Below are 284,064 nucleotides of genomic sequence, written 5' to 3' on the forward strand. Positions count from 1 at the left end.
ACTTGATCGATTTGCTCAACGATTTGTTACACTGACCTTGTTATTTCAACATCCACAATTCTTCTTCTGAGTTTGAGTCTGCAGTCCTCACAGTTCTCTACCTGACAGTCGTCGTCCTTATAAGCGTCGACCGTTTTACGAGCCAGCTCAGTAAGCGGTAGATAGTCCCTGTTCATCTTCTGTATTCCTTCAGCTAAGACTTGCGCCTCACCCTCGCAAACGCGCGAAAGAATAGTGGGGCGCGAACGATTAGCGGTGACGATGTTGTTTTTGTCCAGGAGAACCCTCCCCGATGACTTGGCCTGTCTCACGTATGATATCATTTCAACTCGTGTTAGTGTCTCCGGCAGGTTCATCCGTCTTTTAAGCTCTCCTAGGCTGATGTTAAACTTTGTTTCTTTGAATCCGGGCAGTGAAAGAAGCCCGTTTACCTGACATACCGCGGTGTCGTCATCACGGGCAGGTATATCTTCAACACCGTTTGGCTTGCGAACTAGAAACGGTTCTTGATCGGAAACAGACTGCAGAAAGACAGAACTGTTATCGAATTCGTTTCTCATTTGTTGAGGCTTTTTCTCAGGGTAGCTAAAATAATCCATGTAGTTTCCAATAGGATTTCTTTCTTCTTCATCATCGTCATCATCCTCTATCGTTTTCTCCGCTAAATTCTCACTGTCGCATCTTTGGTCGCTCTCTTGTTCAGAATCGCTCAGATTTTCCATCCGCTTTTCGAGTCTTCCTATAGACGTAACTTCATCATCATCTCCATGTGCGGTCGAGTTGTGATTGTTCTCGCGTTTCTTCATTTTAATGACTGTTTGCAGTTCTTTTTTCGAATCTGAAGTAATAGCCCTTTTCCTGCCATTTGTGACGGCTTTTACGATCCTGTTTAGACGCAGAATCTTTGCTACGTCTTGGGGACAACGACGCAATTTCTCGGGAAGAACCTCTGTGTTATCATTATCTATTTGGCTGCTGATCCCTTCGAAAGTGTCATCTCCAAGGTCAGGGGACATTCGTTCTTCGCCATCAACGATTTCAACGCCTGTCTCTTCCCTAAACTTAGTGCTGCAGTCTTGGTTTCTTGCTTTTAGTTCTTCATGGCAGAAGATGACAGGCCGAGCTGATCTTTGTTGCTCAATGCAGCCTTCCCTACCACAGAAACAATAAAAGTTTCCTGTCCTGTCAAAATCGGTTTCATCCGCGTCCTTGAATCTCTCCAAATTGTCTTCGTCAACGTTGTGAGTAAGGTTACCCCTGGGCAGAACGTACGATTTGTTTGCGCGCTCCAAATTGTCGTGGCCCAGCGTTTGTGGAGGTGGGGAACGTAGTTGCTCAACAACGGCAATGTTGGACTGCGCCTCTCCGTAAGAATACTCGTGAGTGCGAGCCCTTTTAGGAGACAAAGGATGCGAATGATTGACTTCTTTACCGTTGCCGTGAAACCAAGACTCTGACGATCTCCTCCTCCCTGCGTTCACTACCTTTCCCTCTTGTACTCTTCTGCAGCGGATCTCGTTGTACTGCATGAAAATGGTTTGCTCTAATTTACGCGGTTTAGTCTGTTGAGAATGTGGTCGCTTCCGGTCTCTGTACCACTGGTATTTCTTCCACACTGGCTCCTCGTCTTTTCTGTGGACAGCGCCCTGTTCTGAATTTATTCCAGTTGCGGAGACCCCGTTTTGATACGTTTTGGGGTCGTTTGGCGATGAGCCATTCACTTCAGGCCCTTGCTCTTCTTGGAAACCATTGGAGGTATTCTTACTTCTGGGTTCACTTTCATTTAAGACTTTTGTAACACCGTTTCTGTAAAGGGAAGGCTCCCTATGACTAACCTCGTACAGAGAGGACTGTTGCCACTCGTGGCGCAAAAAATCCTCGTTGCTTCGTGCTCTAAAACGTGGAACAACAAAATTTTCCGGGTAACGTGAAACCATGGTAGGAACTGAACCATAATGGCTGTAAACCCTCTTAGAGGTGCAAGGAAGATCATCAGCATGTACAGTCGAACCTTGATGGTTTTTTAGCGCTTCGAAATGTAGATTTCTCATTCGTTCGTCCGGTCGGAACAACCGAGAACCCGGTACGTGTAAGGTTGTGTTTGAGACAACAATGGCCTCAGAATGCGACCTCCTCTCAAAAAAGGGAGAATTTGGTGAACGAGCCGCGCTCCCAGGTGGGGAAACATCTTCTGAATATTCTTTTTTCATATTGTCTGGCGAGAACTTCTCGGTGAATTGGTGGGGTGATGCATTATCCTGGGGCGATTTACTTCGCCTGTTTCCTCTCGGCGAAGGGCTCCTGGCTGAGCGAGGCGGCGTTGTAATATTGTAGTTTTCGTCTGTTTCTTGCTTTATAATCCGGTGAGGATCAATTTGCGAGAAAGACACGTTCCCTGAGAAGAGAGAAACAAGAAAAATTAACTAAAACTCGTTCAGTTATATGTTGGGACCTCGCAGAGTCCGTGCCAGGCCTGTGAACTACAAACCTTAACTGTCCAGTTGGTCGTGTGTTCATAGTAGACCCATACTGAATTCCCTAAATAATTTCTTATAGTAAGTTTGCTTCCCGGCCATCGCAATCAGACAAAAATTTAGTTTTCATTGATGTTACTTAAGGATATGTGAAATAAGTTTTAACAAAGACGAATATTCGGTTAAGAATATATGAAAGTCATATCATATCATTCACAAAGACGAATATTCTTGAATGAAAAAAGAAGGATGAGTAATTTTTCTCTTGTTTTTTATTTTGTTGTTTTTATTACAGTTTTAACAATGGGAACACACCAATACTAAGGCACGTTTATTATTTTTCTCACGATGTAATATAGTTACATGCGTTGGCGGGTTTGTTTTTAGTCGTCAGGCAATCCTCTCCTCTATGGAGCAAATGAATGACGCACGTGCTTGAAAAGTGACTGTGATAAATTGTCGTTTGCTTTGGCTCTGAGTTCATATGTCTCAAATTAGGCTATACATAGCCCATGACACTTTTTTAAGCAAGATTGTAGTAATGATATCGTGCTTCTGAAAATTGAATTCCGTGAAGAGCCATAAGAAGACCATTAAAATCTAATTATGTCCCCGATATCATGGAGCGGTTCGTATGTCATGAGATTTTACGAAACCCATGCCATTTGATTCCTAAGCGCCTTAAAAATACACCTTTCAAAATGTACTCTCTTTAAGTGAACTCTCTCTAAAATTTAATAAAAAGGGTATTAAATTATACCGACAATATATACCAATACCAATAAATTGATTCGACGAATTGCGCAAACATGCGTGTTTATGTCCACAATTTTTGATAAAAATAACAAAATGCTGTATTGTCGTTCGAATGCGTAAAATGGTTCGTTCCCTATTTACTATATTTATAAAACGTTTATATAGTTAGTCTCGGTAATAATGAATTGATTTCCATATGAGGCAACTCAACCACTTCAAGTCAACAACTGATCTAACTTGAAGATACTGAGGCTAATACGTCCGTTAGATCTGCAAGAAGTTAAGGTTGTCAAAGGCACTTTGGTTTCCTTAGCAACCTGGCACCTTTTCTCGTGACTTAAGCCCGTGGATCGTATTTTTTATGTTTGTTTTCCTGAATTTTTTCCATATTACGTAAAACTGATATAAGTGATATTGTCCCGGGAAAAATATTTTGAAAGAATCAAACCAAGATTACATTTCGGGTTTGAGAAGCGTAAATGAGTGGGGATGTTACCTTGTAGCCAGTTCAAATCTACAAAATTTAAGGAGCAAGTTGCGGTTCAAAGTAGGTTTAATTTTCTTTTTTGTGAAGAGCAAAGCTTAAATGAGACTTACAACTTGTGCAGGTAGCTAATGTGTTGACTTTTCCTTCACGTCTGGTCGATAAGGGGAATGTAAGACTTTTGGAGAATCTTGACCACTAAAGCTAGTTAAATCAAAATTAAAGCTATGTTTGCGTGATTTAGAGTATTAAGGAATTTCGATTAGGTGCATTCCAAAGGATGGAGACATAATATTTTCACCTTTAGACTTGATAAAATCTGCGTTCTTCGTAATTCAACCGTGGTTTGTCAAGGAAAAGTCAAAGGTCGTGTGAGTACATCTGTGATATTATTTGAGTGAAGTGATGTGTTAGAATCTATTATTATCAAAGACATGTGTTAGAATCTATACGAGTCTCAAAGAGATGGGAGTTGTCTGATCCAGTGCCTCTCGAGCTTAATTCAAAGGAGACATCATGTCAGTTGTAAAAGCTAGAAACTTGCCAGTTGTGAACAAAATACTTGCAATCTTAGTCTAGTTTTATACATCGAAAGGCAATTAGTTTGTAGCCGACTTAAATGGTACCGACCTACACGTTGTTTTTTAAAAGTGGTCCCTTATCTGGGGGTCATCATGCTATAGTAAGGTGAGAGCAAATATTAGTGGCAAAGCGTACATTTGTTTGATTAAGACTAGACGAAACGAGCTCAGCAAAATATGATAAATTATCACATTGATATGGCAACTGAAGCTACAGTAGAGTACAGACTGTCAATATTGACAAGAAATTTTGCTTAAAACCCCACGACCCATGGATCACAATTCACTGATCTGTGTTGTCAAAAATGTTTTTCTTGTTCGCGTTGGCTTTGGCTTCTGCTGTAAATTCCTTGGTTTCAAGTTAGATTTTTGTTCCTCTTCTTGAAAGTCAGGTCTCCTACTTACGTAGATGCAGATACATTTCACAGTGCGTTACATGAAGGTTCAAGCGAGACTGAAACAGAAGTCTGCGCGATAAAGGTGAACGATATATTTCAGACGTGAAGTTTTTAAATCAGATTATTTCAAAACCTTGACGATAACCTGTCGACGATGTGTATATCATATGCTATTAAATTTAAATTACTGATGTTGTGTAAAGCGCAGACGATCATTCCATTATGTAGTATGTGGTTATTAGTGAAGGAATCATTGTTATTGGCAAGCCTATGTAAGAATGTGTTCTAGTTTGTGGCACCATAGTTTAGTTACACGGCATGGGAAAATTTAATCAAGTTCGAGATCCTTAAAAAGGCCAACAACTGAAAACTGCTTTGAACGAAGTGAAATAAGTTGTTTAAGGGTGTTTCTTTACCTCCCTTTAGACTTGTTAAATTTGTCAGCAAAAGCAGCTATTGCCTATATATCTACAGAAAAACACTTCTGCAGAGAATTCAATGCATACTATCAATTTATCTTCTGAAATTTGTTTAGCAATGAAATGAATCTGGTCAAAATTAATCATTAAAACTGTAGCTTTAACTGAAAACAAAATGTGCGTGATCATTTTACGCTTCGTTAACATGGCCTTCTAATGCCTAGATAATGGAAGGCTTACAATTTCTATTTTAAGCTTTGTTTTCCATTGTGAAAAAGATACGCCAAACTTGATGAAGTAATGAATTCCTGAGACAAAAAGTTGCCTCAAATGTGATCAGGCAGTATGTTCACAAATCTTTTCTTCTTTTCTCGCACTATAATTCCAGTTGAAGAATATCTCTGCTTTCGAACGACTGGAAACTTCTCTTCGATTTTTTATTGAATCGGTTGGTTATAAAATGAAAGGAAAATGATCTTTTATGGCTGAGACAAGCTGTATATAAGTACTCAGTTTAGCGTATATTTAATGCATGTAAAAAGCTTCACTACTTAGACAGCTGAATGGTAACAAGTGATTTCCGTTTAAGAGGCTTCCAGTGAACGAACGTGTCGAGTTCAAGCTAGCATACAATGAATGTCTTCGTGATTAAGATTTATGGCCTTGTAGGAAATATTTGGAGCCATAAGATTAACCAAAATCACGGGCGAACTTTCCAGAGGAAAAAAATAAACAACTCTTTGATTTATTATCTACTTAACAGTCGTGCGGAAGCCAGATATTTTGCTAGAAAAGTGCACAATTCAGCCATGTCCTTCATTTCACGACAATCTAGAATATATAACTTAAAACGGTACCTTTGGAATTTCATTACCCTTGCCAGTCTAGATCTGCTTTTCATGTAAACATGTTTACATAGAAAAGCGGTTGTTTTTTTTTGTGCGTGTTTTTTTTACCGTGGAATAGATTAGAGTAGCAAAATGTTAGGAAGAGTAGTATTTGTATTGTCTTCAGATGTATTTGACGGGCTTCATCACGATCTCACCATAATTAATGTAAAAAAGCCTGAGATGCAAAATGAGTAAACACTCGTTTCTTATTTTCCAATTCGATAGGTCTTTTATTAAATTGCAGTGAATGAGAATGTGAACGTGACAGAGGAGAAATTGTTCAGGGAACCGAAAAACGCCTCAGGCTTTTTATTACCTCATGCGGTATTGTGAATTTTAAAGCCCTAATTTCGCTTTCATCATATTGTGCACAAGTTTGGCACATGACGAATGAAAGCAATTAAACGACCATAGCCTCCTTAAGTCAGCCATCCCTAGCAACAGTTTTTATTTGAGGAAATTTGAGTTAAGTTCTCACGAGGGTTTTGCTTAGCTGAAAAGGAAGAAACCAGCTGGCCGACTAGAGCCTAAAGCTAACTATCTGCCGCTCGAACGTATCCGCCGGTCACATTATCACGTACGTAAAAAAGCTTTTAATTGGTTCAAATTTTCTGAATCACTATTTCCCTACCTTGTGCAGTTTCATCTACAAAGCTCGTTTGTTGTCTGACGTGGTCAAAACTTTCAGCATTTGAAGCACTTTTCTGTAGCTGCAGAGAATCCACCTTCCCTAAAGCCCCTGTACAATACGAGAGGTGACTTTCTCTGTCTGTCTTCACCCTCACTGCCATCTTTCCTTGAAAAACAGTTTGCGAAGTTAAACTCCTTTCGTATGCTGCAAAAAACGCATTTCATCCAGTGAGCTACCACTGACGGAAAATTGTTATTAGAAATTTTTAAGCCGCGTCCTTTGTCAGCGCGGGACGTTTTGACAAAAGGACCTATTTAAAATGCCCAATTATACCTCACTCCCCTTTATTCAAATTTTACAAGTGACAGTCGGGTATTGTGTGTAAAGCAGGCTTGATTATGCTAAATTGGCCGGCAGCTCTTAGTCTAGAAGCCGTTTGCATATTTAACCCCCAGGAGACGTTTATTATATGTGCCTTACCAAAGTGTGTGTCTTTATAGCCTCGGGAAATACAATGCTATTCATGGAGTTATATTTGGTTGTCTACACGTCCTGCTGGGCGGCTCGCAAGCTAACCAGGGCGAGTTCAAGGTGGCTTGTGCAAACAGACTTGCTAGGTCCTTCCACTCATTTCGATAATTATTTCAAGCAAAAAGTGCCTCTAAGTTAACCTATAAAGTTGAAATCGTAAGTCTGAGTGAGCAAAAGACTCAACGCAAAAGACGCGTAATCTTTAACATTTTTTGTGGTAAACTACGCTATTTTTACACGGCCTTTTGTGGAAATGATGATATTTTTCAAATCTGTTAGATGTCCTATTTTCCTCGCCGAAAAAATCTGACAATTTCTAATCTTTAAGCTCTGTGAGGGCTACTTCAAACCACTTACGTTTGACCGCTTGCTTTCTCTGAAAATAAAATAGATACTGTACTTGCAGTAAAAGTTTGGTGCTGTTTTGCTGTTTGGTTATTTATAGAAAAGAGATACAAAGCATCCTCTTGTTGTAAGACACAATATTTTAAAGAAAAGTTCACTATTGCTCTCATGTTACCATGGACGAAAGTCCTACTTATATTGACTAACTTTCGTACTTAGAGGGACGATGTAACTATCCCATGATATAAGGACATTAATCAACAAACGATCCATCTTGACCAGCGCTAGAACCTTCTTCAAACTCTAAAACATCTTTTTTCATGTTAATGCATGAACGCTGGCATGTTATTGATATCTTGCTTGAGGCTATCTTAAAAACGTTGATCAAAAATCTATTCATTCAGTTATTTCTCTAAAAGCTTCGCGAGGCTGATCCAGAAAAAAATTAGTGCTCGAAGTTCTCCATTTTAATTAAAAGTTTCCATTCCGACGCATTTCAGCTTAAAGATCTCTGAACGTGGAATCTGTAGACCAAGGATTTATTGAAGTAAGTTATAAATTTTCTGCGCCTTCAGGCATGTCAGCCTTTTTTAGACAAGTTATTGGCATTAAAATGCTAGCACTCTTAACATCTCAATAGGGGCCCAAGACACCAAGGCGTCAAACTAAAATTGGTGTCATTGCCCAAGTAGATACTCTTTAATCGGATCAATCAAACCATGCACGCACTTGACAATTAATTTTTCTCAGTGGTTCAATGTGTTTCTTCGTTCAACTTTCAGTTTTCGACGCTGAACTCATCAAACCCTGCCTGCGGCAATTTATTTATCGTGATGCTATTCCTAACTCCTGTTCTTTACCCTGGATCTGTTCTGCTAAGAACTAAACGAACTAAATGCCAAAATAAAAAGAGAAAGATTGGAAAGACGTGGAAGAGATGTGGAGAGAGAAAGATGTGGATGGGAAAACAAACTAACTACAGAGAATGAAAAGAGAGTCAATACAAAAGAAGAAAAGGAAACTGATAGGCCATGCAAATGCATCAGAAACTTCCGTAATCAACCACGCAAAATAATCAGCCCTGTGGAGGTGGTGGCATTTGGCGAACAAATATTCGATGTTCGTTCACCTCCTCGTTGAAACACTATGGTATTTTTAGAGCAAGCCGCCAGCGTTTCCGAGGCACCGTGATTGAATGTTTTGGTAGTGCCCACAGCATTATCAGCCGGGTGCATGGCGCACACCTCATGCTCTTGAACCGGAACAGAACCGGTCTCTCTCTGCGACCTTTTTTTAAAACCTCTTTCCATTCACTCACTGAGCTTTGAATAATTTGTAATTTCTATATTTCAAGAAAATCGTGTTGTCTGGTTGGGTTTCATCGGAGTTGATGTAATTTATTGGATCACCTCAACACAGAAATGTTAATGGATTATTCAGACAGGTAGCATAGATTACTTTGTGAGAAATTCAACGTTAGGTTTCGATTGACTCACTCTGTGACGTCCTTTCCATATTTGGCAGGAAAATATCTTACCTGAGATATCGACTGAGGATGGATGAGGATCAAGTACAAGCCCAATGAAGGGGAAGTCACGTGGTTCAACCACGTGACCTTCCAAACGTTACTACCTAGCTCAATCTTTGGATCGATGAGTATATGTCAGATATTACGAGATACATTTTCGCACAACAAACGGTTTTAAAATTACGACAATGATTTTGATTGAGCGACTGTAAGGAATGTTTATCACTTATTAGACTTCACATTCATTTGTTTTGATGCATTTGAACTAAAGAAGGTTTACTTAACCTATATACTCTAAGCAAATTACAATTGCCAAAATGCGAAACTGTGAATTAACCGCTATCCTCCATTACAAATTTTATAAACCCAAGACCGGCCCGAGCAAATAAGACCGATGTTTACTTTAACTGTATTGCGTTTAAAGGTGAATCCGCTGTAGCCCGTGAGCCGGGGTTTTTACCAGGTAGGCTTCAACACGCGACGGTGGCGAAGCCTTGAAAATCAAATATGGTAAGGAGTAAAAAAAACTCTTATTTACATAATTTTTTTTACAATCCGGCTTCCTTCTAAATTGAATATATTCGTTGACATAGTTCCTTCGAAAAACTTACGTAGAATACTAGATAATACGGTCTTATCAACGGAATAAATAACGTAAATTGTGCGCCGTTTCAGTCTCTAAAGCTGACTTTTCGAGCGTTAACCCATGCTTCGTCAGAGCCGTTATCAACTCAGTTGATGTCGCCAAATTATCTTGTAATACCACCCACCGACGCAGCACAACCGCAGCACCACAGTTTCTTTAGAAACAGACCCCTTTTATTAACAGAGAAGAATACCTTTTGCACGGAGAGCGAAAAAAAGAGAAGAATTCGCTTCAACTCAAAATCCCGGGGAAGTACATATTAAAAGCCTTCACTCAAGTTGAAGTTAACCATGAATAATCATTTGTGTGGGTAATTTATCCATGCGAGTGCTTTACGTACATGAGTTTTAGTCTTCATCACATGTTCAAGACTGAAATTGAGACACTCAAATTTGTCTGATAATTTTGTTAATTCCGCAATTTACATGTCTAGTAAAGATGTAAAATTCATTTGTAACGTGCGTGAGACAGAAGCAATCTTAGTTTCCAAAGTGGATTGATTCTCTGTTTACCCATTGTGAGTCCTGCAAAGACCTCCTGATACCCCCTGGGTACGTCAGGATGTATTTTAGCTTTCTAATTTTCCTCTATAACAAATACACTGATCACGTGAAAGACTTAAATCACATGACGTATTAAAGAAGTTCTATTATCCAGTCCTAACGCGTAGTTTCGCTTGGAAATTAAGCTTTGTTCAAGCAAGGAAAGTGATAAGTTTGAAGCAAACTTTTAATCATTAGTTACCAGCCAAGAGATTATTACCACGTAGTTGCACAAAAAGAAAAAAGTGAAAGAAAAAAAAACTGTTAACGTCCGAATTATCAGCAATATTCACAAAAAAAGGTGCTTTCACTGAAAAAAGCCTAGAAAATCCGAGTACATACTATGCCCGCCTGTGTTACACATTTTCTATGCAGTAACATTGACCGATATCTTCACATAAAGCAGGTTTTGGTGCGAAAGTATCGTGCAAATGTCTATGTTGTTCTAAGATCTGATGTCGTAATCATGCACCGTGTTTTGAAACGGGGATGATATGTGTAACCTGAGTGGAAGTGGAGAGTTACTTCGAAAAATATTTCGTGACGATCGACAAAGACACCTTGTTATCCTGGCCTTATCGCTGTTTTGTACGTAGATGTGAATATCACGAGAACGAAAACAGTTTCTTAGACGCAATGATTTGAATTAACTGCACAACTGTATCTTCATTTAGCACTGTCTTACCTGCTTAGAAATCTTCTAGAGTACCTGAGGCTCAGCTGGTGCCGAACGAGCATGGACAACACGGCCAACGAAACTACAACACAGGGTAAATCGACATCAAACGCTCGCAAATTGATGCGCCTAATGTCCGGGGGGTTTTTTGAGATGTGGGTTTCGCTCTGCTTTTCGTCGTAGAGAATACTTCACTGATGCCCTCAAGACAAAAAGCCCCAGGGCTAACGTTTTCTGGAGACAAATTATATTTTTGATAGCACTTCAGCCGACTTTCAGCTGCTTTCCTATGCCTGGAGGACTAAAGGTAATGTTTCATAGGATCTATGCCTGAGGCGTTTTGAAAATAAGTCGGGTACAAATCACGCGAAGACAAAACTAGCAACAATGCCATCTAAAAAGAGTAGAACTGTCATATTTCCCTTTGTAAATGATTATGGACACAGGCCGCGTGAAATATAGGCTATGCATCTTCGGGCTTGCAAAATTTTCCGTTAAAGTTACAATTAACCCCAGCTCCATTTGAGTTCAATGTTATTTTACCTGGGGCGAAAGACTGAGTTCATATGAATGAAGAATTTTTAATGAGGTGTGTTTGCTTATAATGAGTGACAGAGTGACTGACGGCAAATTTTAAACATAAACGGAAATTGTGCCAAAAAAAACCATGGTTGTCGTGTTCAATTTTTGAAGGAGTTGGGAGGTCCGAGTTCGAAAATTGTTGCGAAAAAAAAATACAACGACTTAAGCTTCGGTATCCCCTTCCATCCACCTGGTTGAAACTGACGGACTCGAAACCTCCCCTCAGTTTCATCTCTTTCGATTTACATGCTGCGTGATTGAAAAAAAAAATGTTGTGACTGACCTCTGCTAGTCAAATCAATATCATTTTCAAGATAGATTGTTTTCCAGATTACTTGTGCTATTTCTGATATGATAGAGGTTCGATTTCATCGATGTTTTGTTCCGAGGAAACAGCCCCCCCCTTTTTTACACTAAAAGCGTTAGCGGGCTATCATCCCGTAGGTAAACCACAAATTGGATCATTGTTTGTGAATTTTTCTGCTTTTTTACCGGCCGGGACCTCATAAAGTGATCTGCAAGAAAACGTTCACAGATAATGGTACACTCATGCTTAATACCGTCTTACTTTCTTCAGCTGGAAATTCTGCTTTGCTCATGCGTAGTTGGGTCCACGCTCGTACTCAGGAAAACAGATGGCTACTCAGTCTTAGCTTTTAGAGAGTGATCGATTCCCTGAAAATAATAAGGCAAAAAAAAAAAAATTAAATTGAGTGATGAAACAGTCATTGCATTGGGTTGTTGAAAAGTAAAGAGATTTGTCAGTGGTTCGCAGATGAAACTTGAGGACCTTAAAGGTGACATAGATCGATCCGCTATACCGCCCGCAGACTCCGCAATCTCCTTTCATCTGCAGTTCAATCATTTCCGTTTTTAAGTACTTTTAAAAGGAGACCTTTTATTTGATAAGGCATTTAGTAATGTATTTTAGAATTGTAAATTTTACGTCTAACTTTATATTTTGTCACAATGCGCTAAACATGGTACAAATAAATTTTTTTTGTTGGACGTCAGCATCTGAGCAGCTGCATACCTACCCCTCCCGTAACACAACAACAATCAACTAATAACAAGTTAGTGTTTTAACGTTGAGTTTGGGGACGGGTAGGTGCGCAGTTAATTGCTTAGATACTGACATCGATCCAATGTTTTCATACTGTTATTATTATCCTTATGATTATTTTCATTTCAGTATTATTAGTTGCCTCACATTTTTCAAATAATTGATCTTCTAATCACAAACAGATCACTATATTTTGACCATCTTCGTCTAACGTGTAACTGCTGACTGTTCGTTGAGAGAAATCTATCGAGAATTTGCGGAAGAAGCCAAGAATCTTTTTCACACCTTTGTTTTTTTTTTCTTTTGCGATGGAATTAAGGAAAAGTAAAGAGATCAAGAAGTACAATTTATTTACGCTTGTAACCTGGAACGGGTCGAGGAACTTCTGAATAAGGAAACCCGGAATGAAAAGCATATAAATTTACAAGACACGAGCCCTCTTGTGGTTATTAACGTAACGTAACACAAACGCCCTGATGAGCCACAGGGGGCACTTATCAATTTGCAGGGTTTCCATTTAGGGGGGTTAATTGGATAACGGGGCTTCTGAGAGAAAGGGGCTTATTAGAGGGAGCCAGGGGGTGGATTATTGTAAAGCATTGGTGAGGACCAATGTGCCACTCGTTAGTTTTCCTCTGATTGTCGCATTAAATGTCTAAATTCAAAAGCTATCAAATGCTATTTAGAGGTTCATTGAAACGCTAACTGGCCAAAATCAATAACGATACATGGAGATTTGTTTAGGTGGGACGGGATAGGGGGGGAGCTGTATTAGAGAGGGGAGAGAGGGGAGAGCTGAAAAGCTTGAACCTTTAAGGCCTAGTTCAAACGTCGATCTTTACATGTACCGAAACTAATTGCAATTTGGGTCGACTCGAATAATTAAGAGCGGCAGTTGATTTAAACGTCTATACAAATCTGCCGATCCTAATTGATTCAAACGTCGATCTTTACATGTACTTAATAGAAACGTTAGGTTTGGTACATGTAAAGATCGACGTTTGAACTAGGCCTAAGCGAGCGACTTAGTGAAGAGGGATTTTTATTGCAGAGAGGGGCTGATTTGAGTGTTTATGGTATGATGTTATTCAAAGCGATTCCTTAAGACCTTTGCACGTTCTCAAGCGCACAAGAGGACATTGTGTTCTCTCTTAAGACCAGGTGAGACCGTTCTTGCAGACAGATGCTCAATGGTAGATTCCTTTTAAGATAAATTTCTTTCCCTGACAGCGAGTTAATTTAATTAAGAGCGGCGGAGAGCTGGCTGATGGAGAATACGTATTAAAATTTAAAATCATGTACCGACGTAAAAATATTATTTCAACGGAGCAAAATTTGGAAGAAATATGTTATTGTAATATTTGCTAAAAAAAACAACTTTTTTTGTACATTTTGAATCGGCCAACGGAAAAGTAACACGTAAGCAACCGGAGATGCAGCCCACAGCCTGAAAGATGTCAATTCCATGAAGTTTATATTTAATTTAGAGGAGAAACCTCTGTTTTCGTTGAAAAAAAATTGCAAGAAGTGATGATCCATTCACACTGCCTTTTAAGACTGGTTTATTCTACCCTAAGTCGTGCTGAGAGAAAAGGATATCTCCTTTATCCCCTATCACTAAATCGCCTCAATTAATCTAAGATAGTTCAATGGTTATATTTTTATACATTTTAAAATTTTACTCTAGGCATTCGACCACCATAGTGGCATCATGGATACCTGCTATTGTTACCAGTCAGCGTCATTCAAGCTAGTTTTCTGTTAACGGTTGACACATAAACGGGGGTTTCTGTCAGGGAAAATGAAGCTTATTAGAAAGCCGAAATAAAATTGATTGGATGGTCAAAAAAAAAGTTTTCTCCGGTACTGACGGAATATTGCCTTGCGATTTCTATCTTGTTAGTTATCGGCCATTTAGTGAAACTGCTTTGTCGTTTATTGGGACCAAGGCAGCTTTTCTTGTCAAACTTATCGGAATCGTATTTCGAATGAAACGAAAACGTTGATGAAGACAGCGAGTAAATTTACTCGGATTACTTTAGACTTGGCCAAGGTGGCTTGAATAGGATAACTGCGCCAGGACTTCGAACCCTGCGGTGCAAGAGGTAAGCATTACATGATCTGCCATAATATTTCACTCATTATTAAAAAAGGTCCAAAGACAACAATTGAGCGCAGGTATTACCATGAATAATTTACTCCACATGAACCCCCACTACATTAAGGAAGGGTGGGAATTATAGCGCCACTTTTGGGAAAAATTACCAATGTTTGTCATAAGAGCTAAACTTCTACCACACGTCCGAATCCATAGACAGAAAACAGGGCTCTCTATTGACAACCCATTCCTGCCTCTATCTTACGCTATTGGCCGGAGTAATGCAGCTAAGACAGCAAAATTCAGCCCTGTTTAATTACAAACGAACTGTCTACGAACATACCTCTAAAGACGTCGTAATCCTATCCTTGCCTGAATGGGGCCTGAATATGGGCGGAGACAGGGTTCAGTTTCTGAAACAAAATATGAAACTGAGTCTACCATAGGAGTTAACATGGTCTGAGATAAACATGTGCCGAATGTTTTGATTCATCTTGGGGCTTAGAAATGTGCAGAGTTTGTAGACACACGGGCATATGGTGCTGACAATTGTCAGGTTCATCGTCATATCGTTTCCCATTATGGGAAAAAAAGATCTAGTCAAGAAGTGGCCGATCATTCGAGAAGACTAAACGGCTTTTAAGACTGGCATAAATATGAGTTTGTCATGTGAAGCAGAACCAAGAGAGATCGAGCTAAGTTACAAATTAAATACCTTATGTAAGCCTTGTTTCACGGGTTAACCCTCTGTAAGTTTCTTTTTAAACCTAATGTATTTGATTTCCCCAGCACCATTTTAAAATTAATTAGCGAAATAAAGGTGGATAGTTGTGAATGTTCACCGACCTGGGGAGTAGCAGAGTGAAGGTCTAAAAACATTCTCCACCCCTCTATGAGCAGTTGTTATAATGATAAACTTTAAAAGATGAAGGACTAGTCTGCTAAGAAAAGTACTCAATTTCCAGAGTCAATTTACAGACAAGTGGCAAAAAATCTCGCCGTGCGATATGCTAATTAGAACCTCACAGAGTCAACAGTGAGTAAGGTGATCAAAAGATGATGAATGAAGTGAAATAAAAGAGTCCTTCACTCGTGAATCTGTTTATTTTCAACATGCTAGGAAAACTTTGGGATCTGAGGAAAAGAAATGCAATTTGACGGAATTTATAAGGACTTCAAATTTGCAGGGAATTTGCCGAAAAGACGGTTGCATCCTCAAAAAATAAACTTTGACAGGGGGTAATCTCAGATTTGAGGAAAGAGAAAAGTTTGTCTTTTTTTTTTTTTTTTAAGAAGTTACCAGGTCAACACCAAAGACACCCACGGACTCAAAACGTCTTTCTGATCTCCGAGCTACTCTAAACGTTGAAAAACATTATTTTTAATTATAGATGAACAAAGCATTTCAAAATCAAACGATCTGATTAAATGACAAAACGGGGGATCTCAACATTTTGTTATAGAAGCAGTTGCAATTGAAGATTTGATAGAGATGTCTGGAAACTTTTCAAGTTTAAAGAAAAAACAGTGATAAACGATGACGAATAATAAATAAAGTGAGTGATGATGAAATAAGTAAAATGCAAAATAACTGGAAGTAAAAATTCATAAAAAAATGATGCTGAATTGTCTTCTTTGAATGCAAATATAAATATAAGAATGATGTTATCTCCATTGACGCCATGTGGCCGCCGTCATTCACCTGCCCTTTGACTCAGTCTGATTCGAGAGCTCTGCTTAGGGGTTAAGTACTACTGCGTTCAAGAGTTTAAGTAAAATCTGAGGTTTGTTGTCTTTTTTTTGACAGAATACTGCGGTTCTATGTTGTCGGTTTAGTTTTTCATCACTCCAGGAATCTCTCCAAAAAAAAAAATAACAAAAACGCAAAAAATAACATCATATTTTTTTTCAGGAAACACACCCCAGATTTATAATAACAGTTTCACCACCGATTTGAAACTTTTTCCGCCTTCTTTGAAAACCTGAGAAAAAGATGTCTGGATACGATTTTGGCCATCTGTTATTGATCGACAGTTTCTTTTCAACATCTTTTGAAGATGCAAGTAAACTTCTTGTTGTTGTAGTTTGGCATGATAAAGGTCGGTTGTTTTGAGGAGGTTGCAGAACCGTGTGGACGTTAAATTGAATCGGAGAGGGCTTTTCAGTAACTGCTTCTTTTCCTTGGGTCAAAATACCGTATTCGTTTTAAGCTGGAACAATGCGTAGATTTCCACCGTTATTTTTCAGGTTATGAGTTTCTAAAGTTGACATTTCAAGCGTTAGCCCTTCGTCTTTCGCTCCGACTTCTTGAATCAATATCACGATCACTTTCCTGCGCGTGAGGCTTGGTGTGGAAAGATCATTATTTTATTTCATTTTTGCCTCATTTTAAATAAAATTATGCTTAGTATACGATGAAGGTCTTAACTAGCCTATGGGATCGACGTTTTATTCATGTGCTAAAGGAAAGTATGGCCATATTAATGGATTAGGGTTACGTATAGATTCAAGATGATATCTGTGTGGAAAATAAATTAGTTATTCGAACACATCATTTTATGCTTTCTGACCAACAAACACATGTTAACCATGAAGATTAAGCAGAGGAGAATTTGTTGTCGAAAGTAAGTCATAGATGCTTTTACTCTAACCAGGAAAGAATCTGAGCAATGATTGAAATAAGTAAGTAGGCAATGTTAAAGAATGGGACATTAGCTTCAGGTCCATTTGAGTAGGTCCTGGGGAGAGCTTAGGTTTAAGCGGTTCGCTGCGATACTCAGTCTATATATGGTGTAATGTACATATAATATCTCACTTTCCTTCTTGCAGCGCCTCCATTTTGGCTATCGTACTTGTGTTATCTTTTTAGATTTTAAACATGATAAACAGCCTATTTGTAATCAATAATGTGGGGTAAGTATGAAATATGAAGCAAAAAGATACATGTATTCGTATCTGCATCGATAACGATAACTGTCTCAGCGCTTGCTATGTTTTTTGACATGTTCCATTTCTGTCTCCTATCAGTGACATATTCATTGAAAAGCACTGGAAAAGTGTAATTGGTAGATCCGTATGTGATCATTTCTTCGAGGCTCTGAACAAGGTAAATTGAAAAACGATTTTCACAAAGGGCTTGTTAGTAAAGTAGTAGTCATTTAACAGTAAGTGTCTTCTTTATAGCTTTGAAATCATGCAGAAAGTGGAAGTGGCCCTAGTTTCATTCACGTGACAAACACAAACAATTGTTTCAAGACTGTGTCCCTGGGTAATACAGGAAAAAATAAGAGACTTTGAACTTTTCTGCCGATTAGATTAGAGGGTAGAAGTTTTCAAAATTTTTGAAAGTCTTAAAATTTGCCTGAAACCATCATCCTTGTGCTTCCATTATTTATTAAATCTTTTGACACAAAATTTATTTGCTGTATGGCATTGGTTATGATTTCAAAGTTAATGTAAAGGTAGTTCTTTTATCACATGCTGGTTTATGGCAAATACCTTGATCATATATGAGTAACACCTGATTGGCTACCTGGGAGCTCATGCTAAAACTCTCTTTGTTTTGGGTCTTACATCTTCAACAGTGCTTCAATCATTTTGGGTCCTAATAATGATAATAATAATAATGATAATAATAAAACTAATATACTAAAATCTAATTGCTGAAAACAGTGTTTACCACCTATCACTGAGATACTTTAAAAATTTAAAAAATATATAAAACATGTATATGGTTGTACAAGATTCTTTAAAAAGTAAGAGAAAATGGTTTGACTGAATTTACAGTGAATGTCAGACTAGTGTTCAGTCTTGAGGCATATGTAGGAAGCTGCATTTTTAAAGGTAACACTTGACTGGGAAAATTTTTTTTAGGGAATCTTCATTTGGGCAAGGAAGAGTTTTCTTTCTGGAAAGGCTTTGACTTCCATAAACAAATATGGTTCAAATATGGGATGTCTCAGGAAGATACCCACTTTTAACTTCTACTTGGGCTGCTCCTTGAATGTTACAGACATGTTTATTTTATTCTATTTATAAACATTTATGTTTGTGTATGTAATTATTTAAAAATTAGAGTGATGCTAAGTTGTATCTTTTGTTTTGATCAGGCTAATTCACCTGATGATGTTCCTGCAGTGATTGCAGCTCCCCATCATTACCTTATAAGCATCTACAGGAACAGCCTGTTTTTCCTGGCAGTAGTTCAGAGTGAAGGTACATGTAGGCTTTTAATGCAAAGTACTCTCTCACAGCTAATATTACAGAAATACAGTGTGCACCATTTACTTGGTGACAGGCATTGTACATGCAGTGGTTTAATAACTGTTTTAAGTTTTAGCTAATAGTAATAATCTAATGATAAAAATAAGCTTTCAAATTACTAGAAAAAAGCATTCTGGAGAGGTGTATTTGGTTTATTACTAAATGATATACATGTAGTTTTGGTGGTCTTAGGGGACTTTTGAACACTTCTCTCTGATTGTTTGGGACTCAAATTAACACTTTGCCATATTAGAACTTTGGCGTGTAAAGTGGAAGGTCTGAGAGGTTGTATCACACAGAAACTGATGTACAGTATTTGTTTATTGTTTAATCATTGTTGTTCTTTCATTTTCTTTTCAGTGCCACCTCTTTTTGTGATAGAGTTTTTACACAGAGTTGTGGACACATTTACTGAGTATTTTAACAGTTGTACTGAAACTTCCATTAAAGAGAATGTTGTCATAGTATTTGAGGTGAGGAGGTATATGAAGCACTCTAAATATCATTCCTCTTAGAAAAAAAGCCTTAAGCTTTAAAATTGATATACCTTTGAAGTATGTGTATTTTAATTTGATTTAACTTTTTTCCCAGTTACTAGAGGAGATGCTTGATAATGGCTTTCCTTTGGCAACGGAACCTAACATCTTACGAGAACTCATTAATCCTCCCAGCATTGTCAGACAAGTTATGAACACAATGACTGGTGGATCACAGTAAGCTTGACTGTCTTATGTTGTCCTTTTGAGGATTAGCAGATAGGACAATAGTACCTACAAGTTCATGTTGTGCAATATTTACAAAACTTGAAATCTGACAAATGCTGTTTTTTTAATGAACATTTCATTTTAGTGTTGGCACCCATCTTCCAACTGGTCAACTTTCTAATGTTCCTTGGAGGAGAACTGGAGTCAAATATAGTCATAATGAGGTATAACTGTCAGTAGACCAGTGTCATGAAACTCTTGTTTCAAGTTGCAGAAAACAATTAACTGCGATAAAAAAAAGTTCATTGAAACCATAGTCTCTGACTGTTTAGGGTTTTTCCATGCATCCATATCATAACAGGATAATAATAATAATAATAATAATAATAATGATGATGATGATGATGATGATAATAATAATAATAATAAACTTTATTAAAGTATCAAAACCATGTAACCTGGGAGAACCCATACTAATAAGGGGACACATATTAGTGTAAAATACAATACAGAATTAAAAGACTAAGACATCTACATTACAATATGAGTATCAAGGTAAAAAGAGTATAAAAGTCAAGTTAGTAGAGGATACAACCCTTGCAGCCAGTTTCTATTAAAACAGCAAGATCTTTGCCATGAATGCACCCTGTAGGATGTAGAAGCAAATTCTTAGAGCAACACTAAATTTGGTTTAAAAGATGGTTTGGTAGGAGCTGAAAGATTTTTTGATTCGTACTGCTTTTTTGCTAATAAAGATAAAACTATTTCATGAATTCATTCTTGCTTGATACAGTGAGAGAATCTTTAAAATAAGTAACCATCTCATGTTCTGACTGGAAAATGTTTTATTGTTCTTTGCAGATTTATTTTGATGTCATTGAGGAAATTGATTGCATCATTGACAAACATGTATGTACTCTGTCAAAGATTTAATACATCATAAAGTTGGCCTTGCTGTTTTATTTATGGCTCTGCACTGAATTTGTGTCTTTTCTTCACAGGGATCAACAGTTTTTACAGAGATCCAAGGAGTGGTTAGTGACAATATGAATTTTTTTCCTCCTGTAACTGAAATTCAATTCCCAATTTTGGAACCAATGGAATATTGTTGGACAGCTTTTATCTAAAAGGAATTTATCATTAAAATCATTTTTTTTTGATGCAGTTATTGTTTTTGGCATTGATTCAGATTGACTCGTGTTGTAAGCTGTCAGGAATGCCAGATCTCTCACTCTCGTTTGTGAACTCAAGATTGTTAGAGGATCCAAGTTTTCATCCTTGTGTGAGGTTAAAGAGATGGGAAGTAAGTTTTTATTGTACAAGTATCTTATACCAGTTACACGATTAAAATGCATTGATCTTGTTATAATTAAAAGACTGAAGCTGCTATTTTCAGCTATAACATCATCACACAGAAAGTTATACAAATTCATTTAGTTTGTAGGACTTCTTTTATTTCATATTGCACTCAGGACCTAGTTATCAGCAGCAATTTTTAGAACATGGTAGTAATCTTGTGCATTTTTCTCTGATTTCCTATATATGAATCATGTGTTCTTTTTTGTAAGAGCTGACTTTGTTCCTTCTTCCTTTATTCTGACTTGAAGGCCTCTATATTTTTCAGGGGGAGAAAGTTTTGTCATTTGTTCCTCCTGATGGAAATTACAGACTTTTGTCTTACCACATCACCTCTGGGTAAGTTCATTCCATGTGCTTGTCCATTGTTTATCTAAGCATGTATTCAATTACTGCTTAATTCAAAGTGATATTATTTTTTTGATAAGCCTTTGCCATTGATTAATCTTTATCTTCCCTGTATAGAACTGTTGCAATTCCTGTCTATGCAAAACCTCAGATCTCTTATCATGAGGTAAGGAAAACTTTTTTGTGGATTTTTTTCCTTTTTTGACTGAGGTTTCAAAGATCAAGATGTACTTAACAACATGTTCAGAGTTCCTGTAAGTTCCTTCAGATACTAGTGGTAAATGCACATACAGGGCAAATGACAAAGGGCTTACACTCAAAGTGTCAGCTTTGAAACTCTTTATTGAGGCCAATTTACATTATCAACCCAGTTGATGAAACCAAATTACCCTGTTATACTCTCCCATCAATGCAGCACTATGGTTTCTTCAGAAACTAACCCCCTTTATTCATAAGTGCACATACACTGCAGATAAGCTACCAGCTGGCCTATTGTAGAATACTCTTTATTTACAGGAAATTTTTAGAACTTTTGTTAAGGCATCTGTGAAATGAGTTACATGTACATGTGTATCATGCAGAGTAATTTTGAAACCAATTGATTATATGACAATCATATTATTATCCAATTAAGAATTTCTTCAGGATTTCAATTTCCTTTTGAATATGTGTCAGAGAGCACTGCACTTTTATTTCTTCCTTGCAAATTTAAGGCCTACCAGTAAGTAGATTTTATGTGCCATCCATGTAGAACTTTGTTGTGATTCAGCAAAATTATTTCATGCATATTTTGGTGGCACCTATCCTTTAATTGAATAAGCTAATAAAGTAGATTACACCTTGCATTTATCAAAAATTTGGTGGAAGGTGGGATTTTGGCTTTGGCACAATGTACACAATGTACAGAAGTCATTATGTTGGTTGTCTTTACAGAATGCCTTTAAAAGTGTAATCATTGTTATTATTAGGGTGGTTCTGGAAGGTTTGATCTTACTGTAGGACCCAAGCAAACAATGGGAAAAGTGGTGAGTGTAAATAAAAAAAACAAAGCAAAGCAAAAACTAATCCACTGAAAAAGTACATTAATGCAACAATTCTTCACTCTTAAGTGTTTCTTACAGCAGTGAGATTATTCTGATGCATACATTGTACTGGTGCATGTTGTTGGTATTCACTTGAGGTTTCTCTGTTTGTTTTGAGGTGGAAGATGTGGTGGTGACAGTTCCATTCCCTAAGCAAGTCCTGAATGTGAATCTTACTCCATCAGGTAGGTTGAATTCTCAGATAAAACATTTCAGTCTGTGAATGTAACTGCCTGTTTTTATGTGCAAGGTGTTGCAAGGGATAAGGGCTTTCTTCACTCTGTGATTTCTCAAGTATTTTCTTGTGGCTTTCTTAGCTTGCTTCTTGTAAAAATGAGTTTGCTTGCCAGCTAGTCATGCCATTTTCCATACTTCTCATGTTAATGGTGAAATCAAGAATAGAATAACTTACGTAACTTAAATTATTTATTTATTTATTTTTGGTTTACTTTTTTGTTACTTTTTGTTACTATTTCAGTGGGAACATGTTCCTTTGATCCTGTAAAGAAGGAGCTTGTGTGGGAAGTAAGTTTATAACCACACGTATATCTACTTTTGCCCTCTAACTCCCAAGATCTGATTGTTAATTCTCCCCTCCTGCTGCGACACATTTCTTTGAAACAAGTACACAGAATTTAGCATTAGATCAAGATAACGACTTCTATCTGAGAAGTTTGAGTATTCTTATAACCTGTTTGCTGGATAGTGTATGGATATTAAAGGGAGAAGTTACATTTTAATCACTTCTTGGAGTTAAAGGGATAACCATTTGTTTACTCGTAAAAACATTTCACTCTTCTGGCCACCTCTATCTTGTCACCAAGTGGGGTTTGCCATAACCACAGGTAACCCAAGCCTGATATACTAGTACACCTAAACTGTACTACTATGATGCAAGAAGGTTGTTCAGGGTAATTGCCTCAACAACTGAAGAAGTCAATGATCTCAGTGAAAGAAAAAAAAAACCTTTGCTTTTGCAAAGGGGTGCATTGTCTTTATTGTTTATAGAAGTTATGGTCAAATTCCTTTAAGGATTAAACAAGTCAGTGATCTAAGTTAAAGGGGGAAAAACGCTGCTTTTTCTAGTGTTGTTTATCATGTGATTCCTTAAATCTCTATTACTCCTTAGAGGTACATGTATGAATGTACTGGTATATTAAGCCTTGGCTTTGCATAGTTACTGTACAGTTCATGGGTTTGCACCCATAGCATGTAGAACAGAATGTGAAATTTTATCCTGTTTCAGGGCTGCTCCTTAGGTTCTATAGATCCTATAAACTCTGTCATTGACGAGATTTAAAATCTTTCTGACATGTTCTGTTTAACAAAGAGATTGTCAAAATTTAAATACTACTGTGTTTGTCTAAATGAAGCCATAGATCTGTTTGAGTTGTTAAGTAATGTGACCTATTGCTTTTCTTCCTCCAGATCGGTAAAATACTACCCCAGAGGTTACCAAATCTAAGAGGAAATGTAAGTTCAATTTTATATAACGATACTTTTTAAAGAGCTTCTTTATTATGCCTTGCAAAATCACCCTTAACTGGAATGAGGGTGTAAGCTGTTTTGTTTACAAGAGTGAAAAAGGCAAGATGAGCAAGATCAACCCTTTACACAGTAACATCAGTATGCACATTCTCCATACTATTCTCTGTACATTTCCTAAGGTGCTGAAAAGGGAGAAATTGTTTAACAATCAAGAGCTCCCTTTGTTGATGGTAGTTGGTGATCATTTCCTTTATTTTCCTGACCGTAATGTTTGATTCAGGGATGATCTTGTAAGGAGAAATTAGATGCTGGTCACTCCCAAGGGTTAAAGAGTTAAAACAGATCGCAAATGGCGAAGTTAAAAAATCTTGGCTAAAGTTTTCAATGATGAAGTAAGCGCGACTCAACTTCAATCGGCACATTGTACACACATACACACGCAAGTCCTTCATAGCTGTTCTTGAGTCTTGTCACGATATTTAGTCTTGAAACACCCAACGCAATGCAACGGTGAAAGAAAGGTCTTCTTCTAGATAAGACCAGTCAAGAGCTGCGAAGCAGGGTAATGAATGGTGGGTTGTTCCAAAATTTATGGTGGGTAGATACAGGCCAAAGGGATTTGTAGCACAACAATAACTAAAATTGAGGTTTTTTTATTTTTTTTTTCAGATGTCTCTTCAGACTGGAGCCCCTCCGCCCGACGAATCTTGTACAATGTCTGTAAGTGATATTCTTTATACTCACTTCCTTAAATTTCGTGCTTTAGGAAAGGCAGATCATCGCCAAACAAGACACGTGCATTCTGCTGATCCTAGCAGCCGGTGGGACTCATGTTATATAATCACCCACCACGAAGCATGAAGGTTATGCGCATGACAATTTTTTTCTTCCAGGAACTAATTTTTGCGAAGACGTAAAATGTCTAACTTTTGTAACTTGACGAGTTTCATCACACTCCACTTTGTATAGAGATAGTACTGGATGATATTACGATCTAGTACGATCTGGTACGATCTAATACGATCTAGTATCAACTAGTACGATCTAGTACGATCTAGTACGATCTGGTACCAACTAGTACGATCTAGTACGATCTAATACGATCTAGTACCAATTAGTGCAATGTAGTACGATTTAGAACGATCTAGAACGATCTAGTACGATCTAGTACGATCTAGTACGATCTAGTACGATCTAGTACGATCTAGTACGATCTAGTACGATCTAGTACGATCTTCCTCTTCAAATACCTCAGTAGGTGAAACAAAAAACTTGACCCGCCTCCCACCGCCCTTTTTAGTGCTCCCGTTGGTTCCACAAAGGTAGCACAATAACTTATTTTCATAAATTTGTCGCAGATTAAATTCAAGATCTCCCAGCTCGCAGCCTCAGGCCTCAAAGTCAGCAGATTGGATATTTATGGAGAGGTAAACTGAATAAACTTTGGTGTCAGAGTGATAATCACATTAATTTTCAGGTGTTTCCTTTTAAACATCAGAACCACCAGTTCCACCTCCAGGTCTCTCTATCATAACGCGAATCGGTTAATATTTTTAACCTTTTGACTCCCAGAAGTGATCAACATGAAACTTCTCTCTATAATATCAATACAATATACAGCAAACAAGTGATGAGAACACTAAAAATTATCAGGTAGAAGTTTTTAATCTTGATCCAACGCCAAATTCCTCGACCAATTTATGTGTAGCAGCTGGAGGGGAAAATTGTAATAAGATCTAAGATTTAAAGGGTTTAGAAAGAAATCTTAAAGCACCGATATCAATGGAATATTGGATTGTAATGTGCACACGACTCAGGGGTGAATTTTCAGCAATCGGCTTGATCATACAAACTGTTTATATCACCAAACAGAGGCTATTCTTTGCCGTCGCAGGAAAATCGACAAGTGCGTTCAATGTTCCCAAACAACTTCGTAGAAATGTAGCGCAACCGAAGGGCTACGTTTTTTTCTCTCACTGTCGGGGGAGTTAAAAAGTGTTAAAGATCCATTCGCATGCATTTATAGAGTAACACTGTGTTCCCACCAATACACCCTTTATGCCCTGACATCAGTATGCATATTCTCCGCACTGTTCTCTATGCATTTCCTGAGGTGATGACGAGGAGTTTTGCGTAACAATCAAGGTTTTCTTTAGTTGGTGATCATTTCCTTTGTTCTCATGACCTTAATGTTTGATTCAGGGGCGATATTGTGAGGAGAAATTTGATCCTGGTCACTATAAAGGGTTAATGGGTCAAAGATTGCTTTGACTGTGGAATTGGCTTTAAAAAGCTAATTAATTGAAAGTCGTGTTTCGGAGCATCACAACTTACAGCTCATTTGTTTTATCTGTCTTTTTCTACAGAAATACAAGCCTTTCAAAGGAGTGAAATATCTCACTAAAGCAGGGAAATTCCAAATCAGAGTGTAGAGAAATATATTTTACCAAAATGCCACAGCTAATAGTGCTAATAATATTAATAATTATTACTTCGAGATCTATAGTGAATCACTGGTCAGTGGAGATATTTCTCTGGCACAGTGTCTCTGAATGTTTTCTTTTAAATTCAGAAATGTTTCAATTTTTAGGGGGCTGTAAAATGGCCCACCGTCTTGTATTGTCATACCAAAGGAAGCCATGAATGGACAGAATCGTTTCACGTACGCGAAAACCTCGTTTTCTTATCTTTGAGGCGCGAAGAGAAACAAATCACTTTGGGTAGAAAACGCTTTGGACGAGATAAGATGCCCAAGTGTTGATGGTTCTTAATTTTAAGTCAAGAGAGGGAGGAAAGGGAGATGGTGGGGTATTTTGTCACCCCAGACGCTTTTGATTTCCTAAGATCACGAGTGTTTGCGTTCACACATAGCAGTTGGTGATTTCACGAATGTATGGCCAGAAGTTGCGTTCTCTCCTTAACTACATGTAAACAAAATTAAAATATAGGATTGAGTGCTACTGGGGATGAAAAGTAAAGATAAACTTTACAGGAGGGAGAATGTCTCACGTGTAATAACCAAATAAAGGTAACAACGATTACAAACCAAATCACACATTTATGACGAATGTCAGGTTGGCTATATATTCAGCACGTGCAGTGGCCACAGTGCTGCATTTCCACCGTATCTCACGTTATTACTTCCCTCCGATCTCGGATATTTCCGTCTAATTTCGAACATATTCCGTCAGATGTCCAAAGGGACAAGTTAATTGAACTAAGATGTACTAACCTCAAGCCATAGTACAATTACATGTAATTTGCTCCTCCTCGAAACTTACGCCTTTAGGAATTTGACTGAACGAAAATAATCAACATCAATGGTAATGAATTCGAAACAGTGGTTTTGCAAATACACAAATCGGAGGACCCGATACTCGCAGTAGCGCACGTTGTACGCCTTTGGATAATGTTTCAGGGTTTGGTTATGCAGCAGCTCATCGAGGAAAGGGTTTGTGTTCTGAGGAGACTAAGACATTTTTTCTTTGTTTCTGCATATCGAAACGAAAAAAACATCAAACACTGTACGTTAGAATATTGTACTTTACAGTATTGAGATCTGACGATTTTCAACCTTATTAGAGTTTAATTAGGCTCTGGTTTTGTTAAACCCGTCTACCCTAATATCATTAAGCATATTCTTCTAGCTTTTCTATATCTATCTCCTATGCTACTGACATGGAGAATTTGTTGAACAATCAAGAGCTTCCTTTGTTGGTGACTATTTTATTTATTCTCAAGACCTTAGTATTTGATCGACCTTGATAGTGTACGGAGAAATGAGACAGTAGTCACTCCTACAGCGAGGCAACAACACATGCTGCCGATTCAGTTACCAGACAAGCCCGTTACCAGCGAGATCGCGAACGGATCCCACAGTCTCAATTAGGCAACCCACCAAACAATAGGAACGCATTTTGTAAAAACACATTTTTATCACACACATTTGACGCTAAAAAGGGAATTTATTTCACGTATGTGTGTGGTTCAGGAACCATGAGACGTCTGTACAAAAGTTGCTAGTACAGTAAGTTCCGTTTGGCTTAAAAAACACGCCGCTGGATCTGACTGAATTTCTTAGCTAACATATTCTTTAACACAGGATGGTTTATCTAGGAGCTTGAGTCATGCAACCTCTTCCGCTTGGAACTTCTGTAGAGAAAGCCTAGTTAAAGTCGTTCACTCGCTGTCACTACTAATCTGTTCACTTTCCACCAGTCGCTGTGGTAGTTTAAGAACACCCTCTCCTTGGTGGCGTTGTTTGATCCCTCGAGGAAGTCCGCGACATGAGGATAGGTTTAGATCTGTGAGGTTTGGACAGCCATTTAACACCCTCCTGCATTAAAGAAATATTGTAGGTTACATCGCTGCAAGCAAATCTACGGTAGCGAGGAGACAAGGGCGCGTATGCGCTGATCTATCGTAGTTCTTGATCTAAACCGTGTACATTTTAAAAACCTTGGAGAATTACTCAGCCGTGACTTTGACACACAGCCATTCGAAAGCCACATAATCTTAGTTATAATCTTAAAACTAGACACCATAAGGGGAAAAAATGGAGGAACTCGATTTTTTTACGTAAAGAGAAACTTTATCTCTACTGCCTCAATTTACCAGAAAGTACGGAGGGCACTTTGTACTAGATTTTGTGAATAGGGGATGGAGTTAGCCTACGAGAGATTAGAATCCCTTTCAGACGAAATCAGTAGCGATTCTCCTAGTCTAATTCTACGTCACACAGATAGTGAAAAGGTCACTTGTGCACTTGTCTCCTCAATGATAAGTCTCCCACTTACTTTAAGCCTAAAGCGGTGATATTGGTGTTGTTGAGATCTAAAGTGTGTAGCTTTGGCATTCCAAAATTTTCCAACAGTTCCATATCTTCATCTTCGACGTTTTTATTCTGTGAGAGGTCCAGAACTTCCAGACTATGGTGCCACTAACATGAGAAAGAATAACAGTTCAGTTTATCTTTACTGTGTGCTGCAACAACGTGCGAACTTTGGAGATGTGGATGAATCATTGAAATGTTTGTATTTATCGTAAACGCCCATCCTGTTTCGCACCTCTTAGTAAACAAACAATGTTTCAGAGGGATTTTAAGGTCATTTTCTGTACTGTGATTGGTGAATTTCTATCCATGTTTTGTCAGTCTCTTATTTTGGATCGCTGTTACGATAATGATAAATGCCAGCGTGTGACGAAATCGCAAGTTTGGCCCTAATCCAAGAGGTCGCTTGTTATTCAAAAGTGCTGGAAAGAGTGAGAGCAGATTCTTTTTTTTTTCAAATGAGAAATTCCTGTGACTCAGTGTTGAATGGTTTAGACAGGCTTAGATATAATCAGTAAAGCTTTAAGCCCGGGTGAGGGGCACTTCCTATAGACTAATGGGATGTGCTGCTGGACAGAGTCGCATTTTCATGTCTGGATTGACTAAAATGGGGTTGAATTTTCAATAGATTTACTAGAATGGGGGTAAGGAAATTCTGTTTATGATGAATTCACCCCAGTGCAAGTCAGCCCTCTACCACCTTTGCGATTTCGCCCCCACCTTAACCGGTTCGCCCCAAAGTCTTCCGACTTGTTTCCCTACCAAAGAACATATTAATTTCCTGTCGAAACCATGATATTTTAGCGACCAACATGCAATTTTCACAGCAAGACCGTCCCAAGGTTCGATCAACATACAAATTCCTAGCCGTGTTAAAAAAGCACGACAAATGCACAAGTAATGCAAAGCCCTTTAATTACTCCAGTCTTAATCTAACAGGTTTGACACAATTTTGAGCTTTTGTTTGCTGCAATTTTTAAGAACTAGTTATTTCGCCTTCTCTTCGAACTTCACGTTGACCCAAACAATTCAACAGCGTCACATAAAAACTCTTTTGGTAGGCACTTTGTCGACTTAGAGGCTCACGAGGCAAGCCACTTGATTGAGTTTAGTGAAAAGTTTCACTCCTCTTGATAACAGTGAGAAAATTGTTTTGATCAAAGTTTGTATGATTTGAGTATCTGGATTCAAACCTTGGCGACCAAAGAAATACAAACACGAGTTCAATGATTTGGGAGCGATCTGATAAAGATAAGGGGCGAACTCGCAAAGGAGATTGGTGGCGAGCCTGCAATTGGACAAATTCACCGGTTACCACAAAATTATCGTAAGTAGGGATTTAAAAATGAGAATATTTGCAGTCAAATTTGACAATTCGTTGTAGGATGACTTGCTTAAAAGGCAATATGACGTAGATGCATAAACAGAGAGTGACTGAGCTGGGATCGCAAAAAAATCGCATTTGTCTTAAAAGGGATCAAGATGGGGTCTATAACTGGCCACACAATAGACTTTATTGGAGTATGAGTTCTGAGACTCTAATACCCAGCAAAGATTTACTTCCAGGGGGTTTTAAGTTGAATCAATAGACAGGGTGGAAATGACTATCAAATTTCTCTAAAAACCTCTGTCACCTTTTCCACAATAGCTGCAACTTTACTGAATGAGGCACTGTTTGTGAAGTACAGCTGTTCCAGTGAAGAAGCTGGCAGCCTCTAACATAGTAAAAAAAAAAAACTCAAACTGTCAGAAGTGAATTGAATGCAAGCAGCTTTGCAAGTGGAGAAATTCATTCAAAGCTTGTCTCTAAAATACTTCCCGGTGAAAAATAGGAAAATCACAAATTAGAGTTAAACTAGGAAGGAAAGCGAACATTTATTTAATTTCAACTACACCCTAACCAAGTTTTGGCGGACTTCAACTTTCAAAACCGGTTTGATAGGTTTTCTAGATTTGTAAAAGCGGTTTGACAGGTTTCGATATAGAAATGCGAAACGGGCTTAAATGCCCTCATTGATCAATCTTTTGCTTCGAATGTCGTTCGAGAAAGGTTTTAAACGAGTGGATTTCCATTTTTCCCCTTTAATCGGAACAGACCACGATCACCAAATACCACTTATCAGCACTGAAGTTATTTCCTCATGTTTCTACATTGTGTTGCCTGAAAACTGCATTCCTCTTGGCCAGTCAGAATGGAGAAATTTACATGTGTAATACCTTACCCGTAATCCATCATGGCTATATCTGTTGGGACCTCTGATGTCAAGCATTTTAAGGTTGCGTGATGCCCAAAGAATTCTACAATTAAAATAGATTTCGTTTTCAGTGCGATGTTTCTCCGTCATGGGGTAATGTAATCTGTTGTTACCAAGGGGGAATAAGGCTAACGTTCCCCAGGGGTATCATGGCTAGCATAGCCTAAGGGCAATATGGCAAGTGTACCTTAGGAGCAATATGGCTAGTATAGCCTTGGGGCAATATGGTTAGTGAGCCTAAGGGGTAATATGGCTATAGTGTAGCCTAGGGTTAATATGGCTTGTGTAGCCTAGGGGTGATATGGCAAGTGAACCTTGGGGTATTATGGCTACTGTAGCCTAAGAGCTTCATGGCTAGTGTAGCCTAGGGGTAATATCGGGAGTGTAGCCAAGGGGTAATATGGCCAGTGTAGCCTATGGGCAATATGGCTGGTGTGGCCTAAGGGTAATATGGGGAGTGTTGCCTAGAGGTAAAATGGTATGCCTTGGCATTCACCGTCGATAACACTGTTTTCTTTGGGTTCTCTCCAACTTCGGAGACAGTATCTATGTTTCCGCATTGGCTGAATGTGATTTTATGAACGCCAAATACCCTTTACAATAAATAGAGATTCCGTAAAACACACTACTGATTTTACAATACTCCTCATGAGAAATGAGTCATGCTTCACTTTTTGAAAATGCCAACTCCATTAACGACGGCGATGAAAAAGAAATTGGCTGAGGGAAAACGTTTTCTTACGCAAATGTGAACTGAAAGGTCAGGGCAATTGGTTTCCTGGTTAGACGTGTATACTTTTGGTCATTTGTAAATCTGTAAAGGACTGATGTTGGTATACTGACGTCTCAGCGAACTGAGAGTAAGTTCTTTTTTTTTTTTCTGAAGAGAACTAATGCAGAAACGTACAGGCGTAGCTAGGATTTTTTAAAGAGGACTTCGTGTTACATACTCTAATCTCTAATTCCGCGCGCCCTACGAGAATTGGCTCGTATCGTTGCTCTATTAATGCGGCGAGAAGGAACAGTAAACGAAGTAGCTAGCACTGGCAAAGATTTATGCCATGTAGATTGTTAGGATTTGTACCTTTTTGAAAGCCTGTAGTGTAGGATTTGTATGTTGTTGACTGAAAAAGAAAAAAATTATCCCACAAAGGTGGAGGTGTCACAAGCACCCCTAGCTACACCCCTGAAAAGTACTAAGCATGAGACAAACCCTTTTGGGGAGAAGTCCGATTGAAGCGATTTTCCAAACAAACTTAGTCTCTCAATAAGTGACTCACCTATCCAGTAATCGGTCAGTTCTCTGATCGGACCCAACGAATCCACAAGGCAGACCCAGTGTCTCCAGCTCAGTAAAGCCATTTGGTTTCTGATAAGAAACAAATTTCAGAATGAAGTATTTTTTGTTAACGAGTAAATTTGATTTTGTATGTTTTAAATGCTGTCAAGAAAGCGTTTATGAACTATTTGCATCAATTTCAAATTACCTTTCCATTGACAAAAGTTTTACATATGGGTGTTGAGGTGAGCAAAAGATTGACAAGAAAGAGGTGTTTCAGTTTGGGGCATCCAGCCTACAGAAAAATGTTTAAAGCAAAAATGATTAACAGAAAAAAATATCAAAACTAGATTAAAAAATTGATGAGCTTCAATTCTGATGTTTGCTTTGGCTGTTACTCCATCACAAGCAAACACAACTGTACCTGTAGCTTTTCCACACAAAGTTTTCTTACACTGGTACTGCTCAGATCAAGACTAATCAGGTTTGGACAATGTTCCTGTAAGAAAAGAACAGTTTTTTGATGAAAAACGCTGAGTAGCTACAACATTTTAAATTCTTACACACTTCTGGTAAAATATTGGAAGGAATAAAACATGCGAACAATTGCATTTTTACCTGGACAAGAGGAAGAATAGATTCTCCATGCAAGCGATTGCAGTTTCTCAAGCTTAGATTCTCCAGCTGACATCCCAATACTTTTAAAAGATGTTGGAGACTGGCTATGTCAATCTAAACAAACATTTGAAAGCCTTAAATCTTAAGTTGATATCCAAAACAAAAACCACTACCTGTTGGAAATCTGAAGTCTCACAGTGTTTGATTTTTGGGTCACATACCTCAACCCTCATGCCTAATTTATTTCTATTTTTCAGTATCTGTAATTGTTTTTAATTTTGCTTTGTGCTGTAGCTGGCCTCATCTCAATCTATCCCTATAAACTGGAGACACTAAAAGGGTGCACTGTAGTCCAAAATCAAGGGAAAAATCAAAACAGAAAGCCCCCCAAAAGAAAATTTTTATGGGGTAAAATTTAATTGCTACCTTTATTTGCTTATGTGTATCCATTCTAGACAATTTTAAAATGTATGCATGTGTAATAACTGTATTGTTGTTTTGCAACATAACTGAACAAAAACATAAATGGTCTGAAACCTGCTGCCAACATTTTTATCTTGAGAGTAACATGTTTTTCATTAGAAATTGAAACATTACCTTTGTAAATGCAACATCTATCATCTTCAACTGACCACAGTTATCAGCAAGGGTTGCAATACCTGCGGAGGTTAAGCTACCACATTGTGCTAGCACAATAGATTGCAGCTGTTTACAATGTTTCCCTATTGCCTACAGTACCAGAAAAAAAGTATTAGTTGATGAGATCATAAGCTATCTTTATGGTATTAGCAAACAGTTAAGCAGTCATCAGACTAAAGAGAACTCATTTCTAGGTCTACCACAACTTATTCTGTGAACAAAGTTGATAATCAAAGTAGGACCTAGATATCTAAGTATGTGTTGTAAAAGCAATAAAGCACAATTTAAAGCAATGTTCAGAATAAACTGAGATTAGTTTCATTATATTTTTCTTCTCAGTTTTATATATATCTTCCCAACCTATCAGATGCAAAATCACACCAAACTGGTGCATGCTGATACATGTTTGATTTTACTTACTCTGAATGAACACGAGATCTCTGTAGATCATTCACTAGCACTTATAAGAGAAGCTGACTACAAACCAAAGAAAAGTTCCAGAAAAGTAGAGAGAATATCAAATATGAAGGAAACTTACTTGAACTAGTTTTTCCAGAGCTCTCAAGTCTCATGCTCAATGTGTGATAGACTTGGGAGCTCTGTTTCTACATAGCTCTTTTAAAAATAATATAACAGACAGCCATTGCCATAACTCTAAGCAAAATTGATTACCTGTATTCCTTTATCTGTAAGTTTTTCCCACCCTAAAAGACTTAACTCTGTGACAGCTGTTAACCTGCTGGGTGCCAGTTTTTCTATTGTGCCAGAGGATGCCTTTATAACACATGAAGTGGACAAATCAACATTTCTCCATAAAACTGGTTCTATGGCAACTTCTCTCCACCTGCGACAGACTCTTGACATCCTCAAATGCAAAGAAAATATCATTCATACTACAGCTGCATTGATCACAGGGTCACCAAAGGAATGTGAAAATATACAGGTTCAGCTTCAACTTTGTGAGCACTTACTTGCACAAAAATGGTACAGATGACCCAGAGATACTCTTAATGACATTCTGGAATATCAATAATAGGATTTCTGTAGGAATTAGCTCTGTCCATCCACTTGATATACATGGAGACACCGATGAATCATTCCTCGTCTGATTTAGTTGTTTAGTTGTTACAGGAATATCTTTGCTGTCTATAGAAGGAACCATTTTCACTCTTTTACTGGAGGCTGTTTGTCTAGAGTCATTCTGGACATTTCTCTTCTTTTTCTTCAATTTCTCCTCCTGACCATCCTTGTTTGAGGAAACTGCTTTTGATTTTGCCTTTTTACCAAACTTTCTTGTTTTAGTATTCTTTTGTCTTTTATCCTTGTCTTCATTACCTGACAGTTTAAAATCATGTATTAAAGCTGCAGTAAAAAATTTATGAATGTCATACATTTTTAACACCTACTCTGTGTTTGTTCTCAACAATTATCAGCACAATCAATGCAGACAAAACAGAAACCTCACCTCAGTTCCACCGTGTATTTAAATCATTGCACTGCACAATATATATTTTTTTAACATTCATTCTTTAATGTAATCTGGTGTCAGTTCTAACAGACTTGTTGAAGGGGAGAGTCTGAATCTATTAACCATGGATTCAACCAAACCAACCTGAGGCACCAGAGGATTCCTTTTTTCTGGTTACCCTCAAAATTATCTCATGAGCATTAACCCTTTAACCCCTTAACAGGGACTAGCATCGGATGTTTCGATCTTTACAATACTATATATATATATCACTCCTGAATCACGCATTGAGGTCAAAAGAATTGCAAGTAAATTTGTCTGTGGATTAAAAGGATAAACTCTTCAAAACATTATACGTATAAGGTAAGTCTCTTAACACTATCGGTGTTACATCTCCTGACCTTCCAATATGGTAAAATCTGCATCATCGCTGTCATCTGACGGGAGTTCTTCTGCAAATCGCCCAAACACAAATACTTGTCTTTCTGCTTTTTTCGGTAATCCAAGGATACCCTTTAGCGGTTTGGATTTTTTCGACATTTAAGTATTGCAAAATAAAATAGACAATCGCACTAAATTTGAAAAACTTTCGACTCTTGTATTGTGAAAACTCAAACAAAGGCTGCAGATATATATTTCACTCTGTCCACCATGTTGTTTACAGCAGTGGCCCGATAAGAGTTGTGGGTAAATTTTCATAAGGGAATTGGACTGGATTACTGAAGTTGGAATGATGAGTCCTCTAGCGGTTCTCTGTAACCTTCCTTGGTCAGACTTTGCTTTTCTAATTTAGATTGAAAGTTAGCTTTTGAAGAACAGCTGCTGCAAAGTTTCGTCTCATGTTAGACGCACTATCTAGATAAAATATCATTTGCGTGTTTAGAAAATTCATGTTAACTCCAAGGACGTTTGACAAGCGATATAGCAAATAGATGATTCATGTTGAGTTGACGTGTTCTTTCCATTGATCTCAAGAATAAAATGATTTTGGACAAATTAAACGGCCACAAAGTTGTAAATATAGCGCTAATATACCTATTAACTTATTTTGCGGAAAATGCGCCATATATTTCGTGAAGAGCCCGATTATGCCCGAGTATCTCCGAAGAATTCCGGGGACGTTCCGAAATACCTAAGAATTACAACACACATTACCTCTTGTATTCTCTTCTCTGAGAGTTCGGACCGGGCTACGCCATAGATTGCACGTTCGTTTATTTGGTTTAGTCTCTTGGTTCATTTTGTAGTTAGATATTTGCCTAAATTTGCTTTTAGTTGAAAAGCACCTTCATACAAATTCGTTTTGTTAAATCATGATACTGAATATCTCTGCATTCGATTTCGTGGGGTGGAAACTGGTGAATTTGCCTGCACCCTCAAGCTATGCAGAAGTAAGTTTATCTTATTATCGTTACACAGCCAAGGTCTATCAAAATTTTCAACGATTCTTTATTGTTTCCCGCTGCATTCACCTATGAACAGCAGCTAATGACGTTTACAGATCATTTTAATTAAATTTTGAATCAGGAAATCTTTAATGGATCGTCACGACAGTCTAGAATCCTGTTAAAGTTGCCCAATAATTTTTCTTTGAGGTATCTATGATTACTATGTAGTTAAAAACACATCGGAATAGATGAGGATTTATTTTGTAGGTCAATAATAAAGTAAACATACTTTCTTTTAGATTTGAAATCTTCGTGTCTATCCGCGTTTATGAGCATGCGCGATAAGTAGTGGTTAAAAACACGTAGAGTAAGAGCAAGGGACCACATTAGAGACGGATGAAAGGGTCGTCCCATGTAGGAGAAATTTTCTTAAACTTTTTGCATACGAGGGCAAAGATAACAAAAATGTATTTCAACATGGTAGTATGTTAGTGGTTAGAAGGGTACTTTGGTGCAAGCACTTTGGTATGCCTAATCTCAAGCACTTCTTCAACGGCGCTTACGCTACGTTCGATCACCGCTGAGTTATGTGTTTTTGTCGGAGACCACACACTATGTACTCGCTGTGATCCTGTCATGTGCTTTCCGTTTTACCCGCTTCGTCGCTGTTCGCTGTTCGCCCCAGACTCCAGTTCTTCCAATGTAGTCAACAAACTTTGAATTTTAGCTCCGCCATGCCACTGCTTCAGACCTCTGGGAACTCCACGACATGACGTCAAATTTAAATGCCTGAGTCTTGGGCTGGCATTTAAAGCTTTCCTACACACATGAGAAAAAGAGGCATTCAATTATGTCTGCGATGTCGCCAGCGCAACCAGCCTGCCCATGCACTCTGCACAACTTATCATGTTCGTAATTTCAAATCTAGCTGTGTGCGCAACAACAAAATTACAATCCTGCAGCTGCATATTTTCGGAATCAAAGCAATGAAGACTTTGAATGTTGTGCCGCGTAGCACTGGGAACACAAATGGTGAAACAGAGAATTAACTCTGAAGTGTAAATTAAAGTGCTACTTAAACCCATGAATAACCCACAGGGCGTTAGCCCTAATAAAGGGAAACAGGGAACCACACGAGGCAAAGAAAAAAATCTTTTGACCTCGGTGGGAATCGAACCCACGACCTCCGGATTAGATCTACCGTTACTCTGCCGACTGAGCTACGAGGTCGCACAGAGAAAGTCGGGGACGATTTAGGATGGTGAATCGCGGCGAAGAGAAAGTAAGGGTACATATGAATGTTGTGCCGCGTAGCACTGGGAACACAAATGGTGAAACAGAGAATTAACTCTGAAGTGTAAATTAAAGTGCTACTTAAACCCATGAATAACCCACAGGGCGTTAGCCCTAATAAAGGGAAACAGGGAACCACACGAGGCAAAGAAAAAATCTTTTGACCTCGGTGGGAATCGAACCCACGACCTCCGGATTAGATCTACCGTTACTCTGCCGACTGAGCTACGAGGTCCCCGACTTTCTCTGTGCGACCTCGTAGCTCAGTCGGCAGAGTAACGGTAGATCTAATCCGGAGGTCGTGGGTTCGATTCCCACCGAGGTCAAAAGATTTTTTCTTTGCCTCGTGTGGTTCCCTGTTTCCCTTTATTAGGGCTAACGCCCTGTGGGTTATTCATGGGTTTAAGTAGCACTTTAATTTACACTTCAGAGTTAATTCTCTGTTTCACCACCAATGAAGACTTTGCTGACCTAAGTCGTGTTTATTACATCAAGATATCAAAGATCATTCCTGACTTTTTTCTCAAAGCGAAAATTGTCTCGCCATGATGTTTATCGATTTTTGGTGCGGGGCTTGATTGAGAACGCTCTGTGCCGTCAGATATCGAGCGCCGCTAATTTATTGAGGAAACATTGCATTAAAAGAACTTTTTATATCCCTGTATTCTACATAGACGCACAAAACGTTAGGGAAGTAAGCACTCACCTCACACCTTCGGCTGTAACATTTGTGCTACTAAGATCTAAACTGTACAGCTTGGGCATTCCAGAGTTTTTCAATAGCACCATAGACTCATCACTAACACCACTGTTGGAGGAAATGTCCAAAATCTCCAAACTATGATGCCACTGAAATAAAAAAAGATGCAAACAAGTTGATGTGGAAACGGAAGTAATTTTGGGAAAGCTCTATAACCAGTTAAAGACAAAATTGGTGAAACTTTCAGAGGATGAAGAGATTTCTGAACGAGTTGAGAGGATAGGTTCGAATTGCAGTGGTTTTACTCTACCCCGTTCTGTGATTAGTCCAGAGATATCCCACTACCCTCCAGCTAATAGAGACCTGAGTAGAATCGATCGCTTCAGAGAACAAGTATTTTCTTTAGGATATGGTAGGTCGTTATGGATACATTGGTTCTGATTTACAACTCTTCATCGAAAAGTTTTCCACAGATAAGAGATTTTTTTTTCGTTTATCACCACTGGAATATCGAGAAAACTACTCTCTCGAGTGTTTGGCCAAGGTTTCTCTCGGCACATGACGTCATAGAAGATATTACCTGCTGAATGACAGCTGACATCAGAGCAAATGTAGCGTGTGTGTCCGAGAAAAACAACTCCGTAAGAGAAGTTACTGGTAAACTCTGCAGAACAAAAATAGACAGATTCTTGAATAAATTTTCAAAAAGACAAAAAGGAAGGAAGACAAAAAAATTAAACAAATGTCATTAACAAGCGCCAAGTGCGCTTGGGTCAAAGAGTTGTTGGTGGCCCTGTTTTTCGCTCAGCTTGGTTGAGCTCGATGTGTCATGAAGTCCTATTTTAAAGAGATGTCACGCAACGCTCGGCCAGCGGTGCGTTACATCTCAAAGACGGCATCGAGGGAGTTTAGACAAAGTTCGGTTTATTTGTACCTGTAATCCTTCAGGGGTGATTCTCTGTAATCCTCTCACGTCTAGCTTTTTGAGATTGGTCGAGGTTCTCAAGAGTCTACGAATCATAGAAAAGTGACCACAGTCGATTTTAAAAACACATATTGAACGTATTCTGGAACGTGCGCGTTATTCTCTAAGGAACGAGCAAGGTTGAGTGGAAAGCTGGTTTCCATTACTAGTAATGTCAGTCATTGTCTATATTTGCCGAAAAATCCGAAATTCTGTTTAAGTTCTTTCCAAATTGAGTGAGTTTTGATTAGGCTACCAACAGTTTCTTTGCAAAGCAGAATTAAATATATCACAAACCTGAACAAAAAGCGATCAACCCTTGGAACCCCTGCAAAACAACCACAGGCCAGGCAAAGTGTCTCTAGTTGGGGAAACCCATTCTGTTCCTGGAGATGAAAAAAATGCTCCTCAGCGAAGGATATGTGACGAAAACGCGTTATGAATGTTTGACGTTACCGATCTACGAATCACTGGTATTTTGGGCGGCAGTTTACAACAACTTGACGAATTCAGTTTGACGTTGAGATTTCAAGTCTTTCCAGCTGAGTTTGTGATACAAAGAATCGACATCTACGTCATAGTTTGACGAAGTTATTACTCGTGCAGCACGGTTGTGTAGTCGTCAGGAAATATGCCAGATATCAGGGATTTACTAAATAGATCGCATAACGGGCCTGAAATAATACCAGCACACTCACGAATCAACCTAGCAGAGATATTATCTAGTCCTGTAATCTTAGATTAATCTTAAAGTTTATATGGAATACTACCACATCAGTGCTTATAGGAGTTGAGTGAAGAAGTAGGTTGGCAAGGAACAGTTCTTTCAGCTTTGGACAACCAGCCTGAAAATCAAAGAAAGATATTTTTTTTTTCGTCTTAATTGTCACGAGCGTTGGACAGAGAAACTGAAAGATTTAAGTTCCCATCGGATATCAAACCTGGAACCTTTATCAGATTCTCTGTACCGATGCTCTACTCTACTCTACTAAACTGAAACGAAGAAGGATGGAGAATTTAAATGTACCTTACTTTGATTCTTACCTGGAGCTTTTCTACATTAAGTTTTCTGATATTGGTACCAGTTAAATCAAGGACAGTCAAGCTCGGACAACGCTCCTGCAAAAAAAATGGCACACAGCGTGGATGAGTTTTTAGCAGACTGATACAATATGTTAATTCTATGGATTTATGTTAAGGTTCATCTCTATTTCTGTGTTGGGTATGAGGCTGAATGGCGTAACTTCCATAAACAATCCGGTTCGGATCAAAGCTTTTCAGTTTCAACGAGAGTCGGAAAACGAGAACATACATTCCACTTTCTCTGGATTGGTGGTGGAGATTCCCAACCCTAAGTTTACACGTTTTATCTCGGGAGTCGCAGAACTTTACAGAAACTTATCGGGAGAATTCAGTGGCCTCATTTCTTACAGCCCATGTTCTAATGACTGACAGGACAACAACAGCAATAACTGTTCACATATAGGTTTTATAACAAACCTGTATTATAGGAAGAACTTGTTCGCCTCCCAACCGACTGCAGTTCATCAAGCAAAGCTCTTCCAGCTGATTTCCTAATCGCTTAGTTACACGATGGAGACATGCGATGTCAATCTATAATCCGTTAAAATCAAAGGCGTAAACCTTTTTTACATTGCACACAAAATATATGACATTAACCGAGAGCAAAGCGATTGATTTCAGCTCTACACCTGCTAACTTCTTGAGACATACGACAGTCTTCAAACTGGCCATTTTGTTACACAAATTTGCGCAGCAATTTAAGGAAAAAAGGATTACATGGGATATCCTTCTAAAAGTCGCTCTGTAGTGAACTGAACGATGCTTGAACTGAACGATGCTTATTGGTAATTGCCATAAGTAAATGGAAAATTGGTGTAAGAAATGTTGCGGACACACCTAACTGAAACGTTGCGTAAAAGAAAGGCTAAACTGCCTTACGCATGAGAACTCGTTACAGCTTGCGCTACAATTTTTCTACTGTTATGTATGAGTATTACCTTTGTCATAGCGACATCGAGCATCTTCAGCTGGCGACACTTTGAAACCAAAGTAGATATACCCTTCGACGACAGACTCCCACACTGGGATAACACAATGGAGTGCAGAGAGTGACAGTGTTTTCCTATGGCCTAAGTTAACAAATTAAAGAAATAGAACGAATGAACGTGATCAATAATCAGCGGTCTTCTCCGCTTATCGGCGACACCAAACAGTTTCAGCATCACTAGGAGAAGCTCTCGGAAAACTTGTGATGTAATAAAGGGGTAAGTTTCTAAAGAAACTGTGGTGCTGCGTCGGTGGGAGAGTATAGCAGGTAATTTAGTGTTAACAACTGGGTTGAAAACGTAAATTAGCCACCGTAAAGGGTAAAAAAGCTGACGTTTCGAGCGTTAGCCCTTCGTCAGAGCGATTGACGAAGGGCTAACGCTCGAAACGTCAGCTTTTTTACCCTTTACGGTGGCTAATTTACGTTTTCAACCCAGTTGTTAACACTAAATTACTTGTGATGTAATAGGCCGCGCAATTGATAAGACACTGAATTCCCTGTGGGGCATTGGGCAACAATAAGGCAGGTTGGCTGGACATAATAGATATGCCGCTTACTTACGGGCACAACCACAGACAAAATTAGTTTCCATCTTTAGAAGCTGAACACTCTTTCCCTACCTTCAGTCCTACATCTGTCAACTCACTCCACCCATCAAGGTTCAGTTCTCTGACAGTTTTCAGTCGTGACACCGCTAACTTTACAATCGTGGAGTCGATAGCAGATCTTGGACATTCAATGCTCATTGTCGATAAATTGACTTCTCTCCACAACATTGTTTCTGAAGCAACTTGCTTCCAGCTTTGACAGACTCTAGACATCCTGCATTTATATTTAAACACAAAATTAGCAAAAAACATTTGGAAATAATAAAACCACGTGAATATTGTAGCCAATGACATCACAGCCAAACTTACCAATCAGTCGGTTTTCATTAACCAAACCTCAAACCACACATAACCCACAATTCCTCTGTTCGCCCTGAGTAGGGACTGACGCTCGAAATTTCAGCTTTAAAAACTCTTTATGGTGGCAATTCATATCATCAACTCACTGATAAAACCAAATTATCTTGTAATAACAGCCCCTTTCCACTGACCCAGCACCACAGTTTCTTTAGAAATTTACCCCCTGTCCCTGTACACACTTGGAACGCTCGACTGCTGAGTAACAATTCTTTACTTGACGCTGTTGATGACCCGCTCAGATTGTCGAAATGTTAGTCTCACCAATAATAGTCCTTTTTAGGACTACTTACGCCCATACTACTCAACTCAATCAGTTGGGGCGTTTCCCTGACAGGAAGTGGTTTTACGCAGTGCATATGCATTTCTTAGAGAAGCAGTTCTTTTTAAGCATACCATCTTTTGTGCGTAAGTTACATTCAGTTTCAAGTGCTCACAGTTGTTTGTAGTGCTACATCGTGAGTGTAGACTACTTTGAATAATGTCTTTCTCGACATAAAATGCCGAAATACCTCTCTCAGTTGTATGTAAAGGCTCTAGGTCATAACATTTTTAGATGTTTATTTTTGGACGGTATAAAATCGCCTTCGGTGTAAGGAAGATCACAAAATATGACTCCTTAGTAGGAAGAGGAACTCCGTACTAAATGGAATAGATCTGGAAAAGAGCGAGGTTAGTTGTGGTGACATAAACTGCAAATGATAATCTTGATGATCTAAACAAATCTATGTTTAATTGTTCAGGGTGCACCAAACAACACCTTTAGGAGACCTAGTAGCCATTGCCCTTTAATTGCAACCATCAAAATGTGAAAAATGGAATAAAACGTACCTGCATAAGAAAGGAACTGGTCCGGTATCGCTCACAACTTGCTTGAAAATCCTCAGCAGTATTTCATAAGGAATAAGTTTGGACCATCCATTCTCTTTGAGTGCCTTGATTTCCAAAAGGCGCAACTCTTCTGCCTGTCTTACCTTCAGTCTCGCTCTGATATGTGCTTTGATCCGCGTTCTTATCCTGTTCTCGATAAGATCAAGCTTACTCGTTTCCTTTTCACCTGAGTCTTCATTAGAAAGCTTTCTCTTCTTACTCGGTACAATATTGACCTCCTGATTTCGCTTGCGTCCTGTGCGGTTTAAAAAAAATAAAAGTGCGACAAAAGACGCCCGCGTCATTAGTGACAATTATCAGTAATGGTAATATCCAAATTTAACGTGGTTAACTTTCCTTTCCCTTCAACTTTGTTGTACACCTTGATACTCGACTGTGAATATATGAAAGTCATATATTTGAACTGCGAATAAAGACGTGAGTACAAAAGCGATCTTCGCAGTAATGAACACTACTTCAGCAGTAGTGAAAATAAGGCCTGAAAAAAATTCAGGCCTGTAAAAAAAAAAAAAAAATTTGCATGGATTTGAACTCTGACCTCTGCGATAGAGCGCTGCACCGGTATCGTAGAGGTCATGGGTTCAAATCCTGTGCAGGCCTGAACTTTTTTCAGGCCTTATTTAAATTTTCACTACTGCTGAAGTGGTGTTCATTACTGCGAAGATCGCTTTCATACTCACACCTTGATACTGTAAACATATGATAACTGTCCAACATATAGAAGAGATTGACTTTGCTAGTTGTGATTTGTTTTATCGTTAAACCTCCCCATCACGAGGGGATACAAAAAAGGAGCCGTTAAAGATTAGGAGGCTGGTGTGGGGAGGAGAGGTGGAATAGGACTCTTATTTTATTCGAAAATTTTACCTCATTTATCTTTTTTACTAGTGCGTTGTGTAGCATATCTTAATTAAATTACAACTAGTCTATCAGTTTGCAGAATGCTCACGGCTGACTCGGTGAAACTTCATGGTCAACTATTGTCTGCTCGGGTGAATCAGTGCAATGCTTTTGGAATCACTGTTCGTCAGTCGGTGATTTAATGGAGTGTAATAGGGTTATTTGTTTCAATTGGGAGGCACAATAATGACCTTTATCGTTGTTATGGTAGACATTGTCAAGATGTTAAAATGTGGGTGAATGTAAGGGCTTTTTTTCCATCTGATTGGTTGGTTAAGTGACACGTGTTTTCTCGGCCAATCACTAGGCCCATTAGATGCAGAACCAATCAAATTAGAACTAATGAAATCCCGAAGGACTTTCGACTTTTGACTTTCATGTGAACAGTGTCTTTTCTAAATGCTCTCTTACCGATTGCTGTACTTAATTAATTATACGTAACAAGCAATGCAAATTCGCTGTAATCAGTGAATTAAAAATTAGAACAATACATCATTGCTTATTTTGAATTAAGTATCAACACGGAAATTGGTCCAGAGTGTCAAACCTTTATCCTCGAAGAAAACGTTAGGGCTACAGTCGTTAGTCTTCCGCTTTTCCCTGCTAATCAGTTGTGAAAATGTGATCATAATTCGCCTTATAACATTACTGCTCCATTACAAATGAACAACGTTTGATGGCGAGAATTTAATGAAAGACTTTGAAAACTCAAGGCAAACCTCAGATGAGATCGTTGGGGTTACTTGGCTTGAAAGTGGTAGCGAATGAGCGTGCGCATGCTCTAAGAGTTAACAGAAAAATAAATGCATGGTATGCAGTAATTCTGCCCTTTTCAAACACATTTTTTCTTAAAAATACCTTTTCTGTTGCGAGGAGAAGTTACGTTGTTTTCTTCATCGCTGCTCTTCGCCGAATCGGACGCGTCACTTCCACTTGAAGCTGCCCGCTTGCTTTGTTTTCCAAACGACCTATGTCTCCTTATTATTATGCTCGAACACGAGGTACTTGGCGAAAACTGTGCTATTTTTGTTCGGGCCATTGGGATATAGGATGAAAAACCTCGTCGAAAGTTCAGGCAAATATAGGAAAATTCTTCGATGCGAAATATGCGAGTCGATTTGTTTTGTCCGCCGAAATCAAGCCGTTAAGGACGCTTAGGTTGATTGTTCACAGAGCTAACAAATATGCGGCCGATTAGCCATAAGCTCGTAGAAATAATGATTTATTACTTACCCGTGATGTCATAACTATAGAAAAACAATTACGAACTTAATTTGTCGTTTAGAATCATTATTTTGCAATTAAAAGTTTGAATTTAATTCGGTGAAGTCACAAGTAAATTATACGATTATATAGTGCGAGCAATAGTGCGATCAATTCCGTTTTCGGAGATCCATGGTAGATCTTGAAGTAACCAGCTGTGCGTCTTAAATTTTGCTCATATGGGCAGCTTGTGGGTGGTTTATTCGCCAAAACATATCCGAGCCACTTTAGAGGTATGTGTGACATTATTTACGAGTGACATACCTGGAGTCTAAAAACACCTTGAGAGGGATTACATATAGCTTAGAGACTCTGTCTCCTAGCATTAATCTCTCTCGGTGGATTTAAACTGGCCGGTATCAGGTTTTGTTTCCAATCAATTAAAGTAAATACCACTGAACGCGCCCATGAGTGCGAATGCTGTACGACCCTCAATCGTGGTCATTACCACCAAGTGCGCAGAGAGTTACAAATGCTGGGGCCAATCGAGGTCATTGCCATGGAGCTTGCAAAGGATTGCGAATGCTGTGCAACCCTAGTCGTGTTCATTACCTCTGAGTTCGTAGAGGGTAGCCAGTGTTGCGCGACCTTTATTCCGTGTTATTTTCATTGGATAGGCACAGGAACGCAAGTGCTGCAACCCTCAAACGAGGTCATTGCCACTGAGCACGCAGGGGGTTGCAAATGCCTCGCAAAATTTAATCCGTGTCATTTTCACCGGGTGTGCACAGGAACGCACAAAGTCATTACTTCTGATCACTTCTGAACGCTGTGCGACCCTACATCCAAGTAACTACCACCACTACCGACTCGCACGTGCTCGAATGCTGCGCCGGCATCCTTCCTTTCGGGTTCGTTACATTTTTGTGCACAAGATTGCAAATGCTGCGCAGGCCTAACAAACAACATCTCAGAGAAAATCCACTGTAAAACATCAACAACGGAGCATTGTTAAGTGTCTATACGACCGGCCAAACACCTCATAACAAAACCATCAACCATCTCTCAAGAGAAGAAACAACTATCATCGGTTCTAGCCTCTAACGGATATTCACCCTCATTTATACGAAAGATTGCAAAGACGTAAAGATCATTAGCCAATGAAGAACCCACGCACGATTTCAAAATCTACTGCGGTTCGACCCTACATTAAAGGCGTCTCAGAGCTTCTTCACCGCTATCTACAACAACAAGGCGCGCGGACCGTCTTCAAATCTGATACGACGCTTAGGTCACACCTGGTGCCAGCCAAAGGACCTCACCGAGCTAGCGAAGCGGTACGATGTTGTTTACAAAATTCAGTGTGAACATGGCAAAGTAGACATTGGAGAAACAGGTAGAGCGATGAAAGAGAGAATTAAAGAACTCGAAGAAAAAATACGGCTAGCTCGCACTCAGAATTCAGCAGTTTCGGAAAACATTAATGAAACAGGACATGTTTCTGTTGGGGAGTAGGTTAACTTTATTGGTTATGACTCTCATTGGCACATACGTAGGGTTAAAGAAGCCATCCACTCAAGACTTCATCCCAATTTCATCAATAGAGATAACGGAGTCGTAACTCCCAAAGCGTGGATGCCTACGATCAAGAAGCATAACAGCGGATCAATTACAAAGAGGACCTCTGAGGGAACAACATTGTAATACTCGGAATAAGAATGAGGATTGAAATGCACCAATACCCGCCAATGACAACTAACAAAGGTGCTACAAATAGAGATACGCAAACTTTCGACCTCGTTGCTTGATAAAGACTAACGGTACAGCAGTCGGAATTTCGCAATCGACACGCAATTAATTAGCCTGACTCTTAAATCACCTCCTGTTTTTTGTTTGACTTCATTTTAATGGGCAATCCTCAGTATTTTCTCATGGAATAGTGTAATAGGCTGTATAATGCAAGTGACGAAATCGATATTTTGGTTGTGAAGAGAACTGGAACGTGGAGTTCTGTCCCAAAGTTGCCATGGCAAAGTACGTAAACGAAAAAACATATATATCTTTTTCCAAGGTCAAAAAACCATATACAGGCAACAGTTTCGTATTCCATTGCAATCGCTTGCCAAGAGGTAAAACTCACCACAAGAACGAAGAAAATACAAACATAACTGGGAATTTATTCACACATTATTGACATTCACACCAAAGAATACAAAATAAATGATCGATGTACTTATTTCATCTATCTCAATAAATTAACCTTTCAACCTATATTTTACAATAACATCGACACCAAAAACTCATGCACCTATCACTCCGAACGAAGGTCATCTTTAGAAACACAAAAGCCTGGAAAAGAACAGGAAAGCTGATAATTATGAACATGCAGAACACAACCGGAAAAAATTAAGGTTTGGAGGGCATCATACATTGGACACTTAGGTGTTATCGAAATCTTTGTTAGTACCACTGTTTTAAAGATATCAGGAACTTCAATTTGGGGCCTGACAGACATTAATTTTCACCTCATCTGGTGGGTAACATCTCTGGATTGAAAAAACCCAGGTTATAACAAATCCCCCAATTTATACACCTAGAATATCAATTGACATTTTCCTCCTCACGCAGTGCAAAGAAAGCCCACAAAAAATTTCCAATCAGTGTTAATCCCTTCATTAGCCACTCAATGCAAATATCATTCATTCTTTTAAAAATGATTAAAAACATGTAAGGTATACTGTAAAAGCAACTATAAAAAAAAGCCAGACATTTGGTCCTGGAAACAAATCTCCAATGCCTATGAATTCACACTTAGCTTGTCCATCAAATGTAAAAACTAAAATTTAACTAAAATATTTGTAAGAAGAAAAACCTCCTGTATTCTAATATACTGTAAGAAATAATTAACAGCGACAGAGGTTTGCTGTAGAAATTGCCTTCTAAATTTTCAGATTATTCTCTGACAAACTTCAATAAATTAATAGTAGATTGAAGTATCATAAATAGTCATTTAAGATCCCAGGAACCCTACTGTGTAATGATATTATCAGGCCTGCCTGATAACTGTTTTTATATAACATTCCATGATCTTGCAGCATCAAACTGTCACATGTTGCTATGTGTAATCATGAGTAATTATATCTTTTTTAAGACATGAAGTAGGCTCAAGATTTACAGCACTTTGAAAGAGATCTGCCACAGCAACAGTAAACATGTGTACTTGATTTTGCTACATGGCATCACTGGCTTCTAACTCCACAAAATTAGGATGTTACCATTAAAAAAGCGTCTTAAAATCTGTCTAGAGCTAATTAAAGAATAAAATAGTAAAGATGTATCCAAGAAAATGAGTATATCCAAGCTATTTGGATTAGTTCTTGATTTACTTTAAAATTAAAATATATATAGAATTAGATAAAGTTAGAACTAGCTATTGAAAACCAGAGAAAAGTATTAACTTAAAATTGCATATTTCAAACTCAGCTTTAAGTTATTAAGTAAAGGCATTTCACCATTTATCTTACAGTGCTTCCAGAACACAACAAAGCAAATATTATGTTAATTTATGTGCTTTTTCTATCCAATAAATGCTTTTAACTGCTACAAGAAGTTATGCAGCATCAGGACAGGTTATGTCTGGGGTAAATTCAAGTCATCAGTGAGGTCTGGATGATTTCATACTTGAGTCAGAGAGGCATCTTTGACGGCGTTCAAGCTCATGACTATCTTCAGATCGAATGCTCTTGTTTCCGTTCAGAATGTCTTTTATGTGTTGAACAATGAGGGCAATAGCCACTTAAGAAGAGAGAAATTATTTCAGTCAGGTTAAACACACCTTGTGGAAATGCACTTTCTAGATCACTCTCATATTCATTAGTTAATCCACAGTTCATGTATATTATTTTCAAATATTCGCAGCCAAATACTATTAGTTGGCAATCTTGCTTACAACATTTTTTTCAAACAGGTATTTGTGACCTAAAGTTGTTCTGAAGGTGTGCATGGAAGGTCATCAGTGTTTTCTGATATACTGCTAAATCCTCCTCCCAAGTTGACATGAATGTCTTTATGATAGACATAAAGAATTTCAACCTACATCAAAAGTCACTTGGGGAATTTTAGGCATATGATGAGTTTAACTAGAGAGTTATTCCCAGCTTATCTTAACTCTCCAGGAGCCTGTTTCTTTAAGGTTGTGGGACTGTAAAAGTTGTTCTTAGCTGCTGCGTTTTCATTCAAGATAAGGATTTCAAAAGATATGAAAATTATAAGATACAACTACCAGCTAGAGAAACAAAATTGACTGGTTGAATTTTGATTTTAAAATATGGTTTCAGGCCCAATAAATTACTAGGTCCCTTGATGAAAAAGCCCCAATTCCCCCAAAACAATGCTCATAAAGAGTGGGCTTCACAGTCAGAAAGATGTTTTCTTTAACACTTTGACTCCCAGAAGTAATTAGCAAATAGCAAAGCAAATGAGTAATGAGAACACCCAAACTTTTCAGGTAGAAGTAGTTATCTTGATCAAACACCAAATTCTCATAACAAATTTACAAGGAAATGTGTGGCAGCGAGAGGGAAGAATTTAAGATCAGATCTTGGGAGTTAAAGGGTTAAAATATCTTAAGCTCCTGATATAAACTTTTGATTTGTTAGCAACCCTCACCTGTGTTATCTGATCCTCTTGGTATTATCACATCTGCATACTTTTTTGTCTACAAAATTTCAAAAAAATTTCCTCAACTTATTAATTGCTGATAACTTTCAACTCACATTTTTGGCAAAAAATTAAATGCCACCCATTATAATTCACAATAGTTTTATAAACTTACCGGAAGACAAAAATCTTCAAATGCTGGTTTTACAAAATTTGTGTATGTGGCCAATACTTGATCAAGCTCTCGCCCTCGTTCCTGAGTATCTCTTAACACTGTCAACAAAGATACCAAGTGGTGAGTTTCCCCCTAATTTTTATGAGTTAAATTCAGTTTGCAGTTAACACAGCATATGATTAATTACTTGAAAATCAGAGTCCTTAGAATCATTTATTGTGATATAGAATGCTGAGGAGGCAGTACACCAACCAAAAGGTTCACATCTGTCCACAAAAGGTGGTAAGTCACAAATGACAAATTCAGTTCAAAATTCATTCAATTTGCAAGTTTTATATAAAACGCTGAAGAAGCACACCAACCTGAAGGTTCACATCTGTCCACAAATGAGGGTAAAATTAATCACAAAAAAAAATTTTTTTGAATCTGTGGTGTAGTTTTTACAGAAAAACATGGTTGCAGAGAATTCCTTTTCGATGGACAAGCCACCATGATATTATTGGAGTGTACAGCACCTTTTCTAGACCAAAAACATTGGACTGCATCCTTGTAATTAATGATATATCTGACTTTCACAAATTATATATACCTCTTCTCGATAGTCTGGTATCACTGTCTGAATCCACAAAAAGCTTCATATCAAGCAGGTCACGTAGTTCCTTGAAGTAGATTGTTAAGATTCCTTCAAATAATATCACATCAGCAGGATGTATTGTGACAGATTCTTTTTGTCTGTAGTTAAAAAAAAGGATAGAGGAATAATTATGACAGAGATGAAAGCCTCTGAAAATCTGGGCCTTGATGTGCAAAGCATGATTAAGCTCACAGAATGTTAGCCAAAATGCTCTATTTTAAGTGAAATCAAGGACAAGTTAACTGTTTAATCCTGGATTATTGCTGACCATCATTCTGATAACCTGGCCCTGAATTCTGGAGATATTTGATTAATGTGCACATCCCCACCCACTTCCTCCTTCTGATTTGTTTATTGAACACTTTGTTCTAGTCTCTCTCCACCAACTGAAGTCAATACTATGGATTCATGACAATTACCACATTGGAAAAAATGACGCACTTAATTATGATTCTTGACCAAAAAACTCCTCAAAACTGTTAAAATCAATAAAGGTAAAAGTTACTTGATCTTATTATAAATAAAATTAAACACTTCCTGTTACTTTAACCTAAAATGGATGTAATTTTATCTGAGACCAACAAATTGAGCTAAGGAGACATGGTGCTGTAGCAAATGTAATTTGTGATAATTCTAATTAACATAAATTAAATTTTGCTGGCGCATATCAGAGGACTGGAGGCGGATGCGAGGTGCTGGAAGAGTTATCAGATCGAAGTTTAAAATTTGAGGTCATTAGTGGGGTGAAGCATTCTACTGTCAGCCTTTGCTGCGTAAAGTTTTTAGATTTTATATTCATTTAAATTTATTTAGTAATTCTGAAATATTGTCAGGTTTTATTTAGAGCTGACTACTTGTATACTTCCATATTAAGTAACTGTCATCTACTCAAATGTGTATAATACCCTAACACCCCAAGGGTGGCACCACTGCCTTGGTCGGGGGTACATGTTCCCCATTTTTCCACCTGCTGGTTTTTTAGGGGTTTTTGTGTCCAGCTTTGGTGTAATTAGTTTTAATTCAATGGTAATATACTTTTGTAAGTATATTGGTGTTTAATAAATGGTATGGTCACTTGGCTGATCAAACCACACCAATATCATCAACCTGTGTGCCTGTTTGAGTAGTAGAGCAAAATATGTTGAGTGCATTGGACTAAAGCTCATAATATTCAGGCCCAAGATTTGCCAAGATTGTTGTGTTCTGTTCTTAGGTAAGGCAATTAATTTTCTCCTTGCAGTGAGGAGTGTACAGTTTTTGGGAAATGAGTTTAACAGTTTACCTATCCCAAACAGTCCCAAGAAGTTTTCAGACAACAGCACTGACACCCTTTTAGGTTTTAACACTCACCTTGTAGCATTGACGGAGTCATAGAGAGGTATCTCAACAGTTTCACCTACTTTTGCTCTCTTTAAAGTATCAAGTGTCATCTCAAAGTCAAACGCATCTGATGAAAAAAAAATTTAATGAAATACTGTAAAAGTAATTCAAAATAATTTATTCTCTTATAACCTTTTGCACCATTATATCTGCATGCATTTTCTTCATACTAATCTTATATATTTCCTAAGGTGCTGACAAGGAGAATTTGCTCAACAATCAAGAGCTTCTTTCCTTTATTCTTGTGACCTTAATTTTTTATTCAGGATGATATTCAATGGGGAAAGGAGATGCTGGTCCATCTTTGGGATCGAAGGGTCAAATGGAATGGGGGTACTGCATCACTCTACATAAAAAATGCTTGTAATCATGATTTGTTTGACGGAAATATCTTTATTCAATGAGGCAAAGAGGAAATTAGAAAGAGAATCTTATTGTAGAATAGTTGTAGGTCAGGTCACCTGGATGATCAAAGTTGAAATTTCCCACTTTAGCTTCCTCAGCTTCCTCCTCAGAAAGTTCTTTGTAGAAACTCTCCTGGCTGATGATAACAACTCTTCTGGATTCTACTGCATCCTGACCAAGTTGTTCCATTATCTTGGCACAAACTGTTGACTTCAAAGAGTGGAGCATTAAATGATAGTTACAGTCTTTTCTACACAGAAATTTTGGGACATAACCTTTTTTCAAAGCTAGTTCATATTACTGCATCATAAGAAAAAAAAATTACAATGACAACAATAGTAAAAATATCTTGAGGGGAGTCTACATCACTAACGTGGTATTCCGTTGGACCTCATAGATTGAAATAAATAATAATAATTATCAACAGTGAATAATTTTATGTAAGAATATGAGAAAGAAAGAAAATAAGAGACAGGAATAAGGGCTGAAAACTTGCTAAAAATATGTGTTATGATTCATTGCTTGAAAAAACCAAAAATTAGCATATGCATTTGAGAGACTTTGGAAGATTGATAGATTCCATTCCTAGATATAACCTTCATGAAACTGCCAGAGCTCAAAATTTTTCAGCAACATCTCCCATGTCTTTGGTAAAGCAGTACTCATTATTAACTTAAATATTTCCCAAAGCCTTATGGGGCAGAGGGAAAGCAAAAGCTACGCTTTATTTGCAGTTAGCGGGCAGTCACTTCCTCGTAACGGACATGTTAATTCAAATCCCCTTGATTCATTAATTATTGATGTGATGTATTGGTCTGTATCTACAACCTCAAGGAACAGCCATATTATTGGTATTAAGCAATTACCATAGGTTTCAGAGAGAAATTTTCGCAGCTTTACCAAATGCATTTGAAGGAAACGATTTCCAACTTTACAACTTCTGATCTTTGCCTTTTGTCGTTGTTCACAGGCGAACTGAGTCCCATTTAGGGATTAAAGGCGGACATTATCCGATCCTCCCTCAAATTTGTCATGCTGAATTATACATTCTGAATAAAATGCGACGTCAAAGTTGACAGATGATAAAAATATAAAATTACTCGCGTTATGTTGACAATGCAATAAAAACTGTTAAATGCTTCATGGTGCCAGGTAAAATAATGTCGTGGAACAGTTCAGTTTGAAAACGCAATTGCATCAAGAAAACTAGGGCTTTCGAAACAATAAATTATCATATGCATTTCGTAAAATACAGTAGTATACTTTTATTAAGTTAAATAATGATGCTTTCTCTTTAAAGCGTCGACTCTAAGAGCAGATCGGGGCGATGTTCGCTACCAAGAAGACAGAAAAAAGCTTAAACGACACAGAGAACACAATAGAATAATAGTGCCTGGTGTTTGAAGACTCATCTAAACACCTTTACAAGAATTGTAAGTGGCGATATTCTGAAACACTTACCTTTCCAGAAGCTGATCCACCAGCAACTCCTATGAGAAACGGTTTAGGAGGGGTCTGTTTGATCAACTCTCTTTTCGACAACGCAAATTCAGAAACCGCCGCCATCTTTAAAATGAACTGACTGACAACTTTGGAACGATTGCGTGACGTAACAGGTGTGCGGTGGTAATGCAACGAACGGACCTTAGTACTTAGAGCTCCACTGGGATAAATCCGGACGAACTGATTTCAAATTTCAACATGGCTGCTGGTAGAAAATTCTTACGCACAATTTTAAGCTATCCTCCGAAGACCAGGAGTATCGACAATTTTTTAAAATTACAGTTGACTTCAATCCGTTGTCTCTCGTCAAATTTCCTCGTAAAATATTCAAAATCATCAAAACGTTTTAGTTCCAACAAACAAAATGTCTACGATGTTGCAATTGTAGGAGGAGGTGCTATAGGTTCATCTTCAGCGTACTTTCTAGCTAGCAAAATGCAAGGACAGGGAAAAATTTGCGTGATTGAATGCGATCCTACGGTGAGTTGATATTCCTTTCAGAACAGATTGCTTTCATCCGTAGTTGTCACGCGACGGGGCTGCGCAAATTAAAGTCGAGGCGACTTAATTGCGACTTCCTTTTTTTAAAATTTATTTTATCATTTAAGTATTTTTTAAACGATTGCGACCATAGCCTTCATTGTAAATTTTCATTTTATATTGTCTTTTTTATTTTTGTGCTATAAAGTACTCAAAGGCATCAACAACCCTGTCGGTTGGATCCATAAGGCAGCAGTTCTCCATGGCTGAAAATATCCAAATGTCACAATATGGCTTTCAGTTTTTATCTGAAATTGAACAACATTTAGCCGTTGATGGTTGCGACCCCCCTGATGTTCAACTGCATTGTCAGGGTTATTTGTTTTTAGCAAGCAAGGAAGGAGAAGAAAGAATGAAGGAAAATCATGTGACTCAGAGGTGAATTTTTAAAGTTATAGTCTTAAGATTTGAACACCTTTTTAAAAAGGGAAAGATGGTGAACCCTTTAAACCCTAGGCATCTAATTTCTCTTCACAGTAATACTGCTGAGTTATTTACTAATATTATGAGAATAAAGGAAATGATCACATAGGAAGCTTTGATTATTAAACAAATTCTCCTTGTCAGTACCAAAGGAAATGTATAGAAAAGAGTATGTGGAATATGGGTAGCGATGTTGCTATGATACAAGGGTTAATAAGTATGAGGGGTAGTATTCACAATAGCTGAATTTTTGGGACCGCTTTCTTACTTGGATTTATCATCTTGAGTTCCATGATGGTTGATTGCTAGTCAACCTAACAATGATTTTCCATGTTGTTGTGGTCTGTTCAGTAATAGATCACAGATGGATGACATCAAAATGTGGTTAGTGCAAAAAGGTTGTACAGGAGGCACAGTTGAGTGTGTCACTGATGTTTTTACTTCATTTTTATATCTTCTGGGATCTTGAACTGAATAAACACAAGTCAATGTGGAATCTATTAGTTAATTATATAATTAGCAAGGGAAGGTTGTTCATAGTCAGGTATGTGTCTGCCCTGCAAGAGATTATTAATAGGAACCAATCAAAATATGTGGGGTGAAGCAAATAATTCAGTTTATTATAATTATGATGAATTAATAATAATGCTTCATGGCTGCAGTATGGGTTATATCTTCACTGATGTTAGTTCCTTTGACAGAGCTTGTGAATGATTCAAGATAAATTGTTTCAAATACACGTGCAATAGCCCAAGGTAAATAAGCCACCATAAAGACTTTCAAAGCTGATATTTTTAAGTGTTAGCCCTTTGTCAGAGCGAATGGTTAACGCTTGAAACATCAGCTTTGAAACTCTTTATGTGGCCAATTTACGTTATCAACTCAGTTGATAGTACCAAATTTCCTTCTTGATGTGGGCTGTTCTGCACTCATCGAGGGGAAGATTAGGTAGTGAGTGATTTCTGAAAATATTTATCTCTCCAGGGTTATTGAAAGGTATCCTAAGTTTTTTTTTTTTTTTTTAAAATTAGAGTTTTCATTGCAGTTTGCACATATTCCTGCTGATCAGTTAACAAGTATTTTATTAAATATGAGTGCAGGTGTTGATTAGGAATTGTTTTAAATCATTTCAGGGAGCTTGGATGTGAAGTTATTCTTCTTTCCCCCTCTGAGCTCAGTGAACGATTTCCATGGCTCAATACAGATGGCATATCACTAGCTTCCTTGGGTTAGCATATGTACCATTGAGAAGCTATTTATGGTTTTGTGAGACTCCTAATCAATTATTGATTTAACAATTTAACAAAAATTTTTTAGGCTCTAAGTCTTTGTGTTAAATTTTAACCCAAAGATATTCAGTGTATAAATTCAAACCTACCCCCTTGTGTTCTGTAAGACTAACAAGCAATAGGATGACTCAAAATTTTTTGTCTAGTTGGGTTTAGAGGAACAAGAGAAAAGGTAAGTTGGAGTAGTAATGGGAGCTTGAAGAGTGAAGGGTGTGGCCTTCATCTGACAGCACATCTTGATTCCAGCTGGCAATCTTTGGTGTAGTCAATTTTCCAATTTCCATTTGGTAAAATTAAATTCCCCTTAAATGTTCATACCATTCAGTGTCAGTGTGAGATGAATGCCTGGTAGCTCAACAGCCAGTGTCATTTTCTTTGATCCCATTATAGGGAAAGATTAAGTTGCATGTGAGTTCATGATAATCATTTTCTAAAAAACAATATTCTTGTTACTTGAAGTTATTTTATCAGAGAGCACCATAGATCTTTTGGATCACATCCCAGAAGTGTAACATAGCTTTTTGCTAAAATATTTCAGGAACAGGAAGGGAAGGTTGGTTTGATCCATGGTCACTCCTCAATGCCTACAAGAGGAAGGCTATCTCTTTGAATGTGGATTACATCACTGGAGAGGCAGTGGACTTTGTTACTGATCAGAATGGACAAATATGCAGTATAAAGGTTTCAACTAAAATCTAGTTCCTATTTAAAGGTTTATGTTTTTATTTGTTTATCTTAAATCCTGAATCCATTGTTCAAATGAAAACTGACATTCAAGAAGATACACCTACACCTTACGGCACACACCCAATGTATTTCATGTTTCTAATCTTGTACCTCTCTTATTTTGTAACATGACACTTGTGGCATGTGTGGCATCTGATGATCCACCAGTAAATTTTCTGTGTTTGACTGGGTAAAGCAAAACTACGACCATATTAATTTCAACTGTCAATTGAAAATTGCCTTGTGGACGCACACATTTGTATCTTTTTGTAATGCTTTGACAACCCTTGCAATACAGTCGGCTGACATAGAAGATGCTTCTTTGTAGGTTGTTACCAGTTCATCTTCGAATGATCCACAAACCATCCACTGTAGGTTCATGGTGAATGCTGCAGGTGCAAAGGCAGGGTATCTCGCAAGGAAGCTTGGGATATATCTGCCTGTGGAGCCAAGAAAACGCTGTGTGTTTGTACTGAGCTGTCCAGGCGCTCCAAACAAACATCAAATGCCATTGGTTGTTGACACTACTGGATGTTACATACGGCCTGAAAGTGGATCTTACTTAAGTGGAATGTCCCCACCAGAGGCAAGTACTTAAGATCAATATCAGTATCTGGGCAACTGCCCACCTACCCCTCCCCTAATCCAACAACAGTCAATTGATAACAACTTAGGGTTAATGTTGGGTTAGGGGAGGGGTAGGTAGGCAGTTGCCCCGATACTGATTTCGATCCAGTACTTGCATGGATGATTTAGAGATTGAAGGAACAAAACATACACCCTGTTAGATTACTTTTTTCCAACCCTCTTAATACGAGATTACTTTGATAGAGTTAAATGATACATGAAACATGATCATTGGTTCTTTAACCTGTCCCACCTACCTAAGGCAATTTTCCTTATTTTCAGACCTTCAAAAAATGACTCTTACTTTATATTCTGTTCATAGGAAGAGGATATAGAAACTTCCGACTTTGAAGTAGACTATGACTTTTTTTACAAAACGATTTGGCCAAAGTTAGCTCACAGAATTCCTCTATTTGAGTGCATTAAGGTACGTAATGTATCTGAATATTTGATAGAAACTTGTTTTTGATAGAAATTTTTTGTTTTATTTTACTTTATTTAATTTTTTTTTCAAGCGGAAGTGGAGGCGGAAAAGATTTTTCGAGTAGTAAACAGAGACAAACCCAATCGATGGGTTACAAACGGCCAGGCCCTCAAACATAAACCTGTTAAGAAAAAATCAGAACCCCTTATGTAAATAACCAAAATACGTCAAGCGTATGCAATGTAAATACTTTAGGGTTAAATGAGAATTGTTTTAAGGGTTGGTGTAGAAGGCCGGTTTTGGTTAAGATTTCGTGCCCAAGCTAAAGTAGATTTTGCTCTACTTTGCTTAAATTTTTGGTAACTGTTATACTTCTCTGATTCATGATATAGGTTCAAAGCGCTTGGGCTGGTCACTATGAATACAACACACTGGATCAGAATTGCATAATAGGACGTCATCCCCAAATAAGGAATCTTATTTTCGTAAACGGCTTTAGCGGTCATGGTATACAACAGTCTCCTGCAGCAGGGCGAGCCGTCAGTGAGTTGATAATGGACGGCGGTTTTCAGACAATTGATCTTTCGGCACTTGGCTACGAACGTGTATTGAGCAACGAATCAATAAAAGAGAAAAACATTGTTTAGTAAAGAAAATCATCAACCTTTGTGTTAGAATTTTCACTACATCTTTGTTCTGTGACCTAAGCTCCATCTACGCCGAATGCTTTTTGGAAACACTGCGGTTTCCCTTTTTTGTCTTCCTTTCTCATATCCACAAAAATACTCATAGTAAAGTTGGTGAGAGTGGACAATTTTAGAAACAGTTTCAAGAGAGGAGTCTTTAAAAATCGCATCGATTTGAAAACGCCTCATTAGGGATACCAGTAAGTGGGGAGGGGGAGGGGGGGGTTGGGGGCCGGTGGAGAACTTTTGAGGGGATCACATGGTCTTCATGGGGGAACGGAGTGAAGATCAGTCATTGCCAACAGAGCATAAGGCGGGGACTATCGGAAACTGACTGCTTGGGGGGGGGCGGGGGAATCATTAGAATACTTCAGAGCCTTAGGGGGAAATAATAATCGACTCCTTACGAAGACTTTCTTCCTAATATTTCACACTCTCGCGGTTAAGATGTTAAACGATAAAAATAGAACTATATTTAATCTGAAATATCGTAGGGGTTTCCTTATATTGGTGTTGGGAAAAAGAATGAAAATATATTACTTTAAGCCATTCGATACAAAATTATAATAAGACAGGTTGATTATTTCTTGTTCCTTTTGGCGGTCTCATCTAAGTACAATTTCTTTCACCTTTTTCTTATTGCGGTTGTGAATTTGGTACGGAAACAGTTGCTCCGTTTCTACGGTGATTAGATCTTGTTGTACTATTTTGTCATAAGCTATGTTTTTAATTATGTCAATTTTCTAGTTGTAAATCTCTCTGGTAAAAGTTAACCTCGTACAGGAATTCCTGGAAACTCCTGCTTCTTATACTATTGATTACTTTCAGACTGGTTTTTTTGGTCAAATTCTGAGTCAAATTCACGATTCCAGAATATTTCTTAAATTTTAAGTTAACTTACTGACAGAGTGCTACATAACAGTAAAATAAATAGAGAGTTTGGAGAAGAAAGGGCGTTCTCAAGGCACCGCCCTTAAGAGAGCTACCTGCTCTTTGCATAAGTTACTTTATTATACATTCAGTGTGTGTAGTAGGAAAGGTATCAGTTACTTAAACTTCCAGTCACCTTACACGAAAGAGGTGTTTTTAAAGGTCTTTTGCATAATTATGTGTGTTGTTTGACATCATTGTAGATGATCAAATCATCTCTAACCAAGATTTAAAAATAAAAGTAAAACAAAAACAAGTGGTTAGACAGGAACTGAGAGCGATTGGGACAATTTTGAAATTTACTAGTTCCGCGATGAAGTTGTAGTTGTTATGGCGATTCCAAGGTTCCCGTTATAAATGCTTGTGGTTTTTTTTCAGCTACGGAATTCAACTCTTCTTTTTTCGTAATTTCTCTTCATGCTACTAGAAAGTAGCCAGACCAGATCTCTCTCATTGTAATGACCGTGACTGACTTCTAACTTCACCTTTCGGTATCACTCTTGGATCACAAGATAGGGTCACGAGAAAAAAGGAAATAAATGTTAACGGAGTAATGATCTTGTTACACAATATTGAATGTGCAAAGTCACGCTAACTGCTGCGCGGAAGAGTTCCGGTCAGGTGACTTGGTAACAGATCCAAAGTTCAGTTTCGAAATGGTATTTTAAAAATATGCACAAAAGCAGGCTTCCTCAATAGGATCTACCATCGAAACGGCCGTAAACTTCTCTTGTTTCATATATTTCCTATGCGTGCTCATGCACAATTTAAACTTCTTGTTTGAGAAATTTGATTATTGACTTCGACGCAACCAACCAAACTTCGAAAGACACAAATCAAATCTAGAGGTAAGGACGCGCTTAGACATGCAGCATACCTACAGTAATATTTAGTGTGTGTATTTGAATGAGCTTTGAGTTACGCTTCTGGAAGGTAAGTTGGTCCAGAATCACTCTTTATTCCAATTCTAAATCGATCTAATGTCCAGAGTTGACGTATCTTCCTGTCTTGACAACTGGGGATTTCGTGGAATGGCTCGGTTATGATTATCATTGTAATATTCATTTCTTCCCCTGTCATAAAGAAGACCGAGATCTGAGTGGAGGTGGAGTGCTGTAAAGTTCCCGATTTATTTTTGCATTCGACGAAACGAAACGCATTTATTTTGTTGTACTCAGGGTTTTTTGAGATTGTACTACGGTTATGCTATCCGATCGATGTCATGATTTTACCGCCATCTTGAACTGACATTCCACTGATGACCTCCATTTCTTCTCACAGTCGGTTATCATGGCAAAGAAGACAGAACCTGGGACTAAAATTAAATATCATTTCTTATTCAATCGGTCAATAGAGAAATCAGTCAGGAAAGGTTTAATTTCATGATGATTATATTACATTAATTATGGTTATTGTTGGAGCAGTTTGCGAAGACTACCTATTTAAACCTATTGTTTATATTTCATCGATAGTTTTGTAATTTAGTATTATCGGCTGGTTGATGGCGTAAATTGGCCACCGTAAAGAGTTTCAAAGTTGACGTTGAGCGCGTTAGCCCTTCGCCAGAGCGATTGGAGGGGTGTGTGTGTTTATATGCAGAAAATGGAGCTACGCAATTGGTGGGAATATGGTGAAGGAAAAATAAGTTTTAACGAGTTAAATGAAAAAGCGCTCGTCGATACGATGGGGTCAAAGAGTGCCGATTTGAAAGATAAATTTTTGTTCTAGAGTTTTGCGGCTTTGCGAACGGCCTAGACGTAGGGAAAGGCCGCAAACTGCCATGTCCTGCATAAAATGATAGGGAGATTGAAGTGTTTAGCGACTGGATTGGATGCGTGTCATTTCTTTCTACGTCGCGAAGGTGTTCTCGGATTCAGTCACTGAGTGAAATTAAAAATATGCGGAAGTGAATTCCACAGGTTTCTTTAGTCAAAACAGCACAGGATTATTTTCGTACGCTTTTGATCAATCCAGCCGCCACTGTTTACATAAGATGAAAATCGATAAAGATTTTACGCATTCCTATTGGCTAGCTTTTCAATTTGTCCATGCAATGTGCAAATAACCAACCGGTTTTACTGTGTTATGCCACAGGCATCCCACTACGGTAGCCTATAGAGGACACGCTATCCACTTTTTAAATTCAATTTTATCGCTCGATAAAATTGAATTTAAAAAGTGGTTGCAACAGTTGGAAAGTTCTTTCTTAATGGGGTTGGCGATGCAGAAATGACATCTAGAAATATACAAACCTGCAATATCCTCTTCGAAACTGAACCATAGATCTGTTACCAAGTCACCTGACCGGAACCCTTCCGCGCAGCAGTTAGCGTGACTTTGCACATTCAATATTGTGTGACAAGATCATTACCTGTTACTCTTTAACATTCACCATACTTTTCTCTTTGCGATTCCTATAGTACTGACAAGGCGAATTTGTTTGAAAATTGGAAGTTTCTAAAATTGGTGATTATTTCCTTTTTTCTCATGGAATTCTTGACGTGTGATGAATACGAAAATGAATACAACAAGTAACTATGTGAATCTGTAGGTTTTTAAGTATTTCCCAAGTATAGTTCAGAGCCGGGTGAAAGGAATTGACGGCGGTTATAAATTGAGTAAGCTCACGATACGGAAGAATAACCACTTGAGCTGGGAAGATTTGCCCCTCTTCAAAAATAGTCTAAAACTTTTTAAGTTTGAGAGTGCGATTATTTATTGTCATGCAAATTCTTTAATTTCACTCATTGCGCAACGTGAACATACTTGCATATTCACAGATACTCTCTGTGTGAGCTTGGGCGCTCTGTGTGAGCTTGGGCGCTCTGTGTGAGCTTGGGCGCTCTGTGTGAGCTTGGGCGCTCTGTGTGAGCTTGGGCGCTCTGTGTGAGCTTGGGCTCACTGTGGTTGGACGTCAAGATAGATTAAGAAAATATATATATTTCTCTTTAAACGTTATCTTCTTTACGCCCGAAAAAAGAATCTCGAACAGTGTTAAGGTACTTTTAGTTGTTATGTTATTTCATTATATAAAAGCCTTTTTCGGATAATTTTCTCAGTTTAGTTTAGAGCATCCAAAAAATCAAATTATTGACAAAAGAATCTATACTATTTTAAAGCTTTCTGATCTGAAATCAGATTGCACACCAACTTTGGGTTACCTTACCCAGCTTTGAACAACCCGACCCTGAATGGTACACACTTCAGTTATCTTATTACTAGCAATATTTATGCATTCGCGTTGAAACAGCCAGAAAATTGGAGACATCAGCAGAAGCAGCAGAATGGGTTCACTAGGTCACACACATTGTTTAAGACCGATTTTTCAGCGATCAAGATCTCATAGTAATTCTCCTTACTGTCTGCCATAAAGTTTTCGTGATGTTAGTTTGGAGAATTTGGTATTGGATCGACTAATAATCACCTAATTAATATTTTTCGTTATTCTCATCACTTGCCTGCTTGATATTGTATTGATATTGTAGGGAGAAATTCTTTCTTGGTCACTCATGGGAGTTAAAGGGTTAATGGTCGACGCGAACCTTAGCCCCGAACAGACTTGACAATGAGATTGGTCACGTGACTTGGGGGCCACTTTAGGTCTTTGCCGCCGTTTACTCAGTTTTCACATCATGTTTTTCTAACAAACAACTTGCAAAATTAGCCTTTTTCAAGTTTTCACTTTTATAGATCTCCTCGTATTGCAAATGAAGCCATCTGTAATCGATACTTCGCATGACGTAGACAAGGCGGCCAAGAAACCAGTTACTACCCTCTGTCATGGTGGTCTATATTTCTTTACAGCCGTAACAAGAGGGTGTGATGTCCTTATCCTCGCTGACCTGCATATAGTGCAGGCGTCTTCTTAGGGCAGGCGTCCTATTCGGGCGAGTCAACGTTACAAGCTCGCGACTGGCCATGTCACTCGCCCCCTTACTACAATTTCTTTCTCTTCCCAGCCTTCCCTCGCCCCTAAAAATCTAACGTTCACAAAAGCATAATTGTTATGAACTCTCTTGACACACGCTTTTCCAAGAATGTTTTTGAAGCCGTTCAAAAAACTCGCAGCACGTGTTTTATCGGGTCAAAAACCACTCGGCTACGTCTCGTGGTTTTAAACCCGATAAAACACTCCTGCTCGTTTTTTAAACATTACTCAAAGCCCGCCATGAGAATAAAGTACAAGTCAAAGTGACTGGATCAAGAAGACTGGAAAACGGACTTGTTGTCCCCGGAGCGTTCCTAGCGAGAACAGCCAGCAGAGCAATCGCCACAAAATTTGAAGAAGAGATTACTCGTTTGAAGGAACTATGTTCTCACATGTATGGTGGCCGAGAACTGCCAATAAAAAAATCACATATTTTTGTGTCATAAATGTTAGTTTAAATCAAAACTAAATAAAACATAACGTAAAATGAAATGAAATTTAAAAGTAAAATGACATGAAAATTAAAAGTACAGTGAATTTTAAAAATAAAACTACTTTACTTTTAAGTTGAACTAAAAATGAAAATACAGTTCAAAGTGAAATATAAAGTCAATTGCAAATGAAATTCAAAATGCAAGTGAAAGTGAATTTCACCGTGGCCGAGCGCTGCCACTACCATCATGCTACGCGCGCTCACCAGCAACAGAGCCGACCACGTGTTAACTTGCAATATGGCGGAGTGGAGGCAGTTCGCAAACAAGCAGCGTCAAAAAAGAGCTGCTAAGGGGAAACGACCAGCACGAGAATCTGCAGAGGCGAAAGATGAAATAATTGTGCAGAGGATGAGTTCCGAAGTAACTGGAAAACAGCAAAAGTACACCAGGATTGGGCCAAGAGAATTTGTCCCATTCGAATTCGATGATATAACTTTCAACAACATAGTAGAATCTTGCCAGAAGTACTTTGCTGCCCAAATCGATAAAGATATGATTTGCGACATCTTAGCTGGAGAACGTGGGCCTTCTTGTAAGAAGATGAGTCAAATTCCAGACCATAAAGTATTCTATGTGCGCTTTATAAAAATGTCCGATGCCGAAGTATCAAATGATCAGGATGAGGTAGAACACGAGCAACAGATGCACAAGGTATGTGACAACAATTAAGAGCTTAATGCAGGTGGGGGGGCATCAGTTTCCACGGTGAATTTTTTTTAGGAGAAGGCATGGGATGAATTTAAAATGGAATGACTTATCATCGTTGATCATGTTTGTACCATAAAACAGAGGGAAATTGTAATTTATTCATGTACTCTTTTCTAAACCCTTCTGTGGAGCTATTGTATACCACAAGCTGACTATTTCCTCGTTTATAAATTTCCAAAAATTGTAGGGGATAAGATGGCAAATGAAATCGCTTAAAATTGTTGCAAGTTATTCATGATAACCTTATAATTTTGTTCTTTTTCACTTTTTTTAAAGACCAAAAAAACAAGGTGTGATGACAATCCAAGGAAAAAGGCTGTGTCAGAACCAAGCCCCAAAAAAGTCTGCGCAAGTAAATTTTACCCTAAGAGTAAATTTTAAGAGTAAAAGAGTGATTTTTTTATTGGCAGTTCTCGGCCACCATACACATGGACATAACAGTTGAGAAACTCAGACGAAGACCACTGTTTTTGTAATGCATTAATGATTACGTACGGTATATCGGCTATTAAAGGAAGATGAACCACGTTTGATACGTATTCTGAAGGCGCTGTAATATTAGAACAGGGGCGCTTATTAGAATAGGGGCGCTTATTAGAATGGGGGCGCTTATTGGAATAGGGGCGCTTATTAACAAAAACACATTCGAAGGGGAGCGCTTATTCGAAAGGGGGCGCTTATTGGAAGGAGGGCGCTAAATCGAATCATTACGGGTTGATTATACATTCAGTGTGTAGTATGAAAAGTTATTGTTATTTAAATTTATAGTCACCTTAAACGAAAGAGGTGTTTTTTTAGTCTTTTGCTTAATTATGTGCGTTGTTAGACATCCTTGAGATGATCAAATCATCTCTAACTAAGTTTTTAAGATAATAGTATAATTTTGTAATTTACTAGTTCTATGATGAAGTTGTAGTTGTTGTAGCGATTCCAAGATTCCCGTCATAAATGCCGTAATTTTTTTTTAGCTGCTGAATTCAACTCTTTTTTTTATAACTTCTTTTCATGCTACATGAAAATTGCCAGACCGGATCTCTCTCACTGTAATTACCGTGACTACCTTCCAGTTTCTTCTTGCGGTATCACTCTTGGATCAAATGATGAGGTCATGAGAAAAAAGGAAATAATCGCTAATTTTAGAAACTTTCAATTGTCAAATAAATTCACCTTGTCAGTACCACAGGAAGCGCAAAGAGGAAAGTATGTTAGGAATGTTAGGGTATAACGGGATAATGATCTTGTCACACAATATTGACTACTGGCTAACTACTGGCGCGGAAAAATTCCGGTCAAGGTGACTTGGTAACAGATAGAGGGCTAATGTTATTAAATGTGCACATAAGCAGGCTTCCTCAAGAGATTGTATCTTCGAAACGGTCGTAGACCTCTCCTGTTTCTTATGTTTCCCATGTGTTCTCAAGCGTAATTTGGGCTTCTTGTTAGAGAAATTTGATAACTGACTGCGACGTAATCACCGAACTTCGAGAGACACTAATCTGAACTAGAGGTAAGACGCATTTATAAATGCAGTATACCTGCAGTAATATTTAGTGTGTGTATTTGAATGAGCTTTGAGTTACGCTTCTGGAAGATGTGTTGGTTCAGAATCACTTTTTATTCCAATTCAAACTCGATTCAATGTTCAGAGTTGATGTGCCTTCCTGTCGTGACAACCGGGGATTTCGTGGAATGGCACGTATAGGATTATCATAGTAATATTCATCTCTCCCGTTCCCGATTTATTTTTGCATTCGACGAAATGAAACGCATTTATTTAGTTGTACTCCCGGTTTTTATGAGATTGTACTACGGTTATGAACTGCTTTGCAATCCGATCGGTTCCACGAATTTATTGTCATCTTGAACTGACATTCTAGATGACCGCCATTTCTTCTCATAGCCGGTTACCATGGCAAAGAAGACAGAACCTGGGATTAAAATTAAATATCATTTCTTATACAAACGGTCAATAAAGAAATCAGTCAGGAAATTTTTTTTTATAGATAGTTGGGTCATTTAGTATTATCGACTGAGTTGATAGCGTAAATAGGCCACCGTAGAGAGTTTCAAAGCTGACGTTGCGAGCATTAGCCCTTCGCCAGAGCGATTTAAGGAATTGATGGATGTGTGTGTTTATATGCAGAAAATGGAGCTACGCTATTGGTGGGATTATAGTGACGGGAAAACAAGAATTAATTAGAGAAAGATGTTTTTTTCGTCTCGTCACGAGCGTGGGGCAAAGAAAAATTTTGAGTCCCCATCAGGAATCGAACCTTCGGACTCTACGCTCCGATGGTCTAACCACTGAGCCACAAAGACTCCACGGTGAGCGATGTCTTTTACGAAGTTCATATGACACGCGTTCTGCATACTGCCAGGATTAGCAAAGTCGATAGGGTAATTAGTTTAATGAAAAAGCGCTCGTTGATACGGTGGGGTTGAAGAGTGCCGATTTGAAAGATAAATTTTAGTTTTAGAGTTTTGCGGCCTTGCGAACTGCCTAGATGTAGGGAAAGGCCGCAAACTGCCGTGTACTGCTCAGAATGATAGGGAGATTGAAGTGTCTAGCGACTGGTTTGGATGCGTCGTATCATTTCTTTCTACGTTGCGATGGTGTTCTCGGATTCGGTCACTGAGTGAAATTAAAGATATGCGGAAATGAATTCCACTGGTTTCTTTTGTCAGAAAAGCACAGGATTATTTTTGTCCGCTTTTGATCAATCCAGCCGCCAATGTTTTCATAGGATGAAATCGATAAAGATTCTACGCATTCCTATTGACTTGCTTTGCAATTTGTCCATGCAATGAAGAAGTAACCAGCTGGTTTTACCTGGTATGCCACAGGCATCCTACTACGGTAGCCCGTTGAGGACACGCTAGAATTCAGCGACATATCCGGGACTTTCATTGAGACGCTGGCGCTAAATTTAAAAGCTAATTAGAAAATGATTGTCAAACAATAAAGGAAAAGGGCTAAAAATGTCGAGGAAGGCTTACGTTCTCTTCGTTTACGGATAAACTACTTTTCAAATGCTACTTTTACCATATGGCTTTTAAAGAAGAAAGTTCAATTGAACAGTGTATCATTCTCACTTTGTTCTTGCGCTTTCAGAAGAGGTCGCAAATTTGCCTTGATGTTAGCATCCTGCTTGTAGAAGAAGTAGATCTCAGCGCACTTTCAGGCGTAATTTATCTTCACTCAATTGCTAGATTTCTCTTTTACCATACGGTTATTTTTATTTGACATTCTAGAAAGCGTCATAGAAATTTTCAAGGGATTCCAAACTTTGGAAGTAGTCGCAAAACGCGAATTTCGAAAACGTTTGCTCAGCATCGTAGTGTTCTATCCAAATTTGTCCTTCGGAGACCCCCACGAGAATACAAGTAATCTATTTTAAACTTCCCGCGAGAATATCAAGGTATGCTAAGCTCCGCCTCCGCAAACAATCGCGCATACGCCGCCTGATTAGTATTGAAATTGAGGTGGTAACTAGACAATGCTTAAAAAACTGATATGATCGCTGCGTTCGCTGCAAAAATATTCAGCAATCGTTACTATCATATGGAAACCACACTCCTATTATTGTCGCAAGATAGACTTTAGTTCTATCTCGACGATCGTCGCAATCACAAGCCGGTTGTCGGAAGCATTGCTCATATTTTTCTCTACCGATTAAAGCGATTTTAACGAAATAGAAAATAGGCAATAACATAAAACAGAACATCCGGCTACCGACCTCAATCCTTAGTTGGAGGTTCATGGAACCTACTTTTTTTGCGAGTTTGATTGTTGAACAAATCGAACTTTAAAGATACCATTATTCTCTTACATGTCCCCTATTAGGATTTTTCCTTTGGCTGGTCTTTATGTTTGACTCAGAAATGAGGTTACTTACTTACTTAAATACGTCTGGCAACGTTTGCAAAATTCAGTATAACCGTTTATTAAAGAAAAGTGTTATTTACAGACAAATGCTATGAATTCAGATGCGTAACTGTTGGCAACTTGGGATTTACTTTACACATCCAACCGTTTGATTGACAGCAGCTGAAATCTGCAAAGAGACTCATGTATTCCCAAAGCTTTACCTGCTGACCAATCACAACCGACTAGTTCAGGATATGTAAATTATTATGCTGCCCGTTGATTAAATGGGCACTGCCAGTACATGTCGCGAAAGACAATAGCATTCTCGGCATCCTACTACGGTAGCCCGATAAGGACACGCTATCCACTTTTTAAATTCAATTTCCTCATTTACCGCGCGATGAAATCAAAATAATGCGGTATAAATGATAAATTATCGCGCGATAAATGGGAAACTTGTCAGGTCGCACGTGATCGGCTGTCACTCACGTTGCTTCCGTGGACGATACGACAGTCTTTGAATCGTTTTGAAGTAATTTAAAGTTTTTAAGAATGATAGATTTAACTGCGTGGTTGTGAGGGCCGGGTGAAATGTGAGAATGAATGGAGTGCAATCGGTATTTTCCTTAAGAGCCGCTTGTGGTGCTGACTGTCGATCAATTAGTTGGGTGCGATGGTGGCCCTCTTGAACGACAGAAACAGGATAGCCACGTTCATCGAAAAACTGGCACACGCCTCTGATTTTTTGGGAAAATCAGATTGGTCACTACATAAACGACGAAGTCTGAGAAACTGTCTAAAAGGTATGGAATTTTTGACGCGTGATGGCTGCGAAAATGAACTGAAGTAACTATGTGAATCTGTAGGTTTTTAGTTAACATTAGTGCATAGCACGTTGCCCTCAACTGAAATTTTTCTGTCTACAAAAGCCAAAGAAGTGTCAGAAATTTCCCAAGTATATTTCAGAGCCGGGTGAAAGGAATTGACGGCGGATATAATTGAGTGAGCTCACGATGCAGAAGAAAAACCACTTGAGCTGGGAAAATTTGCCCCTATTCAAAAACAGTTCGACAATTTCTAAGGTTGAGGGCGCGACTGTTTATTTCCATGCAAACTCTTTAATTTCACTCATTGCACAACGTGAACATACTTGCCTATTCACAGATGCTCACTGTGTGAGCTTGGGCGCTTTGTGTGAACTTGGGCGCACTATGGTTGGACGTCAAGGTAGATTAAGAAAATATATATATTTCTCTTTAAACGCTATCTTCTTTATGCCCGAAAAAGAAATCTCGAACAATGTTAAGGTATTTTAAGTTCTCATGTTATTTCATTATTATTTTTTTCTAAAAAAAATGAATGGTTCCGCAGGTTCTGCTGGTTCCAGAGGATCCGCGTTCTGCTGATCCACAGTTTAGTAACACCCTTCTAAAAGCTCTGTGCCCAGTTGTACAATGGCCGGTTAGAGCAAATCCATGGTTAAATTTTAATCCGGGTTTCTTTATTACTTTTTTCAAAAGCCTCTTTCGGATAATTTTCTCAGTTTGATTTAGAGCATCCAAAAAATCAAATTCTTGACAAAAGAATATATGCTATTAAATCAAATTTCACACTAACTTTGGGTTACCTAACCCAGCTTACAACCAAGCCCTAAATATTTATGCATTCGTGTTGAAACAGCGAGCAAATTAGAGCCATCAGCAGAATTACCAGAATAGGCTCACTAGATCATACACACTGTTAATAAGTTTTCAGCGGAAGTATGGTGTTGACCCTTAAACTCCCAAGATCTCATTAGTAATTCTCCTTACTGTCTGCCATAAAGTTTTCGTGATGTTAATTTGGGGAATTTGGTATTGGATCGACTAATTATCCCCTAATTAATATTTTTCATTATTCTCATCACTTGTCTGCTTGATATTGTATTGATATTGTAAGGAGAAATTCTTTCTTGGTCACTCATGGGTGTTAAAGGGTTATGGTCGACGCGAACCTTACCCCCGAACAGACTTGTCAATGAGATTGGTCACGTGACTTGGGGGCCGCTGTAGGTTTTTGCAGCCGTTTCCTTCAGTTTTCGCGTTATGTTTTTTTCTAACAAACAACTTGCAAGATAAGCCTTTTTCAATTTTTCACTTTGATAGATCTCCTCGTATTGTAAATGAAGCCATCTGTAATCGATACTTCGCAGGACGTAGATAAGGCGGCCAAGTAACCACTTACTACCCTCTGTCGTGGTGGTCTATATTTCTTTACAGCCGTAACAAGAGAGTGTGAATTCCTCATCCTCTCTGACCTGCATATTGTGCAGGCTTCTTCTTAGGGCAGGCGTCTTATTAGGGCGAGTCAACGTTACAAGCTCGCAACTGGCCATGTCACTCGCCCCCTTACTACTATTACTTTCTCTTCCCAGCCTTCCCTCGCCCTAAAAATCAAAGATTGCGGCTATAATTTTCGCCAAGACAATACTGAGCACTCGCTGGCCAAAATTACGCCTGTTTTTCGGACTACATCCTCTGTTATGTGACACCAGGTGTTAAAGTACCCGCACGGTTGTTGTTTGTCCATACGAAGGCTGTCGGTTTGAGCTCGCAAAATGAGCCTAGTTTTAAATAAAAACAAATTTACCGGATCGTATGAATATTTCGGAATGATTTGGGGCCATTAAACCCTGCTCTAGTAAATCCACGTTGTTCTTTTTTAAATAAGTTTATTTATATTCAAAACAAGTTCAGATTTTTTACGTCGAGAGAGCTCTATTTATTCCCATGAAAATAATTATGTTTCGTCCGTAGCGCAACTCATGACATATTTACATACTTACGAAGGCTCATTTTGCGAGCTTAGGCTACCTTCGCATAATCACGAATCAACAGCCGATATAACGCCGAGGAGATCCAAAACTACACAACCCCGTTGCAGTGAAAAAGATTTGCCAACTTCGCACAAAGGTGACGTTATATTACAATTGACGAGGGGAGTGTGACGTTTGACCACTTTGTTGGGATTATATGATATATTCCAGCCTAAAAGAATGAAGGAATCTACGCTTAGCTGATGTTGCAGTTAGATACAAATATATTGACATCTTGTTTATTGTTTCTGTTTGTTTGTTTAGTAATCTATTGGAGAACAGCGGAACGATGGACAAAATACCAGCAGTAAAAATTTTCCTCATTGGGTATGCTGTGGCGGTATTTCTAACCAACACGAATCGTTGGGTTGAATCCATTGGGTTTTATTTTGAGTGCTTTGTATTATTGAATCAACTGTCAGTGAGCAAACCTTCTTCTGTACTGACCATGATCGAAGATGTGATATGCCAAAAGTTTAAGAGGGGAGTTCTGTTGCTCGAGGAACGTGGTCTTAAATTTTATGTCCTCGGTCAAATCAAAGAATCAATCAGCTGCCTAAAAAAGGCATTGTGCATCTACGAAAAAGCTGGTCCTAGATTGAGAGAAGCGTGGTGTCACTGCCACTTGGGTAGATCACTTCACATTGCGTGCCAATATGAAAGAGCTATGGAGCATTATCAAAAGGCTCTTGATGTAAGTGGACTATCAAGACATGAGAAACAAGAACTCGAGGGAAGGGTTTACAACAACATTGGTGAGGTATATAATGTGCGTGGAAATTATCAAAAGGCTCGTCACTATTATGAGAAAGCATTTAAAATAAATAAGGAAATTGGAAATGAGATGCAGCAAGCGATATACTACAACAACATGGGAGTAATGAATCATAACTACCTAGGCAATCTTGAGGCAGCACTTGATTTCCACGAAAAAGCACTCGAGATTCGTAAAAGACTTGGACTCAGAAAAGAAGAAGGAACATCCTATAACAACATTGGTGGAGTGTATGAGGCTCGTGGTGACTACAAAAAGGCATTGGAATATTACGAAAAAAGCCTTGAACTTAGTGTAGACATCGAAGACAGAGTGTTGGAGGCAAGTAACCTGTACTTTATCGGAAAGGTTTCAATGATACTCGGTCAGTTGCAAAAAGCCATGGAATATCTTGAAAGAGCCCTTGAACTCAAATCAGACACAGGTGTCAAAAAGGCTGGAAATCTCACTGACCTTGGAAATCTCTACATGTACATCGGTGATTATGAGAAGGGAAATCAATATCACCAACAAGCCATTAAACTTTGCGAGGAATTGGGAGATCGCGAAGTCATGGGAAGATGCTATCAAAATGCTAGTGTGCTGCCCAGTTATCTCGGTGAGAATGAAAAAGTTAAGAGCTATTTAGAAAAGGCTATTGATATTCACGAAAAAACTGGAAACAAAGTGGATCTTGCTATGGCATTTACTGCAATCAGTTCTACTTATATTTCTGCTGGTCAACACCAGAAAGCATGCGAATGTTTACAGAAAGCTCTGAAAGTCAGTGAAGAAATCGGACACATCCAAATAAAGATATCAGTTTTAACTGGTTTTGCCCGTTTGAATTTTCGTCTTGGGAAATATGAGCAAGCCATTGAGCATGCTGAGGATGCACTTAAAATCGCGAAAGAGATTGGTGAAAAACAAATGGAGGTGTCTTGTTACGTTCTTCTTGGTAATGGTTATTTTGCTCAAGGTCACAACGAGAAAGCAATCTGGTATCAGAGCAAAGCGCTAGAGTTGAAGAAGGAAATTGGAATGGAAGATCAGTCGCAAATCTATCTTCGTAACACTTTAGGGAAAGTATATTCCTCTGAAGGCAACTTTTCGAAAGCATGTGAAAACTTGCACGAAAGCATTAAAATCCACAAAAGAACTCGATCTTCCCTCAAAGATGAAACAGACAAGATTTCATTGGATGATAAGAACTATTCTTGTTATAAATCTCTTTCGTGGCTGCTTCTTCGCGAGAGGAATTTCAACCAAGCCCTTTTTACTCTAGAGCTCGGACGAAGTCGTGCCCTTGTTGATCTAATGTCGGAGAGTTACGGAATCAAAAGGAGTCTTGTTCATAAAGAAGTAACTCCAGATGCCCTCCAAAACTTTTTTAAAGAACAGCAAAGGAACTTCCTCTTTATAGCAACTTTTCATATGAATAGCGATTTCGCCCTGTGGTTCGTTGACAAAGGTGGAAGTGTAAAATTCAAACTGGTAAAAATAGACTTAGAAACCGAGTTATTCAAAGAAAATAGTGCCCCCAAAGAGCCTGAAATGGATGCCTCTTCATTGACTTTGGATGATCCACACTGCGAAGATCGTTCATTGGCTCTGCTGTATGAAAATGATCCATTTGCTTCACAGGAACAACAGTTAAAACCAAACAAAGGTTCTGTGCAAATGCAAGTGAAACAAATCGGAAGCAAATCATACATTGGCCTTTCCTATACGGTCAAGTCGTACGCTGCCTTGATTGCTCCTATTTTTGACCTCATAGACAGCCCGGAGATCATCATATCCCCAGAACCCGACATTTTTTTGATACCATTTGCATCGTTAAAGGATGAAAATGGAAAGTACCTTTCTGAAACTGTAAGAGTCCGCCTCATCCCGTCACTAACGACACTGAAGCTCATTCACGACTCGGCAGCTAGCTATCACTCTCAAAGTGGAGCTTTGATCATCGGAGATCCAGCGGTTGGCCCTGTAGAGATAAATGGAAGTGTAAAGACTCTAGATCCATTGCCTAAAGCCAGAGAAGAAGCGCAGATGGTGTCAAGATTGGTAGGAGTGCGCTGTTTGATAGGAGAAGAGGCCACAAAGGAGGAAGTCTTGAAAAGAATCCAAGAAGTGAGCTTAGTGCACATTGCTGCCCATGGTGATGAAACCACCGGGGAAATAGCTCTTGCTCCCAACAGGTCTGTCGTTGGAGTTCCTAAGATCGGCGACGTCTTGCTAACAATGAACGACATAGCTCAAGTTGGTATCAGAGCCAAGCTGGTGGTACTCAGCTGTTGTCATAGTGCTCGTGGTAAGACATTAAAAGCCGAAGGGATTGTTGGTATTGCTCGAGCTTTCCTAGGATCTGGTGCTCGTTCAGTCCTGATGTCGCTTTGGGCTGTCGATGATGGGGCTACCGAAGCATTCATGAATATATTCTACCAGTTCTTGATCCGTGAGAAACTCAGCGCAAGCGAATCTCTTCACCAGACCATGAGAAAGATGCGAGAGTCAGCACAGTACTCTGAGAGGGAGCACTGGGCTCCATTTGTCTTACTTGGAGACGATGTAACTCTCACATTTTAAGGGGTAGGTAAGACGGAAGACATCAGTCGATTTGATCTTTAAATACCCGATTAAGAGGACCAATAAAGCTAGCTAAACTACATGTTTCGCCCCTGATAAGTTTCCTCGTCGGTGGACCGAAGAAATAAGGTCTGAAAAGATATTCAAATGCGGATAACAGATTTCAAAATCGCAACTATCGAAAGTTAAATCATTTGGATTACTGTTTGGGGTGTTGGCCTGGGACTCAAACTTGGGACCATCAGTTGTGAAAACAGGGCTTAGACCTCCTAGCTACGCTACCTCGAATTAAAAAATGGTTTTATTTTTTTGTCATTGTAAGCCTTTCAGCCCGCGGTGTCAATTAATTTGTCCTGGATTTAATTTCATTGCCATGCCTATTTACTGACGTATTAGTTTCTTGTCCCAAATTGTTGTTGTTTTTTTCGTGCAAGCAATTTTCTTTTCTTTTGAATAAAAGCGCCCCCTGTATAAACTTTGATGGAGATTTAAGATCTTTTAATATGTTTTTGGTACTTAGGTAATCATGCAAGAGGACAAACATGGATATGATCATCTCTGAGTCCTGGACCTTGTGCTACAGCGATGAGGTACAGCCATGTGAAAGCACCACTTTGTAATTTACAATGCTTAGGGCACTCGAAACTGAGTCTGCCAAGTTGACATTTTTATTCCATTTGCTTAGTCTTCTTCTTAGTCACCAAGAACGTAGCCGGAGTGACATTAATATCTGAATTTATTTTGTACCTTCCAAACCGTTCTAACAACCAAAATAGGGCAAAAGCTCAATTTTTTTACATATGGTGTTAATTCTTGACCACAAAGGTTCAAGAATTATAATGTAATGATATCTTTAGCTTTATCTTAGCTCTAAAACTGAAATCTAAAGGAGTTTTTGGCCGGTTATACCATTTTTTAAGCAACTTGTTACATCAAGAAGATGATCATGTTCAGTTCAACAGTATTTTAGCATTTCTTTGACATCACTTCCTTTTGTTAAGATTTGCATTTTAATCTAATTAAGTCGTATCAAACGAGAAAGTGAACGGTAGAAGTATATTTTGATGTAAGAAATTAAAATTTTCAACTCCATAGCCAGTTCTGTTCATACTCCGCATAGCTGCACGTGATAGAAACCTTCTGAAATGCAAGGAGTCTAACTTTTTTTGTTTATCTTTTGGGTAAAACATACAAATCGAAATTTTTTATGATTCTTATGATAAAATCATATTTCACTGATCATTTTTAGGTCTCTTGAGATCGCTTCTGATTTCAGAAATGTTTGCAAGGTCCAGAAAAAACCAGTGCTTTGTATGAGGGTCTCAATGGGGTTGACTGATAGCCGTAAAATAGCCACGAAATGTAGCCGTTAGGCGTAAAAATTGACAAATTTTGAGCGACAGTCGTAAAAAAAGTTAACGGTTAATAAATTTTTAGGTGACAACAGCGGGAAGATATCAACCGTTAGCCGTAAAATGGCCAAAAAATTTTACCGTTAGCCATAAAAGCCATCACCCCATTGAGACCCTCATGTAGGAAATGTTAAATCACGTGGACAATGTTTATTTATCTGTAAGGCCTCTGGTGAGAAAGATAACCTCTCTTTTCCTCAGTTGATGGGTAATGGAGCCATGGAAATTTATCGGCCAGTCCAGCAATCTATACGGGCTCATTATTTTTTAATTCTTTACCAGGGTTTTCATTTTTAACAATACGAGGTAGGTTGTTGTCTTTAAGCAACAGCATTTTATTATCAGTTTCACGTCACCAATGACTTATTTTCAAAGAGTAATTGTAGTCTGAAGTGGCCTAACGTTTGCGACGCGACGCAAATGATGTAGAATCGATAAGTCCAGTGTTAGATCAAAGTCAGTATCTGACGCAGTTGTGTACCCACCCCTCCCCTAACCCAACAATGATAAACTACTAACCAGGTATGATAAGTGTTGGTTTAAGGGAGGGGTAGGTGCGCTGTTGCTCAAATGAGTCTCACCTAACAGAGGTGGCCATGAACTGCATACAGCTTTCACTCTTTATAAAGCAAACCTAAACTGATCGAGTGCTTGAATTTTTACTTGTTTGTTGGCAAACGTTTGTGGTTTAAAAGAGCTATTAAAAGGAAACACGTCAATCTGCGCAGTGCTTCCCGCGTTTTATTTCTTGTAATTTGATGTGCCTAGAGACTGGGAACAAATAATAAATCAAACATGGCGGCGGAAAATGGACAGGAGAAGAGGGCTTTTTACTCTCCTGTAGTACTATGTTATTTGCAAGGAAAACGGAAGCTTAAGTGTTCCATGACGTGAGAGTGTATTTCACTCTTTTTTCGTTATGTGAAGAAGGAAACGCGAGGATAACGTGTCAACACACACGTGCACCAAACCATCATGGAGCATTCATAGATACAGTCAGCCAAAGGTAAGGTTGCCTGCTCAAGAAATACTTGTTTAAAGCAAGCTGTATTTATTTTTATTGTCTTTAAAGTTCATACATCATGTTGAACAAAGAGTAATCCGTGAGATGTAATCAAAGTGGCCCTCCAAGTTGTAATTGCGCATGTAAGTTTAGGGCCTGTTTACATGGAGGTGGGGGACTCCAGGTAGGTAAGGTAACCCGCTTAGTTGGGGTAACCCAGGTTCAGATTTATTGTAGCAATGCTGGCCACAATGAGTGGATATTTTTCATTTGAATAGACATTGTTTTCAATACTTATTATCCAAGAACTTCCCAAATTTTTTTCCCCTCTAGGAGAGTTTGAACGTCACTGTCTGTGAGCAATATGGATTTTTTTGTTTTTTTGGTTTTCTTCTGCTTCTATGAAAGCTTGAATGTCACCCTCTGTAAGAAATTTGAATTTACAGTGTTGAGATATGGTGAATGCGTAGCCAGGTTCATTTATCAACCTTGCAGATTGGCATAAAAAATGATTGATGTGTCAGCAACTGATTGGTGATATTAAACATGTAAAAAAAATATAGTAATTTTACAAGTGTGCTGTTATGGCTGTTCTTAGGGTTGGACATTCTTGCACAACACAGCAGTTTATACAATAAATATATGTTATTTTCCAGGTGGGAGGTCTGTATTGGGAAAAATTGTGCCCCAGGTCTTGGATAATACAGCCAAGGGCAGTACTCAAGACAGAGGGCACAGTTTTTCCCAATACAGACAGACCCAGGCTGGTGAATTGCATTTTTCGTTTTTTTTTTTTTTTTTTCTCCTGAAACTTAGAGAGATGCATTGACAAAATGAACCACAATAATTTAGAGTTGTATTTTTGGCAAGATTCTCCATAAACAACATTTTTTAGCAAGTGGGTGGTATAGAAAACAGAAGTACTGCAGATTAACGAGGGAAGCTTCATTAAAATATTTTATTTCAATATGGGTACATATGAATGAAAAACTTATTTGAAACTCTTCCAAGCAAACTTTGAAACAATTACAATATTTGTGATGGAAAAAAAATGCAAATTTTTTTTGAAATAGCCTCCTGCTGAAAGCAAGAAGGACAGGTCAGGTGCCATCTCTCAATCTTCTAGTTCAGCTGTATACAAACTTGAAATCATTGTCTTCAAAATGTTGAGAACACACTTTGGTACTAGATACTCTTAAGTATTTACTTTGATCTTTTTTATCTAAATTCCTTATCTGTTTTTAAAGAAACTGAAAAACAACCACAACATTTAAAAATCGAGACAAGACAGAGTTATTTTTCTGACCATTTACTCATGCAGATTAAAACACAAATTCAGTTTGTGTGACTGGTACTTGAAGAAATAAAGCATGGATACTTAACTTCTAAAGCTTAGGATCCTTAGCACATAATAAAGAAAATACAAATCCAGCTTTGTGGAAATACTGTAGCAGTTACAGGCACAGCAATAGTCAATCATTCCTTATGATTTGCATTTAAATTTGTTATGACAGCAACTGTTGTTTGCCTATTTTGGATCAAGTGACTTATATATGATGTATGAAGCTAAAAAGTTCTAGTTAATTTGTGGATAACTGATGGGTCAACTTTTTCATGATTGCCGGATTTTTATTACAAAATAATGAAGAAAGTTACAAGTTTCTTCCAGGAAAGGGTTCTAGAATTTCATTATTTTGTTTGTTTGTCATTTTTTACAGTCTAGATCATGAAAGTAGACAAACCTGCTGGTTGAAGATATTAGCACACACTCAGCGGTAAATATACATATACTTTGAATCACAATATAAAAGGCAATTCCTTTTAATCTTGTTGTAAAAAGGGTTCATCACTCCAACGAGGGAGAAGCTAGATCAACAGGAGTCTAGTACTCCTGCTTGGGTCACCCATTCCAAACTGGTCAAAGGGTAAAGATCAGTCTTTAAGTCTTATTAACACATTCTGAGGTCCAAAACAACAATATTTTTAGATTCTTTTAAAGGGCAGGACTTTCACATATTCTTTTCCTAAAATATATTTTATTGTGTGAATTCAAAAATTGTAAGGGTTGGGATAGGGAGGAGTACCTTCTCCCAAAGTTGTGTTGACAGATGAGTTCCATATCTCGACCAAGATTTTTATTTAATCAGTTACAGTACAGTATAACTGCTTAATTTAATTAAGGTGGATAATAATGTACTAATCAGTGAGGGGTTACCCATTCGAGGGCATCACAGTGGGGTTTCTTTCTTTGCTGTTCATATATTCTCTTCATCATCGTTTAGCAGTAAACCTCTTGCCCCTTTGATTTCTTGTTCTATGAAATGAATATTTCAATTATTGTTTTTGTTCCCATCCTACATGGTAGGTTTGTGACATCTACAGAGCCTCAGTCTAGCACTGGAAGAGGTAAGTGTAAAAGGAGTCACCACTGGCAACACAGACTCATCATGAGTTGGGTAAGGACCTCCTGACCAAAGTATTAGATGGTTAATCACCATTAATGTCTGTGGTATGTTTAATACATATGCATACTCACAGAATTCTTTTTATTGTTAATTTTATACAGGGAAACCTGTCTATTGACATGGCTCTAGTAAATTGCATATTAAGAACAAATGCTCAACTTTTCAGTCCACTAGTGACGAATACCTGATGTATGATTGTGGTATTTGAAAGACTACTATCAAAGTATTCCTTTTGGATGCCATTTAGTAAACCCTCTCCTTTAAAAAAAGCTTCATTTTTAGGGGGAGGACATTGCATGACATCTCAAAGAACTGTCGCAAAGAAGACTATGTAAATAGCTAACCATGACAATAAAAAGAAACTGGAAAGAAGGGAAAAAATACAAAACTTTCATTATAGGTATTTTGCTCTCTCTCCTCCCACCCTCCCTTTATTGACTTATTTAAAGTGATATTTTTTACTGACTGTCCTCTTGCCAGGCTGACTGACCAACAGATTGGTTTGTTAGGAGCATATCCTATAAAGAAACAGGCAGAATGCATGCCCAGTCCACCTAGTAACTGCACTGTATTTTACTACTGGCTGACTGACCACCTGGGGTCACTGACTGTCTGTAGAGTTTACTACTTGGCAAGCTGGCTGATCAACTGACTGTCAACTTGTGTGCTAGCCTGACTTTTTGACTTGGTAATTTGGTGTTAACAACTGAGTTGATAACATAAATTGGCCTCCGTAAAAATTTTCAAAGCTGATGTGTTGAGCTTTAGCCCTTTGTCCTTTGCTCTGACCAAGGTAAGGACATATGCTCAAAATGTCAGCTTTGAAACTCTTTACAAAGGCTGATCTACATTATCAACTCAGGTGATAATACCAAATTACCTTGTTATGCTCTTCCACTCATGTAGCACTACAGTTGCTTTAGAAATGTACCCCTTTTATTCATTTTACTTTTTGACTGACTGACTGCCTGACAAATTGACTAACTAATGGACTGATCTGGTTTTATCAACTGAGTTGATAATGTGAGTTGGTCACCTTCAAGAGAAACTAAAGGTGATGTTTAAAGTGTTAGTTAAACGTCAGCTTTAGCATCTTTCTATGGTGACCATTTCACATTATCAACTCATTTGATCAAACCAAATTATCTAGTAATTGTACCCCCACTAATGCAGCATCGCAGTTTCATTAGAAAATTACACTTTTATGCATTGACTGAGTGACTGACTAGCTTTCTGACTTGCTGGCCTGCTGTCTGACTGACAGTATGACTAACTGAATGACCAGCTGTCTGAGTAGCTGACTGCCTTGCATAATGGCTGACTGACCAACTGACTGGTTAAGGGCCTACCTAATTAACAGACTGCATATTCAGTCCACCTTAAAACTGTAGAGTAAGTCACTTACTGGCTGACTGACTCAATGACTGTCAGATGAATTTACTTGCTGACAAGCTGGCTAACTTACTTGTCAGTGGCTTGTTGACTGACTGAGAAGTGGCTTGCTGATTGAGTATGGAATTGAGTAGGTGAGTGGATGAATATGTGAGTGAATGGCAGGGTGCTGGTGTTCTGGCCTTACTGATTTACTGACTGACTGATGAACTAAATGACCAAATGAAAGGCTGATTGAATCACTAAATGATCCTCTAAGAGGCCAACTGACAGACTGACTGACTGACTGACTGACTAACTGACTGGCTGGCTGGCTAGCTGACTGACTGACTGAGAGGCTGACTGGGGGTGGACTTACAGTCCAACTGACTTGCTGGGTAATGGAGCGACTGACTGGCAGACTGGTTGGCTGACTAATTATTGGCTGGCTGCATGACTTCTTGTCTGTCTTACTGGCTGGTTGACTGATTTTATGACTGACTGAGTCACTGACACTCTGATTGACTGACTGGCTGACTGACTGGTTGGTTGGCTGACCAATCGACTGAATGAATAGTTGAGCAAATTGGTTGACTGACTGAATGGCTTTTAGAAGGGCTGACAGGCTATCTAAGTGGTTGGCTGACTGAGTGGCTGACTTACTGACTGACTGACTGACTGAATGGTGTGCAGACTGACTGACTGACCTACTGGCTGAGTGACTCTTTGACTGGCTTGGTGGTTGACTTACTGATTGGCTGGCTGGTCAGTTGACTGACTGAATGACTTTGAATGACTTTCTGAGTGGCTCTGGCTAACTGTTTATTTGCAACTGAATTACTGCCTGACCAACTGACTGGCTGAATGAGTGGCTAGCCAACAGACTTGTTCACTGACTTACTGACTGGCTGGCTGCCTGGCTGACTGACTGACTGGCTGGCTGATTTACTGTTTGGCTGTCTTACTGACTTGCTGAATGTGTCTTGACAACTTACTTGCTGACTGGCTCATCTCCTGACCTAGTGACTGAATGGCGGATGGACTGGCTATCTGAAAAATTACTCACCAGCAATGTGACTTATTAACCGGCTGGCCAGCTAAATAACTGACTGGCTGGCTGACTGATTGGCCTACTGACTAACTGACCATCGTACAGATTAAAACAATGCTACTGTGGTGAATAGCATTGTTACACTATGATTCTTTTCTAGTTGAATCAGGAGTGTCAAAAATGTACGTTAGTAATTTTCTCGTTTCTTTCCTTCTTCAGGTAACTTCTAAAGTTACGAGTCCAAGTCGAGGATACGTTCTATTTTGGTGAGTAAAAGTGATGTGTTGTGGTTAAACCGCCTGTACTGAATTATTTAATTCCTTAGAAGTTTCCGCATGCAAAATTTTGCATTTGTAATTATTTTCAATGTTATTATGGAGCAAAATATTTTAACTGGAACCAAAAACGTGTACTTCTTCAGTATTTCTCGATTAAATTTTCCCTTCCAGTAAAGACGAAGGGTCAAGGAAGACGATAATACTTTTTTTCCTGGTGAGCAAAGTTCATCGTTGCGCCCCTTGAACTCAAGTCCTTGCTATTCAATATAAGTTTCCACATTTCCACAATTTGCACCCGCAAATATTTTCAGTGTTCTGCGCAATAAATCATTTTCACTGGAAACAGGGACCCAATTCTCGAAAGTTCCGGTAACATAGCGGGCCCAAAGCCATATTTTAAAAGAAAATTTAACGAAAATATGAGCTGGTTTTAAGTTTTAAAACTTTTAAAACCCCCATCCTGAATCAAAACAGGACAGCCTTACGTACCTGTCGAGTAACGGGACCTTCGAGTACAGGCCTGGGCCCCAGAAACGTCGAACCTTTTAAAGTGAATTCTATGTTACAGAGTAGAAAGTTTCCACCTCGGAAATTTACACCCACAAATATTTTAAATGTCGTTGTGCAGTAAATCATTTTCGAGTGGACCCAGAAGTGTTAAATTCTTCATTATTTCAAGGGTTACTTTTCCTGTCCCAGGTACTGCAAAGATTGCTAGTTAAAAAACAAGAGCAAGAGAGAAGAAACTATTTTGTAATTTGGTGAGTATAAATGATGTGTTATTGCTGAACTTCTTGAACTGAAATCTGTTATTTTAATGAGATTACCATCTTCGGAAATTTGCGTAATAAATATATGTTATTTGCCGGCTGGGAGGTCCGTATGGTGAAAAACTGTGACCGAGGTCTTGAAAATGCTGCCCGAGGCCGTAGGCCGAGGGCAGAATTTTCAAGGCCGAGGTCACAGTTTTTCACCATACGGACCGACCCTTAGCCGGTAAATAACATATTTATTGTTTTTAAACTTGACGAAATTCTTTCCGAAAGAACCCGAATGATTTATGGACGTAAATACGGCAAGATCTTCCATAAACTGAACAATTTTTGAGTGGGTAAATGGTAGTTAAAATAGAGGTGATACAAATTTAAGAGAGATGCCTTAGCGAAACATTTTCATTTCCGTAACGATAAAGGTGATTTAAAAGGCTTCCAAATAAACTTTGAAACATTATTTTTACAAGTATCTGTCACAATATGACACCTGTCAATTAGAGAGCGCGCAAGAAAAAAAAAGCGCAGGAACATTTGAAAACCAACAGAACTAGTTTGGCAAGGACTGTCACGACAATATTTTCTTCAAAATCAGTCAATGATCTAACGGAAAGTATTATTCACTCTCATCGACCATTCATTCATGTACGAAGATTTACCTCTGTTCTTTAAGTAAACGGCGAGGAAAGTAATTGTGAGTAAATTCAATTTTTTTATTTTGAAGTATTGGGGGTTTGCTCGTTTGTTTGCTGTAATGGCGTGTTTAATTCTGGTCTTTCCTTCACAAAAACTAAATTCGAACGGCAAACTCCAACGAGACACAAGAGAATTTAATGCGGCCTTTTCTCAAAAAATTCCTTCAACTGTTGTGCAATTTACGGTACAAATGTCCAAATTGAACGGAATTGGAAAGACTCACCGGGAGCGTATATTTGTTGTAGAACTTAAATTAAAACTTTGCTCGCTCTTTCACTATGAACAAATTGCTCGAGAAAATTCAGATATTAAATGAATGAAAGTTCCATCGTTCAGTTTAACTGTAACCAAATACCTCACGTTTCAACTTTCTGGGTACTTTTTGCGAACGATTAAAATTAATTGCAGTCGGTTTTTTGGCCGCTTGTCAACTAACGTAATGACACTATTGTTTAAACAAATTCATTCTGAAACCAATATTTTTCTGTCAACCAAAGTGATTTGATAGAGAGAAAAGAGAGGATTCATAGGTTATTTATCGGCTTGAGGTAGTGACCGACGTGTTTGCTTAAAAATACTGCCCAGCCGGAAAACGAGGTATATTTATGAAAAATGACAACGAAAGTTGGGATGTACTCGGCGACTCACGAAAGCGTTACTGCGGCCCGTGGGCAGAGATAGGAAAATACTGACCGGGTAAAGAACCAATCAGATTGCAAGATTCGTTACCGTGCCCTCTAAAAAAACAATAAAATATTTTCTTTCTCTCTGAGTAGCATCTTTGAATTGAACCAGGAATGCTAACTTATTAGATATAAATTTGCTTGCTTACTATACTATTCCAGATACCGGAAATATTTCAAATTTAGAAAGATGGTGAGAGAAGATGAAAATACTTTGGTGATTATCGGTCTTAGAGGGAACAATGTTGGCGTATTTTAACAATTAAGATATTTTACTTCCAGTCAACTTTTAGTTGTTATTAGGAGTTCAGCATTGCAGTACATTTGTAATTTTCCTATTTTTTTTTAAGTTTGAGTTACATTACCATTATGAACTTCACGGAACAATGTAAGTGGTTTCAATGTAAATATTTTATTGAAGTACTTTGATTAAATTTTACAAAATAAAAGAATGCAAAATATATGACTTGTGTATTCTATATACCGCAGCAATAGGCGTTAGGAGGAACAACCATCTCAAGCAAAATATCGAGCCCGGAAGAATAAGCAAACCTTAGGGGTTTTTAATCTTTGTAGAGGTAGCGAGAAAAGGCCATTATAAGTAAGAGAACAAGGAAAGTTTTCCAACCTTGGAAAGAAAGCAGAAATCAGGGGTCGATCCACCACCGTCCCCTACCACACCCACCTCTTATAGACAGTTGTTTTGTAATTTGAGACAAGTTTAACATTGTGGTAACATTTTTTATTTTTTGTTCGTTTTCGTTTTATTTTATTTTTTTTTTTCAAGCGGAAGTGGAGGTGGAATAGGTTTTTCATAAAGTAAACAGAGATAATTCCCAATCGACGGGTTACAAACGGCCAGGCCCTTAAACATAAACCTGCTTTGAAAAAATTAGTACCCCTTTGTAAATAACCAAAATCCGTCAAGCGTCTGCGATGTAAATACTTTGAGGTTAAAAAAGACTTTTTTGAGACGCTTTTGGTTAAGAGTTTGTGCCCAAGCTTCAGTAGTTGTTTAGCTTTTGCTCTACCTTAAATGTTTGGTAACTGTTATAATTCTCTGATTCATGATATAGGGTCAAAGCACCTAGGCTGGTCACTATGAATACAACACACTGGATCAGAATTGCATAATAGGACGTCATCCCCAAATAAGGAATCTTATTTTCGTAAACGACTTTAGCGGTTATGGTACCCAGCAGTCTCCCGCAGCAGGGCGAGCCGTCAGTGAGTTGATATTGGACGGCGGTTTTCAGACAATTGATCTTTCGGTAGTTGGTTACGAACATGTATTGAGGAACGAACCGATGAAAGAGAAAAACATCATTTAGTAAAGAAAATCATCCGCCTCTGTGGTAGAATTTTCACGACATCTTTGTTCTGTGGCCAAAGCCCCATATACGCCGAATACTTTTTTGGAACACTGTGGTTTCCTTTTTTGTCTTGTTTGTCTTTGTTTTTCATACCCACCAAAATACTCAAAGGAAAGTTAGTGAAGATGGAGACTTTTGGAAACAGTTTCAAGAGAGGAGTCTTAAAAAAATCGCATCGATTTGAAAACGCCTCATTCCTTGAGTGGATACTGGTAAGTGGAGGCGGGGGAAAGGCGTTCCTAAGGTACCGCCCCTAAAAGAGCTACGTGCTGTTCGCACAAGTTACTTGATTATACATTCAGTGTGTAGTATGAAAGGTTATTGTTATTTAAATTTATAGTCACCTTAAACGAAAGAGGTGTTTTTTTAGTCTTTTGCATAATTATGTGCGTTGTTAGACATCCTTGAGATGATCAAATCATCTCTAACTAAGATTTAAAGATAAAAGTACAATTTTGTAATTTACTAGTTCCACGATGAAGTTGTAGTTGTTGTGGCGATTCCAAGATTCCCGTATTAAATGCCGTAGTTTTTTTTTAGCTGCCGTAGTTTTTTTTTTAGCTGCTGAATTCAACTCTTTTTTTATAACTTCTCTACATGCTACAAGAAAATTGCCAGACCGGATTTCTCTCACTGTAATGACCGTGACTGACTTCTAACTTCACCTTGCGGTATCACTCTTGGATCAAATGATGAGGTCATGAAAAAAAAAGGAAATCGTTAATTTTAGAAACTTTCAATTGTCAAATAAATTCACCTTGTCAGTACCATAGGAGGCGCAAAGAGGAAAGTGTGGAGAATGTTAGGGTGTAACGGGATAATGATCTTGTCACACAATATTGAATGTGCAAAGTCACGCTAACTACTGGCGCGGAAGAGTTCCGGTCAAGGTCACTTGGTAACAGATACAGGGCTAATGTTATTAAATGTACACATAAGCAGGCTTCCTCAAGAGATTGTATCTTCGAAACGGTCGTAGACCTCTCCTGTTTCTTATGTTTCCTATGTGTTCTCAAGCGTAATTTGGGCTTCTGGTTATAGAAATTTGATAACTGACTGCGACGTAATCACCGAACTTCGAGAGACACTAATCTAAACTAGAGGTAAGACGCATTTACAAATGCAGTATACCTGCAGTAATATTTAGTATTTGTGTATCTGAATGAGCTTTGAGTTACGCTTCTGGAAGATGAGCTGGTTTAGAATCACTTTTTATTCCAATTCAAACTTGATCTAATGTTTAGAGTTGATGTGCCTTCCTGTCTTGACAACCGGGGATTTCGTGGAATGGCACGCATAGGATTATTATAGTAATAATCATTTCTCCCTTTCCCGATTTATTTTTGCATTCGACGAAACGAAACGCATTTATCTAGTTGTACTCCCGGGTTTTTATGAGATTGTACTACGGTTATGAACTGCTTTGCAATCCGGGTTGAAAACGTAAATTACGTAAATGTAGGTAAACGTAAATTTACGTTTTCAACCCAGTTGTTAACACTAAATTACCTGTTATACTCTCCCACCGACGCAGCACCACAGTTTCTTTAGAAAATTACCCCTTTATTGCTTTGCAATCCGATCGGTTTCACGAATTTATTGCCATCTTAAACTGACATTCCAGATGACCTCCATTTCTTCTCATAGCCGGTTACCATGGCAAAGAAGACAGAACCTGGAATTGAAATTAAATATCATTTCTTATTCAAACGGTCAATAAAGAAATCAGGCAGGAAAGATTTAATTTCATGATGGTTACACTAAATTAAATATGGTTATTGCTGGAGCAGTTTGCGAAGACTGCATATTTTTTTTTATAGATAGTTGGGTAATTAGTATTATCGACTGAGTTGATAGCGTAAATAGGCCACCGTAGAGAGTGTCGGGAACCGTGAACAATGCCTTAAGTCGTTTTTAGTTTCGCTATTGTTGTTTTTGTCATGACCGGAAATGTCTCCAATCAATCAATTTCCCAGAATGTACTTTGTGCTCCGAGGTATCACGTTTCTTTTCTAGTTGGTTGAGAAATCCTGCACGCGGTCGAGTTGTTGTTGATGCTTTAGTAATACCTGGATTGTATTCGTCGATTCAAGGAGTTGATTAATCAGGGAACGTGTCTTTGGTGCGTTTTCGACAGAGAGTTTCAAAGCTGACGTTGCGAGCATTAGCCCTTCGCCAGAGCGATTTGAGGAATTGAGGGACGTGTGTGTTTACATGCAGAAAATGGGGCTACACTATTGGTGGGATTATGGTGACGGAAAAATAAGAATTAATTAGAGAAAGATGTTTTTTTCGTCTCGTCACGAGCGTGAGACAAAGAAAAATTTTGAGTCCCCATAAGGAATCGATCCTAAAACCTTCGGACTCTACGCTCCAATGGTCTAACCACTGAGCCACAAAGACTCCACGGTGAGCGATGTCTTTTACGAAGTTCATATGACACGCGTTCTGCAGACTGCTAGGATCACAGGCGGCCCAAGCTCACGTCTCGAGAAAAAGCCAACGATGAATTCATGAACGCGTCACGCGTTCTGTGACTCGGTGTTAAGTTACGGGAGGAACCGTTGAAAATTTGAACACGTTATAAGGAATAGTATGGGGAACGAAATATGGTCGATTTACAACGATAAATATTTCGAAATATGAATATTTTACATGTAAAATCAATAAAACTTACTCATGCCCTGTGTATCCGTCGTAGTTTCTGGCGATTTCTGCCGTTTTAAGCTTGCTTTACCATCACTGTTATCCATGTCAAAAGACGACCGTGGATAACAGTGATGGTAAAGGAAGCTTAAAACGGCAGAAATCGCCAGAAACTACGACGGATGCACAGGGCATGAGTAAGTTTTATTGATTTTACGTGTAAAATATTCATATTTCGAAATATTTATCGTTGTAAATCGACCATATTTCGTTCCCCATACTATTCCTTATAACGTGTTCAAATTTTCAACGGTTCCTCCCGTAACTTAACACCGAGTCACACAACGCGTGACGCGTTCATGAATTCATCGTTGGCTTTCTCGAGACGTGAGCTTGGGCCGCCTGTGCTAGGATCAGCAATGTCGATAGCGTATTTAGTTTAATGAAAAAGCGCTCGTTGATACAGTGGGGTTGAAGAGTGCCAATTTGAAAGATAAATTTTAGTTTTAGAGTTTTGCGGCTTTGCGAACTGCCTAGATGTAAGGAAAGGCCGCAAACTGCCGTGTACTGCTCAGAATGATAGGGAGATTGAAGTGTCTAGCGACTGGTTTGGATGCGTCGTATCATTTCTTCCTACGTTGCGATGGTGTTCTCGGATTTGGTCACTGAGTGAAATTAAAGATATGCCGAAATGATTTCCACAGGTTTCTTTTGTCACAAAAGCACAGGATTATTTTTGTGTCCGCTTTTGATCAATCCAGCCGCCAATGTTTTCATAGGATGAAAATCGATAAAGATTTTAAGCATTCCTATTAACTGTATTGATGCTGTAACCACTGAGCCACAGAGATTCCACAGTACGCGTCCTGCATACTGCTAGGATCAGCAATGTCGATAGCGTAATTAGTTTAATGAAAAAGCGCTCGTTGATACGGTGGGGTTGAAGAGTGCCGATTTGAAAGATAAATTTTAGTTTTAGAGTTTTGCGGCCTTGCGAACTGCCTAGATGTAGGGAAAGGCCGCAAACTGCCGTGTACTGCTCAGAATGATAGGGAGATTGAAGTGTCTAGCGACTGGTTTGGATGGGTCGTATCATTTCTTTCTCCGTTTCGAAGGTGTTCTCGGATTCGGTCACTGAGTGAAATTAAATATAAGCGGAAATGAATTCCACAGGTTTCTTTTGTCAGAAAAGCACAGGATTATTTTTGTCCGCTTTTGATCAATCCATCCGCCAATGTTTTCATAGGATGAAAATCGATAAAGATTTTACGCATTCCTATTGACTTGCTTTGCAATTTGTCCATGCAATGAAGAAGTAACCAGCTGGTTTTACCTGGTATGCCACAGGCATCCTACTACAGGGGTCGTAACGAGGTATATGGGATCAGGGATCAAAGGCCTAAAAAAGGGTGGGATCAGGGATCACAGCCTCGGATCCGGGATCAAAGCCCTCGGGATCGGGATCAGCGTGTTTTCCATGGGCTCAAGGATCAGGCGTCTAGATTTTGTGGGATCAGGGATCAAAATTTTCATCACTTTTGGGATCAGGGATTAAAAATTTGCGTAAAAATACGGGATCAGCGACGAAAAAATATACCTCGTTACGACCCTGTACTACGGTAGCCTGTTGAGGACACGTCATCCACTTTTTAAATTCAATTTCCTCATTTACAGCGCGATGAAAAATGTGGTATAAATGATAAATTATCGCGCCAAGAAAAATGCGGTATAAATGATAAATTATCGCGCGATAAATGGGAAACTTGTCAGGTCGCACGTAATCGGCTGTCACCCACGTTGTTTCCGTGGACGAGACGACAGTGGCTGCAACAGTTGGAAAGTTCTTTCTTAACGGGGTTGGCGACGCAGAAGTGACATCTAGAAATTTTCAAACCTGCACTATAATCAGAAAGATTAGATAATCCACACTTGTTCTGAGACACTCGACTGACAGCCATCTCTGAAAGTGTCTCGTAAGATTTCGCAAAATCAAGGTTTACTGAATTGATTCACAAAGCTGTGTAGTGGAAGTATTGCAAAGTACTGCTCAATGATCTTTTCACGAAAATAAAACGAACTACCGACCTCAAAGCATACCTCCTCAACTGTTGCAGCCACAGAAACAACGTGTATGACAGCCGATCTTGTGCGACCCAACAAATTCCCATTTCTCGCGCGATAATTTTTCATTTACTGCGCGATAAAATTGAATTTAAAAAGCAGATAGAGTGTCTTCTATGTAACAATGGGCCACCGTATCCCACGGAATATGTGCGAGTTATGCAATAGATAACATTGGCGGAGGTACACTTGAAGTGAACAGTGATCTTAATGGATCTCTTGAGTCCATACAACAAGTTTTGCATCGTGAGCGAGCGCATTTGAAAGTTATAGGTTGGTCATTGGTCATTGGTCATTTTTTGTCGCGTTTGAATGAAATTAGTGGGGGTTGCGAAAAGATAATAACAGTCTCTGAATCGTTTTGAAATAATTTAAAGTTTTTAAGAATGATAGATTTAACTGCGTGGTTGTGAGGGCCGGGTGAAATGTGAGAGTGAATGGAGTGCAATCGGTATTTTCCTTAAGAGCCGCTTGTGGTGCTGACTGTCGATCAATTAGTTGGGTACGGTGGTGGCCCTCTAGATCTTGAACGACAGAAACAGGATAGCCACGTTTATCGAAAAACTGGCACACACCTCTGATTTTTTGGGAAAATCAGATTGGTCACTACATAAACGACGAAGTCTGAGAAACTGTGTAAAAGGTATGGAATTTTTGACGCGTGATGGCTGCGAAAATGAACTGAAGTAACTATGTGAATCTGTAGGTTTTTAGTTAACATTAGTGCATAGCACGTTGCCCTCAACTGAAATTTTTCTGTCTACAAAAGCCAAAGAAGTGTCAGAAATTTCCCAAGTATATTTCAGAGCCGGGTGAAAGGAATTGACGGCGGATATAATTGAGTGAACTCACGATGCAAAAGAATAACCACTTGAGCTGGGAAAATTTGCTCCTATTCAAAAATAGTTCGACAATTTTTAAGGTTGAGGGCACGACTGTTTATTTCCATGCAAACTCTTTAATTTCACTAATTGCACAACGTGAACATACTTGCCTATTCACAGACGCTCACTGTGTGAGCTTGGGCGCTTTGTGTGAGCTTGGGCGCAATATGGTTGGACGTCAAGGTAGATTAAGAAAATATATATATTTCTCTTTAAACGCTATCTTCTTTATGCCCGAAAAAGAAATCTCGAACAATGTTAAGGTATTTTAAGTTCTCATGTTATTTCATTATTATTTTTTTCTACAAAAAATGAATGGTTCCGCAAGTTCTGCTGGTTCCAGAGGATCCGCGTTCTGCTGATCCACAGTTAGTAACACCCTTCTAAAAGCTCTGTGCCCAGTTGTACGATGGCCGATTAGAGCAAACCCATGGTTAAATTTTAATCCAGGTTTCTTTATTACTTTTTTCAAAAGCCTCTTTCGGATAATTTTCTCAATTTGATTTAGAGCATCCAAAAAATCAAATTCTTGACAAAAGAATATGTGCTATTAAATAAAATTTCACACTAACTTTGGGTTACCTAACCCAGCTTTAAACAACCAAGCCCTAAATGGTATGCACTTCAGTTATCTTATTACTAGTAATATTTATGCATTCGTGTTGAAACAGCGAGAAAATTAGAGCCATCAGCAGAATTACCAGAATAGGCTCACTAGATCATACACACCGTTAATTAGTTTTCAGCGGAAGTATGGTGTTGACCCTTAAACTCCCAAGATCTCATTAGTAATTCTCCTTACTGTCTGCCAGAAAGTTCTCGTGATGTTAATTTGGAGAATTTGGTATTGGATCGACTAATTATCCCCTAATTAATATTTTTCATTATTCTCGTCACTTGCCTGCTTGATATTGTATTGATATTGTAAGGAGAAATTCTTTCTTGGTCACTCATGGGGGTGAAAGGATTATGGTCGACGCGAACCTTACGCCCGAACAGACTTGACAATGAGATTGGTCTCGTGACTTAGGGGCCGCTTTAGGTCTTTGCCGCCGTTTACTCAGTTTTCGCATTATGTTTTTTTCTAACAAACAACTTGCAAGATAAACCTTTTTCAAGTTTTCACTTTGATAGATCTCCTCGTATTGTAAATGAAGCCATCTGTAATCGATACTTCGTATGACGTAGACAAGGCGACCAAGAAACCACTTACTACCCTCTGTCATGGTGGTCGATATTTCTTTACAGCCGTAACAAGAGAGTGTGAAGTCCTCATCCTCTCTGACCTGCATATTGTGCAGGCTTCTTCTTAGGGCAGGCGTCTTATTAGGGCGAGTCAACGTTACAAGCTCGCAACTGGCCATGTCACTCGCCCCCTTACTAGAATTTCTTTCTCTTCCCAGCCTTCCCTCGCCCTAAAAATCAAAGATTGCAGCTATAATTTTCACCAAGACAATATGAGCACTCGCTGGCCAAAATTACGTCTTTTGTGCGGACTACATCCTCTGTTATGTGACACCAGGTGTTAAAGCACCCGCACAGTTGTTGTTTTTCCATACGAAGGCTGTCGGTTTGAGCTCGCAAAATGAGCCTAGTTTTAAATAAAAACAAATTTACCGGATCATATAATTTTTCGGAATGATCTGGGGCCATTAAACCCTGCTTTAGTAAATCCACGTTGTTCTTTTTTAAATAAGTTTATTTATATTCAAAACAAGTTCAGATTTTTTACGTCGAGAGAGCTCTATTTATTCCCATGAAAATAATTATATTTCGTCCGTAGCGCAACTCATGAAATATTTACATACTTACAAAGGCTCATTTTGCGAGCTTGGGCTACCTTTGCATAATCACGAATCAACAGCCGATATATCGCCGAGGAGATCCAAAACCACGCAACCCCGTAGCAGTGAAAAAGATTTGCCAACTTCGCACAAAGGTGACGTTACAATTGACGAGGGGAGTGTGACGTTTGACCACTTTGTTGGGATTATAGGATATATTCCAGCCTAAAAGAACAAAGGTATCCACGCTTAGCTGATGTTCCTGTTAGATACAAATATATTGACATCTTGGTTATTGTTTCTGTTTGTTTTTTTAGTAATCTATTGGGGAACAGCAGAAAGATGGACAAAATACCAGCGGTGAAAGCTTTCCTCATTGGGTATGCTGTGGCGGTATTTCTAACCAACACAAATCGCTGGGCTGAATCCATTGGCTTGTATTTTGAGTGCTTGGTATTATTGAATCAACTGTCAGTGAGCAAACCCTCTTCCGTACTGACACTGATCGAATATGTGATACGCCAAAAGTTTATGAGGGCAGTTCTGTTACTCGAGGAACGTGGTCTTAAATTCTATGACCTCGGTCGGATCAAAGAATCAATCAGCTGCCTAAAAAAGGCATTGTGCATCTACGAAAAAGCTGGTCCTAGATTGAGTGAGGCGTGGTGTCACTGCCACTTGGGTAGATCGCTTCACATTGCGAGCCAGTATGAAAGAGCTATGGAGCATTATCAAAAGGCTCTTGATGTAAGTGGACTATCAAGACATGAGAAACAAGAACTCGAGGGAAGGGTTTACAACAACATTGGTGAGGTATATAATGTGCGTGGAAATTATGAAAAGGCTCGTCACTATTACGAGAAAGCATTTAAAATAAATAAGGAAATTGGAGATGAGATACAGCAAGCGATATACTACAACAACATGGGAGTAATGAATCATAACTACCTGGGCAAACTTGATGCAGCACTTGATTTCCACGAAAAAGCACTCGAGATTCGTAAAAGACTTGGACGCAGAAAAGATGAAGGAACATCCTACAACAACATTGGTGGAGTGTATGAGGCACGTGGTGACTTCAAAAAGGCACTTGAATATTACGAAAAAAGCCTTAAACTTAGTGTAGACATCGAAGACAGAATGTTGGAGGCAGCAAATCTGTACTTTATTGGAAAAGTTTCAATGAAACTCGGTCAGTTTCGAAAAGCCCTAGAATATCTTGAAAGAGCCCTTCAACTCAAATCAGACGCAGGTGTCAAAAAGGCTGGAAACCTCACTGACCTTGGAAATCTTTACATGTCCTTCGGTGATTATGAGAAGGCAAGACAATATCACCAAAAAGCCATTAAACTCTGCGAGGAAAAAGGGGATCTCGAAATCATGGGAATATGCTATAAAAATGCCAGCAAACTTCCCAGTTATCTTGGTGATGATGAGAAAGCCAAGAGCTATTTAGAAAAGGCTATTGATGTTCTCGAAAAAACTGGAAACAAAGTGGATCTTGCCATGACATTTGCTAATATCAGTGATATTTATATTTCTACTGGTCAATATCAGAAAGCATGCGAATATTTACAGAAAGCTCTGAAAGTCAGTGAAGAAGTCGGACACATACAATTAAAGACATCAGTTTTAATTAGTTTTGCCGCCTTGAATTTTGCTCTTGGAAAATATGAGCAAGCCATTGAGCATGCTAAGAATGCACTTAAAATCGTGAAAGGGATTGATGAAAAACAAAGAGAGGTGTCTTGTTACGTTCTTCTTGGTATTGTTTATTTTGCTCAAGGTCACAACGAGAAAGCAATCTGGTATCAGAGCAAAGCGCTAGAGTTGAAGAAGGAAATTGGAATGGAAGATCAGTCGCAAATCTATCTTCGTAACACTTTAGGGGAAATATATTCCTCCGAAGGCAACTTTTCGAAAGCATGTGAAAACTTGCACGAAAGCATTAAAATCCACAAAAGAACTCGATCTTTCCTCAAAGATGAAACAGACAAGATTTCATTGGATGGTAAGAACTATTCTTGTTATAAATCTCTTTCGTGGCTGCTTCTTCGCGAGGGGAATCTTAACCAAGCCCTTTTCACCCTGGAGCTCGGACGAAGTCGTGCCCTTGTTGATCTAATGTCGGAGAGTTACGGAATCAAAAGGAGTCTTGTTCATAACGAAGTAACTCCAGATGCCCTCCAAAACTTTTTTAAAGAACAGCAAAGGAACTTCCTCTTTATAGCAACTTTTCAAATGAATAGCGGTTTCGCCCTGTGGTTCGTTGACAAAGGCGGAAGTGTAAAATTCAAACTGGTAAAAATAGACTTAGAAACAGAGTTATTCAAAGAAAGTAGTGCCACCAAAGAGCCTGAAATGGATGCCTCTTCATCGACTTTGGATGATCCACACTGCGAAGATCGTTCATTGGCTCTGCTGTATGAAAATTATCCATTTGCTTCACAGGAAGAACAGTTAAAACCAAACAAAGGTTCTGTGCAAATGCAAGTGAAACAAATCGGAAGCAAATCATACATTGGCCTTTCCTATACGGTCAAGTCGTACGCTGCCTTTATTGCTCCTATATTTGACCTCATAGACAGCCCGGAAATCATCATATCCCCAGAACCCGGCCTTTTTTTGACGCCATTTGCATCGTTAAAGGATGAAAATGGAAAGTACCTTTCTGAAACTGTGAGAGTCCGCCTCATCCCGTCTATAACGACACTGAAGCTCATTCACGACTCGGCAGCCAGCTATCACTCTCAAAGTGGAGCTTTGATCGTCGGAGATCCAGCGGTTGGCCCTGTAGAGATAAATGGAAGTGTAAAGACTCTAGATCCATTGCCTAAAGCCAGAGAAGAAGCGCAGATGGTGTCAAGATTGGTAGGAGTGCGCTGTTTGATAGGAGAGGAAGCCACAAAGGAGGAAGTCTTGAAAAGAATCCAAGAAGTGAGCTTAGTGCACATTGCTGCCCATGGTGATGAAACCACCGGGGAAATAGCTCTTGCTCCCAACAGGTCTGTCGTTGGAGTTCCTAAGATCGGCGACGTCTTGCTAACAATGAGCGACATAGCTCGAGTTGGTATCAGAGCCAAGCTGGTGGTACTCAGCTGTTGTCACAGTGCTCGTGGTAAGGCATTAAAAGCCGAAGGGATTGTTGGAATTGCTCGAGCTTTCTTAGGATCTGGTGCTCGTTCAGTTCTGATGTCATTGTGGGCTGTCGATGATGGGGCTACCAAAGCATTCATGAACATATTCTACAAGTTCTTGATCCGCGAGAAACTCAGTGCAAGCGAATCTCTTCACTTGACCATGAAAAAAATGAGAGAGTCAGTACTGTACTCTGATAGGAAGCACTGGGCTCCATTTGTCTTACTTGGTGACAATGTAACTCTCACATTTTAAGGTAAGTAAGACGGAAGGCATCGGTCGATTTCAATCTTTAAGTACCCGATTAAGAGGACCAATAAAGCTAGCTAAACTACATGTTTCACTCCTGAGAGGTTTCCTCTTTAGTGGACCGACGAAATAAGATCTGAAAAAGTATTCGAATGTAGATGACAGATTTCAAAATCGCAGCTACTAGGAGTTAAATCAGTTGGATTATTGTCAGAGGTGTTTGCCTGGGACTCAAACTTGGGACCATCAGTTGTGAAAACAGGGCTTAGACCTCCCAGCTACTCTATCTCAAATTTAAAAATGGTTTTATTTTTTGTTCATATAGGCCGTCCAGCCCGCGGTGTCAATCAATTTTTCCTGAATTTAATTGAATTGCCATGCCTGTTTACTGACGTATGAGTTTCTTGTCCCAAAATGTTGTTGTTTTTGTCCTGCAAGCAATTTTCTTTTCTTTTTAATAAAAGCGCCCCCTGTATAAACTTTGAAAGAAATTTAAGATCTTTTAATATGTTTATGGTTCTTAGGTAATCATGCAAGAGGACAAACATGGACAAACATCTCTAAGTCATGGACCTTGTGGTACAGCGATGAGGTACAGCCATGTGAAAGCACCACTTTGTACTTTACAGTGCTTAGGGCGCTCGAAACTGAGTCTGCCAAGTTGACATTTTTATTTCATTTGCTTAGTTTTCTTCTCAGTCACCAAGAACGTGGTCGGAGTGACATTAATATCTGAATTTATTTTGTGCCTTTTAAACCGTTCTGAAAACCAAAATAGAACAAAAGCTCAATTTTTTTTAAATATGGTGTTAATTCTTGACCACAGAGGTTTAAGAATTAAAATGTAAATGATATCCTTAGCTTTATCTTAGCTCTAAAAACTGAAAACTAAAGGTGTTTTGGCCGGTTATACCATTTTTTTAAAGCAACCTTTTACATCAAGAAGATGATCATGTTCAGTTCAACAGTATTTTAGCATTTCTTTGACATCACTTCCTTTTGTTAAGATTTGCATTTTAATACAATTAAGTCATATCAAACGAGAAAGAGAACGATAGAAGTATATTTTGATGTAAGAAATTAAAATTTTCAATTCCATAGCCAGTTCTGTTCACACTCCGCATAGCCGCACGTGATAGAAACCTTCTAAAATGCAAGGAGTCTAACTTTTTTTGTTTATCTTTTGGGTAAAATATACAAATCGAAATTTTTTATGATTCTTATGATAAAATCATATTTCACTGATCATTTTTAGGTCTCTTGAGATTGCTTCTGATTTCAGAAATGTTTGCAAGGTCTAGAAAAACCAGTCCTTTGTACGAGGGTCTCAATGGGGTTAACTGATAGCCGTAAAATAGCCAAGAAATGTAGCCGTTATCCGTAAAAATTGACAAATTTCAAGCGACAGTCGTAAAAAAAGTTAGCGGTTAAAAAATTTTCAGGTGACAACAGTGGGATGATATCAACCGTTAGCCGTAAAATGGCCAAAACATTTTACTGTTAGCCATAAAAGCCATCACCCCATTGAGACCCTCCTTTAGGAAATGTTAAATCACGTTGACAATGTTTATTTATCTGTAAGGCCTCTGGTGAGAAAGATAACCTCTCTTTTCCTCAGTTGATAGGTAATGGAGCCATGAAAATTTATCGACCAGTCCAGCAATCTGAACGGGCTTATTATTTTTTAATCCTGTGCTAGGATTTTCATGTTTAACTATATACGGAAGTGGGTTGTTGGCTTTTAACAACGGCATCTTATTATCAGTTTGATACGTCACCGATAACTGGTTTTATTTTTAAAGAGTAATTGTAGTCTGAAGTGGCCTAACGTTTGCGACGCAACGCAAATGATGTAGAGTCGATAAGTCTAGTGTTAGATCAAAGTCAGTGTCTGAACAATTGTGTACCCCACACCTCCCCTAACCCAACAACGAAAAACTACTAACCACGTATGATAAATGTTGGTTTAAGGGAGGAGTAGGTGCGCAGTTGCTCAGAAAGTGACATTGATCCCCGTTATTTTATTTGTGAGAAGTGAATCAAATGAAATGCGGAAAAGACATTACGCCAGTGAGTTTTGAGTCCTGTTTTCAGCGCCATGCGCATATATCGACCATAAAATTTCAAACCACTTCACTCAGATGTTGAAGCGATTTTTTTTTCAGATTAAAGGTTGAATTTAGTGCAAAGATTTGAAGGTAAGCTAGTGTCAGCTCAAGTGCATAGCACCCCACCTGTGACGCGATAATCTCACCCATCCCCCTCCCCCTTCTTCGAGTTACCGGTACATCAGTGGCAGGTTGACAATAATACGAACCGCCACGACTGTAGATCGCAAATGAGTCTCACCAAACAGAAGTTTGCCATGAACTGCATACAGCTTTCATTCTTTATAAAGCAAACCTAAACTGATCGAGTGCTTGGATTTTTACTTGTTTGTTGGCAAATTTTTGTGGTTTAAAAGAGCTATTAAAAGGAAACACGTCAATCTGCGCAGTGCCTCCCGCGTTTTATTTCTTGTAATTTGACGTGCTTAGAGACTGGGAAGAAATAGTGAATCAAACATGGCGGCGGAAGATGGATAGGAGAAGAGGGCTTGTTACTCTTCTGTTGTACTATGTTATTTGCAATGAAAACAGAAGCTTAAGTGTTCCATGACGTGAGAGTGTATTTCACTCTTTTTTCGTTATGTGAAGAAGAAAACGCGACGTTAAAGGTTACTGAAATATACAAATGAGGATAACGTGTCAACACACACGTGCACCAAACCATTATGGAGCATTCATAGATACAGTCAGCCAAAGGTAAGGTTGCCTGCTCAAGAAATACTTGTTTAAAGCAAGCTGTATTTATTTTTATTGTCTTTAAAGTTCATACATCATGTTGAACAAAGAGTAATCCGTGAGATGTAATCAAAGTGGCCCTCCAAGCTGTAATTGCGCATGTAAGTTTAGGGCCTGTTTACATGGAGGTGGGGGACTCCAGGTAGGTAAGGTAACCCGCTTAGGTGGGGTAACCCAGATTCAGATACAACGTAGTAATGCTGGCCACATTGAGTGGATATTTTTCATTGGAAGGGACATATTGTTTTCAATACATATTATCTAAGAACTTCCCAAATTTTTCCCCCTCTCCTCCCCCTCCCCCTCCCCTCCCTTCCATCTTTTTACGTACATGACAAAGTGCAACATTGATTGGGTAAAACATACAGAGAATAATTCATGGACAGGTGTTGATATGGAATTTCTCTTCAAGTTTTCAACTCAGTAGCTCATGAGTGAGGGTAGCAAATGCATGAGATGTCAAGTTGAACATGAGAAGAGAAATTCCATATCTACAAGTAACTATGAATTATTTTTTTTCATATAAACACAATAGCCTTTTAATGATAAGAAAATCCAACTTCATTAATGAATGAAAGTAAAAGAATCTTCAGTTGTACAGAGCGTTGGCACTAAGGCTTAAGATCGAAAAATGGGTTGAATCATGATAACAAAAACAACAATGGGTGTAATTTTCGATTTACGAAATTCTCATTTATTGACTTTGTCCTTACCGACAGAAAAAATCTGCAGGTAAATGGCCAAAATTGGCCTGTAGGAAATCTTCCAGTTATAATTTTTTGTTCTCAGCCACAAGAAATGTCATTACCAAAGCAACTGAATATGTAATTTTCAGTTTTTCTTTTTCGTATGTTGGTTTTTCCTCTTCTAGGAGAGTTTGAATGTTACTGTCCGTGAGCAATATAGATTTTTTTAATGTTTTAGCTGCTATAATCAGAGAAAGCTCTGACAGACTACCTTGTAACTTAGCTGCAAGAAATGTCATAACCAAAGCCAAGTAACTTTTGTTTTTTGTTCTTTGGTTTTTTTCTGCTTCTATGAAATCTTGAATGTCACTCTCTATAAGAAATTTGAATTCACAGTGTTGAGATATGGTGAATGCTTAGCCAAGTTCATTCATCAACCTTATGGATCAGTGCAAAAAACGATTGATGTGTCAGCAACTGATTGGTGATATTAAACATGTAAAAAAATATGGTAATTTTACAAGTGTGCTGTTATGACTGTTCTTAGGGTTGGACATTCTTGCACAACACAGCAGTTTATACAATAAATATATGTTATTTGCCAGGCGGGAGGTCTGCATTGGGAAAAACTGTGCCCCAGGTCTTAGATAACACAGCCTTGGGCAGTACTCAGTACTCAAGACTGAGGGCGCAGTTTTTCCCAATACAGACAGACCCAGGCTGGTGAATTGCATTTTTCTCTTTTTTCCCTGAAACTTAAAGAAATGCATTCAAAATGAACCACAACAATTTAGAGTTGCAATTTTGGCAAGATTCTCCATAAACAATATTTTTTAGCTAGTAGGTAGTATAGAAAACAGAAGTAATGCAGATTAACGAGGGAGGCTTCAGGAAAATATTTTATCTCAATATGGGTTCATATGAATGTAAAACTTATTTGAAACTCTTCCAAGCAAACTTTGAAACAATTACAATTTGTGATGGAAAAAAACACAAATGTTTTTTTGAAATAGCCTCCTGTTGAAAGCAAGAAGGATAGGTGCCATCTCTCAATCTTCTAGTTTGGCTGTATACAAACTTAAAATCATTGTCTTCAAAATGTTGAGAACACACTTTGGTACTAGATACTCTTAAGTATTTATTTTTATCTTTTTTTTTAATCTAAATTCCTTATCTGTTTTAAAAGAAACTGAAACACAACCACAACATTTAAAAATTGAGACAAGACAGAGTTATTTTTCTGACCATTTACTCATGAAGATTAAAACACAAATTCAGTTTGTGTGACTGGTACTTGAAGAAATAAAGCATGGATACTTAACTTCTGAGGCTTAGGATCCTTAGCACATAATAAAGAAAATACAAATCCAGCTTTGTGGAAATACTGTAGCAGTTACAGGCACAGCAATAGTCAATCATTCCTTATGATTTGCATTTAAATTTGTTATGACAGCAACTGTTGTTTGCCTATTTTGGACCAAGTGACTTATCTATGATGTATGAAGCTAAAAAGTTCTATTTAATTTGTGGATAACTGATGGGTCAACTTTTTTATGATTGCCGGATTTTTATTACAAAATAATGAAGAAAGTTACAAGTTTCTTCCAGGAAAGGGTTCTAGAATTTCATTATTTTGTTTGTTTGTCATTTTTTACAGTCTAGATCATGAAAGTAGACAAACCTGCTGGTTGAAGATATTAGCACATACTCAGCGGTAAATATACATATACTTTGAATCACAATATAAAAGGCAATTCCTTTTCATCTTGTTGTAAAAAGGGTTCATCACTCCAACGAGGGAGAAGCTAGATCAACAGGAGTCTAGCACTCCTTCTTGGGTCACCCATTCCAAACTGGTCAAAGGGTAAAGATCAGTCTTTTAAGTCTTATTAACACATTCTAAGGTCCAAAACAACAATATTTTCTAGATTCTTTTAAAGGGCAGGACTCTCACATATTCTTTTCCTAAAATATATCTTATTTTGTGAATTCAAAAATTGTAAGGGTTGGGATAGGGAGGAGTACCTTCTCCCAAAGTTGTGTTGACAGATGAGTTCCATATCTCGACCAAGGTTTTTATTTAATCAGTTACAGTACAGTATAACTGCTTAATTTAATTAAGGTGATTATGTACTAATCGTTGAGAGGTTGCCCATTCGAGGGCATCACAGTAGGGTTTCTTTCTTTGCTGTTCATATTTTCTGCATCATCGTTTAGCAGTAAACCTCTTGCCCCTTGGATTTCTTGTTCTATGAAATGAATATTTCAATTATTGTTTTTGTACCCATCCTACATGGTAGGTTTGTGACATCTACAGAGCCTCAGTCTAGCACTGGCAACACAGACTCATCATGAGTTAGGTAACTTTGAAGAAGGATCTCTTGAGCAAGGTATTTGATGGTTAATCACCATTAATGTCTATGGTATGTTTATTATAGAATTCTTTCTATAATTGTTTATTCTATACAGGGATACCTGTCTATTGACATGGTTCGAGTAAATTGCATATTAAGAACAAATGCTTAACTTTTCAGTCCACCAGTGACAAATACTTGATGATGATGGTTTTTGAAAGACTACTATCACAACATTCCTTTTGGATGCCATTTAGTAAACCCTCCCTTTTAAAAGAAGCTTCATTTTTAGGGGGGGGGGAGGACATTGCATGACATCCCAAAGAACTGTTGCAAAGAAGACTATGCAAATAGCTAACCATGACAATAAAAAGAAACTGGGAAGAAGGGAAAAAAGAGAATGCAAAACTTTTATTATAGGTATTTTTCTCTCTTCCCCCCTCCCTTTATTGACTTATTTAAAGTGATATGTTTCGCTGACTGACCAACAGATTGGTTCGTTAGGAGTATACCCTATAAAGAAACAGGCAGAATGCATGCCCAGTCCACCTAGTAACTACACTGTATGTTACTACTGGCTGACTGACTACCTGGGGTCACTGACTGTCTGTAGAGTTTACGACTTGGCAGGCTGGCTGACCAACTGACTGTCTGGATTGTTGACTCAGTGACTGAATGAGCTGGGGAGTGAGTGAATGAGTGAGTAAATGTGTAATGCACTGGTGGTCTGACTGCTTGTGTGCTGGCCTGACTTTTTGACTCGGTAATTTGGTGTTGTCAACTGAGTTGATAACATAAATTGGCCTTCATTAAGAGTTTCAAAGCTGACATGTTGAGCTTTAGCCCTTTGCCTTTTGCTCTGACCAAGGTAAGGGCATAATGCTCAAAATGTCAGCTTTGAAACTCTTTACAGAGGTCGATCTACGTTACCAACTCAGTTGATAATTCCAAATTACCTTGGTATACTCTTCCACCAATGCAGCACCACAGTTTCTTTAGAAATGTACCCCTTTTATTCATTTTACTTTTTGACTGACTGACTGACTACCTGACAAATTGACTAACTGTTTTATCAACTGAGTTGATAATGTGAATTGGTCACTTTCAAGAGAAACTTAAGGTGATGTTTAAAGTGTTAGTTAAAAGTCAGCTTTAGCATCTTTCTATGGTGATCATTTCACATTATCAACTCATTTGATCAAACCAAATTATCTATTAGTTATATCCCCCACCAATGCAGCATCACAGTTTCATTAGAACATTAAGCCTTTATGCATTGACTGAGTGACTGACTGGCTTTCTGACTGACTTGCTGGCTTGCTGTCTGACTGACAGTATGACTTACTGAATGACCAGTTGTCTGAGTAGCTGACTGCCTTGCATAATGGCTGACTGACCTACTGACTGATGAACTTAATGACCAAATGAAAAGCTGATTGAATTACTAAATGATCCTCTAAGAGGCCGACAGACAGACTAATTGACAGACTGCATGTTCAGTCCACCTTAAAACTGTAGAGTAAGTCACTTACTGGCACACTGGCTCAATGACTGTATGATGAATTTACTTACTTACAAGCTTGCTAACTTGTTAGTGGCTTGTTGACTGACTGAGAAGTGGCTTGCTGATTGAGTATGGAATTGAGTAGGTGAGTGGATGAATATGTGAGTGAATGGCAGGGTGCTGGTGTTCTGGCCTTACTGATTTACCGACTGACTGATGAACTAAATGACCAAATGAAAAGCTGATTGAATTACTAAATGATCCTCCAAGAGGCCGACAGACAGACTGACTGACTGACTGGCTGGCTGGCTGGCTAGCTGACTGACTGACTGAAAGGCTGACTGGGGGTGGACTTACAGTCTAGCTGACTTGCTGGGTAATGGAGCGACTGACTGGCAGACTGGTTGGCTGACTAATTGGCTAGCTGCATGATTTCTTGTCTGTCTTACCGGCTGGTTGACTGATTTTGTGACTGACTGAGTAGCTGACACTCTGATTGACTGGTTAGCTAGCTAACTGATTGACTGATGGACTGACTGGCTGGTTGGCTGACCAACCGACTAGCTGATGAACAAATTGGTTGACTGACTGAGTAGCTTTTCAGTGGGCTGACAGGCTGTCTGAGTGGTTCGCTGACTGAGTGGCTGATTGGCTGGCTTACTGACTGACTGTCTGACTGACTGAATGGTGTGCAGAATGACTGACTGACTGACCTACTGGCTGAGTGACTCTTTGACTGGCTTGGTGGTTGACTAACTGATTGGCTGGCTGGTCAGCTGACTGACTGAATGACTTTGAATGATTTTCTTAGTGGCTGTTTGGCTAACTGTTTTGTTTTCGACTGAATTACTGCCTGACCAACTGACTGGCTGAATGAGTGGCTAGCCAACAGACTTGTTGATTGACTTACTTACTGACTGGCTGGCTGGCTGGCTGGCTGGCTGACTGGCTGGCTGACTGGCTGGCTGACTGACTGACTGACTGGCTGGCTGACTGACTGACTGGCTGGCTGACTGACTGACTGGCTGGCTAGCTGGCTGATTGACTGTTTGGCTGTCTTACTGACTTGCTGAATGTGTCTTGACAACTTACTTGCTGACTGGCTCATCTCCTGACCTAGTGACTGAATGGTGGACGGACTGGCTATCTGAAAAATTACTCACCAGCAATGTGACTTATTAACCGGCTGGCCAGCTAAATAACTGACTGGCTGGCTGACTGATTGGCCTACTGACCATCGTACAGATTAAAACAATGCTATTGAATAGCATTTTTACACTTGATAGCTGTGAATGCAGTAACTTATTTCCTTTAAATTGACTGGAATCAGAGGTGTCAAAAATGTACGTTAGTAATTTTCTCGTTTCTTTCCTTCTTCAGGTAACTTCTAAAGTTACGAGTCCAAGTCGAGGATACGTTCTATTTTGGTGAGGGAAAGTGATGTGTTGTGGTTAAACCGCCTGTACTGAATTGTTTAATTCCTTAGAAGTGTCCACATGCAAATTTTTGCATTTTTAATTATTTTCAATGTTATTATGGAGCAAAATATTTTAACTGGAACCAAAAACGTGTAATTCTGCAGTATTTCTCGGTTAAATTTTCCCTTCCAGTAAAGACGAAGGGTCAAGGAAGACGATAATACAATTTTTCTGGTGAGCAAAGGTCATCGTTGAACCCCTTGAACTCAAGTCCTGGCTAGTCGATAGAAGTTCCACATTCGAAAATTTGCACCCGCAAATACTTTCAGTGTTATGCGCAATAAATCATTTTCACTGCAAACAGGGAACCGATTCTCGAAGTTCCGGTAACATAGCGGGCCCGAAGCCACAATTATTTTAAAAGAAAATTTAACGAACAAATGAGCTGGTTTTTAGTTTTAAAAACTTTTAAAACCCCATCTTGAATCAAAAGAGAACAGCCTTACGTACCCATCGAGTAACGGGACCTTCGAATACAGGCCTGGGCCCCAGAAATGTTGAACCTGAAAGGGAATTCTATGTTACAGAGTAGAAATTTTCCACCTCGGAAATTTGCACGCACAAATATTTTAAATGTCATTGTGCAGTAAATCATTTTCGAGTGGAACCATAAGTGTTAAATTCTTCATTATTTCAAGGGTTACTTTTCCTGTACCAGGTACTGCAAAGATTGCCAGTTAAAAAACAAGGGCAAGAGAGAAGAAACTATTGTGTAATTTGGTGAGTATAAATGATGTGTTATTGCTGAACTTCTTAAACTGAAATCTGTGTTATTTTAATCAGATTAACACCTTCGGAAATTTGCGTAATAAAATTTTTTCTTTCTCTTTGAGTAGCATCTTACTCAGGAATGCTAGCTTATTAGATACAAATTTGCTTGCTCATTATACTATTTCAGATACCGGAAATATTCCAAGTTTAGAAAGATGGTGAGAGAAGATGAGAATACTCTAGTGATTATCAGTCTTAGAGGGAACAATGTTGGCGTATTGTAACAATTTAGGAATTTTACTTCCAGACAACTTTTAGTTGTTATTAGGAGTTCAGCATTGCAGTACATTTTTAATTTTCCCTTTTTTTAGTTTGAGGTACATTACCATTATGAACTTCACGGAACACTGTAAGTGGTTTCAATGTAAATATTTTATTGATGTACTGTGATTTGAATTTTACAAAATAAAAGAAAGAAAAAAAATATTGACTTGTGTATTCTATATACCGCAGCAATAGGCGTCAGGAGGAACAACCATCTCAAGCAAAAATATCGAGCTCGGAAGAATAAGCAAACCTTAGGGGTTTTTAATCTTTGTAGAGGTTGCGAGAAAAAGCCATTATAAGTAAGAGAACATGGGAAGTTTCCAACCTCGGAGAGAAAGCAAAAATCGGGGGTCGATCCGCCACCGTCCCCCACCACACCCACCTCTTATAGACAGTTGTTTTGTAATTTGAGACAAGTTTAACATTGTGGTAAGACTACATCATAAAACACATGCGCGTAATAAGACGCATGCTTTTTACGATATGTCATACCACAATGTTAAACTGGTCTCAAATTACAAAACAACTGTCTATAAGAGGTGGGTGTGGTGAGGGACGGTGGCGGATCGACCCCCGATTTTTCCTTCCTTCCACGGTTGACACTTTTTTCCTTGGTCATTTATCATGAAATCTTAAAGTAAGGTAGAGAGAGCTTCAAATGGTATCAGTCCCCACTGTACGTTACCTAAGTGAACCACAAAGAAGAAGCTGGCGGAGGTTTTTATACTCCAAATTTACACCTCCTTTCGAAGTTAAAATTTTCGGTTTGTTAGGGCTGAAACACCTGCGAAATACAGAGAAATAAACAAAATTACTCACTTTCTTTAACATAATTACAGATGGCTTCATTTGAAAATTACAATCTTCCGTACAACTATGCCACAGCAGTTACACTCACCAAAACATTAAGTATCCTGGTCTCTGTGAACTTTTTAACTTGCGGTTGGACCCCCAATTCTTGCTTCTTTCCAAGGTTAAAATTTTTCTGTGGTTTCCTGCTTCAAATTGTCATTCCTCACTACCTCTGCAAAGGAAAACGAGATAGCATCAAAGAACCAATTCGAACATTTCGTGCCAAATACTCTATACTTGAAAATAAAACACGAAAGTGCATGCGTACTCATATACATGTACCACAAACGCAGACATCCTTAACCTTTCTTATAGCAAAAACATTCTACTGCTTTATAAACAGCGATCACGGTCGCGTAAGTTTTCGACCCATAATATTGCTCGAAGTGCTCATTTATCATGATATTTACAGAAAGAGCCTCACTGGCCACACGCAAGCCTATTCCGTGAAAAGAACGACATTTTCATTTCACACGAATTTCCTAAACCACCACACACATCCAATATAACAGGAAGATGCTTAATAAGTTAGAATGGCTCCGATGCCAATCAGCTATTTACCGCATATCTCTTGTACACCACTAAAGATCTGTACATCGCAACAAGACAGTCCAGTTTCCAGAACAGTTTTCACACTTTTCTTTTTGTTTTTCGGTAGACCAAGTCTTAGCATTTCCGATCAAGACTGAGGAAGAGACTTTATGGTTGAACTCGACTCCATTGCGGGTCAGCTATTAGTCACTCTTGTACACATTTCAAGATCCGTACAGCGCAGCAAGACAGTCCAGTTTCCGAAACAGTTTTCACCCTCTTCTCTTTGTTTTTTGGTGGTCCAGGTCTTAGCATCACAGATCAAGACTGTGGAAGAGACTTTGCGGGCGAAACTGACTCCATTGAGGAGCAGCGACTAGTAACCCATCTCAGACATTTGAGTCAGACATTTGCCACCCATCTCTTGTACATAATTTCGTACAGCTCAGCACGACAGTCCAGTTTCCGAAACAGTTTTCACACTCTTCTCTTCGTTTTTTGGTGGACCAGGTCTTAACATTCTAGAGCAGAAGAGACTTCGCGGGTGAAGCCAACTCCATTCCGGGTCAGCTATTAGTCAGCCATCTCTTGTACACAGTCTAAGATCTGTACAGTGCAGCTAGACAGTCCAGTTTTCGAAACAGTTTTCACACTCTCCACTTTGTTTTTAGGTGGACCAGGTCTTAGCATCCTATATCAAGACTGAGGAAGAGACTTTGCGGGCGAAACTGACTCCATTGAGGAGCAGCTACTAGTAACCTATCTTTTTTTAGTTAGACTTTGCAGGTGAAGCCGAATCCGTTGAGGGTCAGCTTTTAGTCACCCATCTCTTGTACACAGTTCGAGATCCTTTTGCGTTGCTCGTCAATCAAGTTTCAAAACTGTTTATTCACACTCTTCTCTTTGGTTTTTTTTTTTTTGTTAAACCGAAACTTAGCTTCTCAGAAAAAGACTTAGGAAGGGCCTTAATGGGTGAACCCACTCCAATACGGGTCAACAATTAGTCACCCATCTCCTGCACAAAGTTCAAGAATATACAGCGTTGCACAACAGTCCAGTTTTCGAAACAGTTTTCACACTCTTCTCTATGTTCTTTTGGTGTTCAAGGTCCTAGCATCACAGATCAAGACTGTGGAAGAGACTTAACGGGTGAAGCCGACTCCACTATGAGTCAACCGTTTGTCACCCATCTCTTGTACACAATTCAAGATTCCTACAGCTCAGCATGACAGTCCAGTTCCGAAACAGTTTTCACACTCTTCTCTTTGTTTTTTTGGTGGACCATGTCTTAGCATCACAGATCAAGACTGTGGAAGAGACTTTATGGGTGAAGCTGACTCCAATTTGAGTCAACCATTTGGCACCTATCTCTTGTACACAATTCAAAATCCGTACGGCTCAGCATGACAGTCCAGTTCCGAAACAGTTTTCACACTCTTCTCTTTGTTTTTTTTGGTGGACCATGTCTTAGCATCACAGATCAAGACTGTGGAAGAGACTTAATGGGTGAAGCCAACTCCAATTTGAGTCAACCATTTGTCAACCATCTCTTGTACACAATTCAAAATCCGTACAGCTCAGCATGACGGTCCAGTTTCCGAAAGAGTTTTCACACTCTTCTCTTTGTTTTTTGGTGGACCAAGTCTTAGCACCCTAGATCAAGACTGAGGAAGAGACTTTGTGGGTAAAGCTGACTCCATTTTGGGTCTGCTATTAGTCACCCATCTCTTAGGCACAGTTTAAGATCCATACAGTACAGCAAGACAGTCCAGTTTCCAAAACAGTTTTCACACTCTTCTCTTTTTTTTTTGGTTGACCAGGTCTTAGCATCACAGATCAACACTGAGGAAGAGACTTCATGGATGAAGCTGACCCCATTGCGGGTCAGTTATTAGTCACCATCTCTTGTACACAGTTCAAGTTCCGATATTAGTACAGACTAAAAATCATGTAGCTGAGTGTTAAATTTTGTGATTTCAAAATGGATGTAGTAAAGTGGTAATTGAACTTTGTGTTTTGCTATATTGGCCTAAAATCATTCCAAGACTCCCTTGTGGTTTCAAATCAAACTTGCATTGCATGCTCGTTTGATTTTGAAATGACCCGTATAATTTCAGACCACTTAGTTCATTAAATAAGAGGGTGTGAAGCAAGCACTCAAGTTCAGGTTCATTAAATCCCAGGTTGTTCTTATTTAGTACACACTTTGAACATGCGCGATGCTCAAGACCAGTCAGAAGAAACTGTGCAAAGTTCTGTTTTCAGTTATTAATTGTTGTTTGCTTCTCTAAAAACAGGAAAATCAATAGTCAATTATTGCTAGCTTGAGGGGTCCTAGGCTATCTAGAATTATGCTTCACTTAACTACTACTGCATAGAGGAGGAAGACTGAGAAGTTCTAAAGATAAATGTTAACTGATAAATAAAAACAAAACAACTTGATTTTGATTTAAACTCACACAACTAATGAAGTATCTTCCTGATAAACATCAACAATTAATTAGGCATGTACCCTCAAAATTGGAGAAAATCAAACACCAACCCTCAAAGCTACTCCCCAAATAGACTTTCTTCTATGACTTGGCCGAAGGAAAATTTAAATTTCACCTTACCCTTTGATCAATTTATCTAACTTTTATTACTTTTTGATTAACCCCTGCCCTACTGGATGGGCAATGGATTTAACACTTACAGCAGTATTTCATACCATTTTAAACCTATTGTAACAGTTTTTCATATCAAACAGAGAAATTGACAAATAGCAAGGAGAAAAAGAGGAACATCACAACTTTTTAGTCAAGATGACCAAAAAACTAATTCTATAAGACTGGAGCACTAGAGCAAGAACTTAGTACAACAATAATTTATAAGATAGACATTAATGTCCAGAGGTGTTAACTTTGTGATTAATATGAACAAGAACTTTTTCTTAGATGAATGAATAAAGGGGGTAAGTTTCTAAGGAAACTGCATCAGTGGGAGAAAGTAACAGGGTAATTTGGTATTATCAACTGAGTTGATAATCTAAATTAGCCACCATAAAGAGGTTAGCTTTTCAAATCTGTACTGTGGCCAACTTACGCTATCAACTCAGTTGATAATACCAAATTGTCCTCTTTCTTAGATGGTTATCCCAAAATTTTATGTTTTTTTGACTTTGTTGAATTTGCATAGTTACTGAGCAATTACTCCTGATCAACCACTGCATGCTACATATAGGCATGATATTAAGCACGCCAAAAGAAACTCTAAAAGAAATAAAGGGTGTACTGCCAACCAAACTATTACCTTGGAATTTGAGGTCTCAAATTTCCTTGGAGCATCACATTGACTCAAAAAATAATCTCTTACCAGGCTCTCTAATTCTTGTTTGCACCAGCATCCTTATGACAGTGGTGGCATCATCTGCATTCAGCTGCAAAAACATGCATACCCTTGGTTTCACTTTCTAATACAAGGACTCTACTAGCCTTGCCTGCAGAACAGGACTCACTTTTCTGAATTTGTAAGATGGACAGGAACAAGCATGTCAGGTGACTGCAAAAGGGGAGGGGCACAAAATATACCACTGGTATAAACACCTTGGTGTAAGCTTTTTCGCCTCAGACACACTCCCAGATCATGGAACAATCACATTAAACCACAGCATTCAATGCATTTTATGAAACTGTGTTTATGAAAATAGGGAAACAATTGCCAAGTTTCATAAGCTGCCACAATGCAGAGCTTGCTGAATACCTCCTACTCAATCTAGTTTCAAGAGTCATTTTGACAAAGCACTAAAATTTCAGGCACTGTACAAACTCTCTAGTATTAATTTGCAGAAGTAACTGTATGCAGGTTTTTTATCCAACTGTGCCCCAAAAAAATTCCCTGCCATTTCCCTCCCTGGTCTTGTGAAGGTCAGGAAACCCTCTTTTCAAAAATTCAGTCAATTTTGATATGAAAAAATTAAAATTTTTTTTTCTCATTTAAAGAAAAAACTAATTAATGAGGTAAATTGGCAAAATATATTTTTTCTTAATTCTGTGGCCTTGTTCAAAAAAGAACAAAATTCTCATTCTAAATATAAGAATCAGGTCCACTACCTTAAATCAGAAGTTGAAAAACTTATAAATTCAAAAATCGAAATTTCAGAGTGGCCACAAAAGATGTGGGTTAGATGAGCACACTTAATTTCAGAATGCTAGACTCTGGGTTAAGGTTTCCAGGCTTAAGACCTGGCCAGGTTATTGCATTGTGTTTTGGGCTCTTACTCTCTACACCCAGGAGTAGCAATGTTTATTACTCTCTACATCCAGGAGTAGAAATGGTCACAAGTGACTGATGAATTGCTTAGGGGGGTAGGGTGGGTAGCCTGCAGCGGACAAGCATCCCATCCAGCGGAAGTAATACGATACACATTCCCAGTTCCTTTAATTATGATACAGGGACTATAGTACGAATACTAGCTTACTTTGCAACTAGAAAATGTTAGGAAGCGGAAATTGAAAGAAAAAATACACTTCAAGCAGTGCTATTTGACTAATTCCGTAATTACCTTTGACACTTGATTTGAATGTCACACGTGGTCTCCATTTCAAAGTCTTCCAGCCGCTGTAACGCCATTTCTTCAATGTAAACGTCATCAGACAAGTGCTTACATGTACTGAAAGGCATGTGATTCGTAAAATACCGTTTTTTTCAACTATTATGGTATCAAAATCGGCGGTTCGTTTCATTATTTACGACGCCATGTCGGGTTTTCTTGAAACTAATTCCCAGTACTTTTCGACTAACAAAGCAAATGCATCACGCTCTGCGAGTAGACAACTCGCGAAATAACGCGGCAACACGAGGTTAGTGACAACAACGTACAATTCACTCACTCTGTCGGCTCCAGAACTTCTTAAAACATGGAGGGAACATAACTGCGCAGACACATCGATATCACTGTCAGGAAACTTTAAAAGAACAATTGAAAAGGCAATTGACGATGGCTACAAAGTTGGAGTTCTTTTTGTCGACTCTAAGAAGGCGTTCGACACCGTTGGTCATTAAATCTAAATTGTCAGTTTTAAGAGTCTCTGGTGTATTCCACGAGTGGATTGCAAGCTACCTTCGTGAAAGATCGCAATACGTCAAAGTCAACGACGCAATATCAAAGCTACGACAAATTCCCATCGGTGTTCCCTAAGGATCTCTACTGGGACCCAGACTCTTTTCAATATATGTCTACGATTTACCAAATTCGTCCGAAACCGGATGTATCCATATGTTTGCAGATGACACTACTATCTACTATATTGGGAAAGAAGTCGAAGAAATTATTGACGCGTTAAACCACATCTTAAACTACTTCAGAGTATGGTGCTGCAACAATCATCTGACTGTTCACACTGGAAAGATTGAGGCTATGCTGATTTCCAATCATTCTTTTGTTGGTCCATTGAGACCTGTTATGTTCGGAAATTCTTACATTCACTTCACTACTAAAGCCACTTGCTTAGGGGTTGAAATCGACTATAAACTGAACTGGAAACCCCACGTAAAAGCACTGCACACTAAGTTTGGAGGAAAGCTAAAATTCTGGAAAAATTTTGAAGCCCTTCCCTCAAGTGTTTTAGAGGAAATATATTTTAAAGGGATTGTCCCGAGCATCACTTACTGCATCGCTATTTGGGGATCCTGCTCACCATCTACATTCTATATTTTAGAACATCTGAACCTGAAAGCAGCCAAACTAGTTCACAAACTGCCTACCGAAACTCTTGACACTGACGTTCTCGACCTTGTAAAATGGAAACCTCTAGTCTATATTTACAAGCGTAGGCTCGCTTCTATAATTTACCAGCTCCATCATAATAGCTTACCTGATCAACTCACAGCCTTCTTCGAAACTTGCAACACTAATACTAATCATAATTTAAGGCGCACAAATCACTTCTCGCATGTACGGTACAATAGCAACATTGGCAGAAATAGTGTAAGATATAGAGGACCCATCGTTTGGAATTTAATCCCTAGAGCCATCAAGGACGCTTCCTCCTATCAACTTTTTAAACAAAAACTTAGACAAGCCTCCAAGATACTGGACCAACTCCAATTCGAAAAAGAGGCCTGTCTGATAACATCAAAACGATCAGATTTCTTATATTTTTAGTTTTTAAATTTTAATTAATTTATTAATTTAATTTTTATATTAGTATATATATATATATATATATATATATATATATATATATATATATATATATATATATATATATATATATTTTTAAATTAAATTGTCGGCAGGTCCACACCAGCCTTTAGGTTGCCGCAAACCGACCTGCCTTATATATGTATGTATGTATGTGTAACAATTGACAGTTAACAGTCAATTGTGAAAAATTTCTCGAAAAACCTTCTGAATGCCTCAGCAGGTTTTGCATTCCTTTAAGAGGAGGTTAGGCAAGTTGTTCTCACTGTTTGGTTCAGTATTTCCTGTTTAGAGTTTCCTTACTCAATATTTTCCTTAGAAGTTGACGGATTGGCCAGAAAGCGATCTCTATTTCCTGAATTTCTCTACGCTGTAACCATGCCGATGGATAAAAACTTTCCCTACACTCAGCCTACTAGACGATGGCGCGTATTACGGTGCCATGAATTTCAATGGTACACTAAAACTCTAAAAGTAGATAATTATAGATCGCTGTCCACTGGTTGACTGCACGGAGCAGATCCCGTGCACGATTTTCAAGAAAACCTGTTGTACGTCTTTGAACAAAGAATTAAGAAGTACAGCTTCATAGCAAGTTCACCCATATTCAAGCCCACTGTTCAGCTATCAGTGACGGAAGTCCATTCTTGCAGGTTTCTCCATTTTCCGATGCTTCCTATTAATCTTATGGATCAATGTCTGATGGGTGAGAGAAAGGAGCCAGAACATGCATTGGCCAAGACACTCTTTAGAGAGATTTCCCGGGTATAAATGGATTGAAAATACAGGGATTTTTTGAAACATCTAAGGTCCTGTGGAATGTTTTGGCATATTTCAAGAAAAACTTTGAACGCACAGTTTAGAATTACAGCTAAATGACGATTTCACCCATGTTCTTGCTCATTGTTCACCTATTTTAGCGACTTAAATCCATTTAATAGCGGTTTCTCCATTTTTATCCCAGAGGATCTTTTTCCCATGCAAAATAATCAAATTAGTTCCCCCGGAAAAAACAGTGGTCCAATAGGACCCCGTGTCAGTGTAAAATTTTACCCTTCAGGAGCGGCTGTTATTGATATCGACCATTACAGGAGACTTTATAAAAACAACTCTATTAAAGTGCACGTCAATATAATCAATTTAATGAAACTAATTGAAGAAACTCATAATTTCACAACGAGATGGAAAAAAATTATAAAGTGCAAAAATATTTCAAATCAAAAAATAATATACCGGTAAAAATCTTATCAAAATAAATTTAAAAAACTATCTACTGTAAAACAAAATTTTTTTAGCCCAAAACATTACACAGTCACATGTTTGCTTGAATGAATTAAGGCTGTATAGTTTGGTCGGAACTAGCGTACTGTTAGTTTTGCACAAATGGAGGACTTGGTGCCCGAAAGAATATGCCGTCGGGCATACGGCTTCAAACCTACCTACATCGCATACACTTAAGTAATATTTCTAAGCGTGTAAAATAAAACCTTAAGGCATATAACATAGCACAGGCTTAGTAACCTTCAATACATATCCACTTTCCTGATGTTTACTTGAATTAATCAAGGCTGGATACCAGAGCCATTGCTAGTTTCTCACAAAGGGGGGTCGCAAATGCACTATATGGAATACATGCCGTTAAGAATAGTTTCAAAACTAGGTACAATGTATATTTCTGTGCAAATAATACAGGCGTTTTAAGTTAAAATGTCTGAGTAATTTCCCAGTTTTCAGGATTGGCCGTTGCTTTTGAAGCTTCCCATGCCTGACTTTGTACTTCACTCACTGAATTGCTCCAAACTGTTAAAAGAACTAGAGTTTAAATGATGAACAAGGAATTTGTGATTAAGGACCATGCCACATTAACTACAACAAATCGAAAAGAGTGGTGAACACTGAGGGTGTCGTGTCTAACGAAACTGTTCTGTTGTATTATTTTAGCCAGTTCGAGCCCTGTGAGACAAGAGCCCTGTGAGACAGGAGCTCTGTGAGACAGGAGCCCTGTGAGACAGGAGCTCTGTGAGACAGGAGCCCTGTGAGACAGGAGCCCTGTAAAGAGTTGAGCTGCGTTAAGCGAGAGGACCCGAGTGCACAATCCAGTGAGAAGGACTACTCAAATAGGGTACGCTTAGTAGCATAGCATCCAGCCCTTAGACTCCGGTTGCGAATCGTCAAAAGACGGCAACTTCTCAGGGGTCTGAGGCTTCCTTGTAAAGCGATCCTGGCCGATATGAATGGATTCCAAGTGTTGCGCACCATCTTCCGGGTTGGGGGTCATAATCCAGTTAGTTAACAGAACTTGTTCACCATCGGCGCCTCCTTCTTTGATGCAACGTCCGGTCCAGGTCGCGGTATACCGTCCATTCTACACAGCAAAATTTTTTTAAAAATGTAGTCGATTCCTACTTCAATGGTCATGAACATGACGTGTTAACCTCTAGCTTAGTCAAACTAATGAGATATTAACGTCAAATTCTCGATAGTGTGATCTGTAAGCATCATAATAACGGAAAACAAAGAGCCCCAAAGAGAAAGCCGTGGCCAGCCAAACTATATCACAAAAGACTTCCTGAGTCAGCATTTTCCTCGTTTGTTATTCCTTCGATCATGGGCAGAAAAATAACAATACATGTGTTCGCTAGGTCAGCCAGGTTTATACAGTAGTAACTCACACTTAAGTTTCAGTTGCATCTCATGTTTAAATTTTATCTGCCAGGTTTCTCTAACAGATTGTTGGTGAGGAGAAATGCAGTGCTCAGCAATTTACTTCCGCCCCTCAATGCTGTTCGGACCAAGCAATATATAGATTTAGCCAAGCCTAAAAGCGGAGCTTGCATTTTTTTTCCCGCACGTCTCAAGGGCACAACGCCTTGCCCCGGCCAGGACTAGGACCCGGGTCGTCCGACTCGGAGCCCAGTGCACTGATCACTGGACTACTGGACTACTGGACAAAGCCGTGGCGTTGGCGTACCCGCGGTACAGTTGACCACGCATGTCAAAAGTAGCACCTTGTACGGCCGTACGGTCGTACATCCAAATTTTTTCGGCTTGATGGGTTACTACTACTATTTTGTATAATTATGGGGCTACGCTTTGCGAGCTCCGCTATTAAAAAGGCAAAAAGGTTCTAATCTACACACAAGCTCAGTGCCCATTCTGTCGGAGTTTATCCCGGTTTCATACCGACCAGAAATATTTCTACTCTTCCTAAAAGAGTGTAAGTTCATCGCTGGTCTACCCCCTTTCCCACTCAAACATTTACTTAATCTTCTTAGACAGTTCTTTGGTACCACTGTATTCTCATAGGATGGCAGAGGCACTGTGATGTGAGGGTCAAGTATCTTAGTCACTGACACAGAACAAAAAATTCTCAAACAAGAGTCCAGCACGATAACCAGGAGGTTACAAAGTTTAACCATGACCAGTAAGACTCCTGCAAAAACAATGTAATTCTCTTACTTACCTGAAAGTCGACGGTAAAGCCAAATCGAGAAGCGTGTTCGTCTTTTCCCACAAAACCAGTCAATTTTTCTTTGGCAGGTTTAGTACCAGGTGTACAGTTGAAGTAAAATCCCATCAACTCTCCGTTTTCCAGAAGGTTGATTTGCATCTTTGAACCAAACTGGTTGTACCAGGTTCCAATCAAGTCACCTGTAGAATATTAAGTATATTAAGAATAATGGGAGTAACTGCAAAATAACTCGATGGAATCAGTTGAACAGGTATACTCACCGCCTGCGGAAGAAAATGCACGGTGCCACAATGACTTATTTATTTTCACGAAGGAACTCTGCTTAGCGCCAAGTGTCAGGTTGTTATGATGACCAGCAAAGTTCTGAAAAAAAAAGTTATTGAGCAAAGATCATTAAAGGAGGACACATCCCTGGGCGTGAAATTTTGTAATACAACCAAGGAACAGTTATTTTTTATTCGCCTGAAAAGAAAAAAAGAAAAGGGGGGGGGGGCGGTCGGAGAATTTTGGGGGATCAAATGGATTTCGTCGGAGGGGTCGGTCGTCGCTAATAGAATATAAAAGTGGAAACCATAGAAAATCAATTGTCAGTGAAAGGGTGGTCATTGGAATACTACAGAGCCTTAGGGAGGGGTTGATAAAATTTATTGCGACAGTCAAAATCCTCCGACCCCCCCCCCCCGGGAATGAAAAATGACTAGTCCCTCAGTGAAACCCATCCTACCCCTCCTCTACGGCGTTACTTCTTTAAAAGATTACTCTTCTTTTACTCTCTATGTTTAGAATGTTAGTGACTTCGCAAGCCGTGCATTTCGATTAAGTATATGATTGTAAATTTTACCCCGTAAATCTCGAACTCAGGTCACGTCCCTGGCGGTGGACTTGTTTCGATGATTCACGGTAATTTTACGCCAGATATCATGAACTTGGTTGATTTTCGAAAAGCATAGATAATATCACCTCATTCTTGTGTCATGTTCCCAGGTGTAGATAACAACTGCCGCGGTTGTGTCAGAGAATCAGTATAATAATTTCACGCTGGACATTTTGCTTCCCCCTCCCCCCACCCCACCCATGCTTCCCCTCCCCCCGCCCCACCCATGCTTCCCAGCGCGATTTTTTCAGGACCCAAAAAGGACGGTGAGTTTTCAAAACTTATGAATTCTGGACATATGCTTGTTTCTGAACTTACCGTAAGTCGCGATAGCGTTGAAACACCAGCTGTCCGACACGGCCCTGTCAAAAGCGGCACAGTTTTCCTGAGCAGAGGTCTCCACATTTTTCTTCCTTTACCAACGGAAAAATCTGAAATTAAGACGCAGAAAGGATAGTTTGATCCAGATTTAGAAGAGAGTGGAGGGCTTCCTCCCCCTCCAAAGCTGCCGGAGGATTTTTCATCTTTTCCTTTTTTATTTATTTTGAGGGGACGTGTGATAGTATAAAAGAGCGAAACTCTCAGGGGAAGGGATATCAGTCAGCTTTAGCACTTACAGGGGTGGGATTGGAGATCATCAAAGAAAACCTGAATGCTTACTAATAGGATCAAGGAATAAATACAAGGCTCATGTTGGTTTTTTTTGTCTCTATAATTTAATTAAGGAGTGTTGGTATTCTGCCTAGTTTACCCGAAGGTGATTTTCATCGTGCTGTTAGCCTTCGAAAGGAATTTTATTTTTCGGCGAACAAATAACGACCCAGACAAGTAGAAATATCCCGCAACACCATTACGACAAGTTATGATCATGTTAAGTGACGTCCTTCTTAAACGAGGTTAGAAAAGATTGCTCATTTAGACTTTTGTGAAGATGAGATATCATACTGGATTCAGAATTATCGTTACTGTAGGATTCAAATAAAAGTATCAACATGTAATATTGCTCTTTATTCCGCAAGTATTACCCCATAAATCACAGTTCCGATGAATAGCTTAGCAAAATACTGTTAAAGGAGCAAAATTTTGTTCTTGCTCATTTGTCTTACCTAAATTCTTCAGTCTTATTCCTTCATCACTGATTTAGTGACTTGAAGGCAGCTTGGGGATACGTTCATTAATTTTTTGGCAACGAAGGTGAAAAGATCAGTTAAAAATCAGTTCGCGTGCAATAACAAACTGATGTATGAGCCTCATCTCAAGGATTATAAATCCTTTACTGTTTGCATTTAAACTTACCCTGAGGCAGCGTTCGAAAATACAACACAACCCGCGTCAGACCGACTGTTTCGACTTCACGAGGGCACCAACAAGGCTTCTAGTTTAACAAAGTTGTTCTCATTCGAAAATGGATGTGACGATTTAGACCTAAAGACTTTCATATTTAAAACGAAGGAAAATTGAAACCGAAAGTGCAAACGAGGCTCTTTTGTAAATGACTTCAAGTGCATGAGAGCTATTTTAGTACACTTCAGGACTTAGAGAGTCCGGGATAACCGTACTGAATCGCCGCTGAATCAAAAATGTGTGAGACAAGTAAGACTAGACTAGACTAGTATTATCTATCTAATTTAGACCACTCAGGGACGCTAAAAAGAGTTAGGGAGCTTCCAAGGGTAAGGGATTAATTGTCAGTTTATTTGGATCCCAAAGAATAACATAACACTGACGACTGATCGAAATACGTGCGTTGAAATTGAAACTGAAAGTGCTGTGTAAAGGAAATCAAAATTTCGAGATCACGCAATCACGAAGTTTATTTTCTGTTTAGCGGGTAGTGTGAAATTTTCAGTCATACTTTTCCATTGTTTGTAACTGATAAGGATTTTGCTATAATTTTAGCAATGATTATTTTGACAAGCTGCACGCATGATTTAAATCGACGCAAATAACACAACCAAGGGGGAATCCCCGCAAAATTTATGACATACATGTAAACAATACTAATCAAAGTGCTCTGTGAGCAAACTCGTGAATTGACAGATGACTTATATGATTTTTTGGATTATGTTTAATGTTATCTGGTTTAGGGAATTTTTTGGTTGATTGTCATATTCAGAGTACGAGCAGTAGTACAGTGTTCGCTAATGTAGCAAAGAAACAAAGTAATAAAAATTTTCATTGACAAGTCTGTGCGACCATCGCCGGTCATCGTGGTTGCGCTGTAATGCATTGCCAACTCAGTACTGAATAAATGTATATCGTGTATGCTGGCAGAATGTGTTTTTGCTGATACTTAAGGTGGCTGAAAACGGTTTTTGATACCTGCGTTTCATTCTCCTTTTTCTCTAAAACCCTTGATCCCTCGTTCGCCAAAAATGGCATCAAGCAAGTTAACAACACAGACGTTAGTTTTTAGATTGTTAAGCTGACGTATGTGCCGTTGCCATGGCAACATGAATAAATATAAACAGGCCTTTAAAATTGGTTTTGTTTATTTATAGAAAATCGAGTCATTAGATTCTCTCATAATTTGCATGAACAAGCTTGTAACGATAATCACATGTTAATGCCATTTTGCTAATAATTTAACAGAGACGTTCAAGTATTCCTTGTTGAAGGTTCACTGGAATATCTAGAATTTCCTTTGTTAAAGTTTATTTTTTCTCAATACTCCTGTTTTTATTTCCTTAAGTATTTTCGCGCCAAATTTCGTGAAATTCTAATGAGTGGTTACCAAGAAATAGGCGTATTTCCGAGAAAGCAATTTTTCATTCAATCCCAATTTTTTACTTACTACGCATGCGCTGCAATTAACACGGTTTTTTCGGTAACAACAAAAAAGTTAAGAATTGCTGGGTTGTTTGCATCGTTATCTTTTCTAACATATCTTTGCAATAAAATATTAAAACCACCAATACACTGCTTTCAATTATAGAAAAAAATAACATAGATGGTGCGGGTGCTGAGTAAATAGAATAATCGGCTGCTGCGATCGAATGGTTTTAGTAAGAGGTGAGGCAGCTGAAATTTTTGAGAAGAAAATCAGCTTTAAATTAGTTAAGACGTTAGTCTAGAATCCAGCCAATCAAATTATGTGTTTTCGGAGCCACGTTTTGCACATGAAAGGCCCCTTTCTATAGGGGCGTGAACGGGAGGTCCTAGGAGCTAAGTTGAGGGGACTAGACTTTAGGGTGTTGTCCCTTGTGGAAAGTTGCCAAAACCTTCGCCACAAGCAGCAATTCATATGACGCAATAAGGCTTAGGGTATGTTGTAAGAATGTCTTCCAAAAGCGGTATAAGGAAGAAGACCAAGGACTGTGGAAGACTTAAACCTGCTAAGCCTGCGTCGGCGATGAACTGGATCAGAAGAGAAGAAACGTCAAATACTTCTCAGAAAGGTGAAGGTTCAGCACAAACCTCGAACAGTGGAAAGCAAATGGGGGAAGGCGAAGGTTCCGTACAGAGAAGTAATGATGCAATGGCGAGTTCATCTAGTGCGCGCGATGAATGTCGTGATGCCATAATAGCGTACGTGCACAAAGTATCGGAGTCCAGAAGGAATAAGCGGAACACTATGGATTATTCGACAGTGGTTCTTCAGACCTCAAGTGATACGCAGCTACCCGCGCTGATATACTCGAAGACCAAGAGAAAGCTTTTGGTTGATAGTGAGCGGTCGCGCACGCCAGTAAAGCTGCAGAGATTTACTTACACGTCGGATGGGTCCAAAGTCATCTTCAATGATATGACCAAAATTTCTTCACCGCAACCAACAGAGTACTCGTTTCAATTCGAGGAAGTAGGGAGCAATGATGAGGAGCAGAGAATGGCGGTAAGAGAAATCATTGACAACTCCAACGAGGGAGACCTGATGTCCATCCGCGGGAAAATAGTTGGTGTAGCTGAGCCAACAGTGACAAAATCCAGGGGGCTGAAAGTTGCCAACGCCTTGTTTGCGGACGAAACGGGTAAAATTGAGCTGGATTTATGGGAGGGTCATATCTCCGCTGTGGAAGTTGGCCGTGTGTACACTATATTTCCTGTACAAGTTCGACGGTGGTTGGGCAAGAAGAAAGTCTCTACAGTGGTGAGCAGTACTATCAGAGCGGAAGAGATGAATGAATATTTGTCAGCAATCCCGCTGGCAACGGACGAAGAAATACGAGGAGGATTTGCTTCAAGCACCTTGACGATCCGAAGTTTTCAGTGTGTTGAGAAAGTAGAGTCGTATCTTCAATGTAGAAAATGTTCCAGAAAGATTCTTCAAGCAATGGGAACCCCTGTTGTGCGATGTTACAGATGCGGCTATTCCATGAGAACTGTGGACTGCCCCGTTTGTCGCTATGCTTCGGTGGTTATGGAGGTTACTGATGGCAGTCCTGTTCACGTTACCGTGTTCAACGATGTTTTGGAAAAACTGGTCCCTGACTGCAAGAATCTTACTGATGGTGAAGTGGAAGAGATGTTGCTGTTAATGGAAAACGTTACGATTACGTATAACAATGACACATGTATTGTCCTAAATGCAGTCGCTGGAAAGTAAGTCCTAGGATAAACAAACTGTGTTGTTGTTGTTCCGTGCCGTTTACATTTCAAAGGACGTGAGGCAAATGTAAGCTTATTTTTATTTTGGTTGTTGTCACGGTACTGCAGTCGTTTTGAACTATACATCACTTCAGCCAGAAGCTCAAATGTTTAATATTTTTCAAATTGTTAGCCTTAGCTTCAAATGGTGTTAAGGCCTTGAAGTTATTGGAGTCTTTTCCTTTGAAAGAGTTTGTCAGCATTCCTGAATAAATTAAGGCTCATTTTTACATGTTGGAGAGTGACAAGGGCAGATCTTAAAGGATTTCGCGCAACGTTAAATTAATTTTCGTTGAGTCAACTGATAAAAAGCGCACGAGACCGCGCGACGCTGGATGTTTACTTTTGGGTGGCTTTGTATTATTTTGGCGGGTCGTGCAAGCGTTTGTTTTATGTTTTGCCGCTTGATACTTGGCACCAGTCTTTGCGAGATATTATTTTTTGCTAAGCTAAGTTTCTGGCTATGGGAATCATCGTTCATTGAATGATAACAATTTCCTTGCAATGCAAATATCCGTTTTGATCTCTCTCACGAAATGAAACGGTGAAAGAGAAATTAATTTATGCCAAATTTCTGTCAGTGCTTTAGTGGTATGGTCAAATGTAGTTTTAAGCCGCTCCAATATGTACTAAAGCGCATTAAAAGAGAGTAAAATTGTTTTTTTTATTGAGGACTCGAAGTTTGAAAATAAACATGTGGTGTCACGCAGTCTTAGATTTGTCAGTTCCATTTGTTTTGATACTTCCAAGAAGTCTCATGTTGTGAAGGATTGATCTTTTAAATTTTTTATATGGATTTTTCTGCTGTTGTAATCTATATTAGCTTACGGGAGATTCAAGTGCAGTGTTTGAGTTTGCATGGAGATTAGGAAGTGAAGCGAAATCAACAGATGTAAATTCAGTGATTAGAGTATTACTACTTTCCTCTTTAAGATAAGGCTTAATACTCATTTCTTGTTAATTTTTGTTGTACAGTGTTTAAACGAGATCATCTGAGCGTTTTAGGTTTTAGGTTTTTATGGTACAGTCAATAACTTAAAATCGGCTGCAGAAATGACAAGAAACAACGGCAAGCGAAGTTTAAAAAGTTAAAGTATTTAAAAGAGCTGGTCATATTGATTGATTTCAGTGTCAGTTTCTAGTCTGAATCTTTCCGACTGTTACATTATCCTTGGATTTCCCTGTTATGGTTTTGTTAATTTAGAGGCCAGTCAGATTTTACAATTCCTCCTTTACGAATAAGGAATCTTGTTGTATGAAATTGTAAATGAAGTTACAATAAAAACAACAGTTCATTGTGAAGTCTCTGAGTTTTTCTGGTGTCACTTTACTTTTTGTACTGAATTTGTTAGGAAATCTTTGATAATAAATCATCTTTCCTTAACACATTGACACGTGCGTGTAACATGTGCCTATCCAAAAGTTAAAATTTTACGGAGAAACCGGAAAAGTAAACACAATGCGCAGTAAAGTTTTATAAATCATATTTTCCCAAAAACAAGCTCAGGTGAAAGAAGACCATTTAAATAACTTGCTTTCAACGAAAAAAGCGATAGATGCATACTAAGTTTTTACTCTAAAATCAAGATAAAAGATAAAAATCAATGAACTTTTGCGCACGTGTGCAAACAAGTATGTAGATTGGATTTCAAAGTGAATATGCAAATCTATCAGTGTGTGGGGAGATCTCGTATTACATGGAATTTATAAACGAGAAGAAAGACGAAAGTGACCAGGGAACGTTTCGGGAAGAAAGCTTTATTCAAAACAGTTCTTGATTTTCTGTTAGAACGTACGAATTTCTTACGTGTGCGAAACCCACGAAGTAGAATTCATCATGCGTATATCCATGTTTACTTGACTTCACGGCAAGAATATTGCGCAGCGTTATGTTGAAAATACTGAAAGTTCTACGTTTTGACACAAAATCTTCCATTAAACAATAATTTTTGGACATCTGCAAACACTTCTCATGTCATCCTTGTTTATTGGTGAGTTATCTTTTGTCGTTTCCGCGACTGTAAAGGTGTTTCTCTTCTTTTCTCAGAGGCGATAACCTACAGCTGTAAACACTTCTCATGTCATCCTTGTTTATTGGTGAGTTATCTGTTGTCGTTTCCGCGACTGTAAAGGTGTTTCTCTTCTTTTCTCAGAGGCGATAACCTACAGCTGTTTCGTGGATCTCAAAAACAAGGAAAGAAAGCAATTTTTCATTCAATCCCAATTTTTTACTTACTACGCATGCGCTGCAATTAACACGGTTCTTTCGGTAACAACAAAAAAGTTAAGAATTGCTGGGTTGTTTGCATCGTTATCTTTTCTAACATATCTTTGCAATAAAATATTAAAACCACCAATACACTGCGTTCAATTATAGAAAAAAATAACATAGATGGTGCGGGTGCTGAGTAAATAGAATAATCGGCTGCTGCCATCGAATGGTTTTAGTAAGAGGTGAGGCAGCTGAAATTTTTGATAAGAAAATCAGCGTTAAATTAGTTAAGACGTTAGTCTAGAATCCAGCCAATCAAATTATGTGTTTTCGGAGCCACGTTTTGCACATGAAAGGCCCCTTTCTATAGGGGCGTGAACGGGAGGTCCTAGGAGCTAAGTTGAGGGGACTAGACTTTAGGGTGTTGTCCCTTGTGGAAAGTTGCCAAAACCTTCGCCACAAGCAGCAATTCATATGACGCAATAAGGCTTAGGGTATGTTGTAAGAATGTCTTCCAAAAGCGGTATAAGGAAGAAGACCAAGGACTATGGAAGACTTAAACCTGCTAAGCCTGCGTCGGCGATGAACTGGATCAGAAGAGAAGAAACGTCAAATACTTCTCAGAAAGGTGAAGGTTCAGCACAAACCTCGAACAGTGGAAAGCAAATGGGGGAAGGCGAAGGTTCCGTACAGAGAAGTAATGATGCAATGGCGAGTTCATCTAGTGCGCGCGATGAATGTCGTGATGCCATAATAGCGTACGTGCACAAAGTATCGGAGTCCAGAAGGAATAAGCGGAACACTATGGATTATTCGACAGTGGTTCTTCAGACCTCAAGTGATACGCAGCTACCCGCGCTGATATACTCGAAGACCAAGAGAAAGCTTTTGGTTGATAGTGAGCGGTCGCGCACGCCAGTAAAGCTGCAGAGATTTACTTACACGTCGGATGGGTCCAAAGTCATCGTCAATGATATGACCAAAATTTCTTCACCGCAACCAACAGAGTACTCGTTTCAATTCGAGGAAGTAGGGAGCAATGATGAGGAGCAGAGAATGGCGGTAAGAGAAATCATTGACAACTCCAACGAGAGAGACCTAATGTCCATCCGCGGGAAAATAGTTGGTGTAGCTGAGCCAACAGTGACAAAATCCAGGGGGCTGAAAGTTGCCAACGCCTTGTTTGCGGACGAAACGGGTAAAATTGAGCTGGATTTATGGGAGGGTCATATCTCCGCTGTGGAAGTTGGCCGTGTGTACACTATATTTCCTGTACAAGTTCGACGGTGGTTGGGCAAGAAGAAAGTCTCTACAGTGGTGAGCAGTACTATCAGAGCGGAAGAGATGAATGAATGTTTGTCAGCAATCCCGCTGGCAACGGACGAAGAAATAAGAGGAGGATTTGCTTCAAGCACCTTGACGATCCGAAGTTTTCAGTGTGTTGAGAAAGTAGAGTCGTATCTTCAATGTAGAAAATGTTCCAGAAAGATTCTTCAAGCAATGGGAACCCCTGTTGTGCGATGTGACAGATGCGGCTATTCCATGAGAACTGTGGACTGCCCCGTTCGTCGCTATGCTTCGGTGGTTATGGAGGTTACTGATGGCAGTCCTGTTCACGTTACCGTGTTCAACGATGTTTTGGAAAAACTGGTCCCTGACTGCAAGAATCTTACTGATGGTGAAGTGGAAGAGATGTTGCTGTTAATGGAAAACGTTACGATTACGTATAACAATGACACATGTATTGTCCTAAATGCAGTCGCTGGAAAGTAAGTCCCAGGATAAACAAACTGTGTTGTTGTTGTTGTTCCGTGCCGTTTACATTTCAAAGGACGTGAGGCAAATGTAAGCTTATTTTTATTTTGGTTGTTGTCACGGTACTGCAGTCGTTTTGAACTATACATCACTTCAGCCAGAAGCTCAAATGTTTAATATTTTTCAAATTGTTAGCCTTAGCTTCAAATGGTGTTAAGGCCTTGAAGTTATTGGAGTCTTTTCCTTTGAAAGAGTTTGTCAGCATTCCTGAATAAATTAAGGCTCATTTTTACATGTTGGAGAGTGACAAGGGCAGATCTTAAAGGATTTCGCGCAACGTTAAATTAATTTTCGTTGAGTCAACTGATAAAAAGCGCACGAGACCGCGCGACGCTGGATGTTTACTTTTGGGTGGCTTTGTATTATTTTGGCGGGTCGTGCAAGCGTTTGTTTTATGTTTTGCCGCTTGATACTTGGCACCAGTCTTTGCGAGATATTATTTTTTGCTAAGCTAAGTTTCTGGCTCTGGGAATCATCGTTCATTGAATGATAACAATTTCCTTGCAATGCAAATATCCGTTTTGATCTCTCTCACGAAATGAAACGGTGAAAGAGAAATTAATTTATGCCAAATTTCTGTCAGTGCTTTAGTGGTATGGTCAAATGTAGTTTTAAGCCGCTCCAATATGTACTAAAGCGCATTAAAAGAGAGTAAAATTGTTTTTTTTATTGAGGACTCGAAGTTTGAAAATAAACATGTGGTGTCACGCAGTCTTAGATTTGTCAGTTCCATTTGTTTTGATACTTCCAAGAAGTCTCATGTTGTGAAGGATTGATCGTTTAAATTTTTTATATGGATTTTTCTGCTGTTGTAATCTATATTAGCTTACGGGAGATTCAAGTGCAGTGTTTGAGTTTGCATGGAGATTAGGAAGTGAAGCGAAATCAACAGATGTAAATTCAGTGATTAGAGTATTACTACTTTCCTCTTTAAGATAAGGCTTAATACTCATTTCTTGTTAATTTTTGTTGTACAGTGTTTAAACGAGATCATCTGAGCGTTTTAGGTTTTAGGTTTTTATGGTACAGTCAATAACTTAAAATCGGCTGCAGAAATGACAAGAAACAACGGCAAGCGAAGTTTAAAAAGTTAAAGTATTTAAAAGAGCTGGTCATATTGATTGATTTCAGTGTCAGTTTCTAGTCTGAATCTTTCCGACTGTTACATTATCCTTGGATTTCCCTGTTATGGTTTTGTTAATTTAGAGGCCAGTCAGATTTTACAATTCCTCCTTTACGAATAAGGAGTCTTGGTGTATGAAATTGTAAATGAAGTTACAATAAAAACAACAGTTCATTGTGAAGTCTCTGAGTTTTTCTGGTGTCACTTTACTTTTTGTACTGAATTTGTTAGGAAATCTGTGATAATAAATCATCTTTCCTTAACACATTGACACGTGCGTGTAACATGTGCCTATCCAAAAGTTAAAATTTTAGAGAAACCGGAAAAGTAAACACAATGCGCAGTAAAGTTTTATAAATCATATTTTCCCAAAAACAAGCTCAGGTGAAAGAAGACCATTTAAATAACTTGCTTTCAACGAAAAAAGCGATAGATGCATACTAAGTTTTTACTCTAAAATCAAGATAAAAGATAAAAATCAATGAACTTTTGCGCACGTGTGCAAACAAGTATGTAGATTGGATTTCAAAGTGAATATGCAAATCTATCAGTGTGTGGGGAGATCTCGTATAACATGGAATTTATAAACGAGAAGAAAGACGAAAGTGACCAGGGAACGTTTCGGGAAGAAAGCTTTATTCAAAACAGTTCTTGATTTTCTGTTAGAACGTACGAATTTCTTACGTGTGCGAAACCCACGAAGTAGAATTCATCATGCGTATATCCATGTTTACTTGACTTCACGGCAAGAATATTGCGCAGCGTTATGTTGAAAATACTGAAAGTTCTACGTTTTGACACAAAATCTTCCATTAAACAATAATTTTTGGACATCTGCAAACACTTCTCATGTCATCCTTGTTTATTGGTGAGTTATCTTTTGTCGTTTCCGCGACTGTAAAGGTGTTTCTCTTCTTTTCTCAGAGGCGATAACCTACAGCTGTAAACACTTCTCATGTCATCCTTGTTTATTGGTGAGTTATCTGTTGTCGTTTCCGCGACTGTAAAGGTGTTTCTCTTCTTTTCTCAGAGGCGATAACCTACAGCTGTTTCGTGGATCTCATGCAGAGAATGAACAGTAACTTCCCATTACTCAATCATGATATTTACCGTGCCGTGGAATCTTCATGATGTCGCTAGGCCTCGGCCTCGTTTGAAGTCCGATAGTTTGGTTTTCACTTTGCGGCCCTAATTCGCATCACCTTTGAGAATTGCAGTATTGTCGACTCGAAAGCATATTTTGTCGCTTATAAGACCTTGATGTCCATTATTTTTCGAGCAGATTATTCTATAGTATTTTTTCTTTCCATTTGTGTTCCAGGAGGTCTAAAATGGTCGGAAAGAAACGGAAAATCCATTTTGAAAATATTGAAAGTCAGCCGCGCGTACGCCATTTTTTCAAATTTGATCATTTCTTGTGAACACATAAAATGACGCCTTTGTACTACCCCCTAAAGTTATCAAAATAACTGCGCAAAACACGGATTCTGATTGGTTTATAGATCCTCTAACAAAAGAGGAAGTTTGGAGGCAACATTCTGCTTAGTAGCGGAGATAGGGGGGAAAGGTTCGCTCGTGCAAGTCTCCCACGCGGCACGGGCGGTTCAGGTCTGAAAACAGTGGAGCAAATTTAAGCACTTGATGCTTAACGGCATGGGGTAATATTAACCCAAAGAGGCCTATTTTAAGGAAACTTGAAATCCTAGGGTTTGTCATCAGAATGCATTCGGAGGTTGAAAAATATTTTGGCTGATTACTTTGGTGTGTAACGTGACTGTGGCAGAGGTGAAGTAAGTAACTTTTCAGAGGTGGAGTTAGGTCACTCTATGTCTCCAGATGGTGATGTCGACCTCCACACCTCTTGTAGGTTGTTTGCCCAAAAAAGACTTTTTAAGGGGGGGGGGGGGTCATGGGCACCGCTGAACCCTCTAGCTACACCCTTGCTTGTAGAGCACATAACCTGGGTGGGGTACTCCAAAGTAAAAAGGTTGGATATTTGAATTCAACTCTTAAATGAGACCAATCTGGCTGTAGCTTAAACTTTATTTGACTCAAAAGAAATATCACTTAAACATGGGTTACAATGACAGCATTTCTCCTTATATTTTAATTTTTTGTGTGCAACCCCAAAAGGTACTGATGACTAAAATTAGAGGCACCCTAAGTGAGATTTGCACCCTTGATAAGTGAAAAAACATCCCCGATCTTTTCACGAGAGAGTCCCCTCCAACAGGGTGTGGAAAAGCAATGAGAAAGTGAGTTAAGAGTAGTGAATGTTTTTGATAATTTATTATTCAGGAACTTCCGATCAGCCAAGGACTTGTGGCTCCTTAGTGAAAATTTCAAAATGTTCTAAAGGACATCCAAATATTTCCTAAAAGATTAATGCACCTTTAGGAGCTTGTGAGATTTGCACTGTGAAGGAGGGTTGATTGTAAAATTACACAGTATAGATTATAATCAGCTGCAAGTGACTCACCCAGATTTGAGTGTAATCAAGGAAATGGTGCAGATAAATATGAGATGTATATTTCTACTTGGTTTTTTGAAAATATGTCTGCCAGTAAAACTGGTTATTTACCAATGGCAACTCAAGCCATTATGCATTAAATTAGTTTACAAGGAATTACTATATTTACTATGAAGGAGGGTCAAACTATGAAATCAGGTGAACTCAAGCTAACTGAAAGTATCAAATGTTCTCCTCAAATCTTTGATTATCCAGCAGTCTGGCAGTAAATTGATTGCATTTATGGTGGTTTTACATCAACTGGTTTGTTGTGGTAATTATGACTACGATAAGATAAAACTGGCACTTACCAGTATCAGTGCTTCATACAAAGCCTTAACAAGCCAGTTTATTTAACAAATAATTCTGAGGAAGGAAATCACAGGGTCCAAATAGTTGAAAGTGTGCAGTTTACAATTCAACTATTGTACAAAACGTTATTGTTACTAGTTGAAATAGTCATGATAGAAGTTCATGGTGCTAGTATGAATATAACCAATGAATGGATGGAAGCTGCTGAATACATTACTCGATGTTAAGTTCTCAAGACCACATCGTTGTTTTCAGTGAAGTAGACAGAAAAAGTTCCAACAAATATAATACATGTACTTCTTTCTTTATAATTTGTGTTATTAACTGCATGAACTCCAGTGATGCTGTGCTTGCATTTTTCACACTGTTCATTTATTTGTAGCTTCAGATACAGTAACTGGTGCTAAATCCAGAATGAATGTAGTCAGCTGCAGTGCTGTACATCTCTGTCAATTACCACGTGCAAGTAACTACATGACTGTATATCATTCCAATTCTTGTAGTGTATTAGTAGTTTCCATAGTCCAGTTGCCAATGTATATGATATAAGCTCAGAATGATCTGCAATTTTACAAGAAGATATAACTAGTGTTAACAACAATTGTTTTAGTAAAGCTGTTGGCCCACCCACACCCCACCCTCTTATCAAACATTATAATCAAAGAAGTTACCCACCTCTGTATCAGGTTGATCACTCTGTTTTGGAGGGGGATGTCAGACTCGTACCAAGTGTGTTTTTCTTATATAAACTAAGCAATGTTTCTTTGTATCTTGTAGCTAGAAAATTGGACACTGTGCATACAGCAGCCCATGTATAATGAGATTTAAAGTCATTTTCTGATATAAAAATTTGGTTTAAAATTGAAGAAAATCTTATTTAATAAAGAGAATATTTAATTGTTCTCATACAGGTAGAAAAAATCAAAGATGTGATGAAAAACCAAAAACAAACAATGGTGGCTATGACTAAGATTGATCATTGTGAACAACAAACTCTAAAAAAAAAATAGGTCAAATGTATTTTTCAGGACATACTTTCAATAATGTTTCTCTTTTAAGTCACTTGTGAACAGTTAGTAAGGAAATAAAGATAGGCTTATGATCACTGTAGTATGACTCTAAGGTACCTGCAGATTGAATAAGCTGTGATACATTTGTATAAATGTGATCTATTTGTGTACGGTAGTCAGTAGTGTACTGCTCAATCAACTGTGTGTATCCTCTGTCTGTTATCAGATATTTTTTGAGAGCCTTTTGTTCTGCAGACCCCTCCATTAGATTAACATTGAAATCTCCCATCAGTATAGTGGGAATTGTGGGGACTGTTAACACTGAGTTATGCAGATGAGTAAGAGCATCAAGAAAATGTGAAATTGGTACCTTAGCTTTGGAGCGGTAGATACCAATAACATGAAAATTTGGAATTGGTTGGCTTAGAACCATAATGGTAATTTCAACATTATTAATGTTGAATCTGTATGGTAAGTGAGTGCAGTTCAAATCATTCTTAATGTACACAGCTGTTCCGTAACAAGTTCTGATACTGGAGTGATTGAAGTCATTTCTGTAAAGTGTAAATCCCCTGAGCTGATACACATCATCTCTATCTAACAAGCAAAGTTTTGTTTCAACAAAAATGTTGATATCAGCCTTTTGAATATTGTAATCACTTCGGACATCATCTATGTGGAGGTGGAGAGATCTGACATTTTGAAATAAGATTGTTTTTGTTTTGGGTGAATCTGCATTCTGTAATACTGCTAATGGCAGAAGACTTGCTTCTGTTCTAAGTCTCCTCATTTCATCTTTAACTTTCTCACTAACCTTGATTTTGTTTTCATTCAAATTGAGAACATGTAGTGCAGAACTGTTTCTTACTCGGCTTAAACCAACATAATGCATATGCTCCCTTGTGGATGCTGGAAAGTCAACAACTGCTTCATCTAATGAGTCACCTTGACAGCGATGAATAGTCTTAGCAGCAGCAGGTCTAAGTGGAAATTGCCGTCGAAGAATTTGCACTTGACTTTTTTTATTAATCCGGAATTGTCTTGTTACTTCTAAAACTGGTGTCCAGTTTTTATTTATGCTTCTCTTGTATAAATGTGCATATTCTCTACGCAGCTTTTTGCCTATTTCAGGATGTGGAAATGATACCCAAATAATACTTGGCCTGGTGGAATTTTCTACTCTGTAGTCTATGTTCTCTATCATACACTCTGCACCATTAGTGAGTCCATCAGTCACATCAATATTAGTTGTCAAGTCATATTTTGCCATAGTTGCCACAGACACAAGTGAATACAAACCCATTGTCTTTGTAGGATCCTCTGGGATTTTGTTTTTCATTTGTTGTTTCAGATCATCATTAATATCCCCAACTACAATGTCCACAGCCTTTATCTGAGCTTTATCAGTTTTAGAGATAGTATACAGGGCGTTGTTGTGAGCATCTACGGATGCATTTGTAGTAAATAAATGTGTCATGTTCATGGGGTAATTATCTTCATGAGGCCTGACTTTCAGAAGTCTCTGTTCTAAAATGGCTACATCATCTTCAGAATGTTTACCTTCTCTTAAGCGATTGAGTAGCTCAGCAAATTCTCTGTCATCCTTTTGTCTCATTATTTCCGTCAGTTCAAAGAGGGTGAAATTCTCTGTCCAAATGTTACTTGCTAAAGCACTGTAGCCTATCACAGAATTTTCAAAGATCCACTTATCAAAAACTGGTTTTAGCTGGAAAAGATCTCCAACAGTTATTAAACTAATTCCACCAAATAGCTCTTTTGTTCCCATTATTTGTTGCAGTCTTGCATTCAAAAAGTTAAACATGCCACTTCCTACCATAGATATCTCATCAATAAAAACTGTCTTAAGTTTCTTCAGTCGTGCTCTAATGGTATTTAGTCTGTTGCTGTCCAGTGTACAATACTCAAAACCTCTATTGGCAGGTATCTTAAAAGCAGAATGTAATGTATTGCCTTTAATGTTAAAAGCTGCTTTACCAGTAGGAGCTACTTTTACAACTTTAACATCATCTGGATTTTCCCCTGCAATGCTATTTAGATATCTTATTAATGCTTCATACAATGCATTGGTGACTGTACTTTTGCCAACTCCAGCACCTCCACTTAAGAACAATCTAAGAGGGTCATCCCTAGTTTTTACAGAATGTAACACATGATAAAAAAATTGTCTCTGTTTTTCATTCAAAGAGCGGACAAGTGCATAATAATTATTGTCTGACATCCGCTTTACGACAAGTTCCTCCTCATCATCACATCTAGGGAAGATTCCAATATCATCAAGTAAATCATACTGGTTATGCTCCTTGTTTTTTCCAGGATCAAAGCAACCAAATAATTCACTACACTTCTCTTTGACAGTACAGTCCTGCTTATTGATATGCTCTGCATTTGGAGCAACAGTGTCAAAGTTGTCATATTCAGCATTATTCATATCTTCTATTGCTTTATCTAGTATTTCTGAATGGTATTCATACTGAAGCCTATTGCTGAGAACTTTATCCTTAACCTGTTCAAATCGTTCTTGGTAAGTTTGACATTCTTTCATTAAGTCAGTGGTTTCATTTCGCCATGGTGTATAAAGCATAAGCTGTTCTCGAAAATGATTTTCTGGATCCTTATCTTTATTGTACCTAACAGATCGTATGATTTTAGGCTTCTTTCGTTTTACTAGTTTCATTCCTCCTTTAAGTTTGTATTCATGTGGCTCACATTGACATTCATTGACGTTAATATTGATAGGGTCATCATCAGTATTGTCATCAAAGCTTGTTTCTGGTAAGAAGTCATCAAGACCTGTGACTGATGACCCATTTTCACTCCGATTAGCATGTTCATCTTTAACACAGTTATACCATGCAACAAAGTTAGCTAAACACAACTTTTCTAGCTGTTTTGGTCTCCTTTGATAACGCTTAATTATGTTGTCAGATTCTATGTCAGGTGAACTGTCTGGCAATTCCTTAAGCTTATCCAGTTTCTTTAACAAAAATGTCCTGTCATCTGGAGGTGATGAACTAATAAACTGAAAAGCACGGGAAGATCTTCTCATGGGCATTTGTAACACAAGATAAACAGCTTCTTGGGCACTGATTTCAACTGCATTTAGAAATTTGTTTCCAATGTGCCTCACTCTATTTGTAATATCTTTATTACCTGATTGGGCTTCTTCAGATGCCTTCTCTAGAAGCCTGCTCATACCTCTCTGTCCTTTTGTAATGTAAGAAAGTATGTATGTAGCACATGCATAAGGATCTAGTACATATTGAATGTCCATGTTTGCTTGCCAGGCATTGAGTAAAACACTGTTATAATTGTTTATCCTTATTTCAGATGGTGCCCTTTTCAAACATAATGTTGCCCTCTTTAGGGTGTGTCTTACAGCTAAGATGTAACTTTCTTCAGTTAATTGTAAGTTGTTAAGAAAATCTTCGAATGTGATCGCTTCACCACATTTCATGTTGTCAAGGACTTCTTTTATTTTTTCAGCATTTTCTTTTATATTTTTCTGGTTTTTTTCATCATAGCAGGAATTCTCAAGAGGTGTTAAAATTATTGTCTTTGGCATTGGTGGCAATGGAAAATTAAACCTGCATATGTTATGCCCTGCCTTCTTACATGTTTTGGCATGCCTGTGCAATTGTAAGTTTACAAGATCTTCCATTTCACTTGAACTGTCTGGTTTATAGCAAGTGATATACTTGTCCACAAAGTTCACAATTTCCTCATCAGAACTTTTTTCATATTGTGGGGCTTCCTTTACCCAAAATAAACCATGAATATGTGGGCTTCCTCTTTGTTGAAATTCAACTCTGTAAAAATAATCAGCTATTTCTCCTATTGGCATTACATTGCTCTTTAAAACATCGTAAATAAATAACTGCACCATGTGGTCAAAGTTCCTTGCACAAGTGACAGGATCTTTTTGAATAAGATCTGATTTTTGTTCCCAAGTCATTTGTTTAGTTTCATCATCAGTGTACTCTTTTTTCTCAACAATTCTACCTAAAGTTTTGAGAAGATGAGACCACCTTGTTTCAGCAGCTGAAAAAGAGCAAAACCATGTTGGGTTGCCTAGTTGACGAATCATAGCAAACAAGTCTTTTTTACATTTTTCATAATAAGGAGGTGACCCTCTAAGATTTTTTAAAACTCTGAAACCTTCATCAAGATGTATAAGCTTATTAAGATAATCCTCTGACTTCAATTCACCAGCAGTGTACTTTTTCCCTTTTGTCTTACATTTTCGGAGAGAAATACAAGCACTATCTTGAATTTGTTTGATTTGCAGTTTTTTTAACTTATAGAAAATGTTTGGTACAGACATTGCAACTCTTCTATCCTGGCATCTTAGCTCCCACTTGCAAATTGTACTGTATGATACAGGGACCTTTCTTTCATTGTTGGCAGGTCTCCGTTTTCCACAGAATATTGTGGGAAATGATAAATACTCAGAATCTTTGTCCATAAATATTCCTAATGGTCTATTCCCTTCTCCTGGAGCAAAAGAAATTATTCTGTCTACATTTTCTACTACATCTGGTTCCTGTAATAGTGTATCTGTAACTCCTGATGGGCGTTCATCAACTTCACACCAGTCAACACTATCTTCTTTCTCACAGCCTGGATTTTCATCATCTGCATTGGAAATGCTCTTTTGATAATCTTGTCTTTTATCCTCCAGAACAACTTTATCTGTTTGTCTATGTAACTCATTATTACTCGAAGTGTCAGAGTTTTCAACAAATTCACTCCAGTCTTCATGGGCACTAGACTGCAAACTTATGTTATCTAACCAAGCATTTTGTACTTCTATACCTTCTCTCTTGAATAAATCACTTGTGTCTACAAGATATTTTGCTGCATCTAATACTTTCTTAGGTCTAACATTCTGAAACTGGTAATGATGCTTATAGATCAGACGCCTTTTAAGTTTTATTGGAATGGTTTGTGATTCATTGATGGGCCTTGGCAGACAGTGAACAGTTAAATTTACATCACTTGGTACATTGACAATGTTTCCATGAATTGACAACTGGCCACCTCTTGGTAGCTCACGAATTTGCATAAATGGAATACGAGGTGATATAAGCCGTTCTTCTAATGGTGTTAAATTTAACAGGTCAGGTTTTTTAGGGAAACTCATTTTATTGGCTTTAGAGAGGCTGGGAAGCTTGCCTTTCGTGAGATTTGAGTCACAATTTCTGCAAATCCATTCAGTATTTTCTACACTTCTTACCCCAGTAACACAAGACTCAACAAGATCTTCTGAACATGCCTTGTACCTGTTAGCATTACACTTCACTACTGAAGACTTGTACCACAACTGGTCGCAACAGGTACATATGTATTCTGGGCCACATTTAATTTTTTCATGAAACAAATTTATTAAAGAAATAACACTGCTTTCATTCTTCCCTGTTTGTAACAACTGATCATTATTAGTTGATACATGTGATGACTTTTGGGCATTTTCAAATTGATTTTCATTGGCTGGTATAGCCATATTTGAATAATTTGATAGTTTGAATTTAGTAGTTCTCCTGACTTTAGCATTTCTGTTTACTTGTTCACTGTGTTCTGGGTTATCTGCTTTCTGTTTCCTAAAACTCTGTTTATCAACTTCTTTTCTGTGTTCTGGGTTATCTGCTTTCCGTTTCCTAAAACCCTGTTTATCAACTTTTTTTCTATGTTCTGGATTTTTTGCCTTCCGTTTCCTAAAACTCTGTTTATCAACTTCTTTTCTATGTTCTGGGTTATCTGCTTTCCGTTTCCTAAAACTCTGTTTATCAACTTCTTTTCTATGTTCTGGATTTTTTGCCTTCCGTTTCCTAAAACTCTGTTTATCAACTTCTTTTCTATGTTCTGCGTTATCTGCTTTCCGTTTCCTAAAACTCTGTTTATCAACTTCTTTTCTATGTTCTGGATTTTTTGCTTTCCGTTTCCTAAAACTCTCTGTATCAACTTCTTTTCTATGTTCTGGATCTTTTGCTTTCCGTTTCCTAAAACTCTCTGTATCAACTTCTTTTCTATGTTCTGGATTTTTTGCTTTCCGTTTCCTAAAACTCTGTTTATCAACTTCTTTTCTATGTTCTGGATTCTTTTCTTTACGTTTTCTGAACGACTTTCTGTCAATTTCTCTGACCTGTTCTGAATTCTCACCTTTTTGTCTTCTTGATGACTTTCTTGCAATTTCCTTTATGTGATCTGGGTTCTCTGCTTTCCGTTTCCTTTTAGACCTTTTGTCAATTTCTCTTACACGTTCTGGGTTGGTCATTTTCCTCTCTTTGACAGTTTGGTTCTTTTTCTCCCTAATTGTTTCAGTATTGTTGTACCTTTGCACAGAATGTTGATTCTCTCTTTTTCTAAAATCTGCATTAGCTCTTCTCTTTCTCATGTATTCTTTCATGTAACTTTGATCAGCTCTGCGCTTTTCATGTTTATCAATTTTTTTTTTTTCAACTATACTTTGATCACACGTTTTATTGTTCGGAACCCGACAGTTTCTCTTTTCTACTGTAGAAACATAGTGAGTTTCACTTATGTGTCCAATGTAAATGTCTGTGTATTCCCCTGTCACATTCACTGCTTGAACAACAGTAACAGGAGCAAAAGTTTCAATTGATTCGGCAATATGAATTGACAGATTTAGACAATTGGCCACTGCTTGAATTATAATTGCATCAGCCCATGTTCCCTGACATGACATAATGCTCAAATAGTCTTGCCAAGAATGATCAGTGTTACTCTCTATGAATTGTTCAGGGTTCTGCAGTAAATACTGGACCCCAAGGCTACGTATATGAGAATGGTTATTAGGATTGCCATAAAGCTGATGTGAAACAGCTCGAAAAAAGCAGTCACCACCTCCCCCAACATCAACTGCAGTTCTATTTAATTCAGACAACCTAGTTTCCAATAATGAAACTGAATTAACCATTGAGGAACGATATGCTGCTAAATTACAAGTATTGGTTGCACTGCATTGATTTGATGGCCCTGGATTCTCTTCAACATCGCCACTCAGAGAGATGACTCTGTGAGATACACAGTAAGTTTCGAATGGAATGTGTTTTAATTTCTTTAACGTTCTGCCGTTAACACGCATGCAAAATAAGGGCAACTTTTTATGCTTTAATGTTCTCAGTCGCACAACAGATAGGTACACATTTTGGCTGAGAGAGAACTTTTTTGAGGGTAATACAAATTTAGATCTGACTGACCGTTCACTGAAATAACTACGATTACGCTCAGACAGCAAAAGTTTTAGTTTAGATGAACTCGGAATGCTTTTTTTAAGGTATGATTTAGCTGCATTTCGAAAAACTTTGGTTTTTCTGAACAGTTTGATGACTCTCCTATATGGAATTCTGGAGGGTTCTCTTTCACGTTTCCTTCTATAATGCAACCTTCGTGTACATGTACAAACGTCAACCGTGGTCCTTGACATTCTGCTTTTCATAATTTCATGACTTAGTGAATCAAGATATTCAACTGAATTATCAGTTGGCATTTTCAGCAGAGTTTCCTGGTCGTTAAATTTGGTTTTATCTTTGGCATGCTGGTCAGTTACCACTAAAGTGTTGCATTCACATGTCTGGTTGGCAGATCTGGAGATTTGTTCAAATTTGGCATTTACCTGCTCATATTTGGCTTTTATTTGCTCGTACTTGGCTTTGATTTGCTTGTACTTTGCTTTAATTTGTTTGTATTTGGCTTTCTCGCTTTCCATAGTTATGGCGTAACCCCAGCGAGCGGGGACATCGACGTACTGAAAACACGCCTGGTACTTGTCATCGCCTTCAGAGTAACCCTGGCTAGACGACGGTTTTACTGATTTTGCTGTCCCTGGATACACCGGGGACTGATTACAAACATCTTCACTCACGAAGGCGCCCACTGCGTAGTAGCCCTCCATAATTTATAAAATGGCGAACGCAAACATTCTACCCAACCTGTCAGGTGACTTTACGAGCACTTCCCGAGGACAGCCGAAGTACGGGCGATCTATTAATTCCAATTTTTTTTTAGAAAAAAATAAACCATGATCGAGGATATCCATGAAAAACCTTTTATCGTTTAACCTACAAACTGTAAGTGCTTACCTGAACAATAGCACGAAGGCTTTTCCTCACAACAATGAACGACTCCAGTCCAGAAGCATTCACTAAGCCATTCGTGGGCTGAAACTTTATGAATTACTTTCCAACATCGATACAGCTCCAGGAATAGCAAACACAGCCTTCACCAACTCACTTAACGAGCAGTTGGCCGCGATCGACACTTCAATATCGGATTCTCGGCGAGCAGCTCGACTCGATTATTTAGAGCCCGCGGTGGAAGTAACCGAAATGTCAGCGTTTTATATGCAACACTTTTTAATTCGTAAAGTATCTCACGCTTGTCGGGCCATACCGTTGATAGTCCAGCGGTAATGCCACCGTCTCACAATCTATTCCTTGAAGATGTTGGTGGATCAAATCCTTAGCTGGATAGTTATTTTTTCGTTTTGCTTAACTTCCTTTCTTTGTTTTCTTTGTTTTCTTTTTCGGACAATTATCATTTTCCTGCACATATACATTGAAAAATAGAAGCATTGACACCATAAATGAAATATACGCCGCGAAAGACAAAAGTGTATTCGGAGATTAGGCAAACTTTAATTCACGGATGAAAAACGTACAGTTTTAAACTCTTTTAAGATTATCATTGGCTTCTTTTTCACCCCACCACTATTCTTAGCAACAAAGGTCGCCATTTCGTCTGTTTATTGCTCGCCAAAAACTATCAAATGTACTCAAAAGCCTAAAATCTAAAAAAAGTTTACAGGAATCGACCAATCGAGCGAGCGAGCGAGCGAGCGAGCGAGCGAGCGAATGCTATTCCCCACATCGTACCTATAACTCGCTCTTGCGCATGCGCGCAATTCACGAGTTAAAAATAGATAATATTTTCAAAGTGCGTGTTCGACTACCCACCAAAAAATTAACGTTAAATGCATTAAACGTATAATAAAACACACTGGCTTATTAATGTATCGCCCTATCATTACTTATCGCCAAAAAGAAGACCGCTCGAAAACGCTGAAAAGAATTATCTATTTCAATTATACTCTCGACTGCAATTTCGAGCGGAAAATGAAAACATCCACTTTTGAGAAAGCTTAGACCAAAAGAGAGAAATCACGTTAACCTAGATGATATCTTCTCCTCTTGGTTACTTTTTCCCTCACTTTCTTGGTTTACAAATAACGATTTTACTCTTTCGCTTCTTTAGATCCCTCGCGAAAGCATCAACAATGCAAGATTGCTAATTCCGAAGTCGTATCGCAGAATTTTATGGTTCCAGCGACAGTTCTGGTAATGATATTGACTTTTGAGAAATCTGAATGTAAATAAACCAAAACTACGACCTAATTTTGCTATCTTAGACAAAGGAAACGCAAGTTGAAAATCATGGCGCAAGTTGTCGAAAATTCAACACTTAATCGACTGGAATTGGACCAGAAGCCCCTTACTTCAATAGGAAGCTGGCGAGATCTGACAAAAAAGAGTAAAATAATTTACCTTTGATTGATGACTAAGAAGATTTCCCTGATATTGTGTCTATGACGTTCAATGCTGCTCTGATGAGCTCTACTTTGCTTAACCTATAAAACGTAACTACACGGGCCATAAATTATTATAATATGCTGCAATTATCCTTTTTTGTTGGCCGATTATCCAATGAGACCGTTGACACTTGAATTGAATTGAATTTAATTTCGCGATTGGTGTAAGGTCCCAAAAATAACAGAATTTTCAGAAACGCTGACCAAGCAATAACTTTCGATCTCTGCCAAAACATATTTCATCTTTATCAAGTGAGAAATGTCTTCTGTAAACAAATTTTTTCCCAATGACGCATCGGGGTTTAGCCCGAAAGTCAACTTTCGGTTTCATGTTTTCCATACTTGCGACTCTTTCGCTATTTTCTAGGTGTTAATTTGAAACACAACAACAACAGAAGGAAAATTTCGTGATTTGATCAAAGGCCAACTCATAATAGATGGATATTTCACCATTTGAATATAGATTTATTGTTTAGTAATGCATTCCCCTTTTAACGAAGTGATAAACTACGCTGTAAGTGATGGTAAAGACCCCAATCATTACTTCCTATTTCTCCTTCAAAACTGAGTGAGACGCACAGTTAATTTGAACATCTCTGTCTGTGTAATAAATTAAGCCACAAGGAACAAATTCAAAACGAATATGTGCTGGATGACGCTTTGCAAGTATCAGCCTTGGTTAACAAAAGAGATCTAGTGCAAGTCGAAAGTAGAACTTTCTAACCTGTTAAAATTATAGTGAAGCTGGTAGATTGCTATGCCAATAAAACCAAAACTCATGTAAGGCTTGACTGTTGAAGGCCTTCAAAACACAAAAACAAAGAAAGATCATAAACATTGTATAACCATGGTTTATTTGGTTCATAGTTCTTGTCAATAATAAACACAAGTGATGGAGCACTGGGAAATCTACAGCAGGAAGAGCAAATACAAGATTTAAAACTTGCTAAGTGACAGCTAAGAATGAAATCTGCATGATTCACTTGTCGAACTTCTTCTTAAAGGAAGAAACATTTATGCAAGAGATTCATCCCTGACTCCCCACCTGCCAAACAAAAAAAAAATAAACATATTTCTTACCAAGAAATTTGAAAGAACAAATTGGGTAGCTCACTGTGAGAATTTTGCATCTTCATTATTTTTTAAAATAGGCCATTCCTAAGGCAGATGTAATCCTTAAGTATCTCACCAATTATAGCCTTCTTCCCCCAATGAGTGGAAACCTTTTCAAAGCAACATTTTCCAGACAATTTGAATATTATGACCCAGATTCATAGTGATCCATGAGGTATAGATTCATAATATAACCAGAACTGTAACATGGAGTAATTAGACTAGCTGATACTGTAAAGACGTCTGGGTCCCACCCTATACCTTTACTCCCTTATGAAAAAAAAAAAAAAAGAAAAAGTGGGTTGACATTAAAGCTTACAATCAAGCCAAGTCACTCATCTGGCTGTAACTTACCCTTGTACCCATAGCATAAAACAACCAGAAAGTACAACTAATCCCCACTGGGTGGAGTACTTGCCCATCCCAGGATACCCCTCACATTGCAACAGGTTTTCCTGACAGCTTGCTCCTACCCATTTGTCCTCCTGGGTAGAGAGAGGTTGGGTGAGAGAAAAGAATCTTCCCCAAGAATGCACTGCAATGATGGCTTTTACTTGGCGTAGAAGACACAGTATACGTCACACTATTGTTTTCATTGTTTTCTTATTTCCAGTTGTGATGAAATTCTACTGTGACAAATACTGTGTCTTCTACACCAAGTAAGAGCCCCAATGACCTAGTCAGGTACAGAACCTGGTCAACTATAGGCTCAAGTACTAGTTTTTCTTACCTGGTTCAGCAAAGAAATGAATGGGAAAGTCCACAAGATTCTGTCAGGAGGCTGGTCGGTCAGTTAGTAAGTAAATTAGTCAGTCTGTCAGTAAGTTAATAAGTCAGTAAGTAAGTCAGTCACTCAGATACTTAGGTAGTCAGCTTGTTCATCCATCAGTCCATCTATTCATTTGTTCATTTTCTGTTCAGTCAGTAAGCCAGTCGGTTGGATAGTCAGTTGGTCTGTCTCTAGTCAGTCATTCAGTCAGCCAGTCAGTCATGCAGTCAGTAAGCCAGTTAAACTGCAAAACTGCAAACAGTCCAGCACTCAGTCAGTCAGTAAGTCAGTTGATCACTCCACCCATCTGTCTGCCATTCAGTCATTATGGACCAATCTAAACTGATCTGATGAGGAAACGAAAACAAATTAAGGAAGAAACATTTTGGTTGAGTGGTGACAGTCAACTTAACCCTTTAACTCCCAAGATCTGATTGTTAACTCTCTCCTTTAGCTGCTACACATTTCTATGTAAATTAGTTATGAGAAATTGGTGCTAGATCAAGATGGCAGCTTCTACCTTACAAGTTTGAATATTCACATTACCTGTTTGCTGAATGATGTATGGATATTGTAGGGAGAATTTTTTATGTTAATCACTTCTGGGAGTTAAAGGGTTAAATAGAAGTAACTCAAACATTGAAAGACCTCTGAAATTACCAACATGGATCAAATATCAAAAACCCCCTTGCAACAATTATGAACATCATTTTGTAGACCTCGACGAGTTATTATCCTTTTCTTTAATCATCTCTAACCTCAGAAAGAATGCATGTACCTATGTTAGGGAAAATGCCCCATTAATCGAAATTACAAATACATGTAACAATTCAAATCTATACGGCAAAAGTAATCGTCTCTACCGGAATAATGTTGGCTTCTGTGCATCTGTGAACGTTGATATATAAGAAGTGGAGAAGCGCTAAAGGGAAAGAAATGCTATAAATGTGTGTTCTAATCTTACTCTGTTAGATGTAAACAAACCCCATATAATTTCCTGCAAGTAACTCATCGAAGCAATCCGCAAAATTTCAAACTCAGCCTTTCCGTATCCAACAGACAAAGTAGATTAAAAGGCTGAAACCAAAATATAAGGAGCAAAACTTATTAGAGTGTTTAAATAAAGGATGGACCGTTGCAAAAATATTTTCATATTACGGTGCGAAACTTTGAAGAAGAAAAATATGGCGGTGCAAACACTGAGTTACTAGAGTAACTACGACTGCTGGAATATCAAATCGGTGGCTGAGGTTAGCTGTGGCCGTGACAGTTTAGAGAAATGGGGATTGATCATTTGCTGTGTAAATTACAAGAAAGCAACGACGAAACAAAACATAGAAGTATTCAGCATAATAGATCTCCGGACTTTCTAAAAGATACTCAAGAACTTAACAGCAGAGACTCTAAGTCCACGTTCTCTTGTGCTCAAGGCATGATAAATTGTACGGTTTGTGGAGCGAGAAAACTGAATTATTTGGGAAACGTTTGTGTAACACCAAATAACTCACTGCAAAAGGTCTCCGTGATTAGGGTTTTATCAACAAAACTGTCACGCTCGCTCCAAAATTCGTAAACTTCCCAGAGACGTTTCCACATGAGGTACACTAATTATTTGCGTAAGGTAAGGCTTCAAGTTAACTTGTCACGAACTTGTCACGCAATATTAACGGACACAATCCGAACAATAAGTCGACGAGCCCATCGTCCCAATTTGTTTGCAGTGATCACAATCCTTTCAGCTTTTTTTTTTGAAAGGACTATTGTAATTAAAAAGAAATGAGCTTCCATTAGTTTCTTACAAGGAGGGCGGGAAGAAATAGGATGCCGGCAAAAGGAGAAACACAAGAACACAAATGGCAGTAGAGAGTTGGTAAAAGGAAAACAAATAGATTTGATGAATACTGCAAAATAAAGTGCAAGAAAAGGAAAATGGAATGCTGTATCGGCCTAGCGCAGAAGGAAGCGAGAAAGAGACAGAATAGGGAATGAGAAGATTTCCCTCAGGGGCCGCGATCAAAGAAAGCAAAAATGAGAAAGCAAAACGAAACACTGACGGAATACGAGTAATAGATAGGAATTATACAATGAACGAACTAGGAAAGATATTAAGCTAGGTAATAACATCAACAGGGATGATAACATGCAAAGTAAACATTGAAACATGATTAACCCAAGATCTTTGATCTTTTCTCTCTAACTGTGATTATTTGAAATAACACTGATGGAAAAAAATATTTAATTTCTATGACATTAAAATAACTCAAGAAACTTTATTTCGCTCAATTAACGAGGACTTCACACCAGGAATGAATATATGTAAAAACTAATAAGTAGATTAGAACGAAAAAAAGCCAATCGCTCGATAAAAAAGATCTTAATCCACGAAAAAGCAAAAGTCAAATTAATTTGCTATAGCAACATAAACAGAAAGGTGCATCTAACAATTTCAAAATGCATGCAACATTGATATTGGGATTAGGAATGTCGTGAATTCTAGTAAGAGTAAAAATGCCTTATTCTTTCTTCTCTGCTGCCCTAATGACAAACACCTATTGCGTAAAAGAGAGCAAGGGAGATCCTTCTCAATCATTCAAGAGGTAATACCATCCAAACTCTCTTCAACTGGAGCCGTCATTCCGACGGCGGTAAATGTGCTAAGCGTCTAATAGTAAAAAAAAAAAGTATGCCGCATACTTTTTCTGAGTCAGCAGATTTCTATTTAATTCTACCGCCGCCAAGAACTGGATACTAAAGCGTAGCTTCGTCATGATGAAAAAAAATATTAGTTATTTCAATAATTCATGAAGATCAGATTTTTATAGTGACCCTATCCTTTTCCTAACTCAAGAGGGATCGTACGGCAAACTAAAGTAACATTAAAGGTGAATTCAAACTAACAACTTTCCCTAAGTAGTGTAGAGGGAAAAATACGCATTTTTGTCGGTTTTTTGGGGGGAAAATGAAAAAAAAGAAAAAAAATTGATTTGTGTAAAGCTTGCGACCAAAGGAATTGAAAGCATCTCTCTTTATTCCAACATCTAGCCCAAAAAAAAGCCTATAGGAATGTTGTGGAAATATCAACTCCGGCATGTTTCCTGTAACTAGAGCCGTTGATTGGTGATCTCTACAGAAGCAAACAAAAAAATGCAGTTGCTAGGGAAACCTAATTCACTTTCGCAACAGCATGTTATTATCATTTTTTTCTAGAAGATTTACGTAATTAACTTTATCAGTCACCCCGGCTCCTTTCGCCTATGACTCTGTCTTCTTGTCCTCGATGGTGGCATAGCGATTTTCAGAATCTTCGATGATTGCAGGATCTTTAGTGAATGGTACACCATAGGTTGGGTTACTCATAACAGTTTTTTCGGTTACTTGCTGGGTTGCGTTGTTGTTGTCCAAGGATCCAACCCCGTTGACTTGCTCTTGTCTGGATGTCACCGATCCACTTCTGTGGTGGACGGATTCATGCGTCGTGTTTTCCGCGGCATACCCTGGGTTTTCAAATGTAACAGCGAAATTGGCTCTGGGGTGCGCAAAGTCACTGTCCAAATAGATTTCGTTTGTTCTTTTCCCTGTGCGACTTCTTCTCCTGTAAGACAAATCAGACATTTCCTAAGAACAGAGAAAGCAACCACAACAACAGTCCCTTCTTAATAAATGCCCTTCTGTCATAGTTATTCTCTCCATTTTCAGTAAAGAAGTAAATGATATTTCTAATGCAGTTGCAGTTTGTTGGGACGTCTCCAACCTCCAAGGGGCTACGTCGTGATGTTTCGTGATATTTTTGCAGTAGCAGGAGTAGGTGATTTGCAATAGAAGAAAACTAAAAAATACTGAAAAGCTTTCTGGGATACACTGAGACTCCAAAAGCGCAAGAAGGTGCAAAATGAAATATAAGAAGGAAGGAGAATGACAAGGACGAAAAAGATTAACAGGATTGTAAATGTCAAAGCCAAAAGATGTGGGCCTACTTCATAATAACTGGTCGACTGACTGATTAATAAATAAAATAAAGTTACTTCTTTCGAAAGCCTCACCGCATCATTTGGCAAACGAGGAATACCACGATTAACATCAACAGAACAACAGTGCCTCCTAACCCAGCAACAATTGGCACGTTAAACGTCTCTTTATCTTGAGTAGACCTTTCAGTATTTGTTGGGTTCTCTACCTGTCGTTTGCCTTGAAAAAAGGTAGAATGTGATCATCGTTTAACAGTTTACAACTATCTGTGATACATATCAAGTCCTGAGTTTTGATTGGTGCCCAGGCCCTGGTATCTAAGCTCATATACCGCATGTACCTCAAACATGGTATTAAAAAAAACAAGCCCTGCAATGTTTGACACAAATTTAGTGATATTGTACAATAATCGTCCCCAAACTTAGTATACAGTAAGTGTACAAGGGAAGGATTCATACCAACTGGAGCACTTCATATAGAGACTGTGATATCGGCTTTGTGAAGAAAGAGTGGGCGAAATGAAAATCTATTCTATTTTGAAATCGTCAAAATGTTCCGATAACTATCGAGAATTTTCGGCTCGTTGACTGGGAATCAGGGCCACAAAAATAAGCTAAAGTTAACCACCTAATTGATGACTCAAAAATAGAGGCCAAGCAAAAAAATAATAAAATAAATAAACGTGACGTAAATCAGCGCAAATTTTTGAAGGTAGTCTTACTTCAATTTTCTATGATAACATATGGAAGGGATGGCTTATGAGAATTAGCTCAGTTTGTAACCAAATCGCTTCCTTTTTGTCCTCGTCATTGACCAAACTACAAGCTTTGAAATCCCTGAATTTCTGAAACTCTGCAGCTATTGATGTAGAAGTCGGAGTCTAGTGACTGAAACGTTTGGTTCTCCATAGCAAAGGAACCCGGGGGAGATACAAGCTAGTTGTCCATTAACCTAAAATAGATCTCAAACTCTATGGTATGTCTTGCTTTCATATTATCAAAAAGAAAAAAACTGGCTTATTGCCTTTTTCCTGAGAAGCGCGATAAAGGTTAAAAATGTTATTACCGATCCTGATGATTGTGCCTCCAATGGCTGCCCCAAGACTTTCATCATTTTTTTGGAGTATTTGGTCCAGTGTAGCACGAGGAACAGGTTCAGGAACCTGGCCTTCCACAGATGGAAATAAAACAGCTACCTCTATTTTCAAAATATTTTCTCCACCAATGGAAAGTCCAAGTATTTTAGCGTCGGAAGCCAAGAATTTCTTTTCCTTTTCTGAATTACTATCTCGTTTTGACTTGCTGCAGGTGAATTTTAAGAAATTAAGTCACACTTATTTTAGGAAAAGCCTAAAATACGGTGGTGGGGGGAGTTCGCTGATTGACATATCTGATCTGAAAGAGGAGTTGATGTTAATGGTGGGATCGTCAAAAACTTCCTCTTATGTAAAATTACGAATATTCGAGCGTTTGTCAATCAGATAAAGCAACTTGATTTTTTTCTCAAGTTTTTTTTAAATGAAGAAGGTCAACTCTCCAAAGTATGGAGTGTAAATACATAAATCAGATACTACCATTACCTTCCACATTCCTCATCTACGCAAAAAAAACTCGTGCAAGCTTTTGCCACTGCAGCCTGGAAGTTATACGGTATCCATTGTTTCTAAACAGAATTCAATAAAATAAAAACAGGATTGTGCTATCTAATGAAAAGTTCGTTCAAGTTAAACATGACTTGCGGTTTACTTAGCTCCCGGCGCTATTCATTTAGAGCTGTTGTTTGTAGAAAGCGGAGGGGATGAAAGCGAATCCACCGAAACAAACCTACTTGGTCACAGAGCAAAGGATCTGACATTGGAAACTCAGTTCGAATCCTTCGCAGATCTAGGTATGTATTCGTAAGGAAACAGTAGCCATTTTTATTTCTAGAGCTCACACGGATATTGATCAACCCAATAGGGAATCAGTCATTGTTAAAATAGCTGGTCAGGATAACAAAGAAAAAGAAATAAAATTCTTGACTTCTTCTACCAGTAAAACCTTGATTCACCGTTCTTGCACTTCCTACGGAACGTTCTATGGTTAAAAGAAAAATGCAAGGCTGGTTACGCTGGGGGGAGGAGGGGGGAAAGGTGTCAGCACGAAACAAAACGCAGCATCCTTACCTCGTTTTGAAGATTTATCTCTACTTCTACGGCGCTTGAACCTAAAATGAGAACAGCATTCTTAAAAATTCTTCTTACAATTACAATGATGTTACTGAGAGGTATCAAACCTTTCACAAGATGTTATGAAGTCCTTCTAGCCAGCACTGATCTTATTTCTGGGCAGCTTCTTTTCTTTCATTTTGAGTTTTATAGCGAACATTTACATTGAAATAGAACCTATGTTATGACTTGCATCCCATGTCCATACTCGTGTTTTTAACACTAGGTGATCTTGTATGACAACTGACACAAAGGGGAATATGATATCCTTAGTACTGCTCTAGAATAGGAATTCTTACAATCTAGCCTGTACGAAAATGCGACTTCAGCAGAGCACGGCCCGGATAGATTACATTTACATCTCTACCATCTTCCCCGCATACTGATTCTCTGTGGTACAAGGGAACAGATGAGCTAGTTTCACCAAATCGGCTTGATAAACAAGAGCATAAGCTCAATTTAATCGATTTACGCTTACCAACGTAAACAAGGCAGAGGTCCCAAACATAATACTTCGGACACTCGCAAAAATAACCAGGAATTACACAAGATCCTCCATTTTTACACTTGCTCGAACGACAATCATAAGGACCAGGAGGAGTTGATTGTTGTCTGGTGGATGACTGCTGTGTGGTGAACGACTGCTGTGTGGGGGATGACTTCTGTCTGGTGGGTGACTGTTGTGTGGTGGATGACTGCTGTCTGGTGGATAACTGCTGTCTGGTGGATGACTGCCGTATTGTGGATGACTGCTGTGTGGTGGATAACTGCCGTGTAGTGGATGACTGCTGTCGGGTGGATGACTGCTGTGTGGTGGATGACTGTTGTGTGGTGGATGACTGCTGTGTGGTGGATGACTGCTGTGTGGTGGATGACTGCTGTACGGTGGATGACTGCTGTCTAGTGGATGACTGCTGTCTGGTGGATAACTGCCGTGTGGTGGATGACTGCCGTGTGGTGGATGACCGCTGTGTGGTGGATGACTGCTGTCTGGTGGATGACTGTTGTCTGGTGGATAACTGCCGTGTGGTGGATGACTGCTGTGTGGTGGGTGACTGCTGTGTGGTGGCTGACTGCTGTGTGGTTGTGGCTTCAGGCGTACTTGAAGAAGGTGGAGAATAGAGGTGGACTGATTTCGGAGAAGAAAGATTCTGATTAGACATAAATAAACAATAATTCGTCGTTCGCTCTGAGGAAGGGCTGACGCTCGAAAGGTTAGCTTTGTAACTCTTTACGGTGGCCAATTTAAGTTATCAACTCAGTAGATAATACTAAATTAACCTGTTATACTCTTTCACTGACGCAGCACCACAGTTTCTTTAGAGACTTACCCCCTTTAAATAAAAAATAACCCTTTTGGAAGGGAAATTCTCATTGACGTTGTTTGTTATGAGAGGAAAAAACTTTCCGCACACGACGCTTAAAGAAAACTTGTTGCTTAGAGGAACAGATAATGCCCGAAGAAAATGTACGAGCACAGTGTTCGTCATTTGCAATCGGACGGTATGTCCTGAGCTTACTAGTAGAGTAAAGAAAGCTGTTGTTCAACTGTCGTTGCTTTGTTTTGAGTGGACCTGACTAGGAAAACGTCTGACAAGGGTATATCTGACTCTGAAATTCTCGATATAGTTCGTCGAAACTAAATGGCCATCCTCAAATACACCACTTACCAGAACTAGAGCAATTTTCACCGGGTTGCAGGTAGTCTGGACACGAGCACCGATATCCATCCGGTCTCAAAAGGCACAGGTGAGAACACCCACCATAGGACTTAGAACAGGGGTGATCTGTTGACGAAGAAACTTCGATATAATCAAGCGCTCATAACTATGAGAAATGCAAGGCAACCTGTTTCCTTTTTTTGATAGCTTTTGATTTGATCTCCTCCAAATTTATACGAAAAAGTACGAGTCCACCTCCAGCTCCTAGTATACCTATGTATACAGTAGTTTGGTGAGTGTCTGTTAACCATTGATTGGAAACTAAGTTACTTGTTTTCATTCCTTGCCTCAAACTATCATGATAACTTGTACAAACTAAGAGAATATAAGCTTTGTTGAGCTTTATCCGCGAACTGTATGATTACGGATTTAATTTAAAGCTAGAGCGCAAGATAAGAATCAGTCTAGAAATATTCCGAATTATAGAGAATATATACCTTTTTTCATGCTCTTAATGTTCATTATTTTTCATATTCCGTCACACCATCTCTCTTTTTCAAAAAGTTGATAATTGCACAAAATTATTTCTGGGGTAAAACGCCTTAGTAGATTAGTAGTAAGGAATCCATTAATAATTTTTTCACAGTATCCAGAAGGCTGAAAAAAAATAGCCATTCCCTAAAGTTGACGGCACTATGGAGGTCACTTCAAAATGTCTCTAAAGGAGGTGACTCAGGAGAAGACAAAAAAGACATAAAGCTAGGGTGTTAGAAGTTGTTTACCTGGGAGAGGTTTATTCCTATCATAAGCATGTATATACATGGGTCGACCAAGGCCCTTGGCAACAACTGTCATGTTTGAAAGTGTCTTCTTTTCCGCTCGATTTACAACATCTAATCTCAGATCCGTCCAGTACAAGTGATCTTCGAGCAGCGTCAAACCAAACGGATATGGTAATTTAGAACTATCTTCCATCAAAGTTGTTATTGTGTGACGTTCCAAATCATAGTATTCAAGGACGTCAAAGTATGCGTCTACCCAGTAGAGCCGATTATTTGCTTCATCTAAAGTGAGACCATTTGGCCAGTATAATCCTCTTTTTACCAATATTTGCCGACTGCTTCCGTCCATGTTAGCAACTTCAATCTTAGGCACAGTACTCCGGTCACACCAGTACATCAACCTTAAAAGCAGCAAAAATCAAGAAAGTCGCGTATCTATGGCAAATGTTCCCGCTTGACGATAATGGCTAATGGCGAAAGAAGAAGAGGTTGTGATGGAATCTCTTAAACAGCTCTTGTGGTACATCAGTAAAGTGAGACCAGGGGATTATAAGGTTGGTTGGGGTTAGTCTCTTAGTTAGACATAAAGGTGTGCGAATTTTTTCTTGAAACAAATTGGCACTGATATACCGTTCTGCAGACTCTCGTTAGCTGAAACTTACCTACTAAGAGCTAAGAGCTGAGGGTACACCAACTGTTTACGCCTAACGGTTAAAACTTTGGCCATTTCATGGCTGCCGTTAGCCCAAAATGACACATAATGACGGATTGTAAAAGGGAAAAATGTTTACGGTTAACTTTTTTTCACGACTATCGGTTTAAATCGGTCAATTTTACGCCTAACGGCTAATGGTTAACTCCATTGAGACCCTCGTTTAGAAGACTATTTTTGAAACTGTCTTGAGACCACTAATAATGAAAACAAATTGCTATTCTTAACAAAAAGGTTACAAAGTTTGTTTCTTTCCCTTTTATTTCCTGGGCAGGACAGGCTTTCGTCTGTGAAAAAAACAAAATGATCCAAAGGCATGCATGGGAATATAGAACTAAAGTAGTAAGCTTCTTTTTTAAATATACTAATTTTTTTTTGCAGTAGAGTGTACAACAAATAACGTGATTCTTAAATAATTGGTTCAACAAGATCATCTGATAAAAAATATAGGTTAACGTTCTCATTAGAGTACAAAAGACCATTGTACCTAGTGACCTCGTCCAATGAATAAAAAAACCAAATACCATGTTCTCACAATGCGCGCGATTACTCACCAAATTATTTTATGCGCAATGCAGGATGCGCAGTGCAGGATGCGTTGTGTATTACAGAGGAATCACCTGTGAGAGACAATGACTAGGTAAAAATATTTACCCTTTAGAAAGATCAAGAATTATATCCCTTGGGTTGTCTAGATCCTTGTCGATCAATACTTTCCTCATGGTTCCGTCCATTCTGCAGACTTCGATCCTTTTGGTGGAAGTGTCACTCCAGTAGATGTTTCCTCCCACAGGGTCAACAGCAAGTCCATAAGGATTATACACATTTACAGAAACGAGAACTTCTGGTGATGTCCCATTTATGAATGCCCTTCTGATACTGTTTAGGCTGACGTCTGTCCAGTACACTCTATTGTCTGTAATGTCCATTCCAAGTGCAACTGGTCGATACATGAAGGCTCCTATCGGCAGAGCTTTGACAAAAAAATTGGATTCATCCAAATCGAGAATGTAAATTTCGGCATTCCAGTCATCAGCAAACAGTAAGAATTTCTGAAAAACTGAACGAACAATGCTGTTAGCTCAGCGAACTGAATACAGGCAAAATCATCATTTAAATTCACTGCAGTAACTGATAGGAAATTGAAATTGAAACGCAAGAGTAACGCGGTAACGCGAGAGTATCGCTTCAATTCTTACGATAATACAAGAATTGGATCTTCTCGTAGTAAATGTTTTATTTACATTATGAGAGTTTATAGAGTTAAGAATTTGACTAGTTTGGTTAGAATGTGGCATGTGTCTTACTGTATGTCTGTGGGATACAGGTTTTCTCATCTTTCCACAGTTCGAGATTGTCGGGGCATGCGCATTTGTATCCCCTCGGTCTCAGAAGGCAGAGATGAGAACATCCACCAGAAGACAAGGAGCAGGGATGGTCTAAAAATAGAGTCAAAAGAAATATTTGTTAGTTTAAAATTTATAGAAAATAATCGTGAAAATTGGACACTTAGCAAAAACGTACGCGGAGAATGTATATTTTTCCATTATTAAGGAATGAAAAGTCAAGCGGTAGTCTCCCGGTGCGACTGATCTGGAGTCGACAAAGAAAGAAATAGCGAGAGGTTGTATTATTATAAACTTGTTAAATAGTGTAACTGCTGGAGGTTATTTCATATCATTAATATATATTGAAACGAACAGATGTGTAAGAGAGAGAGAGAGAGAAATTGAGAAATGATCAAGACTGATTGATACCTGGAAAAGTCTGATTCCTGTCATAGGCATGTATATCCAATGGTTGAGACAAACCGCTAACGAGAACGGTTGCATTTGACGGAGAGTCTTTTGACGACTGATAAACAACACCCGAACTTGAATCGGTCCAGTAAATTTTATCTTCGAGCAATGTCAAACCAAATGGGTTCGATAATACATATCTGTCACGGAACAGAGATGTAATCGTATGACGCTGTAAGTCGTAGTATTCCAACATATGAAACCATGCGTCTACCCAATAAAGCTTGTTATTAGCACCATCCAAGGTCAACCCATTAGGCCAGTAAAGCCCTCTTTTAACCAGTGTGCTTCTATTATTTCCATCCATGCTAGCGACCTCAATTTTGTGGCTGGTACCCCAGTCGGACCAGTACATCAAACTGTATTTAATTAAAACAGAGGGAATCGATTATTACAAGTTGTGAAACCTACGAGACTAAGTTCGCGACGGAGTCGAAAACAAGCCTCAACTTAAGTAAACTAATATCTTATTAATGATGCAAAAGATGCTCTTATTTCCCTCGACATAAAAAAAGACTTTGATTGGGAGATGACACATTCCAACATTAACCATTCTTAGAACAGATGAAGACGGTGATACTATGAATCAATGAAAAACGACAAATTTTTGCACCAATTCGAAACGTGCAAGAAAACTAAGCTTTATTAGGCAGGAGTATGAAAAAGGTGGAGACAATTCACAATGCAAGTGATCGATGAGTCGCGCTTTAGCTAGAAAATTTACTGTGGGTAAGTGCTGTTTGAGGATTTCTAAAGTTAAGATTTGGTAGTTCAGACAAAACAAAATTTTGATCCACAAGCACTTCCAAAAAGCTGTTCCTGAGCAGTTTTAGGGATTTAAATTTCATTAATTTTGACCAAATTCATTCTTTATAACCAGCGTTTCCGCCCCCCTCCTCGCCCCGCCAAACTGCAAACCTAAAGATAATCTTACCCTTCGTCGATATCCAAGATTATATCTCGTGGATTATCTAGGTCTCGGGTAATCAAGGTTTTTCGTATTGATCCATTCATTCTGCTAACTTCAATTTTGTTAAGAGAATGATCAGTCCAGTAAATATTTCTTCCTACTGGATCAACCGCCAGCCCATAAGGATAATAAACTCCTCTGGAAATGACAGTCTCTGAAGACGATCCATTAATAAACATCCTAGATATTGTACTCAAGGTTGTATCCGTCCAATATATTCTGTCTTCTGTACTGTCGAAATCAAGTGCCGCAGGTCGATACATACGATGGATATGTGCCATTGGTACCAATTTGGCGCTTGTGTTCGATTCGTCGAGAGATAATGTATATATTTGGCTCAGACGACCATCAGCGAAAAGTAATATCTTCTGAGGTGCTAAAAACAAGAACCGTAAATTATTAAACCTTAGAACAGTTTAGCAAACTATCTAGTTCAAGAGGGACCTGATATTAAGAGATTTACAAAAGCGCTGAAAAATTCAAATTTTAACGCCAAAAAAAATTTACTTATTAATTTTTGATAATGTAAATTGTATTTGAGTAGCTAAGGGATTGAGGAGGACCGGCTTTACCATTTAGTCAACCATGTGATCTCCATTTTCAAATACATAACTACTTTTTCCCTTTGCATTTAAATCATTACAAGGACTAAAAACGTATCCTATTGGGAGTGGCTTGGTCAATCCTTGCAACATGTTAGGCACTGTGGCATAACACCCCTGCATCGATTTCAGGCGTCAGTCTAGCATATGTGCTATTTCAGATAAAACACTTCATTGGCCGAGGCCCTCTATGTTGCAAATATGAAAATGCATGAAATTGAAATGTTTATTTTGATTTTTGAAACTTTACGACACTCTTAATACAAATGACATAAAAATAAAATTTGGATTCTTGTATCTTTAAGGAGTTTGTGGTGCATTTAATCACCGTCATGTTTGCAAGTCTTCCCATCTTCTTCAAGGGTAAAGTGAACTGGGCATGCGCATGTACTTCCGTTAGGAGATAACAAACAAATATGACTGCAATCACCAAGGCAAGAAGAGTTTCCTTCTGTTAAAAGAAAGATATCGTTTAATTTACTACATTCAGACACCAGTTTTAATGGTAAAACGATCTGGATTTTGAAAAGAAGTTTTCAGGATCGTGGAGCCATTCTTTGGGACCTTAATGATAGCCCACAAGGTTCTAAAGCCAGCCATTCGGTCCTTCATCGCATAATATTTCAATGATGGGTGTACGCCTAGGTTCTAAAGACATGATTCACCCTTATGGTTGGGCCATTAAGATTCCATATGCACTCACGTAAAAAGTGGAAATAGTTAGTGTCTCAGGTACACTAGTGACCTCATCGACATGAATTCTTTGAGGCGCGTTCCAACAAATGCAGGCTTTAACTACCAATACGATAAATTTTCGCAACAAAAATATAAGCTATGTGGGTCAAAAATGTGCTAGAGGTCAGACAATTAGAGAAATTACATGCACTTTTCGAAAATGGTGTAAACTGGATTATTCACAGAGCACTTATAGATAGGCAGTGCCACTGTACTTAGTTAGAGTTTCTTAACTCAATCTCACAACCACGTTGAGCGTGTGTAAATGTAGAGAACACGAAAAAGGGATGATATGAGTAAAATGATGAAAGTTAGCTATATACTCATAATGGGAAAACCACCTTCAATTACAAGAAATTAACGTGCGAGAAACGGTAGCGAACCGTATGGCCTTTAATTTGTACTCCTCTGAGACCGCGCCTTGATTTTTCAATTGGCTCATGCGCAATAGAACCGCCCACTAAAAAATTTCCCGACGGTCTGCTTTGCAAGTTGTAAGTCCTCGTAACACTTAAGAGCATGTATGGGAACTTGCTTCCTTCTACCTCGGAAGGAATCACTCAAGAACTTACAAGAGTAACGCGGCGACAATTTGAATAACGCCTTCCGACGGAATAAAACTTTCAAAGACTCTTCTAGTTTGCTGAGTGGACAAACAAAAAAAGACCTAAACCAAACAATAGGGACTAATGATGGAGAGCAATGCAAACGATCAACTGGAGTTCCAAATTATATAACTATGAAAAATTTGGACTAGTATTTAAAGATGTGTGCAAAATGCGATATTGCTCATTTAATTTACTTTCACCTGTTGGAAAGGGTTCACTAAGGTTATATCCACGAATGCCTTTTAGCGATCCAGTACCGCTGATGAAATTGGTGACACCGCTACCAGTCTCCTTATCGGCTCGATAAACACCATGATTATACCAACCCGACGTCCAGTACAAGTAATCTCCGAGCAGAGTCAAACCAAAGGCACCATACAGGCTGTAAGAACTTAGCAGCACCACCCTCTTATTTAGATTCATATCCAGATATTCTATTTTTCGGTACCCGGCATCGATCCAATACAAGCGGTTTCTCTTTCTGTCAAGTGTGAGACCGTTTGGCCGATACAGTCCTGAGCTAACGATAACGACACGTTTTCTGCCTGTCATTTCAGCCTTTTCGATTTTTGCGTTAGTGCCCCTGTCTGTCCAATACATCACTCTATAAACAAAAATGTTATGCAAAACATGAGTAGTAAGCGACTTGTTGACAACTTTGACTCAATGAAAAAGAATCAAAGATAATTATTAATAAACAAACAATTGTACGTAATTTCTTGGGTATAACTTGACTACAGGTATACGTCAATTTGAAAGAGGTTTCTTGCAAACGCCACTGTACTCAAAGGAACTTAAAAAGTTGGACGTTAAAGCGTGTTTTGAACGACAGCTAATTCAGATGATATGCTAGTAGCCAACGAGTATCATATCGAAAGCGTAGAGGTTTAAGAAATCTGTCGTAATCAACATGCTGTGACCATATTTTTTGCTCAGGGAAAAGGACACATTCTCTCAGGGTTGTTTGTATTCAGAAAAGTTTACCCTCGTTAAATATGGAAATAAGAAATTTCGTAGGTTGGGCCATCATAAGGAAGTAGTAGTTCTCGATGCCGAACCTGTCAATCAAAACTCTTAAGCTCTTTGCATAACAGTTCACGCTATTCAATCTCTCTACCTCATTCCACGGCTTAGAATAAAATACGCGCGACTATTTTGTGAGTTGCGTTGTATTTTTCCGAGCACGGTAGGAGCGAGGGAAAATGCGAGCAATATTATGACCTAATTTGCTAAAATGAAGTAATTGTGGAATAACAGTAGAGTGATTTAGCAAGAGGACGGGAACGTCATTTCAGAACGGGAAAGCGCGCGGATAGTCTGGACACGACTCTATTTCGACTTCCGGTGTTAGCGTTGCCGTTTTCCCCAACAAGTTCAGGACGTCATTACGCTGGTTTTCCCGTCGCAATCAAAACGCCTGGGATTTGCATAAATTTTGCGCTCATAAACGAGATAGTGCTTTTTGGAATTATTTCAGAACTCATTTCAGGATAACCTGGTCCCTTCCCTTGGTTTATTCGGTGTATTTTGGGAAAATTTACCGCTTCATTTATGCTGAATTCCCGAACGGAAACACAATCGTTGGCAAGCGCCGGATCCAAGATTTTAGGGCTCAGTACACTTGTAATTGAGCAAGGCTTAGAACAGCGAAAGGGCTGTTCTTTAATACATTTCTTTAATCCTGTATAAAAACTCTGAGAATGGAACGCTGTTAATTATATCATGAATCAATTCATCAATAAATTTAACTTGCTTCATGTTGAAGTTTATCAAAATGAAATATCACGACGCTTACCTACTGTATTATTCAGTGTTATTTGTTGTTATTGTCGTTTCTATCGTGATTGAAAACTTTCCTGCGAATTGAAAGTCAGAGATGAAAAAAGATCGAGAATAGCTCAGGTATGCACTTTTTCATGTTTGAAATTTTTGATCAGCGCCGGTGAAAACTAAGACAAGAAAGTCATGCTCTCGCTTCGAAATGAAATGACAATCAACTTGATTTCGGCACGGCTTTCAAAATATATTAATTTGATTCAGTCTTGAACGACTTCACTCGTTAAAAAAATTAAATTAAACAAAAACAAAAACAAAACAAAACAAAACAAAAACAGGAACGAAGTCTTCTTCCAAAGTCTAACCGTTGGTCGTTGGTGACTAGTTTGAGTTCATTTCATTCTTTCACAGATAAATAGGAACTCATCGTAATCAACTCCATCATTGGGTCGCCTGATTTCTACATGGTTTCGCCATAACTCCTGATAATTCCGTTCAAAATGCATTTCAACTCTAGGAAGGTGGTGCTCAAAAGAAATTAACTGTCATAATTGAGAAGAATATTCAGTAAACAAGGGGAAAAACGACGACGATTTCCAAATTATCCTCTACAAAATTATGAAGGAAAACGAGTGGTGCTAAAATCTAGCAGCACGAAACGAAATGACAGCGATACAAATCATAGAAAAAAACCTATTTGATATATGAATCAGCAGACTCGAGACTAAACTGGAATGGGATAGTTTCAAACTATCCTCTGTTTGCGCTTGCTACATAACTCTCAAAGAAGATAATTTCGTTGTCCTTAGAGTGGTCTATAAAACCGAAAATTCAAAGGTGATGGTGATCTTTAAAGAGCCGAGGTGAGGATTCTCGCTGCAACGACTGCAAAATCGCTTTTCAACACAACGCGACGGCGTTCTCGACCCAGTTTCTTATCGACATTTTTGCTGCGCGCGCCGTTCTGAAATGACGTTCCCGTCCTCTTGCTAACCCACTCTAGTAAACAAATAGAGAAGCCTTGACTGTGCTCTGTTCTGTTGAAAAGCACTTAGGAAGCGGCCCAGAGCACTCAAGAAGTGGGGAGAAACACTCGACTACGTCTCGTGTTTCCCCCTACACTTCTTCCTAAGCACAGTCAAGGCTTCTCTATTTATTTTATAATAAAGAATCCGTTAAATTCCCCAAGAATTACTTCCAATTTTCAAAGCAAATCTTATTTCCAAAGCGAACAACAGTGTCGTCAGCATGCTCTATACTCCCATAAAGCACGCTACAATAAGCTAATCAGAATCCCTGTAAGAATGGTTCAAATAATCTGATTGGTTGTACAAGACTAAAGCTGTCAAAAATGTCAAACCATCAAAGTTCAAAAACCAAAAAAGTTCATATTCTGCAATAGTTTACAAACTAAAATAGCTCGGCATGTCGAATTTAACACTTTTGCCTGAAGGTTTTTAGTTTCTAATACAGGATCTGAAAGTGAAATGTTCAGTGAAATTCGGCCCAATTGTGGCTCACAAAAATACGCAAGTTATTTCACATGACAAGTAGAAAAAAGACTGTTGAAGGTTTTTTAGTGTATTATGAATGAACAACAGCCGAATTCACTAAGAAATGAAGATCGCTTGGAATGACAGCGCCGTAAAACTCGGTTGCAGTGACTGATCTGGTCTTCCACTCAACGCATCGGAAAGGCAATCAGGGCAAGCTCTTATTTTTTCACTCGAAGGGTAGTCGATTTAGTTCCTGAGGCTTGCTCTACTGCGATGACCGAAGATCGCCATGATTAGCTAGCCGCGATAGACCTTAAGTCGCTCTGACACCGTCATGATTAGTATGAATTTTAACAGTTATGCCAGGTTATATTTTTCATCATTCCTGTTTTTTTCTGTTTGAAATCGAAACTTATACAAGTGTTAGCTGTGTTTGATTTTTATTACCGTATGTAAACTCGCAATCTAACTGAGCGCTGTTGAAAATTGTAGTCGCTTATAAAAATTTTTCATTCGCCACGGCGACCAAAACGGTCGCAGCTTGGAGCGCTGAAACTATTGAACGCCTATGACCGTTTTAACTTCAGAATCTGTCCATCCCCTTGCCTATTTAACTTGAATACTAATCCATCTGTTAACGACAACTAACCTCCTATATATATCCAGAATAATGTCCATGGGTTGATCTATGTTATGAGTCATGAGAGATATCCGACGAGAACCGTCCAGTTTAGAAACTTCCAACATACTTTTTCCTGCATTGGTCCAGTAAAGATTTCTTCCAATACTGTCCACTGCTAGTCCGTACGTGGTGTACAAGTTCTCATAAATTATGGTCTCTTGGGAAGAACCATTAAGAAATGCGCGGGAGATCTTTCCCATATTTTTGTATGGACCATCTGTCCAATACAGTCTGTCTTCTACTTGATCATAGTCCAGTGCGAAAGGACGATAGGTGTTTGAAAACAGCAATCGATCACGTGATCCAGAGTCGTGCGGAGAAACCCTCACTATCTTGTTATACGAATCATCTGCATAAAGCAGGATCTCTCTTTGAGCTGTAGGAAAACATTTATACGTATTACAATGTTTGCACACTGCGATAAGGAAGTCTACTTTTAAGATCACTGACGCCTGAAAGGCCTTTCTTTTTCTGGAAGGAGTCACCGCCTTTCCAAAAACAATTATAGGCAGTGGCAACTAGTAATTTAAAGGATTGAATGAAAACAGATGCAAAATGTAAAACCTGCTTCATATTAGTATCCTGTGTCACTTGAGAAAAAATGATTCAATTTTGAACACGAAAGATGGCTGATTTACTGAGACGTTACTAAAAGATGGCTGATTTACTGGGACATTACTAAAATGAAGAACGGGGAACGGGGAATGGGGAATGGGAAATGGGAAATGGAAAATGGAGAATGGGAAATGAAAAATGGGAAATGGAAAATGAAGAATGGGGAATGGGAAATGGGAAATGGAAAATGGAAAATGTAAAACGTAGAAAGGGAAATGGGAAATGAGGAATGGGAAATGGGAAATGAAAAATGGGAAATGAGAAATGGGAAATGGGGAACGACAAAACGATTCCTCTTCTTATTTTAAATTTAAAACGGAGACTTATCGTAGTGGACGCAGGGTTTAAAAATTGAGGAATATCACTTGGGCAATATCCTCCACATATCCCTGAGTTTTAGCAGGGGCATATTAGGTCACATCATGCGTTTAAACCAGTTGCGCACGAGCAGAAACATTATTATTCGTTACTCGCTCAACAAAATAAGTCTAAGTCACTTCTTTCCTTCTCATCAATTTATTCCGTTTTTTGAACTTTGCCTCTGAACGGTTTTGAAAGAGAACGTGGATATTGATAATTACCGCTGAAAAATATGTTTCGTATTATAAACAGTAAATCTAAAAAACAATGAAAAAATTAATTATTTTTAATTAACTCGTTACCAGTCTACGGGAAAAGTTGTGTCATAAACACAAGGAGATAATAGTGCTTGTTGAGAAAGAGAAATTGAAATATTTCCAAGACACGCCATTCTGTTTTAGTTAAACTCAGGTGTGTAATGTATGGTTGTGATTTATTACCTTTACAACCTTTTCCGTCGTCTTGAAGATAAAACCCCGCAGAACACAAACATTTTTTACCACTGGTTGAGACTAAGCAGAAGTGACTGCATCCACCATTTTGGTTCATGCACTGATCCGTTACTACAAAATAACATAGTTAGGTTAGTACACCTTCATTTTGTCTAAATATTTTACACAAGTTGCCAAGAATTAAAATGGAAACAGAACAAGAATGAATTGCAAGGGCCAATACAATAACTAATAAAAATAATAACAATAATAATAATGATAATGATAATGATAATGGTAATGATAATGATAATGATAATGATAATGATGATGATGAAGATGAAGATGAAGATGAAGATGAAGATGATGATGATGATGATGATGATGATGATGATGATGATGATGATGATGATGATGATGATAATGATAATGGTAATGGTAATAAATGGGAACTGAAAGCAAATATGCAACCGTGAACGGCTGCTTTTTACTGGTTGGATCTCTGGTGTTGCATTAAGAGAGAGTAGAGCGACTAGCACGAAAGCAACCGTTCTTCTTAATGCACAAACCAAATACATTAATGTACAGCAAATATTTGCAGAAAGGCCCATATTACAAACATGTGACCAAAGGGCAAAACCACTTTACTTTAAATGCATGTCACGATAAGTAGTGTGGACCAAGAAAAACCGTCCAACTTCATAAGCAACTAACATGCGATAGAATAAGTTTCACCTAGACTTGTGCTCAAATAGTATCTCGTGTTATACCGATAATACAGTTTGTCGCGCATGCAAAATACCATTTTGCATATCACGAGATAACCAGATCTTATCGGCTTGGTTGTGTACCGCAATTAATGAAATACGAGCCTTCGGTTGTATGTTTTACGCACTACTTCTATTCTATAAATATGATAATCGAGGTTGAATTATACCTGGAGTGATATTCATGTTCCTGTCATACGCATGAATCAAAGCTGGTTGAGAAGACGTAGATAGGACTTTTGAAGCGTTTCCTCCAGTGTTACGTTCCGCTCGATATATTCCATCAAGATGTGTGTCAGTCCAAAAGAAATTACTCCCATAGAGTGTTAGCCCCAATGGAGAAGTAAGAAATGGTTCCCTATATGCGGGGATTATGGTTCTCCTTGTGTTAGATGGAAACTCGTACACTTCCAATTTTCCATAAGAAGTATCGATCCAATAGAGCCAATTCCTAGAAACATCCAGAGTCAGGCCGTTAGGATAAAGCAGCCCATAACGAGTAATCACTCTTCTATTTGTGCCATCCATATCTGCTCGCTCAATCCTCTCGTCCCATCCCCAGTCCGTCCAATACATGTACCTATTGGTGATGAAAAGCAAGAAAAAAAAGCAGAAGTAAAATAAAAACAAAAATTGGAAAAAACTTATCGAAACAAAAAAAAAAAAAAAAATGAAAAAAATAATATTCCTGCTGAAAGTCATTTTGCATCGATGTCGTTTCTTGATGAAATTAAGATACCACTGGTGATATGGCTCGCAAAGAAACAATCACATCTGACATCATTCGCCGCAACTGGCAAATCATTTTGCACATAACCAGATATAACTTTCAATGACAAACAACTCTTCTATCGAATTTTGTCTAACGAATTCACGAATTTACTGATTTTTGGCGCACGAAACTAAAAGCTTTACACAAACTGACTGGAATAATCTTTAAAACAATCACATAAAGAATGAGATACATTTGTATACCCTCGAGTGACGTCTAAGATAATATCCCTTGGATCTTGCAAATTATCTTTAATGAGTACTCGTCTGTAGAGTCCATCTGTGGATGCTATTTCAATTACTTGCTCTGTGCTGTCTGTCCAGTAAATATTCCGACCAAACGGATCTACCGCAAGTCCATATGGGTTGTTGAGCCCACCTCTGACCACGGTCTCCTGAGATGATCCATTAAGATACGCTCGAGAGATTGTTCTTAGTGTTATGTCTGTCCAGTAGACTTTTTCTTCCAAAAAGTCAAAATCCAGCGCAATGGGTTCTGATGCAGGTACTTTGAGGGGAATTCTTCGTGACGTTGTAGCGTTCAAAGCCATTTGTCTCAGGTTTGATCCCTCAGCAAAGAGAAGAAATGATGTAATCTCTGAAACTGAGATGAGAAGAATTTTAACGGAAAAGTCCTTTTTTAATTTCCAGGTAGTGGAGAACAGGGTATTAGATTCTACGTGACATTTAAAGTATTCCAGACATTGTTCATAGATCAATGAGATATTCAGAGTCTTGGGGACGTTTTGATTTACTCCTAACCTCTTTTAGCTGAGTTCTTTGCTTTCTTTACAGTCGTTTTTATGCGGCACTCACCTTTGTTACATCGCTATAAGCAGCAGCCTTTTCCCAAGATAGCTCATGCTAGTAACATCAATCAGCCTTAATTTGTTTTCATTATTCTTTTTAAAAAGCGCTGATATGGTCAATTTATTACAAAATCGATTTATTTCGCTAGTAACAATCAGAAAATCAGGAAATGGTCACCAAAATTAAATTTTTAACTGTAAGTGGGCGGCATTCGCTTTTCAATGAACGGCATTGATCGATCTGACCTTCCCTAATTAAAACGGTCTCCTCGCTGTCGTTATTTAACCCTGTTTTCAGTTTAGGCTTCATAAAGTTTTTATTTGGACATTCAAATCAGAATCAGCAACCAGTAAACGTATGGCAATGACCATCATTAAAATATCCCCTGGCAGAAAAAGAAAATTCTTACCTGCAAGGCAGCGTTTACCATCTTTTGGGAAAGGAATGCCATCAGGGCAGGCGCAAAGAGATCCGTTGGGTGTCAAAAGGCACAAGTAACTACAGCCTCCGTTGTCTACCTTACAAAGCTGATTTTCTAAAAGGAAGAGAACCTTCTAAGTGAATTTCAAATTTCAAAAAGATTCAATTGCATTGTAGCTGAAACTGAATTGCAGTTGTGAAATAACAGGATTTCTCATTTAAAAATATAGATGTCCGGCTTTGTTCAATACTAATTGCAGGAAGAGAATATGGCTCTTGTTATCCCGAAGAGAAACCACGAAAAAACCCAAATTTGCTTCCTTTTCTGAGTATCAATATTAACTGTATTCTTGAGTTTTCACGTAATAATCATTAAAAGCATTACATAAACATATTTTCTTTTTTGGTTGCCATATCTTTAAGCTTGACCAAGAGACGTAGAATCCTATTCCAAACTTGCCTGTACGATTCCCTCGTGGTACATCAAGCGAGAGTTTGATGACAAAAAAGACATCATGGTCAAGCCAATAGACGATTACTTGAAACAAGACTATGTTCATGGGAAACTGAAAGGCTTAACTTAACCTTTATTACCTGCTGACGCTGGTTGTCTTGATTTATCGAATAGACCGAGACCATAAACACCACCGGAAATCACAGCACTGAAGTTTCCTAAGTAATCGCCAGTTGTCCAGTTAAGCATCTCGATAGTATCGTCCACCCAGTAAAGCGTGTCACCATAGAGAATGAAGTCATACGGATACATGGTAACTTGAGATGCCACCATTCGTCTATTTTGCCCTTGCAAGTCAGCCGAATCGACTGCACCAGTCCAGCTATCAACCCAAATGATGCGATCGTTTGTATAGTCTACGCCAATACTACTTGGCCAGAACTGAGATGAATTGTTGAGATCGACTAGGACAGTTCGCTCAAAGCCAGCCAGGTTTGCTCGTTCAATCTTGGTAGTTTGCCCCGCGTCTGTCCAAAACATCCATCTGAAAAAAAGAAAGAAATAGGGTTTCTCCTAGATCGTTCGTTCTTTTTGCTGGTGCTTCGCCTTCCCAGCAAAATTAAAAATTAAGGAACACCCCATCGCAGGTTACAAATAAGGGCTTCAAGGATGGCGTTGCAATTAAAAATGACCATTCTCGATTGCTGTTCTTAATTTCTAATACTAGAGCTGTTATACGTTTAAATAATTCCCTGAGAACGTTTCCAGAGATAGCGATGCAAGTATAGTTCCCATGACGGCAAGAGAAAACAATTTCCCATCATTTTCTCTAGAAAACGGTTAATTTATTTCATTCTCAAGTCCCTCTTTAGAAAACCATTTCAATGCAAAAAGATACTTTGTTACATTCACATTCTTTGAAAGACTCAAACTAAGTCGGCTCAATGCGACCATTTTACACTTTTTACCCACCCTTTCTTTGGGTGCACCGCTATTCCAAGCGGATAGCTCGAGGAATCGGTGAGGAGCACCTTCCTTTTGGTGCCGTCTAACGAGGCAACTTCAATCCTGCGGTAGGACGTATCTGTCCAGTATAGTAGGCGACTTTCCCATTCTACGGCAAGGTCACCGACATATCCATGGTCTTCTGTAATAATGTCCTTCGTGACACCACTGGACATGTTCGTACGTTTGATGGCACGATGGCTGTCGTCGCTCCAGTATAATGTTCTTTCGCTTACATGGACATCGAGATTGACGGGGGATGTAAGATTGGATAACAGGTTAACCACTCTGGAAGAAGCTAACTCAATGGCGTCAATTCTGTTCCTAACAGTGTATATGAGACACGGCTCAGTACAACTTTCCAAACCTGCACGTCGAAAAAGCATAAAATAAATATTAATTGTGAAAAAAAGGACTAACGAAGAGGTGTCTGTTACTGTGGAAATATTTCTTGAACATTTGCGACAAAAATCTACTTGAACATGACAGACATAGCCTCCTAAATACTTAAAGGTTAAAATTCGATTTCGCTCTCGTTAAGGTCACTTCGTTTTCTCTTTCATTAGGATCACTTTGTTTTCTCTTTCATTAAGATCAGCTCAGTTTCTGCTTTGTGAGAATTGGTTCGTATAAACTTTCGTAAGAATAAAATTTAGTCTTGTGAACCCTTTCGTTCAATCTTGGAGTCTTGAAATCTTGATAAACTGTTGCAACAGAGTAAGTGAACATGTCATTGAAAAAGAAGGCAATGAAGATAAAGGCGGTGCTAAATCAAATGTGATTTTTGTTTGTAAAGTTTTGAGAAAAAAACTTGATATTTTGACTGAATCGTAATAAGAAAGGGGGCAATTGATCTCGTTTTGGAATCACAGGCGTGTAAAGCCTAAAATAAGGATTTTTCTCTAAAGCACAACGAGTATGTAAGCCTGATTGGGCATTTTTGGACACCATTCCTGAGGAGAGAATCGAGAAAGTGTAGAGGATACAATTAATAATGAATTAATGTGAGCCACCTTGGATAAGCCTTTCTGAAAAGCGACAGAGAATATATAATTTCCGGATCAAAGTCAATATCTGAGCAACTGCGCACCACCCACCCCTCCCCTATTCACACTCACCTTGACAGATAGACAGCAGGGCAAAAATCACTACTGTTCGTAAACCACGCTCAGCCATCATGTCAGAATACATTCTTTCAGGCACAACTATGTGAAGTCGCAGCTGATTGGTTCTAAAATACATTAATGATAAATTTTAGGAGACGATTTTGAAATACCTCAGAAACAAGGCTACACTTAAACAATAATGTGTTATCACTAATTAGCGATGTCAAGATTTCCGTAATGGCGTGCCTGTACAAACATGCACATCGGACATTTTTTTGCATTAAAAATATTTAGTAGAGTTATCTTTTCTTCCAATAATTCATTTGCTCACATTTTAAAACGACAAAAACGGCACTATCATGACAAAATCAACTCTTCTTCATTATAATGACAAAGTTCCTCTCCGTACACAGTTTCAAGGCTTTCAAACAAGGTATGATGCTCAGGGGAACAATGAACGCCAAACTCTAACCGGAAGACATTAGTGCGAAATTTTTGATTAGGATCACCAAAAAAAATTTAATAAGTTTCAACATCAGCCGGTAAAAAAGTTGTTGGTCTACTGGTCTGTTTCCTACACTCAGTCTTTGCCTGTCTTTTACTCGAACTCGAAAAGGTGACATGCTCCTCATTGATTACCCGCGATGAAAATAAACTTGCAAAAATGTCGCAAATAGTTCATGGCTTTCGCCAATTTTCTGCTATTTTTTTAACAGTGAGATCGCACCGTACGTCTTGAAAGTAACCAAAATAAATAATCCGCCGTTCACTGCAAAGCACCCTGACCTTTCGCTCGGTCAATAACGCATATTTATTTTGTTGCGATACATATCCGCAGCCAAGGATTATCCAACGAAAATTTCAACATCGGAAACGCAGATTAACATAATCACCTTGCCTGTCCTTGAGCGCACGAAAACTATCACTGTTCGGTTAATTTAATGACATATTTATATTACGATACATCGACACCTGGTAACTCCTGATGAAAGTCAAGTACGAAAAATTAAATCATACTTATTTCAATTGTCACCGTTAATTTTCCGAGTGGAAAATTATTTAAAGTGAGTGTTGAATAAAGAAAACAAAACTGATTGGTTGATTTAACAAAAACACTTAAAAACATCTTGAATTCTGAGAATTACGAGGTCAAAAATAACGGACGCAATTTCAGAGCCATCTGTACTGCAATTCATTATTCGCGACAGTGAATAGCATATAGAATTCATTTTATCATCAATAAAAAAAATAAATCTATACTAATTTGCTAACGAACAAGTTACTAATTGACTATCCAAAGGCCGGCTTAGTCAGCAGTAATTTCATTCCAAGGTCATAGAGATACTGAAGTAATAAACACGACCTAGTTTTGTCTCGGCACGTTCTCTAGAGCATGACAGTTATAACTGGCGTTTAGAATAAGATGAAATCCCAGAAATGTATGCCATAACGTAATATTGGGCAAGCAGAGTCGGAAGGTAGAGGAAGCTTTGCCAATAGGTCCAAATTCAGTTATAAAAAGAAATTTTTTTGGGAATAGATTTTCGAATAACTACAGTGTCGATGGAAATGTATACTGACTTACTCTGACGATCTCCTTGCAAGTATAAGAAGTCAACTAAAAAACGCATGCCTGTGCATAATCCCACAGAGTAGTATCTCATTCTATTCAAAAGTAGAGTGTTTTAGCCTCCAGCGTGCTAATGAAATTACTTTTTGAAAAAGCTTGCAACCTTGATCGTTATTTTGATAGATCAAATTAGGAAAAAAATATTAAAAACAGTTTTCTTACATCTATCCACCCGACTAGATTTCACCCATCACACCTCATAACCTTGTGGCAAGTGACACAAAACAACGACAATAAAATGTCTTACCTTTCGTACTTTTTGTAGAACTGATCACAAGACACCTCTCGCAGAAAGCTGATGCATATAAGAACGCAGCAAACAAGACTCTGCCGGTCTAACTAACAAGAAAATGGGAGTGACGGTGTTTGAGTGACGTCTGAAAAACGAAGATTTTGCAAGGGTCGCCTTACCTTTGACCAAAAGTTTCAAATGTCCCCCAATGAAATCTACAAGTCGGTGATGAGTTCAGGAAACACTTCAACGGCTGTTCCGAGATATCGCAAATATATCAGAGATATCTCGCACAAACAAAGTGCTATATTCGACGATAACCTTTAACATTATTTTTGCTAAGTATTTTGTGGCAAAGTTAAGATTATTAGAATTTGCATTTCATCAAGATGTTGTTACAAATTGCTTCGACCGACGATTAATACAGAATATTGCAGATATTACTTCAAAATGCGTAGCTCGTCTTCAAAATGCTGCAATACCTATTACAAAATGCCGCAACCGTTATCACAAAATGCGTCGTTATTACAAAATGACGTCGAACACAAACTTTTGCTGTTTATCGGTTTTCGCACATTTTAAGGACGCTTTTTCTTTGGCAATGATCGAAATTTTACGAAAGTTTGGTCCTTTGCAGCAAACAAGAATTTTCCATGATTAACCAAGAAACATTTTTATTTGACTGCTTACCATGACCGAAAAAAGAGAGACTTGCTTACAAAAAGTCTGGGTATTTTTCTTCTATTTTACGACAGGCACGAGTCGAAAATATTAGCCACATAAATGTAAAATATCACTCTTAGCTCCAACACCAATAATCGGGTATCAAAAGTGTCACGTAGAAATCCAGCTATTCCTTATGTGCTCCTTTCTGTCCCAGTCGTTTGCTGATTCCAGGGATCCCTATAAAATCAAGGGTGAATTTTCGAGAAGCTGAATCGGCATCATTCAGCGGCCCATGGCTTGGAGTTGACACACGAGCTGACACCGGAACTGGTGGATCGAAGACATGAAATTCTCCTATCGTGCAAACGAAAAATAATTACAATAGTGTATTAATAACCGTGAATACCAATACTCATAACATAACGATAAAAACATCATGTTCATTTACAAGTTATTTTTTTTTTATTTTATTCAAGTTGTTTTTGTACAATGACATATAATTTGCACCTCTGACGCGGAAAAAGGTTGTAATTGAGATTAAAGATAAACGTCACCTACTGAAGTAGATGTATAAGGCTAACAATCAGTGGCAACAGTTTTCAGATGTGTTCACAACCCCCTCCCTACCCCCTAATATAAATGATGGCCTATTCCTGTTCAGACTCTTGGCTGGAGTTCAACATTGTTCTGAGGAGAGCGGTTGGGGCGGTCATGCAAGGGGCTTTTAAGTCGATTAAGAAAATCGATAATCAAAATAAAATTTTACAAGGACTGTACTGTAAGCTTATTTTCCTAGATGTAATTGGCGATGATGTTCGACGAGATTGCGCATAAAACGGTGTTGAACCAATTTAATTATACTTAAACCTTTGAAAAATCGCGAAAGATCTTCATTTACACGGTAATTTTTGAAGAATAACCGATTCTCTTTTCTATACTTCCTTTTTTCTTTAAAAGGTTAGCCAAGTCATGTCGCATTACGTCGGCTATGAATCCTTCAAAGCAATGACTCTATAAGGTTTCAGATGGCCCGCCGCTATTTTTTTTTTAGAAAATGTTGTTTGACCTTAAAATCTGGTAATATCTTATCTTAGTCACACCGAGGTATGATGCCTTATGAAATCTTAAATTTGTTATTCCAAGTGCCAAATATCAAAGAAAGCGGTTTACGTTTAAAAGCCGAACATTCGACCTATAAATAGACCTTTCCTGGTTCCCATAAATATCCATATACAACTTTGTTCAAAGTTTATCATAATTGGAAAAGTATGGTCCGTCGCCCTGATAAGCTCACTCCTGCTAATCTTGGAAGCGACACTTCCCTTTCACTCTCCTTAGCTGCTCTCTAATCCTCTGGAGTTTGATCCTCATCATCTCCAACATCTTCGTCATCAGGGTCACCATTAGCAAGCCTGCAGAGCCTATTGTCCTCCTCAGACGTTAGAGTGATGCTTGAACCCTCGGCAGTGAATCCCAAAACTCGGGTTAGAATGAAGTTAGGTGAGTTCCGATCACAGACATCGCCGTTCAGCCACTGAAATTGTACTTTCGTAAAAAATTGCCTCCATCTACTTCTAATTGAACGTCTTGTAAGAGAATAGCCAGCCAGAAAGGCGAAATCTCACAGCAACGATATCCTTATTGTGGTAAAAAGTTTGCACCCGCACAGTTCTACCCTGCAGTACGACATTAGCATCTTCTATTTGGCAGGCTGTTGTTACGTCTTGGCAGTCTTCCGATGAGGCTGTGATGACAGAGGGACGCATGCTTATGGCATATGGAAGTGTGCAAGTCAACTCTTTCGTCTTTGAGCGAACGTTTTCCTGTCGTACACCTTTTCCATATTCTCCCACAAACTCTCGCATTACGGCTTCTCGCCTTTTGCTCTCTGCTTTTGCCCTCCTCTTCACTTCCTGTTCCCTTGAGAAAGAATACATGCTAGAATGAATTTTGAAAGAAAACCGTTGTCATGAGTAGCAAAAAATAAGTTCTATATTATGGCATTTTAATAGTGTTCCGCTTATAGCAATTAATTCGAATTAATCTACCTGGTCGTCGTCGTTGCTTTCGGTGATCTTGATCGCCGCCTTCAAGAGGGCGATCGCTCTGATTTTATCGAGGAGGCTGCAAAAACAAAGAAAGTGATAGTGTTAAGGCTACATCACGTGTTATTAATTGAGTTTTCAAAAAACTTTTTTCGGGTCGTTAAAATATAACTGTTAAAGAGATATTTCGTTACATGTTGCGTTACTCGCGCTTAGTTATACATTAAGTTGTCATTCGAGACCTTTTACACTTGTAATAGCAGTCTAGTGTCAGATCGAAAAGAAAAATCGTATCGTGCAGTGACTGTAATCGTTCGGATCGTCATCGTAGAAGATTAAAGTTTGGAACAGTCAACTATTGTGTCGTTCTGTCTATACCGCATTCGAACGTTGTAAAATCGATTACAACAATAACAGTTAACATACCTCGGTGTACGTTCGTTGCGAGACCTTGATCGCCACCTTAGGCCAGTCCATTTTTCAGTTCCAAAACTTACAGTTTTATTGTACTTATGATTTACAAAATTATCACACCTTATTGGGCCGGGTGATCACCGAGCTCTAACAACGGGCTTCAATGCTTGAACCTAAAGTCCGGCCGTTAGCCATGGCTAAGCACATGCAAGTTAGCGCAATAAAATAAGTTTTTCATAAACAGTGATGGTTTAACCAATAAACTCCCAGAAAAGACTGACATGTAACTTCTCCCTATAATATCTATATGTTTTTCAGCAAAGGGTTCATGGGACTACTAAAAATTATCAGGTTGAAGTTGTCATCTTATTATTACACTAAAGTTTCGTAGCTAATTTACGAGGAATTGTGTAGCAGAGGAGAGAATTAACAATCAGATCTTGGAAATTAAAAGGCTAAGTGTGAATCACGATTTGAGCGGAATTTCGCGCAAAATAAGCGATTTCCATGACCAGTTCCAGGTAGCATAATAAAATATTTAACGAGCAGAGTTTATTCAAACCTTTAGCGTAACTGATCTCAAAACGACTAGAGGCCTAAATCACTGCTAACAAGCGAGTCATGCTGTGCGTTTATTGCGTTTCATCTTGCATTTTCATTTCATCTTGCGTTTCATTTCATCATTTAACGAGGCATAATACATTGTTGTTCCATGAGATGCAAAAAATTGGCCAGGTATTCTCAAGTTTAGCAAAGCGTTTTTTCGAGTCTTCCAACTTGTTTTAAACTTCCGAATTTTACTACATTGAAACAGTTATTATTGACCATAGTTCGTAATCAAAACCCCTGTCGTTCCTGTTTGCTCGTTGCAACCCCGAAAAAAATTCAAAAGTGTTTCATAATACACAAAAATCCTAAAACCTCGACGATCTTGAACTCGTGTATTTTTCTTTTTAGTCTTTCTTTCTTCGGTTTCTTGGGCTCCTGAAGATGCATTTTCAGTAATTTTCGGTAAGTTTCACCAGAGGTTAAGTTAGTTCAAAATGGAACAAAGAATCAATTGAATCATTACAATATGACACCTACCTTTCCCTCTCCGCCTTTTGCTTTTTCTGGTGCTTCTCCATAGATTATGATTAAAGTATTGAGATTTAGGGAGAGAGAAAATCGAATAAACAAATGATATATCAACTGAAAAAGACACTGGAAATTTTCTGTAATACTGCGGCTTGTGTCCCTCCACGTACTCTGAGTGACTGGTGCAGTTTTGACAGTTCCAAGCTTTCGTCTGGCTTCTCATTACAACTATGCTTCCACGGCCATCAGGAGAATATTACTTTTTGATGCTCTCATTATGATTTAAGGAAAATTGATATTTATTTTTTATTTCAATCGCGAATCAGAAGTGCCAGAAAGTTCGAAAGAGTCGAAAATGAAGAGTATTAAGTATTAAGTATTAAGGTCGATACCTCGACCCTGGGTGCCAAAGCTTGCCGTGCGCCCCATTTGCTTAAAAAACCGGCGGGGAAAGCAGGCAAAAGCAAAGCATCCAAGTTGTCAACAGTTAGATTATTTTCCCAGATATTTACAAATTCCTCGATTTATAGGAAAACTAAAGCGTATCTTTTACATGGTCACCTTCTAACTGTTGTTATGACAACCAGTAAGTTAATATTTACAGGACGTCATAGCGGCCACATCATTATTTAGAGGTGTTCCAAAACAATCAAATAGCGGCCATATTGATGTTCCAAACAAACCCTGTGGGATTTGAACGCTTTTGCCATATAAACACTTTCTAAATTTGAGCACCGATTGACCACGTGAGTGAACTGCACTGTACAGTGGCTGCATGGATGCGGGTGAAAGCCATTAATACGATTTGAAATGTATTTTCAGCAAGTGGATTCTGGATTCCCTTTTTAGCGGGATCCTGGATTCCAAAAGCTGGATTCTGGATTCCAGAGCCCAGTATTTCGGATTCCACAAGCAAAAATTTCCTGGATTCCAGAATCCGGATTACCTTAGATGGGGTGAGCTATCGGCTACAACCCAATCGAGAAAGAAAAATTTTCCTCGCTCTCAAATTCTTGAGGAGTGCATAAACAGTTTTTTGCTACGTTTATTTTACCTCCACCTGTCCCGATTGAAATCTCAGATAGGTGACTCACTTCTCCTCCCAAACGGCGAGATTCCAGAAACCTTTCTTCACGATGGCGTTATCGTTTTTCTGTAGATGAAAAACACGCTTATATCTTACAGTGGTTAAAGGTGATCATGTGAGACAATCCAATCTTTTGCTACGCGTAGTATTATCTGCGTTAAAATAATAGCGAGGCGAGCTTCAGTGAGTAAATTTTTGTTTAAAAACAAAAGCTACCCATCACGAATTATTTCTACGTCATGAATATATCAGTTTGCCAAAAGCTACAACGCAGCGTACTTTTGTAACTGAAATCTTCATTCCTTTTTTCCATCAGTCTTAGTAGCTGTGAGGTGTGAGGCATAACAAATTACGGTGAAAATGTTCAAGGGGTCAATAATTACAAAGAAGTTGCACAATGCTTTAAAAAACACATTTCTGTTCTTACCTTCTTAGTGAGTCATACATTCCCTGTTAATGTAAAAAAAATACTTTATGTTGGACAACATCAACATTGCACGATAGCAAAGTGGTGTACGTTCGTGACTTAACAGAAAGGATATCTTACATTAGGTTGTGCATGCATCATTTGCACTGACGGACTTCACAGAACACAAGCACAGATTTACGTTACTTTCACAGATCTTTTTCGTAAAATCCTCCGTGTTGTTAGACCGGAAATCAGGGGTCAGTAGCAGTGGCTCTTTAAAAACCAAGAGAAAGAGAAAGCAGAACTACGTGCGGGTGTGATTAAATAGACTCAAAACGCGAGAGAAAAAGGAGTCTTTTACATAAAACCAGCATATGCTCTTCCTTCCTATCGTCGAGTAGCCTCATACTGTGACATAAAATCCATCAATCCGATAGAGATCGTTTCTCACATAACCATGCAGCAGTTCTAAATGGTTGAGTAACGTACAAGGTATTCACCTGGAGCTTAAGATACTGTCTATTATTTTCCGTCATTTTCTCAGACAGTTCACTATTGCTTTTCTTGATGCCTTCCAGCTCCTTCTTGTCGTCTGCAATGAGCAAAACAGCTTTCTAGCAAAATATCAAGAATTTTTCCTAACATTACTATCATGAAGTAACATATTTCATTATGTATGTTTTCCTCATAGAAGCTAACCTCCCTTTAACCAAGCGTCAGAGTAATTTATGACTAGTTAAACACTTGCTTGATGTTTGGGTTGTTAAGGCTGTTTACAAATTGAACTGCAGTCAAGGAAATTTGTGGAGGATTACTCCCAAAATAACTGTCTATGAGAGAGGTGGGTGTGGCAGGGGACGGTTGCGGATCGACTCCGATTTTTCGTTCCTTCCAAGGTTGACATATTTTTCCTTAGTCACTTGCTTAACATGGTCATTCATCATGAAATCTTAGAGTAAGAAGGTTTACACTTTTTTCCTTGGTCACTTGCTTGAGATCGTCATTCATCATGAAATCTTAAAGTAAGATAGAGAGAGCTTCATATGGTATCCTTCCGTACTGAAGTGAACCACAAAGAAGAAGTCGGCGGGGGTTCTTATACTCCAAATTTACACTTCCTTTTGAAGTTAAAATTTTTGGTTGCTTGTTAGGTGTTAACGCCTGCGAAATATAGAGAAATAAACAAATTACTCACTTTCTTTAACATAATTACAGATGGCTTCATTTGAAAATTACAATCTTCCGTACAACTATACCACTTACCAGAACATTAAGTATGCTGGTCTCTTTGGCCTTTTTAACATGCGGTTGGACCCCCAATTTTTTGTTTCTCTCCAAGGTTGAAAATTTTCCGTGGTCTCTTGCTTCAAATTGTCATTCCTCACTACCTCTGCAAGGGAGAATGAGATAGCATCAAAGGACTAATTCGAGCATTTCTTGCCAAAGACTCAATACTTGAAGATAAAACACGAACGTGCATGCGTACATATATACATTTACCACAGACACAGACATCCTTAACCTTTCTTGTAAAAAAATACTCCGTTTTGTAAACAGTGATCACGGTCGAGTAGGTTTTCGACCCATAATATTATCCAAATTTCTCATTTATCATGATATTTACAGAAAGAGCCTCACTTGCTATACACAAGCCTATTCCGTGAAAAGAAAGTAATTTTCATGTTACACGAATTTCCTTAACCACCACACACATCCAGTATAATACAGGAAGATGCTTAATAAGTTACAATGACTCCCGTGCGAATCAGCGAATAACCGCATATCTCTTGTACACCATTAAAGTTCCGTTCATCGCAACAAGACAGTCCAGTTTCCGAAAGAGTTTTCACACTCTTCTATTTGTTTTTTGGTGGACCACGTCTTAGCATCCTAGATCAAGACTAAGGAAGAGACTTTGCAGGTGAAGCCGACTTCATTTCGGGTCAACTATTAGTCGCCCATCTGTTGTACACAGTTTAATACCCGTACAGCACAGCAAGACAGTCCAGTTTCCAAACAGCGTTCACACTCTTCTCTTTGTTTTTCGGTGAACCACGTTTTAGCATCCTAGAGCAAGACTGAAGAAGAGACTCCATTTCAGGCCAGCAATTAGTCACCCTTCTCTTGTACACAGTTTAAGATCCGTACAGCACATCGAGACAGTCCGGTTTCCAAAACAGTTTTCACACTCTTCTCTTTGTTTTCTGGTGGACCAGGTCTTAGAATCACAGATCAAGACTGAGGAAGAGACTTCATGGATGAAGCTCACCCCATTGCTGGTCAGGAGTTAGTCACTCATCTCTTGTACACAGTTTAAGATCTGTACAGTGAAGTCCAGTTTTCAAAACAACTTTCATACCCTTCTCTATGGTTTTTCGGTGGACAAGGTCAAGACTGAGGAAGAGGCTTCATGGATGAAGTCGACTCCATTGCCGGTCAGCTTTTAGTCACCCATCTCTTGTACACAGTTCAAGATTCGATATTAGTATAGACGAAAAATCCAGTGTCTGAGCCACTGAATTTTGTGATTTCAAAATGGATGTAATAAAGTGGTAGTTCAACTTCGTAATTCAACTTCAAGACTCCTTTGAGATTTCAAATAAAACTTGCTTTGCATGCTTGTTTGATTTTTAAGTGACCCATATGATTTCAAACCAAATTGGACTCCACTCAGTTTATTAAGCAAGAGGGTGTGAGGCAAGTACTCGTGTTCAGGTTCAGTAAATCCCAGGTGGCTCTTATTTCATACATATTGCAGGGGTCCTAGAATTTTGTTTCACTTAACTAAATCAGAAAAAGACTGAGAAGTTCTGAATATAAATGATAATTGATAAATAAAAACAAAACAACTTGATTTGATTTAAACTCGTACAGCAAAGGAAATATCTTCCTGATAAACATCAACCATTAATTAGGCACGAACCCTCAAAATTGGAGAAAATTAAACACCAATCCTTAAAGCTACTCTCCAAATAGACTTTCTCCTATGACTTGGGTGAAAGAAAATGCAAATTTCACCTTACCCTTAGATCAATTGACCTAACTTTTATTGAATTGTGATTAACCCCTGCCCTGCTGGATGGGCAATGGATTCCCTAACACCTATGGCAGTGTTCATACCATTTTTAACCTGTTGTAAAGGTTTTATCATATCAAACAGAGATATAAACAAAGAGGAAGGAGAAGAAGAGGAATATCTAAAATTTGAGTCAAGATGACCAAAAAAACTCATTAAATATATGACTGGAGCACAACAGCAAGAACTTAGAACCACAATAATTGATAAGATTAACATTAATGTTCGGAGGTGTTAACTTTAATTTGTAATTATTATGAAAAAGATAACTCTTTCTTAGATGAATGAATAGAGAGGGTAAGTTTCTAAAGAAACTGTGGTGCTGCATTGGTGGTAGAGAGTGACAGGGTTATTTGATATTATCATAAATTGGCCACCATAAAGAGTTTACCTTTTAAACTCTTTGCAGTGGCCAATTTACATTATCAACTTAGTTGATAATACCAGATTACCCTCTTTCTTAGATGTTCCTCCCAAAATTTTATGTTTTTTTTTGACACTGTTGAATTTGCATAGTCACTTAGCAATTACTCCTGATCACCCACTGCATGCTACACATAGGCATGATATTAAACACACTAAAAGAAACTCTAAAAGAAACGAGCCAACTAAGCTATTACCTTGGAATTTGAGGCTTCAAATTCCTGTGGAGCATCACATTTACTCAAAAAATAATCTCTTACCAGGCTCTCTAATTCTTGTTTGCACCAGCAATTTTTTGACAGTGGTGGAGAAATATATCTACAAGTAAAACAAATTAACATCATCTGCATTCAGCAGCAAAACATGCTTACTGTTAGTGTCACTTTCTGATACAATAACTCTACTAGAAATTATTCCTCCATTAGCCTTGCCTACAGAACAGGGCTCACTTTTTCTGAATTTGTAAGATGGACAGGAATAAGCATGTCAGGTGACTGCAAAAGGGAAGGGCACAAATAATACCACTAGTATAAACACCTTGGTTTTGGCTTTTTTGCCCCAGACACACTCCCAGATAATGGAACAATCACATTGAAACACAGTATTCAATGCATTTTATGAAACTGTGTTTATGAAAATAGGAAAGCAATTACCAAGTTTCATAACCTTCCACAATGCAGAGCTTGCTGAATACCTCCTGCTCAATCTAGTTTCGAGAGTCATTTGGACAAAGTACTATTTAAAATTTCAAGCACTGTACAAGCTATCTAGCATTTATTTGCAGAAGTAACTGTATGCAGGCTTTTTATCCAACTGTGCCTAAAAAGAAATTCCCCACCATTTCCCTCCCTGCAGGGTTTTTGTTAGGGCCGGGACACCGGGACCTTTACTCGGCTATTTTAATTTTTGTCCCGGCTATTTTCACGCTAAGTTTGTACTAAAACTCCTGTGGAGACTATGGTCAGCCGACAATTTTAAATTTGAACGTAAATTACGGTAAAATAAATAAAATTTTGTATTATTTCTCTGCTTTTGGGTATGTTTCTTTGTGATAAATTTTGTGCACGTGCAGCTAATTTGGAGTTCGTGACTTGAGACGTTATGAAACAAAACAAACGCATTTATCGGCACTCTCAAAGTTCGTCTCGGGGTATCGAATAACCTCCATTCGTAAGTAAATGTGTCAAAAATAAATAGTGTTACAAAACCTGGAAGCCTCGCGAGAAAAAAAAAAATGCGTATTTCCGTCGCGGTTTCTCATGGTGTTGCGACAGACAACGGCAAAAATTCAGCTTGTTCCATCGCTGCAGTTCAGTCTAGCATTTGCTCTCGAGAGAAAACAGTCAAACAGCAATTCTCATCTTTGTGACAACGTTACGTGACATATCTACTTTGGCGGCCTTGCACAGTACCAAATGAAGCGGAAAATTAATCAGTACTTCATTCAGAGGTAAGCTTTTTTCTTTGTAGTTATAATGTAATTAGTTTGTATGTACAGTACCTGCCGCTTCGGCGAGATCATAATATCGATAACATTGCGTTGCTATATTTAGCCTGACGTTGCTTTAAATTACCCGCAAGGGTTTTTAATTTGCCTTAAGCTTTTACCTTTCCTGGTCTAACAAGTTAAGATGGGCATGGTATGTTCTGTTGTTCTCCAGTTGTTTTTCATTCAACACCATTTTAATATATTCACGTGTGTAAAATTTAGAAATCAAGCATCAAGAGTGAGCTAAATGTCGGCGCGTATGTTGCTGCTCTCCAGCTTGAATGCGATGAGAAAAGCCACAACATGGAAGATTCTGACTATGAATCAGACTATTTCTCTGATTAGCTATAAAGTATCAAGTATAGATAATTCATTGCTCTGACCCAAAAAATGATTATTTTAAAAGAAGAAATAAATTATCAAGGAAACTTTTTTTACTTGTGAATTTAAAAAAAGAAAACACCAGTTCTTGACATATGAAGAGCATCCTGACTGCAGAAAGATACATTATGGATTATTGAAGCTGAAAAGTATGTGTTTTATATAGGAGTATCATGTTATGTTTTTGGGGGTTTAGAAGAGTGTACACGCACACAAGATGGCGAGTCAACAGCAAGATTATATTGTTAAGAGCACATGGTAACATTACCGCTGCATACTACGCGGGCTCACAACAACGGACAGTCAATACCAAACATCTCCATACTATAACACCTCCCCCTGGAGAATTGTTAAGAATAGCTCTCTCATAAGAAAAACAAACAAATACTCAGTGCTAACAAGTCTCCATTTCAGTGTCCCTAGAATTAAGCAATCTGTGAGTTCATTAGCTAACTAATTATCAGTCAGTAACAACAACAACTGTTCATTAATAATGTTCAGTTCACATCTCCTCAATCAATCTCTGGGGAAGTCTGTGAGAGCGGGATGATCGACGCAGCATAGGACTTGTGGAGGCAGGAGTTGTCTCCGATTGAGCTTAGTTATCAGGTGGATGTGAACTGGTTTCAGGTGAGCTAACCGGTTTGGGTTCTGGAACAATTGGGGTTGCCGTCTCCAAAGATGGTACACCAGATTCAGCTGTTGTAGAGTGGGAGTTGTTCTGCAAGACGTCATCCACATGTCGCCTCCAAACTCGCCCATCATCAAGGTGAACTTGGCAAGAGTGTGAAGAGGGGCGTTGTACGACGGTTCCAGGCTGCCACTTTTGCCCTGACGAGTGGTCGCGTGCAAGGACTGTGTCGCCAACAGCAATTTCTCGGAATTTAGAATGCTTGTCATAGTGCATCTTTATCCTTACTTGCTGGTGGGAAACATGAGTGGCGAGGTCCGGTCTCACTAGAGAGAGACGTGTGCGCAATTCTCTTTGTAGAAACAGTATGGCTGGGGACGAGCCAGTTGTGGCGTGCTGGGTGCTTCTGTAAGACAAAAGGAAGTTCTGAATTCTCTGCTGCAGTGTGCAGGATGGATCAGATGATGAGGATTCTAGAGAGCGCTTGAAGGTTTGCACAAACCGCTCAGCTAGACCATTTGAAGATGGATGATACGGGGAAACCAATATCTTCTGGATGCCATTTTGTCTCAAGAATTCCTCGTACTCAGCAGACTGAAAAGGTGGGCCGTTGTCACTAACGATTTGCTTTGGAAGGCCGTATCTTGCAAAAATGTTGCGCATCGCATTGGCTGTTGCTTCAGCGGTGGTGGTTTTCATGGGACCAATCACTTCTGGCCACTTTGAGTGAGCATCAACCATAATGAGATAGTGGTTGGACTGGTGGGTGGCAAAGTCTACATGGATGCGCTGCCAAGGAGCTGTAGGCCATGACCAAGGAGAAAGTGGTGCTGCTTGCGGCGCCCTTCTGGTTTGGAAACACTGCTTGCACCTACGTGCTCTCTCCTCGATGTCGCTGTCTATCCCAGGCCACCATACATGACTGCGGGCAGCTGCCTTCATGCGTGCGACTCCTGGGTGCGCCTTGTGTAGCTCACTTAAAATCTGCTCCTGCAAGGAGGGAGGTATGACGGTTCGCAGGCCCCATATCAGACAGCCTTGCTCGACAGATAGCTCATCCTTGCGGAGGAAGAATGGCTTGAGCTCAGGAGTGGAGTTTATTTTGAAAAAGGCAGGCCAACCATTTTGGGTCATCGCGAGAGCCTTAGCTAGGACTGGATTTCTAGCAGTTTGGCCTGCAATTTCTAAGACAGAAACAGGGTGTTTACGTAATTGCACTGCCGAGACCTGGAAGATTTTGTCCTCGACACTGGCATCCTTCCTGTACTGCAGGGGTAGTCTGGACAGGGCATCGGAGCTGGCTACTGCAGCAGAAGGCTTGAATTCAATTTCGTACTGGTACGACGAGAGGAGCAGGGACCAACGCTGAAGACGCGCTGCTGCCAAGACAGGTGTGGCAGAGTCTGGTGCAAAGATCTTTAGCAAAGGTTTGTGATCAGTTCGAAGTGTGAACTTGCGCCCAAATAGGTACATGTAGTACTTGGTCACGCCAAAAATGATGGCTAGGCCCTCCTTCTCTATTTGACTGTAATTCTTCTCAGATGAATTTAAGGACCTTGAGGCATATGCGATTGGTCTCTCGTCTCCGTTGGGGAAACGGTGAAGTATGACAGCCCCTATACCATATTGGCTTGCGTCGCTTTCAAGAATCACAGGGAGACTAGGATTGTAATGCACCAGCACATGGGAGGAAGAGAGAGATTCTTTTGCATTGCTGAAGGCCTCCTCGCATTGGGGGGACCACCGGAACTCTTGATCTTTCTGAAGGAGCTGATTAAGTGGCTGAAGAATTGAGCTCAGATTGCGGATGAACTTCCCGTGGTAGTTTATCATTCCCAGGAAGGCTCTTAATTGGGTGCAGTTTTCAGGGCGTGGTGCTTTCTTTATGGCTTCAACTTTATCCTCCGTTGGGGAAATTCCTTCAGCAGAAATGACGCAGCCCATATAGGTTACTGACTGCTGCATGAACTTGCACTTGTTGAGCTGGAGTCGCAAGCCGTAACTGTCTAAGCGACTGAGAACAGTGTTCAGATTCTGGATATGCTGCTCATCATCCTTGCCCGTGATCAGAATGTCATCTTGAATGGCTGCGACATGCTCAAGACCTTGAAGAATGATGTCCATGGTCCGCTGAAAAATTGCTGGGGATGAGGCAATACCAAACGGTAGCCTTTTGTACCGATATAGACCACGATGTGTGTTGATGGTTACGAACTGCTGACTGTCAAGATCCAATGGGAGTTGCTGATAAGCATTCTTTAAATCAAGCTTGGTGAATCGTTTTCCGCCTCGCAACTTGACAAATACATCCTCAGGCAGGGGAATTGGATACTGAGGGACATTGAGTTGGGGGTTGACCGTAACAGCATAGTCTCCACATGACCGTGTGGTGCCATCCGCCTTGGGAACATGAACCATGGGTGTTGCCCATTCACTGAATTCCACCTTTTCCACAATACCTTCGGATTCGAGTCGGTGGTACTCTGCATCTACTGCTTCCTGGAGAGCGTAAGGTACTGGGCGGGCCTTGCAGAACTTTGGCTGGGCATCCGGCTTCATCTCCAATTTAGCTGTGATTCCCTGAATGGTACCAAGGCCAGGCTTGAAGACATTAGAGTGACGCTGGACTGTGTTGTGCAATTGTGACTTGACCTCCGGTGTGAGGCCTGGGTCTGAGACATGGATGCTACATATTTTCTTCCAATCCAGGTTGACACGAGAGAGCCAATTTCTTCCAAAGAGTGATGGTCCAGAGCCTTTAACTACAAGGAGTGGCACAGTGACACGCTGACTTTGATACTTGAGTTGCACTAAGAACTGACCAGAGACTTGGACTGGGTCCCCTGTGTAGGTGTGCAGGCGTGTATCAGAGGGTTGGAGCTTGGTCTCCTTGAAATGCCTGTTGTAAGTCTCCTGGGAGATAATTGAAACTCCAGCGCCGGTGTCCAATTCCATTAAGATTTGGGTTCCGTTCAATTCAACGGGTACTTCTATGCCATTGTTCTGTGCATTGATGCTGAAGATCGAGAGAGGAAATGGATTTGAAGTGGGGTCGAGTTGTGACGCTTCTGGCTCTTCAACCGTGTGGATCTTCTGAGATTTAGACTTGCATGCATCTGTGATATGACCCGATCGCCCACAGGAATGGCAGGTATAGTTCCTGTATTTGCACTGGGAACGTGCGTGGCCTGTTTTGCCGCAACTAAGACATTCAGAAGTGCTGTTGTTTTGATTCTGGTTAAGTGGCTTTTTGCCTCGGCCCTCGCACGGAGGCCTGCGTGTTCTACGCGGACGATATGTCTGACGGCCAACAGAATCGAGCTTGTTTACCGGAGTGGCGTCTTTTCGAGAGAATGCAGCGACATCTGTCTCGGCAGCCTCAGCGCCGAGCGCCTTTTTGAGAGCTTCGTCAAAGTTGTGTTCTTCGGTTAACAACTTTTTCTGTATTTCCTTGTTGCGAAGTCCACAGACCAAGCGATCACGTAGAGCTTCATTTAGATGTGTGCCGAAGTTGCAGGTAGAAGCGAGGTGTTTGAGCTTAGCGGTGAAAGTGGAAACGCTTTCTCCTTCGAGTTGAATGCAGTTGTGAAACCGGTATCGTTCTGCGATAAGAAGTTTCTTCGGAGCAAAGTGGTCCTTGAGAATGGTTGCGAGATCACCGTAAGTTTTCTCGGAAGGAGCTTCTGGTGAGCACAGGTCCGAAAGGACGTCGTAAGCTTTGGAACCGATGACAGAGATCAGGGTTGCTCTGCGTTTGAATCGTTCGCCTGTATCCGCTGGAACGCCGTTCGCGATAAAATATTGCTCCAAACGCTCCAAATAACGATTGATATTGGTGGAGGTTGGATCGAACTCTTCTATTTTGCCTAAGTTTGGCATGATCCCGTCCTCGTCGCCAGATATGTTATGTTTTTGGGGGTTTAGAAGAGTGTACACGCACACAAGATGGCGAGTCAACAGCAAGATTATATTGTTAAGAGCACATGGTAACATTACCGCTGCATACTACGCGGGCTCACAACAACGGACAGTCAATACCAAACATCTCCATACTATAACATATCATAGATTTATACCATGTGAACTTTACAACTTTGAAAATAAATATTAAATTGTGAAAAAGCCAAAGTTGTCATATATTTCTTAAGCATTTTGGTATGTAATCCGTACTACAAGTTGCATGTTTCATAGTAACAAATGCCATATTATATCAGCCAATATAAGAACAGAAAGTGTGCAAAAGTAGCCTCAAATGCACCCATTTGGGCCTAAAATTTTCAAATTTTCCCTACGTGACAAGAAATGGCGGCAGAGCCGCCATTTTGGTCCCTCTTACTTTGGAAAAGGTCCCTGTTACTAAAAATCTTAACAAAAACCCTGTCCCTGGACTTTTGAGGGTCAGGAAACCCACTTTTCAAAAATTCAGTCAATTCTGATGGCAAGGGCCTGCTTCCTTGTGTTAAATTTCTTGATTAAAAAATTAAAAAACTTTTTTTTAATTTAAAGAAAAAACTAATTAATGAGGTTAACTGGCAAAATATCTTTTTTCTTAATTCTGTGGCCTTGTTCAAAAAAGAAAAAAATTCTTATTCTAAATATAAGAATCAGGTCCACTACCTTGAATCATATGTTGAAAAAAGATAAATTCAAAATTCGAAATTTCAGAGTGGCCTCAAATGATGTGGGTTAGATGAGCACACTTATATAATTTCAGAATGCTAGACTCTGGGTTAAGGTTTCCAGGTTTATGACCTGGCCAGGTTATTGCGTTATGGTTTGGGCTCTAACTCTCTACATCCAGGAGTCGACATAATCACAAGTAACTGATGAATTATTTAGGGGGGTAGGGTGAATGGCCTGCAATGGACAAGCATCCCATCCAGTGGAAGTAATACAAAACATATTCCCAGTTACTTTAATTATGATACAGAAACTATAGTAAGAATACCAGCTTACTTTGCAACTAAAAAATATTAGGAAGTAGAAATTAAGAGAAAAAAATACACTTCAAGCAGTGTTATTTGGCCTTTGACACTTGATTTGAATGTCACACGTGGTCTCCATTTAAGAGGCTGTCTCTCTTATTTCCACCCGGTCAATTTTGCGTCAAAAATAATTTTTCCTGAAACTCTGTTAACAGAAAGACTTTACCTAGGAAAGAACTAATAGATTTGGTTTGATTCGAAATAATTTTCTGACTGCATTACGGGCCATAATTATTTCCCAGTCCGTAGGGACCGTCGCAACGTCTCGAAAATTGAAAAATAGGCATATTTTGTAACGTTGTAAAATATTTGATTCGCATAGTTAAGCCACAGAATTTATATCAGATTGCTTAAAAACCTTTCTAGTTTGCTAAGAAAGTTAGAATTTGCCCTCTCAACAAATTTGAAAAGGCGAATTTTAGCATATTCTGACCACTAGAAATCGCCATCGGCCGATGGCCGACTAAATAACCTTGATTTAGACGCTAAGTTTTGGGATTTGGGACCTGGTTGACGATTCTATCCTACACAGCCGTTAAGTTTAGACCTTTATAGGCAAAAATATGCAAAAACCCCTGTAAGTTTTCGATTTTTCAAAAGTTATGACCGTTTGAATCAGCACATGTACGAGCATTCGCGATTTTTTCGCCTACACCAAAATCGAACCACTGGAGCAGATTTCGTCATAAATACAGCTTACCCGCTTTGCAGCCCGGCTTCATGGCTCACTTCAGAATTTTTCTAATAACCAAATTGGTGAAATCCATGATAACTTCAACAAATAGCTAGGTATTGCCTTCGAAAAGTTGGCGGCATCCATCGTGATTCGTGGTATCAAAACAAATGCCGGAATTGGCCACATTTCGCGGTGAATCACCCATTTAACATCGCTGCAGAGCTGAATTTTTTCCAAAATCAGAATATAAACTCTCCATGTCAGGAAGCTGAGGGAGAAATGAAGGTTTTAAGCTTCTGAAGTGAAGAAATAATCGCTTAAATTTAGATCCAGTTCGATGTTATACTGTTCTCACAAAGGTCCGCACAAAAGAGAAGACCGCTGATAGCTTGTGCCGTACGTTGTGCCATATGGTTTTGTTTTGTATCCCAAAGTAATATTTGGGCAGAAAAATTTTGGATGAAAAGAATAAATGCTTTTACCTGGAGTTTGATATCATATAATTAATAAATCAATTTCAAATATCCTGAGCTTGCTTCTCTCGGTTCCGCGTCGATTGTGTCCACAGAACAGCAACATGTCAATAGCCGGAGAAATCGGCTACCAACGTGTTAAAAACTTGACACATGCTTCGTATGAACAGATGTTATAAGTGTTGCTTTTGGTAAATTTTCAATCGATTTCATCAAAACATTTCACTGACTACTAGATATTATAATATATTACAATATAACAACTTCGTCAGAACTTGATATCGGAAGTAAAGGTAGTTTGTATCTGTAGTGCATATTCTACACTTTCAGCCACCGTATAATGCATTGTTTACATAAGTCTACTGAGACTAACCTACTCTTTGAGAGGAGGTTAGGCAAGTTGTTCTCACTGTTTGGTTCAGTATTTCCTGTTTAGAGTTTCCTTACTCAATATTTTCCTTAGAGGTTGACGGAATGGCCAGGAAGCGATCTCTATTTCCTTACTCTCTCCACGCTGTAACCATGCCGATGGATAAAACTTCCCCTACACTCAGCCTATTAGACGATGGCGCGTGTTACTGTGCCATGAATTTCAATAGGTACACTAAAACTCTAAAAGTAGATAAATATAGATCGCTGTCCGCTGTTCGACTGCACGGAGCAGATCCCGTGCTCTTTTTTTACGATTTTCACTCCAGTTGTACGCCTTTGAACAAACAATTAAGAATTACAGCTACATAACGAGTTCACCTATGCTCAAGCCTACTGTTAAGCCATCGGTGACTGAAGTCCATTCTTGCAGAGGTTTCTCCATTTTCGGATGCTTCCTATTAATCTTATGGATCATTGTCTGATGGGTGCGAGAAGGGAGCCAGAACATGCATTGGCCAAGACACTTTGGAGAGGTTTCCCGGGTATAAATGGATTGAAAATACAGAGATCTTTTGAAAAATCTAAGGTCCTGTGGAATGTTTTGGCATATTTCAAGGAAAACTTTGAACGCAAAGTTTAGAATTACAGCTAAAGGACGATTTCACCCATGTTCTTGCTCATTGTTCACCTATTTTAGCGACTGAAATCCATTTAACAGCGGTTTCTCCAATTTTATCCCAAAGGATCTTTTTCCCATGCAAAATAATCAATTTGATTCCCCCCCCCCCGGAAAAACAGTGGTCCAAGAGGACCCCGTGTCAGTGTAAAATTTTACCCTTCATGAGCGGCTGTTATTGATATCGACCATTACAGGAGACTGTATAACAACAACTTTATTTAAGTGCACGTCAATATAATTAATTTAATGAAACTAATTGAAGAAACTCATAATTTCACAACGAGATGGAAAAAAATTTTAAAGTGCAAAAATATGTCAAATCAAAAAATAATAAACCGGTAAACATCTTATCAAAATAAATTTAAAAAAACTATCTACTGTAGAACAAAAATTTTTGGCCCGAAACATTACACGGTCACATGTTTGCTTGAATGAGTTAAGGCTGGATATTTTGGTCGGAACTAGCTTACTGTTAGTTTTGCACAAATGGAGGACTTGGTGCCCGAAAGAATATGCCGTCGGGCATACGGCTTCAAACCTACCTACGTCGCATTCACTAAGGTAATATTTCTAAGCGTGTAAAATAAAACCTTAAGGCATATAACATAGCGCAGGCTAAGTAACCTTCAATACATATCCACTTTCCTGATGATTTACTTGAATTAATCAAGGCTGGAGATACCAGAGCCTAGTTTCTCACAAAGGGGGTTCGAAATGCTTTTTTTGGAATACATGCCGTTAAGAATAGTTTAAAAACTAGGTACAATGTATTTTTCTGAGCAAATAATACAGGCGTTTTCAGTTAAAATGTCTGAGTAATTTCCCAGTTTTCGGGATTGGCCGTTGCTTTTGAAGCTACCCATGCCTGACTTTGTACTTCACTCACTGAATTGCTCCAAACTGTTTCAAGAACTAGAATTTAAATGATGAACGAGGAATTGGTGATTAAGGACCATGCCACATTAACTACAACAAATCGAAAAGAGTGGTGAACACTGAGGGTGTCGTGTCTAAAGAAACTGTTCTGCTGTATCATTTTAGCTAGTTCGAGCCCTGTGAGACAAGAGCCCTGTGAGACAGGAGCTCTGTGAGACAGGAGCCCTGTGAGACAGGAGCCCTGTAAGGAGTTGAGCTGCGTTAAGTGAGAGGACTCGAGTGCACAATCCAGTGAGAAGCACTACTAAAATAGGGTACGCTTAGTAGGATAGCATCCAGCCCTTATACTCCGGTTGCGAATCGTCAAAAGACGGCAACTTCTCAGGGGTCTGAGGCTTCCTTGTAAAGCGATCCTGGCCGACATGAATGGATTCCAGGTGTTGCGCACCATCTTCCGGGTTAGGGTTCATAATCCAGTTAGTCAACAGAACTTCTTCACCATCGGCGCTTCCTTCTTTGATCCAGGTCGTGGTATACCGCCCATTCTACACAGCAAAATTTTTTTTAAAAATGTAGTCAATTCTTACTTCACTGGTCATGAACATGACGTGTTAACCTCTCGCTTAGTCAAACTAATAAGATATTAACGTCAAATTCTCGTTATTCCTTCGATCATGGGCGGAAAATAACATTACATGTGTTCGCTAGGTCAGCCAGGTTTATACGGTAGTAACTCACACTTAAGTTTCAGTTGCATCTCATGTTTAAATTTTATCTGCCAGGTTTCTCTAGCAGATTGTTGGTGAGGAGAAATGCAGTGCTCAGCAATTTACTTCCGCTCCTCAATGCTGTTCGGAACAAGTAATATATGGATTTAGCCAAGCCTAAAAGCGAAGCTCGCATTTTTTTTCCCGCACGTCTCAAGGGCACAACGCCTTGCCCCGGCCAGGACTAGATTCCGGGTCGTCCGACTCGGAGCCCAGTGCGCTGACCACTGGACTACTGGACAAAGCCGTGGCGTAGCGGTCGTCGCTAACAGAATATCAAAGTGGGAACCATAGAAAATCAATTGTCAGTGAAAGGGTGGTCATTAGAATACTACAGAGCCTTAGGGAGGGGTTTGATAAATTGTATTGCAACACAATCAAAATCCTCCGACCCCCCCCCCCCCCGGAACGCAAAATGACAAGTCCTTTAGTATAACCCATCCTGCCCTACGGCGTTACTTCTTTAAAAGGTTACTCTTCTTTTACTCTCTATGTTTAGAATGTTAGTGACTTCGCAAGCTGTGCATTTCGATTTAGTATATGATTGTAAATGTTACCCTGTAAATCTTGAACTCAGGTCACGTCCCTGGCGGTGGACTTGTTTCTATGATTCACGGTAATTTTACGCCAGATATCACGAACTTGGTTGATTTTCGAAAAGCATAGATAATATCACTTCATTCCTGTGTCATGTTCCCAGGTGTAGATTACAACTGCCGCGGTTGCGTCAGAGAATCAGTATAATAATTTCACGCTGGACATTTTGCTTCCTCCTTCCCCCACCCCACCCATGCTCCCCCTCCTCCCGCCCCACCCATGCTTCCCCTCCCCCCGCCCCACTCATGCTTCCCAGCGCGATTTTTTAAGGACCCAAGAAGGACGGTGAGTTTTCAAAACTTATGAATTCTGGACATGTGCTTGTTTCTGAACTTACCGTATGTCGCGATAGCGTTGAAACACCAGCTGTCCGACACGGCCCTGTCAAAAGCGGCACAGTTTCCCTGAGCAGATGTCTCCACATTTTTCTTCCTTTACCAACGGAAAAATCTGAAATTAAGACACAGAAAGGATAGTTTGATCCAGATTTAGAAGAGAGTGGAGGGCTTGCTTACCCCTCCAAAGCTGCCGGAGGATTTTTCATCTTTTCCTTTTTTATTTATTTTGAGGGGATATGTGATAGTATGAAAGAGCGAAACTCTCAGGGGAAGGGATATCAGTCAGCTTTAGCACTTACAGGGGTGGGATTGGAGATCATCAGAGAAAAACTGAATGCTTACTAATAGGATCAAGGAATAGGTACAAGGCTCATGTTGGTTTTTTGTCTCTATAATTTAATTAAGGAGTGTTGGTAATTCTGCCTAGTTTACCCGAAGGTGATTTTCGTCGTGCTGTTAGCCTTCGAAAGGAATTTTACTTTTCGGCGAACAAATACGACCCAGACAAATGGAAATATCCTGCAATACCATTACGACAAGTTATGATCATGTTAAGTGACGTCTTTCTTAAACGAAGTTAGGTCAGTTTAGAAAAGATTGCTCATTTAGACTTTTGTGAAGATGAGATATATCATACTGGATTCAGAATTATCGTTACTGTAGGATTCAAATGAAAGCATCAACATGTAATATTGCTGTTTATTCCAGAAGTATTACCCCAAAAACCACAGTTCCGATGAATAGCTTAGCATAATACTGTTAAAGGAGCAAAATTTTGTTCTTGCTCATTTGTCTGACCTAAATTCTTCATTCTTATTCCTTCATCACTAATTTAGTGACTTGAAGGCAGCTTGGGATACGTTCATTAATTTTTTGGCAACGAAGGTGAAAAGATCAGTTAAAAATCAGTTCGCGTGCAATAACAAACTGACGTATGAGCCTCATCTCAAGGATTATAAATCCTCTATTGTTTGCATTTTGCATTCAAACTTACCCTGAGGCAGCGTTCGAAAATACAACACAACTCGCGCCAGACCGACTGTTTCGACTTCACGAGGGCACCAACAAGGCTTCTAGTTTAACAAAGTTGTTCTCATTCGAAAATGGATGTGACGATTTAGACCTTAAGACTTTTATATTTAAAACAAAGGAAAATTGAAACCGAAAGTGCAAACGAAGCTCTTTTGTAAATGACATCATGTGCTTGAGAGCTATTTTAGTAGACTTTAGGACTCAGAGAGTCCGGGATAACCGCACTGAATCGCCGCTGAATCAAAAATGTGTCAGACAACACAATTACAAAGGACAGCTGAATGTGCGAGAAAAAAGCATTATAAGAAACGTCCACCTAAGTAATCATCCTAGTATTATCGATCTAATTTAGACCACTCAGGAACGCTAAAAATAGTTAGGGAGCTTCTAAGGGTAAGGGATTAATTGTCAGTTTATTTGGATCCCAAAGAATAACATAACATTGACGACTGATCGAAATACATGCGTTGAAATTGAAACTGAAAGTGCTGTGTAAAGGAAAATCAAAATTTCGAGATCACGCAATCACGAAATTTACTTTTTTGTTTAGCAGGAAGTGTGAAATTTTCAGTCATACTTTTCCATTGTTTGTAACTGATATGGATTTTCGATAATTTTAGCAATGATTGTTTTGACAAGCTGCACGCATGATTTAAATCGACGCAACATAACCAAGGGGAATCCCCGCGAAATTTATGACATACATGTAAACAATACTAAAAATAGATAATATTTTCAAAGTGCGTGTTCGACTACCCACCAAAAAAATTAACGTTAAATGCATTAAACGTATAATAAAACACACTGGCTTATTAATGTATCGCCCTATCATTACTTATCGCCAAAAAGAAGACCGCTCGAAAACGCTGAAAAGAATTATCTATTTCGATTATACTCTCGACTGCAATTTCGAGCGGAAAATGAAAACATCCACTTTTGAGAAAGCTTAGACCAAAAGAGAGAAATCACGTTAACCTAGATAGTATCTTCTCCTCTTGGTTACTTTTTCCCTCACTTTCTTGGTTTACAAATAACGATTTTACTTTTTCGCTTCTTTAGATCCCTCGCGAAAGCATCAACAATGCAAGATTGCTAATTCCGAAGTCGTATCGCAGAATTTTACAGTTCCAGCGACAGTTCTGGTAAAGAAATTGACTTTTGAGAAATCTGAATGTAAATAAACCAAAACTATGACCTAATTTTGCTATCTTAGACAAAGGAAACGCAAGTTGAAAATCATGGCACAAGTTGTCGAAAATTCAACACTTAATCGACTGGAATTGGACCAGAAGCCCCCTACTTCAATAGGAAGCTGGCGAGATCTGACAAAAAAGGGTAAAATAATTTACCTTTGATTGATGACTAAGTCTTTCAAACAACCTCCTTGAAAGATTTCCCTGATATTGTGCCTATGACGTTCAATGCTGCTCTGATGAGCTCTACTTTGCTTAACCTATAAAACGTAACTACACGGCCTATAAATTATTAAAATATGCTGCAATTATCCTTTTTTCCGGCCGATTATCCAATGAGACCGTTGACACTTCAGAATTTAATTGAATTTCACGCTGTAAGGTTCCAAAAATAACAGAATTTTCAGAAACGCTGACCAAGCAATAACTTTTGATCTCTGCCCAAACATATTTCATCTTTATCGTGTGAGAAATGTCTTCTGTAAACAAATTTTTTTCTAATGACGCATCGGGGTTTGGCCAGAAAGTCTACTTTCGGTTTCATGTTTTCCATACTTGCGACTCTTTCGCTATTTTCCGGGTGTTAATTTGAAACACTACAACAACAGAAGGAAAATTTCGTGATTTGATCAAAGGCCAACTCATAATAGATGGATATTTCACCATTTGAATATAGATTTATTGTTTAGTAATGCATTACCCTTTTAACGAAGTGATAAACTACGCTGTAAGTGATGGTAAAGACCCCAACCATTACTTCCTGTTTCTCCTTCAAAGCTGAGTGACACGCACAGTTAATTTGAACATCTCTGTCTGTGTAATAAATAAAGCCACGAGGAACAAATTCAAAACGAATATGTGCTGGATGATGCTTTGCAAGAATCAGCCTTGGTTAACAAAAGAGATCTAGAGCAAGTTGGAAGTAGAATTTTCTAACCTGTTAAAATTATAGTGAAGCTTGTAGATTGCTATGCCAATACAACCAAACTCATGTAAGGCTTGACTGTTGTAGGCCTTCAAAACACAAAAACAAAGAAAGATCACATACATTGTATAACCATGGTTTATTTGGTTTATAGTTCTTGTCAATAATAAACACAAGTGATGGAGCATTGAGAAATCTACAGCAGAAAGAGCAAATACAAGATTTAAAACTTGCTAAGTGACAGTTAAGAATGAAATCTGCATGATTCGCCTGTCAAACTTCTTCTTAAAGGAAGAAAAATTTATGCAGGAGATTCACCCCTAACTCCCCACCTCCCAAACAAAAAAAAAAATAAACATATTTCTTACCAAGAAATTTGAAAGAACAAATTGGGTAGCTCACTGTGAGAATTTTGCATCTTCATTATTTTTAAAATAGATCATTCCAAAGGCAGATGTAATCCTTAAGTACCTCAACAATTATAGCCTTCTTCCCCCAAAGAATGGTAGTGAACCCCTAGAATAAACCTTTTCAAAGCAACATTTTCCAGACAATTTGAATATGTATGGCCCAGATTCATAGTGATCCATGAGGTATAGATTCATAATATAACCAGAACTGTAACATGGAGTAATTAGACTAGCTGATACTGTAAAGACTTCTGGGTCCCACCCTATACCTTTACTCCCTTATGAAAAAAAAAGAAAAAAAAGAAAAGTGGGTTGAGGTTAAAGCCTACAATTGAGCCAAGTCACTCATCTGGCTGTAACTTATCCTCATACCCATAGCATAAAACAACCAGAAAGTACAGCTAATCCCCACTGGGTGGAGTGCTTGCCCATCCCAGGATACTCCTCACATTGCAACAGGTTTTCCTGACAGCTTGCTCCTACCCATTTGTCCACCTGGGTAGAGAGAGGTAGGGTGAGAGTAAAGAATCCTCCCCAAGAATGCACTGCAATGATGGCTCTTACTTGGCATAGAAGACACAGTATATGTCACACTATTGTTTTTATTGTTTTCATTGTTTTCTTATTTCCAGTTGTGATGAAATTCTACTGTGACGAATACTGTGTCTTCTACACCAAGTAGGAGCCCTAATGACCTAGTCAGGTACAGAACCTGGTCAACTATAGGCTCAAGTACTAGTTTTTCTTACCTGATTCAGCAAAGAAATGAATGGGAAAGTCCACAAGATTCAGCCAGGAGGTTGGTCAGTCAGTTAGTAAGTCAATTACTGGTAGTCAGTCTGTCAGTAAGTTAATAAGTCAGTAAGTAAGCCAGTCTCTCAGATACTTAGGTAGTCAGCTTGTTCATCCACCAGTCCATCTATTCATTTGTTCATTTTCTGTTCAGTCAGTCAACCAGTCAGTTGGATAGTCAGTCAGTCAGTCTGTCTCTAGTCAGTCAATCAGTCAGTTGGCCAGTTAAACTGCAAACAGTCCTGCACTCAGTCAGTCAGTCAGTCATTCAGTCCGTAAGTCAGTTGATCACTCCATCCATCCATCTGACATTCAGTAATTATGGACCAATCTAACCTGATCTGATGAGGAAAAGAAAAGAAATTAAGGAAGAAGAATTTTGGTTTAGTGGTGACAGTCAACTTAAATAGAAGTAATTCAAACATTGAAAGACCTCTGAAATTACTAACATGAATCAGATATCAAAAACCCCTTGCAACACTTATGGAGATCATTTTGTAGACCTCGACTAGTTATTATCCTTTTCTTTAGTCATCTCTAACCTCAGAAAGAATGCATGTACCTATGTTGGAGAAAATGCCCCATTAATCGAAATTACAAATACATGTAATAAATAATCGTCACCACCGGGATAATGTTGGCTTCTGTGCATCTGTGAAGGTCGGATATATAAGTAGTGCAAAAGCGCTACAGGGAAAGAATGCTAGAAATGTGTGTTTAAATCTTACCTAGTTAGATGTAAACAAACCCCATATAATTTCCCGCAAGTAACTCATCGGAGCAATCCGCAAAATTTCAAACTCAGCATTTCCCGTATCCAACAGACAAAGTCGATTAAAAGGCTGAAACCAAATATAAGGAACAAAACTTGTTGGAGTGCTTAAATAAAGGATGGACCGTAGCAAAAATATTTCCATATTACAGTGCGAGACTTTGAAGAAGAAAAACATCACTGTGTAAATAGTTACTAGTAGTAACTACGACTGCTGGAATATCAAGTCGGGGGCTCAGGTGGGCTGAGGCCATGACAGTTTAGAGAAATGGGGATTGATCATTTGCTGTACAGTACACAAAAGAAACGACCAAACAAAACATAGAAGTATTCGGCATAATAGATCCCCGGACTGTCTAAATGATACACAAGAACTTGACAGCAGAGACTCTGAATCCACATTCTCTTGTGCTCAAGGCATGATAAATTATACGGTTTGTGGAGCGAGAGAACTGAATTGTATGGGAAAAGTTTGTGTAACACCAAATAACTGACTACAAAAGGTCTCCGTAATTATGGTTTTAGCAACAAAACTGTCACGCTCGCTCGCTACCAAAAATCTTAAATTTCCCCGAGGCGTTTTCACACGAGGTAACTTGTCACGAACTTGTCACGCAATATTAACGGACACATTCCGAACATTGAGTCGACGAGCCCATCGTCCCAATTTGTTTACAGTGATCAGTCATTTAAGCCTTTTTTTTTTCTGGAAGGACTATTGTTATTAAAAAGGAATGAGTTTCCATAAGTTTCTTTCAAGGAGGGCGGGAAGGAGTAGGATGCCGGCAAAAGGAGAAACACAAGAACATAAATGGCAGTTAAGACTCGGTTAAAGTGAAACAAATAGATATGATGAATAACGCAAAATAAAGTGCAAAAAAAGGAAAATGGAATGCCGTATCGGCCTAGCGCAGAGGGAAGCGAGAAAGAGACAGAATAGGGAATGAGAAGATTTCCCTCAGAGGCCGCGATCAAAGAAAACACAAAAAAGAGAAAGCAAAACGAAACACTGACCCAATACGGGTAATAGGAAATATATAATGAACGAACTAGGAAAGATATTAAGCTAGGTAATAACATCAACAGGGATGATAACATGCAAAGTAAACATTGGAACATGATTAACCCAATATCTTTAATCTTTTCTCTCTAACTGTGATTATTTGAAAGAACACTGATGGAAAAAATATTTAATTTTTTATGACATTAAAATAACTCAAGAAACTTTATTTCGCTCAATTAACGAGGATTTCACACCAGGAATGAATATACGCAAAAACTAAATAGATTAAAACGAAAAAAAGCCAATCGTGATCCATTCAAAAAGCAAAAGTCAAATTAATTTGCTATAATAACATAAACAGAAAGGTGCATCTAACAATTTCAAAATGCATGCAACATTAATATTGTGATAAGGAATATCGTCAGTACTAGTAAGAGTAATGTGACTAATTCCTTATTCTTTCTTCTCTGCTTCCCTTATGACAAACAACTATTGCATAAAAGAGAGCAAGGGAGATCCTTCTCAAGCATTCAAGAGGTAATACCATCCCAAGTCTCTTCAACTGGAGCCTTCATGCTAACAGCAGTAATTGTGCGAAGGCTAATAGTTTAAAATCGCTGTGCATACTTTTTCTAAGACAACAGAAATCTATTTGATTCTACCGCCGCCAAGAACTGGATGCTAAAGCGTAGCTTCGTCATAATGTTAAAAAAAATTTTAGTTATTGCCACAATTTATACAATCAGATTTTCATGCTGACCCCATCCTTTTCCTGCCTCAAGAGAGATCGCAAGGCAAACTAAAGGAATATAAAAGGTGAATTCAAACTAACAAGTTTCCCTTGGCAGTGTAGATGGAAAAACACGCACTTTCGTCGGTTTTTGGGAGGGAAAATGAAAAAAAAAAAAAGTGAAAAAAAAACCGTTTGTGCCAAGGTTGCGACTAATGGAATTGAAAGAATCTCTCTTTATTCCAACATCGAGCCCCAAAAAAAGCCGATAGGGATGTTGTGGAAATATCGACTCCGGCATGTTTTTTGTAGCTAAAGCTCTTAAGAAATAAACAAAGAAAAATGAAGTTGCCAGGGAAACCTAATTCACTTTCGCTACAGCATGTTACTATCAATGTCTTCTGTGCTATTCTACAAGATTTACGTAACTAACTCTATCAGCCAACCCGCATTCTTCTTCAGCCTAGGCCTCTGTCTTCTTCTCTTCAATGGTGGCATAGCGATTTTCAGAATCTTCGATATTTGTAGGATCTTTAGTGAATGGCACACCATAGGTTGGGTTACTCAAAAAAGTTTTTTCGGTTGCTTGCTGTGTGGCGTTGTTGTTGTCCAAGGATCCAACCCCGTTGACTTGCTCTTGTCTGGATATCACCGATCCACTTCTGTGGTGGATGGATTCATACGTCGTGTTTTCCCCGACATACCCTGGGTTTTCAAATGTAACCATAGAATTGGCTCTGGGGTGCACAAAGTCACTGTCCAAATATATTTCGTCTGTCCTTTTCCCTGTATGATTTCTTTTGCTGTAAGACAAATCGGACATATCTTAAGAAAAAAGGAAACAACCGCAACAACAGTCGGCCATTCTTTATAAATGACCTTCTGTCATGTTTATTCTCTCCATTTTCAAGTATAGAAATAAATGAAATTTCCAATGCAGTTACAGTTTATTGGGACGTCTCCGAGCTCCAAAGGACTACGTCGCGATGTTTCGTGTTATTTTTTCTGTAGCAGGAGTAAGTGATTTATAGTAGAATGAAACAATAAAATACTGAAAAGCTTTCTAAAGTACACTGAGACTTCAAAGCGCAAGAAGGTGCAGAATGGAATATAAAAAGGAAGGAGAATGACAAGGACGAAAAAGATTAGCAGGATTGTAAATGTCAAAGCCAAAATATGTTGGCGTACTTCAAAATGACTGGTCGATTGACTGATTAATAAAAGAAAGTAACTTCTTTTGAAAGCCTCACCGCATCATTTGGTAAACGAAGAATACCACGATTAGCACCAACAGAACAACAGTGCCTCCTAACCCAGCAACAATTGGCACGTTTAACGTCTCTTTATCCTGAGTAGACCTTTCAGCATTTGTTGGATTCTCTACCTGTCTTTTGCCTTGAAAAAAAGTTAGAATGTGATAATCGTTTAAACGTTTACAAGTGTCTGTGATACATATCAGGTCCTAAGTTTTGATTGGTGCACAGGCCCTGGTATCTAAGCTCATATACCGCACGTACCTCAAACATGGTATTAAAAAAAGAAACAACTCCTGCAATGTTTGACACAAATGTGGATATATTATATAATAATCGTCGCCAAACTTAGTAAAATGCATAAAGGGGGCAAGTTTCTAAAGAAACTGTGGTACTACGTCAGTGGGAGAGTATAACAGGGTAATTTAGTGTGAACAACTGAGTTTAAAACGGAAATTGGCCACCGTAAAGAGTTAACGTTTCGAGCATTAGCCCTTCGTCAGAGCGATTGCAATTGCCAATTTACATTTTTAACTTAGTTGTTAACACTAAATTACCTGTTAGTATATAGTGTACAAGGGAAGGAATCATACCGCTTGGAGCACTTCATATAAAGTCTGTGATATAGGCTTTGTGAAGGAAGGGTGGGCGAAACGAAAATCTATTCCTTCGAAATCGTTAAAACGTTCCGGTAGATATCGAGAATTTTCGGTACATTGACTGAAAATTAGGGTCACACAAATAAGCTAAAGTTAACCACCCAATTGATGACTCAAAAATGGAGGCCAAAAAAAAAAAGATGTGAAAAAATAAACGTGACTTAAATCGGCGCAAAGTTTTCAAGGCAGCCTTACTTCGATTTTTTATGATAACATATTGAAGGGGTGGCTTATGAGAATTAGCTCAGTTTGTAACCAAAACGCTTCCTTTTGTCACGGTCATTGACCAAGCTACAAGCTTTGAAATCCCTAAATTTCTGAAACTCTGCATTTATTGATGTAGAAGTCGGAGTCTGGAGACAGAAGTGTGTGGTTCTCCACAGCAAAGGAACCCAGAGGAGATACTAGCTAGTCGTCCATTAACCTACAATAGATTTCAAACTCTATGGTATGTCTTGCTTTCATATTATTAAAAGAAACTGGCTGACTGCCTTTTTCCAGAGAAGCGCGATTAAGGTTAAAAGTGTTATTACCAATCCTAATGATCGTGCCTCCAATGGCTGCCCCAAGACTTTCTTCACTTTTCTGGAGTATTTGTTCCAGTGTAGCACGAGGTACAGGTTCAGGAACCTGGCCTTCCACAGATGGAAATAAAACAGCTACTTCTACTTTCAAAGTATTTTCCCCACTAATGGAAAGTCCAAGTATTTTGGCGTCGGAAGCCACGAATTTCTTTTCCGAATTAACATCTCGTTTTGACATCCTGCAAGTGAATTTTAATTCACACTTATTTAAGGAATTTAAACTTTTTTAGTTGAAAAGTTCTCATTTTCGGCCTGTTCCTGCATAAGTTCTTGCCCAATGCGGTGGTAGGGGGAGGGAAGGGGGGGGGGGGGGATTTGAAAAAATTCGCTCATTGACTGATCTGGTCTGAAGGAGGTGTTGAAGGTGTTGATATTAATAATAAGACTGTCAAAAATTTCCTCTGACGTAAAATTCACGAATATGCGAGCGTTTGTCAATCAGATAAAGGAATTCGTTTCATCTGCATTTTGATTTTTTTTTCTCAAGTTTTTTTAAATAAAGAAGGTCAACTCTCCAATGTAAGGAGGGCAAATACATAAATCAGATCCTACCATTACCTTGCACATTCCTCATCTCCGCAAAAAAAACCCGTGCAAGCTTTTGCCACTGCAGCTCGGAAGTTATACGTTGTCCATTGTGCCTAAACAGGATTCAATAAAATGAAAATAGGATTGTGCTGTCTGGTGAGAGGTTTGTTCAAGATAAACACAACTTGAGGTTTACTTAGCTCCCGGCGCTATTCATTTAGAGCTGTTGTTTGTAGAAAGTGGAGGAGATGAAAGCGAATCCACCGAAACAAACCTATTTGGTGACAGAGCAAAGGATCCGACATTGGAAATTCAGTTCCAAGTCCACTTTAAAAAAGCTAAATCTTTTCCAGATCTAGATGCGGTTCGTAAGGAAGCAGTAGCCATTGTTTTTTCTAGAGCTCATACGGTTATTGGATATTCGTTAACCAAATGGGGAATCAGTCATTGTTGAAATTGATGGTCGGGATAACAAAGGAAAAGAAATAAAAAATGTTGACTTCTTCCGCCAATGAAAACTTGATTCACCGTTCTTGCACTTTCTACGGAACGCTTTATGCCTTAAAAGAAATATGCAAGGTTTATTACGCTGAGGGGGGGGGGGGGGGAAGGGGGGGCGAGGGGGAAGGGTGTCAGCAAGAAACAAAACGCAGCATCCTTACCTCGTTTTGAAGATTTACCTCTACTTCTACGGCGCTTGAACCTAAAATGAGAACAGCATTCTTAAAAGTACCTCTTGCAATTACAATGATGTTACTGAGAGATATCAAACCTTTCACATGATGTTATGAAGTCCTTCTAACAAGCACTAATTTTATTTCTGGGCAGCTTCTTCACTTTCATTTTGAGTTTTGCAGCTAACTTTTGTATTGATCTAGAACCTGTGTTATGATTTGCATCTTTTTTCCGTACTCGTTTTTTCTAACCCTAGTTGATCTTTTATGACTACTGACACAAAGGGGAGTAAGATATCCTTAGTACCTCTCTAGAATAGGAATTTAAGATTTACAAGGAATTTAATTGTTACAATCTAGCCTGTAATTTACTCCGTTTTTGGTTGAAAAGTTCTCATTTTCGGCCTGTTCCTGCATAAGTTCTTGCCCAAAATTGTGGTGCATGCGGTAGATCTAAAGACGACGAAAATGCGATTACAGCAGAGCGCGGCCCAAATAGATTACATGTACATCTCTACCATCTTCCACGCATACTAATTCTCTGTGGTGTAACGGAACAGATGACCTGGTTGAACCAAATCGGCTTGATAAACAAGAGTATAAGCTCAATTTAATCGATTTACGCTTACCAACGTAAACAAGGCAGAGGTCCCAAACATAATACTTCGGACACTCGCAAAAATAACCAGGGATTACACAAGATCCTCGATTTTTACACTTGTTCGAACGACAATCATAAGGACCTGGAGGAGTTGATTGTTGTCCGGTGGACGACTGCTGTGTGGTGGCTGACCGCTGTGTGGTGGATGACTTCTGTCTGGTGGATGACTGCTGTCTGGTGGATGACTGCCGTGTGGTGGATGACTGCTGTCTGGTGGATGACGGCTCTGTGGTGGGTGACTGTTGTGTGGTGGCTGAGTGCTGTGTGGTGGCTGAGTGCTGTGTGGTGGCTGAATGCTGTGTGGTGGCTGACTGCTGTGTTGTTGTGGCTTCAGGCGTACTTGAAGAAGGTGGAGAATAGAGGTGGACTGATTTCGGAGAAAAAAGATTCTGATTAGACATAAATAACAGTAATTCGTCATCTGAAGAAGGGCTAACGCTCGAAACGTCAGCTTTGTAACTCTTTGCGGTGGCCAATTAAAGTTATCAACTCAGTAGATAATGCTAAATTACCCTGTTATAATCTCTCACTGACACAACACCACAGTTTCTTTAGAAACTTACCCCTTTAAATAAAGAATAACTTCCTTTGGGAGGGAAATTCTCATGGACGTTATTTGTTATGAGAGGAAAAAACTTTATGCACTCGACGCTTAAAGAAAACTTGCCCGAAAAAAATGTACGAGTACAGTGTGTTTGGCATTAACAATCGGACAGTATGTACTGAGCTTACTCGTCGAGTAAAGAAAGCTGTTGTTCAACTGTCGTTGCTTTGTTTTGTGTGGACCTGACTTGGAAAACGTCTGGCAAGGGTATATTTGACCTTGAAATTCTCGATATAGTTAGTCGAAACCAAACGGCCATCCTCAAGTACACCACTTACCAGAACTAGAGCAATTTTCACCGGGTTGCAGGTAGTCTGGACACGCGCAACGATATCCATCCAGTCTCAAAAGGCACAGGTGAGAACACCCACCATAGGACTTAGAACAGGGGTGATCTGGTGACGAAGAAACTTCGACATAGTCAAGCGCTCATTACCATGAGAAATGCAAAGTAACCTGTTTCCTTTTTTTGATAGCTTTTGATTTGATCTCCTCCAAATTTATACGAAAAAGTACGAGTCCATCTCTAGCTCCTAGTATACCTATGTATACAGTAGTTTGGTAAGTGTCTGTTAATCATTGATTGGAAACTAAGTTACTTGTTTTCATTCTTTGCCCCAAACCATCATGATAACTTGTACAAACTAAGAGAACATAAGCTTTTGTTGAGCTTTAACCGCGAACTGTATGATTACGGATTTGATTTCAAGGTAGAACGCAAGATGAGAATTAGTCTACGAATATTCTCAATTATGGAGAATATATATATATTTTTTCATCTTCCGTCTCTGTTTTTTAAAAAGCTGATAATTGCACAAAATTGTTTCTGAGTAAAACGCCTTCAGTCGTGTAGATTAGTAGTAAGCAATCCATTATTGATTTTTTCACAGCATCGGATAGCTGAAAAAAAAGTAGCCATTGCCTAATGTTGATGGCACTATAGACATCACTTCAAAACGTCTCTAAAGGAGGTGACTCAGGAGAAGACAAAAAAGACATAAAGCTAAGGTGTTACACTAGTTGTTTACCTGGGAGAGGTTTATTTCTATCATACGCATGTATATCCATGGGTCGACTAAGGCCCTTAGCAACAACCGTCACATTTGAAAGTGTCTTCTTTTCCGCTCGATTAACAACATCTAACCACCAATCCGTCCAATACAAGTGATCTTCAAGCAGCGTCAAACCGAACGGATGTGGTAATTTAGAACTATCTTCCATCAAAGTTGTTATTGTGTGACGTTCCAAATCATAGTATTCAAGGGTGTTAAGGTATGCGTCCACCCAGTAGAGCCGATTATTTGCTTCATCTAAAGTGAGACCATTTGGCCAGTATAATCCTCTTTTTACCAATATCTGCCGACTACTTCCGTCCATGTTAGCAACTTCAATCTTAGGCACAGTACCCCAGTCACACCAGTACATCAACCTTAAAAAAAGGAAAAACCAAGTAAGTGGCATATCTATGGAAAATGTTCCCCCTTAACGATAAAGTGCACTGATGGCTAAGGAAGAAGAGATTGTGATGGCATCTCTTAAACAGCTCCTGTGGTATATTAGTGAAGTGAGACCAAGAGATTATACGGTTAGCTAGGATAGTCTCTTGGTAAGGCATAATGGCGTGCGAATTTTTTCTCGAAACAAATTGGAACAGATATACCGTTCTGCAGACTCTCGTTAGCTGAAACTTGCCTGATAGGAGCTAAGAGCACACCAACTGTTAAAATGTTGGCCATTTCACGGCTACGGTTAACACAAAATGACACAAAATGACAAATAGTAGAAAGGAAAAATGTTACGGTTAACTTTTTTTACCACCGTCGGTTTAAATTTGTCAATTGTACGCCTAACGGCCAATGGTTAACTCCATTGAGACCCTTGTTTGTAAGACCATTTTTGAAACTGTCCTAAGACCACTAATAATTAAAACAAATTTCTATCCTAAACAAAAAGAGTACAAAGGTTTGTTTCTTTCCCTTTTATTTCCTGGGCAGGACAGGCTTTCGTCTAAGAAAAAAACAAAATGATCCAAAAGGCATGCATGGGAATATAGGACTACAGTAGTAAGCTTCTTTTTTAAATATACTAATTTGTTTTTGGAAATAGAGTGTAAAACAAATAAGGTGATTCCCAAATAATTTGTTCAACAAGATCATGTAATAAAAATATAGGTCAACGTGCTCGTTCAAGAGCAAAAGACCATCGTACCTGTTTACCTCGTCCAATGAATAAAAAACCACGTAAAATGTTCTTACAATGTGCGCGCTTGCTCACCAAATTATTTGATTCGCAGTGCATGATGCGCAGTGAAGGATGCCCTGTGCATTACAAAGGAATCACCTTTAGGAGACAATGACTAGGTAAAAGTATTTACCCTTTAGAAAGATCAAGAATTATATCCCTTGGCTTGTCTAGATCCTTGTCGATCAATACTTTCCTCATGGTTCCGTCCATTCTGCAGACTTCGATCTTTTTGGTGAAAACGTCACTCCAATAGATGTTTCCTCCCACAGGGTCAACAGCAAGTCCATCAGGATTAGACACATTTACAGAGACGAGAACTTCTGGTGATGTGCCATTTATGAATGCCCTTCTGATACTGTTTAGGCTGACGTCTGTCCAGTAGACTCTATTTTCTGTAATGTCCATTCCAAGTGCAACTGGTCGATACACGAAGGCTCCTATCGGCAGAGCTTTAGCCAAAAAATTGGATCCATCCAAATCGAGAATGTATATTTCGGCATTCCAAATATCAGCAAACAGTAAGAATTTCTGAAAACCTGAACGAACAATGTTATTAGCTCAGCGAGCTGAATACAGGCAAAATCATCATTTAGATTCACTGCAGTAACTGATACGAAATTGAAATTGAAACGCAAGAGTTTATTATTGCTGCAACTCTGACGAAAATACAAGAATTGATGTCAAGAATACATTCATAAAATGAGTTTGAACCAAAATTATGAGAATAGAGCCAGCGTTGGGGAAAAGATTGATCAAAACCTTCTTCTCGTAGTAAAGCTGTTTATTTACATTATAAGAGTTTATAAAGAATATGACTGGTAAAGAATATGACTAGTATGTTAGAATGTGGCATGTGTCTTACTGTATGTCTGTGGGATACAGGTTTTCTCATCTTTCGACAGTTCAAGATTATCGGGGCACGCGCATTTGTATCCCTTCGGTCTCAGAAGGCAGAGATGAGAACATCCACCAGAAGACAAGGAACAGGGATGGTCTAAAAATAGAGTGAAAAGAAATATTTGTTGATTTAAAATTTATAGCAAATAATCGTGAAAATTGGACACACTTTGCAAAAACTTAAGGAACGAAAAGTCAAGCGGTAGTCTCCCGGTGTGACTGATCTGGAGTCGACAAAGAAAGAAATAGGTAGAGGTTGTATCATTACAAACTTGCTGAATAGTGTAATTGCTGGAGATTGTTTCATATCATTAATATTGAAACGAGCAGATGTGTGTGTGTTGAGAGAGAGAGAGAGAGAGAGAGAGAGAGAGAGAGAGAGAGAGAGAGAGAGAGAGAGAGAGAGAGAGAGAGAGAGAGAGAGAGAGAGAGAGAGAGAGAGAGAGAGAGAGAGAGAGAGAGAGAGAGAGAGAGTGAGTGAGTGTGAGAGAGAGAGAGAGAGATGGTCAAGACTAACTGATACCTGGAAAAGTCTGATTCCTGTCATAGGCATGTATATCCAATGGTTTTGACAAACCGCTAACGAGAACGGTTGCATTTGACGGAGAGTCTTTTGGCGACTGATAAACAATACCCGACCATGAATCGGTCCAGTAAATTTTATCTTCGAGCAATGTCAAACCAAATGGGTTCAATAATACATATCTGTCACGGAACAGAGATGTAATCGTATGACGCTGTAAGTCGTAGTATTCCAACATATGAAACCATGCGTCTACCCAATAAAGCCTGTTATTTGCACCATCCAAGGTCAAACCATTTGGCCAGTAAAGCCCTCTTTTAACCAGCGTGCTTCTGTTATTTCCATTCATGCTAGCGACCTCAATTTTGTGGCTGGTTCCCCAGTCGGACCAGTACATCAAACTGTATTTAATTACAAAAGAGGGGAATCGCTTATTACACGTTGTGAAACCTACGAGACTTAAGTAAACTAATATTGTATTAATGATGCAAAAGATGCTCTTATTTCCCTTGACATAAAAAAAAGAAAAAATTGATCAGATGACACATTCCAACTTTAACCATTCATAGAACAGATGAAGACCGATGAATCAGCCAAAACGTCTCGAAATATTACCTACGGTGATACTATGAGTCAATGAAAAACGACGAATTTTTGCCTGTATTCGAAACGTGCAAGAAAATTAAGCTTTATCGGGCGGGAGTATGAAGAAGGCGCTTTTGCCAGAAAAGTTATTGTGGGTAAGTGCTGTTTGAGGCTATCCAAAGTTAAGATTTGGTAGTTCTGACAAAACAAAATTTTGATCCACAATAGCCTACATGTAGCCGTACCTTCCCTTCGCCAAGGTGAAACGGAGGCGAGGCAACGTTCCCTGGCTTCCGTTTCACCATCGGGGGAGGGTACGGCTACACGTAGGCTAGATCCATAAGCACTTCAAAAAAGCTGTTCCTGAGCAGTGTTATGGATTTAAATTTCATTAACTTAGACCGAATTCATTCTTTATTACCACCCTTTCCCGCCAAACTGCAAACCTGAAGAAAATCTTACCCTTCGTCGATATCCAAGATTATATCTCGTGGATTATCAAGGTCTTGGGTAATCAAGGTTTTTCGTATTGATCCATCCATTCTGCTAACTTCAATTTTGTTAAGAGAATGATCAGTCCAGTAAATATTTCTACCCAGAGGATCAACCGCCAGCCCATAAGGATAATAAACTCCTCTGGAAATGACAGTCTCTGGAGACGATCCATTAATAAACATCCTAGATATTGTATTCAAGTTTGTGTCCGTCCAATATATTCTGTCTTCTGTACTGTCGAAATCAAGTGCTACAGGACGACTGATACGATGTGCCATTGGTACCAATTTGGCGCTCGTGTTCGATTTGTCCAGAGATAATGTATAAATTTGGCTCAGACTACCATCAGCGAAAAGTAATATCTTCTGAGGTACTAAAAAAAGAACAGTAAATTCTTAAACCTTAGAACAGTTTAGCAAACTGTCTAGTTCAAGAGGGACCTAATATTAACAGATTTACAAAAGCGCCGAAAAATTCAAATTTGATATTTTGTAAATTGTATTTGAGAAGCTAAGAGGTTGAGGAGAACCGGCTTTACTATTTAGTCAACCATGTGATCTCCCTTTTCAAATACATATCTACTTCTTTCCATTCGCATTTATATCATTACAATGATTAAAAGCTAATCCTAATGGGAGTAGCTTAGTCAATCCCTACAAAATGTTAGGCACTGTGGTATAACACCCCTGCATCTATTTCAGGTGTCAGTCTGGAACTCTAGGTCGTGCTATCAAAGATAAAAGCCTTCATTGGACGAGACCCCCTTTGCTACAAATATTAAAATGGAAAGTTGAAATGTTTATTTTGATTTTTGAAACTTTACGACGCTTTTAATAAAAATGACATAAAAAGAAAATGTGGATTATTGTATCCCTAAGGGGTTTGTGGTGCATTCAATTACCGTCATGTTTACAAGTCCTCCCATCTTCTCCAAGGATCGAGTGACTTGGGCATGCACATTCACTTCCGTTAGGAGACAACAAACAAATATGACTGCAATCGCCAAGGCAAGAAGAGTTTCCTTCTGTTTAAAGAAAGATATCGTTTAATTTACTACATTCAGATAGTAGTTTTGATGGTGAAACGATCTGGATTTTAAAAAGAAGTTTTCAGGATCGTGGAGCCATTCTTTGGGACCTTAATGATAGCCTACAAGATTCTAAAGCCAGCCATTCGGTCCTTCATCGCATAATATTTCAATAAAGTGTGTACGCTTAAGTTCTAAAGACGTGATTCGCTCATATAGTTGGGCCATTATGATTCCGTACGCACTCACTTAAAAAGGAAAAATCGCTAGTGTCTCAGGTACACTAGGGACCTCGTCGACATGAATTATTTGAGGCGCGCTCCAACGAATGTAGGCTTTAGCTAGAAATACCCATCCGATATGGCAACAACAATATAAGCTATGTGGGTTCAACATTGCGGCCTGACAGTCAAAGAACTTGCATGCACTTTTCGAAAATGAAGTAAAATGGATTATTCTCAGAGCATTTATAAGTAGGCAGTGCCACTGTGCGAGGTTAAAGTTTATTAACTCAATCTCACAACCACGCTGAGCGTGTGTAAATGTAGAGAACATGGGAGAGAGATGACATGAGTAAAATGAGGAAAGCTAGGTATATACTCATGATGGGGAAACCACCTTCAATTACAAGAAATTAACGTGCGATAAACGTTCGCGAACCGGATAGCCTTCACTTTGTACTCCTCTGGGAGCGCGCCTAGATATACCGATTGGCTCATGCGCAATAGAATTATCCACTGACAATTTCCCTACGGACTGCTTTGCAACTTGTAAGAACATCGTCCCCTTAACACTTAAGCGCATGTATGGGAACTAGCTTCCATCGATTCCTGAAGGAGTCACTCAAGAACTTAAAAGAGTAACATAACGACAACTTCAGTGACGCCTTCCGACGGAATAAATCTTTCAAAGACTCTTCTAGTTTGCTGAGTGGACAAACAAAAAGAGACCTAAACTAAAAAGGGACCAAAAATTGAGAGCAATGCAAACGATTAACTGGAGTTCGAAATTATATAATTATGAAAAATTTGGGCTAGTATTTAAAGATGTGTGCAAAATGCGATATTGCTCATTAAATTTATTTTTACCTTTTGGAAAGGGCTCACTAAGGTTATATCCACGAATGCCTTTTAACGATCCAGTGCTGCTGAAGAAATTGGTGACACCGCTACCAGTCTCCTTATCGGCTCGATAAACACCATGATTATACCAACCCGACGTCCAGTACAAGTAATCTCCGAGCAGAGTCAAACCAAAGGCACCATACAGGCTGTAAGAACTTAGCAGCACCACCCTCTTATTTTGATTCATATCCAGATATTCTATTTTTCGGTACCCGGCATCGATCCAATACAAGCGATTTCTCTTTCTGTCAAGTGTGAGACCGTTTGGCCGATACAGTCCTGAGCTAACGATAACGACACGTTTTCTGCCTGTCATTTCAGCCTTTTCGATTTTTGCGTTAGTGCCCCAGTCTGTCCAATACATCACTCTATAAACAAAAATGTTGTGCAAAACATGAGTCGTAAGTGACTTGTTGACAACTTTAAATAAACAAACAATTGTACGTAATTTCTTGGGTATAACTTGACTACAGGTATACGTCAATTTGAGAGAGGCCTCTTGCAAACGCCACTATACTCAAAGGAACTTAAAAGGTTCGACGTTAAAGCGTGTTTGGAACGACAGCTAATTCAGATGATATGCCAGTAGCCAACGGGTATCATATCGAAATCGTAGAGGTATAGGGAATCTGTCGTAATCAACATGTGTGTGACCAATTTTTTTGCTTCAGGGAAAAGGACATACCTTCACAGGGTGTTTGTATTAAGAAAAGTTTACCCTCGTCAAATATGGAAATAAGAATTTTTTTAGGTTAGGCCATTATAAGCAAGTAGTAGTTTAAGATGCCGAGTTTCTCAATCAAAAATCTTAACTTTGCATTACAGTTCACGCTATTCAATCTCTCTACCTCATCCCACGGCTTAACATAAAATACGCGCGACTATTTTGCGAGTTGCGTTGTATTTTTCCGAGTACGGTAGGCGCGAGGAAAAATACGAGCAATATTATGACCTAGTTTGCTAAAATGAAGTAATTGTGGAATAACAGTGGCAATTAGACGCGTACTTAATCTTGTATTAAGACCTTTCTTCATAAAGATGTTTTTCGTCTTGTCACGAGCGTGGGACAAAGAAAAAATTCTGAGTCCCCATGAAGAATCGAACCTCAGACCTTCGGATTCCGCGCTCCGATGCTCTACCACTGAGCCACAGAGACCCTACGTTGAGCGAGGTCTATTACGAAGTTCATATGACACGCGTCCTGCATACTTCTAGGATTAGCAATGTCGATAGCGTAAAGTTTGTAGATAGAAATAGTAGAGATGGTAATTTTTTCTTTGTCCCACGCTCGTGACAAGACGAAAAACATCTTTCTTAATTCTTTACCGAGCTCAAAACAAATTTTTTGTATAGACAGAAAAAAATTAATCACGATTCCTATCAATATTCCGGAAATGGTCTAATCTGAGCACGTGTAAAAGCATTTGTGGCCTGTGTGATATATACTAATTATCTAAATACAAATACAAATGTGTCTAAATAAGCAAAAAAGGAACGAAGACGGACAGCGTTTGGGAGGACAGTTCATGTTGCGTCATTGGCGTTTGTACGTTTGATAATTCCACCAAACATCGATAAATTTTTAGACTTCTTTTTTCAAATCTGTTGAAAATTGTAGTCGCTTATAAAATTTTTCATTCGCCACGGCGACCAAAACGGTCGCAACTTGGAGCACTGAAACTATTGAAACGCCTATGACCGTTTAACTTCAGAATCTGTTTATCCCCTTGCCTATTTAACTTGAACACTAATCCATCTGTTAAGTGCATACTAACCCCCTATAAACATCCAGAATAATGTCCATGGGTTGATATACGTTATGAGTCATAAGAGCCATCCGACGAGAACCGTCCAGTTTAGAAACTTCCAACATACTTTTTCCTGCATTGGTCCAATAAAGATTTCTTCCAACACTGTCCACTGCTAGTCCGTACGTGGTGTACAAGTTCTCGTCAATAATGGCCTCTTGGGAAGAACCATTAAGAAATGCGCGGGAGATCTGTCCATATTGTGTCCAATACAGTCTGTCTTCTACTTTATCATAGTCCAGCGCGAAAGGACTGTAGATGTTTGAAAACGGCAATCGACTAAATGATCCTGAGTCGTGCGGAGAAACCCTTATTATCTTGTCATATGAATAATCTGCACAAAGCAGGATCTCTCTTTGAGCTGTAGGAAGACATTTAAATGTATTAAAATGTTTGCACACTGCGATAAGGAAGTTTACTCTTAAGATCACTGATGCAAAGGCCTCTTTTTTTCTGGAAGGAGACACCGCCTTTGAGGAATATCACTAAAGTAATATCCTCCGGATATCCCTGAGTTTTAGCAATTCCGCACGATCAAAAACATTATTATTCCCTTGTGAAAACTTGATTGACAAAATCAAAGTAATTGGTTTCGTTACTTGCTCAGCTTCAAATAGTGAAATGACAAAACAAGTCGGAGTAACCCTTTTCCTTCTCATCAATTTATTCCGTTTCTTGAATTTTGCCTCTGAACGCTCTTGAAAAAGAACGTGGATATCTATAATTACCGCAGAACATTATGTTTCGTATTATAAACCAGTAAATCTAAAAAAAATGAAAAACATTAATATTTTTAATTAACTCGTTACCAATCTACGGGAAAAGTTGTGTCATAAACACTTTAAGAGATAAATAGTGCTTGTTGAGAAAGAGAAATTAAAATATTTCCGAGACACGCCACTCTGTTTTAGTCAAACTCAGGTGTGTAATGGATGTTTTGATTTATTACCTTTACAACCTTTTCCGTCGTCTTGAAGATAAAACCCCGCAGAACACAAACATTTTTTACCACTGGTTGAGAGTAAGCAGAAGTGACTGCATCCACCATTTTGATTCATGCACTGATCCGTTACTACAAAATAACATACTTAGGTGAATACACTTTTATCTTGTCTAAATTTTACACAAGTTGCCAAGAATTAAAATGGAAACGGAACAAGAATGAAATGCAAGAGCCAATACAACAACAACTAATAATAATAATAATAATAATAATAATAATAATAATAACAATAACAATAACAATAATGATAATGATAACGATAATGATAATGATAACGATAACGATAATGATAATGACAATAAATGGGAACTGAAAGCAAATATGTAACCGTTAACGGCTGCTTTTTACTGGTTAGATCTCTGGTGTTGCATTAAGAGAGAGAAAAGCAACTAGCACGAAAGTAACCGTTCTTCTTAATGTACAAACCAAATACTTTAATGTACATCAAATATTCGCGGAAAGGCCCATATTACAAACAGAACATGTGACCAAAGGGCAAAACCACTTTACTTTAAATACATGTCACGATAAGTACAGTGTGGGCCAAGAAAAACCGTCCAACTTCATAAGCAGCTAACATGCGATAGAATAAGTTCACCTAGACTCGTGCTCAAATAGTATCTCGTGTTATACCCATAGTACAGTTTGTCGCGCACGCAAAATACCATTTTGCGTATCACGAGATAACCAGATCTTCTCGGCTTGGTTGTGTTCCGCAATTAATGAAATACGAGCCTTCGGTTGCACGTTTTACGCACTACTTCTATTCTATAAATGTGATAATCGAGGTTGAATTATACCTGGAGTAATATTCATGTTCCTGTCATACGCATGAATCAAAGCTGGTCGAGAAGAAGTAGATAGGACTTTTGAAGCGTTTCCTCCAGTGTTACGGTCCGCTCGATATATTCCATTAAGATGTGTGTCAGTCCAAAAGAAATTACTCCCGTAGAGTGTCAGCCCCAATGGAGAAGTAAGAAATGGTTCCCTATATGCGGGTATTATGGTTCTCCTTGTGTTAGATGGAAACTCGTACACTTCCAATTTTCCATAAGAAGTATCGATCCAGTAGAGCCAATTCCTAGAAACATCTAGAGTCAGACCGTTAGGATAAAGCAGCCCATAACGAGTAATCACTCTTCTGTTTGTGCCATCCATATCTGCTCGCTCAATCCTCTCGTCCCATCCCCAGTCTGTCCAATACATGTACCTATTGGTGATGAAAAGCAAGAAAAAAAAGCAGAAGTAAAATAAAAGCAAAAATTGGAAAAAACTTTTCGAAACAAAAGAAAAAAAAAAAGAAAAGAAAAAAATAATATTCCTATTCATTTTGCATCGATGTCGTTTCTTGATGAAATTAAGATACTACTGGTGATATGGCTCGCAAAGAAACGATCACATCTGACATCATTCGCCACAACTGGCCAATCATTTTGCACATAACTAAATATAACACTTCAATGACAAACAGCTTTTCTATCGAATTTTGTCTAACGAATTCACGAATTTACTGATTTTTGGCGCACGCTGAAACTAAAAGCTTTACACAAGCTGACTGGAATAATCTTTAAAATAATCACATGAAGAATGAGATACATTTGTATACCCTCGAGTGACGTCTAAGATAATATCCCTTGGATTTGGCAACTTATCCTTAATGAGTACTCGTCTGTAGAGTCCATCTGTGGATGCTATTTCAATAACGCGCTCTGCGCTGTCTGTCCAGTAAATATTCCGACCAAACGGATCTACAGCAAGTCCATATGGGTTGTTGAGCCCAACTCTGACCACGGTCTCCTGAGATGATCCATTGAGATACGCTCGAGAGATTGTTCCTAGTGTTATGTCTGTCCAGTAGACTTTTTCTTCCAAAAAGTCAAAATCCAGCGCGATGGGTTGCGACACAGGTACTTTGAGGGGGATTCTCCGTGACGTTGTAGCGTTGAAAGCCATTTGTCTCAGGTTTGATCCCTCAGTAAAGAGAAGAAATGTTGTAATCTCTGAAACTGAGATGAGAAGGATTTTAACGGAAAAGTCCTTTTTCAATTTCCAGGTCGTGGAGAACAGGGTCTCGGATTCTAGGTGACATTTAAAGTATTCCAGACATTGTTAATAGATCACTGAGATATTTAGAGTCTTGGGGACGTTTTGATTTACTCATAACCTCTTTTAGCCGAGTTCTTTGCTTTCTTTACAGTCGTTTTTATGCAGCACTCACCTTTGTCACATCACTAAAAGCAGCAGCCTTTTCCCAAGATGGCTAGTAACATCGATAAGCCTTAATTTGTTTTCATTGTTCTTTTTGCAAAGCGCTGATATGGTCAATTTTTTACAAAATCGATTTATTTCGCAAGTAACAATCAGAAAATCAAGAAATGGTCACTAAAAATAAAATTTTAACCGTAAGTAGGCGGCATTCACTTTCCAATGAACGGCATTGATCGATCTGACCTTCCCTAATTAAAACGGTCTCCTCGCTGTCGTCATTTTTGGTTTCAGTTTAGGCTTCGTAAAGTTTTTTATTTGAACATTCAAATCAGGATCAGCAACTAGTAAACGTATGGCAATAACCATCATTAAAATATCCCCTGGCAGAAAAAGAAAATTCTTACCTGCAAGGCAGCGTTTACCATCTTTTGAGAAAGGAATGCCATCAGGACAGGCGCAAAGAGATCCGTTAGGTGTCAAAAGGCACAAGTAACTACAGCCTCCGTTGTCTATCTTACAAAGCTGACTTTCTAAAAGGAAGAGAACCTTTTACGTGAATTTCAAATTTCAAACAGATTTAATTGCCATTGTAATTGAAACTGAATGACAGTTGTGAAATAACAGGATTTCTCATTTTAAAATATCTATGTCCGGTTTTGTTCAATACTAATTGCAGAAAGAGAATATGGCTCTTTTTATCTAGTAGAGAAATCAAAAAAAGAAACATATTTTCGTCCTTTCCTTTGTATCAATATTCATTGTATTCTTGATTTTTCACGTAATATTCACGAAAAGCATAACATGTACATATATTCTTCTTTTTTGTTACCATATCTTTAAGCTTGACCAAGGGAGGTAGAATTCTTTTCCAAACTTGCCTGTACAAGCCCCTCAAGGTACATCAAGCTAGAGTTTTATCAGCAAAAAACAGGACGATGTTCATGGGAAACTGAAAGACTTAACTTAACCTTTATTACCTGCTGACGCTGGTTGTCTTGATTTATCGAGTAGACCGAGACCATAAACACTACCGGAAACCACGGCGCTGAAGTTTCCTAAGTAATCGCCAGTTGTCCAATTAAGCATCTCGATAGCATCTTCTACCCAGTCGCTCCAGTAAAGCGTGTCGCCATGGAGAATGAAGTCATACGGATACATGGGAACTTGAGATGCCACCATTCGTCTATTTTGCCCTTGAAAGTCAGCCGAATCAACTGCACCAGTCCAGGCATCAACCCAAATGATGCGATCGTTAGTATAGTCTACGGAAATAGCATTTGGCCAGAACTGAGATGAATTGGTGAGATCGACCAGGACAGTTCGCTCAAAGCCAGCAAGGTTTGCTCGTTCAATCTTGGCAGTTCTCGACGCATCTGTCCAAAACATCCATCTGAAAGAAGGAAACAGGGTCTCTCTCAGATCGTACGTTCTTTTTGCTGGTGCTTCGCCCTCCCAGCAAAATTCAAATTAAGGAACGCCTCATCGCAGGTTACAAATAAGGGCTTCAAGGGTGACATTGTAAATAAAAATGACCATCGTCGATGACTGTTCCTAATCTTTAATGCTAGTACTGTTATAAGTTTAAATAACTCACTGAGTACGTTTTCAGAGATAATGGAGCAAGCATAATTCTCATGACGGCAGGGGAAAATAATGTCTCATTGTTTTCTGTAGGTCAGTGACCGTTAATTCATTCCATTTTCAAGCCCCTCTATGGAAAACCATGTCACTGCAAAAAGATACTTTGCCAAATTTTCATTCCTTGAGACGCAAACTAACTCGCCTCAAATAGATGCGACCATTTTACACTTTCTACTCACCCTTTCTTTGGGTGTACCGCTATTCCAGCCGGATAGCTCAAGGACTCGCTGAAGAGCACCTTTCTTTTGGTGCCGTCTAAGGAGGCAACTTCAATCCTGTGGTAGAACGAATCTGTCCAATATAAAAGGCGACTTTCCCATTCCACGGCAAGGTCACCGACATATCCATGGTCTTCTGTAATAACGTCTTTCGTGACACCACTGGACATGTTCATACGTTTGACGACACGTTGGTTGGAATCGCTCCAGTATAATGTTCTTTCGCTTACATGGACATCAAGATCGAGTGGTAACGTAAGATTGGACACCAGGTTCACCACTCTGGACGAAGCTAACTCAATTGCGTCAATTCTATTTGAAACAGTGTATATGAGACACGGCTCTGTACAATTTTCCAAACCTGTAGGTCAAAAAAGCAAAAAATAAATATTGCTTGTGGACAAAAGAAGTAAAGAACAAGCGTCTGTCACTGCGAAAATGTTTCTCGTACATTTACGACAAAACTCCAAGCGAACATGACAGACATAGCCTCTTAAATGCTTTAAGGTTAAAATTCGATTTCGCTCTCGTTAAGGTCACTTCGTTTTCGCTTCCATTAGGATCACTTTGTTTTCACTTTCATTAAGATCAGTTCGTTTCCACTTTCGTGAGGATTGGTTCGTCTAAGCTTTCGTAAGAATAAAATTCAGTCTTGTGAGCAACTTCCACCCTTTCGTTCAATACTGGACTCTTGAAATCTTGATAAACCGTTACAACAGAGTAAGTGAAAAAAACTTGATATTTTGACTGAATCGTAATAAGAAAGGGGGCAACTGATCTCGTTTTCGTATTACAGGCGCATTAAGACTGAAATAAGGGTTTTTCTCTAAAGCACAACAAGTATGTAAGCCTGATTGGGCATTTTTGGACACCATTCCTTAAGAGAGAATTGAAAAAGTGTAGATACAATTCATAATGAATTAATGTGTTGAAAAATAAAAATGGCCATGTGAGCCACCTTAAATAAGCCTTTCTAAAAGGCAACAGAGAATATGTAGCTTCAGTGTCAGTACCTGAGCAACTGCGCACCACCCACCCCTTCCCTATTCATACTTACCTTGACTGATAGACAGCAGGGCCAAAATTATGAGTGTTAGTAAACCACGTTCAGCCATCATGCCAGAATACATTCCTTCAGGCCCAACTATCTGAAGTCGCAGCTAATTGGTTCTAAAATATATGAATGATAAATTTTAGGAGATGATTTTGCAATACCTAAAAAACGAGACCACACTTAAATAATGTGTTATCACTAATCAGCGATGTCAAGATTGCCATAATGGCGTGTTTGTAAAGACATGCACATCGGACATGTTTTCTGCATTAAAAATATTTTTTTATTTTTTTAGAGTTACATCTTTTCTTTCAATAATTCCTTTGCTCACATTTTAAAAACTGCAAAAACGGCACTATCATAACAAAATCGACTTTTCTTCATTGTAATGACAAGGTTCCTCTCCGTACACAGTTTCAAGGCTTTCAAACAAGGTATGGTGCTCAGTGGAACAATGAACGCCAAACTCTACCCGGAAGACAACAGTGTTAGAATTTTGTTTGGGATCAGTAAGTTTCAACATCAGCCGGTAAAAAAAAGTTTTTGTTCTACTGGTCTGTTTCCTACACTCAGTCTTAAGCCTGTCTTTTACTTTAACTCGGAAAGGTAATGAGATGCTTCTCATTGATTACCCGCGATGATCCTGAAAAAAAAAAACAAACAAACAAACAAACTTGCAAAAATGTCGTAACCGGTGCAAATAGTTCATGGCTTTCGCCAAACGTCTGCTACTTGTTTAACAATGGGATCGCATCGCACGTCTTCAAAGTAGCCAAAACAAATAATTCGCAGTTCACTGCAAGGCATCCTGACCTTTCGCTCGGTCAGTGACGCATGTTTATTTTGTTGTGATACATATCCGCAGCAAAAGATTATCCAACGGAAATGTTAACGTCGGAAACGTTAACATCTGAAACGCAGATTTACATAATCACCTAGCCTGTCCTTGAGTGCACGAAAACTATCACTGTTCGGTTAATTCAATGACATACCTATATTGCGACATATCGACACCTGGAAATTCCTGATGAAGGTCAAGTACAAAAAACGAAATCATACTTGTTTTGTTTATTTAACAAAAATACTTAGAAACATCTTGAATTCTGAGAATTTCGAGATCCAAAAAAAAGGGCGTAATTTCAGAGCCCATCTGTACTGCAATTCATTATTTGCGACAGTAAATAGCATATAAAATTCATTTTATTATGAATAAAAAAAAAACAAATCTTTACTAATTTGCTAATGAACAAGTCACTAGTGGACTATCCAAAGGCCGGCTCAGTCAGCAGTAAGTTTAGTCCAAGGTCATAGAGACACTAGAGTAATAAACACGACCGAGTTTTGTCTCAGCACACTCCTTAGGGCATGACAGTTACAGCTAGTGTTTATAATGGGATGAAATCTTAGGAATGTCTGCCATAACGCAATATTGGCCTAGCAGAGTCGGTAGGTAGAGGAAACGTTGCCCATAGATCTAAGAAAAAGAAAAGAAGAAAAGAAGAAAAGAAGAAAAGAAGAAAAGAAGAAAAGAAGAAAAGAAGAAAAGAAGAAAAGAAGAAAAGAAGAAAAGAAGAAAAGAAGAAAAGAAGAAAAGAAGAAAAGAAAGCCTTTCTTGGGAATAGATTTTGGAATAACTACAGCGCCGATGGAAATGTATACTGACTGACGACCTACTTGCAAGTATAAGAAGTCAACTAAAAAACGCATGCCTGTGCATAATCTCACAAAGTAGTATCTCATTCTATATGTACAGAAATTCAAAAGTAAAGTGTTTCAGCCACCGGCGTGCTCATGAAATTACTTTTTGAAAAAGCTTGCAACCTTAATCGTTATTTTGATGGATCAAATTAGGAAAAAAATATCAAAAACAGTTTTCCTACATCCATCCACCCCGGCTAAATTTCACCCGCACACCTCATAACCTTGTTGCAAACAATAAAATGTCTTACCTTTTGTACTTTTTGTAGAGCTGATCACTAGACACCTCTCGCAGAAAGCTGAAGTATATAAGAACGCAGCAAACAAGACTCTGCCGGTCTAAATAACAGGAAAATCGGAGTGAAGGTGTTTGAGTGACGTCTGGAAAACGTAGATTTTGCAAGGGTCGCCTTACCTTTGACCAAAAGTTTCAAATGTCCTCCATTGAAACCTACATGTCGGTGATTAGTCCCAGAAAACACTTCAACGGCTGTTCCGAGATATCGCCGATATCACGCACGAACAAAGTGCGATATTTGACGGTAACCTTTAAAATTACTTTTCCTAAGTGCTTTGTAGCAAAGTTAAGATTATTAGAATTTGCATTGCATCAAGATGTTGTTATAAATTACTTCAACCGACGATTGATACAGAATACTGCAGATATTATTTCAAAATGTGTAGCCCGTCTTCAAAATGCTGCAATACCTATTACAAAATGCGCAACCTTTATCACAAAATGCGTCGTTGTTACAAAATGACGCCGAACACAAACTATTGCTGTTTATCGGTTTTCGCACATTTTTAAGGACCCTTTTTCTTTGGCAATGATCGAAATTTTACGAAAGTTTGGTCCTTTGCAGCAAACAAGAATTTTCCACGATTAACCAAGAAACATTTTTATTTGCCTACTTACCATGACCGTAAAAAGAGAGACTTGCTTACAAAAAGTCTGGGTATTTTTCTTCTACGTTACGACAGGCACGAGAAAATATTAGCCACATAAATGTAAAATATCACTCTTAGCTTCAACACCAATAATCGGGTATCAAAAATGTCACGTAAAAATCCAGCTATTCCTTATGTGCTCCTTTCTGTCCCAGCCGTTTGCTGATTCCAGGGGTTCCGGTAAAATCAAGGGTGAATTTGCGAGAAGCTGAATCGGCATCATTCAGCGGTCCATGGCTTGGAGTTGACACACGAGCCGACACCGGAACTGGTGGATCAAAGACATGAAATTCTCCTATCGCGCAAATGAAGAATAATTACAATAGTGTATTTATAACCGTGAATACCAAGACTTATAACATAACAATAAAAACATCATGTCCATTCACAAGTTGTTGTTTTTGCTTTTTTTTTTTTTGTACAACAACATACAACTTCACCTCTGACGCAGAAAAAAGGTTGTACAACGGCATACAATTTCACCTCTGACGCAGAAAAAAGGTTGTAATTCAGACCAAGGATAAATGTCACCTACTGAAGTAGATGTATAAGGCTGGCAATCAGTGGCAACAGTTTTCAGACGTGTTCACCACCCCCTATATATACACGATGGCCTATTCCTGTTCAACCTCTTGGCTGGAGTTCAACATTGTTCTGAGGAGAGTGGTTAGGGTGGTCATGCAGGGGGCTTTTAAGTCGATTGAGAAAATCGATGACCAAAATAAAATTTTACAGAGATTGTTTTATTACTTAGCGTCCCTGCTAGAGTTTACTTACTCTCTGCAGGATATCTCACATCAGCAGAACTAGCTGTTCGTCTCAGCAACTCTATGAAAATTTGAAACAAAGTTACACCTATCATTCAGGTATTAAAATTATCCCTTTTCTACGTTTTATCAAACGATCGTGTGGTTATAGGTATTGTCATGCACGTGAACGGTTTTAAAAATGATATAGGACCTTGCACTGACTAATCCAAAGTCTTTGTTTACACAAGAAGACTCCAAATTAAAGAGGCCTTATCTTGAAAGACAGCACTTTCATCTGTCTGTGAATCCATCCAAATTACATTAGGCCAGTTTTCTATTGTGCAAATAGACATTATAACGTCAAAATATTCGTAAAAGCCAGTCACCCTTGGGTCAGTTTGCTCAAAACAACGGCTGTCAATAGCACCACTGGCTATCGGTTACAACCCAATCGAGAAAGAAAAAATTTCCTTGCTCTCAATTTCTTCAGAAGTAGTGCATAAAACAGTTTTTTGCTAGATTAATTTTACCTCCGCCTGTCCCGAGTGGAATCTCAAATACGCGACTCACTTCTCCTCCCAAACCGCGAGATTCTAGAATCCTTTCTTCACGTCCTTCTAGAACGGATGGCGTTATCGTTTTTCTGCAGATGAGAAACGAGCATATATCTTACAATGATTAAAGGTAATCATGTGCGACAAGCCAATCTTTTGCAGCGCGTAGTAATGTCTGCGTTAAAAAAATGGCGAGCGAGCTTCAGTAGGTAAATTTTCTGTTTAGAGACAAAAACCATGAATTATCTACGTCATGAATATATCAGTCTGCCAAAAACTACAACGCGGTGTACTTTTGTAACTGAACTCCTCATTCCATTTTCCTTCAGTCTTAATTAGTAGCTGTAGGCCATAACAAATTACAGTGAAAATGTTCTAGGGGTCATTGACAATAAAGAAGTTGCAAAATTCTTCTAAAAACACATTTCTGTTCTTACCTTCTCAGTGAGTCATACATTCCCTGTTGACGTAAAACAGTACTTTCTGTGAGACAACATTAACATTGCACGATAGCAAAGTGCTGTACGTTCGTGACTTAACAGAAAGGATATCTTACAGTAGGTTGTGCATGCATCATTTACTCTGACGGCCATTCACTGAACACAAACACAGATTTACTTTCCTAAAACAGATTTTTTAGTAAAATGCTCCTTGATGTTGGACCGGAAATCAGGGGTCAGTAGCAGTGACTCATTAAAAACCAAAAGAAAGAGAAAGCAGAACTACGTGCGGGTGTGATTAAATGGCCAAAAAACGAGAGGGAAAAAGGAGTCATTTACGTAAAACCAGCATATGCTCTTCCTTCCTATCGTCGAATAGCCTCACACTGTGACATAAAATCCATCAATCCGATAGAGATCGTTTCTTATATAACCATGCAGCAGCTCTAAATGGGTGAGTAACGTACAAGGTATTCACCTGGAGCTTAAGATACTGTCTATTCTTTTCCATCATTTTCTCAGACAGTTCACTGTTACGCTTCTTGATGTCCTCCAGCTCCTTCTTGTCATCTGCAATGAGCAAAACAGCTTTTTTGCAAAATATCAAGAATCTTTCCTAACATTACTATCATGAAGTAACATATTTCATAATGTATGTTTTCCTCATCAAAATAAATCTCCCTTTAATCGAGCGTCAGAGTAATTCATGATTAGTTTCAAAACACTTACTTGATGTTTGGGTTCTTAAGGCTGTTTATAAATTGAACTGCAGTCAAGGAAATTTGTGGAGGATTACTCCAAAGTCTCATAAATTGTAAGAAATGTTCATGGTTATTCGTTTTAAGGTATGTATCCTTGATCCAGTCCTGGAAGGTTCGAAGTTTATTGTATCCCCACAATCCAATAGGATCCATTAAAGCTCTCACAGTGTTTACAATTTGTTCTATGCACATTTATCCTACAAATCTTCGTTTGCAAGATGAAGTCTACAAAGAAAAACACAGACAATAGGATACAGCTTAGTTCTGCTTGCACTTTGGAAAGAACTTGACTATAGTACTGCTCCAACTGATTTGTCTTCTCCTTTGCTTTGTTGGCAACATAATCCTGGTACATTTTTTCCTGGTGGGTCTATGCAAAAGAGGAAACAACTGAAGCATGGTATCTGTGAAACAAGTATTTTCATATCTCTACCAAGGTTCACAAACATATTAGCTCAGACTGCATTACCCAAAAACCTAAAAAAAAATTTTAAAAATGACACTCAATGACTGGATCAGCAGCCTCCTGTATTTCATACGTGAAAGGGCACTGAGCACAATAGCAATTGTGGACGTGAATAATGTAAAAGGACAGTTTGCTCTTCATGTTTATGTAATTTGAAAAAACTTTTCATTTGTTCATGATGTTCTGGTGTATCATTATGCTTTAATTCAAAACTAAGGCATTTAGCCAATCAGTGGTTATTCTGCCATAGTTTTGACTAATTGGCATCAGTTCTGTTTGTAAAAAAACTCGTATGACAATAGAACAAGTTTAAGACTCTACTTTAACAGTAGTTTTATCCTCAGAAGCTTAAACCCCATTCTTTAAAGCTAACAGGTACCAGTTTTATGTAAGCCTATAAAAAAGGGTTTAATTCTCTCTGCGTCTTGTTAAAGATTACTTATATGCACATAAAAATGTAAAGAGGCACTCCACCCATTTTGAACAGGAGTTTGAAAGGCAAGAAATATACTTGCCTTGAGGAAAATTGAGAAAACATTTAACTTTTTTAAGACAAATTAATTTGCCATTTTCGATATTTAAAAGATCTAACATGGTTCCAGTGCTAGGGGGGAATAAGACAAAATAAATTAATTATTCATCCCTCAACCTCAAGGTGATTTCTTTTGTTTTTTCCCCCAAGCCTTGGAGCCAAGTTTGAATTTTAATATATCAAAAATGGCAATTTAGGAAGCTTAGAGAAAAATAAGAACTCACTTTAATGCTTAGGCTTATACAGCTTTTGGTGGCTATTTGTTGCCCAAATTTTGAGTAGGACTCTTTCCAAATATACATTCAGTGAATTGTTTGACATTAATTCAGATACAATTTTTTCATGTTTTATAAAATACCTCACAGACCCACTTCTTGCTCTAAAAGTGTAATGATAAACCTCATTCCCACAGGAACTACAACTTCTTTCTAAAGCAGCTCACAGGTAAGAAAGTGAAGGGTATACTACTTGCTTATAAGTGAGGATATATTACTTGGTATGTCCAGAATGCCAATGCTCTTGAACAAATTTCCATAATAACCTCAGGTTTTTGACCAGCCAACACCATCTGTAAAATGGAAACAAACAAACATTTAGGAAAAATATCATTGACACCAACTCTAGTACTGATCAACTCCCCATTTTAAGCACAACCAGTAGTTTAAGTGAGTGCTCACTTTCTGAATAAACATAAAGGTGTTTTATTTAAGGATTGCTATACCCTGTTTTCAACTATCTACAGACATTCACTTTTTGTTGGCTCCTCTCTAGGCATTTTGATTCCTTAGGGCCCAAACTGGTGAGGAATAGGTACTACCACACATTTTTGGCTGAGCTTTATGCTGTTGTCATGGTAACAATGCATGGTTGAAAAAGTACAACCACTAGAAGACCCACTCAAAATATATGTACATATGCACTAGCAGAATATATCTGATTTATGAGTTATGTGAACTGATTAAAACGATTCCTTATAAACACTTACTGATTTGAATTGTTCAGAAGCCTGTAGATCAACACGAATGACGTCAAATTTTGCAGACAGATTAGTTTCACCTGGCAATGAAGCATAACATATGAGAAATCCATCAATTATTTTCAACAGTTTTTATATGTACAAGGAGCATTTGACTTAAAGAACCATATACTTACAAGCTGGACAGATAAGGCTCTTGTTGAATTCTCTGGTTCCATCCTCATCACAAAATATATCTTTACATAAATTCAAGGATGTAGGTATCAAGGCAGGTACTGTTCATTACTTAAAACCACTAATTCTACTCAAATGCAAAAAATTTATACTCAGAGAATACATTTAAATTTGCAATACCTGTTGTGTTCCTACCACCACAGCAATTTTCATTAACTTTCATTGGCAAGTGTAAGTTACATAAGTGAAAAAATTATTGATAAGTTAATAACAATCTTCCTGTAATTATACAACAGGGGAACTGGAACAGAGGCTAAAACAGCCCCCACCTGCATGTGTCCATGAAGTTTCTAGTTGATGGATATTATCTGTCAATCAGTCAATCTGCTTTTCTGCTTCTATCCATCTGTCCATAGTCTGTCCGTTTATAAGTCAGTCAGTGAGTCAGTTAGTCTGTTGGTTTATTAGTCTGTGGGTCAGTCTGTCTATCAGTTAGTCACCCACACAGTGAGACAGTCAACCACTCAATCAATGACAAAGTCAATCAATCAAGAAGTGATTAAAGGAATCAGTCACTCAAACTGACACAAGCTCATGGTTGTACATAATTTAACCATAAATTTTGGATAGAAATGTACTCATCTTAAAGCCTATTTCAGTCAGAAAAGATGAACATAGAACTTTGACAGCAGTGCTTCTGTCAGTGTGCTTTGATGCAGGACCACACTGACAATTAAAACTGGACAATCATACAAAATTTATAAAAATCCACACAATTGCATGCTCATGTAAAGATTCTCTTAAGAAAGATATGATTTTGGACTTATGTCTTTATCAATAATTTTGTTTAAAAAGTCTGGTATTTTTCAAAGAAAAACAAAAATGCCCTTCTGACTGCTTCCATTGATCACTTGTATTCAGTTAATGTTCAGTACTTAAGACATCAGATATTTCAACAAGAAATAAGAAATATATTTTTACTGAAAGCTCATGGAGCAAAAGGATACGAGAGCATGAGGTAACCTGGAGATTTTGTGGATCAAAAAAAGTATATTTACATTAAAATATTTCAAAATGAAATTGGATTAAAAAATATGCCATAAACTTGAAAAAATTGTTTACCCAAGCATGTGTATTCAGTCTCTTTCTGCACTTTCTAAAGTTGCAAAGTAGATCATTATCCATTTTCCTCTCTTTGGCTCCACGTAACCTACATCAAACTATTGAAAGCCTGAAAAAAATTGAGAATGTTAAACCACAACAGGTCCTGACTCGACACCAGAAATTTGTGGATTCCAAAAAATTAACTGTGCTAATCTCGTGAAGATTGACAAGCCGTAGCATTCTACTTCGTACTCGGTTCTAATAAGAAACGGGTTTTAAACTATTTCCAAAATAAGCAAATGTGTCGACTATGTGTGCATGTGTCAGAAAAGTTGACGCCAGTAGGTTCGTCAAGGCATCGTAAAAAGAACAGTCATCGCTCCTCCAAATTAAGCAAGCGTTTTTCTTCCGAGTTATTTCTAATATATAAATAATTGCTAACAGTCTATCATAAACAGAGAGCTTTCAAAACTACCAAAGACCTCAAAGCATCCTGATAAATTGATTAAAAGTTAACTAACAACTTCACGACCCTAAATTACTTGAACATACGTCGCTCTAATGTCTGGAAGTTATTGCAGTTTATCTTGCTTTACATCTTAAATAAATTTATCAGTCAATGCCATATCTGAATAACCAATCAGAAAAGTCTGAAATGGCAAATCTTACCGCATCTTAGTTCCGAAAATCATTGATCTTTTTCATAGAGATCAAGACTTCACACTATGCAAATCAACCTCGCGTGTCAAACAACGCATGCTCAGTTATGCTCAGTCGGCCCGCCGGGCGCTCGACCGAGTCTGTCTCAATCTCACTCGATCGTTAAGATACTTTGACACGCTTTCAGAATATAGTGTCACAACGTAAAAATTCGTCCATCTACTGACGTTTATACGGTACAAGAAAGGTTAGAAACCTTGATGTTGGAGCCGGAGATGCAGCAAGATAATTCATCGCATTCTAAGGCCTAATGGAAAATTAAACGAGCCTTATAACCGTTACGAATTCTTCGTAAATCTCAGAAAATTGATTGCTTGATTAATTGATTGATATGACCGCTACGAACAATAACTATGGATACCTCTGCTTGGTTCACTCCTCGGAACAAAACTACCAACAGCTGCTAAAAAAACGAAGGGAAAAAAAAGGGGAAGTTAAGTTAAAACAAGCTGTGGCTTAGACTAGTGGAGGGGGACAGGGGGCTAGACTAGCCAGATGCTATGTAAGAGGCCGCTTCAGTTCATATGTTTTTGCTTGTGTTGTTTTTTAGAACTGTTTTATTGGTCATGTAATAAACTGTGCATATGTTTTCTACGGATTTAATACAGAGGCGGATCTAAGGGAGGGGCACGGGGTACCCGGCACCCCCCCCCCTATTTTGAGTTAGAAAAAAAAAAGAAGCGCAGAAGAAAGAAAAGCCGGCAGGGCAAGCAACAAAAAAAACTTCATAGAAACCTATTGAGTATATATGATTTTTTATTGAAATGCCAAGCGATTCTAAGGGTTACGTTGGTTTTTCAGTGGTCAACCGAGACTACCCATATCCATTGGTTTCGTAGCAAGTGGTCTTCGAGACCGCTGTGGCGTGACAGTTCAGGTCACTTACTTCAGAAAGGCTTCAGTTTCAGTTAATATTGAGGGAAACAAGAAAAACTCATATAAACCTATTAAGAAAATTCCATGTTCGTTTACTAAATGCCTTTTTTTGTAAGTGAACAAATCTTCCGAGCTTATCGAACCACAAAATCGTTTGGTCGTTGACGCTTGAACAGACTGCTGGGCACGCTCTAGGCTTAACGAAAAAGGTTTAATACGCCAAGAGAGAAGACGGAAGGAGATTTTAGAATGGGGATCATTTACCCACCCTAAAGGAGCCAATCATTTTTTCTCTAGGTTCCCCCCCCCCCTTCCTCCGCTTTTCTAATTTTCCTTTTTCTGTAAGGACAAGTAAGATTTGATTTGATTGATTTTTCTGAATAAACGTACGAAAACTTTATTCCTGATTCAAAAGTTTTTCTATAACCTTTGTGTCTGCTACCTTCGTGACAGGGTGACCTCTGTTCAGGGGGACGTATTCGAAAATAACTTATTTTAAAGAACCAGTCGGTTCCAGAAGTATCTATCTCCACGCAGGTTTAATACATCCAGAAATGCAATCTTGAAGTTTTCCCAAGGTTCCTTAGTCCTTAAGTCCCGAGTGTCTTTGTAAAAGCAGAATTACGCAAAGAATACAAACAAAGATCTAGTTGCCACAGTAATATGTATTTTAAGAAGAGAATGTTAAATAAACCACATCACACAAGTTATTCTCGAATGTGTTCCCGATTGTTGTCGCCAAGAAAGAAGACGGAAGTAGAGTTCAGAATGGAGATCATTTACCCACCCTAAAGAAGCCAATAATTTTTTCCGCAGGTTTCCTCCCCTTTTCGAATTTTCTTTTCTCTGTAAGGACAAGAAAAAAATGGTCCCTTTTGATATTTAAAGATGACACTTTCACCCTTACCAAAAACATCCATGCACGCCACGTATTCGGATGGAAAACTAGCTATTTACTGGAAGTAATACAAAATTACCTTTGGATAAGAGAAATCTAATATCGTTTTATTAGAATTGAGATTTAAAAAAGCCTGTGTGTTTGGTAGGGCGTTATAACACTTCGTTATAAAAGGCAAAACGGAGCAAAAAAAAGGATTCGTAAGGTAGGGGATTTTTGTTCACTTGAAACAAACCACAGTAAAGCGCAGATCTTTAAAAACGAATAATATCCGCCAACTGTGTATGTAACGATCTTCCTTCCACATCGGTGTATTAAAAGTCTCTTTTATTTTCTAATATCATAATGGTCCTTCGCTTTTGTTCTGTCAGTCTGATCTCTGCTTGACCAACTCAGAATTTTTTCGTCTGTGTTTATCATCTCTCCGGCAGGGTAGTTTTCAATACGACTTGCATAACCCTGGTCGAGTTGAAATGGAAATTTACTTTAATCAAATATGTAGATCTTAATTATTTTTCTTTGGTAAACATCGTCTTGTTCACACCATATAAAATGTTCCTCGTTGCTAGCGACTGGACCACTTAGCTTTGACCTGGAGAAGGGGATAGTTTTAAGAGCAGACAACATCTGCGTAGCCTCAAGCAAATCACGCGGCCAGCGGATCTAAAGAGTCATTAACGAATTGAGAATATTTACTACTTTCAAGGTAAGTGCCTTTAACAAAAGATATCATAAACGTCGAACTAAATTTTGTCAGTGTCTTCTAATGGTAAATATACTTAACGAAAAAGATTTAAATGCGCTAAGAAAAAAGAAGGGAGGATAGTTCAGCATGGCGATCATTTACCCACCCTAAAGAAGCCAACAATTTTTTTACCCTTGTCTAAGTTTCCTTAATTTTTTTTTAAGGACAAATAAGAAATGGTCTCTTTTGATATTTAAAGGTGACACTTTTACCCTTACCAAAAACATCCGTGCACGTCGCGTATTCAGATGGAAAACTTTTTTTTTTGTGCTTAGAATAAAAAAAAAAGATGCCCTTGAATAAGAGAAACCTATTACCGTACTATTTAAGAATTGATATAAAAGACCAGGGAGGTAAGGAACACCACTGATAAGGGATCAGGAAGAAAAACTTTAAAAATCTTGGTTAGTTCTTCTTTTTAAGTTATATTCATGTTTTCAACCCCAGCAGGGTTACAGAGAAGCCATGAAACTCCATTCAGTTGTTACTCTTCTCGTTCTGGTTCTTTTTACAACTGTACCTGATGATACTGAAGCTGTATCAGTCGCCTGGTTTCTTAGAATCGCAGCCAAACTCGGAGTAAAGCTTGTGAAAAACAGCTACTACGCTCGCTGTAACACACGCCGCACACCTTCCGGGATAAGCTGTCCCTCTGTTGTCTACGGTGTCGGTCTTTCTAGAGGACAGGCCCAGAACTCAGCCCGGGTTTACGCAGCTACATTTGGGGATGACGAGTGTAAGGGTTACGTGGGCCATTGCAGTATTAAGAAATTCATCAAGTGAAGAATACTCACATCAGTTGGTGATCATTTCCTTTATTCTTGTGACCCTAATGTTTGATTCAAGGGTGATATTGTAAGGAGAAATAGAATGTTGGTCACTCTTCGGGGTTAACGGGTTAATAAAGAGAAAAAAGCTAAATAAAATTTTAGAATTTGACGTTTGCATACACTTAGACAGCCATTTATAGAGGGAAAAAGTAGAATAAAGATTTAAACTGATTATTGATTTTTCTGAATAAAGGTACAAAAACTTTATTCCTGACTCAAAAATTTTGCTATAACCTTTGTGTCTGCTACCCTCGTGACAAGGGGACCTCTGTTCAGGGGGACGTATTCGAAAATAACTTATTTGAAAGAACCAGTCGGTTTTAGAAGTATCTATCTCCACACAGGTTTAATACATCCAGAAATGCAATCTTGAAGTTTTCCCAAGGTTCCTTAGTCCTTAAGTCCCGAGTGTCTTTGTAAGAGAAGAATTTCGCCAAGAATACAAACAAAGAACTAGTTGCCATAGTAATATTTATTTTAAGTAGAGAATGTTAAATAAACCACATCATACAAGAGATTCTCGAATGTGTTCCCGATTGTTGTCGCCAAGAAAGAAAACGGAAGTAGAGTTCAGAATGGAGATCATTTACCCACCCTAAAGAAGCCAATAATTTTTTCTCTCGGTTTCCTCCCCTTTTCTAATTTTCCTTTCTGTAAGGACAAGAAAAAAATGGTCTCTTTTGATATTTAAAGAAGACACTTTCGCCCTAACCAAAAACATCCCTGCACACCACGCGTTCAGATGTAAAACTTGCTATTTACTTGAAGTAATACAAAATTACCTTTTGAGAAGAGAAATCTAATATCGTATTATTAGAATTGAGATTTAAAAAACTTGAGTGTTTGGTAGGGCGTTAGAACACTTCGTTATAAAAGGCAAAACGGAGCAAAAAAAAAAGGTTCGTAAGGTAGGGGATTCTTGGTCACTTGAAACAAACCACAATATAGCGCAGATCTTTCAAAATAAATAATATCCACCAACTGTGTATGTAACGATCTTCCTTCCACAGCGGTGTATTAAAAGTCTCTTTTATTTTCTAATATCATAATTGTCCTACAATTTTGTTCTGTCAGTGTGATCTCTGCTTGACCAATTCAGAATTTTTCGTCAGTGTTTATCATCTCTCCTGCAGGGCAGTTTTCAATACGACTTGCATAACCCTGGTCGAGTTGACAAGGGGATATTCCCTTAATCAAATATGTAGGTCTTAATTATTTTCCTTCGGTAAATATCGCCAAGAAAAAAGAAAGGAGGATAGTTCAGCATGGCGATCATTTACCCTCCTTAAGAAGCCAACAATTTTTTTACCCTCATTTTTTTGTAAGGACAAGCAAGAAATGGTCTCTTTTGATATTTAAAGATGACACTTTCACCCTTACCAAAACATTCGTGCACGTCGCGTATTCAGATGTAAAACTTGTTTCTACTTAGAATGAAAAAAAAATGCCAAACCATTTCACATTTGTTTTATAAAATAACTAATGAAAGAGGAACGAAAACCGTGTTAACATACGCTCATGTAAAATGGTTTTATGGCCAATCAGAGCGCGCGTACTATTTGAATTATTTTATAATTTTTATTCCCGACTCAAAAATGTTTCTAGAACCTTCGTGTCTGTTACCTTCGCGACAGGGTGACCTTTGTGGAGGGGACTTGTTCGAAAAACTTCATTTGAAAGAACCAGTCGGTTCCATACATCCAGAAATGTAATCTCGAAATTTTCCCAAGGCACCTTAGCCTCAAGTCCTGAGTATCTTTATAGGAACAGAATTTCGCAAACAATAGAAAAAAAACTAGTTGCCACAAGAATATTTATTTTAAGTAGAGAATTCTAAATAAACCACATCACACAAGTTATTCTCGAACGTGTTCCCCAAATTAAGGTCACCCTGTCAGAATGGTAGCAGACACTAAGATTGTAGGCGAATTTTTGAGTTGAGAATAAATTTTAACCCCTTTTCATTCAGAAAATTAATATTCAGTAAGATCTGTTGGTAAACAACAACAACAACAACAACGATAAAATCTTTATTAAAATGTCATTCCCGAGAACAGTTCTGTCTCCCTTTAGGAAACGCTTAGCCAGCAATGGTGTAAACGTATCAAATTTATTTCCATCCTAATAAAACTTAGAATTAACTTATTTAAAATCTAGCTTTTCACTGAGAAAACCGGAAAAAAAAAGAATTCTTCGTGCAGTTTTTTAGTGTCATTTTGCAGTTGATATTAGTAATTAGATTAAGCTCCGCTGTGGCAGTAGGCCAAGAAGAATTCAATGTTTTCCGATGATCTATGTATTAATTTGTCTTGGTCGCATTCATAGGTAATTAAAAGATCGATGTTGTGTTATCCACCGAATTACGTGCAAACCTGTGTATCACTTAACTACTTACTTAATGACTTCAGTAATAGGTAACGTAAATAGTAATCGGATAGAAAGGATCAAACATCTAATAAGAGTGTTATATAATAAAACTAAAGAGCTGGAAAACAGCAAAGAGTGTAAAATCTGTGAGCGACCACAATTAAACGAGCCCAAATGAAACTGATGAAAACTACGCAAGTCTTTGCAAACAAAATGATTAAATGAATCATAAAATATTATCAAAAGTTGCCTGCACGTGCAATTTAGGACCATAATCGAAGGGTGTCATTTGGAAACAAGAGCTCACAGTTTGCCGGATCGGTTAAATAATCTATATGATCCATGTCCAAGAATGACAACTTATATTAAAACTGAAATTTCCTGCACCCCCTCCCTCCCTCTCCTCCCTACGACACCCCACCCTCCCCCCCCCCCGCTACACGCAGCACACGCCCTAAGAGCTTTTCATTATTCATGAGGAAACAGGAAAACAATATTTTTTGGAAAAATCCTGTACTGCACAATGATCTCATGACCTTTTTTTAATTCTGACAAGTTGCGTCCTCCATTTTCCTCCACTTAACATGACGTCATGACCTCATAGAGAAAAAGTTTTGAAAGCATGAACCAATTCAGATTCCGATAAAAATAGACAAAGTGATGCGGCAAATTTTGAACTCTCGTTTTCAATAAAAAATTCGCAATTCGTAATTAGAGTCGTGATCCAGGCAACTTTTGGTAATCCCTAAATGTATGTGTCTCCTATCCTAATCTTCGTTTCTCAGACATTCTGCGTGTTCGCCACGAACTATGCTAGAAAACTGGACAGAAAAGGCTCGAGCGGTCACTTACAGAGGTTCGGTTATTTGAAAAGTAAATCCTTTGTGATCAGAACTTTGAGATACAATAGAGCGTTTTTGCGTATTATTGCAGCTTGGTCAACTTAACAAATCATCTACTTGAAATATGTGTTAGGTTTTATGATAAAATTATTTCAAATTAGATAAAGGAGAAAATAGTGTCTTTCCTAAGAATTAAAGTTGAGGCACTACGTTAATCTGACATTCCGTCCTTAACTTTTTCGACCTTTAGAGCAACTTTCTGTCGCCGCCGAAGGACTGCTTGCTGAAAGTCGCCAATGTTCCATTCTATCTAAAAAATTTTCGACAAATTATGTCTCGATTGTTTCACCTCTTAGCCACCGTTAAACAGAGTGCCATAACTTGCGATGTGTACTTTGTGCTTAAATTGATAGTTTTTCTCTTTTCCACTGAACTTTCTTGCAGTCACACAGAGGTTGAATGGAAGACCAGTTCCTCAATTGTCGACGCTTGAACTTTGACAGGTCTGAGTTCCCTGATTGAAAAAAGGAAAAAGAAAAACTGTATCGTACGATAGTTAACTATGTTTTGTAGAGCCTGCCATTAGTAAATGACTGCTCGGGGTAATTCATATGTTTTATAACCTTATTACACTGCAGGCTGTTTTCCTTTGCCGAAGTAAGAATACCTGTGGTGAAATAAGGAAAATAATCTAAAGTATCTTGCTTCATGGTGGCTCACCATAATTCACAGCAACTGTTTGTTTGACTGATTGAACTGCCTAGTGTAAAGTGAGAATATAAAATTGGCACCAAAGAGCAAAACAACCATAATTTAGGTTGTGACTATTTTTTTATTTAACAGGTAGCCTCGTACCTAGACCTTCCACGGCCAAGCGGTTAATGGATACATTTCAATTACGGGTAAAGGGTAGGATCTAGGTAGGAAATTAGATTGTGAACTAAAGGATGAGCCTAGTTTTAAAGTTGCGGGAAACTTACCAGTCTATCGAAGTAAGTTAATTTTCTGCAAATCAAAGAGGACTCGAAGAGGCACCACTTCCAATTTTACAACATGTTAAGGTTCTTGCCCGGGTCACGAAATATTGAGGTGAAAACAACGTGTTAATGGAGGTGGAAAGCAAGAGCGCGATAAACTATGGAAAAAAAGTCCATACCTTGGTAAAATGGCTCCCTTTTGTCACTTGATTAGTCACAGCTATATCTGAACTGTCTCTTGTGTTTCATTCCCGCCGGAGGAACAACTTGATTTCGCGGCCTCGCAAGCCAGAATTAAGTCGTATGGAGGCCAGGCTTTCCTTTATCGCTCTCTCTTAGGGTACCAGTCCGCCAGGTTTTATGCTGTGTCCAGCCGGGCGAACTATTCTCCCTTCTTACTGGTATTGCTGTGGTTGCCAGTCTGCCACGTCTTCCTGTGGGTACTTATTACACAGATCAGTCCAGTCTATGTAACTAGTTCTTTGACGCTATTAGGGATCCCAATACAGACAACTTTCCAGCTTTCCTGCTGGTGCTGTGAGATTCAGTCTGCCGTCTGCCGCAGGGTCCTGCGTCGGCAAGTCTGTATTGTTTTACTGGTAATACTATGGGGGTCCTTCCGCTCTGTTTTACTGATGACGCTGCGCTGATCAGAACGACTCTGCTTCATCCATGGTTCACTTCGTTCTATTAGTGCTGTAGCCGTGATCAGAACAGAGTGTAACTTGTCCCCTTATCGTGATCGGATCGGTTTGCGCTCGCGAAGCTGAGACTAGAATGGAAGAGGACACGGAATAATAACATCTAAGTGTCGGAGCTAATCAGATGGATCGTGTAACATCAAAAAGGGGTTTATATTCTCTAGGTAAAATATTGGCAAAATCAAATTCAGTGAATGTAATAACATTTGACCATTTAACTTTTAGCAGTTACTGGCTTCCGATTTCTCCTTACAGCCACCCTCGAATTAATGTGAAGGTAATGAGAATTAAGGAAACGATCACCAATTTAAGAGGCTGATTGTCAATTAAATTCTTTATGTCAACACCCTAAAAAATGCAAGACAAAAGTATGAAGAATATGCATACTGATGTTAGGGTGTAAAGGGTTAAGAATTCGAAGTAATGTCTTTCTCATATGAGATGGAACACTGAAACGGAATGTCTAACTATTGCACGGGACGGGAACAAAACTGAAAGATTTTATTACTGTACCTGTGTTAGTTGTCTTTCCACTTTTTTCCAAATTGTTACTGGTAGCGAAGACGCCACTGAACGGCCCACGGAAGGGGTAGCTTCAGAGGTACGGAAAACCGTCCATGTAACTTAGCCAGCAGGATGCAGTTCACTACACCGATCTCTCCAAATTGTTCATATGGCAGAAATATTCCATGGCAAGGCACGGTCACTTAGCGCAGTCGGTCACTGTTAAAAAAGCTAGACAAATACTTTAAAGAATCATTCACAAAAAGAAACCAGTTGATATCAATTGTCGATTTTTTTTTTAAATCCAGATCCGTTACTTTTTACAATCTGAACTATACAAATTATGCCAAGAGCGAGCAGATTGTGTACAACAGATTCTTTTCAATAAGCAAGCCGTATTACAGGGTACTTACACTTTGGTGAGATGACGATCCAAGGCTGATATCTGTAGCTGGAAAATAGTTTGTTACGACTGGGGATTGAAGCAACTGTTAGTTCAAAGTGCATGTCATGTAACAAAGGGATGTATGTTGCTAACTTTGTTCCTGTGTTATTGCCTAGCACCTGTCTTAACCATTATCAAAGGGAGATGAATAGGAATAAACTCGTCTTAGTTGAATGGTGTAAATGGATTGAAAAATCACTATCTTCTGACGGCATTCAACCATTGTCGTGTAAATCAGAGGAGGCGGCTGAAGTTGACGAGGTGTACAAACTGGAATATTAAAAAAGGAATTTAAGTGTTTAGAAATACTTACTTTACCTCTTCTCATCTTACCTCTCATCAACTTATCTCCTTGGACAACGTCTTTAACTGGTAGCACCATCATGTCAAAGTTCCATACATCACAGCTGCAGTTCCCTGACTAGACGAAATGTGATTAGTATTACGTTGCCAAACAACTTCACTTACCTGTTCAGTGGCTCACAGCCCCCGAAAATGGGCTTATACTGAGCATGAACATAGAGTGTTCCGACAACGAGCCAGTCCTCGAAAATGGACACGTCAAATCTTCACATATGCCTCCCGAAAAACCTGGCATTAAGGCGCAAAATACCGCAAGAGAAATAACCTTCTCTGAGCAACTTAACATGCCCCCGAAAATGGGCCTTCTTATGACAAAGTATTGTACCCCGAAAGTGGCACTTTCGTCCGACGCTAAGTTCACACGAAAAGTAAACCTGAAATTAAAACTTGTTAGTAACCTATGCTGCTTATTCCTAAGAGTTATAGCGTGCTATAATATTACTTCAGAACACACAGAGACACTTAGGTTTTTATAAGTATTTATTTTTTTTCGTCATCCAATGTTACATTCTTATACTATAATAGGTAATTAAAGTTAATCCACAGGACCTAAATTAATCCACATCACCTAGGAGGGGAGGGACGCGCACCTATTTGTGAAAAATTTGGCGTCAAGAGAAACTCCGAGTGTTCCTGTGTCAGTAAATGTCGACACCCCGGGCATTTGAACACTCTCGGTCTCCCCGACGGTATTTTAATGCCTTTGTCTTCAGCGGCTTGCAAGCGACTTAAAGAGTCGCTACCAAGCCTTGATGCTCCTTTGGAGCTTTCTTCCGATTGGAAAGCCGAACTATTCCTGAGCAGTCGAATACAACACCGATGCGAAATCCGAGCCGAAAGCCGAACCGAAAGCCGAACCGAAAGCCGAACCGAAAGCCGAACTTTAACTACTCACTCACCTTCTGTCTTACCTTGTATGGATTGCTGAAAGATGACTGCGTCTCCTCCGTGATTGTGGCGTGATGGGCGGTTTTCACTACGGCGCAGGCTCAATTCCAAGTTGGCATACGCAAACGCCGTTAACCGTTCAAATGAAAATGGTTTATGAAACTCAAAATTAAGTTCGTGGAAAAGTGCTCCGCCTACATTCACGCATGTCAACCAAGACTTGAGCTTAAGTCGTAGCAAAAATCAGCCTTATGGAAGTGCTTCCGCCGTGAAGATCTCCTCAGACGTGTTCAGAGGGTCTGGACGAGAAAAACGCTGAGGAATTAATTTGACTTCAAATTCAAACGCGATCAATGCCGAGTGATATGAACTGCCGCTAGCCGAAAATTTCCGAATTTGTCGAGTCGATAAGCTTTCGTGTTATAGTCAGTCCAGACCCCCTGATTAATAGACAATAAGGACAATCGGGTGGGGAAAATCTTTATTTCAGTTTTCATGGGAGGGGGGATGAGGCTATGTGCTTATAGATATACTAATAGCTTTTCAAACATCAATGCTTTTTCAAGCATAAGAACGTTGATCTTTGAAATAGCTGTTATTTATTTTACACTATATGCTATCTGTTCTAAGTACTCTTCTTCCTAAACCCAACAAAAGGCGAACTCCATTATTGATTGTGCAAGCCTTCAAGACTCCTTTACGGCAGTTTGGCGCGAGAATGTCGAAAGATACTCACAGTTACAGTAATGACCTAACAAATGTAGAAAATTTACACAAAAGAAACAACGTTGGAAGTTTGATCTTCGATTCGCATATTATTTGCTTTTCAGTAATCCGATGCTTGTTCCTTCTCCAAAGCTTGTTCCTTGTTGTTTGTAGTCGAAGGTTGCCTACGCTTACAATTTGTAAACGGTCTAAACTACCATGTGTGCATTGTCCCATAGTCCCACGCTAGCAAGTTGTCAGTACTAAGAACTGATCTACGCTCAAAGTAGTGAGCCTCCACTATCAGCTGACTTCCTGTAACTAGAGTCAAACCACTAAACATGTCAGGAGGGGCAAAAACAACCTGCTTCCAACAGTTGAATGGCTTGATTCCTCCAGTTTCCTACAATCTACGTTAGTATCTGGTTGAACCTTCAGGCCGAAAATTTTTTGATCAGTCTCACTCAATTAAAGTGCTCAGCTGCACTGTAATCAGGCGACACCTTGAACAAGAATTCGCCGCACTTGAAGCAAACAAAGCGGGAGACGCGTGTAAAACAATGAAAGCTGGAGTGAAACCAAGTCGACGTCTTGCTGAAGAAGTGCTCCGAAGTAGTAGCGAAGATACCGAAGAATTAACGAATAAAATCGAAGAATAGTCGAAAATAAGCCGAAAACCGACCGAGCGAGAGCGATGTGAAAAACATACCTAAATTAAAACCCAAAGAAAAGAAATTTTGGAGGGAGGACCCACACCAGCCCCAGGGACCCGCTAACTAATCTAACTAAGTTGACGAAGGAAGATTACGACGAATGAGAAGTTTGTCAACTTCTGCTTGAATTTAGAGATAAGGTTCAACCAGAGCTCTATATTACACCCCTCCTTCCCAAACCTCAAAGAATTTCACAAACCGGGTTTTTTTAGCCTTCCATCAGCGTCTTCTAACTGACTTGACTCCAGTCTACTCGTATGCGACGGAAATGGAGAGTAGAAGGGGGCGTTAGCCCTCTTCTACGCTGCCTTTCACATCCTAATACAAGTGGACCTGGTGACAGAAGTCAGCTCTCTACTTGAATGGACTGAAATGGACTGGACTGCATGAAGCTGGATTGCGTTGAAACCCACCATATGGAACCGGATTGGACCAGACAGATTGGGAAGCACTAAAAAGGACCGGAGTGGACTGGATAAAATGTCACAGGTTTGGAGTAGACTGGACTGAACTGGTTTAGTTTGAACTGATTGGACTGAAGCTCTACATTGGATTGCTGTTGGTTAAATCAGTTAGCTCCACTTGTAGCCGCAGTGAACATCCAATACGATGAATCCGCCGTCAAACGCAGCTGTTCAGAATGAAGCGACCCTTGTCAAGTTAAGAAAGAATTTTAAATTTTAATAAACCAAATTTGACATGTCCCCGAGCAAGAATTCTTTGAATTATCAAACACAATGTAGCAAGTGGATTCAAACTAAAATCAGCGTTGTGGTCGTTACAAGCACCATCATTTACGCAGAAATACTTAGATTGCTTAACTAAACGTTTTGTTTAAGTTACAACAAATTTTATTCCTATCCCCGAAAACCACATAGCGTATTCAACTCCACAGAAACAATTTTACAATGGGCAACTAGAGCGTTGAACGTCGAAATTGTTGAGAGCAACACGGTATGAAGTTTACAAAGAAGATTAGGACGCATATTTTCACATATTTACATGTGGTAAAGCTAAACTTAAAACTGCTTGTAAAAGTGACTTCTTACTAACCTTCTGTGTCTGAGTCGTCTCCTACCATTCACATATAACGCGCTATGCCTATCTGTTGAATGATTGTGCATAGAAACTGATAATTTTCCTCTGTCGAAGTTTGCTCTCAACATCTCGAGCTCTTCTTCTAAATCTTGGAATGACTGTTAACACTACGCTACTCTTCACGAAAGGCCACGAAGACCCACGTGCATGGATCATGTCTGATTGGCCCAATTTTTTTGCACGGGCTTTCAGCGTCAAAGTGTCATGCACTATTATGCGCACAAGTGAAAAACAATGGACGAATTCGGTCAACGTGTTTACTTCCTTGTTGACTCCAAATTCTTATCATGCTGGGAATCTTTTGGGGAAATTAAATTTCGTTATCTATCACAAGCAGCTGACTGCTTGACTTTTGCAACCACGTCAGCCGTATCTTGCTGTCTTCAACTCCGGAAATTCTTGCATTTTACATGTTTTATTTGTTATTAAATTTTTTCATTCTTAAATTGCATATTTTTCCGTCCTTGTTTAGGCCTCTCCATAAATGACGTGCGTAATTGCTATTATTTAAATTGGCGTTCCCAACTTCAACTCAAAGAGTAAAACAAAAGAATTTTCGGCTAAAAAGTGAGGCTAGGAAGGTTATTTATACAGATGAAAAAATTACGCGCGTCTGATGGGCTGAAATCGGGTGCATTTTTTCACGAAACACGAGTGCAAAGTTGTAACGCGAATGGAAATTACAAATAGCTCGCGCAGCCAAAACTTCTTCCGTCTTGATTTTTTGTGACGTGCAATTTAGATTTCCAAAATTTCCATCTCAAAGGCTTCGATAATGTAATAATTTTCCAAAACACCGACAGCGGGCAAATTACTCGAAAAAATTTAACAGACACGCAAGTCTGCAGAAACAATACTAATTGGCCCCAAAGGGATACCACCTAAGCTACACGAATTGTTCGCTCCTATCACGGCAATTCAAACTTGCGCTGGTTTAAGGGTCTTTTTAAACTTTAAATTAAAAATTCAGTTTTTCCAATATATTCCTGTGTCTTTATAGTGAGGGGAAAGATCGTTTTCATTGTCACCTTGCCTTTCATTTACCGCTGCATTTTTTTACCTTAAAATCTTCTGATTCATCACGATCCCGTTGCCTTAGCCGTGTCCTACTCTGCGTAGCGGTCCTTATTCTGGAAACGTAGACAATTGAGACTCACGCGCTCCCAAAAGTCCGAAGACAGATGTTAGACTTAACAAATCTTTAATAAAACGCATTCTAAAGACTAATTTCTGCTCACGAAGGGATTATAGAGGCTTTAGTTGTGTGTTTTTTTTATCATTATAATTTTTTTGTGGGAAAAAATAGAAGTCAATAGCTTTGACAAATTGACAAAATTTATAATTTATAATAACTGGCTTTGACACGTAAGAACGTTTTCTTCGACTTTCGCGACTCTGACCTCGTGAAAGCATAGTACCAACTGAGCGATTTTTTGCATAATCACAATTGACAAGCCCATTTCGTTGTTTTTGGGCTTCATACACGATCATCAATAGCTGTTTTACTTGTTTAACTAATATGAAAATCCTATGAAATTATAGAGTGCCTCAAATCAATGGATTATCTTTTAGAGCTCTTGCGAGATAAGTTCCCGCGCAAAACAAAAATGTAACAACTAAACGACTAAAACAAGCATATTTAAGTCTAACATTTGTATTGTTTTGTTTTATTATATGAAAAAATGTAATTTAACTTAAAGGATATCTTATTAGCTAACTATAATTTGCCCTTTTTCATTTTCTCTCTTCTTTTCTAACATTTGAAAAATGAACATTGCAAAAGTTTGTATAAGAAACAGTACAAAACAAAAACGATAAACTAAGTTCTACAATGTACACCTAGGATCTAATCCTATTCTTGCACGAAGATCATCCAACATATTCTTGTTTTTTCGTCTCTTCTCCCAAGGAATTACAAAAGATTTCGAGTCAAAAACAAAGAATGGTCCATCTTCGTTTGCCATGATCATATAGTTTTTCCTCTCTACCAGCTTAGGACATGCACATCCTGCTCTTTTCTTGAACTCAATGAAGTCTCCTTGTGCGAAGTTTGTTTTAGTTTTCTTGATTACCTGGTCTATCCTCATTTCATACGTGATCCAAGACTGCTTTCTCGTGTCCACCTCATCCAACAGGATCACTTCGCCAATAAAAGCTGTAGAAATAATAATACATTTACAACAACGTAAATTAGTGATGGTTATAGGAATGAGTGGTGTCCACCGATTGGGTCTGTAACCATACAAGTGATAACAACATCGAACGACCGTGCAGCGGGAGTCTGATTTGTTTATCACGAGTACGATTACGGACCGAATTGGACGACACAAAGTCTTTTTACCAATCAATCATAAAAATTACAATTTCCGAGAAACAGGAATAGCCAAGTTATGAAAGAAAGGGAAAATTTGCATTAAAAGACTGACAACTGGTTGATTTAAGCTGCAACTTTTAATGTGATTGGTTGATTTTAACCCCAACTTTGAATATGATTGGCTTATTGAACTGTCCGACAACAAACTGTCCGATAATAAACTCTCCGATAACAACTTGACAGGTGAGTTAGTGGAAAATAGTTCTTTAAACCAATCACAATCGAGGAAATTATGATATTTATGATGGATTAAGCTAGAATAACTTAGTAAAAGTGTAATGTGTAATCGTAATCTCTTATAAAGAAGAAGCGCATTACGACATGTTCAAAAGATTTCTGACTTGAGAACACGGAGTTTACTAATGTATAGGAAACACTGCAAGAAATCCAGGAAACATATACAAATATTTATTTTATATAACTTGTTATTATTTTTTTTTGAAACAGCTGGTTACCCTTTGACCGCTAAGATTGATTAGTAGCTAATTTCTCCTGACAATATCATCCCTGAATCAAACATTAAAGTGACGAGAGCAAAGAAAATGATCAGCAACTAAGGAAGCTCTTGATTATTAAACAAATTCTCCTTGTCAGCACCCTAGGAAATGTATAGCGAACAGTATGGAGAATATGTGTACTGATGTTAGGGTGCAACAGTTGTATTATTGACGTTTTATATTGTGACTTCTGAGCATGCTCACATCATTCTTCAGCCTTTTTTTAAGACAGAAAATTGCATTATCATTACAAGTATCTCACCAAAGTCAAATTCGAGGCACGCTTTTTTCTTTAGCTCCTCAACTTTGAATTCACGCTGGACACAAGACGAGCAGTCATCTGAAGAAGAATAACAGCAAAAAACGCTCTCAATCTTTTTGTGCTGTTTTAATAAATGCCCAAACGCGAAATATATAATTTCGCAGCCATTTTTTAAGCAAAAGCAAACAAAGAATCCCTAAAGTGACCCTCTCTCTCAGTACTAATGAAATGGTGACATGGTACAATTGAAAGACTCAGTGAGGTTTCGGGTGCAGAATGTCTTAGTCCTGAATCTTATTCGAAATAATCTCCCAAAAACCGACACAATGACCCCTATTCAAGTTTCCAATAAAAGCCAGTGTAATTAGGAACCAAAAGTTACATCTTCTTCTTCAAGTCCTCTATCACGATTCGCAATTTGAGGTAGAAAGGTTGCTTTTGCAGCTTGTGAATTACAGTTCAAAATACATGAGCAAAGAGATAAACCTCCTTTACCAGGGTACCATTAGGGTATACAGCAGAAGGATGTTATAAGCAGTTTAGGTAACTACTCCGCTTAAAGTTTGATAAATATAAAAACATAATACATTATGCTGTAGCAATGATTGTGCCGGTTGACGATACCTTGAGAGCATTTACAATAACCATCTTGACAAATGCTTCCCAGCAATGCGCTTCTCGTCGAGGGTGAATATAATTCTGTACAGGATTCATCTATTACAAGACACAAACCAATGCAATGAAAAATTGTAAATGAACTTGACAGACATTTTCTTACTGACCAAATGCAAAGTTACCAGCGGTATTTTTCGTGGGCGAGAATAGCTGTTTTAGTATAATTAACTTTGTGATTGTCCAAGCGACGGTATTTTCATTCAATTAATTTTTTTGTTTCTTGAAAGCATCAAAAGTGCGCGCAGGTAACGTTATTGATCATTGAGTCAGTTGACTCTAGCAAGATATAGTGTATTCAGATCGTGCGAATTTCAAAACTCGCTTGAGTTATTGTGGAAAATACTGACTACATCCTTTATCTTTTTATTCACCTGGTTTGTAATAATCATAGACTTTGACAGGAACTGGTTGGACTGTTCCCACATCAAAATCTCTTTTCACAGTAAATGTGGCACAAAATTCATCGATACTAGAAATCTATGAAAAACGCAAACGAGGATAAACATTCTTTTATATGATTTACTAAAATCAAATACCACAAATTAAAGAGCTTTCCGTCAGTTTATCAACCCATTTCACACTCTCGTTTTCTTAGATTACAATGAACTGAGGGGAAACCAAGGATTTCAAAATAAACAAAACTCGAGTTTAGAGTATGCAGCTAAAATAATTCATGATTGAAGAAAATTTTTTTTTCCTAAAAAATATGATTTCCTTCAAAAAACTGATAGACGGGAATAAAAATGTACTTTTAAGAACACGGTATAAAAATTATTAAAAAGAAGAGTGATATGCGACAAGAATCAAGGGTTTGGTGAGAGTCCCTCCCAAGCTATAAACGAGCACTACCTATATCAAAATATTTCAATAAATGAATTTTGATCTGTTGCACAACTTAACGACCCATTAACTTTTTTGAAAAACGTCACAGCGAGCAGACTTAAGAGTTGCTTTTCAAGACCTCGCTGACTTACAAAATATTTGGTGACAGGTCAACATAGCAAAGGAATGAGTTACTCCAATTACCTCGCTGACATATAATATTACAGATCTGTCAGAAAATTCAAAGCGTTCCGCGGTTGGCCGGACGTTTTTCATAAGCTGCAAAACACGAGAAATAAGATTTAGGTCTACAGTAAAAGGTTAGACTTAGAAGCAATCGGACTAATTCAAATCTGCTGGCGCTTATTTCGATATCTGTAGCTTAAGGCGGCTAAGGGTATAGTTCTACCTGCTGGCTGAGATGCTGGTGTACCACCTGTAACGCCACAGCATTTGATATTGGACCTTTTAATCCTAAGTGCAGCGTGCAAGGCGTAAGGCTGCTGGTCCTCCCGCAACGTAAACATAAATTAGTAAGTTTGCCAAAGCACTCAGCAATCGAACGTTTGCGCATGTGCAAACCTTGTAATAGCTTGGTGGCGTGTTCTCAGGCAATTAGAACCAAATCGTCTCACAAGGGCAACTACACAAACCACTAAGTCATGTGATAGCTTTTATAATACAGCTCGAAAGAAAAATGGGTAGGTCAACTTAAAAATATTTGAGTTCGAAAGTCGAGACCTTTCCTATTCCCAACTTTTATTTCCTTGACGGAGTTCTGTACAAGTTTCAATTTCTTCGAACATTTTGCATGACAGTAGTTGTTTCTTACACTTCTAAAATTTTGCGCGGGAAATAGCGCGCGGCCGGCCAAAATTGATCCCCTCGCGCATGCCTGAAATTTGAACGCTGAGCAAGACAAAGGAACTGAAGTTCCGCAAACAAAGAGAAATTTTTTCCGATTTACCTCAACAAGTGAATCTTTATCTGGAGTAAAACCAGAGAAAATACCAATATCCATTATCGTCATTCCAGATTTACCGGCCTTCAGATATCTATGATGACATCAGTTAGTAAGTGAGTGGAGTACAGCAAAATTCAATCTGGACTACGCACATACATGTTAAATAAGAAAGGGCTGGTGTACAGTAATCAGCGGGATTATCAAGTAGGTAGCTCCCGCGCAAAGCGATAAAGGATGTGTCTAACGGAGATGAACCTATTGTCAGAGTTTTGATAACGAATTGTAAATAAAAGCACACAACCTACTTTGCACAGATCCTAAGGTACAATGCATCTGGCGGTTTGGCCTCTGTTTTTGGCTTTTTATGATGTTTTTTATTCTTCTTCCTCTTTTTGCACGCTTTCTTCCTCTTATTTCCTCTGCATTTCTTGGCTTTTCTTTCTCTTATATCGTCATCTCTTCTCTGCCTTGAGCGTCCAGCAATTGGCATGCCCTTATCACTGTCCTCTCTAAATTCCTCTCTTACTTCAATCTTCAGAGCAAACGAGCAAGTTTCATTTTTAGGCGACGGAACGTTGTGGCGCACTTCAATCTGCAAGGGAATCGAATTGAATTTTTTTTAAATGGCAAGCTTCTGTGTAGGGCAGATAAACCATGATTTTATAACTTTATGGTATTGCCTTAAGTTGTTATCTCAGTTAAGCGAAGTTTTTAACGTAGCGTCGAGCATAACCTTGGATTGCGTTGGTTTTTCTTTACCTCGCTCAGTGATTGTTCTACTGAAAACTTCCACCCCTTCTCAGCCAATCAATTGGAAAGCTGAAACCAATCACGACTCAATCACCCACCCTTTCTCGCACCTGAACCGTTTGCTCGTATTTATCATGAATTCAATATGACATCTGCTCCTCATGATCTTCTATTTCGTGATTACCTTGGTTTGATTTTTGATCCTCAGTCGAAATACGCTCTAACAAAATGTTTGATTGGTAGGAGTATGAAAATTATTTCTCATTTCACCTGAAGTTGACCCACTCCAGTTCCTAACGAGTCGATGAACACTTCTCCACCTAGTAAGTGAGTGACCTGTTGAAAACAAACTTGATGTCAATCAATTTTACGCGAATGTACATCCAGCCGTGAAAAAGACTTAGCGGCAAAAGCTTTCTCTAAAGTACTAGTTTTAGTTTAGAAACTGAACAAAGGGGTAAATTTGTAAAGAAACTGCGGCGCTGCGTCGGTGCTGGCTATTTCAAGATAATTTAGCTTTATCAACTGATGTGACGACGTAAATTGACCACCGTAAAGTGTTTCTAAAGCTGACATTTCCAGCGTAAGCCCCTCGAGCTGTCACATGTACCTATCCTCAATGGGTTGCTAACGTTGTTGCGTTCTGCGTTGCACTTATTGAAATCCCAAAGTCGCTTTAGCAGGAGTACAAATTACATACTGAGGAGGTTTTAAAAAACTGTTACATTTTCAAGATCAAACAATCCCGTGAACTTTGAGAAATCGTGACGAAAGACAAAGTACTAAACTGCATTTCAATTCAGTCTGCGTAATTGAGCTCAAACTCACCTCCTCCTGTCTGAGTATCAGGGCGTTGTCTGGATCAATATGATAATTTCTTTTCCAGCTAGCATCCTTCTCAGAGGATATAGACACTCGCAAATCAAGGCTTGCCCCTGCAGTTTTCTCGCTGTACTGTGATAACGCTTGCAGAGCAACACAAGTGTCCTTAAAAATGGTACCAGGATATATGATATTATATAACAACTTTATTTAAATAATGACATATAACATATTATTATTAAAAAAGGGTTATAGAAGGGAGGAACTTAATCCTCATTGTAAACTATACCCCAGATATAAAAATTTAATACTATGCAATATACATATACATACTGATACATTTTACATACAGGCATATATCTATATAAATATAAAATCTAAATAAAGAGGACATATCTAAGATAACTATTTTGTTTAAGATTATAACTAAATAATGTATAATACATAGAATAATTTAATTTAATGATCAATAATTTAATTTAATGATCAATTTAATTTAATGATCAATAATTATTAAGTATTAAAGGAGTGATGTGCATTTCCTTTCTACACTCATCGAGTGTGGTAATTCATTAATATAAAAATTCACACGAGAAAGAAGAATGCTTGAAAAGAAATTATTTCAAAAGGAAAGACTTTGTTTAACGCAGGTGTCTTCGCAATTTTTGTCTTCTTTCGCATAATATTGTATATACCACATGAGTGAAAAGCGCTCTTAGCGCGCTGATTGGCTAGTTCATTAGTGAATAGCAAATATTATATGCGATGAGACAAAATCGCGCGTCAAGAATTTAATTTTCGACCATTATGAGTATATGGAAAGAAATAAACTTTTTTAGGTAACTGTGTGGTATATACGAAAACAATTATTAACCTTAATGTCGGCGGAAGTGGTGGATAATTAGCGAGCCACTTCCACTTCGGTGAATAATTGTTAAATATTGTACCATATCGTTCCATTAAGATCGTAACCTACAGGTATAAATCTTTATAGGCATGATCTCAGGATCAATCCTTTAAGTCAAAACTTCAAGAATACTGTCCGCGAAACGATGGAAAAGTCTTTGAAGCATTAATAAACTAAAACTCGTGAATCCGGTTGTGAATAAAAAAATTCATTAACACTCGATGACAAAAATAACGAATAAGTGGCAAGGGTTTCTAAAACAAACCTGTGTTGATACAAAGCCTCCCTGAGGATCTCTTTGACTGGTAAGCCACGTGACAATGGGTCCCGCCAACTTCAGTCTTCCAACGGCCATCTGAGCCAGCAGTGCATAAGCGGTTGTTTCCACGTTTAAAGCTTGGTTTCCTGCGTCCCAATAACGAGTTGATTCGTCTGAAATTGAACAATTCCAGTCAGTAAAAACGATTTTGTAACCCGACGGTTGCTGATCAGTAGGCACAAATTATCGTAATTCGCCGCTGGCCTCAGCATTTTTTATCCGTGTTGTTAGATGAAAGCCACGACACGCAAAGCCATGCAAACTCGAAGAAAAAATAATGGTGGGAAACATCTAGCAACGTATAAGTATGTCTACTCTTTCCTGTTAATAAAAACGTGGTAATATAGTCCTTAATTAAAGCCCATTTCGACCAAAGTTCTAAAAGCAAAACTAAAGTGATTTTAACGAGCAATCAGAACAGACGCAATTGTTACAAGCAAACTTCCCGAAGAGCCGTAAAACGCAAGCGATGAAATCACGCTTAGCTTTGGTATTGTAACTGATAGGTTAGGAAAATGGTGTGAGTTTTCTGAACCAATCAAAAAGCTTGGTGATGCGCAGCCAATGCAATTCTGATTAACTATCTATCCTCAATCATAATTTGCTCCATAAAGCTAAAGTTATTTGTACCTTTGTCATAGGTCTGCATCCGCAGTAATTTTGCGTTTGCTTTGGAGCTCTTCCTGCTGCCAGCTAAAGCTAAGGCGTATGTGGTAAGCGCCAAAGTGTTAACTTTACTTATGCTATCCAACTCTGATTCCATGAAAGCCACAGCATTCTGAATCCTGTGACTCTTATTCTAGGAAGAAGAAATAATTTAAATAAATAATAATCACGGAAATGTAATCAGGAAACGAAATTTTTTTTTTTACCTTCCCATGACATGAACACTTGAGGAGGGACACTGAAACAAAAGCAGTCATTGCCACATCGCCATGAGTACCACCCTAAACAATGAGAATTGAATTATGATGATGAGAAAATAACTTACAAAAATGAATTTAAAATTAAATTTGGCAGTTACTTACCGACCTTAATTTTAAAGAAATGCTTACACCCGAAAAAGGAGACTATTTTAGTGGCTACACATAACGCGTCCAAAGCCATCGTATGAAACATAAAAAGCACGCCGTTTCATTGTATCATATTTAAACAGTTTGGAGCCAATACAGCTGCTCTTGAGTGCAAAAGAATCAGTAAAATATGAGGCATATCCGAGCAACAAGAACCATATAGTCTTAGATATTTAGGACAAAGGCTATCATAAAAGTTTACAGAAAACCCACCATCATGGATTTGTGAATGATATCCTTAACCTCAGGGAAAGCTCCATCTTGCCGCTGGTTTTCCAGAAGCCAACTAACTGAATCACAGATAAGAGCTTGGTCGATTTCGACACCATCGAACTTTTGTGCCGCACAGAGAACCCTCGCCACAAAAGCGGTCAACCTGTTAAGCGAAGGCATAAGATTATTGGCTTGTCTTATTCACTCGTACATTTTCTGTTTCTTTTCTATCAGTATGTTGGTCTGTCTGTTTGCCAATCTACTCGGTTGGCCTGTTTGTCTGCCTCAGTGTCTGTCCGTCTATCTATCTACCGGAACGTTTGCCTACCTGCTTGTTTGTCTATCTGTTTGTCCGTCCATCTATCTGTCGGAACGTTTGCCTGCCTGCCTGTTTATCTATCTGTCTGCCGAAACGTTTGCCTGCCTTCCTGTTTGTCTGTCTACCTGCCTGTCTGTCTGTCTTTCCTCCTTGTCTGGTTGTCTTTCTTTCCATCCTTCTACCTGTTTGCCTACCTACCCGTCCGTCTGCCTTTCTGTCGGCCCTGTCTGTTCATCAAAGTGCTTTCCTATAGACGGGTTTTGCTCTCCTGAGTATTTCACAACTTACCAAGTGCTACCAGGACGATGCTCTCCAAATGCACTGAAAGACCTGTCCTTCCTTCGGTAATTAAGAGCCCTTTGGTATCCTGGAAAATATTATTTTAGAAGAAAAAATTATTTCATGTAGTTTATTTTTGAGATAAGTCTTTCACTAATTATATTGGAAAATGCGTCGACTTACTCACCTGATTGTATCATTCTGTAAGCCTTCGATTCTATGTCAGCGGTAACCTGTCTAGTTTCTAACAGATACTGCATTACATAAACATTGGGCGCCAGGAATATCATAGTCTGTTCTCCGCAACCCATGGGCATGTGAAGAAGGCTTTCCAAGCCACCGGTTATTAAAGTTGTCACCACCGGACCAATGAGGTTTCCTTGAAAAGAAGACAAAGGATTTTTTTTAGTGCGGTGTAAAGCCAACGTATAATTGAAAACGTTTGCATGTGGACTCTGTAAGGTACGACGCCCAGATGCAACCAATCATAGCTTTAAAAATTGAGAATGCAGAGCACCATGTCAGGCATTTCCAAATAACAATACCGATAATCAATAGAGTATGCTCTACTTTCTAACCTTTGCTACACTAATGAAATGGTACCTGACTGTAAATCTAAAGTTACAGCCACAAAAAATTCTTACTTTGGATATTGTCTGGGAACAGCACAACCAACAAGTTTCTTTTTCTAAATGCCATTACAGGTTGGAATGACATAGACTTCAGATTAACAATATAGCCTCTGCCAACTGTTATCATGCCTATTGATATCACTGATACTAGAATACTAATTGAATGAGCTGAGAAATGATGCGCGAGGCCTACATGGCGCTAAAATACAGTAACTTGTTGAACCATCGTCGTGTATCTTAGCACCTGTGAGTGACAAAACAGCTTTTAGGGATCCTGGAATTGCCCGGGAAGGAACTTTGAGAAACACACTGTCTACCTGGATGCCGTTGTTGACAACTCCTGGAAAATTTGAAAAAAAATAGTTGATGTAACTGTTGTAAATAATATTTGAGGCTAAATATGATCATCTTTGATATGGTTAAGTCAACTTGAGTGGAAGAGCGCAAAGAAATCCACAAACAGTTAAAGCAGCACTGAGCATAGATTGAGGATACATCAAGGACTCTTACATTTGCTGCTCAAGACATTTAAAATAAGCAATGTTCCCTTGTGATATAAAGCTTAAATAGTCCATTAAATATAAATGAAAGGTTAGTGTAAATAGAATGAAACATTGGTACCTCATCGGAGTTCTATAACTTAACTTACGATCATGTTTTATCCCTGTTGAAGGAGCAGAAGTATTGACTTTGCCTGGTGCTTCGTCGCGCAACACTCCTGTAAAAAACGCATAGGTAGTCAGGTAAACTTGTCGCCTTAAATAAAGGTACATTGAATTAACAGAATCGGGACAAACCATCTGATTTGTACCCATTCTGACCCTTTCATGTTTCATCAACCGTATCAACTACCTCTCTAAACTAGTTTAACGATGCGTATTTCCAGTTATCAGGCCTTAACAGGTTTGCTAGAAGATAAGACGATTCTGTATGGAGCACTTGTTATTATCACTCGCTATTGTTCTCTCGTTACCGATACACTCACATCGCGCATGGAACAATTAATGCCGATATTTTTTCACCCTGTCAATCCGTTTGTCCGTTTTTGTGTTATTATTTCGTATATCATATAGTCAGTATACCGTCATTAGGTCAGCCTAACAACTGCATGCACTTTCTTCGTTGAATTTCATAAATCCTCACAATGAATACCTTGCGGATCAAGAAGAAATGAGTGAGTTATACGTCGTTCAACTCCTTCTGGCTGCGAAGAAATAAGTAAAAAGAATAACTTGGCAACATGTCTCCAACATCCTGCACAACCCTGTCATCCATAGGCAATCATCAAACGTAGAATAGACCTCTAATGGCCTTACCACTACAAGAATGCTGCGAACCACCGTGTCGAAGGCTGTCGGGCCGATTATTTCACCCAAAAATAGTCCATCATCAAGAATTTCTGCTGTGGCGATCACTTTGATGGACACTTTTCCAAGTTTGATGGGTATTATTGGAAATGTAACAGATCCTGCATCGTTTTCCTTTACATTCAGGTTTAGTACCGCTGACTTTTGGCCTGTGGGAGCATTGGTACAGAACTCCTTGCTTTCTTCTAGCTTTACTTTAACCTATAAGATAATAAGGTCGACACACGGAATAAACTCGCCATCTCACCTTAAAAAGTTCTCTATTCATTTTTTCTTTCGCTTTAAAAGAAGTCTTTTTCCTCTAATGTTCAATTCGCACGAGTAATGGAAGATTCCCGCTTCTGTTTTGAAATTTCTTTGACTTTTTTATTTGATTTTCTCCAATTTCGTATACCTTAACCATCCTTAACTTCTTTATCCATCCATACTTCCGTTCGTCCCTATGTCTAAATCTCTGTCTAAGCCCTCGTATCAGCGCCCTCCTCGAGTCGCGAGGCGCGCTTTTCATAGTGTAAGCGTATAATTCCCTAACAGGCTGTTTCAGCTTAAAAATAACATTTCCTCCATTGCTAGCTCCTATTATTCGTAAAACCGTAAAAGCAAATTAAAACTGAAACGCAGCACAAGTCCAGGTGTTTTGTTCATAATTACAATTTCCTTTCATAAATTTTGGTCCCAAGCTCAAGAAGAACTTTTTAACGACAAGGAACTAAAAAATCACATGAATATTTTACAAGAGGATGTGAAAGGAGAATCTTCACAAAGTCGAACAGTTATCGAACCCAGAGGCATTATGCTATCATCAGAAAAAGGAAACTTACCTACCGATTCAACAATTATGTAAAATGTTAATTTTTTAGGAAGGAGGCATGTTAGTTCTCTTAATTTAGTTGAGAGGTCATTGGCAAGCTAACACATTCTCACCCTAAATTCTATGTCCCCGTAGTTAAAGACTGTAGCAATCACAGAGATCTGCTCTCCTCGCTGAACAGAATATGGAAGACGAAGGGAAACGAAGAAATTCTTAAAAGCTTGGATGTTCAGTGGACGAGCAACTCCTAACCCTGTCTGGTTTGAAATTCCAACAGCTTGAACAACCCAGGTGGTGATGGTATCTGGTAGGTTTGTATCTAGATGAAATTTCCCGTCAGGGCTACGAGAAAAGAGAATGGTTATTCTGGCAATTTCAACGAGGAAGAAGCAAGGAAAACACTTTAAAAAAAAAGTAAAATCAACGTTATGTTTCCCTGACGAACGCAGGGTGCTATTACATATTTATCTGATCATGGAAACTGATCATCCGGGTAAAGGTTGTCCTGGATAAGAGAGTTGTCGGTAGCAGAGACTGATAAATCAATAATAAATCAATAACCCCACCAGAAGTCATGCTCAAGGTAAAATGACTCAGAGAATGAATTAACCCATCTTCACTTCAATTCTGACATTCGCTTTGTTCACTTTCACTTCGCGTTAATCCCAGGAAATATAGTCACTAAATTTTTCTCATAAGTTCTACTTAGCAAACGGATGTCTTTGATTCCAGCTTAAATTGAAATAGAAACAAACCTTGCATCATTTTTACCATAGAATATTTATACCGTATTTCCTCGAATAAGCTCTCCCCCCCCCCTCCCAATAAGCGCCCACCCCAAGCCATGATGTAAAACAAGCGCCCCTTCTCCTAGAAAAAGTGCCCCCTCCTCCCTCACTATCTTAAATAGTGGGGATACAAGGAAAACCTTTTAATTTTAATTTCCACTTTATTTACAACTTTTTAAACCTCAACGACAGTGGAATCAGTGCATCAGTACTGGTGAATGATAAAGCCCCCCTCCCCCTCAATCAAGCGCCCTTCCTCCATAAGCGCCCCACCTTTCAGTGCACGGGTGCTTATTCAATCTACGTTATACATTGGCATTATAAGTCAAGATATGTTATCAAGAAATGAATTCACGTACCCAACAACATCGTCCATGAATATCCAAGTTTCAGGAAAATATTGTCTTATTTGCCCCTGACTGATTTCTTCATCTTCAAATTCATCGTCAAACTGTCTAAATGATCTTGCACGATCTCTTACTTCAGTCTTTCTAGGGTCTGGTAATTAAACAAATCGACAAAGTAAAGAAGTGAATGTGAGCGCGACCTTCGCATTGAAGAACAATACTGAAGCAGTAGTAAAAATAAGGCTCGAAAAAAATTCAGGCCTGTTCGGGATTTGAACCCATGACCTCTGCAGTGCTCTACCACTGAGCTGACTTGCCAACTAGGAGCTGGTCATTATGTTGGTTTGTAATAGACCCGTGAAGTGGTGAATCAATGACTATAAATATATCAAAATCATGCATGTGAAATGCGGATGAAGAAATGAATACACATGCGATCTTCACAGTAATGAACACTGCTTAAGAATAACGAAGCTTGTGGTTATTCATTGTCGTGAATACACTAAGAAGTTTCATTGTATGTGTTATGATGTAATCACTTCAAATGTGATTGAGACGTTATGGCTTCATACTGCTAATATCTTTCTAGGCAATTAGATTGTTTGACTGTGGGCCGCCTCCAAAAGCATTATGCACCGGTGTGATTGTCCAGTGTTCAACAGCTGTGATAAAGTTTATTGATCTTGTTCCTCTTTTCAACGCATGCCGGGAAAAAGAGGCGTTTGAAAAGAGATCTCAACAACTTGAACAAGGACAATGGAGCAGATATCCGATAAGCAAGGACGATATCCACGATCAAGAAAAAAAAAAGAACAGGAGAACTGTAAGACAGCGCACTGCTGAGGCAAAATATCTTCCAAATGCGTCAGTTACAGCTGATAAATACTGGCCAAACATAGTAGGGCATCATGCTTTGTGGGATGACGCGTACTCAGTTGACCCAGTATGCAATCGAAACCTCGTGGTCCACACAAGAAGTGTTAAGTCGCTAGACGAGAATGAATACTTCAATACTAATTATTAACTAACAGTGGCAGAAGTTCAAATAATCTGGGTTTTTACTCAACTTTGTTGCGTTGGAGATTGCATCGGATACGTCTGAACACAGCGTTAGATTAGGACTAAAGCTGTTTATCGTAAGTGAGAACTGTCCAGGTATGCACGACAATAAAAAAGTATGGAAGAATGTTGGTACTTCTTGAGCCAAACTACTTCGATTAGCGTGTGCAATGAAGCACATGACCGAAAAACTGGGCATTTCTGATCAAAGGCGGTATTTATTCTGTTGAGGATTAAAAAGCATCCTTACTGAACGAATGCTTATGTAAACAGTTTTACCTTTTTCCCCAGTAAAATTAAAGCAGCACCGGAGAAATTCTTCTCTGCAATCTTTGCTGGCACTAGCAAAAAAATACTTGGCTCGTAGCATACAGGTTGCTCTTGTGGGTATCTGACCTGTTTTACAGCACTGAGTCAGATCTAAAGAAGAAAAGACATTGCGACACTGACAGGTTCGTGCGCTATCACTCACATCCCAACCTTAACATTATCACCCTTTCTTCAAGCTCTTCTAGGGCGTAATGACGTCAATAGCCCTAAAACCTAGCAAGTCTTTTCATGTCTGTCATTCGCAGTTTTTAAACCGCGAAAAACCTGTTAGAAACAAGTTATTCAAGTGTAGCAATAAATATTCCTGGGGTGCATAAATGTCTGTCTTTCAAGAACAGTTAGGAAAAAAAGAAGAAAGGCGGGTCTCCGATCTGTGATACTTATGTCTACCAAGGTATTTACGAAGCTCGTTAAGCGCGTTTCAATTGATTGTCGTTATAAAGAAAAACCGAAGAGATGATACAGGCTAAGAAGAATATTAAACTTCTTTAAAACTTCTTTACCTGTGGTTGACCGCCTTTCCCGTTTGCTTTTTGGTTGAGGACAGGAAAATTCTAAAAAGGAAATGAAAACGAACTATGATTAGTATCATTATTATTACCTTTATATCTCTATCACCTTCCTAATTATGATTATTATTTCAATTAACATTGTCGTCAATGAGTTAAAGGGATTTCTCCCTTTTCTCTTAGACAAGGGGAAATGACTTGTGAACTGATATGGAATAGAAGTTGAGAAGATGTGCAAAGGTGCAAGCGTACATTTAATATATCAAATATATTACAGTCTTTATTGGTTCTAATGCATAATTAAAAGCGGTTCTTTATGGTTGAATGCATATCATCAAGTTATTTTGGGAAATTAAAAGGTCACGTATTACATGTCTACATACGGAAAGGTTCTTGGCATACCAGAACGTCCTCTGCTTGCAATGTTTGTGTTTGTGATTACAACAGTTCCACTTTTCTGTAATTAAAGATTTTTTGAGCTATTAAAATATTAGAATGCATTGAGCAACGTACATAATCCTTTATGGTGAGATTGTGTTCACCAATGAAATTTTTTTGTAACCTCCAAAGTGCTTAACATTCTACGAGATCCAAGTTATATAAATGTCGTCTTTGCGTTCGAGGCAAAGTGGTTTTGAGAGAAATTACTTTGTCCGGATAATTTGTTACTAGGTTTTACTAAAGCAGTTGCAAAAATCTTTAATCGGAGTCATTCACGGAAGAGAAAATTCAATGGGTCCCCTTTCTGCTCTACGGGGGCTTTTCAGTAATAATGTGTACAACGCAAAGAGTCCAGGCGCAATCGCAAAAGCAGTCAATGGTTTGCACCTGCTCTCAAAAGAGGGTTTCAGTGGGGTGATGGCTTTTACAGCTAACGTTTAAAATTTTGGCTATTTTATGGCTAACGGTTGATATCTTTCCATTGTTGTCACCGAATTTTTTTTAACGGTTAACTTTTTTTTAACGACTATCTGTTAGAATTTGTCAAGTTTAACGCCTGACAACTAAATTTTTTGGCCGTATTACGGCTAGCGGCTAACCCCGTTGTGAATCTCCTCAAAGTGTTCAACAAATATTTAATTATGAAATCCTGCGTAAGAGAAATGTTCAAAATTATTCATAAATTGTTCTACTTACATAGAATACATCCTGGCTATCGCTACCAGATCCTACGCCACATCCCAGGTCGAGGGACTCCATGGTATTTAACACCTAAATGTGCATGAAACGTCGAGAGTTTGCAGGCATCTCAACCATACAAAACTTGCTCTTCCTACTCCACTCTAAGCCCTCTCTAAGACAGAGTCATAAAATATATAATAAAGCTCTTAAGCTTTACGGCCCGCTCCCGAACATCACCTGGGCATACATGTTCAGTTTTATTTCACTTAGACGAAAATTTTTCTGCTCCAACATCACCCCTTCTAAGCCTCCACAGCAAAATAGCTTACAAAACTGCATGAGCGTAGAACAACAAACAATGAACTAACGCATTTCAGTTCGTTATTTGTTTGTTTGCGGTCATTTTTGCTGCAGTTATTCTGGTAACAACTTTTGATCATTCACTATATATTAGTCTCTTGCAATCGTTTATGATCGTGGACCCGTTACAAACAACAAAATTGTTTTACTGCTTCTTCCCTACCCTTTTCTTGTTGAGCTTTTCTCGGTTTCTCAGGATGTAGACACTTTTGTCGACAGCTAAAAGTGCGACTCTCGTCCCAGGAGTCGCCGATAACTGGATCTTGTAAGGAACACCTGGATCAATTTGTTTACCCGGTGATTCATCGTGGAACTCAACCTGCGGAAAGAGGCTCACAATATCGGTGGCCAAATACAAGAGCAAGTAAACGCAATATCATAAATTAATTCTGAGAACAATATTTTTTCGAAGTATAAAGGGCGCAGCTCAAGGGGGTAATTACATGTGATAAACTGATCAATCATTGTTTAAGAGAGAATAAAGTGAACTAATTTTATTCCCTCTTTCAATGCTTAAACTAGTATTACCCTGAAAGCCAGTGAGACGCTACTTTGCCCCCTTACCCTCCCCGGCCTACACTCCTGGTGTGGTTTACATAAACGGGTTTTCTGATCTAAAGTGACAACGTTATACGATTGCTAAATATAGGCTGTCATTGAATAAAGGGGCAAGTTTCTAAAGAAAATATGGTGTTGCATCGGTGGGAGAGTATAACAGGGTAATTTGGTATTATCAAATGAGTTGATAACATCAATTGGCCACCGCAAAGAATTTCAAAGCTAACGTTTCGAGCGCTAGCTCTTCGTCTTTGCTCTGACGAAGGGCTAACGCTCGAAACGTCAGCTTTTGAACCCTTTACGGTGGCCAATTTACGTTATTAACTCGGCTGTCATTAAATGTTTGTATCGCTAAACGCACCAAATCTATGTCAGTAATGAAACTTGCATGATTTAAAGTGTACTCAGAGGTCTCGCCTGATTAGAAGAGTAAACAACGCGTTCATGTAGCAAAGTCCAGTATCATAAAACATCTTGGCTATAAAGACTTGGCCCTTCTTATCTCTATGCTATTGGAGGTGTAAAGCATCTTAAATCATAAAGTTCATGTGAAATATGTCCCATGCACGCTTGTCCCCTCATTTTGTCACAAATGTATCTTAGAAATGGCTTCTGACCCCTTTCATAAAAATGTGACCTACCTTATTTGGTAGTCCATCGTCAATTTCAAGCAATACACTGTCTGTAACAACTTCACCGTTCTCTCCGATGAAGAAAACCACTAGACGTGATGATGGAGACATTTCTGGAAGAATCTTAAACCGGAAGCTGGATATCACCCCTACCCTTTGGACTTTGACCCATTGGCGAAGTATCCTACCGCGCGTAATTACCTGATGAAAAAAAATTGTTTGAAATGAGATAGGGGTGGGAGAGTCACATGAAAATCAAACTGCAACACATTAAGTTGACGTGAAACAAGTGCAATGTTAGCATACTGCGACGCCTCTTTGTACAACTTATCAACGAAAATATTTATGTCCTCGTTATGGAATTATTTCCAAATGTAATTGAGAGTGTATGAGGAAGAATGATCCTTTCTTTCAACTTACTTTATCTATCTTTCTTTCTTCTCGCCCCTTGAGGACGTTTTTCGCGTTTGGCGCTGATATCAACTTAAGCCATTATGCATTAACCAATAATATGGGCCTATTGCCACAATTATTCTGTTGCTCACTTGTAGAGTTCCCCAGTTCTAGTGTTATAAGTTCAAATCATCTTTAAGGGCTCAGATCTTTGTTGATTGCATGCTTGTGATGAACTGACTATTGATATCTGACCCATCTAGCTTATGAAGAAGAGTTCCGTAAAGCAACCATGCGCTTACCATGAAAGTAATCTTGGAGGCGTTCTTGTTAACAAACACATCACAATTAAAATACTGCTTTTCCTAAGGTGGAAAAATGGCATATTGCCGTGGAAATCAAATTGTAAGTACAATCTTGGAATACGTGAGAGTGCTCCAGCAAATTAAAAAAAGGTTCCTTATTCGTTACGATTCAAAGATAAAGAAAACAGATAAACATACAAACAGCAATTAAACTCCCATATTTAAAGGGAACTCTGTTTCCAACCCAACAGTTGTTAAAGAACTTTTATGGTTTTTGTAATAGCGATAGAGAGCCGGGATCATGAGATAGATGGGCGTGCATCAAAATGCTCATTGAATGAGCAAGATCGGACAACTACTAGGGTCCAGGAAAGACATAAAACGCAAATCTTACCCTGATTGCCCTGACATACAAAAATGTTCTTGAAGGGGACTTGTAGGCATAAACATCAAACTCAACAAAAGTGTTATGATCCAAATCGTCTTTCTCTGTCCCCACCTGTATTAAAAGATACCAAGTGATGCGCATGCATTTACAACTGTAACAAACTCAGTGTGCAAAATAGTTGATATCTCTTCCAATACCGGATTATTACATTCGTTTGCTAAGTAGTCAAGCCAAAATAAAATTGAAGTATAAAACCTTGCATGCTTTTATTAAATACTCACCCGAATGTTCATTTTTCTGACATTTCCTGGTACGTCGATGACGAAATTAGCTCTTCCCTGATTGTCAGATGTGTCTTCAAAATTCACGTTATCTTTCTTACTCGCCGTCTTCCCTATGTTGATTTTGCTCCCAGAATGTGTAGTTCCGGTTACCGAAATGGACATTGGAATTCCACGGGCCGGCGTTTTATCCGGGTATTTCAGATCGACCTGTCAATGTCGACAGGAAATCGAGGTTATATTTTTAAAATGAAACAAATTTTTTTGTGCTCGTTTAGATTTAGCTTATGTAGTGCCTTGGATGTATAGCAGATATCACCCAAACTTATTCTTAAATATCAACAAAGCAAAGAACCGTAAGAGATGTTCAACGCGATATTCTATCAGGTATTACATTAATATTACATGGTATGATGAAAACTGAAGTTTTATTTGTTCAGACTACGGTTGCTCTGCTTTGGTGTGTTCCTTTAGTAAGCCGGACAAAAAGTGAAAACTATAGTTTCATGTTTAAATAATCTTTGAAACATACTTTGTTGGCTCAAAGAACATGTGCTTTAGTCCATGACGGAGTGACAGCATTGAGAATTATCAAGTTCAAGGTTTGGTACATCATAAAATTCAATTTTTGTAATATTTTGAAGAACTGTAAGAGTCTTTCACTACCTTGACTAGGAAAGGAAGCGCAGGTTTGAAGAACTCAGTGGTCGCTTTGTGATCAATCCTGAAGGGAGACTTGACGAAGTAAATTCCATTGTCTATCGCACTTTCTTTCTTTCCAGAAGTTTTCTCGATGACCTCAGCCTCGATCTGGAGTCGCCGACCATCCGGGAACCACGGAAGACCAGGAGTGCTCTTAATGTCGTCAGTAGTGACAATGAAGTCAGCTTTACCATCCTGTAACTGTGAATAATTTTTTTTCATCTGAGTAATCTTGGTTGAGATTTCTGCTGTGGCTTTGGATAATTTTTCTGGTTAGTGAACATGGTCAGTAACACTCAGGATTTCCATGGATTTCCATGGTCGACTGAAAGACTTAGACTAAGATAAGAAACTGAACCACCCCCCCCCCCCATTCTCCTTTCCTTTTTCCCAAGGAAGTATATTTTAGGATATGTTTAGTTAATTTGATTAGTGGGATAATGGGAAAAGTTTTTTCATAAGCTGAGGTTGTGGAAGCATTTTTTTATCCTTCAAACCCTGACATTAGTAGTCATATTTTCCAGACTTTTCTCTTTTTATTTCTGTGGTACTGACAAAAAGAATTTGTTTTATAATCAGCTTCTAAAATTGACGGTCATTTCCTCTATTCTCGTGATCTTTACACTTGAATCAAGGGTGATACTAAGTAAAGAAAAGTTAGAGGTCAGTCATTCGAGGGGGTGAACCTTTATACTTGAATCAAGGGTGATACTAAGAAGGGAAAAATTAGAGGTCAGTCATTCGAAGGGGTGATAAGGTTAAGTCCTATTCCATCAGAATGGTACTGAGCCCTCTTGAAAGAAATGGGTACACTAACACATACATGTATAAATTAAAGCATAAACACATAAATAGGATAATAGATAGATGAGTAGATATATAAATAAAGAGAAAAACAACTGTCGAGGTTATAAATAAATGTCAAAGTTATTTTATGTAGCTGCGACGTTCCACTCCAGTTACCTGATCTGGTATTTCCTTCACCAAAACGTCTTTAAAACGTCCCCCTACCATGGAAAACTTGACGAGTACTCTTCCATCAACTGGCTTTCCGTATGTGTATCTGAAAAACACAAGAAAATATGTTAAAATACCTTGCACCACACAAAAGTGAAAGTAAGAGTAATTTTGGCAAAAGGAAGCTGAGGCAGTATTCCTGACACAATAGAACACGATGGGATTTTTTTTATTCAATCAAAGTTTCTACTACTTCCCAACTTACTGCAAAGATAATGCAATGAAGCGAGCGACAAGTCAGTCGAAAAGTGCTATCCTTACCTTCTGGCTGATTAAGTAGAAATCTCGGGGAATCATTAACGCCCCCTGGACGCTTTTTAACTCAGCTTGAGTCACCGTGATAGTTTAACCTTTGGCAGTCAAATAGTTGTTTCTGATCCTTCGGTAAAGTTCAGTATTTGCAGATTTACTTATATAATAGCACAGCACTTATGTTTCTCTTGCTACTCTCCGATACTATCTATTATTAGGATTAAACCTGAGTGCAGAGACTTCAAACAAAGAGAAAAAAATTGAATAACATACTTGGCTCTAATGGAAACGCCAATGACTTTCACATTAGGAAGTACATATTTTGGTCCTGATATCTCGACAGAGAACTTTGGGAGAACTAAATTGAAACAAAGACGAAAGTACTCATAAGATTACTTCACAGGATGTCAGATTTCTTGTATTTTTGGGGTGTCCTATATAGCTGTGCAATGCAGTTCGAAGTAATGGGATAAAAATTTCTCCCACGTTTTCATAATATTTTTTGCACCATGCAGCTTATTGCATTGCCCAAAAAGTGTTTCTCGGTACCTGAGTGTCGCTAAAAAAGCATTGCAAGTGAAAGAGGTTTTTTCTGCGACACCCAGCTGGCGAACGAGAAGTGCAACAGAACGATTTTCAATTGACTGTCATAAGTCATCGATATTGCTTCGGTTTTCATTTTCTTCGCTACGTGATTAGTCCAGAAAACTCGCGCCATTTTCACAACCAATCGGATAAAAAAAAACTTGAATAAATCATGCGTTCTTATTGGCTCCTGGTATTGATCTGATTGGTCGTTGTGATTACTTTGGTTTTGGCTCTAAGACATTCGATCGAAATACGCTCTAAACGACTGGGAATTATTAGATTTCCTCCCATATGTAAGTTCTCACTTACCGTATTCTTTTACTTCAAACTTTATTGAGGCATTTTGAGTGTTCTGTGAAACAAAATCGCTTACATCAGCATCATAAAGAACAAGCATCAACCTTCATACTTTTAAGTGAAACAAACAAAAAAAAATTAACAATAAACTTTTAGTTACAGTCACCTCATGTCCATGAAGTGCTAATACAGTCCACTGACCAGTTAACGCAAACTCACTAAGACCAAAAATCTTGATGATAAAACCTGAAAGAGAAAAAAATTAGAGATAAAACATGACGAAACAAAGTCAACATGTTTGATTACTTCCATGTTTCTGCCCCTGAAAGCTTTCCTTTATTTTCTTAAGTGACAGTTTTTTGATAAGAAAATTAAACTAAAACTAATAGAGCATCTTCGTTTTCGAGCATATGCGGTCCAAAGGTACCATGAATTTTCCAAAGACTTCCTACCAGTTTCTGTACTCAGATCCTTCCATCGTTGAACCACAACACCTTGAGGGTTCTAAAATGGAAATGGATTCTTTACATGAGTGATTTTTACGCATTCTTCAAATAACGACGATGTAAGTAAAACAAAATGACTCATCACTACCTTAACACATCACTGACGACTGGTTATGAAGATAGGTAAACCTTTGGCAATAAATATATGAAAATCGTATGTGTGAACTACGGATTAAGAAATGAATATGAAAGCAAGCTTCGCAGTAATTCTTAATCCGCAGTTCACAGGTATGATTTTCATCGATTCATCACTTCAAGACTGAATTTATTACGAGCCTATATAATGACCAGCTCCCGGTTGGCTCGTTAGCTCAGGTGGCAGAGTACTGCACCAGTATTGCAAAGGTCATGGGTTCAATTCCCGTACGGGCCTGAATTTTTTCGACATTGTTTTCATTACTGCTTAAATATCTCTTCACAACTTTGGGACTGTTTTCTCTTTTCATAATTGAGGCGGGCGAAATCGGTTGATCGGTTCCTTTAAATTTTTAACTGCTGTATGTCTTTAAATACTCTCATTTGTCTTACCTTAACAATAACTGTCACCTATAGAGGACGATAAAAAGAAAGAAAGTTACTAGCATGCTTAAAACTCAGTGGTTTGTACAAACAAAAGTCTGTGATCGATGTATGTTATTATATGAAGTGACTTTCCGATCATCTTCATCCAAGTGAATAAATTAAACCACTCACCTTTTTCTCCTTTTTGGGTTTAAGATCGAATCCTAGGCATATGATCCGTATTTTAACTGAAAAAATAAACAATCCTTTAGTTAGAGTCATAACGTTCGAAGAGACTCTTCCATAATTCAGGCGTTTGAAAATCTGGAGCTTCCTTACCCGGCATTCAGTCCGTCCAGCATACTGAAATGTCGTATGACTTGGATACATACACCGAACTTTTCATGAGCCGTTAAGATATTTTTATTCTTTCTCCCTAAATCGAAATTGGAATTGGGCTCACCCCTTGCACGTGGAAAATAATACCTAGAAAGGCGTAATTAAGAAAGGGAGGGAGGGCATGGGAGTTTGTGGCCCCGCTAGTTTATAAACTAGCAATTTATAAAAAGAAAACATTCTGATATCTGACGAGTTCTTAAATCCCAAGAAGACTTTTGTTTGGAACTCCCTTGGCGGAAAATCTTGCGCACACATAAAGGAATGAACGAAATTGAGAAAAATAGATGCATCTTCCAGAGGTCTTATAGGGACTAGGGCCTAACTTTAAATGCAGTTCCGGGAGATTCATAGCTGTTTAGTACTTCAGGCTAAATATACGACAGGAAAATTCACCCAGTTGGCAACTGGGCGAATGAAAAAATGATATCAGTCTCACCTTTAGCATACTCCAAACTGCTACTTTGTTGTGGAGTGTAAATTGGCTTGTCGGTCTGTAGAAGAACAATGCCATCTAGAAAACTAACGAGCACCTTTGCTTCCTTGTTCGTGGTTACGTCGCTATCGTTAGATTTTGCAACAAGGGAGACATAGCGATGAGTGGCTAATTCTTTGTCATCAGTAACATCCACTGGAAAATCTTTTGGATCCAACTGGGTGAAATGAATATTAAACCACAAGTGAGAGAAAAGTTATTGCAACTCGAACGTTCTTGCTTCCGAGCAAATAAGAAAGACAACTAAATGATGATAATGAATTTTTTTCATTTGCCTAAGGCATGTGGAGAGCGTGAATTGAACAAATCAAACAGGTTTTCAATCGCATCTTCAGATTGCCCTACGGTTAAATCATAACGAAATAATTATCTTTCAGTTATGTTGAACCCTGAACTTGAACTCCATAATCCTTCAAAATAAGAGCAAACGTCATGGTCTTAATGATAGATACGCACGTGAAAACCCCTCTGTAACAGTGGTTTAAGGAGTGTCACATTGTACGTCACTGCCAGATCAGTAAGAACAAATATACATTACATCAAGTGTGTATCTTGTTACCTTGAGTTTCAAAACACCAGGTACCTCTGTGGAATAAAAAAAAACGACTCAAATTAGTTACCCAAAAGTGGAAATAAATTGAAGAAAAAATAACAGTAGCTCAGATTGCGCATGCTAGATCATACATTTTATTGGCTACAGATATAGTTTACCAACTTCTTAACTGTCATCCCTTGTTAATACTGATAATGCTCTCCTGTTTCAAAAACCTCAGTTCCCATGAGTGTGTTTGAATGAGGGAAACAACCATCAAAGTTTCTCAATTATATTTCCTGAACGTTTGCTACTTAAAAGAAAATATCAACTTCTAATATGTTATTCAATTCATACTACGAATGTGGAATGGATCCTCGTAGTTATTAACACTACTGAACTAGTTGTTGAAATAAGAGAGATTTGAACCCATGACCTCTGCGATACCGGTGCGGCTACTAGTTCAGTAGTGTTCATAACTGCGAGGATCGATTCTATACTCGTTTTTTCAACCGCAGTGAACACTTATGATTTTCATATGTTTATACTATTTACCACCAGTGAAAACTCCACTTGCGACTGCCAAGTTTCTTTTTTTATCGAGAAAATCCTGAGCAACCACTGTCACACTGACAGGCCTATCGCTGCCGTAAATGATAACTGATACTGTCTCCTCCACACCGAGATGAAAGATATTTGGAGCCGTAATGAACAGTCGGGCGTTACTATGAGGTCGAGGAATAAGAAAAAAAACAAAATTTAATCACTTCATCAAGCTTCAATGCCACTATACTCAGTATGGGAGAATGCTAGGGGTGTCGTAAGACTCTGTACCATGAATATGGTGTTTCAGGGAATCCCCTCTCTGATTTGACACAAGACCTGAAAATCCATAGAGTCGACTATTGGCATGCATCGTTGGTACAAAGTGAGCACCTCAGCCGAGCAAAGAAAGTTGGTCGGTCTGTTATTCAATAAGTCAGTCAGTCAGTCCGTCAGTCAGTCAGTCAGTCCGGCAGTCAGTCAGTCAGTCAGCCAGCCAATCAGCCAATCAGTCATTCTTTCATTCAGTTAGTCTGCCAGTCAGTCGATCAATCAATCAATAAGTCAGTCAGTCAGTCGATAAATCAATCAATTGACCAATTAGTCAGTCAGGTACTCAGCCAGTCAGCGATGCGAGCCAAGTTGTCAGTCAGTTAGATAGTCAACAAATCATTTCATCAGGCAGTCAACAAGTTAGTTCAGTCAATCAATCATGCAGTCAGCTAACAGGTGAGTTAATAGTGCAGCCAGCTTTTTATTCAGTCGGTCGGTCAGTTTGTCAGTCAGTGAGTTTGTCAGTTAATACGTCAGTTAGCTAATTAGTCAGACGGTCAGTCGAAACATTGGTCAGTTCGTCAGTCAGTGAGTCAATTAGGTCGTCAGTCAATCAGTCCGCCAAAACTCAATCAGTCACAGTCATTTAATCGGTCAGTCAATATATCAATCACTCAAATGGTTAACCGCTACCTATTTGAGTGACTGATATATTGACCAGAGATTAATTCGTTTAACAAACTAATCAATCACGGGTCCATGGATCACTTCATCTACAGGAACTAGTAAAACTCTCAAGACATTAATCACATGTTGGACCTTTAACGTTACTCTAAAATTTCCATGGCATTTCTTTATAAGAAGTTACAGGTCGAAACCTGTTTTGAAAAAAAAAATTGCAATTGCTATACTTTAACCGCTAAAGTATTTTTTAATCAGTATATTTGTACACAAAAATAGCGATGCTAATTCTACCTACTTCCGATTTGCATCAGCTGATGATGCCTCAAAGATTCCTCATCCATTAATAATTTTATTTTGCGCGGAAGCTCAACCCCACCAGGGCGCAATTAAGCAAGTTTCCTTTGTTAAAAGGGTACAGGAATTCAGAGTGCTAGTGCTAACGCGAAAGAGTAGAATTTTGAGTGACCTAGTGCTATGGTATTTTTCGAAACGAAAATTATATTAGTTCACTTTCCACTTGTTAAAGGAAGAAAGAGCCTTAACAGTAAAGAAGGTCGATTGCAAGACAAATCGCTTACTATCGGCGTGAGGAGAATTGATATCGGAGACTTAAGTTTATAAAGGGCTTCCGCTATTGCTGGTTTTCACGTGACGTCACTAAATTTCAGACTTCAGAACTATTGATCCTCCTGAGATTTTACTTTCATGATGTATTAGAGCAGCTAAAAACTAATATTCAGACAAATTTTCACTCCAAATGGGTTCTTGGTTTAGTGATAGACTACTCTTGAATTTCTAAGCTTTTGCGTGACGTGGCCTTTACATGACGAGCGAGAGAGCTGTTATGTTGGTTTAAAAGGTGACTTATTTAGGGAAATTCAGCTATCTGAACAGTTCTTGTATTAGAATAAAGTATTATTGTTACGTTTATGAGTTCTTAGAGAGATAAATTCACGCTTTTGTAGCAAAACTCAGTGACAGATGTTTCTGCTGGTTTCCGGCCGCCATGTTGGTGCCCATCTAGGTGGGCACCAGCATGGCGGCTCCATACAAATCTCTATAAATTTGGGAAAAACGTTTCTCCTCATATCTTTCGTAAGAAAAATTGCTGTGACCTGAATCTTGGCGAGAGTCTTTACATATCTAGCTTCTTTCTATTTCCAGATTCTAGACTAAATCGATTGAACGGTTTTTATTTTTTATTTTGATCTATTTTGAATGGCGTGACACTGAAAACCAGCTGTTCATCAGAACAATGGGACGTGCTGGGACCCAGTCGTCACAGCTGTACAGGAAGTCATGCACATGTAACGAACTAAGGTCTCAATTTCATATTTCAGTAACACAACGACGTATCCAACGCGACTTGAGAGTTTTCAACCCATCCTATAGCTTGGAAATCAATTGACTTTTCAGATCTGGTTTCTCTTTCTTTACGATTCTAATTAATTCAGTTGAATCGAAGATGCACAATTCTATCGTTATAAGGACGATAAGTGAATCAATGATATCTATCAAGGAACTCTGAAAACGATGACAACATGAGCTCTTAAAGTCAGTAAGTCAGCAGCTTACCTGTTTGCCAAAGCAACTGTTCCTCCGAAAAAGATCACTGACAAAATTGTAATCATTTTGTGCACTCAAAATCCCATTTAAACGAGATATGTTTCAATATTCAACGGAATTCACAAGAGAGAGAAATTAGACTCCTCAGCACGTACTCTGAAATGGAACTGCTGGAAGTCGGACAAATAAATTCAAGGTTACGAGCTTGACCGTAACGTGATATTCCTAAAAAGCGTTACCGACGGTGCTATTTATGGCCGATACCAAGATTCTATTTAGGCTAACGTTACATTTGAGGAAATCGTAAATACTTTGGTATTGGTTTTGATTCTAGTTAGAATAGACCCTGACGATGTTTCACAAATATGTTTTGGTTTAAAATTATTAGCATCTTACTGTTCTTGGACAGTTTAAAAAAAAATTAATGTAAATTTAGTCTAAGCGCTATATCAAAGTCATTAGACCGAAGATTGATAGAAAAAGCCAATGAGAGTAAACTTGAAAATGTGCACTGAAAGTTCTTTTATAAGTAGTGAAGATGTTTCCTGATTGAAACTTCTCGCGAAATTTGATTAAGGTTGTAAGGTTTAAACTTTTAAGAAGCGCTTAAGATGTAATGTCCCTTCCATTATAACTGTGATAAAATACGTTCTACATCTAACAATGGAAAGTAATTAATGGTGGGTAAACTCAGTGCATTCCCTGGGATCCCTAAGATTCGGCAAAAAGCACGAAAAAAAATAAATTGCACCTGGAAGTCGAAAGGTTTAAGTAGCGTCACGGTATTACGTCATTTTTCATGCATGATTAGTTGTAACGGTATTTTTTTCTCAATTTGTAAACTTGTAATGGTTAAGATGCTGACGAAATTCCTATTTATTAGAAATCATGCGTTATTCAGAGAGCGAGTCTTTCATTCTCTAGTGCACTACAATTAAAAAAATTTCCGTAGCTACCCTTGACAAAATGTGCTGATTTTATCTACTCGAAAAACAGGAAACGCTCGTAAGGATGCGACGATACAAACAAATTTAGCAGATGTAAACGATTGCCTTATTTTCCTTCGAGGAAAGGTAACTGCAATTCCACGAGCTCTTTTTAGTTTCAACCACTCACTGGTTTAATTTGGTTCACAAACTATATGCAACGATCAAAAACCACTGGGATTTACGCAGTCCTAGGTCATTAAATAATTAGCTAATACAAAGTAACTTTTAAAAAACGGCTTTCCGCTTGGTGACCGGTTCTGGATTGTCTTGTGACAATCGGTCTACCCTCTCAGAGCAATAACCTGAGAAAAATATCTACGCGCTACGGGACACATTTACGAATATGGAATCAAAGCAAGATGTCAATAGTTTGTCTAAGCTGTTTATACAGCTTTGAATACATTTGTTTAAAACGCAACTGGGAAAATTAAATTTGTCACACAGAGTCGTAAAACGTAATTAACTCCATAATAAATGTAAAACTCTTGTGAAAATCTCCTTTCAGAAAAAACACTCTTTGTTGTCGATTTTGAGGTGAATTTCGGTAATTTTTCTGCTAAAAAATTATCCAAAATTTTGCGCCATAGTTATTTTATATTGAAAATTTATAAATTTGAAAAACATGCTGGAAGCACATTATTCAGTCAGTATCAGCGATGGCCGCGCGAGTTAAACAAAGAAATGGACGTTTTGATAGCGACACTTAAAAATAAAATGTCACTTCTTCATCTCTTTTTACAGTAGCTTTTTCCCTCCTACGTTAATCGGAATGTAATTTCTGCCACAGACTGATTTCGGACATAATTTACAACGTTTAGCAATGACCAATCGGCCGATGGAACGAACCACTTTAAAAATAAAATTGACAAGATGACATGGTTTAAAAAAAAAACTGAAGAGTATTTAAAGTAGCTTGTGATAAAGAAGTGATTGCAATCTCGCTTCGTTCTGACTCAAGCCGTGTCTTACATGGTACATCTGCCGAGAAAGATAAGTTTTAACACGAGAGCTTCGACTATAAATTCGACTCGCAGAGCAAAGCACATATCCGAAATAACACAAACAATGCAATATGATGAGGTTTCTTTCTTAAAAACAGATACGACACCTAGGAATGAAGCCGGAAAACGTGGCAATTTTACACTTTCCTATAGGGTCTTCTAGTGACAGATAATTGGTCGATCACATCACTACTGATCAAAACTCTATCAATATTTAGCTTTTACTTGTAAATAAATCATACACACGGCAGATTACTCGTCCATCCCACTGAGTTTGTCAGAATGAATTAACAAAAAATTAATGAATGTGTTTCCTGATTATTGATGATTGCTGACAGCCGAGGAAAATCTTCATATCAATAGCTTTGTATTAAATTAATTTATACAGAATAAACAAAGTTGGTTTGAAGAAAGAGGAAGGACACAGCAAAACCTTGAGTTGCAATAGATTTCATCTTGAAACACGGTAAGTGAATACAGCACGAACACTGGTACAGAAGATTATCATCACGGCTAAAATGAAAGAATAGAAAGAGCATTTAGTTCTCTTTTTATACCCTAGCTAGAGGGAGAGCACTGAGGTTTCTCTTCGTATTTTGTCTGTGAATATCTAGCATATAAAGTATGAATATAATGCATGGAAATGTTTCCTTCCAAAAGTAGAATCGATATCATTTCCCCTCAAACTATTGCTTATAAAGGGAATCTCTCAACTCTGAAGATATAGGAATATTAGTTGGTAACACTTTTATGTCCAAACTTTGTAGAGGGCAACCAAAGTTTATCGCGTCGTAAATGAATACTGTTTGACAAGACACAGTTCAGACGTGTGACTTCAAATAATACACATCGATTTCAGTAAATTCATTACGTTCATGTGAGGTGTTACAGCGTCTGAATCGCTTCTAAACAGCAGTTAAAATTCGGATCGGATCAGCCTATCTTAACATGAAGATCACACGCGGAATCGTCAGTAACGCTTGTAAGCTTGCGTTATGTTCTCACGCCATCCTCAAGATACATTAAAAAATTGTTTAGCTGGATTTATGAAAGGTGTGTGAATCAGTTCAGTCAAACTAAATTGATAACCGTCGGCCTAAATTTTAATTTGATTGAACATAACAATTATAATCTGAAGAAGGAGATATATCGTTGCTGGTTCATAATCTTTTGATGAGGAAATCTGAATGAAATTCGCCGCTTTGAACCTTTACAGAAGGTCAAAGTTGTGTTTTTGATGTAGTACTGAAGGTAACCCTGAATTGCTATAAATAAATTTGACTTCGACCAAATATTTATCTGTGAGGAAATCCTCAAAAGAAATTCAAATACGAGCTATAGTTATATAGCCAATGAAGCTGGAAAGCATGAAAACTGAGGTCAAAATGCCTTTGCCGGTTCTATAGTTTAAATGGTCGTCTGATAACAATTCGATTAAAGACATCAAAAAACAAAAAGACACACGAGCCTAAAGTAATTGCGTCTTTAACATTTTCAGCGCAGTTTGACGTCTTTTGCGATTATTATTTCTGAAAAGACACACGATAAAAAGTAATCAGCAACCTACATTTTTCAGGCTGAGTGAACGCGTAAATTTAAATTTGAATGGATACAGACTAAAATTGCCTCGTGTATGGGTGAAAAGTCTCTTTTTTCGAGAATTTCCTACCTACTATTCCTGTGCGCGCTGAGCCAGATAACTGAAACCCTTAAAAAAATAGAAAGAAAATTCTTATCAAAAATAAACTAACTAGATGTACAACATAGCATAAACTTCATTTATAATCTTTCAGATTTTCATCTATCACCAATGAGGGACGTTGGTCTTGTTGCAGCTTTCTCAGTCATGGTTCTGATGGACCTTGTTGGCAACACAATGGTTATCCTCGTAATACTCTTAAACAAGTCCATGAAAACACCAATGAATCGCCTGTTGCTAAACTTGGCCGTTGCAGATGTGACAGTGGCCATTTTCACGGCATTATAGTTCGTTCTTGGACCCTTTTATCAACACCCAACTGGAAGCACAGGGGCTTTATTGTGTAAGTTCATCACAGGGGGGCCTATGATATGGACAGCAGCACTTGTATCAATATGCAACTTAGTTGCCATCTCGTATGAAAGGTGAGAAGTGTTTCATCCGAAGCATCCCCCAAATATTCAGCATGCTCCAGCTACCTATCGGCTGCCCACCGACCTAACGCACCCGACATCTCTACCTACCAACCAGTTACTAACTTACTTACCAAACTACTGACCCACTTATCTACCTACCCACCAATCTTTCGACCATCCAACCTACGATGAGTGACAAAAGTTATGACACGCTCTACTACACCTTGAGCTCTTTCTATAACTCCAGTTTATCTCCCCCACTCCTCTCCTTCATTTCAGTGTTGCCTGAGGTTAACAAAATGGTCTCTAATTTCTTGCAACTTGTTTGGAGGGAAAGCGGGACTTTCAAGTAACTTAAAAGAGATTAATCACAATATCTCTGTTTATCATGTTGAATGGGGGGTTTCTCCACCAATCAAGGGAATTAAGGCACGTCAACTACTTTTGCCACCCATCTTAGACACTCACCGTACCTACCTAACTATCTACCTATTGCCCTACCTAATGCCTACACACGCAGCCATCCTCTCGATTGGATACCTTCCTCCTTCCTACTTACATCTTCTTTGCTAATTTCCCGGCCTACTTAACTAATATGTGACACCACCCAACAGTTCCGGTCCCGGTTGTTCGAAGGTCGGATAACGCTATCCACTGGACAAATCCGGTAGATAGCGCAGTACGTTTTGCTATCACTTATCCGCTGGATAGCGATTTATCCGTTGGATAGGGTTATCCACCCTTAATACAACTGTGCCTTGGTATCTAGGGTTACCTTTCCACTTTTTTTGTGGCCGAAATGACATCACTAGTTCATCAGTCCCTCACGGACAGTTCACCTGTTCCGCAATGTATCGGATCAACTCATCTTTATTGTCTCGTTCTTCACAATTTCTCTAAGATATCAAGCGGTTGTGCTGCCCCTTTCCGGCCGTGGAGAAATTACAAACTGGAAACTTAAATTCATCATCCCAGGTTGCTGGTTGGCGGGCTTCCTTTGGAATATTCCTCTTCTTGTGACCGTGACCTATCAAGAGGAATCAGGAGCCTGTGGAGAGTATTGGCCTGGCCCCGTATCGCCAATAGCTTACAGTTTAGGGTGGGACGTAGTTGCTGGAACATTGCCCATCACTGCAATGAGTTATTGGTACTCAAAAGTTGTTTGCCACCTTTGGTTTGATAAAACTCCTGGGGTTAAATCTGCGGCTACTGTAAGTGCTTATGAAAACTTGCATTCTAGTTTTAGTTTTAGCTAGTCGTCTTCCAAAGACAAACAAATGAAGGCTGACAGATTATCCCACCCATGAATAAGAGCGTGGCGGAGGAGCTCCAAGGGGCACTTGTGAATCTCCGTCGGAAAGAGAAACAAAATCAAAACTATACTTTTAGTGTTGATAGATTTACAACGATTGCAGGTTTTTAGCTTGTTCGTCAAATACAATAAGATATTGCCACAAGTGCATAACAGAGAAAAAATGTTGCCTGAGTACCACGCCTTTCCGGATCTTTTTTATGCTGGCAGAATAAAGATGAGCAGCTCGAGGGTATGGGGCCAAGACGTCCAAAAAAAATTTGACAAGCGGGGAAGAGGTGTAAATACAGAAAATTTTTAAATAGCACAGCCACTACTAGTGTTTTTATCTCTCTCTTTTGCAGAAGATGGTTATTTTGCAAAGAAAAAGGGCAACCTTAGTAGTCATCTCTGTTAGCATCATCTACGCCATATGTTGGGTACCAGTCCTAGTGATGTACACTGTGACCCACGCCCTTCCAAACCAGGAATTATACAGTCGTCTACATAGAGTCACCATTTTATTAGCCATGTTCAATTCTTGCATCAATCCAGTTGTGTACAGCTTCACTAGTACTCGTTTTCGAAAACAATTTTTAAGACTTTTACGGTGCACGAGAACAGCTAAGGGCCAGCTAGCCTCCTTTCACAAAAAGCAACAAGAAAAACCGATAGTGTACCTCTGAGAATTTACAAAGAAGAAATCCAAAGAGAGGTTGATCTTACTTCTGTTTTGTTATTCTAATGAACTCATGGCTAGAAGGCTGAAATTTCAAGTGGCTGATAGCTGTCATTTTACGTAAGCAGAATCGCAAACTCTTTACCATATCTAGAAAGTCAGGGTACTACATTAAACCTTTGACTCTCAAGATTTCAAAAGTAATTCTCCTCACCATCTGCCATATAATTTATGTGATGTTAGTTTCGACCAAGAATCCCCTTATTGATATTTTTCTTGATTCTCATTACTTGTCTGCTTGATATCATACTGATAATGTGAGGAGAAATTCTGTCTAGGTCACTAGTGGGACTTAAAGGGTTAAGACTTATCTTAATTCAATCTAAATGGAGGATATCTTGTAAAAAGGCCGATATACCATTTAGAAATAACAACAGTATGAGGGGCACTTTAACCTTGTGGCTCCTACATGTACATCAGTATCTTGTTAAAGACCCAGATCCCAGTCCCCACTATGCTTATTGTCTTATGTTTGCCCAGGAAAAGCAATGGTTTCTCTTGGAATCTATTTCCAATGAACCAAAAGTTCATAGAGAAGACAACTACAAGACAACAATAAAACATGTAATTCACATAAACCAATGACACTAATTTATTATAATTACTCTATTTTACAACATTGTTGAGTGATTAGAAATGTTTTTATTGGTAATGTTACACAGTGAATCAGAGAGCTAAATAAACCAGAGGTTTATTTGAAAAATCAGCTCCCCATACATTTCAAGTTGCAGGTGGTAGCAAGTTAGTAAAGAAAAAAAACAAAGAACCAAAACACAGACAAAATAAATATATAAATAAACAAAATTTGAATTTATACAACAAAGGAAAAGTTGGTTTAACTTTTCTAATTGTAGGGGAAGGCAGCTAAATTTCTTCTTGTTGTGACACTACATAATGTTTGACTTGCTATAGAAATGAAATTACACTTAAGTCTTTTAAAGATGGTGGAAGATCATTCTAAATATCAATTACCATGTAAGAAATTGATTGTTTACCCACATTAGTTCACACTTTAGGCTTGTAAAAATTATTTTTAGCTGCATATCTTGTGTTGTAGCCATGTATGTAATAAGCATATTGAACATGGTGTCAAATACAGTAGAAGTTTAACCCCTTAACTCCCATGAGTGCCCAAGACAGAATTTGTTCTTACAATATCAATACAATATCAAGCATATAAGTGACAAGAATGAAGAAAAATATCAGTAAGGGCATTATAAGTTGATCCAATCCCAAATTCTCCAAACTAACATTGCAAGAACTGTTTGGCAAACAGTAAGGAGATTTACTAATGAGATCTTGGGGTTCAAGGGTTGAGAAAGACAGATTTACCACTTAGCTCTTTCCTACCAAATAGTTATGCCAGAGACCAATATTACTCAACACAAAAAAATTCACATCAATGTAAGTCTTGCAAAGGAACTTTCAGTTATCACTTACCATGAAATGCTAAGAATTTGTTGATATACCATATGACAAAAATGAGTTATTCACATCTAAAAGTGATTAACTATTTGCTATTTCATTTGTTAATAAATGTCAGAGACAATAGTTGTCTTCAGCATCCATTTATGTGAACCACACTCTGTTAAAATAATCTTTTCATATAGTGAATAGTAGCTTTATTTGTGTTCAAGTTATGGAAAAGTAATTTTATGTCTTGTATTTATAATGTTCAGTATGTATATGTTCTAGTTCAATTTTATCAAATTTTATTTTCTTTTGTGTTTTTGGCTATTGTAATATATGATAATGAGTTTGAAACAAAGGAAAATAAAATTTGAACCAAGGATAAAATTGAACCACAACATACACATTAAACTCTTTTTGCAAATTTGGGCACTTGTGATACAATTGTAATGAGAGGGTCCTTGAAAAGTGGAACCTCAACTGTGCTTGGCTAACATTGGGAAATAGAAGTGGTTTGAATGCTTGCAAGGCAACATTGCCTAGAGCCACTTACAAAAAAAATTCACTGCATGACATCCCTAGAGACAATGAAAGACTAGGTGATAGTCTTACATGATTAACTATAAATAGAAGCCAAACAAACATTTTCAAATTGGTTGCAGTCATCAAAAGGTGGGGGAGAGAGCAGCAAAAATGGAATGAAAATGAAAATATATAAATGGATATTCCTTGGCATTATGGTAGATATTAAATGGAAACTTGAAAGTTGATAATCTGTTATAAATACAACTGATGATATAATGAGTTTCCTTCTTTGGCTGACTCTGCTGGTAAGTGAAACATAGAGAAACCTGACTTTTGATTGGGTACCTGAGCGGACAAGATGGACAGTTGGCAATTCCAGTGTCACTTGGAATTGCCCACTCCCAAACTGCATCAAAACTCTTGTAATTAGCTGACATACTTTGTGACTTCTGACAACTTGTTAATTAAAAAATAAAACAGAAGATGTTACAACTGCTCCTCTCAACCCCCACAAAAACTTAACAAAACCAATCACCTTAACCTGCACCAGGTTAGTGATGAATTCAAAATGACATTTGTGTTATCAAAAATTAATCCCATAATTCATTTTTGTCTCATCCTATAGGTTGTTAATGCCGTTATTACATGCTGTTGAAACTAGTAGCACATTGTATTGACTATGAAGCTTTTTGAATTTTTAAGACCTTCTCTTGCAAGTTATTATCTTGTTACTGGTAAGTTGTTTAACCCTTTAACTCCCATAAGTGACCAGGACAGAATTTCTCCTTACAATATCCATACAATATCAACCAGAAAGGTGATGAGAATAAAGAAAAATATCAATTTGGGGATAATTACTGGATCCAATACTAAATTCTCTGTACTAACATTATAAGAATTGTATGGTTGACTGTAAGGAGAATTACAAATTTGATCTGGGTGTTAAAGGGTTAATGGTGAAGCATAGGGGCTGCTAAACCTAGTGCTTGTCTTATCTATATAAAAATCCACTGAAGGTATGAGTAGCTGCAATGTGCAAGATACATCACAAATCATTATTATTAATAGACAAAGTGGAATAACTCTTTCTCAGAGTGATCATTAATTAATATCTACTGGATATCATTGGCAAAATTAAAGAACACTTAGTTGATAAAGATACCACAACTCTGGTGTTAAAACTGTTTTAAATAAAATACCTATGGAATTTTTGCTCTCTTTTCCTCTGGCTCACCATCTTCATTCCCATTAGTTTCAGTTACACTGTTCTTGTTGACAGCATCTTTACTTTCCTCATCTTCATTGCCAAAGGTACCGTTTAAATTCCTTTCATTCTCATCAGTTTGGAAATTTAACAACTTCCCTGAAATTATAGACTTTTCTGTGCCTTTTCTTGCCTCAGAATGAAACAAAACAGCTCTACAGTTTTTTGTCACTGCAGATTTTGATTGTTCTTCCTTTAATTTAAAGAGCATTCCTAGATTGACGATATCATAAGGTCCACGAAAATCAAGCACGTCCTCTGCTCCACTTGTTATGATGATGTTTTTTCCCTTGGTGAAAATTGCGAGGTCCATAGCGATAGACAACACTGTTGTTCTTTCCGACGGACTCCGCAACGCAGTCGAATAAATAATCTCAAAATGTACTCCACGCTCAGCGGCTGCATGAATTGCTGGGAACCTTAAGTGAAAGGGTAGCCTCCTCGTCATATCAAAGGAAATAATGTCAATTTCTAGCGTCTTGCAAGCTTGTTGATAAAGTTTATCAGTTGTTGGCTGAACGGCTAAAATATCAAAAGACTGCACAACTTCGCTTGAAATTATTGCAACTTGGCTTTGATCCTCTAGTGGTACAGTTATCCGCGAATAAAACTTCAACTTGGGGTTTCTTTTTCTCATGTCTTGAATGGAAGGAAGAGCATCCCAATCTATTGGTGTCACAGCAACATGGTCTTTTACCTTTCTCTTTCCCTTTTTCTTCCCTTTATCTACCTCATTCTGGAATATATAGGTTTTGGAGATTGCAATAGTCTCGTAACCGAGCTTAACAGCTTTAGCGACGAGTTTTTCAGTTGCACGTGGATCATCGAGGAAGGGAACGTTCAGATCAGCAAACGCCGCCATATTGAAAAATATACCCGCTGACCAGCTGATTCTTTGAACTTACGGACTCAATCTCGACCAGAAGAACTGAATAGACCGTCAAAAATTGGACTGGACTATCCAACGTCGAACGGAGTAGTTCAGGACAAGTTCGACTACGGGCAAGACATTTGAATTCCAGTTTCCAGCATAATATCATAAATATTTATAACTCCTGAAGCTTCTCTGTACTCTCAATTAGCAACAAAGTTGGAACAATTTTCATGGCACGGTACGGTGCTTTTCTTCATAGAAAAGTGTGAGACCGCTAATAGGTCGAATCTTGTTTTTGCTCAGGGCGTCATTTCACGAAACTCTTCTCATAATTTTGTTGGTGAACTAAATATTTCACTGGAAGGAAATCCTGAAAGCGTTGTTTTCGTCTTGGATTCTCTACTTCTCGCTTATCCTACATTCTACTTCAACTCGCAATTGTATTACAGATTCCACCTTTCAAAACTCCCTATCAACTTCATGATCATTTCACGATCGAAAATGCTATTGGGAATTTTTGTCGAGTCTATCATAATAACTATCTTACTCTAAGAGATGTGTGGTAAGAAGAAATCGGGCATATAATCTACCTTCAGGTATGATACAAGGGTCGACCAGATATCCGGTAAGACCCCCTCGTACTTACAAACATTTAGCCTTTCGATCCCCCTGACTCACAGGAATCATTGCATACACTCACTTCCTCCCTGCTGAGCAGGGCGTCTGTGCTAAATATCTAATTATTTGTTGCTCATAATTAGCGTTTGCACTTTTTCTGCGATCCGGTTTTCGCTCAAGTTACCAAAAGGCAACTTAAATTATTTGGCAGCTCGGTCCACTCAGTGACCTGTCTTTATTTATCGCCAAGGTGTCAGAGGATTTCGGAGGGGATTACATGGTATTCAGGGGAGGGGGGGGCATAAGAGGATCAGTTGTTGTCACCAGAAGAGTGGAAGGGGAGGCGGGCAATAGTCATTTGAATGCCAATGAGTGGGTATCATGAGAATAATACAGAGCCTTAGGAGGGAACAGTGATCAGTTAACTTTCATTGCGACACAAAAATCCTCTGACCCTTCCCCCCCCACTTCCCTAGGCGAAAAATTATGACCACTCCCTTTGGACAGATTTATCCCATTCCCTCTTGTTGTAGTTCTTGTTTAAGAACATGAGGCGTAGATTGTAAGACACGCACACGTTTTATTCCGAAGCAAAGAACTCTAAAACTAAATCACATCACACGTGAATAATGATCAAAGCCTATATTTGATATGCGGCCGCCTAGGTACTAATATGATGACCGCTGGCCGGACACGGGATTAGCCAATATAATGACCACTCTAGCTAACTATGGTAAGCTTCGCAGTCTTCCATCAGGGTCGTGAATTAATGCTACACCCAGATATAGCTTCATTAAACGGAAACCATATATCAGCCACTTTTAAGACACCATTAAACTATATACAAGAGGATATATACCCTTGCTAAATGCCAGCAATAACGAACTATTGAAATCAGAAATTATAAGGATTCTCCTATTTTATTTGGACATCTGGTCTACATAAAACATTTTCGTGTGAGATTTAATTGAACAGATTAAAGTTGTCACGAAAACGGGACACTCTGTCACATCAGCTTATTCAGGCGTTCCAGATGTTATTGCATCTGGCAGTTCTTGAACTGGAGTTGTAATATAAGGAGCATGTATGGGGAAGGATTTCATTAAACAGGAGGGAATTGGGAAAAGGTAGTAAATAGTAGTACCCAGAGTAACATTCCTCACAACAAAGATGATTGTGAAGAGTCCGTGGATACTGTGGGGAAACATTTTACTGCTTCTTCTGCTATGTTCGGGTTTGTAGACACAGTGAAATAATGTTGTTTTGTAACCTAAGACTAATATTCAAAGCTTACTGTACAGGAATCAGCTCCAGAAAGACTAAAAATCAGAGTGCATCTAGAATTAATCTAGACGTACACATACTCAGAAAGCGGCAGTGTTACCGGCAAACCGCGGTCTAATTTATGTTTTACAAATCTTTGTTCTTCTCTGTTTCTTTGAAACAAATATGGTCAAAATCGGGAACCATTCAGCACCATATTCATTGAGACGATTCATCAGTCTCTTTAGCCTATCTTACCACTTTTTAGGCGAACGCAGGCAACTTTTTTATACCGTCGATGTCATCTGATTCTGCTAAATTATATCTTTGCCAAACGGTTTACAACAATACGACCGTGAATAACTGTTAAGTTAATTTCTATATGTGCTTAGCCATAGTTCGAGGGAGCTTGAAGGAGCTCGGAGCAGCTCGAAGGAGTTGTATCTTGCTTTATATGCGAACGAATGAGTTTACTTCTTCTTTATTTTAAGTATTCGTCAGGAATTCATTCCTTTTAGTCTGTAAGTTCGAATATAAACTCACCCTCTTATTGTTTGGGAATTATACTCACAAAGGCAATATATGAATGAATTGGCATTGTTACATGACTTAGATGGAGTCTTTCAGGCTTTATTCTCACTTCTGCGCATGCTTGAGCAAAGTTCAGTACTGCAATAATCACTCTCATGCATCTTCACGACTTAGAGTGAAACTGTTTTCTGCCTCGGAGAGTTAGAACGCATCAAATGAAAAAAATACTATTGCCTTGAATGACTGTATGTTTACTTATGCACAGGTGTATTGTCAAGAGTGTTGGAGAAAAGAGCTTCAGGTAAGAAAAGCCTTCGGTGATATAAATACTGCAAACGTTCTGTACTTTGCCAAAAAGGCCGAACAGTCGAACAGTCGAACAGTCGAACTGGCTCTGGTGCAATGTGTCATCGGGGCCAAAATTAGACCTCAGAAGCATCAGAGGAGAAGTGAAAAAAAAAAAGAATTGGGGACCCGTTAAAAGGAAATTCGTCACGGTTTGTCTACCTTGAAGACTTCGACCATAATTTTTTCATGTTTAGTAATTTACATTATCGTGTCCCTCTTTAGTGTTTCTCTTCTTTGAGGTGCATGATTATTTACTGAAGATTTATTGCTGGGATAATAAAAGTTCTTCAAAATTACGTGACGTATCTCTTTACATGTGTGGACATATGATTAAAACCGCATTATTTGCCGTCATCGAAGATAAAGGCGGCCTCATTGTTAATCTCAAACACAATCATTGACTTTCAGAGAATTTCTTTACATCGCCTTCCGGTGGCCAAGTCCTCTTCATCAAAGTCGGGAAAATGTATCTTATTTAGCTATTCCTTACATTCCGCCGTTAAAAAAAAAAACATCACTAAACTCACCTGGATGTCTTATTTTACACCTTGGTCTAACTTCTGGCGGAAGAATTCTCTTATTCAATCTGCCTTATTTCTTTTCCAGATTTTTGTCAAAGCCATGCAGCTGGGGTGCACGCTGATCCTAATAACTGCTTTGGTTTCATAATGTGTGACATGGCTGGTACCACACATGAAATGTCATGTCCTGCGGGACTTAAGTTCAATCCTGCTATACTTGTCTGTGATTGGCCGAACAATGTCGAGTGCGAGGATGCTGGAAGTGGAGAGCCTGCAGGCTAGAGAAACCGAGTAGGATCCGGTCTCCCTCATCATTGGCCAATGAAGACGTAATATTTCAATACTTAGATTACGTGTAATAGAAACATTATATCCCCAAATAAAACATTGTGACAATATGATTTCTATAAGTGCAAAAATTTTCTTCCGGTTTGCTGAGAGTTAGACAAGCCTTGACCATGATATGATAATGCGGATGACTTTTTTATGAAGACCAGCGAGTATCAGAGGCTAATTGATCCTAGGTTCTAATTAATTCCCAACGTATAATTGATCGACTTGTACCTGTCCCGGCGAGCAAGCCCACAGAAAATTCTCCAATCATCAGGAAAATATTGTTATGATGCTCTTTTTTAAAAAAAGCTTGAACCTTCAGTCTAGATGGAAATGTGCGGTTTCCTGGACTTGAATTAATTCATCGTTGATGGAGAAGATGAAACCGTACTTCATATGACTCTTTTTGAATTGGTAACTCCCGCAAAGCAAAAACACCTTTGCTCGCTCGTATACAGCCGCTCTCCATCCTCCAAAAAGAAAATGAAACGGGCTCACCAAAAGTTAACAAACTCAGGGATAAGAACTTAGCCTCGAGGATCTATCCACATCATTGATATAAATCGTTCATTTGCCTCAATAATTTTACCTTTTTATGAAGTAAAAGCTCTTCTAAACGGATGCTGAAGTATCCGTCAGATGTAAGTGACAGATCATCACTACCCACGGGAGTTTTCCCGCTGAGTTAATAATAAAAAAATTAACATTTGATGTGCGTGGCAACACAACAATCACTGAAATATGAAATATGAAACAGCAAGATGGCGCTGAAGAGTTAATTGATTTCATTACGATTCATGGTCTTCAAAGGTTTATTGCCATTTACCCGACTGGGAATTCGAAAAACTGATATCATTAATTTATGAAAATACTTTATGTTGCTTTAGAAAAATCTGAGCCAATATGGCGCAACACGTTAGCCTCACCATAACTGACTTTCCTCTCTTCTAAGTCCAAATTGGTTAAACACAATTGCTGCAAAATCACTGAAAAATCTCTGAAACTTCGAAATAGCATAGCAATTCTTTTAATCCATAGGCTGTTGCTAGGACAATACGTTGCTCATTTTCCTAATTCAAATATATCTAATTGCCTAGTTCTTCAAGCAGGTGGAATAATTTGATTCATCTTTCAAAACCTAATGTCAAAGTCATGCATTAAGAATCAATATATTGAACAACAGAATTACTGAACGTCTGTC

At 38.6% G+C, this 284,064-nt stretch overlaps 21 protein-coding genes and 4 long non-coding RNA genes across 44 annotated transcripts in view; 12 read left to right on the top strand and 13 right to left on the bottom strand.

Moving 5' to 3' along the window:
• Positions 1-11,056, bottom strand: part of LOC113686706 (uncharacterized) — a 12,552-nt gene extending 1,496 nt beyond the window's left edge. The window contains exons 1-3 of one of the 2 annotated variants that reach the window (XM_027204356.2): positions 10,911-11,056; positions 6,634-6,837; positions 37-2,395 (exon numbers count right to left, since the gene is read on the bottom strand). In XM_027204356.2, the coding sequence (XP_027060157.2) occupies positions 37-2,395; positions 6,634-6,793 (2,519 nt within the window). In that variant the 5' untranslated portion in view covers positions 6,794-6,837; positions 10,911-11,056. Of the gene's footprint in view, positions 1-36; positions 2,396-6,633; positions 6,838-7,113; positions 7,305-10,910 lie in introns of those variants that run through there. The other variant, XM_089203303.1, reaches the window with a different exon arrangement.
• LOC113686709 (uncharacterized) lies at positions 6,376-9,700 on the top strand. The gene is made up of 3 exons (XR_016185719.1): positions 6,376-6,579; positions 8,010-8,056; positions 9,034-9,700. It is a non-coding gene; the product is annotated as an uncharacterized LOC113686709 (long non-coding RNA).
• Positions 11,057-17,419: 6,363 nt separating the features above from the next.
• LOC113686694 (AP-3 complex subunit mu-1) lies at positions 17,420-26,935 on the top strand. The gene is made up of 18 exons (XM_089203305.1): positions 17,420-17,557; positions 17,672-17,750; positions 18,754-18,859; positions 19,268-19,380; positions 19,499-19,620; positions 19,757-19,835; positions 20,473-20,520; positions 20,613-20,645; positions 20,801-20,914; positions 21,236-21,306; positions 21,433-21,481; positions 22,284-22,340; positions 22,516-22,582; positions 22,876-22,922; positions 23,826-23,870; positions 24,555-24,605; positions 25,244-25,312; positions 26,252-26,935. Exons 1-18 carry the CDS (start codon positions 17,523-17,525, stop codon positions 26,315-26,317), a joined length of 1,251 nt encoding a protein of 416 aa, XP_089059431.1. The 5' UTR covers positions 17,420-17,522; the 3' UTR covers positions 26,318-26,935.
• Positions 26,936-27,830: 895 nt separating this feature from the next.
• LOC113686693 (F-box/LRR-repeat protein 6) lies at positions 27,831-35,650 on the bottom strand. Its single transcript, XM_027204339.2, has 12 exons — positions 35,377-35,650; positions 34,479-34,842; positions 34,180-34,372; positions 33,466-33,597; positions 32,869-32,982; positions 32,675-32,749; positions 32,459-32,545; positions 32,252-32,340; positions 30,939-31,014; positions 30,351-30,431; positions 28,682-28,824; positions 27,831-28,221 (listed from the first exon to the last, which is right to left on the bottom strand). The coding sequence occupies exons 1-12, from the start codon at positions 35,513-35,515 to the stop codon at positions 28,065-28,067; spliced, it is 1,650 nt and encodes a 549-aa protein (XP_027060140.2). The 5' UTR covers positions 35,516-35,650; the 3' UTR covers positions 27,831-28,064.
• A 1,148-nt stretch (positions 35,651-36,798) lies between these two features.
• On the bottom strand, positions 36,799-45,316 carry LOC113686712 (F-box/LRR-repeat protein 6). The gene is made up of 12 exons (XM_089202660.1): positions 45,006-45,316; positions 43,188-43,482; positions 42,012-42,213; positions 41,342-41,473; positions 40,821-40,934; positions 40,365-40,439; positions 40,091-40,165; positions 39,618-39,706; positions 39,291-39,366; positions 38,937-39,020; positions 38,363-38,505; positions 36,799-37,182 (listed from the first exon to the last, which is right to left on the bottom strand). Exons 1-12 carry the CDS (start codon positions 45,184-45,186, stop codon positions 37,014-37,016), a joined length of 1,635 nt encoding a protein of 544 aa, XP_089058786.1. The 5' UTR covers positions 45,187-45,316; the 3' UTR covers positions 36,799-37,013.
• Positions 45,317-47,507: 2,191 nt separating this feature from the next.
• On the bottom strand, positions 47,508-54,218 carry LOC113686692 (uridine-cytidine kinase 2). Its single transcript, XM_089203307.1, has 7 exons — positions 54,065-54,218; positions 52,660-52,813; positions 52,169-52,265; positions 50,774-50,916; positions 50,185-50,282; positions 50,019-50,067; positions 47,508-49,145 (listed from the first exon to the last, which is right to left on the bottom strand). The coding sequence occupies exons 1-7, from the start codon at positions 54,167-54,169 to the stop codon at positions 49,006-49,008; spliced, it is 786 nt and encodes a 261-aa protein (XP_089059433.1). The 5' UTR covers positions 54,170-54,218; the 3' UTR covers positions 47,508-49,005.
• Positions 54,219-54,226: 8 nt separating this feature from the next.
• On the top strand, positions 54,227-58,791 carry LOC113686742 (FAD-dependent oxidoreductase domain-containing protein 1). The gene is made up of 7 exons (XM_089203306.1): positions 54,227-54,586; positions 54,795-55,024; positions 56,203-56,297; positions 56,897-57,039; positions 57,413-57,674; positions 58,038-58,138; positions 58,528-58,791. Exons 1-7 carry the CDS (start codon positions 54,305-54,307, stop codon positions 58,780-58,782), a joined length of 1,368 nt encoding a protein of 455 aa, XP_089059432.1. The 5' UTR covers positions 54,227-54,304; the 3' UTR covers positions 58,783-58,791.
• Positions 58,792-60,398: 1,607 nt separating this feature from the next.
• Positions 60,399-99,007, top strand: LOC149047010 (uncharacterized). Of its 4 annotated transcripts, XR_016185722.1 has the most exons (4): positions 66,252-66,388; positions 71,868-74,946; positions 75,464-75,533; positions 97,392-99,007. XR_016185722.1 is itself a non-coding variant. In XM_089203317.1 (3 exons), exon 2 carries the CDS (start codon positions 71,893-71,895, stop codon positions 74,941-74,943), a length of 3,051 nt encoding a protein of 1,016 aa, XP_089059443.1. In that variant the 5' UTR covers positions 60,399-60,599; positions 71,868-71,892; the 3' UTR covers positions 74,944-74,946; positions 75,464-76,037. The 4 variants fall into 4 exon arrangements, 3 of the variants coding, with proteins under 3 accessions (XP_089059443.1, XP_089059444.1, XP_089059442.1); XM_089203317.1 differs by lacking the exons at positions 66,252-66,388; positions 97,392-99,007 and adding an exon at positions 60,399-60,599 and having other exon boundaries at positions 75,464-76,037; XM_089203318.1 differs by lacking the exon at positions 97,392-99,007 and having other exon boundaries at positions 71,868-74,950; positions 75,464-76,037.
• Positions 77,122-108,421, top strand: LOC149047011 (uncharacterized). Of its 5 annotated transcripts, XM_089203328.1 has the most exons (8): positions 77,122-77,361; positions 79,077-79,133; positions 79,724-79,814; positions 82,465-82,511; positions 82,695-82,737; positions 83,223-83,284; positions 85,023-85,060; positions 85,749-86,581. In XM_089203328.1, the coding sequence occupies exons 3-8, from the start codon at positions 79,806-79,808 to the stop codon at positions 85,775-85,777; spliced, it is 228 nt and encodes a 75-aa protein (XP_089059454.1). In that variant the 5' UTR covers positions 77,122-77,361; positions 79,077-79,133; positions 79,724-79,805; the 3' UTR covers positions 85,778-86,581. The 5 variants fall into 5 exon arrangements, with proteins under 5 accessions (XP_089059454.1, XP_089059450.1, XP_089059452.1 ...); XM_089203324.1 differs by lacking the exons at positions 77,122-77,361; positions 85,749-86,581 and adding an exon at positions 108,281-108,421 and having other exon boundaries at positions 77,369-79,133; XM_089203326.1 differs by lacking the exon at positions 77,122-77,361 and having other exon boundaries at positions 77,369-79,133.
• Positions 85,066-87,953, bottom strand: LOC149047012 (uncharacterized). The gene is made up of 2 exons (XR_016185723.1): positions 87,605-87,953; positions 85,066-86,724 (listed from the first exon to the last, which is right to left on the bottom strand). It is a non-coding gene; the product is annotated as an uncharacterized LOC149047012 (long non-coding RNA).
• Positions 86,719-99,007, top strand: LOC113686724 (uncharacterized). The gene is made up of 3 exons (XM_089203315.1): positions 86,719-87,148; positions 93,798-96,874; positions 97,392-99,007. Exon 2 carries the CDS (start codon positions 93,823-93,825, stop codon positions 96,871-96,873), a length of 3,051 nt encoding a protein of 1,016 aa, XP_089059441.1. The 5' UTR covers positions 86,719-87,148; positions 93,798-93,822; the 3' UTR covers position 96,874; positions 97,392-99,007.
• A 7,011-nt stretch (positions 108,422-115,432) lies between the features above and the next one.
• Positions 115,433-145,361, bottom strand: LOC113684165 (avidin). Of its 5 annotated transcripts, XM_089203322.1 has the most exons (9): positions 145,261-145,361; positions 144,616-144,674; positions 143,714-144,099; positions 143,338-143,468; positions 142,595-142,672; positions 118,999-119,111; positions 118,067-118,169; positions 117,798-117,985; positions 115,433-116,699 (listed from the first exon to the last, which is right to left on the bottom strand). In XM_089203322.1, exons 6-9 carry the CDS (start codon positions 119,083-119,085, stop codon positions 116,463-116,465), a joined length of 615 nt encoding a protein of 204 aa, XP_089059448.1. In that variant the 5' UTR covers positions 119,086-119,111; positions 142,595-142,672; positions 143,338-143,468; positions 143,714-144,099; positions 144,616-144,674; positions 145,261-145,361; the 3' UTR covers positions 115,433-116,462. The 5 variants fall into 5 exon arrangements, with proteins under 5 accessions (XP_089059448.1, XP_089059447.1, XP_089059449.1 ...); XM_089203321.1 differs by lacking the exon at positions 143,338-143,468; XM_089203323.1 differs by lacking the exons at positions 143,338-143,468; positions 144,616-144,674; positions 145,261-145,361 and adding an exon at positions 144,737-144,824.
• On the top strand, positions 128,978-131,536 carry LOC149047013 (uncharacterized). The gene is made up of 2 exons (XR_016185724.1): positions 128,978-129,282; positions 129,445-131,536. It is a non-coding gene; the product is annotated as an uncharacterized LOC149047013 (long non-coding RNA).
• On the bottom strand, positions 130,440-136,037 carry LOC149047014 (uncharacterized). 3 transcript variants are annotated; one of them, XR_016185721.1, is made up of 3 exons: positions 133,060-136,037; positions 131,911-132,027; positions 130,440-131,796 (listed from the first exon to the last, which is right to left on the bottom strand). XR_016185721.1 is itself a non-coding variant. In XM_089203313.1 (2 exons), exons 1-2 carry the CDS (start codon positions 135,922-135,924, stop codon positions 131,743-131,745), a joined length of 2,919 nt encoding a protein of 972 aa, XP_089059439.1. In that variant the 5' UTR covers positions 135,925-136,037; the 3' UTR covers positions 130,440-131,742. The 3 variants fall into 3 exon arrangements, 2 of the variants coding, with proteins under 2 accessions (XP_089059439.1, XP_089059438.1); XM_089203313.1 differs by lacking the exon at positions 131,911-132,027; XM_089203312.1 differs by lacking the exon at positions 130,440-131,796 and having other exon boundaries at positions 131,912-136,037.
• Positions 145,362-145,917: 556 nt separating the features above from the next.
• LOC149047015 (low-density lipoprotein receptor-related protein 4-like) lies at positions 145,918-187,120 on the bottom strand. Of its 2 annotated transcripts, XM_089203309.1 has the most exons (29): positions 187,053-187,120; positions 179,806-179,863; positions 177,310-177,436; positions 176,547-177,207; positions 176,065-176,087; positions 173,063-175,703; positions 170,364-172,934; positions 168,499-168,611; positions 167,348-167,747; positions 166,516-166,919; positions 165,911-166,036; positions 164,896-165,295; positions 164,091-164,500; positions 163,163-163,285; positions 161,715-162,123; positions 157,994-158,397; positions 156,779-156,901; positions 155,813-156,224; positions 154,837-155,237; positions 154,387-154,518; positions 153,734-154,139; positions 152,368-152,768; positions 151,595-151,711; positions 150,403-151,053; positions 149,883-149,923; positions 149,298-149,380; positions 148,784-149,019; positions 147,793-147,937; positions 145,918-147,344 (listed from the first exon to the last, which is right to left on the bottom strand). In XM_089203309.1, the coding sequence occupies exons 8-29, from the start codon at positions 168,569-168,571 to the stop codon at positions 147,005-147,007; spliced, it is 6,237 nt and encodes a 2,078-aa protein (XP_089059435.1). In that variant the 5' UTR covers positions 168,572-168,611; positions 170,364-172,934; positions 173,063-175,703; positions 176,065-176,087; positions 176,547-177,207; positions 177,310-177,436; positions 179,806-179,863; positions 187,053-187,120; the 3' UTR covers positions 145,918-147,004. The 2 variants fall into 2 exon arrangements, with proteins under 2 accessions (XP_089059435.1, XP_089059434.1); XM_089203308.1 differs by lacking the exons at positions 170,364-172,934; positions 173,063-175,703; positions 176,065-176,087; ... (2 more) ...; positions 179,806-179,863; positions 187,053-187,120 and having other exon boundaries at positions 168,499-169,662.
• Positions 187,121-189,429: 2,309 nt separating this feature from the next.
• LOC149047016 (uncharacterized) lies at positions 189,430-198,899 on the bottom strand. Of its 3 annotated transcripts, XM_089203329.1 has the most exons (6): positions 196,890-198,899; positions 196,119-196,502; positions 194,972-195,048; positions 194,191-194,847; positions 191,809-191,921; positions 189,430-190,652 (listed from the first exon to the last, which is right to left on the bottom strand). In XM_089203329.1, exons 5-6 carry the CDS (start codon positions 191,893-191,895, stop codon positions 190,428-190,430), a joined length of 312 nt encoding a protein of 103 aa, XP_089059455.1. In that variant the 5' UTR covers positions 191,896-191,921; positions 194,191-194,847; positions 194,972-195,048; positions 196,119-196,502; positions 196,890-198,899; the 3' UTR covers positions 189,430-190,427. The 3 variants fall into 3 exon arrangements, with proteins under 3 accessions (XP_089059455.1, XP_089059457.1, XP_089059456.1); XM_089203331.1 differs by lacking the exon at positions 194,191-194,847; XM_089203330.1 differs by lacking the exons at positions 194,191-194,847; positions 194,972-195,048; positions 196,119-196,502; positions 196,890-198,899 and adding an exon at positions 192,804-194,157.
• Positions 198,055-220,892, bottom strand: LOC113684160 (low-density lipoprotein receptor-related protein 4). Of its 2 annotated transcripts, XM_089203311.1 has the most exons (24): positions 220,406-220,507; positions 219,043-219,099; positions 218,460-218,572; positions 217,364-217,763; positions 216,521-216,933; positions 215,948-216,073; positions 214,942-215,341; positions 214,136-214,545; positions 213,282-213,404; positions 212,300-212,693; positions 210,489-210,892; positions 209,275-209,397; positions 208,341-208,746; positions 207,294-207,694; positions 206,736-206,867; positions 206,004-206,409; positions 204,658-205,058; positions 203,908-204,024; positions 202,994-203,392; positions 202,353-202,393; positions 201,721-201,803; positions 201,112-201,341; positions 199,917-200,061; positions 198,055-199,469 (listed from the first exon to the last, which is right to left on the bottom strand). In XM_089203311.1, exons 3-24 carry the CDS (start codon positions 218,530-218,532, stop codon positions 199,130-199,132), a joined length of 5,967 nt encoding a protein of 1,988 aa, XP_089059437.1. In that variant the 5' UTR covers positions 218,533-218,572; positions 219,043-219,099; positions 220,406-220,507; the 3' UTR covers positions 198,055-199,129. The 2 variants fall into 2 exon arrangements, with proteins under 2 accessions (XP_089059437.1, XP_089059436.1); XM_089203310.1 differs by lacking the exon at positions 219,043-219,099 and having other exon boundaries at positions 220,406-220,892.
• Positions 220,893-221,037: 145 nt separating this feature from the next.
• LOC113684154 (E3 ubiquitin-protein ligase CCNB1IP1) lies at positions 221,038-227,611 on the bottom strand. The gene is made up of 13 exons (XM_027201496.2): positions 227,528-227,611; positions 226,877-226,985; positions 226,762-226,777; positions 225,757-225,816; positions 225,590-225,660; positions 225,098-225,172; positions 223,862-223,976; positions 223,575-223,595; positions 223,324-223,415; positions 222,843-222,865; positions 222,382-222,494; positions 221,880-221,930; positions 221,038-221,397 (listed from the first exon to the last, which is right to left on the bottom strand). The coding sequence occupies exons 2-13, from the start codon at positions 226,937-226,939 to the stop codon at positions 221,228-221,230; spliced, it is 870 nt and encodes a 289-aa protein (XP_027057297.1). The 5' UTR covers positions 226,940-226,985; positions 227,528-227,611; the 3' UTR covers positions 221,038-221,227.
• Positions 227,612-229,897: 2,286 nt separating this feature from the next.
• Positions 229,898-231,131, top strand: LOC113684164 (uncharacterized). The gene is made up of 2 exons (XR_003447451.2): positions 229,898-230,058; positions 230,545-231,131. It is a non-coding gene; the product is annotated as an uncharacterized LOC113684164 (long non-coding RNA).
• An 11,037-nt stretch (positions 231,132-242,168) lies between these two features.
• On the bottom strand, positions 242,169-269,237 carry LOC113684159 (A.superbus venom factor 2). Its single transcript, XM_089205172.1, has 42 exons — positions 269,051-269,237; positions 266,531-266,700; positions 266,003-266,028; positions 265,387-265,600; positions 264,744-264,799; positions 264,579-264,596; positions 263,997-264,048; positions 263,711-263,790; positions 263,557-263,599; positions 262,933-263,017; positions 262,354-262,453; positions 261,355-261,591; positions 260,689-260,898; positions 260,414-260,518; positions 260,017-260,079; positions 259,331-259,522; positions 258,295-258,450; positions 257,787-257,861; positions 257,052-257,106; positions 256,644-256,694; positions 256,090-256,230; positions 254,764-254,902; positions 253,730-253,958; positions 252,755-253,006; positions 252,591-252,642; positions 252,088-252,156; positions 251,683-251,778; positions 250,994-251,185; positions 250,816-250,894; positions 250,209-250,371; positions 249,795-249,869; positions 249,553-249,721; positions 248,869-249,035; positions 247,703-247,861; positions 247,145-247,210; positions 246,430-246,716; positions 246,128-246,215; positions 245,365-245,439; positions 244,710-244,815; positions 244,288-244,377; positions 243,664-243,741; positions 242,169-242,685 (listed from the first exon to the last, which is right to left on the bottom strand). The coding sequence occupies exons 1-42, from the start codon at positions 269,104-269,106 to the stop codon at positions 242,357-242,359; spliced, it is 5,145 nt and encodes a 1,714-aa protein (XP_089061298.1). The 5' UTR covers positions 269,107-269,237; the 3' UTR covers positions 242,169-242,356.
• A 2,136-nt stretch (positions 269,238-271,373) lies between these two features.
• On the top strand, positions 271,374-275,879 carry LOC113684167 (pyroglutamylated RF-amide peptide receptor). Its single transcript, XM_027201505.2, has 4 exons — positions 271,374-271,497; positions 272,825-273,155; positions 274,048-274,357; positions 274,803-275,879. The coding sequence occupies exons 2-4, from the start codon at positions 273,097-273,099 to the stop codon at positions 275,121-275,123; spliced, it is 690 nt and encodes a 229-aa protein (XP_027057306.2). The 5' UTR covers positions 271,374-271,497; positions 272,825-273,096; the 3' UTR covers positions 275,124-275,879.
• Positions 275,745-279,260, bottom strand: LOC149047017 (ribonuclease P protein subunit p30-like). Its single transcript, XM_089203332.1, has one exon. The coding sequence runs from the start codon at positions 279,235-279,237 to the stop codon at positions 278,311-278,313; it is 927 nt and encodes a 308-aa protein (XP_089059458.1). The 5' UTR covers positions 279,238-279,260; the 3' UTR covers positions 275,745-278,310.
• Positions 279,261-280,914: 1,654 nt separating this feature from the next.
• LOC113684166 (chondroitin proteoglycan-2) lies at positions 280,915-282,928 on the top strand. Its single transcript, XM_027201504.2, has 3 exons — positions 280,915-281,101; positions 281,927-281,962; positions 282,616-282,928. Exons 1-3 carry the CDS (start codon positions 281,038-281,040, stop codon positions 282,810-282,812), a joined length of 297 nt encoding a protein of 98 aa, XP_027057305.2. The 5' UTR covers positions 280,915-281,037; the 3' UTR covers positions 282,813-282,928.
• Positions 282,929-284,034: 1,106 nt separating this feature from the next.
• LOC113684163 (uncharacterized) overlaps positions 284,035-284,064 on the top strand; it is an 8,147-nt gene continuing 8,117 nt past the window's right edge. Inside the window, exon 1 of one of the 2 annotated variants that reach the window (XM_089203905.1) lies at positions 284,035-284,064. This exon is cut by the window's right edge and continues 95 nt beyond it. The gene's annotated coding sequence lies outside the window, so the exon portion shown is untranslated. The other variant, XM_027201501.2, reaches the window with a different exon arrangement.
• The window catches only part of LOC113684158 (uncharacterized), a 15,863-nt gene continuing 15,846 nt past the window's right edge, over positions 284,048-284,064 (top strand). Inside the window, exon 1 of the mRNA XM_089203901.1 lies at positions 284,048-284,064. This exon is cut by the window's right edge and continues 95 nt beyond it. The gene's annotated coding sequence lies outside the window, so the exon portion shown is untranslated.

Source organism: Pocillopora damicornis, chromosome 4 (genome assembly GCF_964200805.1).
Source record: "Pocillopora damicornis chromosome 4, jaPocDami1.2, whole genome shotgun sequence".
Taxonomy (NCBI): Eukaryota; Metazoa; Cnidaria; class Anthozoa; order Scleractinia; family Pocilloporidae; genus Pocillopora; species Pocillopora damicornis.

Coding starts and splice junctions, on each gene's coding strand:
- LOC113684160 (XM_089203310.1), bottom strand. CDS start 218,532: ATGTATTCTGGCATGATGGCTGAACGTGGTTTACTAACACTCATAATT. Junction 213,405..214,135: donor GAACATGAATATTACTCCAG/GTATAATTCAAC, acceptor GTTATTTTGTAG/TAACGGATCAGTGCATGAAT. Junction 210,893..212,299: donor ATTCTGGATGTTTATAGGGG/GTTAGTATGCAC, acceptor TTTTGTTTATAG/AGTGATGTATTGGACAGACT.
- LOC149047017 (XM_089203332.1), bottom strand. CDS start 279,237: ATGGCGGCGTTTGCTGATCTGAACGTTCCCTTCCTCGATGATCCACGT.
- LOC113686692 (XM_089203307.1), bottom strand. CDS start 54,169: ATGGCGGCGGTTTCTGAATTTGCGTTGTCGAAAAGAGAGTTGATCAAA. Junction 52,814..54,064: donor GTGGATCAGCTTCTGGAAAG/GTAAGTGTTTCA, acceptor CACTCTTTGAAG/TCAACAGTTTGTGCCAAGAT. Junction 50,917..52,168: donor GACTCCGTCAATGCTACAAG/GTGAGTGTTAAA, acceptor TTTTAACTACAG/ACAAAAAGAATCTGTCACAA.
- LOC149047014 (XM_089203312.1), bottom strand. CDS start 135,924: ATGGAAGATCTTGTAAACTTACAATTGCACAGGCATGCCAAAACATGT.
- LOC149047015 (XM_089203308.1), bottom strand. CDS start 168,622: ATGTATTTTAGAACCAATCAGCTGCGACTTCACATAGTTGTGCCTGAA. Junction 151,712..152,367: donor TAGGAATAAACCTCTCCCAG/GTAAACAACTTC, acceptor CTTCGTCAACAG/ATCACCCCTGTTCTAAGTCC. Junction 147,938..148,783: donor AGGCACAATCATCAGGATCG/GTAATAACATTT, acceptor CCTTTTTTCAAG/GCAAACGACAGGTAGAGAAC.
- LOC149047016 (XM_089203331.1), bottom strand. CDS start 191,895: ATGTGGAGACATCTGCTCAGGGAAACTGTGCCGCTTTTGACAGGGCCG. Junction 190,653..191,808: donor CAACGCTATCGCGACATACG/GTAAGTTCAGAA, acceptor TTTGCTGTGTAG/AATGGGCGGTATACCACGAC.
- LOC113684159 (XM_089205172.1), bottom strand. CDS start 269,106: ATGATTACAATTTTGTCAGTGATCTTTTTCGGAGGAACAGTTGCTTTG. Junction 263,018..263,556: donor GTTTGAAGTAAAAGAATACG/GTAAGTGAGAAC, acceptor GTTTCAATTTAG/TTCTCCCAAAGTTCTCTGTC. Junction 252,643..252,754: donor TTCGCAGCATTCTTGTAGTG/GTAAGGCCATTA, acceptor ATTTCTTCGCAG/CCAGAAGGAGTTGAACGACG.
- LOC113686693 (XM_027204339.2), bottom strand. CDS start 35,515: ATGTCGAAAAAATCCAAACCGCTAAAGGGTATCCTTGGATTACCGAAA. Junction 33,598..34,179: donor TTACAGATAAAGGAATACAG/GTAATCAATTTT, acceptor CTGGTACTGTAG/GCAATAGGGAAACATTGTAA. Junction 28,222..28,681: donor ATCACCGCTTTAGGCTTAAA/GTAAGTGGGAGA, acceptor TCTTTAATGCAG/GAGGGTGTTAAATGGCTGTC.
- LOC113686724 (XM_089203315.1), top strand. CDS start 93,823: ATGGACAAAATACCAGCGGTGAAAGCTTTCCTCATTGGGTATGCTGTG.
- LOC149047011 (XM_089203324.1), top strand. CDS start 78,973: ATGATTGCCGGATTTTTATTACAAAATAATGAAGAAAGTTACAAGTTT. Junction 82,738..83,222: donor CGATAATACTTTTTTTCCTG/GTGAGCAAAGTT, acceptor TTCCTGTCCCAG/GTACTGCAAAGATTGCTAGT. Junction 85,061..108,280: donor TATGAACTTCACGGAACAAT/GTAAGTGGTTTC, acceptor GTTTTTCGGTAG/ACCAAGTCTTAGCATTTCCG.
- LOC113684154 (XM_027201496.2), bottom strand. CDS start 226,939: ATGGATAATGATCTACTTTGCAACTTTAGAAAGTGCAGAAAGAGACTG. Junction 225,661..225,756: donor GAGCCTTATCTGTCCAGCTT/GTAAGTATATGG, acceptor CTTCATTGCCAG/GTGAAACTAATCTGTCTGCA. Junction 222,495..222,842: donor ATGTATGACTCACTGAGAAG/GTAAGAACAGAA, acceptor TCTCATCTGCAG/AAAAACGATAACGCCATCCG.
- LOC113684166 (XM_027201504.2), top strand. CDS start 281,038: ATGATTGTGAAGAGTCCGTGGATACTGTGGGGAAACATTTTACTGCTT. Junction 281,102..281,926: donor GCTTCTTCTGCTATGTTCGG/GTTTGTAGACAC, acceptor ACTTATGCACAG/GTGTATTGTCAAGAGTGTTG. Junction 281,963..282,615: donor GTTGGAGAAAAGAGCTTCAG/GTAAGAAAAGCC, acceptor TTTCTTTTCCAG/ATTTTTGTCAAAGCCATGCA.
- LOC113686742 (XM_089203306.1), top strand. CDS start 54,305: ATGGCTGCTGGTAGAAAATTCTTACGCACAATTTTAAGCTATCCTCCG. Junction 54,587..54,794: donor TGATTGAATGCGATCCTACG/GTGAGTTGATAT, acceptor TGTGCTATAAAG/TACTCAAAGGCATCAACAAC. Junction 58,139..58,527: donor CTCTATTTGAGTGCATTAAG/GTACGTAATGTA, acceptor TTCATGATATAG/GTTCAAAGCGCTTGGGCTGG.
- LOC113686694 (XM_089203305.1), top strand. CDS start 17,523: ATGATAAACAGCCTATTTGTAATCAATAATGTGGG. Junction 17,751..18,753: donor TCTTCGAGGCTCTGAACAAG/GTAAATTGAAAA, acceptor TGTTTTGATCAG/GCTAATTCACCTGATGATGT. Junction 19,381..19,498: donor ATGTTGTCATAGTATTTGAG/GTGAGGAGGTAT, acceptor CTTTTTTCCCAG/TTACTAGAGGAGATGCTTGA.
- LOC113684165 (XM_089203321.1), bottom strand. CDS start 119,085: ATGTGGAGACCTCTGCTCAGGAAAACTGTGCCGCTTTTGACAGGGCCG. Junction 118,170..118,998: donor CAACGCTATCGCGACTTACG/GTAAGTTCAGAA, acceptor TTTTTTTTTCAG/AACTTTGCTGGTCATCATAA. Junction 116,700..117,797: donor GCTTTACCGTCGACTTTCAG/GTAAGTAAGAGA, acceptor TTTGCTGTGTAG/AATGGACGGTATACCGCGAC.
- LOC149047010 (XM_089203317.1), top strand. CDS start 71,893: ATGGACAAAATACCAGCAGTAAAAATTTTCCTCATTGGGTATGCTGTG.
- LOC113684167 (XM_027201505.2), top strand. CDS start 273,097: ATGATATGGACAGCAGCACTTGTATCAATATGCAACTTAGTTGCCATC. Junction 273,156..274,047: donor GTTGCCATCTCGTATGAAAG/GTGAGAAGTGTT, acceptor AATTTCTCTAAG/ATATCAAGCGGTTGTGCTGC. Junction 274,358..274,802: donor GGGTTAAATCTGCGGCTACT/GTAAGTGCTTAT, acceptor TCTCTTTTGCAG/AAGATGGTTATTTTGCAAAG.
- LOC113686712 (XM_089202660.1), bottom strand. CDS start 45,186: ATGGCCCGAACAAAAATAGCACAGTTTTCGCCAAGTACCTCGTGTTCG. Junction 40,440..40,820: donor AAGTTCTTCCTATAATACAG/GTTTGTTATAAA, acceptor TTTTTTTTGCAG/GAGCGTTGTCCGAGCTTGAC. Junction 40,166..40,364: donor TTAATGTAGAAAAGCTCCAG/GTAAGAATCAAA, acceptor TTTGATTTTCAG/GCTGGTTGTCCAAAGCTGAA.